General features: G+C 33.6%; 4 protein-coding genes across 5 annotated transcripts; 2 read left to right on the top strand and 2 right to left on the bottom strand.

Annotated features, from left to right (window-relative positions):
• Positions 1-66,758: 66,758 nt before the first annotated feature.
• Positions 66,759-105,096, top strand: FZD5_1 (Frizzled-5; the record flags this gene model as incomplete). Of its 2 annotated transcripts, XM_051209908.1 has the most annotated exons (6): positions 66,759-67,132; positions 82,992-83,606; positions 90,497-90,974; positions 91,021-91,117; positions 93,524-95,265; positions 104,592-105,096. In XM_051209908.1, 3 exons carry the CDS (start codon positions 91,022-91,024, stop codon positions 104,611-104,613), a joined length of 1,860 nt encoding a protein of 619 aa, XP_051075392.1. In that variant the 3' UTR covers positions 104,614-105,096. The 2 variants fall into 2 exon arrangements, with proteins under 2 accessions (XP_051075392.1, XP_051075393.1); XM_051209909.1 differs by lacking the exon at positions 66,759-67,132 and having other exon boundaries at positions 82,869-83,606; positions 90,497-91,117.
• A 34,661-nt stretch (positions 105,097-139,757) lies between these two features.
• On the bottom strand, positions 139,758-192,403 carry CDK15 (Cyclin-dependent kinase 15; the record flags this gene model as incomplete). The annotated part of the gene is made up of 15 exons (XM_012941147.3): positions 192,265-192,403; positions 192,112-192,183; positions 192,046-192,074; positions 182,146-182,707; positions 177,236-177,887; positions 175,638-175,828; positions 173,692-174,061; positions 163,285-163,364; positions 159,506-159,600; positions 154,971-155,033; positions 151,807-152,051; positions 149,288-149,381; positions 145,566-145,950; positions 142,762-144,749; positions 139,758-140,849 (listed from the first exon to the last, which is right to left on the bottom strand). The coding sequence occupies exons 4-15, from the start codon at positions 182,426-182,428 to the stop codon at positions 139,758-139,760; spliced, it is 5,538 nt and encodes a 1,845-aa protein (XP_012796601.3). The 5' UTR covers positions 182,429-182,707; positions 192,046-192,074; positions 192,112-192,183; positions 192,265-192,403.
• Positions 192,404-201,686: 9,283 nt separating this feature from the next.
• MS3_00000957 (uncharacterized protein) lies at positions 201,687-202,546 on the top strand. The gene has a single exon (XM_051208520.1). The coding sequence runs from the start codon at positions 201,743-201,745 to the stop codon at positions 202,046-202,048; it is 306 nt and encodes a 101-aa protein (XP_051075394.1). The 5' UTR covers positions 201,687-201,742; the 3' UTR covers positions 202,049-202,546.
• Positions 202,547-204,811: 2,265 nt separating this feature from the next.
• MS3_00002346 (uncharacterized protein) lies at positions 204,812-240,128 on the bottom strand. The gene is made up of 5 exons (XM_035732481.2): positions 239,863-240,128; positions 239,016-239,071; positions 211,396-211,576; positions 208,365-208,748; positions 204,812-205,771 (listed from the first exon to the last, which is right to left on the bottom strand). Exons 3-5 carry the CDS (start codon positions 211,469-211,471, stop codon positions 205,635-205,637), a joined length of 597 nt encoding a protein of 198 aa, XP_035587497.2. The 5' UTR covers positions 211,472-211,576; positions 239,016-239,071; positions 239,863-240,128; the 3' UTR covers positions 204,812-205,634.
• Positions 240,129-243,793: the final 3,665 nt, after the last annotated feature.

The raw sequence follows: 243,793 nt of genomic DNA on the forward strand, positions 1-243,793 counted from the left end.
CAAACACATTAAAATCGATCCAGTTTATCAACCAATCAGGAAAATTATGCGCAAACATAGGAACAAAAATCAAACCTGTGGGAGACGCAACCAAAACGAAGACGTAAACAATGACAAATTTAAGGTCAATAAAAACCAATCAATGTCGAGGTGTTGTAGTGTCAGTTATTATGCCAAGCCCATATACCTTATTCTAGCTTTCGGACATCCCATTTTATTCGTTCTACTCGAGCCATACTTTGACCTTGTTATTTATTCGCTTATCAATCTAGACTGTTTTTATATGAGCGTATATGTGTGTGCCCTTCTTATTCCATTAATCACATGTCTGTAGCTTTATTTTGTCTGACTATAAATATTGAGTAACGCTTGATTAAAAGGGAGTTGGCTTCCCAGCCATCTTCCATACGTGTCATTTTGCTTTGCTATGTTTCATTCGCTTCATGTACGAAATATATGTATTCTCAAGTCAATTCTCGTTATTCAACTTATTTAATTCCGTTATTGGATAACGCGATTTAAGTCGACGATGATATACGAGAATAGGCGGTAACAAACATTTAAACGATCTTGGAGTCAGATCCATGGGCCACAAAAGTGTACAGGACAAGCTGTGAACCACATGTGGAGCAAATCTAACACTTCACTTCTACCTGTAGTTTGTGCTGATGATGTCGTTCAGAAGAACGATGAAAGCTCTACAATCGAACCATCCGACTCAGAGAACAAAACTCCATCAAAATCATCTGCCTGAGCTACAAATCTTATCCACCATCACAAAGGGGCATGTTATGCTACTCTCTTTAGTGGCCCAGGATCTGACTTCAATTAAATCATATGAATGTTCGTCATTGGATGATTGCTGTCAAAATATATATGTCGCCTATCCTCGTATATTTCGTCGACTTAAATCGCTTTAGTCAATATCGGAATTAAATAAGTCAAATACGAGAATGAATTTTGAACACATATATTTCATACAATCTTTGATTTTAGACAAAATATCGGAGAAGCGATGCGAAATGAAGGGACGCGCAGTGGAGAAGGCGTGTGAGACAACTCCATTTAGTCGAGTGTTAATCTTTATTTATAATCACACAAAAATAAGTTACAGATATGTGATCAATAGGATAAGAAGTGTACACACATATGCGCTCGTATAAAAACAGTCAAGGTTGATAAGTGAATAACTAACAAGGTCAAAATATGACTCAACTAGAATGAATAGATTTACCTGTCCGAAAGCTAGAATAAGGTATATGGGCTTAACATTAATAATCGACAATACATGTTCAATGCCAGTATGCCACGTTGATATTCTAGAAAGTTCCATCATGTTCTGATTGCATGGAAACTCTTCGGCTCATTTAGGGTCTCTGTAGGCCTCGTCGTAGTTCTCGGAATCCGTTCCAAGAAGAGTAATATAAATGGGCATAAAATTTTAACACTATTGAAGGTAAGATAGCTGTTCGATATAACATTGAAAGTTACGATAAGAGGAAGAAGATAGAAGAGATAATGAAAAATTTTGAAATGGAATAAATTCATTTCATTATTTAAATACGGCGAGACTCTAATTTATGGACGACCTTTGAACGAATCTTAAGTGACCTCGAGAAATATTAGCCAATCAGCAAACAGTCAGTATAGAATAAAAATATGTTATACAAAGCCAACGAAAGAAAGTGGATACACTTCTCATACGTGGTTCATAAAATTGTCAAGGCTAGAAAAAGGTTCTAAAATCGTAATGCATGCAGTAGAGGAAATCATCCATATGGCTACAGAATAGTTGGCCTCTGGAGTCATGATAAAGTTTCAAATACTTCTTCAGCCTCGATCACATAGTTTCAATATTATTTATGTGCGCTCCGGTTGTTGAGTGCACAAAATGCTACTTATGGACAACGACACAATGCACATAATCAAGCCTATGTAGGAGTCTGTCCGCTCTCCAAACATCCGTATATATTGTAGTGCCTGGCTGCAGCCGGTGTTACTGGTACTTTTATTATCCAGTTCGCAATAATTGTCATAATTTGCTTTAGTTAGGAATTGTATATGGGGTTTTCATCACGAACTGAGATCAGCTATAATGCCAGGAATTTATTTAGCCAAATGGATGAAAGGCTTTCGCATTAAAATCCGAGATCGATTATCTTATACCTGATTGATTCGTTCACAAATTATAGTCTCGCCATTTTATTTGTTATAGCCTCTCAATTATCACGTTTTGTAAAAAATTCCCTGTGAACCAATCGTACGTTAGCTTTAGGCACTGAAGTTGGCGCCGTAACCTTGAAATCTTTAAAACGCCTCTGATTGGCTCGTCCATAAATTAGAGTCTCGCAGTAGATACTATTATTCTTAATTTGGTCAATCATAAAATTATTCAGAGATGTACAAACGGAGAGATATGAAACTTGTATAGCAATTCTTATGTTAACTAGTTAGTATATAGTTTTAATTATAAGTTCTTCTTGACTTACTTAATATTACCATTTATAAATTACTATAATATCCACAAAACCCATCTGAAATTATCTTAGTTATGTAGCCAATAAGATTTATAAAAATGTATTATTACTAGTGGCTTTATTCAATATTACATTTTTGGCACAATATAGAATTCTCAGCACAAAGTATTTCAACAAGCTTCCTTCTCTTACTTCTTGACCGACTCTTATGATAAATATTGAGTGGTTGCCAGTTAAATGTTAGCAGTTCAGGAATCTACATCTTAATAATGTGTATTCTTTTCGATGTATATTGCCAGCAACCATGTTGTCTCTGATTGTGCTGTTTCCTAACTTGTACAGCGAAGGGTTGTAAACGTTTCACAAACGTACCTGAATAGCTTGTGCAATTAATTGATATAATGATATGTTAAAACAAACAGAACAACAAATAACTTTTTGAAAGGTCTAAATAGCAGGAACAGGTAGCCCAGGTATTCAAACAGATCGTCTATAAGGTGTTGTGTCCTAATGTTTAAATAGTAAGAGCAGTTAAAATTATTTATCTGATATTTTAATGTTATGATCAAGTGTTCGAGATTATGAAGATTCATATGATCCCTTAATGATATGATTTTTATACACTGACTAACTGAACAATTAGCAAGGGCCGCATACTTACAATTGAAGAACATATGGAACTGAAAATAACTGTCAACCAATATCGTAGTCAGAATCTTCAATACGAACGTCAAGACAGTTCTACTGTACGAAGCTGAAACTTCGAGAATTACTACAATCATCATCAAGAAGGTATAAGTATTTATAAATAGTTGTCCATGCAAAATACTCAACATCCATTGGACGGATAACATCAGTAACAGCCTTCTGTGAGAGAGAACAAACCAGCTTCCAGTTGAAGTGGGAATTAAGAAGAAACCATGGAGTTGGTGGACAGAACATACATTACGGAAATCATGAAACTGCCTCACGGTGCAAGCCCTAACTTGGAATCGTGAAGGGAAGTGGAAAAGTGGAAGGCCAGATAACACATTACATCGGGAAATAGAATCAGATATGAAAAAGATGAGTAACAACTGGAAGGAGCTGGAAAGGATTGTCCAGGACAGGGTTGGATGGTGAGTGCTGGTGGGTGGCCTATGCTCCTCCACGAGAATTAACAGGCGTAAGTAAGTAAGTAGGTAACTGAACAATTAAACCTAATGATGTAAACAATACCATAACAAAGATTGAAAAAAAGAAAAAAAATCATTGATTCATGTAAATTCAATTATATTTTAAAAAGAAAATATAATTTTAAACGCTAGGTTATTATTATGTAAACAGTTACCATGTTTACCCTTCGATAATTAACAGGAAAACTGGGAAAAAAATATTTTAATCAATAAGTTATTGATTTTTCGCGCATAATTGAATTCATTATTAAATGAAAATGATCACAGTTCTGATTGATGAAATGAATGTATCATATTCACAGTCTACGTATTATTGTTTGATCATAATCTTTTGTTAAGATCTTTTCAATTTTATAATTCTGAAAAAAAGGAATAAATAAATAAATGTTTTTAATCGCTGGAAAATTCCCATTATATTCCACACGACCAATAATCACTCCGAGGTTGAAAGATAAATTACCTAGAATAGCCACCTCCTTCTGCACTTATCAATTCAACTGCTCCTATGGAGTAAGTTATATTGGTAGATGTTCTTGGAATATGTACATTCGAGCTCATGAGCACCTCCCCGTGTGGTTAAGCAAAGGTGTACTCAAAACTGTTAACAGCTCCATCTTAGGTCATCTAGTTCAAACGGAACATACAGCCAACATGGAGCAATCTTTTGCAATAATCTATCGTGTTAACAGCAGTCTACCTAATTCTGTCAAACTGCGAATCCTACAGACGGCTGAAGCAATTGTTATTCGGATAAAAAAGTCAGAGCTTTGCATCCAAAAGAAGTATGTTCAGCCACTTCTTTTACCCTGGCCAACTTTGGGGCCAACTAGTTAATAATTAATTTTATAATATAATGACGTAATCTGACTAATGTTCATTTTATGTCCCAAACATTATTATTATTATTATCTTTACACTTGATAACCTTTTGAGGAATTTATTCAATATCCACCCCTAAATCTACTATATCTGACCTCATTCATATTATCCTACATGTTACGTAATTTCCGATTTTTATTCCATTAGTTTCTCTCTCACCCCATGTTGACCATATTTATTATGATCATTTATCTCACAATTTCATTTCACTTATAAACTGATTCAAGTGAACACTTTATATTATTCAATCCCAACATTAACGATCTGATTTGATTTTATATAACAAACAACAATTCTCAATTCACATATTACAATTTCCAAATGATGATGTACTCTTTGCCCTTAAATCTGGCCAATTTTATGGATTATTAATTTGGATATGAGATAATTGTAGAACCTGATGAGAAATTCATTGAAAAGAATATTCTTCATTCATACAATTGTCTTTTACTACTTATTTATCAAAAGTGGGTTTTATGGAGATTTTAAAGGTAGATCACAATGGAGAACCCTCTTCTGATAATCATTATCATGTATTTATTCGTGACTGACATCAAGAGGTATTTCCTGAAGTTCTAATGATAAGCTGTGACCAATAGAGTTCAACCATGTTTGTTGTGTGATAGTAACTCACTAAAGACAATAGTGGATAGTGGCGCAATTTCATGAACTGGCTGAAGTTAGATATTAACATCATTAGATGCCGCCGGTTCAATGGTCTGAGGGTTAAACATTCGCGCGCAAGACCGCGGGGCGGTATAATTTTGTATTGGCTATTGTATATTGTGTAATTTTTTTTAAACTTATTTATTATTGTAATCAGTTATTGTTCTGTTAATTTAACCATTTCATTCTCATATCATTGAAACCATACACCATTCGACTTTCACGAAATAATAATAATAATAATAAATGGCTTTATTCAGTATTATATGTGGTCGGTATTCTCAATATAAACCTTAAACTTCGTATACAGTTCGTTTTGATAACCATCACTAAATAACGCCCGAACGATGTATTAATCAAGAGGCGAATACAAAGTTTTGATTACGTTTACTATTGTACCAAACACAGATACCCAAATTTATAAGTACGCTAAGCAAGCATGAAAGAGTAGGGCCGAAAAGCAAGCGGGCAAGCGAGTGAGCATGCGAGTCGAATGAGTGAGCAAGTGAACAGGATTAAAATATAAATAAATATACATAGTGAAATGGACGAATCATTGAACCAATTAAACGACTAATAGTAAGGCTAACAGAATGAATATATGCGTAGGCAGTAGGTAATGCTCAAGCATACATATTCATACAAGTGCAACAGTAATAAAGGTACAATGGTATAGATAAGTTGTTATTGTACGAATGACTCTATCCGTTAAATAAGCTAACAAAAGGGCTTAATTAAGCCCCATGAGCAAACTCAATTGCGCGTGAGCTGCTATAATAGAATTATCAGCACAAAGTATTTCAAAAAAATCCCTTTTCTTATTTCTTGATCTATCTTGACGATAAATGTTTACTGATCGCCAATTAAATGTTATCAATCGAGTAATCGACATTTCAGTAATGTTCATTCTTTCCAATAAGTTTTGTCATCCACCACGATATCTTTGATTGTACTTTTTTACAAGCTGTACAGCGAAAGGTCATAAACTTTTCACAAACGCACTTGATTAGGTTATGCGATTAAGGGACATAATGATGTGTTAAAACAAACAAACAAAAAGACAGATAACTTGTTGAAATATCTAAATGGTAGTTCAGATATTTGAGCATGCTCCCAGTTATGAGTTGATCAAAGCGAGACTACCATTGAAAACCTGATGGTCTAACTTAGATCGTCTCATGAATTCAACTATTAAAATCACTATAATCTCAACAAATCCCCATTTTGATAATATTATTATGATTAATATTATTGCCATGATTATTGTCATTAGTCATTAAATATTACTGAGCTTTTATTTTGCCAATCAATATCCATTTCATTTATTGTCTTTTATTCACAAATGAAACATATTCATTGCGGTTAATCAAGTCATAATGTTAATCTTCATGATTATATTGTGTAAAGCCAATACGATTTATATCACAGAGTGACATTAGTTAAGCGACCAATGAAAGACATAAAGTATTGAATGTCTGTTTTGTTCTATTATTGGACTACTCAGAAGTACCCACCTATCACCCTATAGAGAATCGAATCAGAAGCTCTCCGGTGTTATCACTTTCAGACCATTGAGTTGATATTCAATGAATTTATTATCTAACTTGAATTAATTGACGAAATCCGTTCATTTGTGTTCAGTGATGCCTAGATTTTTTTGAACATGTAGTAAAAATTGATCTCTGTTAATTAATCACCTTGATAACCGTCATTATTATCAATCCTAACGGTGTTTGAAATCAGAAGGCAATGATATAGGGTGACTACAGTTTATCAGCGGATAGCACAGACATCATAGTTATAAGTACATTGAGCAAATCTGAAGCAGAGAGGTGAATATGTGTATGCGACCGAATACAGAAGCGAATTTATAGCCAGATCGAATAAGGGCATAGCAAGACAAGTCAAAATCTAATAATAGGATTCGAGTATATATACAGGAGAGAATGACTTATCGAGCGATATTTAAGCGACTAACGTTTAAGGTAGGGAGAGATATGTGCATAGGCCTACGTGTTTATACAGATATGATAGTGATCATATTAGTACACAGAAATATGCGAATCGTTACTGCTCGAATAACATTGTCTGTTAAGTAATTTAACTAAAGGGCTTCAAATATTAGCTGATAAGTGTAGTTATCCATTGTGATATTGTATTGAACAAACTCATAGGTGAGGAAGACCAATGTATTGTTTAATGCAAAGTTACAGTGTCTTTACTACATGCGAAAACAAAATATTAAATACTTCATTTACACATCTTCCATCAATTGTCCCTTTAAAACATCTTTCCTTCATTCCTGTTGCTATTACGATTATTATCTGTTTACATTCCTGATCTTAAATCGATCTAATCAATTTTCTGCTGTCAGATGTTACACTTCTGATTGGTGTTACATACTACTTATATCTGTCGACATAAGTAGTATGCACAACAGTATTATAGTTACTAACATTGATCTGAAACAGATATCTGTTACTTAAGTTTTTCAAAATTCATTTACAGTATAGAAGTCAGAAATGTTAAAACTGAGTGGGTTTTTTTTTAAAGTTGATTAATTTAACTATTAGACCTAGTATGTTGACGCAGGTCAATTTATCTATTCTTCTTGAGACACGTTTAGACCTTGTTAATTATTCGCTTATCAACCCTGACTCTTTTTAGATGAGCGGGCGTATGTATGTACATGTTATCCTACTCATCAAATATCTGTAACTTATTTTTGTGTGACTACAAAAATCGATTAACTCTTGGTTAAATGGAGTTTGCTCACACTCCTTCTCCACTTCGCACCGTCTCGTCTCGCTCTCTTTTCATCGCTTCATTCGTTGTGATTCTTTGATTGTCTGTTCCAATCAACGAGTATACAAAATATACGTATTCAAACATTCATTCTCGTATTTGACTTATTTAATTCCGTTTTTCATGAACGTGAGTTAAGTCGATAATTCTGTTATGAGGATTGACGATATGTATGTTTTGTTCTCTCCCAGCCTTTTGTGGGAGAGAACAAACCAACTTCCAGCTGAAGAGGAAATTAGGAAAAGACGATGGAAATGGATAGGACATACATTGCGCAAATCGTCAAACTGCATCACGATGCAAGCCCTAACTTGGAATCGTGAAGGGAAGCGGAAAAGTGGAAGGCCAGATAACACATTACATCGGGAAATAGAAGCAGATATGAAAAGGATGAATAACAACTGGAAGGAGCTGGAAAGGATTGTCCAGGACAGGGTTGGATGGTGAGTGCTGGTGGGTGGCCTATGCTCCTTCACGAGGAGTAACAGGCGTAAGTAAGCCAGTAAGTAAGTAATAATGATAATCATACGATATAATTGGAGTCAGATCCCAGGCTACGAAAAGGGAAAACTACTGAAAACTATTCAGATGTATTCTATCCATGTTTTATTGTTGTGTATATCATTGTCAATGAAAACAACAACAAAAAGAACTCAAATACTTACTTGATCAATTGATTTTCTTATTTTTTGTATCATTTTATCATGTAAAGCAATCATAAAAATAGCCTTAACTCTTAATGATGTCATTGCATTTGGTTGATTCGCTATTATATAATTCATTTCTGTTGTCTACATAAGAAAATGATTTAAAAAAATTTTTTAGTGCAAGATAAAAGTTTCCAGTTTTATTGTTTTGTTTGTTTAAGATCATTTTCATTTAATACAGAAATTCATGGATTGATCTGTATCAGGTTAGAATAATAATTCGTTAAAGGGAACTAATTGAATGAAATTTATGAATAAAGCTTAGGGAATATTGAATTTTCGATGACCAGTGGAGCTCAACCGAATCTGTTGTGAGATAGTAACTCACTGAAAACAATGGTGGATGTGTCGGTCAATTTTGTGCATTAGTTGAAGGTAGACAATAACACTGTTGGAGGCCGACTCAGTAGTCCAGAGGTTATGTGTCCGCGCGTGAGACCGATAGGTCCTGGGTTCGAATCTCGCGAGGTTAGGTCGTGGATGCGCACTGCTGATGAGTCCCACAATAGTATGGAACGGCCGTCCAGTGTTTCCAGGTTTCCCATGGTGGTCCGGCTTTGATTGACTCATGATCTCAACAACTAAATATTTAATCGTTTTTTATTTGGTGTTAACTGAACGATTTAATATGTCATATTGATGGTTGTGTGATAGTTCTTTTGGTAAATGTAGGTGATTTTTTTATATTTTGACGTTAGCCGAAGTATTTGTATAAAGTGAGACAATATCTGCAACTTTCATGAATCAGATTATGACTACCGAGAAACAAGTATCTACACTTTCACAAAGAATGATCTCGACCGTCTTCCATCGTCTTCAATGGGTTATCTCGCAATATCGTGGATTCGAACCCGCGAGCGGGATCGTGGATGCGCACTGCTGAGGAGTCCCACAATAGGACGAAACGGCCATCCAGTACTTCTAGGTTTCCAAAGATGGTCTAACATCAATCGGTTCATGATCTCAATCAAAAACTTAATAATCTCCACAACCCCTATGCTAGTAAAAAAAAACAAATATTGATTTTCTTACTAAGTTTTCAATAAAACGTTTCTTCATCAATTTCAATCGATTATTAGTTGATCTATAAAATAAATCAATTAAAAGCGATCCTACTTAACGGCATCATTTAAGAATTGTTTATCTTTTTCATCTTTTATTTTCAAATGTTTCTGCAGTTTCTCTTTCCTAATATAAATGAATGTTATATTCGTTCCATATGTAGTACATTTGTTTACGATGAATTCCTTTCATACGTTTATCTGTTCTCATTTTTCTATCAATGATTGATTTATTAGGATTATTCTCTTCAGACATTGGTTTGTTGATCCTTTTGGTATAAATACAATAAATTATCTCGATTATAAGTTCTAACTTTGATAAGTCTGCGTATAGCTTCAAGGTAATTTATATCCAAGGGTAATTTGAAGTATAGCGTGTGTGAAAGATTCTGGAAGATAGAAGAATAAAAGAAAAAAAGTGAATTGGTTACTCAATAAGAACGTAGAATACAATTAAATCGAGATTAGATGGTGGTTGGAGGTAGTCGACAGGAAACCCTGGACCCGGGTTTCGTGCTACTTGGCACTCGTCAGCAATGTGTATCTGTAATCTTGAGGGAACTGGTGATCCCTGGCGGATTCGATCCTGTGTCACCCAGCTTCACAATCAGAGACGTTACCACACATGACATTGATCACCACCCAGTGATCAATCAGTTGTGATTACAATTACATCAAGTACTAAAACTAATCAATAACGGTTAGTAGTAATACAAATATGAGATTAAGACAATCGGATAATAGAAATCAGAAAGTGGTTGCCAAGAAGAGCTGAGGTTATTTTATTTTATTTTGTATTGAATCAATTGTTTTCCTGAAAGAATAACCTCGATGATACTTTTCCTCAGTGACCATTTTTTACTATATAATTGACAGTCGTTTTTAGTTTATTAATTTCATTGTGTCCCAAAGTCATTGGGAATGAATGTATCAATAAAGATGATCTATTTTGATTGTTGACTTCTATTTGGAATATAAAGCTATCTTAAAAGTGCTTTCACCTCCATCACATATTAGTGTGTGGATTATTAAAAATGAAGTACCAGTGAGTATTCATTACCGTTTTTGTCGAGTCCGCCACAAAACCCGAAAATATTAAAAAAAACTAAATTTCTTTGTAATTAGTAATTATTATAGACCCATACAAGATACAACAGTAGCAAATTTAGATTTCAAATAAGTAACATTATCATTAGTTTACAGATTTGATCACTCCACTGTTCGATAGTTTAACAGCAAACAAAAGTCCTGCTGTCATGTCGTGAATGGTAAATAAATTCTAGCAATCAATTTGCCAAATAGTCATTAATTTAAGTCACTTAATATCTCAGTGCACTAAACTGTGACCGAATTGTAATTTACTTGGCAAAATTCCATTAGTACTAAGGTAATTTATAGTTATATAATATACCCTTGTGAGCTAGGGTAATTTTACATTGGTTTTCAGGGGAACCAGACACCATCCAGACTTTCACGTGACAATCCAAACAGTACAGCTCAATCCCGTTTAAAAGGAGAGCCAGACACCGTTGAAGCTTAAAATTTGTAGCCCGAATAGTACCGCTCAATCCCGTTTCTAGGAGAACCAGAAACCATTTTAGGCTTTAGCACTACAATCTGAATAGTACAGCTCAATCCTGTGGAGCAACCACACACGTATCAAGTACCCTGGTGGGTCAGTACTACGGTAAACGTTACATGAAGTTGTTTATTATCGAGTAATTGATTAGTATAACAATCTTATTTAAACAAAAACATTAGTCGAACCTTGGATAACTCTATAGCATATTCTTCAACCACGACGGTGATGGTACTACTCTCAAAATGAATATTAGTTTCCCTAAAATTTCAATCATACTATCCTAAACGCATACTAAATTAAACGAAACTTTAGGATATCATAGATGTCGTTTCTGTTCAGTTAACATCAGATATGATTCTTTTTAATATGATTTCCATAGTTTAATATATTACATATTCATATATCAGCGACGAAGATTTTTCCACGTTATATTGAAATCACTCAACGTTATAGATTATATGATAATCAACTAAAATTTCATTCTTATTTCGCTGACAACTCAATTGTATTAACATCTATATCTTTCTACATAAAATAATTAAGTGAAATTGAAAGCTAGTATGAGAATTACTGAGTATCATAGAATATAGAGAAGTTTATATTCAAGTCATTCAACAAACCGTTAGCATACGGGCCAATTGGAAAAATGACAACCAAGTACAAGGTCAGATGTCATTTAAAGGGAGCATAACATAACATCAAAAACTTAATGATCTCCACAACCTTATATTGATAATTACCATGCGCTCACTAGCGACTAGCTTCGTGAGGGAAGTCTCGGATCTAATCGGTGTCGGGTAGAGATAAGTATCTACCTCAGTACAATGAAAGACACTCGCGCATTTTCATTGATTGGTTGAAGTTAGACATGAACATCCATTGGATGTCGGCCGGCTCAGTAGTCTAGAGGTTAAACCTTCACGCGCGAGACTGAAGGCCCTGGGTTCGAGTCCAGCGAGCGGGATCGCGGATGCGCACTGCTGAGGAGTCCCACAATGGGACGAAACAGCCATCCAGAGTTTCCAGGTTCCATACGGTGGTCTAGCATCATTCAGTTCATGATCTCAATAAACAACTTAGTGATCTCCACAACCCTATACTGATATATGATAAAACAAATTTTAGTAACCACCAATAACATTTTTATAGGGTATTTAGTCAGCCGCTTATGATAAAATTTTGATTACTCATCCCTTCTTATATTTTTATCGATAATAACCTCATAATTGAATCATTTATTTAAAAGAACGGATCACGAATAGAGTCTCAAGTTAGATCTAGAGTTAAACAGAAACTAGTCACCTGACGAATAGGATTTATCAATGATTTTTTGTAGGATGACATGTAATGGTTCCTCAATGAGCAATCTAAGCTCTGGACATACACAAAGAGAACGTTAATGAAAAGTTGGTGACGTTAGGAAAGCGAGACTGCCGTGAAAAATAACAAAACGTTCGTTCAAATCTATTACAATATTTCATCAACAGTGACCCTAAGTGAGGTCACCAAGAGTAATCTACTCAAATGTAGAGTGAGAAACATGAGCAGAAAAATAAAGATCATAGAAAACAACACAAAATGACTTAAATAGGTAAAACACCAATGGCAATACAAGTATGCATAAAGCTGATCTAAGGAATCTTCTTCAATAATCACGTTACGTGTGCAATTTTTGAACTGGGAAACAGGATTTTTTTTCAAATCGCATAACAGAAAACATTATAAACTTTAAGAAATTATAAACCTCGAATCATGGGGTATTCAAATGTCAATTGCACTGTTGGAAAACGCAAACAAAGTGAAAGTGTCCCATTCAATCAAGGGAATAAGGACGAAATTGTAGCATTTACTATCAGAAAACATTACACGGATAGGTTAACCAAGAATATCGGTAATTAACAAACGAAAATTAGATGTTATATATCGTAAGTAGTCAAATCATCAAAGGTAGGAGGGGTTTAAAAGAGTAGCCGGCATGAAAAACTAAAGGATGAATGTAATGTAGAATAATGCCATAGGTATAAAACCAAACTAAGTCGTAATAATATCAACGGATAGGACGAGTGGTACGCCACACAAATAAACTACTGAATAATAATAAGTAGTGTAACGATAAATACAAATGAGAGCTGTCAGGGAAAGTGGAATATGAGGTAACACCGTGTATTTCGAGAAAAAATTTATAATAAGTGTATATATTTTGAAAGTCAAATTTCAGTAAATATCTGGGCGGTATATTCCACTGAAGTCTGTGTTGTTCAAAATTGTAATTCCGTTGAAAATCACTTTTCCATCCTTATAACTATTTCAAATTGATACGTTATGTATATATTAACAATAAATATGGTATGTATGGGTCTTTTAAACATCCCAGTCAGCTATGTTTATATGCAAGTTACCAGGTAAAAATGGCGATCGTTTGTTAAAATTGTGAACATTCATTAGCTAAGCTTGTTGAGACACTGTATCAGTGAGCGATATTTGCCTAGGTTATAAATAGTAGGTTGTAAGAAAAAGAACGGGGACAAAACCAAGATGTGGCACCAATAATTGGAGTAATTAACTAGCCGTGTTGGTAGATACATATTATTTGTCTGGAATTATCGTAATTTTTATTACCACTCGTTGAATAATGAGCAACATAGCTCAGGATCGGTTTTAAAAGAGCAGATAAATTCACTACCGAGATCTGAAGTTCTAAAATTGTTTTGTAATTTATATTTCGGGAATTTGTTTTTTCCTCTCGATTTAAATTGTCTATACCATCAGCAACAACCTACTATGTGAGAGAACAAACCAACTTCCAGATGAAGAGGAAATTAAGAAAAGACGATGGAGGTGGATTAAACCTACATTGCAGAAATCACCGAACTGCATTACGAGGCTAACGCCAACTTGGAATCCTGAAAGGAAATAGAAAAGAGGAAGACCAAAGAACATATTGCTTCGGGAATCGGAAATAGACATGAAAAGGATGAATAGCAACAGGAAAGAACTGGAAAGGATTGTCCAGGACAGAGTTGGATGGAGAATCCTGATGAGCGGCCTATGCTTTTCCATGGGTGGTTACAGGCATAAGGGAGTAATACTATCACTGATACCGTTACCATTTCTACTGATCTGACATTTTTCCTAATCATTTCGTCTCCCCCTCTTGATATGGTGCGACTGATTGAACCATTACACATATATGTAGAACTCTACGTTGCCTATTACTGACTGTTTGTCTATCACTCATTTTAAGAAATATTTTAGTGAATGAGAGCAATATTGATAATTTGAGAATGGTTTATCAATATCATTCTGTTCTATCTACAGAATAAGTTGTTAATCACCTTCAGAGTCATTTAATAGCTCTATTCATTCTAATATCAATGACAGATTATTTAGAAAGATGAAACTTCACCATTAAATCATTCAACTCTCATTGTTCAAGATTATCATAAAACATCCTTTTGAAGAGCTCCTCCACTATCTCATGATGTGTTTAAATTAAGCTTTAGGTTTGGCCCATAGGAAACCTAGCGTGAGTAAGCAATTCTCTAAATATTGTAAGACTGATTCATTGAGCACTTAACCACTAGACCACTGAGCCGGCATCCAACGGTGTTAATGTGCTCGCGCGCGAAACCAGTAGGTCCTGGGTTCGAACCTCACGGGGTGCGAGGTCGTGGATGCGCACTGTTGAGGAGTCTTACAATAGGACGGAACGGCCGTCCAGTAATTCCAGGTTTTCCATGGTGGTCTAGCTTCAACTGACTCATGATCTTAACCATTACTATAATATCCACAAAACCCATTTGATATAAATAATAATACTTAATGAATAGTGATAGTTTAGTAAACATAATTATCAAGCTTGATAGTATGCATAATTCAAATAAACTCACTTAAACAGTATATTGAATTACATTTAAATTATTTACTTTAGTTGTTGCTAAGCTACAAAGCTCGAGATTGACCTTATACTTATTAGTTTAAATGATTATTCGTATTTATTGTTCAATAGATCCTTGATACGATAAATCATTAGACAGTTAATTTAAATTTGTACGATAAAAATCGATATTAGGGGACTTTGGATATTATGATAGGGGTCAAGAATACACGTTGCTAGGATGTCTCATTGTAGAACGAAACAGCTATCTAGTTCTTGCTGATTTTACAATGGTAGTTTAGCTAAGATCAATTCATAATTTGAAACTATGAAAATTCGATCATCTCCGTAAATCAAAATCCAAATAATAGAAGAAGTCAATCTAAACAATTGTGAATATAAGAGGAACAATAAGAATCTGAGAAAACGTTCATCAAATCGTTTCTCATACTAAAAAGTGAATTCAAAGTTATCAAGGAATTCATTAGTATAAACTATTTACGAATATATATGAGTGATCCAAATTTTGACATGACCAAATCTTCAATAAATCTACTTATTCATCCTTGATTACTTTATGTATACCACTACGAAAACTGTCTGTAAATCACTGTTAAAACTTCACTTCTAATCACATAATTAGCAATAAAGAAGTTTGGATATTTATAATTCACTTATATGTTGTTACTAAAACTTGTCTGCCTCTGGAATCATTTTAACACTTGGTTAAAATAAGAGAATTAGTGGAGATTGCATTGTTATCATAGTCTCAAGTTATGAATGATTAAGGGTTAGAACACTATTGAAAGCCAGAATGTACTTAAAAGCAATTTCTCCCATTAAAGAAGTTATATGGTGGTATAGAAAATTTCTTAATCATCTGTAGTAACTCACTGAAGACAATGGTGGATGTGTCGTTCAATTTCGTGGATCAGTTGAAGTTAGACATTAACACCGTTGGACGCCGGTCGGCTCAATGGTCTAGTGGTTATACCCTCGCATGCGAGACTGATACATCATGGGTTCGAATCTCGCGATCTAGGATCGTGCATGCGCATTACTGAGGATCCCCACAATAGGACGAAACGGCCGTCCAGTGCTTGCATGTTTTCCATGGTGATCTAGCTTCAATTGACTCATAATCTCAACCATTGAAAAAAATAAACGATAATTGAAAAAAATTTCTCTACAGACTAATTAAATATTTAAGCAAATGTAACTAATGAAATTACCATAAGTATTGTTTATTGTCAGTCAAATGAAACAATAAAAGCATTTCATTTCTCTTTTATATCACTAATGTTTCATTTATACTATATAAGAATGGTGAGACTCTAATTTATGGGTGACATTTGAGCGACTGCAGATTAACCTTGAGAGTGTCCACGTAATAACCAAGACCAAATGAGAGTTATAAACCAGTATGAGAATTCTGATAATGATTTACAATTGATGGCTAAAGTTACGAGTTAGATTTAAGGTTTTCATCATGAGTTGATGCTAGGTTTGAAACTATCCTGAGTTCACTTAATCTGCGAACAAGAACAAGAGTCGGTGACCAAAGACCAATAAGCTAGCTATTTGATGTGTCCCAGCCCCACTAACTAGAAGAAGAAGTCCAAGCATGGAATGAGGAAGTATATTCTGCAAAACAGCCAGAAGCACGAGCGATAACAACTAACATAATTCAAAACGTATATATACAGTGCAAAACCGTCCTTGGGGAGAGTTACCAAATAGCATACTAAAAGACGCAACGGACCAATAGCATTTAAGATATTTCCCAGTGGGAAATACGACATGAAGGTGACAAGAGCGCTTTTGGTGCGAAAACAAAGAAATTCAAATTTACTAAATAAAATTACAAAATTAGGTCCTTTCCCATGTGAGTTCTAGGGGTCTAACGTCCCCAACAACTGACATCAGCTATAGTACCAAAACTCTATTTATCCTTATAGATGAGTGAATTTCATGTCAAAATCCGAGACCTATTCTCTTATACTTGATTGGTTCATTCATAAATTATAGTCTCACCATAAGAAATATATATGTCTAATTAATAAATTTATATTCTCTCACAATCATCATATGTAACTATTATGATGTATTTTTAAATAATAAATAAACAATAATGGCACCATATGTTTATTATTTATATAAATGAAGTGTTTTCATTCATAATATGATGTATATAAGTAGTATATAAATATATGTTTCATCAATTGTCATCTGATTTCAATAATTCTATTGTTTATTTTCTATATATCTATTATGACTAAATGAATAAATAGATATGACTTGATATTATTTCATTGAAATGTAAAAGAAATTGACTATAATGAACATCTGCCTGCGTGTTGTCAAGTTTAAGAGTGAGATAAGTAGTAGTATAATAGTGATGTTAATAATGACCTATAAACATGATATTGTAAACCTAAGATATTATTATTACCATCATCATCATTTAAATAGAGATTGTATGGAACTGGTTAATTTGAAGATAATTTTTATTTGTGAACTTATATTGATTGATTAAATCAATCAAATCTGGTTGGGGACCGCGAAATGATAGCAACCGATGGTTAGAGACCCTAAATAACATGGCTCAAAATCGTTTGCAATGGCACAGGTGCATCCACTCTTTGTGTTCTCCCAAATTCTAATCTTCTGAATTCTTCATGTCCCTTTCTTTCTCTTTCCAAATTTATTTCACTAAATTATACTCTTTAAATAACATCTTCAAACCCTAATGTTTCCGATTACTGTTTATACTCTTACCGCTTCTACCACTACGGGATTTGAATCGACAACTGCATCTCTGTGTTAAGGTAGTGTGGCAACTCGAACTGATGTACGTACGTACGAATTTCTACGTTGTTACTGACTGACTAACTGATTGATTAAAAATATAATTGAATGAATAGAGCATTAGATAACTGGGATCGTTTATAGGACAAATTCACATTGAAATGAACCTCCGGGAGATATGGAATTAAATCCATTAGGGAGCATAGGTTTTGTCAAGATTAGAGGTATATCATGCTGATGGGTGGTATATATAGAATGAAACCTCGGTCCTGGGTTTTTTGTTGACTAGTTTTAACCATTACCTTGGATCTCAAGATATCAGATTCTTGGAGATTGTTGACCGAAACCTTTGGGTCTAGGCTTTGTTTACTAGTTAAAACTCATCAGCTAGGTGTTTCTGTGATCTTGAGGAAACTTATGCTTTCTGAGTGACCCTAACCTGCTTCACCTAGTTTTAAAGTTTAAGATGTTGTCAATACAGTATTTGAAGTATAAGTGACATCCTACAGTGATGAAATATTTACAATTGATGGACTACTAAATACAAACCATTTTCATGTTTACCTATTCCTTTAATAATAATAATCGAGTTCTACCGATCATGTTGTAGTAGGGCCACTAATCTAAGAGACTCCATCCTCTCAATATTCCAATGTAGTAAACGTTCTACTGTCCTATTGAGAGAGATATCATTAAATCATTGTGTTAAATACCATCGTACCACACTTATCCCCTGATTCGAAAGATTAGAGAATGCATCGGTAATCCAATATAATTTGTAGGTAATTGTTTAACATCAATAAACGATACTTGGTTTTTAAATCAAAATTGATTAACTTGAAATCTCAATAGCATTGTCTGTTCATATTACTATTTTTCATTTGACTCGACTGACTGTATGACGGTTTATAACATAGTTTTATACAGTATCTTTGTTGTCATCAGTTGTTTACTACTGCTGTAGTGAACAGAACACAAGTGGGGACAATCGAATGTATTTAACACAAAACTACGGGACTTGTTAATAAAATCTAACAATCAAATAGTAAATACGTAATTTGCAAACTGTCCATCAATTGTCTCATAATGACTCAGACTTCATTGTTCTTGCATTTTCATACAAATTGCATTCTGTTTCCATTCTTTGCTGTTCGATCCTCTTGTTTCTCTGCTGCCAAACCTTCTGTTCACGACTAACATCTACTACTTATGTCAACATAAGTAGCACACACCACACTGCTACTACTATCAATGAAGTGAACGAGAAGTCAAGTGGGACAAATCAATTTATTGTTTGATTCAAAATTACATAATGTCTTCAGTTTTTTTTTTTTTTTTTTTTTTTTTTTTTTTTTTTTTTTTTTTTTTTTTTTTTTTTTTTTCCCATTTTTATTTTTTTTAATTTTTTTTTAATATTTTTTTAATTATTAACAATCTAACTTAGACCATCATTGGAAACCTGGAAGCACTGGAAGGCTATTTCGTTCTAGTATGAATCTTGCATTCACGAACCTGTTGAGAAGATCCATACAAGGACAAAACGGCTGTCCAGTTCTTCCAGGTTTTCAATAGTGGTCTAGCTTATATTATTTTTCACATATGTGATTTCATCCCAATTATTAATCAAAATGGGTTTACAATCAATATATAAATTAATGTATTTTTAAGTAGAGTTATTGTGTTTTGAGGTTTTATATATCTTCACTTGTACCAGTCTTCCTCGTTCCTACTTCATGTCGTGGGAATTGCAGTGGTTCTTCGTCCTTCCAAGTATAAGAATATGCGAAGTGGACATAACGATATAGATATCCATATAAGTTACTAATGGAAAAAACACCGAAAGCATTGTGATACAGAGATAAATAGATAGATAGTCCATTTTCCATTACTTCAAATGCTTTTATAGATAATATGATTAAATATGTTAGTTATGAATATTTCTATAGTCATGTCAACACTCTACCGAATAAAACTTTAAATATGCAAAATACTCCATTTTAATTGTTCTATAAAGCATGAAAATAGGTACGAGAAATATATGTTCATTGAAAGAAGTTACAAAGTATTGATATAATTCATATACATACCTTTCAATCATCCGTTTACATCTTCCTGTATCATTTACAAATATTGTTCCATTACTATACTGAAACTTTTTTACACTATCTGACAAGTTTAAAGCCACATTTTGCAACATACTACTTACAAACAATTTTATGAGTAGCTTCCACCTACAATTCTATATTCAATGAATTTGAGTAAAGTATACATTACTCAATTATAATTATTTAATTTTTTTATTATTTTTATTTAACAATCATGATTATCTTATGAATAATTAAGAAATTTCTTTTTCCGTATCATTGTAATTACCTTTTTCTCTTTCTATTAATTAAAAAGGAAACGTGTTCTATTCAGTTACTGTTCTGAGTACAAAATAATAAAAAAACAAAAAAAAAAGAGAAAAATAACTGAAAGAAATTCATACCATAATCATTGTAAACATGTTTACTCTTAATGTTTTCCTTTTTTACACAAGAAATGAAAATGATTCATTTCAACTAATTAACTAGATTCTCTAAGAAACTCGACTCAAGTAAATATACATATATTTGTAACTGTGTATGTATCTATGTATGTATACATACATTGTATACTACTGAAATTAACAAACAATCATTCATTTGTTTATGAAGACTCACTATATATGCTTATTCATTTCCCTTCTATTCTTCCTTTCTCATTCCATTCCCCTCTCTCTCTCTCTCTCTCTCTCTCTCTCTATATATATATATATATATATATATATATATATATTGCATATTTTAACACAATATAGGTGACATGTTAACTTAGTCAACAATACACCGTTACCATATGATTCAGTGGAATGAAATTATGTACACATACTACATAGTCCACTTCTTCTAATCTTAGAACAGTCCTTCCCCTTTTTGTTAAAGTAAAAATAGAAATTATTATCTCATTAAGAACGAGGAAAAATCGGAGAGAAAGCAGAAGTGTTTCGTTTATTTATAATATTGTGTGTACAAGTGATTTCTTTCCGTTTATTTTTTTCAATTTCAATAAAGTAGTGTGTTAGTGAACAAAAGAAAACAGGAGTACTGACAATTTCCCCAAGGATTTATGAAGAATTTTTTAGAGGATATTTTTTTAAATAAAATAATAAATAGGGTATGCCCTGAGGATAGTAAAGTGCATTGGCACGTATGTGTATATGTGTGTAACTGTGTACACGTGTATATATATACTGACTATCGAATAAAGGCCATAAGTCCGGATGCATGCAAAATATAAGAGAAAAACATTATAACAAACTGGAACCTGTTAGGAACTCTTACAGAATGTATATAATATGAAAAATATACAAAATTAGAACTCAGCAGGAAGAGATATTGACTGGTACACTTGTACACAGTTACTCATAAATAGTCATGTAATGATTGAGAGGAATGAGTCAATGAATTGTAGATTGTCTATAAGTATGCTTGTGTGTGTGTGTGTTGATTTTGAACTAAATATTGTTACGAATGGAAAACTAGAAGAAAGTGGACAATTTTAGAGAAAACCCACAATAAAATCACGCAATTGAGAAAAACTTATTGGAAAAATTTGTAAAACTATGTGAAATAAGAGATGTCTTGAGGAATGAAACAAAAACCTCGATGATTTGAGCGATTTCTACTTACAAAACATTCACAATTAAATAAGGTAGATTGTATAGCTGTATCACACTAATTTAAATATCCAAATTAATTTTGATCACAGACATTTACAAACATTTTAAAATCAATTCTTAATTAAACATTTGAAAAATAAAACAAATTTTTATATTAATGTGGAGCAGTGACAATTAGAAAGCAGACAAACTCGTGGAGAATGTTGACACTCAGTTATTTAAATAGTTGTGATCATGAGTCAATTGAAGTTAGAACACCATGGAAAACCTGAAAGCACTGGGCGGCCGTTTCTTCCTACTGTGAGACTGCTCAACAGTGCGAACTCACAATCCCGCCTCTCGAAATTCGGACCCAGGACCTATTGAACTCGCGCGTGAACGCTTAACCTCTAGATCACTGAGCCGGCATTCATCGGTGTTAAGAAGTATTTCCTGGAGTTCTAGTGGGAAGCATTGACCACTGGAGTACAACCGGGTCTGTTGTGAGATAGTAATTCACTGAAAACAATGGTGAATGTAGGCATTAACACCGTTGGATGCCAGTCGGCTCAGTGGTCTAGTGGTTAAGCGTTCGCGCGCGAAACTGATAGGTCCTGCGCTCAAACTTCGAAAGGTGGGATCGTGGATGCGCATTGCTGAGGATTCCCACAATAGGATGAAATAGCCGTCCAGTGCTTTTAGGTTTTTCATTATGGCCCGGCTTCAGTTGACTCATGATCTCAACTATTAAAATTACTATAATATCCACGAAATCCTTTTTTGATACTCAGTTATTTATTTGAAATAATAAATGACTTCCTATTTCTTAGCATAGTAACCAACTAACTCCTATAGTATTTTTAGATTTTTCATACCACATCGAAATATTGCTATTATCATTTTTCATTATGATTATGATTAGTTCACCAGTGATTTTATAGTTATTACCAGACTTTTCATTTTCATGATACATCAATTTTGGTTCATAAATATACCTTTTATTTGGTTGTGAGAATAGTATACAATCTCACATTTATTCTCTTTTCTTATAAAACTTAAACCTGTAGAGTTGTGAGAATTGTGTAATATTAAATCAATACAATGTAAGGATGATATTAACCACAGACAGACTGATCTCATTTCAAGGACTATTGAAAACCAGTGAAGAATGAAAAGTTCTTATTAGAATCCAAAAATGAATAATGTAAGAAGAATACATATGAAACAATTTTTTTTTCAAGATATTCTAGAACACCTCCAATAGAGTATCAAGAAGACATGGAAAAATGAAAATGACAAGGCTTGAAAAGAAAATATTTCAAGGCAAAGAGACGATACTGAACGTAGGACATATCATCTGAATATCTAGAAGAGTAACTGAGTCCTACATAGGCAGTATTAAGATATAGTTACAATATTCAATTGAGAAAATTAAGTTAATAGTGTCCGTTTAAAATAAATAGCAAAGATGGTATAAGTATATTGAGGGCATATAGACAGTTACATCTTAATTATCAAATGTTTTTCTACTAATAAACAACTTCAAAACTGTCTAATTAATACCTTCACTTGTAATTTAAAACAGTAGAATGTGTCCTGAAATAACTGTACAGTATGTTAACATCAAATATGGAGATAAGTTAACTTGTTAAACAACTAAGCTCCACTACACCAAGGTATATAAATGAAACATGGGCGAGACTCTAATTTATGGACGAGCCATTACGATTTTAGAACCTCTGAACCTCTTTCTAATCTTGACAAGTTTTTGAACCACGTATAAGAAGTGTATCCACTTTATTTCCTTGGTTTTATAGAACATATTTTTACTCTATACTGACTGTTTGCTGATTGGCTAATATTTCTTAAAGTCACTTGGGATCCGTTCAAAGGTCGACCATAAATTAGGGTCTCACCGAAACATGTTTTAAAATTGACTTAAGAACACTTTTCAAATCCTTAGTTAAGCTTAGTTGTGTGAGAATCTTCACTATCGGAAAATGTAAACTAATGTTAAGAAAGTTTTATTCCAACTTTGAACCTGATGCAGTGATTATATAATCAACTTTCATTATCAGAAGTAGTGTGATGACATATTTTTTCCGTTTGATCATTCTTTCATATTTTTACTTACAACCTGAAAATTTATTGACCTTTCTTAGTTTTTACATAAAGTCTTCGTAGATCCCATCAATCATAGATCTTAGCTAGGTAAACAGGGAAAATCAGATAGGGATATTTCAGTAGTCTACATTCATGACTGCAGCAAGAACAGAACCTAGGGCTTATGATTTCGTGGTAAGCACAGAACGTCTATATCACTGAATCAGGATTCAATGGTGTATATGTTTAACTATAATCCATTTGTAGTATTGTGTGACCTACATTACATATCGAAATTTGTTACTAGTGAAAATCTGATTAGTGAAGATTGTTGAATAAATATTTGATCAGACTGTTGTTGACATGCAAATATATGAACTTTGTTTAATTATGACACTAACTGGATTTATAAAAGGCTCTAATTAGTTTCAATGTGCATATGACAAAAATAACGAGTATTGTTTCAGTTCCTTCACAGGTTTGAACGAAGCGTGAACGATCATATTTGCAGACTTAAGTGAATTTATTGTGTATATCTGCTTTCTTTTCATTTTCATACGAAACAATAAGTTTAATTACTTTTAGTTACTAAAATCATGTTCAATTTAAGAAATGAATTGTTAATATGAAATGGGTTATTTTTAATGCTGGTAGAAGCGATGAAATGCAATGATTGAGATCATGAACCGATTGATGTTAGACCACCTTTGGAAACCTGGAAGCACTGGACGGCTGTTTTCAAAGGTGATCTAACATCAATCGGTTCATGATCTCAATCAAAAATTTGATAATCTTCACAACCCGTATACTAGAAATGCAATGAATTTATCGTATGCTACAAATATTATCGTTCTTGTATACTCTTCTGGTTAGCGTATTTTTAGCAAGGTTCTATGGTAGAGTTCTTTTATGTATAAATCTGAAAACTGAGGAACTGCTACAACTATCGTCAAAAAAGTAATGGTGTTTATAAACAGTTGTCTTCACAAAGTACTCCAGATCTATTGGGCATACATAATCGGTAACAACCTAATCTAACAGAGAACAAATTAGCTTTTAAATAAAGACGAAGTAAGAAAAGACTCTGCAGGTAAATTGTACACATTTTGCGAAAATCATCAAATTGCATCACAAAGAAAGCCCTAACTTAGAATCCTGAGAGGAAAAGGAAAAGTGGCAGACCGAAGAACACATTGGGCTGAGAATTAAAGGTAGAAATCAAAGAAATGAATAACACCTGGGAACAACTGGAAAGGAAAGCCTAGGACAGAGTAGGTTTGAGATCCTTGGTTAGAGGCCTATACTCCATAAGGGGCAACTGGCTTAAGTAAGTAGGTATATAGTCTTAATTTGTTTGGGATTCATGAAACACTGTATTGTAAAGTTGATTAATAGATTACTGACAGTTTAACTGTTATATATTTCGATGAATAACATCAAATATCATGAATTATCGTAAAAGTTCATTTATACTGATTAGATAATTCACTGTTCATCAATAGTTATTAGAGCAAATAATTGAAAGGATAAGAGGAGATGATTGTATATTTGATTTTAAGACTACATCTCAAAAACCTGAAAACCAATGTGTCTCAATGATTGTTCAGTACAACTACTGGTCACTTAATTGTGATAGGACATTAAGTCATAGATCAGCGAAGTAAATAAATAACTAAAATGATGCTTAACTTAACAGATCATTAAATAACTTTAACTTAACTAATGTATTAAATGTATTAGCCATTTCTACTGTAGTGAAAGAGAACACAGGTGAGAATAACCGAGTTAATTGATAAAAAATAGAAAAAACCATACTCCAATACTTCAATTGCAAGACGTTTATTAATTGTCTCATATTTGATTGTTCTTTCATTTGTATTCCAATTACTTTCTGTTCCCGTTCTTCCCTCATCGATCTTTTCAACCTTCTACTGCCAGATATTCTATTTCTGACTAGTATTAAATACTACTTATGTCGACATAAGTAGCACATGCCACACTGCTAGCATTAAATGGGATGTTTATATATATATTAAACTTGTTGATTCATTCATTTATAATATTATACTTTCTCAATTGATTATTTAAATCTCTATGTACCCACATCAACAAATAATTCATTAATAATTATTTTTGTTACTGAGTATCATACTCAGTTTTGCTAATTTGATGACACACTTTTGGTATGAAAAAGCTTTGAGATTTTCTAACCAAATGGTCATATGTACATGTTCTGTTTTAATGAAATGTATTGATTGAGATCTTGAACCGATTGATGTTAAACCATCATTGAAAACTTGGAAGCACTGGACCTCCGTTTTGTCCTATTGTCGGATTCGTCAGCAGTGCGCATCCACGATCTCACTCGAGGGATACAGACCCAGGACCATGTGTTCACTAGTGGCCAGCTGCGTGACGGAATTCTCGGAGTTCTAGTAAGAAGCTGAGACCGGTGGAATTATTCCGTGTCAGGTAGAGACAGGTATCTACATCATTACAATGGAAGATGGTCGAGCAATTTCGTGGATTGGTTGGGGTTAGTTGTTAACACCCTTGGACACCGGCCGGCTCAGTGGTCAAGTAGGTTAAGGGTTCGCGCGTGAGACCGAAGGCCCAGGCTTCGAATCCCGCAAGCGGAGTCGTGGGTGAACACTGCTGGGGGGTTATACAATAAAACGGAGCGGCATTCGGGTGCTTCCAGGCTTTCGATCATGGTCTAGCATCAATCGGTTCAAGTTATCAATCAATAACTTAATAACATCCACAACCCTATACTGATAATTAATGAAACTTACCAATGAAACCTATTGCTTGTGTGTAAGTATTGGGAAAAAGTTTCGCATTGGGCAAGATGGACTACTAGGTTACGCACCATCAACCCAACCCCAACTAGCAGGTGCCTGTCTTAACTGTCCGCCTAATCAAGTTCAACAAATTAACCCACTTTATCAAAATAATGATTTTTTGGCCTTCAGAAATCCCTGGTCCCACTAGCAATACAGTTTGTTCAAGTGATAGCCCATACGATCAGTCAAACATAATAAACCACAGTCTATGCAGATCCAAACTACATAACATCAATAGGGAATGATCTTATTATCAATGCATTCATACATGCATCCTCTCTAAACTTTAATGCTAAGGTTATCACTGGGGATTTCAATTAACCTGGGATCAACTGGAGTACCGGTAGTTGTCAGTCATGTAATGATGAGATCTCGGCAACCATTAACATGCACTGCTGGTCACAGTGGGTTCGTGCCCCAACTAGAGGCGATAGTATACTCGATCTAATATTTAGTAGAGATGTTATCCCACTATCTGTAAAAGTATATGATGAATTTGAAAGCAGTGACCATAAGATAGTAGTTTGCGCTCTCCCTATCTATCTCTCTTATAACCCACCCATTCAAAAAACCTGTCAATATAGAGACCATAAGCATGCTGACTGGGACCTCCTGCATTCATTGATTAAACTTTCAGACTGTGATAACTTTTTTTCATGTAATAGTCTCATGGATGCTATCGACGAATTCTATCTGATCATTAACTCTTGTTTAGATTCCAGTGTACCTCTTAAAACGTACAGGTTTAGTAAACCTTACGAATTATATATACCAGCCAAATATCGTAATAAACTAAAACGCCTACAGAATCGTTATTTTAAGTCAAACGACTTCACAGCAGTTGCACAAATAACAAAAATTTTTAAACAAATTAAAGAGAAACATAGGTTAAAAGCCATTAATGAGGAGCTGTTAGCCCTTAATACTAAATCGAAAGTACAAAATTTAACTCTCCTTTTCAATAAACGCACTAAAGCAACTCGAAATGTTGATATACCGTGCATCCAGCATAATAGCACTTTTATATACGACTCTAAAACTATGGCCGACCTTTTCAGTAGTATATTCGCGAATGGTGTAGAAAACATAGGTGGCTATGCTTCAAGAGTTATGTGCGTGACTAGCAACTCAATAAAATCTATCTCATTCACATGCATGAAAATTAATAAGGCTATAAATACCCTTAAGCTTTCGAAAGGTCATGGAGTAGACGGGACTTCATCATTTCTCTACAAATATGGTGGTCCATATATTCCACTTCTTCTAAAGCTGTTTACTCTCTCTATGGAAACTGGTTCTTACCCTTACTGTTGGAAAACTGCGTACATCATACCACGTTACAAATCTGGAGATAAGACTGACATGAACAATTACCGGCCAATAAATATTACTCCAGTTATTTCTAGAATTATGGAAAAAATTATAAGTGATGAACTTTCCAACTATTTACTTGCTGGAAAATTTATCAATGATACTCAACATGGATTTCTTAAAAATCGTTCTTGCATGACATGTCATTTTGACTTCTTTAATTTAGTCTATTCTCTACGTAGCCAAGGATATCTAGTCTTAGTGCTATAACTGGACATTTCTAAAGCCTTTGAGATGGTTAGCCACCAACTTCTTATAGGTAAGCTCGCACCTTATGGGGTTCAAAATTCTTTGCTTGTTTGGTTTGATTCCTTTCTCAGCAATCGACATCAAATAGTTAAAATTAACTCTTCATTGTCTAACGCTGTCTCTGTTAGAAGTGGTGTAATACAAGGTAGTGTCTTAGGTCCTTTGCTCTTTTTAGTGTTTATCAAGGATATTTGTGAAAGTTTTTGTGTCGGTAAGCCCCTTCTATACGCAGATGATCTTAAAGTAGTATATTCATTTTCTCCACATGACCTGAAAAATATGCAAAATTGCATCAGCATGGAGCTTAACAAGGTAGCACAGTGGTGCTTAAAATGGCAACTGCAGCTTAATACGGCTAAATGTGGATGGATATGTTTCGGCGATACGTCACTCAACCTAGACATTACCATAAATGGAGAAGTGTTATCTAGGTTACATACAGTAGTAGACTTAGGACTTAGATATTCCCAAGACTTGTCGTTTACAGAACATATATTAAAATAGACCTCTAAGTCTCAACGTCTAATAGGTTACATAACTCGAAATCTTTACAACACTGAGTCACGTATTCTAATGTACAAAGTTTGTGTTCGACCTCTTCTAGAATATTGCACGTTTATTCTTAGCAGTGCGCGCATAAAGGATAAATTAAGGCTGGACTCAGTACAGAGACGATTTACACTTCGTATTCTTGGAGCTGATTGTACCTTAACTTATAATTCTAGATGTAATAAACTTGGGCTAGACCCTTTATGGAGGAGGAGACTCAAACTAAATCTTATCTTTTTCTTCAAACTACTTCATAAACTATCGTTTACATCCGATCACGCGATTCAATATGCAGAAACCTCTCATTATGACAACCGTAATTCCTTGGCACTAGTGAAACAAACTCATTCTAAATCATCTCTTTATATGAATTACTTCACCTGTAAATTTTCTAGACTCTGGAATAACCTACCACAATCTATCCGCACGATAAAATCACTCCCATTATTTGTTCGCTGCATCGATGCATACCGCTCCTCTGAAAATGCATTGAATGGTCTAGCGCCTTTAAGTGTATCTCATTCCACAAGTGATATTTTAGGAACCTTAAATGTTTAGCCATCTTTATTAGTGAATTCCCTTAGTAAAACCACCCACTTGCTGTCAATATGTTAACACCGCCCCTAGCAAATTTAACTAATTTGAATAACATAAACAGTATATCACTGTGTCACATGACACACGCATTTAGGTAGACCTGGTTGATATATTTTGGCAATTACTTTTTTGTTGTTCCGTGCTCTCTGTTTTCATTTTAATTTCTCTAGTTGTTTGTTCTGCACGTCGAACGTTACTATTTACATCAAATTGATCATGCATGTAAACTGGCGTGAATTCTGTTATTATTATTTTTCAGAATATAAAATTATTATTATTACTATTATCTAGCGAGTTAGTTTTCTGCGGGATGGGGTCGCCAACCCCATGCTCAACCCTCCTCCTTTATCCTGGCTTGGGACCGACAGTAGCGCCAGGGGAATCCAGGCGGAGCAAGAGCTGCATATCTACAACTGAAGATCATATGGAACTATAAACAACTGTCAACTAACACCCAACTCACAGTTTTCATTATAAAAGTTAAGACAGTTCTAATGTATGAGGTGAAAACTTGAAAAAAATACGAAAGCAGTCATTCAGAAGATACAAGTGTTTATCAACAATTGTCTACGCAAAATACTTTGGATTCGTTGACCAGACAATAACAGCAACAACCTAGTATGAGAGAGAACAAACTAGATTCCAATGGAGGAGGAAATCACGAAGAAGTGGTGGAAATGGATAGGACACACATTAAGGAATGCACCCAACTGTGTCACAAAGCAAGCCCACACTTGAAATCTTCAAGGCCAAAGGAGGAGGAGAAGATGAACACCAGAGAACACATTACGCCGAGAAATGGAGACAAACATGAGACGAATGAACAACAATTGGATGTGACTAGCATGGAAGTCTGAGAATAGAGTGGGTTGTAGAATGCTGGTCGGTGGCCTATGTTCGATTAGAGTAACAGGCGTAAGTAAGTAAGTAAGTAAGTAAGTAAGTAAGTAAGTAAGTAAGTAAGTAAGTAAGTAAGTAAGTAGGTAAGTAAGTAAGATATCACTACCGTATTATTCCCATTAGTTTTTGTAAGTTTATGTGAATAACCTATAAATTTATTTGTGATTCCAGTGAATACTGATACTATAAGTCATATATCCAGCTAACTTGATAATTATCCTAATAATTACATAATGACATTTTGATTATAAATTCACATTGAGTTATTACGTAACGTATTCACTCGATGAGTATTACTTCATTATTGTAAATCATATATATATATAGAGAGAGGGAGGGAGGGGGAAGAGATCCATGATGAAAAACTAATTATCCTAATAGTCTAATCACTGGCACTTATAATTATATCGCACCTAATCAATAAATCACAATTAATAACATTCATTGAATAGCTTATATGATCTTGATAATAATAATAATAATGATAAAAAACACCATAGAAACCTTAGTTTATTAAAAATAGAAACTAGTTACATTATTTTAGAACATAAAAAGTAAACATACCATCAATTGAACACAACCGATTTCATGAGATAAGTCATTCTAAAGCGGTAATTCTACAAAGAAATGTTATCAGTTATATTCAATAAGAAAAGAAAAAAAGGAAAACAGTCATTAGAACAAATCTCTTTTATGTGAAGACAAAAGCAAAATGAAAGGAATTCACACTTTCATTTTTCATTAAGAAAATGAATGACCCAATGTAATAATAACAATAATAATGATGGTGATAGGTAAACAAGGTACAATTGAATTACATCAGTCATTAACACTTTACTTTTTCATTCTATATTGGTATATACCCCTTAAACAATTATCTACACCCTGCTGAGTTGGATTATTGTAATAGTTGCATTGGTATACATCTGGTTGTATGTCTGACTATGTGCGTGTGTAACAATGAATTATGAAGTAAAAAGTAAAAGAAGATGAAACAATCAAGTCAAATTCAAGAAAAGAAGAAAAAAAACAAGACAGTTGAATGTAATCAACACAGATGTAAAACATCAGTCATTTTTCCTACTAGTGAATAAATTAATAATCTGTACAAGAAACAATTCTTCTCCTTCTTTCTTCCTTTCTAAAACAGATGTTTACAGGTGCTTTAAATTCCTTGATATATACATATATACATGAAAGAGAAATATTCCAGTTTGCCGAATACAAAGCATGAATATAATTAAAAGAAAATGAGCTCAAATATACACATATTAATGAATATCATCATCATCATCATTACAGTAGTAACGGTTGTTGTTGTTGTTGTTGCCATAATAACAATAGTAATAATAATAATAATAATATTTATGGTATGATTGGCGTAAACTGTTTTAATCATTTTCATACCTTTTTAATTGTTTGATTACAAATGGCTCGAATCAAGTTAACAAATAGTGATTCGGAGAAAAAGAGAGAAGTGATTAAAAAGAATAAAAACTGTTTTCTTCGTAGTTTTTCTTTCTTTAACTTTCGCATCTTTTTTTCGAAAAATGAACTTCTCTTCTCTTCATTATTACTTTCACAGGATGGAAGAAATTACTCAGGTGATATTTATATTTCAATGGTTGAGATCATGAGTCAATTGAAGCTAGACCACCATGGAAAACCTGAAAGAATTGGATGACCGTTTCGTCCTGTTGTGGGACATCTCAGCAGTGCACATCCATGAATCTATATATATTCACTTACTGAAAAAGAAAGGAATTGAAAAATGTTTAAGCCTCTATTTATATTTAATGATGTGACCTACTCGCCATATCTTAGTATCTTAATAATCCAGTGATTGAATTCATGACACATAAGGATCGTAGAGATAACTTTATATTTAGACTACTTAGTTAGTACTTATTTTAAACTCAGTAGTTTAAAGTCAGAGAGCTCGCTGAATGGTCTGAAGATCTTGGGTTTAATTCTTAGCAATATATTAGATTCAAACTGTTGAAGAGTCTCAAATTAGAACTTCATAGTTATTTAATACTATCTGGTGTGTAATAGTTGTTTGACAGAAGCCAATTTGTGCTGTTTACTAGCTTTGAAATGAATAATCTTTACATAACATCTCATTAATAAAAATTCATACGGTTAATCTTTGTTAGTTTTAGAAAAAAATTTCTGAAGTTTTGCCTGGAAGCCATAGCCAACGGAGCTCAGTAAGATTGTAGTGACCTACTTTTATCAAGAGAACGCGATTGGTTTAATGGAAACAATTATCATTATAACCAATTGTACCAGTGATTGTTTTACTGCAATTGTTTGTTTAGCTATACTAAAGACATACATTCTTCCATTGATTGTGACCTTGCGCGAATTCGGTCACGCTCAGTAGCCACACTTGTAACCTGGCACGATCTCGGTATTCTTTCGATACCACGAGACCGCCAACAAATACATTTCGACTACAACCATCAACTGCCTTCTGATATTTGGCTTACGGGGGATCTTATCTGTTAACTAGCACGTAGTCTTCCTGTAGTGGGGATCATGGTCAGCCGCGACTCGACGCCGCACTACAAGATCTAGTGTCTAGAGTAATCAGTGACTTCACGATTAATGGTCATACAAAACAGAAAAGTTTTAATATTTATTTATTATTAGCTTTATTCAGTATTAAATTTTTGGTACAATATGAGATTCTTAGCACAAAGTATTTCAAAAAGTTTCCTTTGCCTATTTCTTGATCGATCCTGTCAATAAATATCGAGTGATCACCAGTTTATATAATAACAGTTCAGGAATTAACATCTGATTAATGTATATTCTTTTCGATATATATTGCCAGTAACCACGATATCTCTGATTGGGTCTTTTGTAACTTGTACAACGAAAGGTCGTACAGTTTTCAGAAACGCACCAGAATAGATTATCCGATTAATAGACATAACGATGTATTAAAACAAACAAAATTAGATAACTTGTTGAAATATTTAGATGGAAGGAACAGGTAGCCCAGACATTCAAGCAGGCCGCCAATGCATATAGCTAATTATGTTTACAGAAGGAATAAAGTATTCGGAGATTTTAAGTTGGTATTACATATGATAATGACAATATCGAGAAAATTTATTAAAATGACAGATTACGGAAACGCAAATAGATATTTAGAAGACCTATAAATAGGTAGATGAAATTCAGTAACCAAATACAAGTTTACGTTCTACTTTAGATTAATGCTAATCAGTATCCCTAGTTAACAAAATTTTGAAAGATATGATAGTTGGTTTTCATCATTAACTAGTAAAACTCAAGATTTATGCTGCCAAATAAATTAAGCTATACTACCACTGGAAAATAGGATACCCTAGGTTCCAGCAAGAATTAAAATACAGAATAGCAGATCTCACTTTGAAGAAATTATCTTCGGAAAACTCAGTTAGTGTCTAATAATGTCTAATTTCAAGAAATACTAATGAAGTTCTAACAAGAAGCTTTGGCTATCTAAATTTATCAATTATGAATTCGAGAGCGATATCACCGACGTAAATATTTTATGGTTGGGCAATATTGAAGAGTGACTGATTTATGTAGTTAACAGCTAAGTATTATTATTCTACTGTAGTGGTAGATTTTTCTAGTTTTATTTTCAACACTTTCATGTAGATGGTATTCATTAACTTAATAATGGTTGAGCTATAAGTAATAAATAAGAAGATATATATATGGAGAGAGAGAGAGAAAGATTTAGGTTTCATGTAAGTCAGTCCAAATATAAGCAAGAACTACCTTCAACTAAGAGCAAAGTAATCCACTATAGAGCTTTGAAACCAGTGTCATTTAGTGTCATATTTTAAAGACGTTATTATTCAGCTGTTCATAACACATGTGACATATTGTACAAATAAAATGTCTACACATTACTATAAAAGTTAATTCTAAATTCACTTGGTATTGTTTACTTGAATCTTCCCATTGATGTTTAGGATTGCAATTGGTCATTCTCTTATTAGCATATGTGCATCCTGTGTGGATTGCCTCGATATAGCCTTAAGTCACAAGCTTTTTAAGCAAGGACGGATAGTGGCCAGAAGTAGAATTCAGTTTTACGCCTGTTTCGTCTTATTCGGGAAACGTCAGCTGGATGTACCTACATCTAAGAGTTGTTGTTCACTCTGGGACTCGAACCCAGTACCGTTCATTTCAAACACTATCACATTATCCACTTAGCTACTGAGTTCTAATAGCTACCTGTTTGTGCAATGGGATGAAATTAAATTCACTAGGATACAGTTACATCTAGCTAACGAGTCCGAAATAAGACGAAACGCTCATTTATATTCCACTACTAGCAACTATTCATCTTTATTTATTAAGACAACTTTGTTCAGTTTAAATGATGGTCTGTATTTAGATAAAATAATATTTCCACTAAATAATAATAATAACAAATAATTAAATAAATAATTTAGATTGACATATACAATGTTCATTTTATAATTATTTCTTTATTTAATCTACATATGGACAGCTGTAAACATTCATTGACATTAACTATGTATATATATATATATATATATATATATATATATATATAACAATGAAAACACTTATTCAAAGATAAAAGATAATAGTAATAATACATATGCATTATAAAGAGATGTCTGAAAAATTAGAAAATTTTTCATTATACTACTTCTGAAAAGATGTATACAGGTGAGAATAGGAATTAATCATTATTAATATAATCTGCCATTTATCAGTAGTATAATTATTATTTTGTTAAATATGCTCTTAAATCTGTTTTCTTTCCTCTATTTTTTCTTTTCTTTTCTAATACAATTTATGTTAGACAGTTAATATTGCATTGTTAAAGTTTAGATTATATTCAAGTAATAATTATTAACACAATAAGCAAAGATAGAATAGTGGCTGGCAGTGGAATCCAAGACGCACGTTTCGTCCAAGTCGGGACTCGTCAGCTGTATGTACCTGCATCTCAGAGTTGATGTTCACTCTGGCACTCGAACCCAGTACCATTCACTTCAAAAGCCATTTGGCCACTGAGTCCTGACAGCCACTTGTTTGTGTGCATCCTGTATTACACTGCTAGCCACTATTCCATGTTTGTTTATAATGCTCGTAAATTAAGGCAATATCGAGGCAATACGAACAGTATGCATATATGTCAATAAGAGACTGATCGATTTCAGTCCTAAACATCAATGGGAAGATTTAAGTAAAACAATACCAAATGAATTATTAACACCTTTAACGAAATTTCTCTTAATTAAAATTTAATTATAATGATATTTACTTGGTGAAACCATATTCTTTTTTCCTGTAGTACATAGTGTTTTCTTACCATATAATGAATTACTAATGTATGTTAATCCTCATGAAAGAGCATTGGTTACTCACTAGGATTCTCTAGCCAATTCTGTTCTGGACAATCCTTTCCAATTGTTATTCATTATTTATATGTCTGCTTGCAATTTCCGATGCAGTGTATTCATTACTTACTTTACTTACTTGCGCCTGTTACTCCTAATGGAGCATAGGCCACCGACCAGCATTCTCTAACCCACTCTGTCCTGAGCCTTCTTTTCTAGTTCCATCCAATTCTTGTCCATTTTTCTCATGTCTGTCTCCATTTCTCGGTGTAATGTGTTCTTTCGCCCTCCTCTTCTCCTTAGGCCTTGAGGATTCCATATGAGGACTTGTCTTGTGACGCAGTTCGGTGAGTTCCTCAATGTATGACCTATCCACTTCCAGTACTTTTTCTTGGTTTCTTCCTCCACTGGGATCTGGTTTGTTCTTTCCCACAATAGGTTGTTGCTAATAGTATCCGGCCAACGGATCCGAAGTATTTTGCGTAGACAACTGTTAATAAACACCTGTATTTTCTGGATGATGACTTTCGTAGTTCTCCAGGTTTCCACCCCATACATTAGAACTGTCTTGACATTTGTATTCATTGGCCTTCCTGTTTTCTGTTTCCCTTCAAGATGACAAGTTAGGGATTGCCTCGTAATATAATTTTATGATTTCTTCAATGTTTGTCCTATCCAATTCCAGTGTTTTTTACCTATTTACGCTTCAGTTGGAAATTAGTTTGTTCTCTCTCATAGTAAGCTGTTGCTGATGGTATCCGGCCAATGGATATTCAGTATCATACCTAGACAGTTGTTCATAAAAAGTATATTTTTGATGATGGTTGTGGTGGTTCTCCGAATTTCAGCTACGTCCGTTAGAACTGTCTTGAAGTTCGTATTCGAATTTTGATGTTGGCTTGCAAACAGTTGTTTAGCGTTGCATATTTTCTTCAACTGTATGAATGCTGTCCTTGCTTATCCAATCCTTACCTTTTTGTTTGCATCAGATCCTCTTTGTTCATCGATGATGTTGCTGTCCAGATACGTGAAAGTTTCCACTTGTTCCAGAGTTTCTCCATCAAGTGTGATTGGATTGGTTTTCTCAAGCGTTACATCTGCCTATTGTTTAACCGTACACATATTTCAGCAAGCCATACTTTCAAATTGTATGGACTAAATATTACTGTATGATAACTTTATGTACTCAGGTGATACTGTAGAAAGTTTAAAAATCATTGTGGTGTTAAATACTGGTGAACTTAGAAAGAAACTGTGCAGTTGTTCGTATATTTTCCTCATTTTATCCCTTGACGAGATGAAAGACAAATAAATCGGGATGGATTCATTCAATAAATTCAAACAAAATAAAAGTAATAAACTTCACATGATATAATAAATTCATTGTAATTTAGGGCTTCTAGTAATCTATAGGTAGCCTAATATTATTATAAACAAAATTTAACATAAGTCAATCAAATGGAATAGAAAAAAGAAAAGAAACAAGACGAAGACATGATGTACATTTAACATAATAGTTAACATCAATGAGTATTTATACGTTGAAAATGAGGTCTTATCAAGAAAGAGTTGGGGTTAGTGAGTGATTGTATAATCAGGTCATAGAGATAATATAAAATTAAAATAAATATTAGACCACTATTGAAAACCTGGAAGTATTGAACGGTCGTTTCGTTCTAGTATGAGATTTCTCATCCGCGGAATTCAAACCCAGGGCCTTAACGCCGTTGGATGCCGGCTCATTAGTCTACAGGTTAAGCATTTGCTCACGAGAACGAAGGTCCTAGTTTTGAATTCTTCGTGTTGGATCGTGGATTCTCAATTCTGAGGGTTTTCATACTAGGATGAAACGCCTATCCAGGTATTGAATGGTAATCTAACATTGATCAATCGAAACAACAATCTCCGTATGCCTATGCTGACAAAATAAATATCTTAAATGAATGTTAGTGGAATGTTTAAAATATGAAATCAAATCAAGAGATCATTTAATATTCAAACAGTACATCATTATAAATATTCTATCATGGAAAGATGGGGCTAGATAAGCTTGTTTTATTTATACAAAGCTAAGATTTATGAATAATTTACTTCTTTTAAAATACAATTTTTGAGGAATATATTCTCAAAACCCTGTAGATATTATTCATTCAGTGTTTCCTATCAACTTGCTTTCACAAGTACATGCAAATGCATAAATACATTTGGAGATCAAGAGATTGTAGGTCTTTTTTAGTTTTTCTCATGTGCTTAAACTCAAATTCACCAGTACTTTGTTCTCACAGAAGATATGTTGGTAGAAAACTATGACTAAAGTGGATGATTTACATCTCAAAGAATAATACTTGCCAATTACTTGTCATCACAATGGAGATTTGTGGAGATTGTAGTTATTTTAATGGTTGATTTCGTGAGTCGATCTAAACTAGATCACCATTGAAAATCTAGAAGAACTGAATGGCCATTTTGTCCTAGTATGGGACTCCTCAACAGTGGTCTGGAGGTTAAGCGTTCTAGTCCGAGACCGAAGGTCCTGGGTTCGAGCGATACGTGCGGGATCGTGGATGTGCACTGTTGAATAGTCCCACACTAGGATGAAATGGCTATTCAGTGTTTCCAGGTTTTCAACGACGTTCTAACTTAAATCGACCAATGACATCAACTATTAAAACTGCATGTCAGATTTCTAATATCTATCTACCTGCATATGAGTTATAATGTCAAAAGATCCACCAATCAATTTATTTATAGCTATTAACACTGTGAACAATTGATGACAAGAAAATATCAAGTATCATAGAGACTATTTTATAATTAAAGTATAATTATTATGTATAAAATGACATTGGAACAATTTCGTGCTGATTAATTCATCAAGTTTACCTCGTCTGTATTTACACAATTTTTCTTTTGCTTATAACTGTTAGTATCATTCGAATTGTTTCTTTCCCCCCACCGCCACCAATATACAAATTTATATATTGCTAAACTTTTGTCATGACAACAAAAATACTGAAATAAGTTAAATTCCTTTAAAAAAAAAGCTTAGACTTTTATTCTTCCCCCCTTTTTTTATTTTTATAGTCTAGTCATATGATACTTTTGCATGATTATTACATAACAATCTGGGTTAAACTTTCCATGACATTGTTTTTTCCTTAAAACGTTTCATAAACACATACAAATTTATATACTCTATCTTTACTTCATCTTTTTATGTTTCTCTTCTCTACCAAAACTTTCTTCTAGTTTTTTTAATGACGAGGAATACTGAAAAGAAGGGGAGGGGGTAGAGGATTTATATGGTAACAACAACGAAATAGCAGTGAAAATATAGATGGGTAAAATTGTGAGGAGAAGTAATAAACTATAAATACACAGATGATTTCAATCAAAATTAACTTCAATTATAAACTTATGTTGTTATAAATGGTAAAAAAAATATGTATCACAACGATGTTATGAAGGAAATACCCTGTTTTGGTGAGGTTGTTTCTTCGAAAAATTGATTTTTGTTTTTGTTTTCCTAGACCATAAATATTCTGATTGCTTATCTTACGACATCAAGTTTGAATAATTTGATAATTAAACAGTAGTAAGTTGACTTAAAATGTTAATACTTTAGATGTTGGTTGGAGGTAGTCAACAGGAAACCCTAGACAGTGTCGAGTCACCTAGACTGGTGGCCATATTGCAACATGATCGATAGAATTCGATCTGCACTAATAAGGACTAGACAAGCATGACATTGATCACCACCCAGTGATCAATCAATTGTGAATGTTAATACTAAATGTAGATATGCCTAGAATAAAGTAATTAGGCCAGAGTTGGTATTAGGTGTTTGAATTTAAATTGTTGAATGCTGAGATGGTGGAGAAGATTTGTAGCTCAGGTGGGTGATTTTAATGGAGTTTTGTTCTCTGAGTTGGATGGTTTGGTCGTGTAGCTCTCATTGTTGAATGCTACCACAATCAAAATATCGTTTCATATATATTGTATAATTTATTTTATTTTTCAACATGGTAACCAGATTGAACCACTGTAAATAACATTGAATTAAATAAATTCGTATAATAAATGCACCAATCCAATCACAATTGACGGAGAAGATTTGGAAGATGTAAAAAGCGTTACATATTTGGGCAGCATCATTGATGAACATGGTGGATCTGATGCAGATGTGAAAGCACAGATCGGTAAAGCAAGAGCAGTATATTTACAACTGAAGGACATCTGGAACTCAAAATAACTATCAAATAACACCAAACCCACGATTTTCAATATAAATGTCAACACAGTTCTACTGTATGGGGTGAAAACTTGAAAAAATACGAAAGCAGTCATTCAGAAGATACAAGTGTTTATCAACAATTGTCTACGCATAATACTTCGGATTCGTTGGCCAGACACTAACAGCAACAACCTATTATGGGAGAGAATAAGCTAGATTCCAATGGAGGAGGAAATCAAGAAGAAGTGGTGGAAATGGATAGGACACACATTAAGGAATGCACCCAACTGTGTCACAAAGCAAGCCCACACTTGAAATCTTCAAGGCCAAAGGAGGAGGAGAAGATGAACACCAGAGAACACATTACGCCGAGAAATGGAGACAGACATGAGACGAATGAACAACAATTGGATGTGACTAGCGTGGAAGTCTGAGAATAGAGTGGGTTGTAGAATGCTGGTCGGTGGCCTATGTTCGATTAGAGTAACAGGCGAAATTAAGTAAGTAATGGTTAGGATTTAAATCCAATTCGGTCGTCCATTTTATTTGTAATTCCTCATCTAGATTGACCTACATCCTAGCATTCATATTCACACTGAAAATCGACCTTGATCTCTTTCCTTTAGAATATCTAACGCATTATCCACTGAGCTACTGAATCTAAATCCCTGCTAACATATGCAAATGAATATGAAATTTAATAAAAACTTGTAATTAAATGTCAATACTGAAGCAAATTGCTCGGAACGTATAGAATATACTAATAGAGAGTGATCAGTTATAGTTTTTTGTAACAATAACAACAAAGGAAAATATAATCCCGCTACGAAAAAACATTGAATTAAGTTCATCCACTTATTTGTTCACGCACATACACACACACACTCACAAAGAAAACCACTTGGTCAGTTCGTTTAAAGTTTATCCAAATTAATTTTATCTAACTCTACATATTTCACTTAGTTTTGATTTATTTTCCTTTGGGATTTTTTATTTTCTTAAAAATTATTACAAATAACAATAATGAATATTATCAGAAAGGAGTTTTGTGAATATTATAGTAATTTAATAGTTGAGTTCATGAGTCATTTGAAGTTAGACTACCATGGTAAACCTGGAAGCACTGGACGGCCATTTCATCCTAATGAGAGACTCCTCAGCAGTGCGTAAACACGATATCACCCTGTGGGATTCGAACACAGGACCTATCGGTCTTGCGCACGAATATATCTTCCTCGTCTTATAGGTCCTGGGCTAGAATCTCACGGAGCGGAATCGTCGATGCGCACTGCTGAGGAGCCCCACATTAGTACAAGACAGTCATCTTATGCTTCTAGGTTTTCAATGATAATCTAGCTTCAATTGATTCATGAACTCAACTATTAAAATAATGAATATGAAAATTTATTATTATCTTGTCGATATATTTGTGCTGAAAAAGTGTCATAGACCCATGTATATTTATCCATAATTATTTTCTTTATAATTTTATAATATTACTCACCTGCATTTCATTTCCTTTTTCTTTTGTTAAATTATTAAGAGTCCCTTCTAAATTGGCTAATTGGAAAACTGTTCATTATGAAAGTTGATTACTGTATATTACATTCTGTACTTAGGTGGACATTTCTAATAATTTTTCATAGATGTTGAAAAAACTTTGATTTCTTTTTTCACGTCGGGCTCACCAGTGTAGACCATCAACGTTCATAGTCTGTATCGAATGAATGGGAGCCTACTGGAGTTAAACGAGAATTGTGTAACCAACAGCTAACGTCGAAATAACATCTCGCGGTCAGCATTTAACGTGGATTACCCCTTTGTCGTATCAACGTATTATGGATGCTTCGAAAACCGCACAACTCAAAGGACGTTATTACGGAAATATATTAGTAAGAATGAGTACAGAGAAGATATCTCGACCATCACCATGGCATACGACTAACTGATGCGCGTTGGTTGAATTTGAATTTGACAGTCGATTGTCTGTTAGACATTTAGTGACCCGATGATTGTGCTGGGGCTCGGTGACATTTCACTGGCCCTACAATCTCTTGGTAGTTCATTTATTAATGTTAATCCATGTAAAATACATACTATTCGTACTTTTCTAACATCATTTGAACAACACATATAATATATAATGAAGAATGGTCTACTGGAATTTTTTAAATGTTGAAGCAAATTTCATTAAAAATTGAGCGCAATTAAGCTTTGGTAAAACGAGTACATAGCTTTCCTTGATTCTCCATGCTTTTATAACTAACTTAAACTCGTGTTAGACATTACTTTAGAAGTAAGTAATATCATTACACTTTACTTGGTAATTACTGTGTACTCAGTTATGAATAGTGTTGAGAGAATTTTCCTGAGATTCCAGTGTAACTGCATGACCTATAGGAAAAGTCAAGTCGTGAATGAAACACTGGTTCATTATTGACATGGAATGAGATTCAAATATATCACAAACTGACTGACTTTCAAAATATAAATTATTGAGCTTAAACTCACTGACTTAACTGTGTTGTGCTCCCTGCAAGACATGAAAAGATTTTTTACTTGGCATCTTACTGAAATCATAAAAAGTATGGGATTAGATCAGAATAGTTGGCTACCCCTACCTGGTTTCTCAGATTTCAGCAAATCGTACTTCGAAATCAGTATGAGTTGATTTTTAGTACAAACAATCTTACTTAAACATAGCATTTTCAGTCCAGAAACAAAATGATACAACGTAATAACTGGATCTTTTCAAATTCAAACTTTATCGGATGTATGTCTCGAATATTTTATGAGTAAAGAGTTTAAACTGAAATCGGTCGTTTACGCCAATAAATCTCATATATCATCATCCTAAGTGTGTGGGCCATTAGTGCAGTATTTTTTTAGATCAAAATATATAGATAAAGAGTGCTGGTGGGCGGCCTATGCTCCTCCACGAGGAGTAACAGGCGTAACTAAGTAAGTAAGTGTATAGACAAAATTTCACTAATTAAGGAAACGTGATAATAAAGTAAACATAATAGAAACAACTGCGGAGAAGCCATAATTAACGGTGATCAACCATATCGAATAAGAGACAGCAATCCACCACCGTCAATAGAAAATGATCGCGTAATATTGCGGATCGATTGAATTTAGACATTTAAACCTCTGGTTACTGGTTCAGCGATCTGGTGTTTAAACGTTCATGTGCGCGAATGGAGGTCCTTGGTTCCGTATGTGGTTGTGAGGTTGTGGATATGCATTGCTGAGGAGTTTCATGCTACAACGAAACAGCTGTTCTTTGCTTCCTGGTTGAACTAGTTGTCTAACTAATCCAAGTCTGTAATTTAATCTATGAAGATTATAGATGTGAATTCGGTCGAGTCATTCAAATTTTCAAAATATTTTAACAATGGAATCACACATTTTCATAAAAACTCTACTTCATTGTACTAATGCATAATTATTAATTTATTTACTAGGGATTACTTTATCAAGTGAGCCAAAATTCTGTTACTGTACCAGTATTCTCCTAGTTAATAATTGAAATTAATAAAGGAATAGTTGCGGTGTTCTCATAAACAATTAAATACTTCATACATGATTATTCTCTTTATCCATATAGATATATTACTACATTTTCTAGTATTCAAAGTCTAATTGATTCGTAGCTGCTAGGCGGATCTGGGTTAATTCTATTTCGTCAATTACACATAATACTAACATTTATCCTGAATCAATGTCAGCTGGAAAACCATAAAATATTAGAAGGTATTTAACAGATAAGTATTTCATTTGTGCACAAAGACTTTCCACCAGTTGAGATCATGAGCCTATTGAAGCTAGACCATCATTGAAAACCTGGAAGCACTGGACGGCCATTTCATTTTATTGTGAGACTCCTCAGCAGTGCTCATCCGCGACCCCATCCCGCGGGATTCGAACCTACGGCCTATCAGCACTTAACCACTAAATAACTGAGCCGGCCCCCATCCAACTGTGTTAATGTCTAACTTCAACTAATCCACGAAATGGAGCGACACATCCACCATTGTCATCGGTGAGTTCTGATACTTCTGATACTTTCCATCAGTGTCTACCCAAAAATTTTACACGAGTCAGTGAAATCATAATATGTTTATATGTGTGTATTTCAATAAGTCAGAATCGTACTATTCAATTATTCATTTGAAATCCAACAGTTTATATTTTTAATTGACATATCATAGCATTAGAAATATTAATATCTTAATGGTAAGATTTGTTTTTCAGTAATACTCTTTAAGCTTATGTCTTTCATATTGAAGTGAGTTGATAACCACCAAAACACTTTTAATATAAATTTGATACAAATGGTTAGCCCTTTGCAATTTCTATATATAACTTACTAACTTACACCTGCTACACCTGTGCATAGGTTGCTCACCAGTATTCTCCACCTAACTTTGTCATGGACAATCTTTCCCACTTGTTTCCAGTTGCCATTCATCCTTTTCATGTCTGCTTTCGATTTTTGGTGCAGTGTATTCTTTAGTCTTTCTTTTTTCCTCTTCCATTCAGGATTCCAATTTAGCGATTACTTCGTGATGCAGTTTGATGATTCCTGAAATGTATGTCTTATCCACCTTCATAATCCTTCCGTAATTTCCTGTTCACCTCGAAACTGGTTTGTTCTCGCCCCTCAACAGGCTGTTGATGACGATATCCGGTCAATGGACTTCCAGTATCTTACGTAGACAATTTTTTATGAATACTTGTAGTTAGAATATATAGATTATTATTATTATTTATGATGACGGTTGTGATAGTTCTCCAAATTTCAGCTCCATACAGTTGAACTGTCTTGACGTTCGTATTGAAGATGGTGGAGAAGAAGAAGCTCCACGACCAAACCATCCAGCTCAGAGAACAAAACTCCATCAAAAGTTCGTATTGAAGATTCTAATTTTGATGTTGGCTTGCAAACAGTAGTTTTTTCGTTGTATATTTCCTCCAACTATAGGAATGCTGACTTTGTTTTACCAATCCCTGTCTTTATGTCTACATCAGATCCTCCTTGTTCATCAATGATATATATATATATATATATATATATATATAGTTGCGAACTGATTTCTTTTTATCTCAGACTGTTTCACTATCAAAATGTAAAGAACAAACAGTTGTAAACTGTATCATGTTTAGTTATGTTTCAGAGTTCTCTTTTCATGAGAAAATTTTTATTCTAAACAAACCATTCTATTATTTCTAATGAAACTATATTCAACTCTTGGAAACAAGATGAACTATTGTTGTTTACTTGTCGTTGTGTTCTTAGTTTTTTTTTATTTTAAAGAAACAACATTAAAATAAGTAATCTATTCAAACACTAAATAAACTGTCATTTGAAATTGCTGTCATGTTAGAAATTAATTAAAATTAGAAACAAACAATATTGAGATAAACGTGAGAAAAAGATAAACAATTTGAATATATGAAGATGTATTGAAATGATCAGTAAAAATAATTTTAATGAATATAAATGAGATCGTGAGTCAGTTGAAGCTATACCACCATGAAAAACCTAGAAGTACTGGACGGACGTTTTGTCCTATCAGCAGTGCTCATCCACGACCCCGTCTCACGGAATTCGAACCCAGGACCTATCAGTCTCACCCCAGGCTCATGATCTCAACTGTTGAAATTACTACAATCTCCACAAAACTCCTGATACTAATCAACATACGCTCACTAGTGGTTGGCTTCAAGATATATATCCTGGAGTTCTAGTGAGAAGCAGTGACCAGTGGAGTTCAACCGGGTCAGTTGTGATGTAGTAACTCACTGGTGACAATGGTGGATGTGTCGCTCAGTTTCTTGGATTAGTTGAAGTTAGACATTAACACCGTTGGATGTTGACCGACTCAGTAATCTAGATGATAAGCACTCGCGCGTGAGACCGATAGGCCCTGGGTTCGAATCCTGAGATGCGGGATCGTGGATGCGCACTGCTGAGGAGTCCCACAGTAGGAAGAAGCGGCCGTCCAGTGCTTTCAGGCTTTCCATAGTGGTCTAGCTTCAAGTGACTCATGATCTCAACTGTTGAAATTACTACAATCTCCACAAAACCCCTTCTGAATATAAATGGATTTGACCAGTGGAGTATAAGACAGTTACCCACTAAAAACGATTGAAGATGGTCGTGCAATATCGTGCAAAGGTTTAAGTTGGACATTAACACAATTAGATGCTGGCTCAGTGGTCTACAGGTTAAGCGTTCACGCGCAAGAACAAAGGTCCTGGGTTAGTGTCTCACGTACGGGATCTTGGATGCGCACTGCTGAAGAGTCCTATGGTAGGGCGAAGCGGCCATCTAGTGCCTCCAGGTTTTCAATGGTGTTCTAATATCAATCGACTCACAATTTTCATCAAAAACTCGATAATTTCAACAATCTCATATTGAAAATAAAAAGTGCTATTGACGGTCCAAAGCCCACAAAAAGAAGGAGGGTCGGAAATGGGGAAAACGCTCATCAGAATAAACAATTTAAACTCTCCTCTCAGAGTTGAGGGAACAATTATGATATCTCATGATCAAAACCCATATTCTTCGGAAGTTTTGAAACCAATGCTCCTTCTAACAACCACAACAACAACTAATATAGGTACATGGAATTTTCAGACAGTATGAGAGACCGAAAGGATCAATCAAATAGCTACGGAAATGAGGAGATACGACTCAACGGTTCTCGGACCTAGTGAAACTCATTGAAAAACGATAGAAGTGGATAAGACATACATTACGGAAATCATCAACCTGCATCGCGAGACAGTCGCTAACTTAGAATCCTGAATGGAAGAGAAAAAGAGAAAGATCAAAAATTACACTGCATCAAAAATCAAAAGAAAACATGTAAATGGTGAATAGCGACTGGAAACAAGTAGGAAAGAATGTCCAAAACAGGGTTGGATGGGGAATATTGGTGAGTAACCTATGCTCCTTCACGAGATGTAATAAGCATATGTAAATAATTTACATATCGCCAACGAACATATTACACTTCTACACAAAAATCAATATAATCCGACTACAGAAAGTTTGAAAATTGTCATTCCAGTTAACAAATATATACATTATGATTAATAATAATAATAATAATAATAATAATAATAATAATGATAATAGCCCAATTTTATCTTACTCTTACCAATCATTCAAATGTACCATTGTTCATATCCCTGAACTAAACCTTTCATCTATGAATCTACACTTAAACAATCTAATCTATCGGCAAAAATATAAATAGATAAAAGGAGTAAAAAGTAAAATATAAAAACTGTCAATTGTTTAATTTTCTTCTATTTTTTTCTTTTTTGCCTATTACATCATTTACCGACTTTTTTCTTTTTTTCTTTCTTTACTTTTTTCTTTCTTTTTTTTCTCTAGTATTTTTTAATTTTCTCAAGGAATTCAGTAGTTTGACTTAGTTCATTAATTTAATTATTCATTTATTCAATTTAGTGTTATTTTTATTATGATTTTTATCAAAACATTTGCTTAGTACTAAGTTACTATTGGTTAATAATACTATTATTATTATTATTATTATTATTATTACATTAAACAGTGTTTCGGTTCCTACTTAACAGATACATTCATTTTAATTTATTATTGGTAATCTTGTGATTGACAGTTGTTTACTCTGTTGAATATAATTCACAATGTAAATAGGTGTAATGAATAATTAAAACAAAATTTGGTATTCCTTCTTCTTCTTCTTCTTCTTCTTCTTCGATGATGATGATGATGATAACTTCAACCATATGCAGAGTGAATTTGGTATTTTTTACTCGACGGAAAACATTTGATCTACAAAACAATTGAATTAGTTTATAATTAGTTTTTTTATTTTGATGTATGAAACTATCAGTCATAATGTAGGTGACCATATGGAATGCTTTATTATAAATAGAAATACATTTAATTTATATAGATATAAGTAATTGACAGTATTGATAATGCGAGTTAATACACTTATCTAGATTTTGTACTACTTAGTAGTTATCGTTCAGGCATATCTATTGTTATAAAGAAAATAATGCGACTCATGAGATCTATGTCACAGTCATAGATGTAGTCATGGAATTATTTAAGTAGCGATTAGGTTCTTTTAAGATGTAAAGTTTTGCAGTGATTAGTCATTGTTACTGAATAATTCAGGATTGAACTCCATGATATGCACTGTTTTCTATAACGTTGAATATAAACATTTCTGACGAGTTCTAACTAGCATGAAACCCAACTCTATGATTACTTTTTGTGAAATTATTATCAAAGAATGGCAGTACAGTATAAAATGAGTTTTTTGGGGGTAGTAAGGCTTTTACACTGTAAAATATAGAAAGGCGAGAAAGTGACTTAATGCTTCTTTTAGTGATTACAATCGTGGATGCGCACTGCTGAGGAGTCCCATACCAGGACGAAACGGCCGTCCAGTGCTTCCAGGTTTCCAATGGTGGTCTAGCTTCAACTGACTCATGATTTCAACCTGTGAGATTACGATGACAATTGATCAGTAAATAACTTATGGTCAATGTGGTTATTAATACACTCGTCTACTGTTAAACAATGTTACAATTTGATGATGTTGCTCTCGTTTTCCTCTGAGATCAACGGAACAAAACAATAAGACATAAAAATGTATAAGGACTAAAAATCACCGGAAAACTAGTCAGTCTCAAACAAGGTCATTAGATATGTCTGATTAAATGATTTTAGAATAAATCTGAAAAGGTTACTTCTACTCGATATTATTAAAAAAACAATGACAAAATTTTAATGAAATCATTCGCCTCACATGATATAACGTCACTATCTGTATTCCTACTTAGTAGCAAATCTTTTTGCTGGTAATTAACATTAGATTATCTAACAAATGAAGATAATTTAGATCTAATTTAATAATATGCTGTCTCTGGTTAGTGTATTTGACCATTTGCTGTCACTTTATATAATCATGTAAAAGAATTCAGATAGTAATTACCCTAAACCAAAGATAATGGAGATTAAAATCATAATGACGTAATTTATAGCAATCAGAAATCTGTTCTTCAGGAGTTTAAATATTCTAAAAATTTTCTGGCACAATTTACCTCATCATCGACAAAGATATACTATCTCTGCCAATCACTGGCTAAGAGTATTTTGTAATTAGTATATTACTTGTTAAGAATGACACTCCATCTACTAGTTAGACGTTGAAAAGCATATCAACACAACGATTACTTATTGCATCAACAGTTTACAACTTCTTGACGTTGATCAATCATAACTGCACAAGATATTCAGTCCACAACCTTTAAGCTAATTGTTCACTAAATAGTAATCAATGTCATGTTTATTAAACTCTTGGTGCGACCCAAATCCTACCGATGATATTTTCATGTGGCTTAACAGCATTTAGACTATGATTTTATGTTAAGTAGTCAGTGGGTGTTTAACCCGAATTCCGCAGTGAGTTGTTCTACTTACCATTATAGATACTTCTAAATGAAAACTACTGATTGACGCGAAGCTTTATAACTTCATGTCTATTGCCTTGAACCATCTCTTTTTGGATAGTCTTCCATAACAATCACTGATTAAATACTTTTAAAACTCTAAAGAAATGACTATTATCACTGGAGATTGTAGTATCTTTTTTTAACAGTTGAATTCACAAGTTGATCTAAGTCAGACGATTGTTTAACTATCATTTTTAAATGAGCCAAATAATAAACACTCAGAGTTACATACAAAATATTACAATGAATTTTCTTTCATATGCTAAGTCTTATTTTCTAATAATAATTATGATTCTCTGTTTCTTTCATGTCTCATTTGACCACTTGAGAGAAAGTTTAATATTATAGTTCATATTTTATAGATTACAAAAACGGTATCCAACTGTGACCACACCTATTTATTTTTATTGTTTATTTATTTATCAATGAGAGTTCTCTTTTGTTGTTGTTTCTTTTCTCCACCTCCAACTGTTTCAAGTTTTGTAACCCTTTACACATTTTAAAATACTTACTGTTAAAATGAAAAAAAAAAACACTCATTGACTAACTTTTTCTTTCAAGTGTATATTCATTATTCCATTAAAATAACATGAAAATGTTAATATTATCTGTGAAATTATATTCATATTTAAATAATGGACTGCTAGACATATAATGAATATGATCAAAATGGGGGGTTGTAGAGATTGTAGTTATTTTAATGGTTGGTTCCATGAGTCGATCTAAACTAGATCACCATTGAAAACTTGGAAGAACTGGACGGACGTTCCATCCTGGTATAGGACTCCTCAGAAGTATGTATCTACGATCTCGCACTCGAGATTCGAACACAGGACCTACGTTCTCGCTCACGAACACTCAATCTCTAAACCACTGAGTCTGTATCTAACAGTATTAATATCTAACTTCCATCGATCCATGAATAGTTACGTAATGATTCATCCATTGTCTGTGGTAGATACCTCTACACCACTGACTAAGACGTAACGACTGTCTAATGCTTCCAGGTTTTCAATGATGATCTAACTTACATCGGCTCATGAATTCAACTATTTAGAAGAAAAAACAACTATATAAGCGCTTGACGCGAGATCGACAGGTCCTGGGTTCGAATCTCGCGGAGTGCGGGATCGTGGATACGCACTGCCGAGGAGTCTCATACTAGGACGAAACGGCCGTCCATTGCTTCCAGGTTTTCCACGGTGGTCTGGCTTCGATTGACTCATGATTTCAATCTGTGAAATTTCTAGAATCTCCACAAACCCCTTCTGATAACTATATAGTGATTAAACCTATGACCTCTAACCTCTATAATTCATAGAAAATGAATAGTTATGAGAAGAAATGATTGAAAGAATGGCACAACTATTACATTTTATCAATTAACCAATCATATAACTTTTATTATTTACATAGAATATATCTAATTTGATTAATATGAAATTAGGTGAGAAAATATACATTTTATAGAAAGTGAAATAATTCTACCCTAACTATTAAATAGTAATAGAGGTGATAATGATAATCATAATGATAGTGATTATAATCATAAGTTTAAATGTGCCATTAAATTTCAATTATTTTATTTAAACAAGCAATTGAAAATTTAATACACACTAATCTGACTTTTATTTGTCTATTTATTTGTATACCATTAATAATAACAGACAATCAGAAGAAGAAAAAAAGAAGAAAAAGAAAAAGGAATAAACCAACAAGAATAAGTTAGATGAAGGTACAGAAGAAAAAAAAACACTATACCAGTGAAAATTCAAACACCACCACCACCACCATCCCCACCTACACACTCGCCCGCTCTCTCTCACTCACTCTCTCTCACACACACACACACGTAAACACACGTACACATAATGAATACGCCACAAATTAGTGTTGATTGACATGAATTACTACTAATAGTAGACAAAATATTGTATATAAATGAGTTTACTAAGTAAGTATAAATATTTAAGTTAACAATTAAATGTCTACAGTATTAGTGAACTTAGAAAAAAAAACCATGGGAATATTTAATCTGTATTAGTTAAACAGTAAATACACATATATATAGATAGATATAATACTATACTTTGATATTTACATTTGGATAAGCTCATTAAACCTAACACATTTGTTTCAATGTAAGTTTAATATATTTATATATATGTATCAGTTGTTATTATGATGATGTAATTGAGTTGGTTGTGTTTTGTTGCCAGATCAATGTAAATTTGATTATATCATTATTATTATTACTGTAGTCATACGTTATACAATTGATTTATTTTGTGTGTCAAGCCATGGAATTCAAGATGCAGTTACACTTAGCTGATGAGTCTCAAAACGGACGAAACGATCCTTCTAGATTTTAATGCTAGTCATCTATCTATCTCTGTTTAAAAAAGACTTTTTATATGTTATTGAAAATTATTTTATTGAGAAATTAGTCTTTAAAATTTGGATATTCTATTAAGGAAAGGTTATGACACTATATGATTGTATACACCAACTACGACTTGGAGCCTAGTTTATAAATGTTCATATATATATTTATATGTATATACTATATTAATAAACTGTACGTTGTCCAGGAAAACTTATCTGCCCAAGTAACAACTATTACGTCTGTTTTGTTTGCTTTTTTACCAAAAGAAGTAATCATACAACTTTTTGAAGTTACTTGTGATATACAAACTCATAGGTTATATACTTTTATACTAAATACATCTAATGGTATTTTATGATGTAAAAAACGTGAATCAGTTACATGACCTATAATGTTTAAAATTGTCACTGTGTCATGTGTAGGTGAACAATATTTAAGAAATTTTCGTCTCATCATATAAAACTTCAATTTGAATGCTTCCAATCATTTCGGAAGTTCAATGATAATGTATCAAAGATTTAAACAAATTTAAACTTCTGAATGAAGAAAAGAGTTTCTAAGTCTGTAACTTGTCAATTGTTGTATTACTGGAACGATTTTATAACTGAAGAAAAAAGAAAAGAGATCATTCACTAGTCAAATAGGTTGGTAGTAAAGTAGCTCACAAATTTCGACGTTTAAATTTCATGTCAAACACGACTATTTAAGTAGTATGTTGATAAATACCAAGAGAGAATGAAGACTAGGCTTAATATATTTTCTTGATTGTATTCAATAGTTACACTAGTTAAAAGTTATTTATATGTTGAGTGATGTAGATTAATGTCACACTTAGTGACATTTTTAACTCATGTTGTAAATACTTACCAATTGATATAACGTAGATTTCCGGTTAAAATATCAACCTAAGCAAACAAATGAAGCCGTTATTGATGAATAGGCTTTAGTTGAAAATGTAGATCAACTGAATTTCGATTTACTGTTTAATGATCACTGAGAGACTCAATACAGTTTAAGCGTTGTAGATAGTTCACCGACGAAAAGGAGAAAATGGGCACAAAACAGTTTGCTATCCAATGTAATGATTATATAGGACCAATTAATGTAGGTAGTTTATTTATTGTATAACTGGAAATTAAAACCTAGAATTGGTTTGATTATGTCAAATTAATTACAATAGTGTTCTGATCTAATAATTTTAGCTTTCAAATCGAAAAACATTGATGCAAGTTCTGAAACCAGATTATGTTAAGTGTTGGATCTTGATCTTCATTTACCCGTATCAAAACAACTTGTATTTCAATATAATTCTTTAAGTAAATATAGTTAGTATTACAAGCATAGATGTATGGCGACCTGCAGGGGGACCGAGAACGCGCGTTTCGCTTTGTTTGAAACTCGTCAGCGGGATATACTTGCATCCGAAATGGTGTTCACTTAGTAACTCGAACTCAGCACCGTTGGCTTCAAACGCCATCGCGTTATCCACCTAGCTATTTCAGTCCTAAACAACAATGGGGAGATACAAGTAAAACAACACCAAGTGAATTTAAAACTTCACCCCATTGCGCAAGCAGGTGGCTATCAAGACTTAGTAGCTTAGTGGATAACGCGGTGACGTTTGAAGTGAACGGTACTGAGTTTGAGTCCCAGAGTGAACATCAACTCTGAGATGCAGTTAAGTCCAACTGACGAGTCCCAAATAGGACGAAACGCTCATAAAACTGGATTCCACTGCAAGCTACTATCCATCTTTGTTTAAAAGGCTTGTGACTTAAGGCTATATCGAGGCAATCCGCACAGGTCGCACATATGCCAACATGGGACTGATCAATTGCAGTCCTAAATAACAATGGGAAGATATAATTAAAACACCAAGTGAAGTAAAGTTAATGTTTCGTCTGATATGAATTCGATATAATGTGCTGTAGTTAATTTTTATCAACATTTTCAAAATTATTACATTATACCATTATTGTTATATTAATAAATCAAACAGTTAATAAACTCAACACTACAATCATAGACTATCATAAATGATCTTTCGATTGGACTTATTACTTAGTCACTGATTACTTAAACAATCAGTCATTTGTAATTAATATAACATTTTTACAAGATTACACTATAGTAAAAGTTGTTACATATCTTCAGGAAGGTACAACGAAGTCAATTAAATGAATAGCTAAGAAAAAGAAATGGTAATACATTTACATAATGATGAAAGAGAAACTAGGTACGCGGAATATGAGTCAACAAGATGGAATGGATTGAGTAAATCAAAAATAGGAGACAATATCAAAACTTTGAAATAAAAAAACCAAAAAAAAGAAATGGATCCACTCCATTGTGACTAAATATCATAAATTTTATATATGAAGAATTTCCAGCATGAAACTCTTCAACACAAAAATTTATCAGGTATCGAAAGAAAGATCATAAGTTCTTCATTTCAAATGATTTCTCGACTGTTGCTAGTTCATGGACCAAACAACTATTGACAAAGTTAATTAATCCCCTCTTCCAATAACTAAGACCTCTCAATCACTTTTAATATTACGTTTCATGAGATATATAAAATATACTGAATCTATTATAAATTCTAAACAGGAATAAGTCACTTACTTACGTCAGTTACAACTTGTGGAGGAGCATAGGCTATCCATCAGCATTCTTCATTGAGTTCTGTCTTAAATAATCCTTTTCAGTTGTTATTCATCTTCTTGATATCTGTTGAAAGATCAATCAAGTAACCTTTATTTCATTTTTCCAAACTTATTATCATTATTAAAAGAAAAGTATTTATTTGACATCATATAGACATTTACTGCATAATATTGATTAAAATCAGATATATTACATAACCATATAGACACAATATGTTACTCAGGTGTTTAATCTTTCGGAAAAAATAAGGTTACATAATATGAAATAATCCAAATAATCTCTTATATATGGGTTGATTAATAAATAAATGATATAATGATAGGTCCTAGGTTCGAATCTCGCGGGGGGCGGGATCGTGGATGCGCATTGCTGAGGAGTCCCATACTAGGACGAGACGGCCGTCCAGTGCTTTCAGGTTTTCCATGGTGGTCTAGCTTCAATTGATTCATGATTTCAACCAGTGAAATGATAGAAAAGTTAGATACTTGCTTATTCATCAATATCACTTAACAAATGGAAAATGAATCAGGTTCTTTTATCTATTTCTTAAAAATAATAATTAGTTAAATTAATGATGTAATGTCAACATTTTTATTTTATTTTAATTAAAGTCAAATTGAAATCAAGACAGTTAGGTCCTGGGTTTGAATCTCACGAGGTACATTGCTGAGGAGTCCCACAATAGGACGAAACAGTTGTCTAGTGCTTCCAGGTTTAATATGGTGGTCTAGCTTCAATTAAATCATGATCTCAACTACTAAAACTAAAATTATGTACTTAGTATCGATGAAATATTTTAGTATCCCACAAAGGAATTAGTTAATATAATTCTATTTATAGTAATTTAATGGCGAGACTATAATTTATGAGCGAACCAATCAGATATAAGATAATAGGTCTCGAAATTTGGCACGAAATTCACTCATCCATTTGGTTAAATATAGTTTTGGCATTATAGCCGATGTCAGCTCGTGATGAAAATCCTAAATCTAATTTCTTACTTTAATCATCAACTGTAAATCATAACTCCAGTTCCTCACACTGGTTCATAACCCTCATTTGGTCCTGGTTACTCTTAAGGTCAATCTGGTGTCACTCAAAGGTCGTCCATAAATGATAGTCTCACCAACTTAACAATCTAGAACTTAGATATAGTTTGAAATGGAGACTTTTGATTGGATTGAAAAAAAAGAATTGTTGTATTCACTTCAAGACGAGGATATCTTGACATAAATTACGAGCTTCTGATGTTTCTTCATTATGGACCAAACAGTCTCTCAGCATCATTCAAATTTTAATAGCCCTGTAGATAATAAAAGTTTTTTTCATGATATAAACAAAATTAACATAAAATGGTTTGGTCAATACCATTTTAGGTAACAATTGATCAGTTTATTATTTCAATTGAAATACATGAACACTAAGTGGCTTTTTTTCAATGGGCATGGTGAGACTATTGAATAGCAAAATGAAATACGATTCAGTATTACTTCACTGATCCTGAAAATTTAAGGATTAACTCTGCTTCCAATAAATTTGTAGTATACACCTTTGATGAATCATAATTGGGTGAGGTTAGACATTAACAGCGTTGGATACTGGCTCAGTTGTTTACAAGCTAAGTATTCTAGCGTGATCGAAGGTCCTGGATTCGAGTCCTGCGTGTGGGATCGCGGATGCACACAGCAGTAGGAAGAAACGGCTGTCTAGAGCTTCCGGGTCTTTAATGGTGTTCTAACAATGACCGGTTTATGTTCTCGAATAACGAACCATAATTCTCATTCTACATATCGATGGAAAAATGAATTGTTACACACAAAGATTACAGCACCAATTATATGAGCGATCAGTACTGACGAACAATTACGTTCTTTTTTGGAGCCCACCAACTAGAAGGACACATATTTTAGTCCATGTTGCGGTTTTTTTAGATGAAGACACAGAGTGAATTACTGAGGTATTTTTTCTACCATGACTTCCATTTGTATAGACAAAATATTTTTTGTAAGACGATGGTGTTGAATGAAGTTCTCTGTTAATAATTGATTAGTCATTGGGTAATGATCGATGTGTTGCTTGTTTGACTCCTTATTGCTGACCAAATTCTACTGGTCAGGTTTAATGTAGGTACTAATCCAAATGATTTGACATAACAAAAACCATATTGAAGCGTCGGATGGTTCGAATTAGTCTATGGGAAGCCATAGACATGTTTATACTCTTCATCAAGGACTGTCTGCGTTCTTGAGAGCATTGATGCTACTTGCGTAATTCAAGGTAGCGCTACTGAAGTAACCAGATAAACATATATATATATATATGTAGTGTGACTAGCACTGGGATCAAGGACGAGCTTTTCGTCCCATTAGGGACTAGTCAGCGGTATGTACCTGAATTCCAATGTTGCTGTTCGTTTTATGCTCATAGAAGAATTGAGTCTCAGAGTGAACATCAACCCTGTTATGCATGCAATTACCCGTTAACGGTTTCCTGATAGGACCAAAAGTGCGTCCTGAATTTCACTGCTAGCCAACACCTGTATCTGTTCTATACTAACTTGTTTCAAAATGGATGTAGCGAAGCAATCCGTAAACGATTAGCGTATATCAACCATGATTGATCGAATTTCAGTCAAATATCAACAATAAGATAATCAAAACCATTTGAAATTGAATCAGATATACAGTTTGTTTTTAGAGTGTTTATGAAACCTTTATGTGATCTATTATTATTTCAAAATAATTAAAGGTAATTTTGAAACGTTTATCCATATCATTTTCAGATCATAAAATTTTTAAGGGTTATCAAAGTGTGAACACATTGCTTTGCTTCGCCGATTCATATACTAAAATTGGAACGATACAGAGAAAGTTATCTTAATGATTAAAAATACTTCTGTAACAAGAATATAAGCACACATTCTAAATAAAATTAGATTGTTATCAGAAGGGGTTTTATGTAGATTTTAGTAATTTTATAATTGAATTCATGAGTCAATTGAAACTAGACCACCATGGAAAACCTGGACACATTGGACAGCAGTTATGTCCTGAGGAGTCTCATACTAGGACGAAATAGCCATTCAGTACTTTCAAGTTTCCCATGGTGGTCTAACTTCAATTGGCTCATGAATTCAACGATAAAAATTAGATTGTCTCTTCTTTTTTTAATCTTTATTGACATCCATTCCATTCACTGGTTGTGTTTTTTTTATTAAAAAAAATTAAAAATTAGACTAGAGAAACATGTCTGTCTCTAAATGAAAAACAAAACACAACAAACATGGGAAAAAGGGGAAAAGGCAAATTGAGAAAGAAAGTACATTTCCCCTTATTCATTCGATTCCAATTTATTTATATATATTTTGTACACTTTACACTTTAATACAATAATAATCATTATAGAAGTAAACGAATATAATGGGTATAGTTTTTAATCAAATAGTAATAAGCATTGATGATTGTGTATATATATACACTTATGTATGCCTTTTTAAGTGTGTATGATTGTTGTTATTGTTGTTGCTGTTGTTGTAATGATAGCCTTACTATTTGAATTTTAATGTATGTTCACTTATGTTGTACTGTATTCAAGTAAATTATATGTATAGCATCTATGTAGACATGTAAAAGATATAGAAGGAGAAAAAAAAATTAATAAACTCTGTTGGAAATCCGTTTACTGGGACTCTGTCTCTTTCTCTCTCTGTCTCCCTCTGTCTCTCTCACTCATTTAGTCATTTAGTTAGTTAGTTAGTTAGATGGATAGATAGAATTAGAAATGAATAAATGATTTTTAGGGAAATATTGAATTCTTCTAATCATTTTAGTATTAAATGATTGATAGAAATATTTATTTATTTATTTATAATTAATATCTTATATTTTATTGATTATACACTCATGATGAGATAAAGTTACCCTCTATATGTGCCTGGTCCTACGTTGTAGCTGACTGACTGGCTGACTGAAAGTTACCCTCTAAATATATATATTTCTCTTTCTTTTAAGTTTAACAGATAGTTTACTTATCTCCTTGTTAGTAATAACATTTATAACCATTACTTCAGTCTTTTTTATGATAATGTTAATAAGGATAAATATATACATCATGTCAAACCAGTCTAAATACATGTATGCCAGTAGTTTTATCATTACTACTGATAGTAGGATTAGTAGTAGTAGTAGTAGTGTCAGTAATATATCCAGTAGGTCTCGTTTTATATTAACAGATTCTCATAAAAAGAAGACATGTATATGTATAATATACAGACTAAATAATGATAATAATAATAATAACAGTTTTCAATACTACTCATTATGAACCATATCAATATATATATAATTGCTTAAATAATGAGTGATTTCTATCTATACATATAAGTTAGACGAGTCAATTTCAGTGTATACAACTAGATGGACATTCAATGTGATGAATGTTTGCTGTTTTACTATTGTAAATAATACTTATCTCAAAGTCCTTTTCTTATATCTATCTATCTATCTATCTATATATATATATATATATATATATATATATATATATATATATATATATATATATATATATATATAGAGAGAGAGAGAGAGAGAGAGAGATACAACATATATCCAAATTTATCTATGCAATATAATGAAAGAAATGCAATCTAAATACACTTAGTGTTGTTTACTTGTATCTTCTCATTGTTGTTTAGGTCTGTATTTGATTAATCTCTTGTTGGCAATATATATACATCCTGTGTAGATTATCTCGATCTAATTTATCTTAACTAATTTGATTAGTTACATTAGAAGACTATACACTTGTAATCATCATTGATTAATTTCGAAAATAATTAAGAACTAGTAACTGGCATAGTTTAATCAAAGATAAGATAGCTACCCATTGATAGGATTAAATCATAACCTTTTAATATTGTTATTTTGTGTGAATTTAATATTATTAACCATTGGATTTTAACTCATTCGTTTAAATAGTAGCATGTTTAATATAATATGTAATAGTTTACTGTTTGATTCCTGACAATTTCTTATATGGAAAGTATCAATGTGTTCTATACTATGAAGAAACAACGGTTCAGGGCTTCTTCACAATGTTTGTCAATCTATGACATCGAATACAACTAATGATAATAATTTTTTTTTTAATTCAACACATAAATATTGGTACAAGAGGGCACTAAATATATATACGCCACACCATATTTGTGTGTGGGCTGTAATGCTGCCCGGGTGCCCAGACCGAAGCAGGTGGTTATCTTAAGGGGCCACGCCCCAAGCCTTTGACCTAAAGGTCTGACCCACAAGGCAGTGTAGTATCGTGAGGAGATGTAGCCCCATGGTAGCCGGTGACCAACGATTGGTTCATACGCCATTTGTTCCCTCAGGATACTGGAGCCCATATGCACCATTGATTTGGTTAAGGATCCGGTTAAAGCGCCGGACATTCGCTTTTCGTCCTCTCATTTTTGTAAACAACATCACCGCCACGAGAAGGCGGTGAGTAGGACTTCCCTGGCAGAGGCTGTATACGCGTGGCCGCGTGAGAGCATTTTGAGAGGGAGTATGGGTCCATCCCACTCTCAGCCCTATCAGGGCATTTGGGGGCAATAATAATAATAATAGTAATAATGATTTTAAAAAAAATATTATTGTGACAATTTACCGGTTTTAGCATAGATTCAGAGTAGAATTATCTAATTAATCATAATTTATAAATATTTTTTAGTAGTCAACATCTGTACTGACTTATCATATAAGCTTTATAGTAGTTCAGTTGTTATAGTTATCTTTTTGTTTCTACCCTCATACATTAGATACATAAAATTTCATTGTTACCTATTCTTGTTCTTTTAAATAGTTAAGTAGAAGAGAAATAATCCACTAACTGAAGTATTTCTATCAAACGGGTTTTGTGGATATTACAGTAATTTCAATGGTTAAGATCATGAGTCAGTTGAGGCTAGACTACCATAGAAAACCTGGAAGCCCTGGACGGCCGTTTCGTCCAATTGTGGGACTCCTCAGCAGTGCGCATCCACAACCTCGATCCCCGCGAGATTCGAACCTAGGACCTACTGGTTTCGCGTGCGATCACTTAACCACTAGACCACTGAGCTGGTATAGTATTTAGCATAGTTATAACTTGTAAGCCTTTCATAGTAGATCATAAGTACAAACAGTTAATATTTATATATATAGTTTAAACAAATTGAAGACAGAAATATTAATTTTAATATTTGTGCAATTATTAACTTATTAAATAAATCAAACTAAAGAGATAGACAATGATAGGATAAAGATCATCTATAACTAATCAAGATCAAGGTCTACAGGATAAGCTGGGCGAAATTCGAGCACTTCACTTCAATCTGAAGTTTATGCCGATGATGTTGTTTGGAAGAACAATGAAAGTTCCATGATCAAATCAATCAATTCAGAGGACAAAACTCCATCTAAATTTTAGTTCAAACATTTGGGGATGATGCCTTAATATTACTGTATTGATAACTTCATTTTATTTAATTTATATCATAAAAAACAACTGTATAGAATCTGTTATTAAAAACCATTCATTCCCGAGTCAAAACATGCTTAGCACAGTTATTGAGTAATTGTCCTTCAGAAAAATCTTTTATTGATGAAAACATCATAACATCCGAGTGATTTGCACCTTCACCATAGTTTCATGTACATGTTATCAGTGTTTATCTTCAATATTCAGCAATAAGGATAGTAGGTCGGTGGACTGGTGTATTCCAGTGAAGGTCCAGCTATTCCTTGAAAATTTCCGATGATGAGGCTGATACCAGTTGTTTAGGCAAGACATTCCAGTCATTTACTTCTCGATGAACTAAATGGAACCGCATTCTAAGTTTACGAGATTACGGTTTTTGAATCTTCTTGCTATGACATCTGAGATGATTAGTTCCAGAAGGAGCAAAATGATAAGACATATAAACACCCAAATCGTTATTAAAGATACAAATTGTCAATATAATATCATCTTACGTTCTATGATACGATAAAAGGAAAAGATTAAGGCGTTTTAATCATTCATCGTAAAGGAGTTTGGAAAGACCATTCAATAACTTTGTTCCCACACGCTGAACATGCTCGAGTGTGTTAGTAACCTTAACAAGATATGAACTGTCTACTTGGACACAGTACACTAGGTGTGGTCATACATATATATTTTATTGAATTTCGATACTGATAATAATCATGTACTCACTATTGACTAGCTTCAAGACGAATTCTCTGCAGTTCTAGTGAGAAGTAGTGACCGGTGGGGTTCAAGCCCTATCGGGTGTACGATAGTTATCCAACTGAGATAAATAAATGTTCCATTTAATTTAATTTATTATTTACTTAAATCATTGACAATATTTAAAAACACTGAAATCATTAAAAAAATGTTGAGAATCAAAAATTATTCAATTGACCAGTTATAATCAACGCTAGGACGATTTGATATAAATGTGTAACAGTTTAAATGAATACTGAACTAGTATAATGTATTAACTAATACATTTACGGATTCTTTTAAGAAGTTGTAATTTTAATAGTTGAATTCATGAGTCAATCTAAGCTAGACCAGCATCGAAAACCTGGAAACATTGAACGGCCGTTTCGTCCTAGTACGAGACTCCTTAGCAGTGAGTATCCACGATCCCGCATGTGACATTTGAACGTGGAACGTTCGGTCACATGCGTAAATGTTCATCCTGTAGACCACTGAGCTGGGATTAAGTGGTGCTAATGTCTAACTTTGATCAATACATGATCTTGCACAACCCTTCATGCATTATCGGAGGTGTATAACTCTCTCCACCCGACACGGATTGAACTCCACTAGTTACCACTTTATATATAATATATTCCATGTTATATTTTTATTGCATATGTTCGGATTTGATTTTTTCCGTTGTTAATGTTAAGAGTTACAACTACTTAGTCCCTTTTTGGCGTATGTACATACTGAGAGAACTGCCTCAACATTGCCATTACGTCACAATCATTCTTAAGCAAAGTTTGTTAGTAGTTATCAGTGGAATTCACAACTAATTCAGGACATTAACACTAGAATACAGGCACATCCAGCTGATGAGTCCCAAATGTGAAGAAACACACGCAATAGATACTACTTCAGGCTGCTATTGAACTTCACTTAAAAATTTACATTTTCTTATTAAAAAAATGTCAAAACAAAACCATCAAGCATTCTTCATCGTACAAATCGACTAGGTGATTATGTGCTGTACAATTTTAATCAAATTTCAAACTACGGTACATTTATCTATCGGTGATGTCTCGAAAGTCAAATTTACTGAATCATCAAACGGGAACTTTGTGTTTAGTTTAAGCTTTTAAAAAGTTAAAAACAGATTATAAATCAATGTATATTGGTTACTATGGTGATTAATCTTCAATTTTACATTTTACTTTTTAAACAATTGAGTATATTGTCGAAAAACAACAAGACACTTATCGAGGAAGTAAATAGTAATCATAATAGTAATGACTGAAGTGGGTAATTGAAAATTATTGTGTTTTTTTTCTAATTTAAATTGTTTAAATAATAATAAGTAGGCTTTAACCTTATGGTAAGAGAAAGTTTACTATTATGCTGAAAAGCTACTTCATATGGATGTACACTGAGAAAAATGAGAAGAAAAACAACAACCAATTATGGAGTATGGAGATTAATTACCTGACCAAGTGTAAATTATATGAAATTTCTTCATTGACAAGCATCAATGTGAATGTAAACGTGAATTGTTATTTCATTCATGCTCAAGTCGTCTCAGTGTAACATCAATAATGAGATCAGGTGATTGCATCAAACACTTTTCAATCCTACCTAAAGTTATAATGATATAGTCAATAGATACTATTTGCTATCTGTTGAATTAATCTAGTTAGGATAAAAAGTGATTACTTAATTGGGATATTTTGAAAAAAAATCTTACTGTACTACGAATTCATTGTGGCGTATGCTACTTATGCTGACAGATATAAGTAGTATGTAGCACCGACCAGAAATCAAATGCCTGTGAGCTGAAGAATGAAATGAAGGAAAGAGAAAAGAGAACCTGAAGCAATCAAAACAACAATAGGAATGAAGGGACAATAAAGTTTGAAAGAGAGACAACTGATAAGTGATGTGTAGTTTTCATACCTTACAAAAAAACGCTCTGTAATTTTGCATTAAACAATGAATTGGTTATCCTTACCAAGTCTTCATTCATAAACACCAGAAATTAGATTTCATTTGACTAGTTTAATAGAACAATGGTTGAAGTTTCTTTCAAAAAAAAGAAAAAGAAGACAATAGTCTCAATTTTAGATAACACCATAAATGCATCTATCTGAAGAGTTAAAATAAAATAGCTATATCAGTATAGGGTTGTGAAGATTATTAAGTTTTTAACTGAGATTATGAATTGATTAATGTTAGAATATCATCGGAAACCTGGAAGTACTGGAAGTACCGTTTCGACCTATTGTGGGACTCCTCGTGGATTGATTGAATTTAGACATCATTGAATGTCGGCCAGCTCAGTGGTCTAGAGTTTAAGCGTTTGTGCGCGAAACTAAAAACCCTGAGTTCGAAACCTGCTAGCGGGATAATGGATGCGCACTGTTGAGGGGTCTCACATTAGGTTAAAACGGCCGTCCAGTGCTTCCAGGTTTCCAACGGTACTATTTATAAATACTTGTACCATCTTGATGGTGGTTGCTGTAGTTCTCGAAGTCTCAGCTGCGTACAATAGAACTGCCTTGACGTTCGTATTGAAGATTCTCACTTTGATATTGGTTGAAAATTGTTTTGAGTTCCATATGTTCTTCAATTGTAAGAATGCGACCCTTGCTTTGCCGATCCTTGCCTTTACGTCTGCATCTGATCCTCCTTGTTCATGATGATGCTTTCCAGGTATGTGAAGGATTCTACATTTTCCAGAGTTTCGCCATCAAGAGTGATTGAACTGCTGTTCTCTGTGTTGTATTTGAGGACCTTAGTTTTCCCCTTGTGTATGTTGAGGTCTACTGATGGTGGTCTGACATTAGTCGGTTCATGATTTCAGTCAAAAAATAGTGATATCCTATTTCGCCTTGTTTTCATTGATTCTACATTTGATTTAAAGTATTTACAAGAGAATGATATTTCTATTTTTAATAAGTTTACAAAATCGTCTTTGATAAATAATAATTGATTATCGATTTTTTATTATGATTAATTTTCAGCACGAAACCAGTCTACATTCTTCTTCCTCCTCTTCTTCTTCTTCTTCGTTTTTATTTTTTTCCTACAATTCTCGTTATCTTGTGTGTGTTTTTTTTCATTCCTTCTGATATAATGTACGTTCTATGTTTCAATTTTTTTTATATCCCAATCTAATTCCATGAACACATACACATTTATATAGAGATATGTTTATAGACAAACTAATAGAACTATGTACTATTCCATCTATTATTCACCTCTTAGTTTTGTTCCTTCTCTCTCTCTCTTTTCCCTTCTCTCTCTCGCTTTTCCCTTCTCTCTCTCTCTCTTCCAATCTGTTTTAATTTTTTTTACCTGAAGAAATCTTAAACTTTCTATTGATATTATTGTGAAATGGTAATAATAATGATAATGATGGACAGTTTATATATAAATGGGATGAAACTAGAATTACTCCTATTTAATAATGAGGAGTTATAATGTTTTTTCGTTTGACTACACAGATTGTGTGATTGTACAAAAGAAAAAAAAAGAAACACATTGGAAAGTCTAAATCTTTCTCCTGTGAAGGACATTTTCTTTTTCTCCTTTTTAATACATCCATATGTATGTATGTATTAATAGATTGAAAAATGAAGAATATGTAAAGTGGACTTACTTTTCTTGTATCTTAGTGACCTATTCACATAACTTGTAATATAAATCTATTGATAGCCTATAGTGTTGACAAACTATATTGAGTAAATACTAAATGATATTAGATGGTGGTTGAAAGTAGTCGACAGGAAATCCTGAACCCGGGTTTCGTGCTACTTGGCACTCGTCAGCAAGGTGTACCTGTAATCTTTGAGGGAACTGGTGCTCTCTGGCGGACTCGATCCCGTGTCACCTAGCTTCACAGTCAGAGATGTTACCACTGAGCTATCCGAGCCGCAATTGATCTCCTGTAGGACTGAGATGAAATCACAATTGATTGATCACTGAGTGGATAGCTATTGAGTTATGATATTTACTAACTTGCATACTACCTTATTCTATTTAGCGTTTTTTAAGCAAGGTTGTTTTTTTTGCAGGTTATGCTTGTAACAGGTAGTAACTCTAGAAGAACTATAGATCAAGTTAATTTGTTTACTGGTATGAATTTAATTTTTGTTTGTCATCGATTTAAACCTGACCGTCGTTACTACCTTGACGTGGTGGTTGGGTTTGCCTATCGTGATGATCCGGTCGAGCTATATTGGCTGGAACAATCGTTCCTCAAGGTCCTATCATGTCAGACAGATCGGTTGAAGAATGGTATGATTAAAAGCAGCAAACCCAAGGTCCGAGAGCAAAGTCGTACTGCTGACTGTATAGAGGTGTGAGGTCAGTAAGATGTTTCTTTCAGACAACCAACATAACAGCGATGCTATCTTTCCACAAGGAGGGGTGGGGTTAGAAAAGGTCAACACTAAAAAAGTACACCTCGCCTTATCCCACAGATATCCGTCTTCGACGATAAGGTCTCAATAAGTACGGAGCTAACATGAAAATTACTCACCAAAAGGTCATATATGACCGGCCTCAGACAGTTGCACCTTGGGTACTAAAACCACCCCTAACCCAATCTCTCTTTCAGGTACCTTCAGAAGAACCCTTCCATATTGAGGGGCAACCAAGAATTGATAACTGCCTTTATACCTCTAACAGCACTCAAGATCGATATAAACAATTGTTTTTTAATTTGTCATTTAAAGTAATAATCAATAAATAATCCCTTTTTTTCTATTTTCATTTCAGCTTATTTTTTACATTTTCTTAATCTTATCAATTCTCATATTCATTTAATAATTATGAATTTATTAAAATATACAATAAAAAGGAAACATTACAAAGTCACTATGAAATCATTACATAATATAAAACTAATTATTAGTTTATTATTATACTTTTATTCAATTAATTCACCTAAATGTTATGCTTATTATAATATGAATACAAAACACAATCCATTATCATCTGAAACAATATCAAAGAAGAATACATTGAAACAATATGATTCTACATTGAATAATTTTCATGATGAATATTCAGATGATACAAAACATGATCCATTAATAGATAATCATTTCATGATGTCTTCTTTGAATGATATATTATCATCTTCATCACCATTGTTATCTTCTTCGTTATTGCCGTCATCATCATTATCTTCTTCTGCCTCTGCATCTGCATCTCCATCTGCATCTTCATCATCATCATCATCTCATAGTGAAATAGAAACACATCGTTGTGAACCAATTACATTAATATTATGTAAAGGAATGTATTATGAATATACAAGATTACCTAATATGTTTCATCATGAAACACAAGAAGAAGCTGGTTTAGAAGTATGTTTCTTCTAATAGTTTCAAATGTTTACTTTAATAATATATTGTTTACGAACGATTGAATTATGTCAAACAAGCTTAGATTGTAAACAATTAGTTAAGCTATCAAAAAATATTAGTAGTGGATTTTGTTTGATGTTAACTGTGCTTAGAATTAAAACGGAAAAAGATCTAGAAATCAGTTACATTTTAGTCGACAATAGTTAGTAGGATTTATCTTATAATATCATTCAGTGTGTGTCAGTGGTTTTAACTAAATAATTTACATCGTATTACAAGAGGAACACGATAAGCAACTTCATGACTGAAATTCATTCTCTTATATTTCATAATTTCAAACGATTCTTTTAAAGAGATTGTGCACTGCTGAAGAATCCTATACTAGGACGAAACGGCCATCAGGTGACTCCAGGTTTTCTATTGTAGTTTAGCTTTAATTGACTCATGAATGCATATTTACAGTAAAATCGACTGCTACATTCAACTTTAAATATGATCGGCTTTACTGAACACGATAAGTTAAATGAAAGAGTTTCATATTCATTCTGAACAGTATCAATAACGCTACTTCACTGTGATTATTTATTTGTGCTAGAACTTACTTACTTACTTACTCCTGTTACTGCTGATGGAGCATAGGCCACCGACCAGCATTCTCCAACCCACTCTGTCCTACTCTGCCTTCTTTTCTAGTTCCATCCAATTCTTATTCATTTTTCTCATGTCTATCTCCATTTCCCGACGTAATGTGTTCTTTGGTCTTCCTCTCTTCCTTTGACCTTCAGGATTCCATGTGAGGGCTTGTCTTGTGACGCAGTTCGGTGATTTCCTCAATGTGTGCCCAATCCACTTCCAGTGCTTCTTCCTGATTTCTTCCTCCACTGGGATCTGGTTTGTTCTTTCCCATAATAGGTTGTTGCTAATAGTGTCTGGCCAACGGATCCGAAGTATTTTGCGTAGACAACTGTTAATACACACTTGTATCTTCTGGATGATGGCTTTCGTAGTTTTACAGGTTTCCGTCCCATACAGCAGAACTGTCTTGACGTTTGTATTGAAAATCCTGGCCTTGGTGTTGGTTGACAGTTGTTTTGAGTTCCAGATGTTCCTCAGTTGTATATATGCTGCTCTTGTTTTACCGATCCGCGCTTTCTCATCTGCATCAGATTCACCATCTTCATCAATGATGCTGCTCAAATATGTAACGGTTTTTAAATCTTCCAAATCTTCTCCGTCACGCGTGATTTATTCGGTGCATGCTGTGTTGTATCGGAGAATCTTGCTTTTCCCTTTGTGTATATTGATTTATGCTAGAAACCTTCATTATATTTGATAATGTTCAACAGAAGATTTAACTTATCTAGTAACAATATATTCAATCATGGATTAAATCATTTTTGACAAAAGATTCTTTCTTTGTGAGTTCATTTACTAAAAACTATCTAGTTTATATATATTAAGTTGATAAACTCTTAAACTACAGAAAGTAATGTACATTCATTGCGTTCTAGTTTGAAACTCTTCGATAATGCACACTAATAACCTCAGTTAGGGGAATAAACCAAAGTATTACATAACTATCAAGTATATATTGTCAAATAAATGTAGCAATCATGAAAACATCAAAATCTAATCACTTTTATTATACTAAACTAAACGGATTAAATTCAAAGAAGCTTTAACTTGTGTAACAATAAATCATGAAACTTATAAATGAAGTAGAAATTATCCTATTCTGTTTTAGGCTTCTTTTATTACCCTTAAATTTTTTGATCAATATAATGTTGCTAATGTTTATCAGTTGTGGAATTTTTGTTTCTGGCATCATTTTGTGTAAAAAAAAGACTTAGTTGTTGCGTAATTCTTTTTGCTTGATTAACACATCTCAGCATGGATACAAAATGCTTGACAAGTTTTGCCAACTTACGTAATTTATGGCGTTTTCTAGTCTTAGTCATGTTAGTAGATGCAGACTACTTGATTGAGTTCTGCATGACTATCGTAAAAAATGGTTGGAGACTCTGGGTGATCTGGCTCAAAATCGATCACAATGGCGTCGATGTATACACTCTTTGTCGTCCCTTAAACCGTGAAATTAAAATTAACTCATATCTTTCTTTCTACGAACTAATTCTTTCTTTCCGTACTATATCCTTACATAAGATCTTTTCTTTATATACCTTTGCCACTATGAGATTTGAATCGACAACTTCATTTCTATGCTGATGTGGTATGGCAACTCGAACTGGTATACGTTCGTATGAAGTTCTACGTTGTTACTGATCGACTGACTGACTGACATTTTTTCACTTTATTGTTTTATTGAAATAATTTTACATTCTTATATAATTTAATTTTTTACTAGATTGGTATCCTTTAATGCGAAAAAAGGTTTTGGTAATTTCAATTACCATTTTTTATTCTCAAGTCATTTACGATAACTTTGAAGATATCGATGAGATAGTTGTCTTTTAATGAAATTCTTGTAATGATGAGTTTATATTCATCAAGTAGTCATTATCTATATGGAAGCTTTTGATATATTTTTCTGATCAATGTCTTCTCGCAGGATAGGTTTATGTGTAGGGTTTTTCTCATAGCTTTTCAATATCAAACACAATGCAATCAAATCAATTGATGAAATGGTTTGAGTTAGACAGTACATTTTCAAATAGAAATGTTTCTAAGCATACTTTTCACTATGTTTTTGACTTTTTTTGGGCTTCAATCACACTCTTAGTTATTTCAGGTTTTCTGGAGTATGGATTGATACCTTAGTGGTTAAGCCTTCAGAATTTCAAGTATAAAGTTACAGGTTTGAAGCTTGTTCAAATCAACTTCAGGTAACTACTAAATAGTATCATTAGCCCTAACAATTAAACTATAACTTGAATCCAAGTGTATGAATCTATACCTGAAAAATAATTCAAAATATAAACTTTCTTTTTTTGAGTTCATTACTTGTACAAAATAAATTAACATTCGATTCCAAGTACTATACACTTCATACTAATATACTTCGTAACAGTATAGTTCAAAACTCTTAAACGTCAATGATAGGAAGTAGAACATTATGTTTCATTAAAATATCTATCTAGATAAGGCATATATTAAAAGAAAATCGGTGTTTATAATTATGGTCAGTAATAATGAAGCGAATAGAAAATACTGGTAGTCGGCCTATATTCCTTTATGATAGAGGTAATAGACGTAAGTAGTAAGTAGCTATATAATCAAGATATAGTTTGGAGGCCCTTAATTTTGTGGTCATTTAGCTCGAACGATGTTGTCGAAAGGGCTCTCCACTTTAGTGGCCTGAGATCTGACTTCAAGGAGATTGTAATGAAAGTTTGTTATCAGCTATCCTTGTATATAATCATCGACTTAAATCACGTTATTCAATAACGGAATTAAATAATTCAACGAGAATGGACTTTGGAATACATATCTTTTGTATATAAAGCAAATGGAATAGAACAAAGCAAAACGACGCGCAGTGGAGATGGCAGGTAATCCAACTCTCCTTTAACCAAGCATTAATCAATATTTATAGTTACACAAAAGTAACTTACAGACATGTGATGAGTAATGGGATAAGAAATGTACACACACCTACGCACTCATATAAAAACAGTCAAGATTGATAAACGAATAAATAACAAAGTCAGAATGTGACTCAAGTAGAATGAATAGACTGAGCTGTCCGATAGCTAGAATAAGGTATATAAGCTTAATATAATAACCGACACTACAATAGTTTGTTATCAATAATTAAGGATAAATAAAATCTTCGATATCAATTACAAGTCTCTATGCATAGGTATCATTAAATTGTTTTCTATTATAAAATTATTTTTTTTATTTATTTTTATGATGTGAAACTATATTACTTACTTAAATTAGACATAAAAAACATGGGAAAGTTTTGTTCTTTATATACGTAAATATGATCATGATAATAAAATATATTTGCATATTATTATCATTGTTATCATTATCCCTATTATTATCATTATTATTATTAGGTGTAGTAGTAGTAGTAGTAGTAGTAGTAGTAGTAGTAGTAGTAGTAGTAATAGTAGTATGGTTTAACAAACCATAAAAATAGGATAGATATTTCAAAATCTAAAGAGAATAGACCACACATGCATTTATTCATCAGTGCAGATATTTTATCTAAATAATTAGATATTTAGAAAAGATTGAGGATTGTTTGATAAATAGGTACATATATAACATTACTGATAGGAGTATATTAACATTGGATAGGTGAAACTATAGATTTATTATTTTGGTATTATTATTATTATTACGCATAGTGATAACAAAACGAATATTGGATTTTATCAGTAGTATAATAAATAATATGTGTACTTGATAAGCATAGAATACATAGTTCAATGTTCTATGTCATTCTTCAAAGACAATACCATTTATTTATATTTTATTTATAACAAGATATACAGAAGAATATGAATACGTACATAGTTTTTGTTATAAAGTTATACTGATAGCATATTATTTATTGTTACTAAGGATTTATTGATGATAAACTTTATATGGATACAGAAATGAAGTAATAAAAATTACCGAAAGTTTAAGTTGGGTATTTACTAAATTCACTTGATATTGTTTTACTTGAATATTCCCATTGATGTTGAGCATTGTAATTGATCAGTCACTTATTGACATATGTGCATACTGTGATTCGATAGTACTTTAATTCACAAGCTTTGTAAGCAAATATGGATAGTGGTTAGCAGTGGAATCCAGTTTTACGAGCGTTTCATCCTATTTGGGATTCGTCAGCTGGATGTATTTACATCTCAGAGTTTATATTTACTCTGGGACTTGAACCCAGTACCGTTCACCTTAAATGTTATTGAGTTATCCACTTAGCTATTTAAACATGGGACATTAGATTCAAGTACAGTAGGTTGACAAGTCCCAAAGAGGACGAAATATACACCACTGGTATTCACTGTTTAGAATTATAATCATCATTCACCTTATTTATTGTTAACTAATATTCAAAAATAATTTATGTTTCTATGCAATCTTATTCTAGTCTCTAATAATAACATACCTAAAGACCAGTTGATTGTCAATACTATATTTTAATAAATATGACTTTTAAGTACATAGTAGACAATAAATGTAGAAAACAAGATCTAGTTTCTACCTGTATACATATGTAAGTAAATATTTACGTACATCATTCTGAGCTACTGCATAAAAGTCTTATGTAATTACAGTTTTGTAACTATTACCGAATGGTTGCATTAGGTGGCTCTATGAATATTTCCTGTAATTTAAATGTAGCTTTTATCACGAAAAACCTAAGGAATACACTAGGTAGTTGCTTTTCCTCTAAATTTATGATTTCCCAACATTGTTCACATATAACTCACAGATCTTGTAATAAAGCCAGTCAGGTAGGCTGAAATTCTATTAAATTTCAAAATATGAAGCATTTTTATTTATTAAATATTTTATGAGTAACTTTCTCTGACAGTCTTAGTGTACAGAGCTGATACTTCTAGAACTATCACTACCATAATCAAATAGGTAAATGTATTTCTAAACAGTTGTCTACATAGGATACTCAATGTCCGTTGGTCGGATACCATCAGAAACAGCCTACTTTAAGAGACAACAAACCAACTTCTAACTAAAGAGGAAATTAATCAAAGACGTTGAAAGTGAATAGGACAAACATTGAATAAATCATTAAGCTACATGACGAGGCAAGCCGTGACTTGGAATCCTAGAGGAAAACGAAAAGTGGAAGACGAAAGAACACATGAAGTCGGGAAATAGAAGCAGATATGAAAAGGATGAATAAGAACTGGAAATAGTTGGAAAGGATTTCCCAGGAGAGGGTTGGATGGAGAGTGCAGATGTTCCACCACAAGGTGTAACAGGCGTAAGTAAGTAAGAAAACAAGTCTCTGTGTGATATTCATGGACCATGGATTCAATCCTCTGATATACAATGAATGTGAACAGTTGAGTAATCTAAAACAACTCATTAGTTTCCTAGGTACTGTCAGTTTATAATAAGAATATACATATATATATTGACATACGTAAACTCATTTGCAAATCTGTCTATCTTTCTATTTAATCTGTAATCTATTTATTACTTATAAATAGCTATGCATATTAAGGCTTACCCAATTAACTACAATGAACTCATAGTAAATGATAAGTTAACTATAATCGTGTTAATAATGATAATACTAATTATTATTATTATTAATATTTACATTAGAATGACTCATATATCAACCAAATTGTTTAATAACAAAACAATTTGGAACAATGAAAGAAAGTTTCCTTAACATACAAACGCATTAAATATAATATAATAATTAAGATAAACAAGAATGAGGAACTTTCTTATATAGGGTGGTACATTGATGAAGTGAAATGAAACAAGTATTATAGAAGATGGATAGATTAAAATAACTGTGAAAATAAATATTTAATGGATGTATACTCTCCTATTAGAATTTAGTGTATTCACATACTGTTCATTATCATTAGTGTTTAATAATGGGTGTATTATGGTTTGTTTTATTCCATACAATATATATACATACTACTTTCTTACGCCTGTTACTTCTTGTCAAAGAGCATAGACCACCCACCACCATTCTCCATCCAACCCTGTCCTGGGTAATCCCTTACAGCTCTTTCCAGTTGTTATTCATCCTTTTTATATCTGATTCTATTTCCCAATGTAATGTGTTCTTTGACCTTCCTCTTTTCCGCTCCCCTTCATGATTCCAAGTTAGGGCTTAACTCGTGATGCAGTTTCGTGATTTCTGTAATGTATTTCCTATCCACCAACTCCTTTGTCTTTTACTAATTTCCTCTTCAGCTGGAAGCTGGTTTGTTGTCTCTCACAGAAGGCTTTTGCTGATGGTATCCGTCCAATGGATGTTGACTATCTTGCGTGGACAACTATTTATAAATACTTGTACATGTTGTAGTAGTTCTCCAAGTTTCAGTTCCGTACAGTAGAACTAACTGCCTTGACGTTCGTATTGAAGATTCTGATTTTGAGATTGGTTGAAAGCTGTTTTGAATTCCATATGTTTGAATTTTGATATGTTTGTAACTATTCTACCAATCATCAGTATAGGGTTGTGAAGATTGTTGAGTTCTCATTTAGATCATGAACGGATCAATTTTAGATCTTAAAGCCACTGAATGTCCATTTCGTCCAAGTATAAGACTCTCAACATTTGGATACTGGCTCAGTAGTCTACACGTTAAGCGTTCATGCAAAAGTTTGAAGATCCTGGGTTTCACAATTGATTGATCACTGGGTGGTGATCAATGTCATGCTTGTCTAGTCCTTATTAGTGCAGATCGAATGCTATCGATCATTGATCACCACCCAGTGATCAATCAATTGTGATTACATCTCAGTCTTACAGGAGATCAATTGCGGCTCGGATAGCTCAGTGGTAACGTCTCTGACTGTGAAGCTGGGTGACACGGGATCGAATCCGCCAGGGAGCACCAGTTCCCTCAAGATCACAGGTACACCTTGCTGACGAGTGCCAAGTAGCACGAAACCCGGGTCCAGGGTTTCCTGTTGACTACCTCCAACCACCATAGAGATCCTGGGTTTGAATCTCATGTATCGAATCATGAATGAATACTTCTGAGGAGTCCTATAGTAAAACGAAATGGACGTCCAATTCTATCAGATCTCCAATGGTAGTCTAGCTTAGATTGACTCGTGAATTTTTCTATAAAAGATTTCATTTGAAGGGATTATCGTTCTATACATCGATACTCATTATTTCACTATAAAATTTCTTTTCAAAACTAAATTCATTACCATTGAACAAATTTAACCTTCACATTCATTTCAAATTACAGTTTTACATCTAACTAATGAATAAAAAGTTTGTTTTTTTTATTTACTTAAAACTGGCTTTATTCCATAAAACAATTTCAATGTTGATAATTATAAGATAAGAATAAGATGGATAAATGAAGAATTATCAAAATTAACGAGAAAAAACCACCACCACCATCAACACTATCACCACCACCACCACAACAACAACAGCAACAAAATTATAGTTGAGTGAAACGTGGGGAAAAAAAGTAAAAAAAATATTCATCTTCGAATGAAAATGCCTATCATATTCTAATAAAGATTTTTAAGTGATAAAATAAAATTCTATTTTAAAATGGCATAGTGATGACATAATAATCAATTGGTTACTGCTTTTTTTTTCTTTTAAATTTGAATTTATTACAGTAGAGTACATTTTTTTCATGTGCCAAAAAAATATGAAAAAAAAAATCCATACAGGGGTACAAAAGAAAGTTTTTGTTTCAAAACAAAAAAAAAAACAAAAAAAGAATGAATTCACTTGCTTTGTTTTAATTGACTGAAATAATAATTACATAATGTATATTCTAGTTTTAGACTATTCTACTTTTACCTTCTGTTCTTCTTTTTTGTTGTTGTTGGATGCAAAATATTTTTAATAAGAATTATATATATTAACAGAAAGTTACATCAGTAATACTTATTTAATCATAAAGTAAGTCTATGAATGACTGGTTCACTTACTTACACCTATTACACGTTGTGATGGAACATAGATCACCCATCAGTATTCTCTATCTAACTCTGTCCTGAATAATCCTGGTGAGATTATAATTCAGGGACGATATTTGAGCGACACCAAAGTGATCTTGAGAGTGTTCACCTAATATCTAGGACCAAATGAGGGTTATGAAACATTGTGGGGAATTAGAATTATGATTTTATAGTTGATGGTTTAAGGTTAGAAATTAGATTTCGTTTTTTTTATCACGAATTGATATCAGCTCTAATGCTAAAACGTTATTTAACCAAATGAATGAGTGAATTTCATGCCAAAATTCGAGACCTATTATCTTATGCCTGATTGGTTCGTCCATAGATTGTTGTCTCGTCCTAATCCTTTCCGGTTATTCCCAGTTGTCATTCATACTTCTGACGTCTGATTTCGATTCCCGATGTAACGTGTTCTTTGGCCTCCCACTTTTCATTTTCCTTCGAGATTTCAAGTTAGGGCTTGCCCCGTGATGCAGTTTGATGATTTCCGTAATGTATGTTCTATCCACCTCCATAGTCTTTCCCTAACTTCCTGTTTATCTCGAAAATGGTTTGACCTCTCCCACAGAAGACTGTTACTGACGGTAACCAGTAAACGGATCTTGAGTGTCTTGCGTACACAGTCGTTTAAAGCACTGGTGTAGTAAACGAGAGCATAAAAATGAAGCATCTTTAAGTAAAATCTGTGAATCATACAGTAATTACTTAATTTGTAAAGTATCAGTCAATTGTCTCGAACTTGACCGTTCCTTTGCAAATGTCAACCAATCGTCTCAGACTTCACTATTCCTTCACTTCTATAACAATTAATTTCTGTTCCTGTTCTTTCCTTCTCAATCTTCTTGACTTTCTGCTGCCAGACATTCCATTCCCGACTAACGTTATATACTAATTATATCAATCTAAGTAGCACACACCACATTTGTACATTTTTTATGATGGATGTAGTAGTTCTCGAAGTTTCACTTCCACACAATAGAACTGTCTCGACGTTCGTATTGAAGACTCTGATTTTGATGTTGGCGTGTAATCAGTTGTTTTGAGTTGCATATATTCTTCAAATATAGGAATACAGCCCTTATTTTGTCAGTCATTGCCTTTACATCTGCATCAGATGTTCCTTGTTCGTTGTAGATGCTGACCAGGTACGTGAAAGTTTCGATCTCATCCAGAGCTCCTCCATTAAGTGTGGTTGATTCGGTTGATGTTCTTCGCGTTGTATTTGAGGATCTTAGTTTTTCCCTTGTGAATGCTGAGGCCTACTGATGCAGAGGCTTCTGTCTTGACCTGCATTTGTTGGTGTGTATGGGTTAGAAAAGCTAGGTTATCTGTGAAGTCCAAATCGTCCAATTGCATCCAAATCGTCCATTGTACTTTGTGTTTTCCCTCTGATTTCGAGGTCTTCATAACCCAGTCAACCATGGGAAGAAAAGGAAAAGGGAAGAGTAAACAGACTTTTCTGATTCCGGTTCTGACTTGGAATGAGTCAGTCAGCTTTCCACTATGCACGACTCTGCAGTGTAGCACGGTGTATGAATTCCGGGTGATGTTGTAGATTTTCTCAAGTACATCGTAGTTTCGAGAGATTTTTGACAAGGTTCTCCTATCCACACTATCAAGTGCTTTCTCATGGTCAATGAAGTTGTTGCATAGTGACGAGTTCTATTCAGCGTAAAGTCTACTAATTATGTTAAATTAATTGTTATATAGAGAGATGAATTTAGAAGTCTATTCAACTCATAGAGAACTACTAAAGACACAAAGAGTACTGCAAAACTCTCATATTAATAATAATATGTTCATCCGTGACTAATTTACGGTTGTAATTCCCTGAGTTCTAGTGAGGTATCTTGATCAATAGAACTTCAGCCTTTAAAGAATTGAGTCAGTTACTAATTATTGATAATAGATTATTGTTATACATTGTCATGAGTTGACTGAAGTTAGATATGTAAGCCACTGGATGGTAACTCAGTAGTCGAAAGGTCAAATGCTCGTCATATGACTAAAAGGTCTTCAGTTTAATCGTTGGAGTAGTCGTGAATATATATTACTGAAGAATCCATTACTAGAACGTGACAGCTCTTCGACGCTTCCTAGTTTTACAATGTTCGGTTCGTAATATCAATAACATCCAACAATCTACACAAACGTCCTATAGTATAATGATTGTGTTTACCAACTTCATAACAGAATACAGTGTTAATTTATTACATTCTAATAAGTATTATTCAATATTAAATCAGATTATCTTGGTAAGTATATCATAGTTACACTATAATAAGTCAATCATTAGTTGTCTAGATAAACGTCATATTGATTGACATTTATTTCAATTTCTCCGAAACAAAAATGTTCCCGATACATCATGGTATGAACTTTCACGAATATATAGTGAAGCTACCGTATATATATATATATAGGGAGAGAGAGAGAGGTAGAGAGGTGTTCACGTTGTCATATGAACAGGAAATGTACTGTATGCATAAATATTAACCATTTTTTTAATAAAAAAAAAGTAGAAACAAAAATCCATTAATAATGATAATTTCTGTTTAACTCATTATATTACTTAAATAATGTATACAAACTGTATTCATCTACAATAGAATATTTCTATAATAATGTAACTTCAATCTGTTATAACTATTAACATACAAAAAGACTAATATATATTGAAAGAAGGTTATTTTCGATAAATTCTCTTTAGGTTCCTATAATTTCATATTATTCAAATTAATCATCCGAAAGATAATCAGGTTAAGGGTAAAGTACATGATGTAAAGTATGTGAATTTAGGATTGTTAAACAAAATAGAATAAAATTGTTCATGTTGATATGACTCAGACAGAATGTTAACTTGAATCAGCTTATATGTTAATCGAAAATGTTAAGATCCATGATCCGAATAATTATGGATCAGATAGGGTGAAAGGAATAATAGTGAAATTACAATTCGGTCAAACGTTTAATGGAAGACTAAATTGTGTGAGAAATTAGTAAGATGTAATAAGGAGGGATGAATATGAAGGGAAATGTAGCAGTCAAATTAGGCCGTTCAATAGCTAAGATTACTATTGATTAATTGGCCTTGAGGTTGGCCAAGGGAAGCGAAGTGGTTGAAGATATTTCTTCTGTACGCATAGCTCCGGTTTCTTCATTCAGATGGCTACTGCTTCAGCCGTTTGAAGTTCTTTAAGCCTGACAAGCTTTAGCAAAAAATTACTGACCTTATAAATAATTGAAAAAGAATGGTTTATACTGGTACAATGACCAGTTTGTACTAAATGGACCAGTATAGAGCTGTTCACTTTATTCATCAAACGTTTATTTAGCCACGCTGGAAGGTGTTCACAAGCACGAAAATGTAAATTCCTAGAACCTCGACCAATATAACTCGCTCCACAGGAGCAGTCGAACTGATAAATGCAAAATGAGGTAGTCATTCTCGATAATTCATCTTTTAGCCTCGATGTCATCATTGGACGCGTCGAAAACATTGATCACAGTTCTCCAGCATTAAAAGATACTACTTATTACTATTAATAATGAGTAAAGACAATTAATCATTGAAATTTAGTTACTTACCATTTTCTATTTCTTTTTCTTAAAATTACCTCATAAACATTTAATTCTAATATTTATTTCTTAAATAAAGCAAAACCCTATTCATATTAGTTGTTAATTACATTGACTATAATCGTTGTGGATCTCTCTCAGGGGATTCGTAGATGCGTACTGCTAAGGGGTCCCACAATAAGACGAAATGGCCATCCAGTGCTTTCAGGTTTTCAATGGTGATCTAACATCAATCGGTTCATGATCTCAATCAAAAAAACTAAATTATTAATTATATTCCATAGAAAGGACACTATGACTCAGTATAACAACAGGAAAAAAATAGAGATAAAATTAAATTTTTGTTTTCTTCTCATTTTAATTTCTGGTTACTTTTGCCTAAATTTTTCGTTGATTGACAGTTATTATATGTATGTATGTATGCATGTATGTAAGTATCTATGTATGTATGTGTGTATCTGTGTGTGTATGTATGTGTATATATGCATGTGTGTCTAAGTTCTGGTGATTGTCCCTAAAGTGATTTATACTGTAATGACAAAAAGTAGAAGGTTTTTTAAAAAAAAGTTTAAATGATTATGCAATACAAATAGGAATACACATACATACAACATACTTATATACATGTAATCAAGATTTAGGCATAAGCACACATTTACACATGTTCATCTATCTATGTTTATATTGCAAATCAATGTACTTAAGCTATCCATGGAGATAAAGTATCCATTTATTGAAAATTACCAGGGAGTAATAATAATGTATGAATGTCTAAAATGAGGGATAAAGAATACAACTATTTACCACTTGTTAATTCATTTTTGTTGCTTCTGGTCATCAGAATTTTGATTTAAGGATATACTTCTAGTTAGCGTTTATTTTAGCGAGTTTGTTTTCTACGATATTGGGGTAGCTAACCCTATGCCCAACCCCCCTCCTTTATTCGGGCTAGGGACAGGCAGTAGCCATAGAAGAGCCCCAGGTGAAGTTTAAGGATATAGTTTCATTTATCAGTTTTATTCACTGCAATATTCTTCTTCCAATTTTCCTATTCTTTATAGCTAGTTTTATTTATAGCGTCTTTTTAGTATAAAGTATTATTATTATGTCTGTATCTAAATATTTTGGGATTCCACAAAGAAAAAAAAGACAAGATATCACATGAAACAGAAACAAAGCATTGTAATTATAAGCAAAGATGGTTAATGGCTAGCAGTGGAATCCAGTTGTATGCGCGTTTCGTCCTATTTGTGATTCGTCAGCTGGATGTACCTGCACCCTAAAGATATTATTCACTCTGGGACTGTAACTCAGTACTGTTCCTACGTCCTGAATTCCATTATCTATCTTTGCTTATAATGCTTGTGAAATAAGACAATATCAAGGTAATTCGCACAGTATGCACATATGTCAAGAAGAGGCTAATCAATGGCAGTCCTAACCATCAATAAGACTCAAGTAAACAATACCAAAGCATCGTCATGTTGTAAACCTACTAAGTATTGGTAACAGTTTTGATCTTTGATATGTTTTTCTAAAGAAGGTCGAATTGGATTGATAATAGCGAGATTTTTACAACCATAATTTTCTTCTTTAGAATATTGAAGTTTAAAACTTTTAACCACTTTTTACACCGAGTAAATGATATGTTTTAATTAGCGAGGTATTTTTTTTCCCAACCGTCTCAATATTCCAATGATCCGTTTTTGTGTTGTTTGACTACTGAGTAGTAAATACTGTCATATTTGATTAATACTCATACCACAGAACAAATTCTGTCAATTAAGTTGTTTAAAAACTACTTATATTGGGGACTCAAGATCATGTGTACTGTCTTTATGTTATATGCTTGATGGGGTTAGTAAATATCCCAGTATCTAGACTTTGAACAATTTTGCTCGTTATGTGTCTGAAGTTTTTAGTAGATTGATGCTTAACATACGAATCATTATTGCCTTACAAGGACTGAAAGTGAGTCGTTCATACTGCAATTGGTCACTGAACAATGAACAGTATCATATCTATCAGAATTCTATAGATCAAGTTCATTCCTTTAGTATCACAAACAAATCTGAATAGTGATACCCAACATGTAAAGTAGATCCTTGGCTTCCAACCATTTGGTACTTTTAATAAGCTTCATCTAAATAGTTAAATCTATTAAGTTTCTAATCTATATATTAACTCAATACGATAAATCTGAATGTGAGACTAGAATGGCAGATGATATTTTTCTATCTTCATCTATTTTCTGACAAAATCAGGAACTTCTACGTCATAACTTGCGTTCAGATTGATGAAATAGGAAGCTATTCACGGTAAATCTAACAGTGTATAGTATCATTCTACGAAATGGTTATAAGAACCAAAGTGACTTCTAAACTTTGTAATCATAGGAGCATTTTTCATGATATTTTTAAACCTTTATATTTACACTTAAGGAAGAATTTTTCAAAATATTCCATATTTTTCACTAAGAATCGTCTAGTATATTTAAGCATTTAATACTGAGTAAGCAGTGATTATGTTTGTTTGAAATAAGCCTGTTTTAGGTGTTTATTTATTAAATAATTTCAAGCTAGTGATTTAGTTGGCTTTCAACCAATCTAATGTAGAATTGAGCGGCCCTTTACCTATTTCCGTATAAAAAGATAAGCAGTGTTACTGAGTCGATCTTTCTCGGGTTTTGAACAGAGGTTCGGCATCGTGTGTTCGGGCACAGAGACGATAATCCATTTGGTGTCACCATCTTGAACCATCGACTTCGGTGGCTTGGACATGTTCTACGAACGCCGTCCCAGAGAATCCCACGTCGTGCATTATTTGCCGACGCTGGGACTGGTTGGAAAAAGCGGAGAGGTGGTCAGTGTATGACATGGCGTCGTGGTATGAAAGAAAGCTGCAAAGGACTGGCTTACATTGGTCCTTCTCAACTTCCTAGCTGGGGTCCGAGAGATGGTGTAACACAATGGCTAGAGACGTTATCAGATATGGCTCAGAATAGAATCCAGTGTCAATCCTGCTGTAACCTTCTTTTACTTTCCTCATAAAAAGTGGTTGTAACTTAATTAAATGAAGGGATTATTTCTGGTTGTACCTTTCCGTTTGCCCCGTTATTATTATTACACTAACATACACTAATCTGTGGTCGTTAATGTTCTTCTTCTTCTTTTATTTTCTTATACTCACCTTACCTTCTTCTTCTCTTCCCATTCTCACTGTTTTGTGTGGAGCATATATATCTGGTGCCCCCTTGTACCAATGTTTATGTGTATCACCGCATGATTTCAAAATTTATTGTCAGGTCCGATCAAACAATAAAAAGAGGTGTGGTGTCGGTGTGGCTAACTTTGTAAACGCGAACTGTGATGTCGATCTACTTCTGAGTGTTTCAAGTTTTCAAATAACTTTATCCAGTTCAATCTTTCATCATAGTCAAAGCATAACAGTACTAAAAAGTGTGAGACTGTAAAGTAACTGTAAAATATTTTATGATTTTCGGTGATTCTCTATGATAATGATGATGCCTTTATTATTCATAAGAGACTCTTTTTATGCTTTCAGAACGTATTTCTATCAAAGAATTAATATTTCTAATTTCTCCCCATTGTTATTATTTGTTTGTTTGTTTGTTTCTTTCTTTCAGGCTCATCAATTCTATCCATTAGTTCAAATTAATTGTTCTAAAGATTTACGATTTTTATTATGTTCTATTTATACACCAATTTGTATCAAAGGTTATCCACATTTTTTACCACCATGTCGTTCTATATGTGAACGTGTTAAAGCTGGTTGTTCACCAATTATGGAACATTATGAATTTCCATGGCCAGAACGTATGAATTGTGAACAATTTCCAGAATATAATAATCCTGATGGTATATTATGTATGGAACGTAATTTAACACATGAAGAACAATTAGAATTTCAATCAATCAATATAAAAAATAATGAACAATATAAATCAATAAATCAATCATCAATAAATCAATTAAATGAATTATCAAATAATTTACATATAACATCACAATTACAAATAATAAATACAAATGATCAAATGAAACCAATTACATTAGAAGAGATTGAATTCAACAATCAATTTAATGAAGAGGCTAGTTATTTATTATTTGAAAAAGCAATACAAAATGATGATATACATAAATTAAAAATGACATTCCCTAATTTACATTTAAAATGTACATGTGATTGTAGACCACCATTAATAAATATTAAAAATTCAGAAATTAATAATAATGCAAAAGTAAGAATTTTATTTATTTTATTTTTTGTTCTTTTATTCATTTTTGAGAGTAAATCATATCACTAGTGACTAGTTTCGTGAGGGAATTCTCGGAGTTCCAGTGTGAAGTCTTGACCAGTGGAGCTAATCTATGTCGGGTAGAGAAATGTATCTACTTCGTTACAATGGAAGATGGTCGCACAATTTCATGGGTTGGTTGAAGTTAGATATTAACACCATGGAATGCCAGCTTAGTAGTCCAGTAGGTTAAGCGTTCGCACGCGAGACTGAAGGCCCTGGGTTCGAATCCCGTGAGTGGGATTGTGGATGTGCAATGCTGAGGAGTCCCACAATGGGACGAAACAGCCGTCCAGTGCTTCCAGGTTCCCAATGGTGGCCTAAAATCATTCTGTTCATGATCTCAATTTAAAATAAATGATTGTTTGGAAAGTGAATTTCAGTTCATCTTAGTTGCACAATACATTTCGAATAATCTGTTCACATATCGTATAGTTGTTAAGAATCATTGGATGCGCAATGTTGAAGAGTTCCACAGTAGGACAGAACGGTTGTCCATTGCATCCAGGTTTTCTATGGTGGTCTAGATTCAATTGACTCATGAGTCCAACTATTAAAACTACCATAATATCCACAAAATCCATCTCTGATTATAATCATCATATGCTCACTAGTGACTGGCTTCAAGAGGTATTTCTTGGAGTTCTAGTGAGAAGCCGTAACCAGTGGAGTCCGACCACGTCTATTGTGAGATAGTTCTGATAACCTTTGTCTTCTTATTACACTATCGAAATTTATCTAAGGGACTAATTGCTTTAAATTATCTTAGTTGATCTGGTGCAAGATTATTTATTTCGGTCAAGTCAATAGTTTAAAGAAAGCCTACCATTCATATATGTCAACATAGATAGTTTTCAAAAATTCTGATAAAAAGTTATAATTGTTGAAATTAGTCAAATCAAGGATCATTGAGCAATTCAGTGGTGATTTTGGACTTTAATTTACATAGGATATTGCACAATCATAAAGCAGTAACCATCTCACTGTCGATATGATTAAAATTCACTGATTACAGTTTTTCACTAGAACTTTAAGAATTGTGTTTTGAAACTAATCACCAGTTAATACATAGTTACTGTCAGTACAGAAATTTTGTGGACATTGTTGAATTTTGTAGTTCACCTTATATTACTGACTGAAGCTAGATAATCATCATAAACTAGAGAATATCAATGATGGTTAATTACTTCTTAACCAATATGGTCGAAGTCTGTACTGTAACAAATCACTAATGTCTCTATGACGCATCTTGTGAGGTCTCAGAGGGTCATTTTAAAATGATCTCAAAGTTTACCATAACACGGTAATTCTCCCCATAGATCGTTTAAACCCAGTGATCTAATTGTAACGTAATCATCGGGAGGCCTCTGGATTGTTTAACCGACCCCCAGCAGAATTATACGCACAAAACGATATGCTTATATAAAACAGTTGTTCATCGCCCCTTGATTTTCATTAGTATTGTTGTGACGGGCGGTGTCCAAAATCTGATACTGATACACGGTGTGCTACACGCTAACCTTCCAAATTGACTATCTTAAGTGAGAACACAAGGGTGAGCGGGAAATTGTATCAGGCTACCGAATAAAATGCACAAATACTCATTCATATATACATCACTCTAATCCTTAGGAAATTGGTCTATTTCTTAGCCAATGAAATTCACTTGTCCCTTCGGTCACTTCTGACCGCCATCGATTGACCTTCGCACTGGGCTACTTATGGTTGGTTCTCCATATCAGGTACCTCAGTTGATATTAACCTTTGAATTGTACTGTCTTTTCATTAAGTTAACGATTAAAAGTTAGCATAATGATGAACATGAATGCATTCAAAAAGAATAAGTATTTCCAAATAATTCCATTTCATTTCTTGAATACCTTCATTACTGGCTATCAATTTATAAGTTTTGTTCCCTTAAATTAGATTACATAACTAACCATATGTAATTGTATAATTTAAGGAAAATCAAGTAATTTAGAAATCACCGTATTCAGAGATAAATAAATAATTATGGTCAGATTGGGATTTGTAGAGATTGTGGTAATTTTAATAATTGAATTCATGGGTTGATGTGGGCTAGACCACCATTGGAAACCTGGAAGAACTAGACGAACGTTTCGTCCTCGTATGAGACTCCTCATAAGTTTGTATCCACAATCTCACACATGGAACTCAAGCCTAGAACATTCGTTCTCACGCACGAACACTTAATCTCTGCATCTGATGGTATTAATGTCTAACTTCCATCGATCCATGAATGACTGCGCAATCATTCATTCATTATCTAAGGTAGATACCAATCTCTACCCAACACAGGTTGAATTCCACTGTTCATGTACATACATAAATGACAAAAATATATGAAGCTAGACCACCATGGGAAAACTGGGGGTACTGGACGGCCATTTCGTCCTAGCATGGAACTCCTCAGCAGTGCACACCCACGATCCGACACCCCGCGAGATTCGAACCCAGAACCTATCAGTCTCGCGAGCGCGTGCTCATCATCTAGACCACTGAGTCGGTCGACATCTAACGGTGTTAATGTCTAACTTAAACTAATACACGAAATTGTGCGACACACCCACCATTGTCATCAGTGAGTTACTATCTCACAACAGATGCGGTCGAACTCCACTGGTAACGGCTTCTCACTAGAACTCCAGGAGTATCTCTTGAAGTCAGTCACTAGTGAGTAGGTGGTTATTATCAGAATGGGTTTTGTGGAGAGTTTAGAAATTTCGCTGATTGAAATCACGAGTCAATTGAAGCTAGACCACCATGGAAAACCTGGAAGCACTGGACTTAGCCTAGTATCAATAAAACCCACGGAGCACTAGATAGTTATTCCACACTAGTATAGGTCTTCTCAATACTGAACATTGACAAAGTTGCAAGGGAGAGAATTCGGAACAATATGTTTCATGGTTAGCTCTTAACCATTTAACTATATGACTATCAAGAGTTTCGAATACCTTGAAACTTCAACCAATCCACGAAGTTGCGCTACCGTATACCATTGTCGTCAGTGAGCTGATTTCTCAAAACAGACCTGGTTGAACTTCATTGGTAACGGCTTCTCACTAGAACTCCAGGAGTATCTCTTGAAATCAGTTACTTGTGAGCAGATAATTAATATCAGAAGGGGTTTGTGGAGACTTTAGAAATTTCACAGATTGAAATCTCCACAAACCCCTTCTGATAAAAATAAATGAATTTATTTATTTATCTGACTAACCAATAATTACATGAGTATTTAACTAGACAAAGTTTGCTTTTTCCATTTATATTATTATGTAATAAACTAACATAATGAAATACATCTTCTGGAAAAACATGTAACATCAAAACAACATTACATAATACCATTGATAATTAAACACTATAGGTGGCCATTCAAAAACATGAATAACAATACAGTAAATTAAAACAGTTCTAGAAAAATGAATGAATAATTATTGTTAATCATAATATTGTGTAGGTTGTGTTTGTGTGTGTGTGTGTAGGCCCACATCTACTTGTACATGTACACATGTTTGGTCATATGAATAATGGATAAGTTCCTGAATTTATTTGTTAACATACAATTACTGATTGTTTTGTCGTTCAAGGAAGTTGAATATAGAAAAAATAACCCATTGTTCAATGGTGTCTGGAATATAAAATTACAAAGATACATTAATGATTGATTGATTAACTGATTGATTAATTGATAACAATCATTGTACTATTTGTTGCATTGAACATTTAGTAAGTTGTCTATGTTAATATGATGATTATTTCATTCATACTAATTTTTGTTAAAACTCCGCCTGGAATAACAAGTATAAGTAAGTAAGTAAGTAAGTAAGTAAGTAAGTAAGTAAGTAAGTAAGTAAGTAAGTAAGTAAGTGAGTAAGTAAGTAGGTAAGTAAGTAAGCGAGTAAGTAAGTAAGTAAGTGAGTAAGTAAGTAGGTAAGTAAGTAAGTGAGTAAGTAAGTAAGTAAGTAAGTAAGTAAGTAAGTAAGTAAGTAAGTTTTTGTTTAAATTCTTTGTTTCAGTGTAATATTACATAAAGTTAAATTGAATAACAATGTCCATTTGAATTATGAATAAAATTTGTTGATTTAAGTAATATTATGATTCAAATAGTCGCTTAGTATTTATAAATTTCACTTTTATATATTTACTAATATTGTGAAACGCATGAAAGTCATGAATTTATTGTGAATAAACATGTCAACTATTCTATATCGGTATAGAGAGATTGTTGGATTTTATAGTTTTACTCTAAAGACTGACCTTAGCTAGATATTCGATGGAAACTAGGAAGAGCTAATACAACTGTTTGTAAATATAATTATGAATAGATTCTATTGACTTGTGTCAAACTAGAAGCAAACAGCTATATATTGATTATCTACCTCTAGTTACTCCGTAATGTAAAATTACGATGTTTCATAAGAGTATCATCTTTAAACTTATGGCAATTTTTATCATTAAAATCAAGAACTGATCTAAACTAGCACAACATTGAGAACGTAAATGAGTTAGACAGTCGTTTTTATCGTAAGACAGAACTCCTTGGGAGTGCGCACCCACGACCCCACATGGAGGAATCAGACATAGTACCTACAGTCTCTCGTGAGAACGCCTTACTTTAAGATCCTTAAACCGGTATCCAATGGTTTCAATGCCCGGAGGTTAGGAGTTCATGCTCGAGATTGAAGTAAGTGAGTCCAATTTCTGCGTACGGGGTCGTGGATGCGCACTTCTAAAGAGTTCCATCCCAGGATAAAACAGATGTCTAGTTCTTTTACGCTTTCATTATTGTGTTAGTCAACATCAGCTTTTGGTTTCAACGATGAAAATACAAAATTTTTTTGCTAAACACTGATACTAATCGTAATCATTTACTGACTAGAAGAATAAAAAAAACCAATCAAAAATAGAATGCAACCTACAATGAACGTTCAGAACTTCTTTTGAATTTATCTCAGAAAAACAAACAACCAACCAACATGTTCTTCTTGTCGAATTTAATATACACTTGTTAGGTTTAACTTTATTTTCAAGTAAATAATTGAGTTTAAATTCACTTGATATTGTTTTACTTAAATCTTCTCATTGATGTTGAGCACTACAATTGATCAGTCTCTTATTGCCGTATGCGAATACTTTGCGTATTGCCTCGATATTGCCTTAATTCACAAACATTATAATCAGTGATGGAAAGTGGCTAGCAGTGGAATCCAGTTTCACGCTCATCTCGTCCTATTTGAGACACACCAGCTGAATGTACATGAATATCAGGGTTAATGTTCACTCGGGGACTCGAATTCAGTACCGTTCGCTTCAAACGTCATCGCGTTATCCACTTAGCTAATGGTCTCATAGCGTTGAAGAACTAAAGTTAAGTATATATTATCGTAACTAGGGATTAGTCCTGAAACATAGAAATTGTAAAGAGTTGAGTAAAGTTGAAATATTTTTAGTATACTTCGAACTAAAAAAACTTTTAGGTCAAGTAGGTGCTTTTAATAGTGTTATATTCATTAAACAAGTTGATTTAAGTGCCAAGGTCTCATTGTTGCTATGACGAAACTCATCGGAGCTTACTTTAGGGAAAAATGATCCTATCACTGGGAAAGATTTAAATTATGATGATAACGTTTATCAAATTTCACTATGTCAACTATTCCTTATCCATCTATTTTAAATGATCTATGTATTCCGCGAATAACTTACTCATACACTAACGAAAACACTTTAGAATTATAAGTCAGCCAATTAGCCGCAATGTAGGACTAGGCTCATATATGCATGAGTTCAAGTTGCCATATCTCATTAGCACAACATGATGAGCACCAAATTTATAGAAGTAGTCACTTCAATGGTAGTAATGTATAAAAGAAAGATCGTGTATAAGGATACAATATGGGAAAAAAATTAGTCGGTAGAAAGAAAGAAATAAAACAATTTTAATCTCATGGTTTAAGGGCAGACAAAGAGTGTATACACCTACACCATTCTGATCGATTCTGAGCCACGTCACACAAAGTTCACAAACATTGATTACGACAGACATGCGGACCCCAACCAAGTAGTCTGTATCTACCAACATAATTCAGACTAGAAGTTAGTGACTTCAAGCACTGATATCATGTTTTGGTTGGACTGCCCCTTATTTTCTTCCAACCGTCTCCAACACAAGTCAGCATCGCGCGTCGTGGTAATCAGTGTTCAGGCATACGTAATACGTGGACCAACCATCTCAGTCGATTAAAATTTACAACCTCATCAACTGATTTACCATTATTCCCTAATACCCCTGCGTCTAACCTCACTATTACTTATCCGATGATCCCAGAAGATGCTAGCAATATTTCTAAGACATTTGTGAAGAATACTTAAATGTTAGAATAGATCTCATCATGATTTGGCACACGTCATCATTTCGAGTTCAATTAATGAATTGTCCAATACTTCATTACCATATGTTTTAAGCTTCACAATTTTTTATTAGGTACCATTTGGCTAATTATCAGAAATTCAAAAATCCTTACTTTTCATTAGTATAGGTTTGTGGAGATGATTAAGTTTTCGATTGAGATCATGAACCGATTGATTTTTAAACCACTATTAAAAACGTGGAAGCACTAGACGGCCGATTCGTCCTATTTTGAGTCTCTTCAGCAGTGTGCATCCACAATATCACTCACGGGATTCGAACCCAAGGCCTTCAGTTTCGTGCACTTATTTAATATGAAACTTTTCTCATTCTATTCAAACCAAACTCATTTAAAAAAAATAATAATATTCTGTTTTCTTTATTTTATAAATCTTTTTAGATAACCGTAGCTGATATTAAAGATTGTTCAATGCCATGTTATACACCATATTATACATTTGATTCATCATATAATTTTACAACATTTTGGCTTGGTATATGGTCAACATTATGTGCTATTTCAACAATGATTACAATATTCACATTCATTACAGATTCATATCGTTTTCAATATCCTGAATTACCATTAATTTATTTATCGGCATGTTATTTTATGATATCTATGGGTTATTTAATTCGTGTATTTATGGGACATCAAGCTATAGCTTGTGATAGTTTACCATATGAATATGAAAATATACAATCTACTATGAATAGTAATAATAATAATAATAATAATTGGTTTGATTACAATCCATCTAATGTAACACTTTTACCAAATACATTAACAACAATCACCAAGGCAACATTAACAACGGTAACAATGAAAACAACAAATCAATTAATACGTTCAAAAATTTTACGATATGCATTAACTGGTAGAGTTAGTTGTGCAGTTGTATTTTTATTAATTTATTTTTTTAGTATGGCAGCTTCAATTTGGTGGGTTATATTAGCACTTACATGGTTACTTGCTGCAGGTTTAAAATGGGGCAGTGAAGCAATATCAAAATATTCTCAGGTAAAAGAAAACAGTACTTTAACAGTGTATTTTATTCTTTATAATGTTTAATTATGAAGAAAATACTGGTATATATTCACTTGGTATTGTCTACTTGTAAATTCTCATTGTAATCTAGGACTGTAATTGATCAGTCTCTTGTTAGTAAATGTGCATATTGTGCGGACTGCCCCGATATTTCCTGAAGTCACAAGCTTTATAAGTAAAGATGGATAGTGGCTAGTAGTGGAATATAGGTTAACGCGCATTTCGTCCTATTTGGGACTCGTCAGCTGGATGTATCTGCATCATGGAGTTGATGGTCACTCTTGAACACGGACTCAGTATCGTTCGCTGTAAACGCCATCATTTCAATGTGAACATCGACTCTGGAATGCAGATACATCCAGCCGACGAGTCTCAAATAGGACGAAGCGTGATTCCTGGATTTCACTGCTAGCCATTATACAACTTTGCTTATGAATACCGATATATATATATATATATATATATATATATATATATATATTGGTTCATGGCTATGAGAACTCAGTAGGTCACTGGATAACTCGTTAATCGTTGGAGTGAAGGGTAGTTTACTAGAGTCTTAGTGTGAATATCAATATTAAAATCCAGGTACATTTAACTGACGAATTCAAAATAAGACGAAATACGTGTCCTGAACTCCAGTGTTAGTCGTATGCCACATATAGTTTATATATTTAATTGCTATTCAAGTAGATTATTTCAAGCAGACTATTTCCTCCTCCTCCTCCTCCTCACCCTCTTCCTCTTAAGAATGTATTTTCATTATGAACAACCACCAACCATCTGACAGCAAATTATGGAGTTTTCAAAGTATTATAGAGTATAATAATAGTCTTTCTTAAGAATATAGGAAAATGCAAAGAAGTTTAAGCTAAACTCATTGTATCACAATAACAACTAAAAGGAATGTTCCTTTTGATTATTAAGGTTAATTAGTGAAACTTTTTTTCTGAGTGTCAAATTCAAGATTTCAGGAAATGTGATAAATGTCCTTGAATATATAGTCCAATTGCTTTACAATGTCCAATATGCTTACTTTTGTAGTGAACAGAACACGGGTGGGGACAATCGAATGTATTTAACACAAAATGACAGGACTTGTTAATAAAATCTAACAATCATAAAGTAAATGCTTAATTTGCAAAATGTCCGCAAATTGTCTCAAAATGACTCAGACTTCATTGTTATTGCATTTTCATACAAATTGCATCTTGTTTCCATTCTTTACTGTTCGATTCTCTTGTCTCTCTGCTACCAGACCTTCTGTTCACGACTAACATCATCTACTACTTATGTCAATATAAGTAGTACACACCACATTATCATTTTTCATTCATTTATTGAGTAAAACCTATATGTCAGAGTACAACTTTCACTGAAGATTACATTTTAAACTATAAATTTCATCTGTAAAGTTGAGCTGTGCTACAGTAACCTATTCACAAAAGATATATGTAAATATCTATAGATGATCATATTGAAATCTTCAATGGAAACTGTTCTTACATATATCCATTAATAACCCACTAAATAAGTGGAAAAAAAATGTTTAAACAAGCTAGACATTAAAATTTTTATTGAATATTAGAAAAAAGATGGTTATTTTCTGTTGGAGACGTTAGATTCCCAGAACTCACTTGAAAAAGGTCCTAATTTTGTAATTTTATTTAGAAAATTTGAATTTCTTTGTTTTCGCACCAAAGGCGCTCTTGTCACCTTCATGTCGTATTTCCAACTGGGAAATATCTGAAATGCTATCGGTCCGTTAAGTCTTTTAGTATGCCATTTGGTAACTCTCCCCAAGGACGGTTTTGTACTGTATATGTACGTTTTGAATTGTGTTTACTGTTATCGCTCGTTTCTATCTGTTTGTAGAATATACTTCCCATTCCATGCTTGGACTTCTACCTCTCGTTAGCGGGGCTGGGACGTATCAATAGCTAACTTACTGGTCTTTGGCCACCGAGTCTTATTTCTCGTTCGCCGATTGAGTGAACTCCTGATAGCATCAACTGTAGGATTTTCACATTGATTATGCTATTTAATAATATTTCCTCTATATCTTAGTAAAAATCGGTAAGACTATAATTTATGAACAAACTAATCAGATATAAGTTAGCAAGTCTCGGATTTTAGAGCGAAATTCATGATAATAACCTTAAATCTAATTCCTTACCTTAATCATCAATTATAAATCATAATTCTAATCCATAACACTAGTTTATAATCCTTATTCGGTCGTAGTTATTAGATGGATACTCTGAAAGTCATTCTAATATCACTTAGATTTCGTCCATAAATTTATAATCTCATCAAGAAATCTTACAAAATTACCAAATACTATTTCTCCTTTTTTTTTGGTTCTTTTTTTAAATTTAGGTTTTTCATTTTATTGCATGGTCATTACCAGCAAGTCAAACAGCATTAGCATTATTATTATCTATTGTAGAAGGTGATCCAATTAGTGGTTTATGTACAATACAATCAAATAAATCAATCACTTATATATTATTTATATTTGCACCATTATTAATTTATTTAATTATTGGTATTATATTAATGATAATTGGATTTATTGCATTATTTCATATACGTGGTACGATTAAATTACAAAGACCCCGTCTCATAGAAACACAAAAATTAGATAAATTAATTCTTCGTATTGGTATATTTGGTATGTTATATACTATACCAAATTTAATTATTTTATTCTCTATTGGTTATGAATTACGTCATACCTATTTATGGCAATTAGGTATTGCATGTCATTGTCATTATGATATTGGTCAATATTATCAAATTAATAATAATCAAGAAGGAGAAAAAGAATTAGAACCAATTTTACCAATAGCATTACCAGTATGGAATTCACCAAAACCAGAATATATTATAATTATGTTAAAACATTTTATGAATTTAATGATTGGTATCATATCCGGATTTTGGATATGGTCTAATAAAACAATTCAATCATGGAAACAATTTTGTTTACATAAATTATGTTTATTTCAATTGAATAAATATAAAAGTAATAGTAATGGTTTATTAATTAATCCAATTCATCATCATATAGATTATGATAGATTACATAAAAAATATATAAAACAATCAATATATATTCCATCAATTAAATCAATACAATCGATGACACATAATAAATCAATACATCAATCAATAAATCAATATCCTATATTTATTGATAATAATGAACATTGTAATACAATTGTAATGACTACTAATAGTAGTATTACTATTACTACTACGAATACTACTGCTACTACTACTACTACTACTACTACTACTACTAATACATTGAGGCAACATAATATTACATCTTATGATTTAATGAATAATGGAATATTATCAAATATAAATTCATTAGTTACATTAAGTACACCATCTACACCATTTTCTACACATCCATATGATATACCGAATCATCATGATATAAATTATAAATCATCATTGAATGCATATTATTCTATAGATGGTAGTACAATATCACAACAATATGGTGATGTAAATTCTTATCATACTAATAATAGTTTTAGTAATAGTAATAGTAATAATAGTAATAATAATAGTAATATTGACAATAAATGTATGATAACGAATACAAAAAGTTATGTAACACAATTATCTGGTTATTCAATGAATCCTAGTTTTTCTACATTAAGTAGTAGTTTGAATAGTCCACACAAATCTTCAGTATCTCATTTAAATAATAATAATAATAATTTAAATCATGGTAATAATAATAATTCCATGAGTACGGGAATTTCAAGTAGTGGAATTAGTAGTTCACATATAAATGATGGTTTAACAAGAACTGCATCAATACTTATTGGATCTGAATTAAATTCTAAATCGATATCACCTAAATTTATTGATTATTATTTTAATGGTGAACAAAGAAATCGTGAATTGATTGGATCACAATTAACAACAACAACAACAACTGCAACAATAACGACAACAACAACAACTACTACTGCTACAACTGTACTCTCAATGATCAAGTATGATCGTAATATGGATGAGAATAATTTAAGACGAAATAATCATTCTGTTTTTGTTAATAATCAATTTGTATCGAATATGATGAATGAAAATCATAAGAAGTAAGCTAATGTTAAGTTTATTCTATGGTTGTTTTTAGTAGTCCAATTCAATAAATACAAAATTTTATATAAAGTTTATTATTATCGAATGAAACTGGTTAGTTATTATGATAATCTCACTGGTTGAGATCATGGGTCAATTGAAGCTAGACCACCATGGAAGACCTGGAAGCACTGAACGGCCGTTTCCTCCTAGTATGGGACTCCTCATCAGTGCGCATCCACGATTCCGCCAGGCACTTAACGAACTAGACCACTGAGCTGGCATCCAACAATGTTAATGTCTAACTTCAACCAATCCACGAAGTTGCGCCCATACTAGGACGGAACGGCCGTCCAGTACTTCGAGGTTTTCCATAGTGATCTAGCTTCAATTAACTCATGATCTCAACCAGTGAAATTTCTAAAAATCTTCACAAAACCCATTCTGATAATTATGATAATCATTTATTAACTATATGCCTATTAGTAACTAATTTTATCGAATGAATTCCGATATTTTATCGAGAAGCTTTAACTAATAAAATTCAATCATGTTGGTTATGAGGCAATTACTGGGGAAAAAATATTGAAAGCTGATTGCTCAACTGGTGTAAACTGATTGTCGTTATGAATGTAGACCATTGAATATTGAATCAATAGTTTAAATGTTAAATACTCGTCAGGAAATCTAAACATTATGAATTTGATCCTTAGTGAAGTAATGGATACATACTAGGGCAAAATAACCATACCAAGGCTTACTGGCTTTCACTAACTAATATCAGTTGGTGATCTGAACTCTAAAGCTTACTACTCGCTACAAACCACTTACATTATCAGTGTTATTATACAAGGATAAAACAACTTTAGAGTTGTATAATTTCAGGTCTGCAGTTAATATGAAGTGCGAACAAATTACATTTTTTTTCTTCCCACATACATGTTACTTGTAGGATATGATTTTATTAATATGTAAGATTTTAAGTATGGATTGTATGCAGTTCTATAAACTTGAACCAAACTAATTTTCTAATGAACCATTCGTAAATAGAGTTTAATATCAATAACGATAGCAACTTGTTATTAATTCGTAATAGTGCTAGTGTCTAACATCAACAAATCCACTAAATTGCGCGACCATCTTTCATTGTACTGAGGTAGATACCTGTTTCTACCTGACATGGATTAGCTCCACTGGTCACGGCTTCTCACTAGAACTCCAAGAATTCCCTCACGAAGCTAGTCACTAGTGAGCACAAATAATTAACTTACGCTTCGTGGATTGGTCGATGTTAGACATTAACACAATTGGATGCTAGCTCAGTGGTTCAGTAGGATAGGCGTTCACGCGCGAGACCGAAGGCCCTGGGTTCGAGTCCCGCGAGCGGGGTCGTGGATGCGCACTGTTGAGTAGTCCCACAATAGAACGAAACGGCCATCCAGTGCTCCCAGGTTTCCAACGGTAGTCTAACATCAATCTGTTCGTGATCTCAATCGAAAACTTGGTGATCTCCACAACCCCTATACTAATAATTCGTAATAGTTATCAATTCTATGTATATTTAGTATCTAGATGACATTAAAAATTCATGGAGCTCGATTTTTCTTATTGACTTATCTACTGAGTCCACAAAAGTCACCAATATGCTCAGCAGTTATGAATAACAATAGAATTTAACTTTCTTAATCAACTATCACTGACTACATTTTAACAATGTTAGATATATGAGTACAAATTGTGGAAAAAGATCACTCTATTAGCATTTCTTTTTTCAGTGTACAGTAATCATGAAGGATTAATGTTTAAAAAAATACCAAATTAAATTAATTTATCAGAAGGGGGTTTTGTGGAGATTTTGGTAATTTTATAGTTGAATTCATAAGTCATTTGAAGCTAGACCACCATCAAAAACCTGGAAGCACTGAACGACCGTCTCGTCCTAGTATGGGACTCCTCAGCAGTGCACACACGATCCGGCCCCGCGAGATTCGAACCCAAAACCTGTAAATCTCATATGCGAACACTTAACCTCTAGACTACTGAGCCGGCATTCAACAGTGTTAATGCTTAACTTCAAATTAATTTATTCACTAGGTACTTGGATATAAGCCACAATTCGAGTGTAAGGACTAATGATACTACCATTCGATTGCTCAAACCATGATAGAAAGATTGGGATTCGACTCTAGGACTTAATAGTTACAATAACTACTAATTAGCCGCTTTTTTTCACATTTTACTAATCCCTGTAGCTAAAAATAAGTTGAGGATTTTATCTTCCTCTTCAAAAAAATAATTCACTTGAATATAATCATAGCTAAGCTCAACAGAATTTTGTTAGTAAAGATCTGTTCATTTTTAATTAAAATGCAAAGATACTATAAATTATGAAAATATAAAGTGAATTTACATTACAGACAGTACAGACGACTATGCTGAAGATCAAATTCAAGACTAATATTCCCATAACTAGGTGTAAACAGCTAAGATGTCCCATACTAAAACGAAACAATTATTCAATAGACAGATAATTCTCACTTAAACAATGAAAACATGAAGTTCAGCGAAGGGATCTATTTTCAACGAATTTATTATCAAGCTCTACAATCGTATATATATATGAAAACGTTTTGTTAAAGTACTAGTTCCGTGAAGAAATGTGAACAAGGAATAACCAAGATGATGTAATAGAAAGATTACAATACCAGATTACTTAATATGAGTAATAATAATAGACTTAGTAGGTTAGTAATGAATTATAACGTGAATGTAATAAGATGATTAAAATGTTTTTGTTGTGATAATTGTATGTAATTAAAGGTAATAGAGGTGCAAAATAAATGAAGTAATATCATGAGCCACTATGAGAAGGAATCTGGTTGTTCCGTTCCAAAGAAAAAATCTTTATATAGGTTCGAAATTTAAAGGTGATCGAACATCTGTTGTAATCAGAAATTGTTTAACGACAGCGATAAAAAAACATTTAATGCGGCAAAACTGCGAACAACGTTCACTAGTAAGAACTTGTTTTCTGTGTCCATAAAAGATAAGTTTCCCTGTCTGGTCGCCTCCATATGCATCTACCAGTTCACCTGCTCTTGTGAAGTAAGGTATATTGGCCGAAGCCTGCGCTCGCCTTCAAATCGAATACTGGAACATGTCCTAGTTTGGTTCTACTAGGTTGAGAGGAAAGCAGTTAGGAGTTCTATACTTGAACATCCAATCGACTGTAATCACTCTGCAGATCCACAGTTGAATTTTAAGGTTGTATATGCGATTCGTTCAAATCCATCTAGATTTCTTCGTATCTAACTCCTAAAAATACCCGAAGCTCTTACCATCCATGAGCTCAAACCAGAACGGTGCGTACAAAAGAAGTACGTCCTGTAGTTATCGCTACCCTGGCCTTATTCTATTATTATTATCATTATTACTACTGCATTTATCCCTTTACTTATGTTTCATATTCCCATTACTTTATTCATAACTGCTCATGATATCAAGTCATTTATTTTGCGCCTCTGTTACCCTTAATTACATACAATTATTACAACAAAAACATTTTAATCACTTTACTACATTCACGTTATAATGCATTACAAACTTATTAAGTCTATTGTTATTATTCATATTACACACTCTAGTATTATAGTCTTTCTATGACACCACCTTGGTTATTCCTTGTTCACATTTCCTCACGGAACTAGTACTTTAACCAAAAATTATATTCAGAGAGGGGTTTTGTGAACATTATAGTAATTTAATAGTTGAATTCATGATTCATTCTAATCTATACCACCATGGGAAACCTGAGAGCACTGGACGGCCGTTTCGCCCTACTGTGAAACTCCTCAGTAGTGCGCATTCACGATTCCACCCATGAGATTCGGACCCAGGATCTATCGATCTCGCACGCGAACGCTTACATACGATTGTACAGCTTGAAAAGAGATCCTTTCGCTGAGCTTCATGTTTTTTAATCATTTTAATATTCGTTATGGATGATGAGGGCTGTTAGTACGTAATTATAATTTAATCTAATATAATCTAACCATAAAATTTCTAAAAATGTATTTATTTTCAAAACTTAAGTTTCTAATTTTTCTAAATAATTATAATAGTACTAACAATTTATAAGTAGTAAAGAGCAAAATAAATCAACAAAATAAAAACAACCGGAAATTTTCATCGATTGACTTGTCTTAACAATGAGAAGTAACTGTTCCTATTATAATTTAGAATTCATTACCACTTTCTCTAAGATTGACAATTAGAAGAAGTAGAAAATTAGAAAAAAATTACTCTACAGGTGAAAGGAACAAAACCCAGATACTTAGTGTGTGTGTGTGTGTGTGAGTAGGTGGGCGTTTGTCTGTGAATATTGAACGGGAAAAAGTGTTCAGAAGGTAACATTGTAATCCTTTAATTAATGAAACGAGTTCTCTTTTTTATAATGAATTAAAAGTGAAATGATCACTTCACTAGATTATTTACTTATTAATTTGAATTGATTGATAGAGAATGCAAAAGAATTATGTTAATAGTAATACTATACTACTAATATTAAACACAAGTAAAGGAAATGGGAATTTATTTTCTAGACATCTAGACGACTAGTTTGTACGTGTGCAACTTTTTCATACGTATATATATATATATATATATATATATATATATATATATATACTATCTGACCCTTTCTGAAAAATGAACAGTAAATACTACTACTGAATAGTTGATAGCAGTAGTATTTTTGAGTGTCATTTTTAAGTGGGTTTTTGTTCTCTAAAGTGGATAGTTTAATCGTGAATGTTTCATTGTTCCTTTGAATAACATCAACAACATCAGCACATATTTCAGGTAGAAGTGAAGTGTTCGAATTTCTCCACATATGACTCACAGATTGTTCTGTCGATCTTAATCTAGATTGAATATTATTGACTTTTAACCTTTCATTGTTTACTTATTTATTTTGATTGTATCTCCCATTAATTTAATTATTAATCCTATATTTGTCAATGATTTTTCTGTTTGGTTGATAGATTGGACTGATTTTGATGTTTGTTGATTGCTTCTAAAAATTCCTTAATGCTTTTATGATTCCCTCTATTTAAAATCTCAATATTTTTCCAATCGAATGTATGTTCTTAGTTGTCCACATCTATTGATATAAGTGAGGATATGTCATGGCGTTTGCCCGCTAATTGATGTTCCTGCAATCGAAGACGTCCACTTTGTCTGATGTATTGGTTTTAACAATTGGAACAATTAATTTTGTAGATGATGTTCAATTTTTCTTCTTTTGTCATTTTGTCCTTTGATTTGCATTGGATTGATTGAAATGATTTTGTTGGTTTGTGTGCTACATCTATTCCAATTAGTTTCAATAATTTCGTTGTAAGTTCTGATATGTCCTTTACATATGGTAAGATGATCTGTCTATTGGTCTCCGTACTTGATTTTGTTTCTGACGATGAGTTGAGTTGATATCTTTTTGATAAATTTGATTAGATAGCCGTTCTTTTGAGAGATAGATACTTACTTACTTACGCCTGTTACTCCTAATGGAGTATAGGCAGCCGACCAGCATTCTCCAACCCACTCTGTCCTGAGCCTTCTTTTCTAGTTCCATCCAATTCTTGTTCATTTTTCTCATGTCTGTCTACATTTCTCGACGTAATGTGTTCTTTGGTCTTCCTCTCCTCATCCTCCTCCTCCTCCTTTGGCCTTGAGGATTCCATGTGAGGGCTTGTCCTGTGACACAGTTCGGTGCTTTCCTCAATGTGTGTCCTATCCACTTCCAGCAATTCTTCCTGATTTCTTCCTCCGCTGGAATCTGGTTTGTTCTTTCCCACAGTAGGTTGTTGCTAATAGTGTCCGGCCAACGGATCCGAAGTATTTTGCGCAGACAATTGTTAATAAACACCTGTATCTTCTGTATGATAGCTTTCGTAGTTCTCCAGGATTCTACCCCATACATTAGAACTGTCTTGACATTTGTATTAAAAATCCTGACTTCGGTGTTGGTTGAGAGTTGTTTTGAGTTCCAGATGATTCTCAGTTGTAAATATGCTGCTCTTGTTTTACCGATCCGCGCCATCACATCTGCATCAGATCCACCATCTTCATCAATGATGCTGCCCAAATATGTAACGGTTTTTAAATCTTCCAAATCTTCTCCGTCAATTGTGACTGGATTGGCGCACGCTGTGTTGTATCGGAGAATCTTGCTTTTCCCTTTGTGTATATTGAGACCTACTGCTGCTGAGGCTGCTGCCACACTGATCGTCTTCTCCTGCATTTGTTGTTGCGATTACGATAGAAGGGCCAGATCATCTGCGAAGTCTAGATCGTCTAGCTGCATCCTAGATGTCCACTGTATCCCGTGCTTCCCTTCAGATGTTGACGTCTTCATGATCCAGTCGATCACCAGGAGAAAGAGGAAGGATGAGAGTAAACAACTTTGCCTGACACTGGTCTTTAATTCGAACGAGTCTGTCAATTGTCCTCCATGCACGATTTTGCAGTTTAACCCATCATATGAACTCTGTATGATATTGACTATCTTCTGAGGTACGCCGTAGTATCGAAGAAGCTTACATAGTGTTGTTCTGACCATGCTGTCAAATGCTTTTTCGTAGTCAATGAGAGAGATAGATACACTTCTTTATTTTTCTACGCTGCAATTGCATTGCAGTTTATTCATTTTTTTGTAAAATAAAAGCGTAAATGGAAAAATCTATTCAAAAATTAACTGAATAAATTTCATGACGACAATCATGTAGTTTCAATAATTAAAAAGCTGATGAAAATGTTATATCCCACCAAGAATTATGAATAGGAACTCTTGATAAATATTTATAGAGCAATACGATGTGCATATGATGCACATTGGTCACTACTCAGTGACCAGTCAATTTTAAAGAAATCTCAGTCCTACATGTGGTCAGATGTAGCCTAAATATGTTTGACTGATAGGGAACCGAATCCGCCATGGAGCATTAGTTCGTTCCACATTACAAATACACATTGTCGCTAACTTTTGGACAGCCCGAAATCTTGATCCAGGGTTTCTCGTTTACTATCGCTTAGCACCACCTTACATTAATCTTTTGAATCATTGTACCGTTTAACTAATCCCCTTTCAATGGTGATCAATCTTAGATTGACTCGTAAATTCAACTATTAAAAATATTACTATCTCCACAAATCCCAATACTGATAATGATCATGTGCTTACTAGTGACTTGCTTCAACATGGAACTCCTGAAATTCTAGCAAGAAGGTTTGACCAGTAGAGCCCAATCTGTATTAGGTAGAGACAGTTATCCACCTCAGGCAATGGATAAAGGGTTGTGCGAAATCATGGATTGATTGAAGTTAGACATTCACACCATTGGATGCTGACTCAGTGGTCTAGAGAATAAGTGTTTGCATGTAAGTCTGAAGGTCCGAGTCTCGTGTGCAAGGTTGTGGGTGCACACTACTGAGGAGTCCTATACTAGGATGAAACGGAAGTCCAGTGCTTCCAGGTTTTTCATTGTGGTCTAGCTTTAATTGACTCATGAATTTAATTATTAAATTACTACAATCTTCACAAAACCCCTCTGTGATCATAAAAATACTTTTCTTTTAAACTTTAATTTAATCTTCTGTATATTCTTTGAAATGTATTACTGAAGACATAAGTTTTAATATGCTTCAATGAACTGCTGTTAAATTCTGTCCTAATTAATCTAATTGAGTTTATGAAGCCTCAGAAATTGTTAAATCATCTATACATAAGTTTTCAATACTGAAAGAAAAGACTGTTATGTAGATCAAATTTATGAAAGATTATTTTAGGTTGACACTATAGCAACTATTCCATTCTATTGCCTACATGATCTATTCAAAATTTGGAACAAATAAATTATTCAAATCTTTTCAGTTCTTCTAACGTTCAGTCAGTCAGCTACAACGTAGGATCAGGCACATATGTGCATCGATCCAAGTTGCCGCAGCTCATTAGCACAACAAGATGAACACCGAATTCATAGGAGTAGTTAATTCAATGGTGGTAATATATAAAAGAAATATTACATATAAGGATATAGTAAAGGAAGAAAGAATTAGTTCGTGGAAAGAAGGATATGAAGCGATTTTAATCTCATAGTTTAAGGGAAGCCATAAAGTGCATACACCTACGTGATTGCCAATTAATCACGTATTTTCTATGCATGTGTCTACTTACTCTCTGTATTTGTAACATGATTTGAAAAAATCTAGATTATGTTATAATTCAATAAGTTTTTGTATTACTGAACCCGGTCATACTGAAACCAGACGAATACTAAAACACTACTAAATGGTTATATTTTAGTAGCCTTTAATCTGACTCCTAGTTGATTGTGTATATGATTGTTATTGAAATATTCATGTCTGCTATCCTCCTAGATTATTATCGACTTAATTCGCGTTAGTGAATAAAGAAATTAAATAAGTCATATACGAGAATGAATTTCGAATACTTATATTTTATACAATCGTTGATCCAGACAAATGAGCGGAGGAGAGATGTGAAACGACACACAGTGGAGAAGGCATGTAAGTCAACTCGACTTGAGCAAGGGTTAATAGATATTTATAGTCGGATAGGAATAAGTTACAGACATGTGATGAATAGGACAAAAAGTGTACACAAACACGCTCATATAACAACAGTCAAGGTTAATAAACGAATAGTTGACAAGGTCAAAATGTGACTCAACTAGAATGGGTGAATTGGTTTGTCCGGGAGCCAGGGTAACCTATGTGTGCTTAACATAGCAACCGACACTACAATATATATATATCAGATTTTTAAAACTATAAACGTGAATTTTTTTTACTTTGCAGTGTTGAAACTGTAAGAAACTAACTAATATGTTATACCACTACAGTCAAAGAAATGATGCTAATACAGACCCAACTGAACGAATATTATTTCTAGTTAATATGATCATTAGGTAATTTATATACCTTTTAAAAACTGACTATTAGATAACAATCATTATTCCATGTTTTGATGAAGTTTAGTTCTTTAAGCTGGATGGTTTGGTCATGAAAGTTTGCGCTGAAGATGTCGTTTAGAAGAACGATGAAAGCTCCACGATCAAACCATCCAGCTCAGAGAATAAAACTCTAACAAAACCGTCCACCTGAGCTACAAATCTTCTCCACCATCTCATTATTCCATATTCTTTTTTAAAAAATCCTTTTTAAAACTTCTGTTTTAGTCACCTGTGATTGTATTTGATTTATATTACATAGACATATATTATTCTATGTTTCTTCTTTTTCCAAAAACAAAAAATGTTTTTAGCAACTTATCATTGGTACAATAAACTAATGGATATTGAACTTGATGTACAATATCTTCGTTCGAATTCGCACTGAAATCGGAAAAAGAATTTATCCAATCATTAGATAACATCATCATCTATCAATTAATCGAATTGGCTTTGAATAACGTTTATTTAATAGTATGCAGTTACATGTTACATGTCATATAAATTTACATACCAAAGATAATATGCTTGACTGAATGCCTATATTATTGAAATTGTACAATAAATGGAGGCCATAAATGTGCCTTGAATATGTATCCTTCATACTTCTTCATATATATAAGCCTATATTCATATAATTTCTTTCAGTTTAATAATTTTCATAAATGTAATTTGTAAACTACTAAACAATGATAATAATTTGTTCACATCTAATAGTAGTATTCATACTTTACATAACAATCAATTCACGTATTCAATATTTAATGTATATGACAATCTAACACGGGTTTTTTATTTGTAAATATACTTTGTTTTTTTTTTAAAGTTGCACTATTTCATATAAATAACTTCTATGTTCATGAATATCCCAGATCATAGTTGGATGTTTAGTGATTATTTTTATACTACTAATATGTTTTTCAGTAGATAAAATGTTAGACAAAATTAAACTTGAAGTCGAGTACTGAAGATTTTACTGGGATCATAAACCGATCAAGCTTAGACCTCCAGTGAAAATGTGGAAGCACTTGACGCCCGTTTTGCCCTAGTGTAGGACTTTTCAACAGTGCTCGTCCACGATCCCGCACGTGGGGCTCAAACCCAGGACTTTAGTTCTCGCTCGCGAACGCTTAACCTGTAGACCATTGAGATAGCATCCAATGACAAACATCAACCCTACACGTACCCTTTAGATATATCTACATACACAACTACACAAGCTAAGAGTCACGTATTTTATATACATAGAAATGCACATTGGGCAGCCCGTCACGATTTCAAAGTCTCAAAGAGTGAACTTTGAGCAATCCACTGATCGCCCAAGTATGCTGGTCAGGTTACACCCACTACCTAACTGTGCCACTAGGGACATTTGATTCAGATGTCGCTGCCTGAACTGAGCCATCTGTAACTAAAATCCTTTGTTAATGGATCCAAATTGCTAGTGTGTCACCATATAGTTACCAGTGCTCTGAATACCATTAATAATCAAGAAATATTACACGCTTAAATTAATTTAAATGAAAAAATACTGTGCCATACATGAGCTAATTATCAAACTGTAACGTAACCTAGATGAGGAATCATACTTTAAAATTGATCGTGAAACAAGAGGCAGAGAATTGAATAGACGGTACATAATTGAGTAGAAGTAACTGAAGAATAATCTGGTTTATAATTTATTAACACATCACGCCTACTTTATACAATGAATAACAACAATGAACTAGAATGTGTTCTGGGTGTTACCTTTCAGAAACGCCCATGAATCATTTTAAACTGATGAAGTTATTGAAGAGTAGTTCATATGAAGAGAACTAAAAAAGGGACGAATAGAGAAATATGAATATAATCGGATACCGAAACACGTAGTGAAATGAGAGAATATAATAAAAGAACCAATGACATGTTATCATAATGAAACGAATAAACCTACTATAATATTGTCTGTATAAGCAACAGACTACTGATAAATAACAAGTAGTATAATAGTAATAAACTAAATTTGGTAAACAATGCACAACCTTCATGTTAATCTTGAAATACGAAAATAAATGTAAATCTAGCATGAGATGAAATGGTATTCAAATGAAGTAAGGTATAGTATAATATTTACCAAAAGTCATCCTGTAGGTGTAATCCATAAATTTATCATTTATGTGAAATAAAGTTGCAAAAACAAAACAGATCGAAATTTGTGAAATAAGTTATATAATTGATAAAACTCATATAATTAGAGGTTATAGTTGAGTCAACAGATAAGATGTATATAAGACTAGTAAAATTTCAGGGAATGTTTCATTATTTTGAATAGGAACAAAGAAAAGACCATTGTGAATACCAAGAAACAAGTGTAAGAGCCAATTTTCGAGATGTTAAACTGCCATACTAAACTATAACTGAGTTAAAGATTTGAGTTGTTAGCAATTTCTCAAACTTACACTCTTAAATAAGTTGGTTTAAGTAAATACAATCCACTACGTTATAACTACGATATTTAGGACATAAATTAAAATCCAATCTTATAATGATCCAAACCGCCAAGTTTTCCCGACTACCCAACATACTTCTAATGATGGAAGCCTGTTAACAGAGGGAAACAAATTTGAGTTAAAAACATTCACATAATGAATAAATGTAAGTAGTAAGTTATAAAAAACCTATTAGACCGATCCAAAACAACTTTAACAGTTCTACTCAAAGAGCTGAGTTGTGTGTAGGAAATTGTGAAACTAAAAACTAAGATTGGTTTGATAATTCATCACTACAATAGAGAATGAAAGGAATATAAGAAATTTGAAAGTTTTTTTGAATTGCAAGTTCCGCTCATGTCAACTGAATTGCCATAGCACAGTGAAAGAAAAGGTACTTTACTTTGAACGAGACAATCAAAAGAGATTCGCCTATCTAAATTAATCAAGACAAATTACTCAGTATGTTTTATAATTGAGCAGACTGTTCAAAACAAACAAAATTTAAAATAGTGGACCATATAAGAAGGATTAAACGACAAAAGGATGCATAAATGACATTGCAGGTGGAAATGAAAACCGATTTATTAAACTACTGGTAAAAATGTATAAATGTATTTAAAGCATTACTAAACACCTAAATTAGTTTGCACCCAACTCTATATAAGTTCAGTAGAATGTTTGATTATCTCATACGATTGGGTATCAACAAGCACTTTGACGTACAATACAAAATGAAAAGATTTAATGTTCTGTACTTTATTTGATTGTAGATGCTAGTTAACTAGCTAAGTATATTACATAGAGTATTGGAATGATACAAGATCATCACTGCAATTATATTTTTTGAAATTATTCATTTACTTACTTAATTACGCCTATTACTCCTAACGGAGCATAGACCGTCTACCAGCATTCTCCAACCCACTCTGTCCTAGACCTTCCTTTCTAGTTCAATACAATTCTTGTTCATTTTTCTCATGTCTGTCTACATTTCCCGGCGTAATGTGTTCTTTGGTCGTCCTCTTTTCCCTTGACCTTCAGGATTCCATGTGAGGGCCTGTCTTATGACGCAGTTGGGTGCTTTCCTCAATGTGTGTCCTATCCACTTCCAGCAATTCTTCCTGATTTCTTCCTCCGCTGGAATCTGGTTTGTTCTTTCCCACAGTAGGTTGTTGCTAATAGTGTCCGGCCAACGGATCCGAAGTATTTTGCGTAGACAATTGTTAATAAACACCTGTATCTTCTGTATGATAGCTTTCGTAGTTCTCCAGGATTCTACCCCATACATTAGAACTGTCTTGACATTTGTATTAAAAATCCTGACTTCGGTGTTGGTTGAGAGTTGTTTTGAGTTCCAGATGATTCTCAGTTGTAAATATGCTGCTCTTGTTTTACCGATCCGCGCCATCACATCTGCATCAGATCCACCATCTTCATCAATGATGCTGCCCAAATATGTAACGGTTTTTAAATCTTCCAAATCTTCTCCGTCAATTGTGACTGGATTGGCGCACGCTGTGTTGTATCGGAGAATCTTGCTTTTCCCTTTGTGTATATTGAGACCTACTGCTGCTGAGGCTGCTGCCACACTGATCGTCTTCTCCTGCATTTGTTGTTGCGATTACGATAGAAGGGCCAGATCATCTGCGAAGTCTAGATCGTCTAGCTGCATCCTAGATGTCCACTGTATCCCGTGCTTCCCTTCAGATGTTGACGTCTTCATGATCCAGTCGATCACCAGGAGAAAGAGGAAGGATGAGAGTAAACAACTTTGCCTGACACTGGTCTTTAATTCGAACGAGTCTGTCAATTGTCCTCCATGCACGATTTTGCAGTTTAACCCATCATAGGAATTCTGTATGATATTGACTATCTTCTGACGCACGCCGTAGTGTCAAAGAAGCTTCCATAGCGTTTTTCTGTCCACTTAATATGTTACTTAGTATATTTCTTTTAACAAACGACTACACTAGGTACATGACTGTCTAGATAAGATATAATCTTATCAATAAAAATCAACTTGACTTGCCAAGATCGAATGGTCGTCAAAAGCTTTTAAAATAACTATGTTATTGGAATAATTTCATCATTAACTAGCAGGCGCTCTTCTCATTAATAATGTGATTGATTCTTTCTAGCATTTGGATGATCACATTACATCACGAAATGATTGATTTTAAGGGATGGATGCTCTATGAAAATATCGAAAGTTTTGATGCCTAGTAAAGTCTTAGGTGTTCATAACTTCAGAGTCCCATACTATGAGAAAGCAAATATCCAGTACTCCCTTATTGTTAGTGGTAACCTAACTAGTCTCATCTCGTGACCAATATCATATGTGAATAACGCAGATTATTAATTCAGCTTAATTTAAGTGATGAAAGTATAATGGAAAGGAATATTAGATTACTTCACAAATTAGTTGTTTAATAATATGCTAAACCTTAAGTCAACCAGAGTAATTTTTACTAATATTTCTGTGTATATCTAAATAAATCAATAAGTATTGAGTGTAACCGTCGTTGACAGTGCTATTCAGGTGTGAAATATGGAACCACAATAATGCTCGACCATGTTCCATTGAATCTAGTGAGCGATTGACTCACACTTGACTTGTTTGAATTCCACTAGTCACGACTTCTCAAGGATATACATTGCTCAACGATCTCATCCTGTGAGTAATGTAGCAAATGTTCTGTGCTTCCTCGCTTCAAAGGCTGTTAAATTTTTTCGAATGAACACAATTTGGAGAAAGACAGTTTCAATAAGCTGACATGATGAATATATGAGCAAATAAAATTGAACATATCATTGAGTCCAGTTGCCATGGTGTTTGTGTTCTTACGTTCTTCCTCTAATCTCCAACCTCATGTCATTGTTTAAATAAACAAATTGACCAGTGTTCGTCAATCCAGTTTATTTGTTCCTTTCATTATGTAGATGGACTATGTGAATGTGACAATGTTCGATATCCACAAATTGATTATACATGGTTGAGTGTTTGTCAAGCAACAAATCAAAAGACTCAACATACTAGGGATTATTTCATTCTTCTATTTATTTCTTCTGTCGTGAAAGACTTGGACTTTGATGTATTCACAAAAGAAATCTGTCAAAAATCAATTCTGAAGAAAATATAAACTTAAGAATCCTTGTCGTCCCTTTTGTTGGGATTTATATCATCAATGTCTACTTTTCAAAGTTACTCTGTTATAAAAAATCTTTAAACAGACAACAGTGAATAGCTTTTTTCGAGAGTGATCTGGAACTATTTAACATTAAACAAAGACGTATAGTGGCTAGCAGTGGAGTCCAGGAAATGCGTTTTGTTCTATTAGGGACTCGTCAGCTCGATGTACCTGCATCCGAGTTGATGTCCACTTCGGGACTCGAACCCAGTACCGTTCGCCTCAAACGCCATCGCGTTTTCCACTTAGCTACTGATTCCTGACATCCACCTGCTTGTGCAATGGGGTGAAAGTTAAATTCACTGGTGTTGTTTTACTTTCATCTCCCCATTGTTATTTAGGACTGCAAGTGATCAGTCTCTTATGTGTTTAACATTAATTCTGAAATCAGAATATAGACTGTTGAGGAGTCCTATACTAGGATGAAACGGCAGTCCAATGCTTCCAGGTTTTTCATAGTGAGCTAGCTTTGATCGACTCATGAATTCAACTATTAAAAACTACTACAACCCACAAAAAATTTACTTCAACCTTTACTATGGGCAACTTTAAACTGTTTTTATACTATCTATCATTTTGGATTTGATAAAACGTTTTAGAATTTTAGAGGAAAGTATAATACGAATGATAATTTAGTGACTCAAAATAGTCTTCTGTAACAAAAAAAGGAAGCGAATAATGATTGATTGTGTCGTATGACATTTATTTCTATCTTTCATTATTCGTTTGGTAATTGACAAACAATTTGTACTATACTGGCACTATGATCAGTTTGCATTAAATGAATCAATATCAAGCTGTTCACATTCTTCACCAAACCTTTGCTTAGCAACGCTGAAACAGTAATCATCCAGGTGAAGAAACCCGAGCTATGCGTACAAAATAAATATCTTCAACCGCTCCTCCACTCCTAGCCAACCTCAATGCTAATTAATTAATAGTAATCTTACCTATTAAATGACTTAATTTGGCTATTGTGCTTACAACCTTTCGTAGTCAAATGTAACTTTCACAAATCTTTGTATTATTGTTATTATTACTATTATCATTATTATTATTGGTTAAAGATCATTACTAATCTCCCTAATAAATGATTCATTCACTTCATATTCATCCCTCCGTATTACATCTTACTAATTTCCCACACGATTTGGTCTTCCATTAAACATTTGACCGAATTGTAATTTCACTATTATTTCTCTCATCCTATCTGATCCATAATTATTCGGATCATGGATCTTAACATTTTCATTTAACATATAAGCGGATTCAAGTTAACATTCTGTCTGAGTCATATCAACATGAACAATTTTATTTTATTTTATTTGACAATCCTAAATTCACATACTTTACACCATGTACTTTACCCTTAACCTGGTGATGATTTGAATTGTAGGGGCCTGAATAGAATTTATCGTAAAGAACATTCTTCATTCAATATATTTTAGTCTTTTAATATGATGGGGGGGATCTATAAACAAATTATACTATTCTGTATGTAAATACCCATATATCTTTCTGTTACCAGAAAATTTATTCTGTTGGGATTTAATTATTACCTTTATAAGCAAATTATAAACTTGATTACCTTATCTATTTAAGTTATATAACTTACTTACTTACTTACGCCTATTACTCCTAATGGAGCATAGACCGTCTACCAGCATTCTCCAATCCACTCTGTCCTGAACCTTCTTTTCTAGTTCCATCCCAATTACATATAACCAATATATTTAATTATCCCAACACCTTCATTCTGAATTTTCTTTAATTAGTCATACGTTCAAAAGAATAAATGTTAATTAAAATTTTTTTTTGGTTGAGATCATGAATTAATTGATGTAAGACCAGCGTTGGAAACCTGGAAGCACTGGACGGCCGTTTCGTCCTAGTATGGGACTCCTCAGCAGTGCGCATCGATGATCCTGCACCCCGCGGGATTCGAACCCAACGGTGGTCTTACATCAATTAATTCATGATCTCAACCAAAAAAAAACTTAACAATCTCCACAACCCCCATACTGTTAATTAAAATTTGCCAAAATAATAAAATTATCAGTGTAGGGTTAGTTAAAAAAAAGATTACAATAATAAGTTTTAGAAATAAAATGAAGGGTGAGGGGGGGAAACGGTAGTAACAATCAATCTTTATAAGTAGTATATTGTTCGATTTAAACAGATGAACATTTATAGTATAACAAAAAGAAAATATTGCTGATAGATAATCTGGGAAAGGTGATTAATTTCTCTTGAAATGATACAATTGTAGTGAAGGAGAACACAGCACAAAACTACAGTTCCTTGGTAAAATAAAAAACCATACTATAATACTTGATTTGCAAAATGTTCAATAATTGTCTCGAACTTCATTGTTCTTGCATTTCCATACTAATTGCTTTCTATTCCCGCTCTTCCTTTCTTGAACTTCCCCATCTTCTGTGGCGCCAGACATTACATTCCCGACTCGCGTCATATACTACTTATATCAATATAAGTAGCATGAACCACACAATAAGAGAGCCTGAAAAACTCAGGTGAAATATTTAAGCTGTAGAAACAATAAAGAAAAAAACAACCACTGAATAAAATATACAAGAAACAGAAATAATGCCCCAAAAGTTGTTTAAGTCATTTGTAAAAAATGATAACGGTGTGATTATTCTGTTTTTTTTTGTCTTCTTCGTATTCAACAATTCTATACCAATCGAAAATTACTTGTTTATTTCAATTTAATACTTAAATTCATGAGTCAATTGAAGCTAGACCATATTGGATAGCCTGAAAGTACTGGATGGCCGTTTCGTCCTAGTATGGGACTCCTCAGTGCTCATTGAAAATCCCAACTCAGAAGATTCGAACCCAGGACCTATCAGTAGATGTGCACTGCTGAACAGTCCCACAGTAGGACGAAACAGTCGTTCAGTGATTCCAGTTTTTCCATGTTAGTTTAGCTTCAATTGACTCATGATCTCAACTATTGAAATCACTACAATCTCCACAAAACCCCTTCTGATACCCATCAATATTTCATACGTGAAGTAGATATCAAATGTCACATATATATATTACTAGTAAGTATTAGTAAATCAGTAGTTTGAATAACTTCAATTCAACGTTAGACATGTAACGAATAAAGATAAACATGTCCACCCCAAAACAAAAACACACAATAAATCAATGGAAGCTAATGAGAAATGATATTCAACATTGATTACTATTATTATTATCGTTATCATAATAACAGCAAACAACAAAAGATAATCCTTTTGGTAATCTGTGAATGAATTCAGGAAAATAAAAGGAAATTGGTTTGATTTTTTGGTTAAACATTTATAGAAAGAATTCCATCTTCACATGTGAAATGAACAAAGTAATTTCTATGTGTACCACTTTAATTAGTACATTCACAGTTTCTTTTTTTGGGGGGGGGAGAGGGCGGGTTACTAAAATTTATGTCTAATTTTGTCACAACTATTAAACATGTTTTGTTTAAATTTCATGTTTCATACATGAATGCATGTTTTTGTAAGTTAACATTAGCAACAATCAGTCATATATTATACTGACTAATTTCATTAATAAACGGAATACACCCATTAAGAAATTAAATAAGAAAGATTAGTTCAACGAAGGATTCACCGAAAAGAGAACTCTTAGCTGAACTAATCTTTCTTATTTAATTTTATTAACTTTCAAAAAGATACATATAATTCTATGGCAACTTATTATTCATCAGTTCCTTCTCAGTAATCCATGACTATACGTTATAATTTATGGACAAACCAATCAGATTTAAGATAACAGGTTTTGGATTTCGGTGCAAAATTCATTCACTCATTTATCTAAATAACGTTTTACCATTTTAGCTGATATTAGTTCATGATGAAAATCGTGAATCTAATTCCTAATCTTAACCATCAGCTGTAAATCATAATCCTTATTATTTAAACTTCTTTATAATCTTCATTTAGCTCTAGCAAGTAGGTGGACATTCTTAAAGTCACTATGGCATCAATCAAAGTTCGTCCACAAAATATAGTCTGACCATAGTATCTTGTCAGTATAAAAAAACTTTAGAAGAAGTATACATATTAGAAAACGTTGCTTGTTATTTAACTAAAAACTGCAATGTGACAGTATGTGGTAATAATAATAATAAGTCAAATACAACGTAGGACCAGGCACATATGTGCATCGGTACAAGTTGCCATACTTCATTACCACAACAAGATGAACAACAGATTCATAAAATTAGTTAATTCAGTGGCGGTAATATATAAAAGAATGATTGAATATAAGGACATTGTACAGGAAGAAAGAAAGATATGAAGCGATTTTAATTTCATAGTTTAAGGGAAGATGGAAAGTGTATACACGTACGCCATAGTGATCGATTCTGGGCCATTTCATCCAGAGTCTCTAATCATTGGTAACGATCGTCACACCGACCCCAACCGAGTAGTCTGCATCTGCTTACATGGCTCAGACCATTAGATTACCTATAGCCTTTTCAACCTTACTAAGAGTTGGGACACTTACATCAATTTGCTACTCAGGTTGTTTGGAGATAGTGGGTAACTAAAGTGGCTGAAGGTTCCCTGTTCCCTATAGTTTTCTGCTTATAGGTCCAATTTCCTGAATTGAGATTGAATAATGGCCGTCTTTTTCTGAGATAGTTTTACTAACGTTAGTGTTTAAAATGTTCACTTCCCTGATAAGTTTAAACAGTTGTCTACTGTTACCTACCGCTGATGCATTTTCCGTCTCTTCTACTTTACAGACCCACCACTGATCACAATCACTACATAGGCCTTTATTCAGTCTACCTTTGAGCTGTTTTTGCTCCTAGTCATGTTAAGAGCCAGACGGGATGAGTTTCCCAGCATCTATTAGCTATGTAGACACCACTAAAATCCACTGATTTTTCCTAATCTTTTGGTTTGTTACTAGAAGATATCGCTGCTGTTTCCATAGCTCTTTGGATCCCACCTTAAGCAAACTCGGGTTGTGTATTACTTTCATGGTTGACTAGCTGCTTATCTAGTAGTTCCTGAAATATATTTCTAACTGTTTTCATCATTAAGTTGGATTCTAAGGGGGTATTTTTCTGCGGCATTTCCAAATCCAGTAAGACGTAAACAAACGAGTGCTCAAACTAGGGCATGATCCGGGTTTAAATATGTGCTCCCGAATGAGAAACAGTCTCTTATTAAGCATCACCAACGATGGCTGATGAAGATAGCAGCAAATTTCAATTTAATGCAAAGGCAAAGCAGGATTCGAGAATTAAATTAGAAATAATATAAGCACTCAGATACTGGTTGGACTACACAGAGTACAAGACTGCTAGATCAAGGTACGTTTGATCTTACACTTGTAGTTAAAGGGCGATAATAAAGCGGTTTCAGCAATATATACAAAAATATTCGACCGTGAATTACGCCCTAAAAAAACTAAGCTCCTCTACACCGATCTAAAGAACGTGGTAACTATGATACAAATTTTCCTCACACAAATGTTCCACATAACCAACTATTAGATACCTAGATGCATTACCAATAAAAGGTGAATAATAATTTTTAATGTCTGTATTTAACAAAAACTAACTTCACATTTCTAATTGTGTTTTAAGGCCAATCGAAAATCGATTTATTAAAAAAACAAACAACAATAATTATATTAAAGCTAATTTACACAGTATAATTATAAAATTATTTAATTTAATTAGTGACAGTACAGTCACTTTGCCTGGAGCCCCTTTTGGGCTACTGCCAGTCTCAAGCCCGGATAAAAGAGGAGAGTTGAGCATGGGGTTAACGACTCCATCCCATAAGAAACTAACTTGCTAAGAAAAATGCTAGCCAGAAAGAAAATAATTCAAACAATACAGTTGAATAATTTAATAAAAATAAAGCCAAATAAAGGTGAATATGATTGTCGTGATATTGTTTGACTGAATAGTATTCTGAGGGACATAGAAATGACAAATTAATGAAAATATTCCAAGTTGAAAAGCTATTCAATTATTATATTGATTGAAATCGAAAGTATAACAATAAATATCAGTTCAGTCATTCAATTAGTTAAATATTTTAAGCAAGATTTAGAGGATTTTGATTCGACCAACTATGGAGGTCGTGACTCTTTTATTTTTAGTGAAGAAACCCCACATTTAAATGAAACAACCTGTTCAGTTCTCCCTGATTTTCATTGATATCTCAATGAGATCGATTTGTGGTAAATACTGCTTACAGTTTAATCAATAAATACAACAAAATAATAGGAGAAAATTAATGTGGACACTGAAACATATGACGGACTACAACGTAAAGTCGTGCATGGAGGACAGTTGACAGAGGCATTCCAAGTAAGCAACGCTACCTACTATTCCCCTTCCTCTTTATTCTAGTGGTCGACTGGATTATGAAGAGCTCGATATCTGAGTGGGAGCACGGAATACAATTAGAAGATTTGGACTTCACAGATAACTTACCCATCCTATCACATACACATGAACGAATGCAGATGAAGAAAACCACTGAAGCGGAAGCTTCTGCACCAGTAAGCCTCAGTACACACAAAGGAAAAAGCAAGATCCTCAAGTAAAACACGGAGAACACCAGCCAAACCAATCACACTTGATGGAGAAACTCTGGAAGATGTGAACTTTCACGTATCTGGTCAGCATAATCTATGAACAAGGAGGATTTAATGCAGACCTAAAGGCGAGGATTGGAAAAGCAAGGACAGCATTTCTACATTTGAAGAACATATGGAACTAAAAACAACTGTCAATTAATATCATAGTCAGAATCTTCAATACGAACGTCAAGGCAGTTCTACTGTCTACTGAAACTTCGATATCTACTACAACCATCATCAAGAAAGTGTAAGCATTTATAAATAGTTGTCTACGCAAGATACTCAACATCCATTGATCGGATACCATCAGTAACAGCCGTCTGTGAGAGAAAACAAACCAGCTTCGAGCTGAAGAGAAAATTATTAAAAGACAATGGAGTTGGTGGATAGGACATACATTATAGAAATCATGAAACTGTATCACGAGACAAGCCCTAACTTGGAATCGTGAAGGGAAGCGGATAAGAGGAAGGCCAAAGAACACGTAACATCTGGAAATAGAATCAGATGTGAAAAGGATGAATAAGAACTGGAAAGAGGTCGAAAGGATTCCCCAGGACAGGTTTGGATGGAGAATAGTGGTGGGCGGCCTGTACTCCTCGACGAGTAGTAACAGGCGTAAGTAAGTAAGTAATGTGAATAAAATAAATAAAAACCTCAAACAACATGAAAAAAATCCAATTAGAAAAGACACTATCATATTATTAATCAGGAATATAATTAAAAAAAGAAACTGTCGCATTATAGGCATAATATTTTACTCTAGACCAGATACCATTTGATACTTTAGTTTTACAAACTGAATATTCGTTGTTTTTCTTGTTGATGTTGTTGTTTAATGACTACTGAAAAACGTGATTGCATATGTTTAAACCAACCATTGATACAAATCTCAGTGGTATATATATACACATATATGATCTACTGTTTGAGGATGGGTCTTATAAATTTTAATCAATCTGATATATCAGTTTCATTTTTGTTGTTGTTCCAATTCCACTAATCTGTTGTTTTGTTTTCTCTTTGTAGTTTTGTTAATCATATCCCATTGAATTATTTATGTTTAGTAAGGTTTGGAATAATAACACAATGAAATGTATATTAGAAAAATCATTCACTAATTCTTCATAATGTAATTTAAATATTATTGAAGCCTGAATAGGATATTTTAGGACTACAGGTGTGCTAGGTTTGAAGCTATCACGAGTTCACTCAATCGGCGAACGAGAACAAGACTCTGTGACCAAAGATTAGTAGCTAGCTATTATTGCGTCCCAGCCCCGCTAACTAGAGAGAGAAGTCCAAGCTTGGAATGAGAAGTATAATCTGCAAAACAGCCAGAAATGAGCGCTAATAACAAACACAATTCAAAACGTATGTATACAGTGCAAAACCGTCCTTGGGGAGAGTTACCAAATGGCATACTAAAAGACGCAACGGACCGATAGCATTTAAGATATTTCCCAGTGGGAAATACGACATGAAGGTGACAAGGGCGCTTTTGGTGCGAAAACAAAGAAATTCAAATTTTCTAAATAAAATTACAAAATTAGGACCTTTTTCAAGTGAGTTCTGGGGATCTAACGTCCCCAACAAGGTGATCGGTAGTTAAGTGAACAACATTTTAGAATTTGAATCAAAAGGTACTAAGCATTAACTCTAAAATATAGGTATACCTAACTGATGAGTCTTGAACAGGAATAAAAGTACATTCTAGATTTCATCGCTATCTATCAATTTTATCTCTGCTTATATTCTTTTCACAGTTTACGATATGAATCAACTTTATCTAGACAGCTTTCGAAAACGAGTGTGGCATGAAATATCTATTTCATGATTTTATTCAACTCCATAGCAATTCACATCTAAGACTGTGTAAAAAATTGAAGGCAAGTGATATTATGGATAGAAAAGTCAATTTTTTTCCAAAATCCCCGTCGCCACTTATATGCCTTAAGGATTGAACTCTACTTGTTATATCTGGTCGTCACTGATTGTTGTCGGAAACGCTTACCACTTATACTCGGAACGAGAGATCTCTGCAATTCCCACGACGCGAAATTTAGAACACAAAGAATAGTGTCAGTGAAGAGTTACTAACCTCCAAAACACAACGACGACGATGACCCTAATGGAAAATACACTTTGATGAATAATCATATAAAGAAAATATACTCAGTTATAACAAGTCACTTACTGAGCATAGTTCATGTCAAGTGAATACAAGAATATCGTATATTATACAGAAGAAAATATCATACTGGGAAAATAATCAAATACTACACTGAATGATCCTCACGTTGAATCAAACGGATGTCAATGTTGAATAAAACTCATAGTGAGTAAATCTATCTAATTTTGACCTTTCTTCCCATCATATCACCTCCCCTTCTTTTTTGTTGTTGAGACGACTCCAAATTGAGATCCATCTTCAAATTTTATGACTTTATCCTCCCTCATTGAAATAGTGTTGGGTCCTCATATTCCCAAGTTACAGTTAGTGTGACTCGATTTAAAACATATTTCCCTCATTTATGTATATCATATTCATAACATTCATATGTTAATGTAGTTTAAAATTTAAGCCAAAAAAAGAAAGGTGATCATTTCTCATAGACACCTTAACCCAAATAATTACACTTCTAAGAACAGACGTAAATCTATTGTTGATTATCAGTATATTAGAAACTTTTCTAATCTATTGAATAGTTTAGACATAAACAATATTCTGAACAAGATATTATCGCATCATAATGATGAAATCAGGTTCATTTATATTTTATTGTTAAAAAGAAAAACTAAAAAAACAAACAAACGAAATTTAAGCAATAAAAATAGTCTGTAATTTTGTTTTAATTATATCAATAACTTAATGTTTAAACTCATTTGGTATTGCTTCGCTTGTATCTTCCCATTAAGGTTTAAGACTGCAGTTGATCAGTCTGTTATTAGCATATGTGCATACTGTGCATATGCCTCGATATTGCCTTAATTCACAAGCTTTTTGTAAGCAATGATGGATAGTGGCTAAACAATACCAAGTAAAGTTAAATTCACCCAATTGCACAAGTAAGTGGCTATCAGGACTCAGTAACTGAGTGGATAACGAGATGACATTTGGAGTGAACGATACTGAGTTCGAGTCCTAGAGTGAACATCAATTCTGAGGTACAGGTATATCCAGCTGATGAGTCCCAAATAGAACGAGACGTGCGTCCTGGATTCCACTGCCAGCCACTACCCATCATTGCTTACATAAATTTAATGTTTAACTGAAAAAAAGTTTTTTTTTCGTACACTTCTAAAGAGTAAAAACAAGAAAGCTATTTTAAGCAAAGATGGAATTCAAGATGCATGTTTCGTCCTATTTCGTACTCGTCAGTTAGATGTACCTACATCTCAGAGTTGATGTTCACTCTCGGAAGCTACAGGTCAAGATTCTGGAGTTTTCTTCCAAAAGATGATTGGATAGGATGTCTTCTTCTCTTTCTAAGCTTCCTAGGGTTCACTCGTTGGTCTTTCTCACAAAAAAATTGTATTTCAAAAAAATCAACATACAGGATATTTTTAAAATAAATCAATATTATGATTGATTTTCTGAAAGGCTAGAACTTTTGTGCCTTCATAGAACCATAAACTGTAACAACCTGATAGGTCAAAGTTATAATCGGGGTAAGTTATATTCAATATATGACAACTGTGTATGATCAGTCGACTGAAATGATGTGACTATTGATTGGTCGAGCGACGATTACCCAGGAAAACTGAATTGATAACAGAAGGGCTAATAACATATGATTATCAAAAGAAAGAATATTTAATCATGAGAATGAGTTATTTTGTGTTAATTGAATGACACATATTGCGAAACATGTAACACAAAATAATGATCATTAAAATCGATTTAAAAGGTAAGTAAATGTAGGTCATGAATTTCCTCGTTCATTCTCAACCTGCTTTGTGAAGCATTTTAGGTTCTGTGCATAATAATCCTATAATAATTTCAATATTTCTGAACTCTTTTTCTGAAAAGTAATTAGTTTTCTACGTTTTCAAACGACAGACATTATGAAATATCTAGGTATTTTATTTTCTGCAGTTATGTGAACTTTGTGTGAACACTACTATCTAGAGTGCTTGTAAGTGACTTGTAGAGGAACGTGGCATCCAAGTTGGTCACAGTCATTAGATGGAGCGAAGAGTTTCAGTACATCTAAGACATAGCCTAGGCAGAACATCGGAGGACCAAAAGAGAAGACAGTCTGGATTGCAGAACACACCGCAAGACTCAACTGCTATTTAGAGTACGTTTAACAAAATATCTGTCTATTTCAAACTCAATTCATTTAAAATTGTTTTTATATGGATTTAATCACTAATTTTTTGCTGTAGCACTTGACTTATAGTTTCGTAAGAGCAAATCGATTATTGGATGTGTTTCTGTTTAAGTGTACTGTTTTGGTAGAACAGTATACGCGTGATATCTATTGTCCAATGTTTTCATCATTTTGGATTATGCTTAGTTAGAATTTGGTGTTTGGTTTCGTGAATAAATTATCAAGTTGACCCCATTATTCACTAAACTAATCTCTTAATCAGTCATCTGAATACTGTTCGATAATATATATCTGTTCACATTGATCGATTCATGATATCAATCTGAACTCAACAATCTTCACAACCCTATACTATTAATTATCATATGTTCACTAAAGAATGGCTCTGAGAAAAGAATTCTCGGGGTTCTAGTAAAAATTTGTGACCTGTGGAATTCACCCATGTCGAGTGTGAGGCAGTTACCCACCGAAGACAATGGAAGATGATCTCACAATACCATGGATTGGTTTAAGTCAGATATGACGATGAATACCGGCTCAGTGGCCTACAGGTCAAGTGTTCGCACGCGAGACCGAAGGTCCTGGGTTTGAGTCTCACGTGCAGGACGGTGGATGCTCAGTGCTGAGGAGTCTCGTGGTAGGACGAAACAGCCGCCCAGTGCTTCCAAGCTTTTAATGGTGATCTGAAATTGATCGATTCATGATCTCAATCGAAATATATCTATTTATCAAATCCCTTTGATTATTTTATTTCATGATCAGTTTGCTAATTTTACACCACTTTCTAATTTACACATTTAACATTTTAATTTAAAAGTATAGCCTCCCTATTACATCATCAAGTTTATTTTGAGTTTATGTTTTCTCGCAGAATTAATACTTACAATTCCATACATTGATATTTGATTGCATAGCTTGATGATAAATATGTTGAAAAGAGATCCAGTGGCTTGATTTAATGTTTCCGATGAAAGTCCTTCATATAATCGGTTAGGTCCCGATAAGGATAATGAATGGTAACTTTTGGGATCCATTTATAGACCAATAATATGCGTATATTTTTATCGTATAATTGTTAATTAACTAAACTATTCATATTCATGTCCCTCATATTATGAGCTTTATTTTGACCTATGAACTATTATTATACGACCTGCCATTCTTGAATTATTCCCTGCCTATTAATTATTACCTCACTCATTCACAGCCACATTTAACTAATTCTTGTACAAATGTTGTTTTATATTTTATTGGTACGATGTGGTCTGTCTGGTTGGTATATAAACCCAATGTGTTTGAAATAAATGATTCATATCGCAGAGGCTCGGATTGGTGTTCTGGACTTAACTGGCCGGTCTAGGCAAAAAGCAGGACCAATCAGGACTCTAGACTGTTTCCACGTGTTCTACACGTCATTTGTCCGGTCGATAATTCACTGCACTCTAATTGGCGGTATCATTGCGTTATACATCAAAAGGGCACTCAGTCTAGCTGTTATAACATAATCCATTGTAATTTTAATTAAAGGTATCAATATTGTACTAAAATTATCGATTCAATGAAACACCATGATTAAAATTGAATTAATACGATGGATATCTTTATGCTATATCCATTTATTTTACACTGATACTCAATCAATTTATGTATGTAACTTACGATAAATACTTTTCCACTTCTAAGAAATTTCTATTTCTATATATCTATGAACGTTCTCATTTTCATTAAAAAAAACCCATTCACTTAATCAAGAAATAGTCATTATAAATATCTTTATATTAGTTTCTAGATATTTACCATATACATATGGTACATCATACAATAGTCAATATATATATCTATAATATATACAATGAAAACATGTCATACTATAGGAGAAACCTGAAGATGATTATTTTAAACTGATTAACAACTGTAAAGAATTCATTTTATTTTGTTACAATTTGTACCCTTTTATATTTGTTATTATACAAAAGTATATTCCTGTTATGTAATCCAAAGAAATAGTTGTTCAAATGACAGATACAAATCTTTTAAAGATCATATTGTTATAAATTGTAAACAGGAATAAAATATTTATAAATAAAATGAAACATTAATTTTATAGTTGAATTCATTAGTTAATTGAAGATGGACTACTATGGGAAATCTGGAAGAACTGGACGATCGTTTTGTCCTATTGTGGGATTCCTCAGCAGTGCACATCCACAATCTCACCTCGCGAGGTTCGAACTCAGGGTATATCAATCTTGCGCGCGGATGATTAATCTGTAGACCACTGAGCCGGCATCCAATGGTGTTAATTTGTAACTTTAACCAATCCAAAAAATCGAACCACTGTTCGCTATTGTCTTTAGTGAGTTACTACCACATAACAGACCCTGGGTTCGAATCTCGCGGGGCAGGATCGTGGATGCGCACTGTTGAGGAGTCCCATACTAGGATGAAATAACCATTCAGTGCTTTCAGGTTTTTCATAGTGTTCTAGCTTCAGTTGACTCATGAATTCAACTACAAAATTACTAAAATTTCCACAAAACGCATTATGAAACAATAATGTCACTTATTTGAAGAAGACTAAGAAAATTTTACGTAATTCTAGCAAATAAATGCCGACTAAAGTAGAAAATTGTACAATTTTATGGGCAATGAATATGACAAGAGGAGTCCCATACTAGGATGACACGACCGTCTAGTGCTTCCAGGTTTTCAAGGATGGTTTAGATCAATTCATGAATTCAACTAATAAGAAAGAATTGTTTATAAGAGAAAGTTTTGAATTGATAAGTGAACTTTATGAATAATCTAGAATCAATATAAACTTGTTGTTTATTATTTCATTTAATATTCTACATAAAAATTATACCCAGTATCCATAAAACTAGCTTAACAAACTTTTTTAGTCGATGATTAAAGGTAATCGACAGGAAACCCTGGACTTAAGTTTCGTACTCGTTAGTGAGATTCAGTTGTTATCTTGAGGGAAGTGATGCCTTCAGAAAGATACGATCCCGTATAACTCGGCTTCATAGTCGAAGACATCACCACTGAGCTATATGGACCTCATCTAACCTCGTGAAGGATTGATATTTATTTACAACTGACTTGCCATTATTCAGTGACCAATCAATTATAAACATTCGTTTCATTCAGTTTGTGTAGTGAACAGAACATGGGTGAGGACAATCGAATGTATTTAACACAAAATTACAGGACTTGCTAATAAAATCTAACAATCATAAAGTAAATGCTTAATTTGCAAAATGTCCGCAAATTGTCTCAAAATGATTCAGACTTCATTGTTCTTGCATTTTCATACAAATTGCATCCTGTTTCCATTCTTTACTGTTCGATCCTCTTGTCTCTCTGCTACCAGACCTTCTGTTCACGACTAACATCATATACTAATTATATCAATATACGTAGCACACACCACATTTGTTGATCTTAAAACGTTTTTCGGATAGTAAAATGCACAGTTTTGAACTTTTCATTTCAGTATAGAACGGAAGATATTGCTCTGTTTATTGAGGATTGAAATATTTTCTGTTAGCAATATTTTATCAGAAAATACTGACAATCACTTTCTCGTTATGTGTAAATATAGAGAGGAACTATTTGTTTTGCTGAGATTTTTACTTTTTGTAGTTATCAAGTACTTGAGTAGGGAAGCTTTCAGTAATCGATCTGACTTTTTACTGATTCGAAAGTCTACTGTTTTTGTAGACACTTCTGTCTCTAATTATTTGTTAAAATTGGAAAGATCAATTACTCGATCTGACCGACATCGACTAAGCTCCTGTAAGACTAAGATGTATGTATAAATGATTGACCTTTGTGGCCCTTAAATCTGACTCCATTTAGATCGTATGAATGATTGTTATTGAAATATACATACTGCCAATTCTCGTACATAATTAATGACTTAAATCGCGTTAGTGAATAACGGAATTAAATAATTTTGAATACGTATATTTCATACAATCGTTGATCCAGACAAACGATCGGAGAAACAAAGCGAAGAAAACGAAGTGCAGCAAAATAATCCTCAGTGGAGAAGGCGTGTGAGCCAACTCAATTCAGCAAAGTATGAATCGATAGTTATAGTCGAACAAAAACAAGTTACAGATAAATGATGAGTAGGATAAGAAATGCACACATATACGCTTACATAAAAACAGTCAAGGTTAATAAGCGAATAAGTGACAGGGTAAAATGTGGCTTCAGAAGAATGAATAGATTGATCAGTCCAAAGGCTAGAATAACCCATGTGCGCTTGCATAGTAACCGACACTATGGACTACTGAGTAATGAGCCATTTCACATGGGACTAGAGCTTCATAGTGGTTACTCAAACTTGCATCAACACACATCACAACATAGTGCAAATGATATCGAATCACTTACCCTAGTGATCCTATTGCAGTTTGATTAACATAATTCGCTTAACACCAAGAAGCACTTAATATACATAACATTAGTAACTGTTCAGTGATTAATCAAATGTGAAAGGTCAATTTATATACTAACATTTATGTTGCTAATCCATTATTTATTCCTAGGTACAATCTCCCTATAAACTTTAAATGATCTACTTTAAGTTATTATATGAATCAATCGATAATCATATACTCATAACTTAACAGAGTGGTCAGATTGCTTTTTATTTGACTAAATTATAAACTAATCCAATTTTATATGTTATGTCTTTATAATCTAATCTAATTTGATTATATCGGTGACATTTATTTATGAGTTATTTAAGTGATAATTAATTATTGTGAAATAATAATAATAACAATTAGTAGTAATAGTAATAGTAGTAGTAGTAATAGTATTAGTAATAGTATTAGTAATAATAGTAATAGTAGTAGTACCAACGTTATCATTAAATATTTAGATAAACTTTCCAGTTCATTGATACAAAAAAAATGTACAGAAGGAAAGGAAACAATGTTTTGTAGTTTCAGAGAAAATAAAGCATGTTCTATTATAACATGAAATCATGTATTGTTTATAAAAATTGGATTATGAATAATTATTTCATTCTAAATCAATCATGTTATTATTAGTAGAATCAAAGTTACTGAATTTAATGTTGCTTAGATAATATTTTTATTGAATTGTAAATATTGATATGAACGATGAATAGCTTTATAGAACTAGTTAAATTTATCTGAGAAAGTGCAAAAACTCTAGAAGAGAATTATTTACTTATGCCTGTTACCTATTGTGAAGGAACATAGGCCACCCACCACCATTCTCCATCGAACTCTGTCCTGTACAATCCTTTCCAGTTGCTATTCATTCATTTCATATCTACTTCCAATTCTCAATGCAATGAGTTTTTTCGGTCTTCCACTTTTACGTTTCATTTCAGGATTTCGGGTAAGCGCTTGCCTTATGATGCAGTTTTATGATTTTTAGTGGCCCAAGATCTGACTCCAGTTATATTATATGTTTGACTGTTATTGATAATCCTCGTATATAATAACGGGATTAAATAAGTGTTATATGAGAATGGATTTTCGAATACATATATTTTGTACAATCGTTGATCGGAACAGATAATCAGAGACGTAGCGAAGGAAGAGAAGAAGAGAGAGCGAAAAGAGACGGCGCTCAATGGAGAAGGCATGTAAGGTAACTCCATTTAATCAAGTAATAATTGATATTTGTAGTCAGGTAAAAATAAGTTAGATAAGTAGTGTAAGATAAGAAATGTACACACATACGCTCATGTAAAAAGTCAGGGTTCATAAGTGAATAATTAGCAAGGTCAAAATGTGACTCAAGAATAATGAATAAATTGGCTTTTTCAGAAGCTAGAATAAGTTATATGTGCTTAACAAAGTAACTGACACTACAATTTACTCATCCCCCAATACCCTAGTACGGCAGAGGGTGGGGAGAGTCAGCTCTCCCTCTCTGAATGCTCTCATATGGTCACGAGTAAACAGCCACTACCAGGTAAGCCCTACTCACTGCCTTCTCGTGGTAGGAGTGTTGTTTAAGAGATCGAGAGAACAAAAAGTGAATGTTCGGCGCTTTAACCGGGTTGGTGGATATGGATGATCCATCTAGGGGAGTTGGAAAACCTTGAATTCAAACTAATCGTGCACATGGGCTCCAGGATCCTAAAGGGACAAATGTCGTATGGACCAATCATTGGTCACCGGCCACTATGGGACTGAATCTCATTACGTTGCTCCATTGCCTTGTGGATCATACCTTTAGGTCGAAGGCTTCAGGTGTGGCTCCTTAAGAAAACCACCTGCTTCGGTCTGGGCAGCCGGGCAGTATCACAGTCTACACACAAATCAAGTGACTTGTGTGGCGTATATGTATTCGGTGCCCCTTTTTACCAACATATATATGTTCAAATAAATAAATAAATAAATAAATAAACTCAATGTATGTCCTATCCACCTAATTGTCTTTCCTAATTTCCTATTCAACTAGAAGTTGATCTGTTCTCTCCCAATAAAAGACTTATACTATGAATATTAAGATCTAATGATAAGTATATTTCCATTTCATATGATCCAACCTTAATTCAGTAGTTGACATTTTCAATTTATGATATAGTACCAAAAAAAAACTTAATATTGTCAATGATATTTGTTTCCAAGTCAACAAATATTTACTTCATAGATATATTCAGTTTATGGAGATAATGACTTTAAATCTAACAGTAATACCAATAACAATGACAATAATAAATAAATCGATAAATGAAAAGCGAAAAATCCGTTGTTTTTTTTTTAAAAAAAAACACAACAACTTTACTTCCGATTATTCTATAAACAATTTGTATTTCATTCATCTGTCTTTTAGGAGAATAAATGTCATCCTGTTGTCATCATGTTTATAAATTGTCATTTAGTTATTAGTATAGGTAAACAATTATAATGTGAATCTTGTAAAACTGACACTAAATCATTATACATCTATATCCCAACTGTTTCATTATTTCACTAAAGTTTATTTATTATTTTATCTATTTATGATTATAAAATAAACTTGTGTTCATTTTAAATGATCATTGTATGTGAATAGGAAATTGTTGACAGTTCATATTAAATAAGAATGTCATTATAATTGTAATTGAAGTATCTCATATGATTATAATTGAATGTCAAAACTATTATTTCATTTGGCTATTATTATCATTATGATGATGGAAATAGTTGATACATCAATAAATAAATGTACAATGAACAATATATTTTCATTTCCAAGTATTACTTCTGTAAATTAGGTAGAGTAAGTAAAGATATATTATGAAATTGGGTTTGTTAAATCATTGACTCATATTCTCTTGTACTTTTTTTTCTTCTATGAGTTCTCATATGTAAGAGTTTGTTTATGCTAACTCAGAGATATGCTATCACTATGGTAGACTTACTTACTTTCTTACTTACACCTGTTACCGCTCGTCAAGGAGCACAGGCCGCCCACCACCATTCTCCGTCCAACCATGCCCTGGGAAATGCTTTACACCTCCTTCCAGTTATTATTCATTTTTTTCATATCTACTTCTATTTCTCGATGTAAAGTGTTCTTTGACCTTCCTCTTCTCCGCTTCCCTTCACGATTCCAAGTTAGGGCTTGTCTCGTGATACAGTTTCATAATTTCTATAATGTATGTCCTATCCACCAACTCCATTGTCTTTTAATAATTTTCTCTTCAGCTCGAAGCTGGTTTGTTTTCTCTCACAGACGGCTGTTACTGATGGTATCCGATCAATGGATGTTGAGTATCTTGCGTAGACAACTATTTATAAATGCTTACACTTTCTTGATGATGGTTGTAGTAGATATCGAAGTTTCAGTAGACAGTAGAACTGTCTTGACGTTCGTATTGAAGATTCTGACTACGATATTGGTTGAAAGTTGTTTTGAGTTCCACATGTTCTTCAATTGTAGAAATGTGGCCTTTGCTTTGTCAATCCAAATGAATGTCAAAAATAATTGAACCAATTATTTTCTATGTTTGAAATTCGATGAATTGAATAATGTGTACAAGAATTTAAAGTTGAATTATGTAACTATTTCAGTCAGTAATGAGATGTTTATCAAAAAACGTGACTAAATAGTCTATGCAGTTGAAAATGTTCTAAATAATGTTACAGCGGAATACTTGAAAGTATTCTTTTCAAATTAAAAGTTTTGAAGAAGACAAGCGTTTGAGGAAGTCGTTACCCCAGAACATTTATTCAGAAATATTGTAGTACATATAATCCAAAAACGAGTACGGATAAATTTGAAAGGGAACACTTGTTCTATAGATGTTCAAATGTGATCTAATTACAAAACAATTTATCAAACGCTGACCACAACTTCAATAAATAAATAATTAGCTATCACGTTTTCATCGACATACACAACATTATGTCCATCAACGGGAACAAAAGTAGATAAATGGTTGTCACACGTCACCTGCAAATGAAAATCCAAGTTCATATATAAGTGCAAAATCAAGATCATCGGAAGAACGTAAATACAGGAATCTACAGGTTTCATTAAGTGTGTCGCAAAGAATTCAAATATCAGAGGATAAAGAGTTTTCGTAGTTCGATGACACTTAAATATTATTGTATTTTCTTTTCAATAAAAACTTCCTGATTTTAATATATTCAGATCGTGGCTACTAATGGAAATGAGGACACACATGTTGTCTGATTCGAGGAATGTCACCTGAATGTACCTGCGTCAGAGTGAGGCTTGAATCCAGTACCTCTCAAGTCGAACATCGACGTGTTATCTGCTGAACTTCTGAGTGCACGTTACTATTAACTTCTGAAAAAGATATGAAGTTATAAATTTAAGAGTTTGAGCTTTTTAGCCGTTAATATTAAGAAATACCACTGATTACTTTCTATCGTCGTATGTGTCCTCTGATATATTCTTCATCTAACTTTGTAGGATGCACATATACCAATATAAACTGATTAATTCGTTTCTTCCTCATTTTTACCGATGTAATAAATCATATCCTGCAATATTCTAGAACTATCAACCAAGTATATATACCTCTATTCAAACATATTAAACTTATTACAAATAATCTTACATTACACCTATGAACAATTCCTCTCTTAAATACTTCATTTTTATTGAAATTTTCAAAACAAATCATGTTATTTCATATACTATGATCCTTTGATAAATCGAACCAAATTCGAAAACAACAGCATTAGCGAAATGACACGAACCCACTATATTTCAAAGTTCCTCATTACCTCCAAACAACTTAAATATACATTTGTAATATTACTATATTGAAGCTAGACCAGCATGTTCGTTCTTCAACAGGTATTTCCTTTAGTTCTAGTGAGAAGCGGTGACCAGTGGAGTTCAACCGGGTCTGTTGTGAGATAGTAACTCACTGAAGACATTGGCGGATGTGTTGCTCAATTTTGTGGATTGGTTGAAGTTAGACATTAACACCGATGGATGCCGGCCGGCTCAGTGTTCTAGTGGTTAAGCGCTCGCGCGCGAGACTGATAGGTCCTCGGTTTGAAACTCACGAGGAGAGGTCGTGAATGCGCACAGAAATCACAAAACAGAACGAAACGGCCGTCCAGTGCTTCCAGGTTTTCCATGTTGTTGTATATAATAAATGAAAACATTAGCTTATATTGTAAATGAAATGAAAAAAATAAAATAATACAATAGATTCATTACATTCTATAAAATTGTTATACTTATTTTGCTTAAATTTAGAAAGGGAACTAATAACATTTAACAGTTGATATACAACCAACTATTAAATGTTACATAAATTTTAATATTCCTCCTATTTATTAAAAAAAACTATACTTTATATGCAAAGACAGATAGTGGATAGTAGTGTAATCCAGTTTTATGCGCGTTTCGTCCTATTTGGGACTAATCAGCTGAATGCATCTGCATCTCAGAATTGATGTTCACTTTGGGACTCGAACCCAGTACCATTCACTTCAAAAGCTATGCTAGCCACTATCCATCTTTGTTTATAAAGCTTGTAACTTCAGGCAATATCGAGGCAGTCCTCAAAGGATCCACATATGTCAATAAGAGACTGATCAATTGCAGTCCTAAACATCAATGGGAAGATTCAAGTGAACAATACCAAGTGAATTTAAAACTATACTTTGTATCATCAATATTATAAAAAGTATTGTCATCAGTCAAAATCCTTAATAAATTAGCTTCGTATTGATTCTTAAAAATATCTAAGTTTTGTAAACTAATTCTATGGGAAGGAGAATTACGTCTCAATGTTGTTAATTTTTATTAAAATCCTTATAAAAAAAGGAGAAAATCTGCGTAAAATAAACTCATTATTCATATTTTGTCTCATTGATGTTATAAATTTAGTTAGTTTTATAAGCAAAGATGGATAGTGACTAGCGGTGGAATCAACTTTGAGATGCAGGTACATCCAGCTGACGAGTCCCAAATAGGACGAAATCCAGGCAATATCGAAGCAGTCCGCACAGGAGGTACATATATCAATAAGAGATTCACAATTGCAGTCCTAAATAACAATGGGAACATACAAGTAAACAATAAGGACTAGACAAGAATGACATTGATCACCACCCAGTGATCAATCAATCGCGATTACATCTCAGTCCTACAGGAGGTTAGTCACGCCTCGGATAGCTCAGTGGTAACGTCTCTGACTGTGAAGCTGGGTGACACGAGATCGAATCCGCCAGGGAGCATCAGTTCCCTCAAGATTACAGGTACACCTTGCTAACGAGTGCCAAGTAGCACGAAACCCGGGTCCAGGGTTTCCTGTTGACTACCTCCAACCACCATCTAACCAATAACAATTGAATTAGTTAGATTTAGGTTAAATAACTGAGAACTTTACAAATTAATTATGAACAACTTTAGTGAATCTAATGATTTCCCTATCACAAAGAATATGAACTAAAGATATACTATCAATTTAAGAAATAAAATCCTATTACTAATAAAAATCAGATATCAAGATATATGATGATACATTATTACGTAATAGATCACAATAAATTCAATAAAATCATCAACTAGTATTAAAACTGAAATTTAACCAACTCAAGAATAGATAAAGTTACTCAGGACATTTGATTGAATCATCATAATATTGTTGAATTTGGTTGGTATATTTTTTAGCAAGATTTTTTTCTACGGGATGTGGTTGCCGACCCAATGCCCAACTCTCCTCCTTTACCCGGGCTTGGGACCAACAGTCACTTTAGAAGAGCTACAGACCAAGTTCATCATAATACTATTTAAAGTAAATAAAGAAAAAAAACCCCTGAATACTAAAATATTTCTCTACAATATTGTTATAACTTGTGGACTGAGTGTCCTGTCAATGTATAACGTAACGATACCGCCAAAAAGAGAGCAGTGAATTATCGATCACATCAATGACGCGTAAACCCGCATGAGCAGTCTAGAGTCCTGATTGGTCCTGCTTTCCGCCTAGACCAGCCAGTTAAGTCCAGAACACCAATCTGAGCCTCTGCGATATGAATCATTTATTTCAAACATACTGAGTTTATATACCAATCAGACAGACTACATCGTACCAATAAAATATAAAACAACGTTTGTACAAGAATTAACCAAATGTGGCTGTGAATGTGGGAGACTGTAATTAATAGGCAGGGAATAATTCAAGAATGGCAGGTCGTATAATAATAGTTCATAGGTCAAAATAAAGCTTATGATAAGAGAGACATGAATATGAATAGTTTAGTTAATTAACAATTATACGATAAAAATATACGCATATTATTGGTCTATAAATGGATCCCAAAAGTTGCCATTCGTTATGCTTATCAGGACATAACAAATATACATTTCAAAATTTTGTACTGTTACGAAGTATATTAATATGTATGTCTCAAACGAAATATTTACTATGAAGTGTATAGTACTTAGAATCGAATATTAATTTATTTTGTACAAGTACTGAACTCAAAAAAAGGAAGTTTATATTTTGAATTATTTTTCAGGTATAGATTCATACACTTGGATTCAAGTTATGGTTTAATTGTTAGGGCTAATGATACTATTCAGTAGTTACCTGAAGTTGATTTCAACAAGCTTCAAGCCTGTAACTTTATACTTGAAATTCTGAAGGCTTAACCACTAAGGCATCAATCCATACTTCAGAAAATATGAAATATTTAAGTGAGTGATTGAAGCCCAAAAAAGTCGAAAACATAGTGAAAAATATGCTTAGAAACATTTCTATTTGAAAACGTACTGTCCAACTCAAACCATTTCATCAATTGATTTGGTTGCATTGTTTTTGATATTGAAAAGCTATGAGAAAAACCCTACACATAAACCTATCCTGCGAGAAGACATTGATCAGAAAAATATATCAAAAGCTTCCATATAGATAATGACCACTTGATCAATACAAACTCATCATTACAAGAATTTCATTAAAAGACAACTATCTCATCGATACCTTCAAATTTATCGTAAATGACTTGAGAATAAAAAATGGTAATTGAAATTACCAAAACCTTTTTTCGCATTACAGAATACCGATCTGGTAATAATAAATTATATAAGAATGTGAAATTATTTCAATAAAACAATAAGGTGGAAAAATGTTAATCAGTCAGTCAGTCAGTAACAACGTAGAACTTCACACGTATGTATACCAGTTCGAGTTGCCATACCACATCAGCATAGAAATGAAGTTGCCGTTTCAAATCTCATAGTGGTAGAGGTAGTAAGAGTATAAGCAGTAATCGGAAACACTAGGATTTGTAGATGTTATTCAAGGAGTACAATCCAGTGAAGTAAATTTGGAAAGAGAAAAATTAAAGGGACATGAAGAATTCAGAAGATTAGAATTTGGGAAAACACAAGAGTGGATGCACCTGCGCCATTGCAAACGATTTCGAGCCATGTCATTCAAGGTCTCTAACCATCGGTCGCTGTCATCTCGTGGACCCCAACTAAGTAGTCTACACCTACCAACAATGATCAGTCCACTTGTCAACGACTTCATGGATTTGTGCCATGTTTTGTTCTGGCCACCTTTAGCTTTCTTACGACCTAATCTTACACCATGAAACATAGCTCGTCAAAGAAGTCGGTGGTTGAGCATACGTAACAAATTTCACAGCCATCTCAAGTGATGAAGTTTCATTACTTCAATCGATTTGTCATTCTTACCTAGTACTCGTTTCCTAACAAATGCATTACTTACTCGGTGGTTCCAGGATATACGAGCAATGCTTCGAAGACACCTATGATCGAATTCTAGTAAACTACGAATATCCTCTACTCTTACTGGCCATGTTTCACTACCATAAAGTAGGATGGTACGAACTGTTGTGCAGTACACCCGTCCTTTGGTTGATAGACATTTATCTCACCAACGCCATAAATGACGTAAGTTGGCAAAAGCTAGTCGAGCCTTTTATACTTGTGCTGAGATGTGTTAATCAATGAAAAAGAATTATGCAACAACTAAGCATTTTCACACAAAATGATACCAGAAACGAAAATTCCACAACTGATAATCAATAACAACATTATATAACCAATCCATCATTGTCTTTAGCAGATAGATAATAGTAAATGTTAGTTCATCAATTTTTTTCTTTTCTACTACCAAAAACTTGAATCAAATTCACGACTAATACTGTTTAGATTTTTATTTTCATCCCATATTGCGCTTGATTATTAATAGTCATAATTAAAATATAAACCAAACTACCAATTGTTCATCAGTATGAATATGAATAAAAGTTTCTTTTTGTGTCGAAAAGAAACAAATTTGATCATTCAACATGAAGAAGAAAGTCCTACCAATGTTTTTAGGTAATAAAATAATATATAGTAGCAATTTAATTAGTAACATCCACAGTAACATGGTAAATTAGTACAGTGCACTTTTTTTGACGTAGTTATATTTCGATTTTAAAATGTCAGGGATTTTTTTCCCCTTCCTCTTCCCCAATTAATTTCATAATTAAATTATGGTTTAGCAGGTGAAGTGATGAAAATAACTTTACCATTGAACATCTATATTTCATGATCAGTATTGTATCTTTATTTACTTTGCTAATATGTAATAATAACTTGTAAAGAGTACCCAATCACGCTGACTGATTATTGATTAGTAACCGGTGTCATTTCTATATAATCCAAAGTATAAATTGAATTTTGTTAATCAATTTATAAACGAGATCAGTTTCTCAACTGTAACATCATAGTGTATGACACTAAGTCAAATACCACGGAGAGCATACGTAGCATTAAGATTGCAAATAATGTCTTACTGAAGAGTGATGAATACCACGAAACATAAGTCTAAGAAATTCCACTAATAGCTTCTAACCAATCACCTATCAACAGAGCCTGTGTTTTTACACTGACAGGAAATCGTGAATATTTTAGTAGAACTAATCGTGTTTTTTAGATTATCATTATTGTTGCCGTGATGTTCTTAACAGTAATCAACTATTTAAATGAGACTGATTCATTTGAACGTCTAAAAGAATTCTCACTATGCAAAGATTTAAGCCCTTATTCCAGAGTTTGTTGAAGATAGAAAAGCTTGTGCTTGAACATCTTACAATAGCACTTTTTTGCACTGTCTTTCGATCAGTATTGCGTCGCGATAATTTCCGGATTGATTAAATCCACTGAGTTGATAAATAAATGTGTTATTGATAAGATCCGACTAGTACTAAGGATTAAAAAACATGAAATTATAACTTGACTTGAATATTTTAACCCTATGAGGTCAGCTGGCGCTTCAGATAGCTCAGCGGTAAAGCCTGAATCAAAGTTGGTTTGGATTCTATAGAGAGCATCGTTATCCTGAGTGCTGCAGATACTCTTAGCTATAGACAGGTTGAATTTCGGAATATTCAGTGAGTCACCCTATCCATAACTCTTCAATTACGAAACACGACCTGTGGAATTCGAAGACATACATAACCTGGAAGTGCTTGCTTGTAAAGTATCTTCGAAACCTTGTCAGTGCACCCAAATGCCCTGGTAAAGCTGAGTGGTATGGGCCCTCCCTCCCTCTCGAAATGCTCTCATACGGCCACGCGTATACAGCCTCTGCCAAGGAAGTCCCACTCAGTGCCTTCTCGTGGCGGGGGTGTTATCTACGAAAATGAGAGGGCTAAAAGCCAATATCCGGATCCCAAACCAATGGTGCACATGGGCTCCAGTATCCTGCGGGAACAAATGGCGTATGAACCAACTGTTGGTCACCGGTCACCATGGGATTTCATCTCCCCACGATGCTCCACTGCCTTGTGAGTAAGACCTTTAAGTCAAAGGCTCAGGGTGTGGCCCCCTGGGAAAACCACCTGCTTCGGTCTGGGCACCCGGGCAGTATCACAGCCCGCACACACATAACGATATTTACTGAAAACTCTATCCTCGCTTCGATTTACAGTCGAACAATTCACATTACTATTATTTACTAAGTCATTTATTCACTCTTTTATTCTCACCGAATACGAATACTGAAGCAGTTTTTCTGAAACCACGTGCACCATTCAAACTGGCTGCCTTCAACGTTCGCACACGTATGCAGGTCGGACACCAGATAGCGCTGACTATGTCTTTAGAAAGTCTTAATATCGACGTTTGTTGTCTATCGGAGATCCGTATTCAAGACCCTGGTGAAGTACTACAAATTCGATCTCCATCTATTGCTTCAGAAAGCTTGTTTCGCGTCCGTTTATCCGGAGACCCTGTGGCATCTCTGACTGGTCATGCTGGCGTTGGTAGTGTACTAAGCACTGGAGCTGAGGCAGCACTAATCGATTGGATCCCCATTAACAGTCGGTTATGTGCTGTTAGATTAGAGAGTTCCATCAAAGTGAGAAGAAATCGGCGTGAGAAACGATGTCTTTTCGTCATCTCCGCCTATACCCCGACAGATTGCAGCCTGGATGCAATCAAGGATGAGTTCTATCACCAGTTATCTGTTCTTCTCCAGAAAGTGCGTTCGACAGATAATGTAGTACTAACCGGAGACTTGAATGCTCAGATCGCGCGTCTGGGCACAGAAGAGAGTCGTTTAGGTGGCCGATGGGGACTTGTTGGTCGCAGGACAGATAACGGGGACCGTCTGTTGCAATTATGCACAGACCACAATCTGTTTCTGGCTAGCACTAACTTTCGGCACAGTCATCGCCGATGTGCCACCTGACGTCCTCCCTCTGCATTCCAAGCCTGGACTCAGATTGATCACATCGCGATCAGCTACCGCTGGCGTGGTTGTGTACAAGACTGCCGCTCCTTTTGGAGTACCTGTCTGGACTCTGACCATGCCTTGGTCTGCGCCAATCTTACCTTACTTTTCAGTGGCCAACGAAGTGACCGCCACCAAAGGATTGATGTTAGCAAGCTGGCTGCAACTTCTGTTGCAAGTAAGTATCGAATCGAGATAGCTTCCAGGCTAGCTACTATTCCACTGAAAAGTAAAGATGAGCATTGGTTGCAACTTCATGACACCATAAAAATGGCGAGTAAAGTCGCTTGCGGCGTCACGAAACGTCTCGCTTATAAGCACTGGGTTTCTTCAGGCTCCTTACAACTCATTGAAGCCCGTCAGTCTTCTCCGGGTGACCGTGAGTTTGACCATAAACGAAGGATGTTACGCAAGGAAATTGGGCAAAGCTTGCGTAAGGACCGAGAAGCCTGGTGGTCGGAGTGTGCTAATGAGCTGGAAGCAGCAGCTTCATCTGGTAATTGCCGGAAGCTCTTCCAACTCATCCGAGCCACTGGCAGCAAGAAGTCTGGTGTGAGCGAAACAATCTGTGAGGATGACGGGATGCCAATCAGTAACATCCATCGACGTCTTGGACGATGGGCAGAATTCTTCGAAGGGCAGTTCAGAAATAAGGTAATGAAACCAATGCAATCAAGTAGTCTAGTGGCCATATTTCAACTTGGTCGATATAATTCGACTTCAAAGACGTAACAATGGTCATTACTCAGTGATGAACTAATTGCAAACAATTACAATAAATATGTAATCCCTTTATCAATTATAGATTTGTGTAAATGGTATTGAGCCATATTTCGATTACATGAAAGCCAGAGATATTACCCAATAATTCAAAGAGGTAGATGGAGTGAGTTTAAAACCTGAAAAATATTGATTCCTTCAACAAGTAAATCATGCTATGCGCCGATAAACAAATGACATAGGTCCACTTGATCTTCTAGTCAAGGGAGATTAGTAAAACATTCATAACTAATTCTTTGTTCTGATATTCATAACTCAAAAACTAAGTGAATAACGAATTGAGCGCTAAGTAATTCACTTTACAGTGAATAATAACTAATCAAATTAAGGTAGGTACATTTAGATGACAAGACAAGAAAACATATGACTTAGATTACTGATATGATGGAAAGAAAAGTCAATTTTCGAATGAATTACTCATTATGAGTTTCATTCAACATTGACATCCGTTTGATTCAACGTGAGGATCATTCAGTGTAGTATTTGATTATTTTCCCAGTATGATATTTTCTTCTGTATAATATACGATATTCTTCTACTCACTTGGCAGGAACTATGCTCAGTAAGTGATTTGTTATAACTGAGTATGTGATTTAATCCTAATTATTAATCAAAATGAGTGTACAATCAATATATAAACCAGTGTATTTAAGACTATTACGACTCGTCCTTGTGTTTTTGGGCTAATAAATCTTCACTTATACCAGTCATATGTTCTTACTTTCAAATCGTGGGAATTGTCAAGGTCCCTTGTTCCGAGTATAAGTGATCAGCGTTTTTTCCGGCACAACAATTACATCACTAATCCAAAAATATAACTAACTAGTAAGTATAAACAATGCACAATTATTCGTATCATCTTTTAAATCATCATAACCATTTACAAAATGCTATCTTTTGATTAACAACAACAACAAAACAAATAAAGCATCCGTTTCTATAAAGACTAGGCATTCACTTTAATTTTAAAACACAAAAAGGCAAACAAAACAAAAAAAAACGAGAATCAAATAATGAGTATTAAAACAAACAAAACATCAGTGACAATATTGCAATTTATATTTTACAAGTAATAATAACAATAATAATTAACTGATAAAATTTTCTTATTTATTTGGTTGCTATACACAAAATAAAATAATTTTAAATGATTGAAAATTGAAAAGAAATTGAACAAACAGAACGGATGATAAGAATAGCAAAATAGTGAGGGGGGGAGAGAGAGAGAGAGGGAAAGAAAAACATACAGCAATGGTAGTATATGGTGTAATTTGTAAGTGTGGATATCCATTAGTTGTAAAAAATATTTTAAAAAAACAACAACAACAACAACAGGAAATAACCAAATGGAATTTTACAAGGAAATATACATAATTAAAATAAGATTAACAATACTATATGAATAAAGAAATAGATGTAAATAATTTCGAAATGCAGGTATTTTTAATTCAAAATGCAGAATGTAAATAAAACCTCAATAAATTGAACATACACACACACACACACAAGATGAGATGAAATGCAGAGACTTAAAAATAGTTACAATAAATAAGATCAAAAACTTGAAAGATGTTTTCTTCTCTAAAAAATAAAATTACTTTTCCTTATAAAAGTATTATAATGATATCGATGTAAGAAACAATGGTACATTTTAACCAATGAGATGTTCAATGTCAACATTTTGTTTAGTTTTGTTTTTTTGTTTTTAAGGGGAAAAACAACACATATATACACAAACATACAGACTATACATCCGCAGTTTGATTAACTGACAGTAATTAAATGAAAGAGGATTGGTAAAAGGATATATGAATTTGTTATTTTAAACATTTGTTTGTGTTCGTTGATCATAAGTGTCTAACAAGCTAGTACTATTATTGTTACTACTAATACTAATGCTATTGTCACCAATACTATTATTATTATTATTGTTACTTTGACTATTCAAATCAAATGAAGATGAGTGAAAAAAACGAGGTTGTTGCTGTTGCGGTGTGTCGTCTAGACCACAAGAATCTGAAGATTTTCCGATAGAAGTATCTTGTAATGAATGATCATGATGATGTTGATGAAGATTATTATTGGCATAGGGCATACCGAATCGTATCGGATTTTGAATCGCTGCAGCAGCTGCCAATGAAGAATAATGACTAGCTGGATAATAGGCGTAAGATCGAGGTAAACGATATTGTGATACATTTGACAAGCAATTGCCATTATTATGATTATTCATCATACATAAACTACGTTGTGGTGGTCCACCTAATGGTATATGATCTAACCGCATAGTCTCCGGTGATGTAAAACTAACACTACGATTAACAACACGTAAATCGGAATTCTTATGTTTTTGTTCATAGAAATTTAAATAATGTTGTATTTGTTCTTGTTCATAATAATAATTATCATTAGACAATAGATTAGATCGTGGATGACTAACAATTGTTTTGTTGTTATCACCGTTTAATGAATAATACTGACTATTTAACCAAGGAGTTAAATGTCCAAAATGACAATGATTCACTTCATCTGATAGATTTTTCTCTTCTGTTACTGGTTCATATGTTACATTGTGATTGCAGGAAAAAGCAAGAAATGATGAAGGACTACATATTAAAGGATTTGTTGATGTTTCATTCAAATTACTCCAATTCATTCCATTACTGTGATCTGATACTGTTATTCCAGTATTAGTAGACGTAGCACTACAATCATGATCAGTACGTATGCTGCGCTTTTGAACATCTGTTGTAATATTGCCTACACCGTGGACATGACCGCTTTGATGAGTGTAAACATTATTTTCCGGACAGAAATGTAAAGGACTAGCAAGATTGTGCATAAAATAATTTGGCACAGATGGGAGAAAATTCGGTCTGATCAAGTAGGGCTGAGACAGATCAGGTAAACCAACCTACACGAATAGATGTTTCGAAAATAAGATAACAATGATTTGTCATTTAGTTTCAGTGTGATTCATGAAGTAAATATGAATATATAAAATATACACACAACAGTCGTATTTATTAAAAAAATATACAATAACCGAAATAGCCAAATTCAATTGATATACTGTTTCTACATTGATTCACAAGTTTTTTTTTATATTTCTGATGCAGTAATATGTCTAGGAGTGTTCAATACAACTGGTTTGCGAACATTAGTGGTTGACAAATTCAGACACCAAATCTTTCAACCACCTCAATTTTAAACGACAGAGAATTCTATGATAGCTTCTCCGATAAAAAAGTAGTTTAAAATCGAATACATAACCTATTGATTGAATTAATAAAAATAATGTAGTTCTAATATTCCAGTCAGTAGAAAAGTTGAATTTTCTGACGTTTCATGACTCAGTGTAGGCCACTTCTTCAGAGAATAAGAAAACAAGTTAAATAAACCCAAGTTTGAATAGTACAAATGGAACAAAGCAAGATTATTTGGTGAGAAATCTCAGCACGGATTCGAAAAGCTCTCTTGGCTTTTGCCAACTTACGTCACCTATGGCGAAGGCAAGATATCCGTCTATCAACAAAAGGAAGAGTATACTGCGCAGCAGCGAAACATGGCCTTTAAGAGTAGAAGACACCCGTAAGCTACTAGTATTTGACCACAGATGCCTTAGAAATATTGCTGGCGTCTGTTGGAATCACCGGGTAAGTAACAGTGACGTTAGACACAGTGTATTAGGTAATGATGGCAAATCAGTTGATGAGGTTGTGAATTTTCATTGACTGAGATGTTTGGGCCACGTGTTACGTATGCCTGAACACCGATTACCACGACGTGCAATGCTAACCGGTGTTGGAGATGGTTGGGAGAAAGTTAGGGGCGACCAAACCAAAACGTGGCATCAGTGCTTGAAGACACTAACCTCTAGTCTGAGCCATGTTGGTAGATGCAGACTACTTGGTTGAGGTCCGCGTGACTATCGTAACCAATGGTTGGAGACTCTTGGTGACATGGTTCAGAATCGATCACAATGGCGTCGGTGTATACACTCCCTGTCTTCCCTTAAACTAAAAGATTAAAATCACTTCATATCTTTCTTTCTACGAACCAATTCTTTCTTCTTGTACTATATCTCTATATGCAATCTTTCTCTTACATATTACTACCTTTGACCTAACCACTGCTATGAATCCGGTGTTCATCTTGTTGTGTTGATGCGGTATGGCAACCTGGACCGATGCATATATGTGCCTGGTCCTACGTTGTAGCTGACTGACTGATTTGGTGCGATTAATTAAAAACAGGTTTCATCAAATATTCTTGCTTCGTTCCCTTTTATTAATTAAACTTGAGTTTAATTATTCTCTGACGAAGTGGCCTACACTGAGACAAAAAAACGCCGTAAAATTTAGCTTTTCTATTTATTGGGATATTAAAACTATATCATTTTCATTATTAACAATATTCAATGCTCAATTTATTTGAAATTATCAAGTCAAACCTTGGTAATGACAACTACAAACTATTGATTGAATGTTCGCATTTTTCATTTACATTCTGTTCTTCGTAATTATGAAATGGACAACTATTACTCATCGATAAATTATCTTCAGCTTCGTGTTTTTTTCCTGAGCCTCTGGATCATTACACTATTTCCATTTAACATTCTGCATATTTATTTTCTAGAAATGGGATTGTATACACTGTTATTATTTCAATCACTTCACTAAGTATCACGAACGTTTTTCCAAGTCATACATGATGGACGTAATAAACAGTAAGCAATCTGTAAGAATGGTTAATGTGACAACAGCACAGAAACGAAAATAAAGTGAAATGACAATATAGCAGACGAAAGGAAGAAAATATCTCACTTGATGTGGTGTTAAATACGATGCATTTTGCCATGTTTTATAAATTTGTTGGTCTGCACTAGAATTCGATAAATGTAGTTGGGATGAACTCAATGGATAACTAGTGGGTTCTTTATGAGTAGGTGGAACAACTATTTGAGACGATTCGGGAATGGACGATGAAGGGTTGGTATAACCAGTTGAGGCACTGTTTATTATATCACGACCAACAGACGATTCTGCTGTACTGAAAGACTCAGTAGTATTGAGAGTGTCCTCGTTTGGTGGATGCAGTTGTGAGCAAGGTGAAAATGAATGGCTTAGGGATGTGTTTGCTAGTGTCACACATGGTTTTTGCAATTTAGAACTACCTAAGTGACTTCCTTGATCTGATTGGCCAATATATGGAGGAGCTCTTGTTGAAGCGCTGTGTGACCTTTCTCTTTCACAATACATAAAATTATTTCGAGGCACATGAAACATATAAGGAAATGCTTTTGGATCAAAAAATGATGGAGGGTTGTGAACCATTGGTAAAGATGAATTAGACGAACCAACATAGTTAGTATGTGCGAAACAGGGGCAAATGTACATAGGATTAGAACAGTTCATCGGTACACCACACGGGACATAATAACTGTTGAAATTTGAAGGTAATTTATTGGAGAACCGGTTATCAGATGATTCAGGCACTGAAACATTACAACGACTGTTTCGATCATGCAAACTCTTAATTGATCTATCTTCTGATAGACTAGTATGAGGTTCCTTTTCAAAAGATTCTACAGTTGGAACATCACTACACTTGCTAAGATTCAATGAAGCAAGATCTACTGCGCTTGTTACGATACCTACTTCTTGATGAATTTGATCATGTGAGCACATAGAGGAAACTAGATCATTTGGTATATATGAATCTGAATGTGGTGCAACTGCAGGATATAGGGTAACTGCAGCGGCCGCAGCTGCAGCAGCCGCGACTGCCGCCGCTGCAGCGGCAGTTCTACGCTCATCGAGTGTTGGCAGTTGAGAATAATAGAGTGAGTTTTGTACATTGTTCCAATCTGGTGTGATATATGGAGCATAATAATCAGGGTAATAAAATAGAGGTAATGCAGGATAATGGGCAACTAAAGGATATTGACCAGTATGAAGGTATGTAGGAAAAATCTGAGATGTTGAACCCGGTAAGGTATGATATGCTGAATGATTAGTAGGGGAAAGAAATTCGGACGGTTGACTTGAGTGAGTAGTTGAAACATGTGCAGAAGAGTCACAAATTGAAGAAGAGATTGAATTAGGAGATATAAGATTACCACCCATTGCAATGCGAGATGAAGGTGGTATTTTAGGGGTTAGTTGATCACTTTTTTTAGGCAAATCAAAACAAGCCGGAAACACTTTAACTGGCTCACATTCTTCACGAGATAATTTGGACATAATACCATTCGATTTGTCAAGAGGAATGGCATTTAGAACAGCATCAGCTGATTCATAGGCTCGAGAAACATACAAGTGTTGAGGAGTTCGATTCTCATTCACTAAAATACTCTTATCTGTTTCCGATCCACTGTTTAAATTTTCATTTCCTTTGCAATTAGAATTTAGATTACTATACTTGTTTTTATTAGATTTAGACAAAATAATCTGTGATTCCTTCGATGTACTCTTACCACCAGATATTGTATATGATGACAATTGTAAACATTTGCCAACAATTGATTGTTTTTCAAACTGCGGAAAATCTTGACGGTGAAGATGATTATGAGGCTGTAAATGAATACCGTTATTTCTTTCTTTAACATGAAATCCATCAATTTCTGGACGATCTTCACCCTGTTGATGTTGAATTGAACTGTTGCTATTATTATTGGTATCATCATTATTACTATTAGCTTGATCACTTTCATGACGTCGATGGTAATTACTTGAAAGATCTTTCGGTGGGCTAGATTGAGAATTTGATTCTGGTACTAAACGAATATTCGGAATAACGAAAATGGATAAAGCTAAACGAAAAAAAGAAGAATAACGTCAGTTGATACAGACATCATGAAACAAAATCAATCAAAATTAGTTATACGGGTTATTATCGGTTATAGTGACACAGTGACAAAAATGTATTAGGCGTTTACGTATTTTCTAATTACGTGGTGTAGACAGAGATTCATATGTTGGAAAACATACATATATCATGGACAGAAAAAAAGCTATTTAATTCCTGTTATGTTAAACAACTATAGCAACAGTAGGACAGATGACAGTAGATATATCTATTACGAACAAACAATATAATGTACACCTCTGGATTATTATTTGATTAAATAGGAAGAATAATGAAGAAGTATAAATTTCGAGATTATCATATGAAGGATTGTTATTCAGATTTCTATTGATTAATTAATAAACTTTCGTTTAATCCATATATCCTTGTCAAGTATTTCGTTATTCCAGACATTACATGAATCAACTATTCCACCATTACTCACTTATTACTAAGTTACATACACATAATAATTCTCTAATTCTGTTTCTATGTGGTCAGACGCTTCAAGTGCATTATTGTGTCAGCTTCGAGTCATGATGAGTACAAAAAAAACTGAAGGTCATGAGGTTTGTTCCCGGTGCGGTTGTGGCAGCGCACTGATGAGGAGCTCCACAATAGGAAGAAACAGCTATTTAGTGCTCCAATCGTTATCTAACTTTGATCGGTTTATGATTTCAATAGCAATTAACAGACTATACAAACCCCTAATAACAATAAAAACAAAATCAATGAAAATGTCAGCAAAAAATTTTCAGAAACAAAACAAAATAAAACTTACTATCTGGAAGACAAGCAAGTTGGGCAATAGGTAAATGATTAGAGAAATATGCACTACGCATAGCAGCTCGTGCACTAATTCGCTTGGATGGTTGAAGTTGTAAAAATTGTAATGCTAATGACTCTGCGTGTGGCGCACGACTTAGACGGGATATAACCCTGTGTAAAGGTCGATTAGGATAGAAATGTAAACGTCTTTGCTTTTGATCATTATCAGCAGATTTACGTGCACGTTCGTCACATTCATTATTGCCAACAGTTAAACCTGATGATGCACTTTTTGTTCGTTGAATAGTTGAATTAATATTTAAATCACCTAACAATCCTTTATATTTGGGTAATTTAGATACACCGGGCCAAGTTTCTTCATTTGGTGTACCCATAATCTAAGAGAGAGATGTATAATAAGCAGAAAATAAGGAAGACTTTGTTGTTGCTGACATTCGACAAACCATGTTGAAAATCTTATTATTACTACAAAACACATTTCTTTAGAATTTACACAACTTTCAAGCATAAATAGCTACACAACACAATCTACACTACATTAATATTCTAATTTGTTCATATTGGTTGTTTAAATATTCTACTTGATGTTTAGGACTAGAATCGATTACTCTCTCTCTCTCAAGCATCCCATTGCACAAGCCAGGGGATATCTGGACACAGTAGCTAAGTGGGTAATGTGAAGTGAACAATACAGGGTTAAAACCCCAAAGTGAACACCAAACGGGGACGCCGAACCTGGATTCCACAGCTAATCGCCACCCATTTCTGTCTATAATTCTAACTCATGTCAAAGTAGATTTTGAATTAAAGACTAATAAAACTTATTTTAAAAGTTCTCAGGCGTTTCAACTGATACATTAGCTCTTATACAACTCATTCTACTTAGCGACACAATTGTGTGGTCAGCTTTGATCTATACTTTATTTGTATTGTTGCTAGTAATAATATCAAATGTGTGGGGCCGAACCATGCAACAAATTGCTCATAAGTCACCTCGTTAATAATCATTCTACTGTTTAAAGTTTCTTGATTTCAAACTTAGACTTGTAAGCTACTACTATTTGACCACAGATGTCTTAGAAATATTACTCACAACTGCTGGGATCACCGGTTTAGTAATAGTGAGGTTAGACACAAGGTATTAGGGAGTGATGGTAAATCAGTTGATGAGGTTGTGAATTTTCATTGACTGAGATGTTTGGGCCACGTGTTACGTATGCCTGAACACCGATTACCACGACGTGCAATGCTAACCGGTGTTGGAGATGGTTGGGAGAAAGTTAGGGGCGACCAAACCAAAACGTGGTATCAGTGCTTGAAGTCAATAACTTGCGGTCTGACCCATGCTGGTAGATGCAGACTACTTGGTTGGGGTGAGCATATAGTAGTCGAGAAGTTGGTGTATCTAGGTAGCTACATAATTGCTGGTGGTGGCGTGAGTGATGAGATCGATACATGTATAGTGAAAGCCAAAGAGGCTTATGCCAATCTGGGCCATCTTTGGCGCCTTCTGATGTCAGTCTGACTGTAAAAGGTCGGATCTACAACACGTCAGTGAGAGCAGTTCTGCTCTATGCTTGTGAAACCTGGCCTCTCCCAGTTCAGGATGTTAGACGACACTTTGTGTTTCATTATCGTTGTCTCCGAAGAATTGCCCACATCCAATCGCGACACCATGTTGGTAATCCAAAGGTTAGGCATCGTGTGTTCGGGCAATCGGTGTCACCATGTTGAAACGTCGACTTCGGTGGCTTGAACATATTATACGAATGTCGTCCCAGAGAATTCCATGTCGTGCATTATTTGCAGACGCTGGGACTGACTGGTTGGAATAAGCTGAGAGGTGGTCAGTGTATGACATGGTGTTGTGGTATAAAAGAAAGCTGCAAAAGACTGGCTTCTGTTAGTCCTTCATGACTCCCTGCCTGGGGTCCTAGAGATGGTACGACAGAGTGGCTAGAGACGTTATCAGCTATAGCTCAGAATAGGAGCCAGTGGCGATCCTGCTGTAACATTTTTCATAAAAAGTGGTTGTATCTTCCTTAACTGAAGGAATTCTTTCTGGTTGTACCCTTCCGTTTCCCCATTATTATTATTACACTACCTTACACTAGTCTGATCGTTATTGTTCTTCTTTTCTTTTTCTTTTACGCGCCTTACCTCTTTTCTCTCTTCCCATTCTCATTGTTTTGTTTGGCGCATATATATTTGGTGCCCTCTTGTACCAATATTTATGTGTTCAAATAAATAAATAAACTTGGTTGGGTCCGTGTGACTATCGTAACCAATGGTTGGAGACCCTGAGTGACATGGCTCAGAATCGATCACAGTGGCGTCGATGCATACACTCTGTCTTCCCTTAAACTAAGAGATTAAAATCGTTTCATAACTTTCTTTCTACGTACTAATTCTTTCTTCATTTACTATATCCTTATATGCAATATTTCTTTTACATATTACCACCACTGAATTAACTACTTCTATGAATCTGGTGTTCATCTTGCTGTGCTAATGAGCTGCAGCAACTAGGACCGATGCATATATGTGCCTGGTCCTACGTGGTAGCTGACTGACAATCAATTTTGATAATTTTGTTAAGCCCTTTTCTTAACTTAACAATGTTATTCGAACAGTAACAATATGCATACTTCTTTGTACTAATTATGATCACCATCTTGTCTGTAAAAACGTGTATGCTTGATCTTCATTATAGCCTACGCGCATATCTCTCTCTAGCTTAAAAGTTAATCGCTTAAATATCGCTCAATGAATTATCCTCTTTCCCAGGTATATATGTACTCGAATCCCATTATTAGCCTTTCCTTTGCCTTGCTGTGCCGTTATACGATTTGGCTATAAATTTGCCTCTGTTTTCCCTCACACACACATATTCACCTCTGCTTTACATTTGCTCGATGTACTTATAACTTGATTGTCTGTGCTATCCGCTAATAAACTGAGGTTGCCACTTCTTATTGCCTTCTGATTTCAAACACCGTTGAGATTTATATAATAACGGTTATCAAGGCGACCGATTAACGAAACTAAGCCATTACAAACTCGTCAGGACAAGAAATGAAATAAACAAATGATGTCGTTTAGTGAAAGATACAGACTAAACAAGATGTCCATTACAATGAGAATATGAATATATGAATGATGATGCAATTCATTCTTTTAAAAAAACTATTTCACATGACAGTTTCTAACCAATGATAACAATCATTTCATAAAATAGACTATAGTCTATATGAATCAGATTGATCGACAACATAGCACAAACATTATGTCTATGCATTATTCAAGTAACTTGTTTAAACATTATCGTTCTTAACAAACACTTTATTAAATCTTAAATAGTACTGACTGCCAATTACTCTAACCATGGTAGGTGTAGACCATTTTAAACTTGTAAATTAGTGGCTAAAAGTCAGACGACTTCAGGCACTCAGCAACCGGATTCACGAAGAATATAACACGAAAAGAAAATTAATGATATTGCAAGGCATGAAGCTGATATCAATTCACCCAAGTGAAATATTTGGCATCTATGATTACCCCTGTTTCATGGCATGAAATATATATATTCCTTTAACTGAGACATCTGAAATCTGAATGTTAACATGCTACTATGTTAAATACGAGAAAAAATTACAAGAAAATTAAATTGTACACATCTAACAACGACAACATAGATGGACTGTAAAAACTAACCCGAAAAATTTTATCAAGTTGATCCACTGAATCTTTTGAACCGGGAAATGTTGCCACTCCTGATATCATTTCCGTGAAAATACAACCAACACCCCTTGAAAATAAGCAAAAGATGATTTTAAGAAAATGATAATTCGATATTTTGAGGGAGTTTTACTGATTGGGAAAGTTAATCGAGAAGATTAATATATTACTTAAAATTGATGTCTAAATCAAATTATTAAAAAGTATTGTGTTTCAAACTCATAGGAAAATTCAAATGTTCAATTGTTATGATTGATGCCCACAATAAAGACGAAAGGGTGTGAGCTTAATGAAAAAAGACCTAATTGATCAAGGAGATCGAGAAATAATATACGATGCAACATCAGCAAGAATAGCCAAACGAGATTAGGAAGAGTGGATGTTGAGCTTCCAAACAGTTTTCATAACTCCAGACCAAATAATAAAATGAGTATGTATTATCGGATGCTGATGCAGACCAACAAATTTATAAAACATATCAAGTGAGATATTTTCCTCCTTTCGTCTGCTATATTGTCATTTCACTTTATTTTCGTTTCTGTGCTGTTGTCACATAAACCATTCTTACAGATTGCTTGGAAAAACGTTTAAGTGTCATGAAACGTAATTAGATTGAATGATGTAGTGAAAAACTACCAGTCAATTAGTTAAAACATAAAACGTATAATATATGTGGGTACCAAATGAAGTGAACATCAAATCAAAACAGTAAAAGAAAATGTTCGTGATACTTAGTGAAGGGATTAAAGTAATAGACCTGTCTCTGGAGGATAAGTGAAATACAACAATCCTATGTTATGTGAAACGTAAAAATGGTGTCTACTGACGTAACATGATTAACTAGTCACAATAATATTGATGTGAATTGGTCAAACACAACAAACATTTTGAGATATACAAGCAGAAAAGAAATGGTAAACTTTATTAGCTTCCCCTTTTACAATAACAATAAAATTTCTTATAATATCAACTAGTTATCATGAAGAATATGTGTTGCGATATTTCAAACAGTATTGAAGAGTAACGATGTAGGATGTCTTTAAAAGAAAAAAAACATTCATTTTAAGCAGAAGTTATTTCAACAGTTGAGACCATGAGTCGACTGAAGCTAGACCACCATGGAAAACCTGGAAGCACTGGACGGCCGTTTCGTCCTATTGTGGGACTCCTCAGCAGTGCGCACCTACGAAACCGCCTCGCGAGATTCGAAACCAGAACCTATCAGTCTCGCGCCAGGCGCTTAACCAACTAGACCACTGAGCCGGCATCCAACTGTGTTAATGTCTAACTTCAACTAGTCCACAAAATTGAGCGACACATCCACTATTGTCATCAGTGAGTTACTACCTTACAACTGACCTGGTTGAACTCCACTGGTCACTGCTTCTCATTAGAACTCCGGGATATATCTCTTGAAGCCAGTCACTAGTGAGCATATGTTGATTAGTATCAGAAGGGGTTTTGTGGAGATTGTAGTAATTTCAACAGTTGAGATCATGGGTCAATTGAAGCTAGACCACCATGGAAAACCTATGAAGTTATGCTACTACCAGCCAATCGTAATAAATCAAGTCTATTGTAAATGCAAAGGTTTCCATATTAAAACAAAACAATAATTTCATACATTCTGATCAATTGATAAGTTTAGACAAAGGAAAAAGTATGAAATAGGTAGGATAACATGAATTCATCAAATTTTAAAGTTTTCTTATCAACTGTAAACAGACTAAATATACATTTATAATATTATTATAAAAAGTTTTACAATGAATTTTAGTTTGGAACGACATAAGGAACAAGACAAGAAAACAGCATATTTAACATAAGATGTAGTTTAAACAAACCAAACGTGGATTAATAGGCTTTTGACGTCAATAAAGTATTTACAAATGTGAACACTATACATTTAATAGATAACGGATAGAGAGTGCACATTACAAAAGTGTTTAAAATAACTAAAATGCAGAGGCTACTGCCATCAACCGCTGTATACAGAAAGAAAGTGTGGTAAACCTCCCGTTGACATGATAAAATAATTACATTATTTAAACACATGTCAATTACATAGTCCCTTTAATATATTTTAGATTTAAAAATAAATTCACTCACGATGCTAACTTGAAATTTGTGTTAACTACGTGGTTAGACTGTCACTCCTTTTGTGAATAATTCAATTTTTATTCGTTATCACTTTATTAACATTCATAACATAACACCGTTTTCATCTTTAATATATATAAACCTGCATCCCAGAGTTGATGTTCCCACTCCTCATTCGTTATGTTGATACTAACTAAATTTTATTGCTTATGATATGTAAAACTTTGTATAATAATGTGAATATACGTTGTTTGCAGATAATGAAAAGCTATGAAATATGAAATGAATTCATGCTGCTCTGTTGATCTTTTTTCTCTCTCGTTTTATTTACAACAATAACTACTTTGTTTCTTCAAACAAAAAAATTAAAGAAAATAAACTAGAAACAAACTTACCAAATATCTAATGAAGCAGTGTAAGATGTTGAACCAAGTAAAACATCCGGTGGACGATACCATAATGTAACAACTTCATGACTATAAGTCCGACTAGGTACAGATTTTGCTCTGGCCAAACCAAAATCGGCAAGTTTCAATTCGCCTTGTATTGATATAAGTAAATTTTGTGGTTTTAAATCTCTATGCAATATATGTCGATCATGACAATAAGCTAAACCACGTAAAAGTTGATAAAGAAAAAGCTATAAGGAAAAAAAGAAAAAAATTCATCATATATGTATATAGGTAAGACTGTTCATTACACTGAAGAAGTCCAGACACGTTTACTGGACGAAAGGATGGAATCATGTAAATTTCAATCGCTTAGATTATTTAAAATATAATTAGTCACATATAAGACTATTAATAGTTTAGAATAATAACAAAAGAAACATTGTAGGTAACAATTCCAAGGTTGGACTTGATAGTTTCAAATAAATTAAGCATTGGGTAGAAAGGCAATAATAATATTTATTGTTATATCCCAATGAGTAGAAAAATTGTATTTATGGGACGTCGTGAGTTAATGTAAGCCACCTCTTCAGAGTAAATAAATAACCGAATTAAATTAACACAGGTTTAAATGGTACGAAAGAAAACAAAACGTGGCTTCAGTTCTTAAGTTCAATTTACTATCCAGTTATGCACCATTAGTAGTTACAGACTACCTTGTTGGGTTATGAATGTTTATTGTAAACAATAATTGGAGATTTTAGGTGACAAAGAATCGGGGTCATAATGACGCAGATGCATTCACTATTCTCCTTCCATTAAATCCTGCGCTTCATTCAAACTTCTCGTGTCATACTGCTTAAAAGTACTGTTTTCCACCATAACTGGCATTGTTACTACTTCTACTTGACATTTGACTTGATAACTTCATTTTGAAATATGGATACGGAGTGGCAACTTGAAGACTAATGCACATCTGTGTTAGGTTTTGAGTTCTTTACGACAGACTGACTGTAATGACGAATACTTCAACGATTTATAAAACTGAATGAAACTAATACCATTGATCTGAGTAAAAACCGGTTTCTATTATCTATTTAGTGGTAGAAAATATGCAAATTGAGTAATTCTTTTTTAAAATAATCATTTTTTGTATTAAGTTATTCTATTTGAAGTCAAATATTTATAGACATACACAAAAAGGATACTATTTCATGCCATGATCTATTAACGAATTCATAATTTTTCGAGAAATACATGTTTTTCTACTACAACTACACGTAAAAATAATATCGACAATGATAAACTGTATGAGTACTCAATGGAGAAACATAAAAAAAAATTCTGGACAATTTAAGGTTGTTTTCCTAATGTAACTTGTTTACCATGTAGACGTTTATGTACTCAACTTGAATTGTACAGTGTATGAGGTCTGAGGATACTGTAGTGAACGAGAACACAAGTGGGGGTAATTGAATCTGTTTGAATCAGTAACACACTGCAATACTACAAGGTTTATCAAGACAAATTACATGGAGTGGTCTACCGTGGTCTACCGACCTACTTAAAGAACATATAAGGAATTTTTAACACCTATTTCAAATAGAATAAGCAGCTTGGATGAAACTAGACGATTCAGATTTCACAGACCACCTAGCCCTTCTATCACATAGACATCAACAAACACAGGTGAAGACAGCCAGTCAAGCAGCATCAGCAGCCTCTACAGAAATAGGGCCTCAACATACACGAGAGAAAAACCAACATCCTCAAATTCAACACGGAGAACATTAACCAAACCAATCACACTTGACGGAGAAGCTTTGGAAGATGTGGAATCTTTCACGCACCTGGTCAGCGTCATTTATGAACAAGGAGGATTCGATGCAGAATTGAAGGCGAGGATTGGAAAAGCAAACACAACACTCCTACAGTTGAAGAACATATGGAATCTCCAATAAGAACGTCGAGACAGTTCTAATGCATGGAGCTGAAACTTACAGAACTACCCCGACCATTATCAAAAGGTACAAGTGTTTATAAACAATTCTCTACTCAAGGTACTTAGTGTCCGTTAACCGGAGATAGTATCAGCAACAGCCTACTGTGGAAGAGAACAAACCAGCTTTCATGTGAAGAGGAAATTAGGGAAAGACGATGGAGGTGGATTGGACTTTCGTTGAGGAAATCACCAAACTGCATCATGAGACAAGAGCTAACTTGGAATCCTGAAGACAAACGGAAAAGAGGAAGACCAAAAAAACACTGCGTCGGGAATCGGAAGTAGACACGAAAAGGAAGAATAACAATCGGAAAGTATTGCCACACAGTGGAAAAATCAAAACTGTTACCACCACAAAGTACCTCATCATATACGAATGAGAGGATTAGAACTAACCAAACACTGGATAGTATACAATGCCAACTTGTCTAGTTCTTACTTCTGATTGATTAAATTTCCAATACAACTACTAAGGTAAATGAATTGATATCACAGTTCAAACTTGATAGATCAAATGCAATAAGAGGACTAAATATTAAGCAATAAAACATTGGCTGAAAATTTTTACTCATATTCATTGGGACGAGCGCCTCATTCAACCATTACAATTCGACTTCACTAAACTTACTGTCAAGAGACTGCAATTAAACATGATTTCATAAAGATTATAGTAAGTCTTTACATTACACTAAAGACAATCTACGAAGTACTGAACAGTTGTCTCATCCCAGTACGGTAATTCTCAGTAGTGGGAACTGGGGATCGAACCTCCCTATACTAATAAAACAAATAATTATTCCAACAAAAAGTAAACCATAATACAAAGTAAACAGTTTGAAAATAAGAAAAAGCAAGCGGTAACATTTTGAACAACATGCACGGATTTCCATGAACTCAAGAACCGACTTTAGTTAGACCACTATAGAAAATCTGAGAGCACTGAACGGCTGTTTCTTTCTAGTATACAACTCGTCAGAATTGCGCATCCACGGCTCCGCACGCGGGAGCCTAAACCGGGATCTTCGGCCTCGTACACGACTGCTTAACTTCCAGACCACTTAGCCGTACAGTGCTTCCAAGCTCTTAATAGAGGTCTAATATCGATCGGTTAATGATTTTAATGGAACTCAACATTCTACATAACCACATACTGACAACATACACTTACTCGAACATTGTGCAGTTTAATACCACGTGGATGATTTTCAATGTATTTACTCAAATCAGATTGCTGAATAACAAAGACAGAAAAATGTAAACAAAATGAATACAAAAAATAGAGCCAGCCTCGATATTGCTTGAACTAAATTAAATGATAAGGAAGGTAGATGTGTAACATTTGGCATCAACAAGATGAAACATGTCAAAAAATTCGTTAATATAAAAGTCAATACAAAAAGAAATGGCGTTTTGTTTAAATTCACAATTGCTATCAACAGTTTTCGATTGGACAGATAACCACTTTAAACGGAATTTTAGTACAATTTAATAGAAAATTTTCTCCATAGTCTCGTACATGTAAAACTAGATAATCATTAAGTGAGTTCATGGTAATTGCAATCAAATTTGGTTTATTTGATAATTTTTCAAGAGGCTATTGCCATTATTACCGGTTGCTGATGCAATCTGTATGTCTAGGCCGAAAACGTGGTAGACGTCTCGTTGTCATAATTAGAATCATTAAATTGAAATGATTTATTTTGAAAAAAGATCTTAATTCTTTTTCTAACTACCAACTGACATTCGTTTGATAAATTACTTATGTCTAGACTCATTATATAGGCTAGTTACGTAGCTTTTATGATGATAATTGGTAATCAAATCTCCTCTTAGGAAAACTGTATATGAGCAGATTTTTAACGAATACCCATCAAGTATGAAAACTGCGCCGAGTAGCAGATTTTTCGTCATTTCTGTGTTCTATTTTGTACCAATTAGCAGATTGAAATCACAATCCATATGCTTCGGTTAGCTCAACAGGGTAGTATAACCTCCACACTAAGAGTATTACTTGAAGTTATGTAAACGGATTTATACTCGACAAATGAGTTAGCAGATAATAAATACTTTTCATCTGTCTGTACAGAGTGACCACTGAGCAGAAATCTATATCGAAATCACTTGGTATTGTTTTACTTGAATCTTCCCATTGATGTTTTAGGACTGAAATTGATCAGTCTCTTATTGGCATATGTGCATACTGTGCGTATGCCTCGATATTGCCTTAATTTACAAGCATTATAAGCAAAGACGGATAGTGGCTAGCAGTGGAATCCAGGACGCGCGTTTCGTCCTATATCGAAATTGTCTACTTATTAGGAATGAAAAATCCTGTTGAATAGCTTGTCGGTGCAACATGTCTAATTATGATACGGAATCCAGTTCAACAAAGAGTATCAACTCACTAAAGATTACAGATATAAGTGCCATCTATTAAAAAATATAAGTCAAGCATAGAATTTTGCCGATTGCTCACAATCACTTTACAGAATATTTCGCTACATTAGATTAACACGTCCAACTTGTGTACTAATTTATGTATAAAGCTGAACGAAGCCAGAACAACAATTGAGGCAAAATAATGTGAATGTATCATTTATATTTTTGGATGGTGGAGTTTGTGCAGATGATGTTGTTCAGAAGAACGATGAAAGCTCCATGACCAAACCATCCAGCTCAGAGAACAAAACTCCATCAGTATTATATATATATATATATCACTTAATAAAAGCATACTAACATGTAAGTTAGGACGAATTTTTACCTACGTGCTTACTGAATACCAAATGAGAAGTTCAACTAAGGGGAAGAGAGTTGAAAGTCCAGCATAATTAATAGAATAGAACAATTACAAAATAATTATACTATCTAATTTCTCCTTGAAAATTACAAGAAATAAAGTGTTATTTCTATGCGAAAACTGAAGGGCATTGTAAAAAATAATTGGGGAAAATCGCATTGTACACCTTCTACAACCACAACCAGTCACATATGTGTACATTTCTATGAACGGTACAGAATCGTATTTCTTTTTAAAGACAGATGTTTCGTGATGATAATCTTTAGAAAAAATAAATTATTGCGTTTTATTTTAATAAAGGTAAGAAAGAATTGCTTTTAAAACAGCACAAGAAAAGAAGAAAACGAAATCGATAACAATAGGAAAAAAGATGGTATAGCAACACCAACTGTTGAATGATTCCAAAAATAAGGAGCCATCTACACATTTACATAAACGATAGTTAGTTTCAATGAATTAAAGAATATATATATAATCAAATAACGAAGGATGAACGTTGATTTACATTTGGCCAATGGTTCAAATCAAGTCAGATTAGTTACTATTAAGCAAAATATAGTCTAACACATGTGAAGATCTGGAATAAGTAACAATTTTTTTATTGATAAAATTTCCTGATTATATGAACTATACTGCTGTAAGAATGACAGTAATGTTCTCAAAGATAAATTTTACTGATTAACATTTCTGTACCAGCTTTATAGAGAATAGAAAGAAAGGTCCAGGACAGAGTGGGTTGTAGAATGCTGGTCGGCGGCCTATGCTCCATTAGGAGTAACAGGCGTAGGTAAGTAAGTAAAGTAAGTTCATAGAGAATAAAAACAAAATTATCATAACTGATACTCATTGAAGTAAATCGATCGATTAGAAACAAGGATGTCAAGACAAAAATTAGTAATACACCCTTTACGTCGCCAGTACTTTATCTCAATTATTTTGCTTTCTTATTAGTCAACCAACGCTAACAACATGAGATAAATAAATGCTATGCCTAGTCTTCTGAAAAGAAACATTATTTCATTAGCTCAGAGCTAAGCTGTGATTTGTTACCATTTTTTGGTGATTCCAAAACGAACTAGTGACTTGAATAAACTATAAAGGTAATGACATAGAAAATAATTCTATTCATTCTGTTAATTACTTATTGAATTACCCTACTTATTATTTTAATGACCTACTATTACTAATACTGAACTAAAGTAATCCAATTTTATTTTCAAGAAAAAGAAACTAATTATGATAGCCATAATTATTTTCTAAATTGTTACAACATAGTGAACACAATTAGTATATTCAATTATAGTATTCATTAAAGACTGATTAAAGAATTGAAAAAAGGATAATAATAGTAACCATCGTTTGTAATCATCAAAGAGTGAACAATAAACAATTAATACTGTTTCACATTTTTTTCTGGAAGGACTCATACAAAAATGTACCATGTTAATTGATCATTGGGCAATGGCCCAATTACATGTTTGTTATAACGTTAATGCTAATTGAATACTAGAGACAACCGCTAAATTGTGACTGTAATGGAATAACACTAATAAAAAGTCACGTACTAATTTTCAGAATAAGTAATCATAATAAATTATCTGACCTAAAGTATTCTAGAGCCAAAGGACACTATAACACAAAATCATTGAAGAAATGTTACCCATTCCCTTATCTAAAAATTGCCCTTGACAATAAAAAAGGGAACAGAGAAAGTATAATTACAACCCCGATAAACGATGACATATTATAAGAAACACCCAATATACACAAAAAACTTTGAATCTCTGCTGAGGAATCATTAATAAAGAGTAATATTCACGGTGTCAGGAAGTCATTTTAGATAAATAAAATTGCTGAACAAAAAGCGAAAGTATAAAATGATCCAATATGAAAAAAAACAACCAACAAAGTATACATGTCTTCAATTGCATTATTAATGATAAAATTATAATATATCTGGTATTAAATACATCGTATACTAGGTACAACTATAGTAATAAACAAAATCTGGTAAAGATGAAAAAAGTGACATTTACACTAAAAACCAAATTGACTTTATTGCTTCAATGTTGTTCAAGTCGATTGATTTTGTTAGTAAATATATATATATATATATATATATATATATATATATATATATATTTGAAATTCTGGTTGGTAAACCACAATTTTTTTTGTCTAAAAATAAGTAGTAAGTGAATAGATAAACGTTTAAAAATCACGAATACACACAGAAACAAATGAACACTTGTGCAAATTATCTAAAAGATAATGATCAATGTTTTGTGAGGAGGAATTGACAAATCATAATACTCTATGAAAACCTCAGACGTTCATATCAGTGTCGTTCTAGTTAATTATTTTATTCGATTGGAACATTCTATATACAGATGATTTACTATTGATCAGAGACAAAACATGAAAAACACATTTCTACAAAATTCATGTAAAAAAAACAGTAAAGCACCATTGAAATGTATGATGATATTGATGATTACCACAGTAATTTAAGTATAAAAGAAAGCTAACAGAAAAGAATGAAGCAAAATATTGAATTAAACTATGCATAACTGTGATATATGCTACTTATGTAGACAGATAGAAGTAGTATGTAGTACCAATCCGAGTGGAATGCCTACGAACAGAAGATTGAAATGAAAAGACAGAAGAAATCTAAAAAGCAATCAAAATTACATCAGGAATGAAGGAACAATGAAGTTCGTCGGAGACAACTGACGGAAGATGTACAAATAGTGTATTTAATATATGGTTTTCATAATTGATGAAGGTACTCTGTAATTTCACCTTAAACAATAAATTGGTCTTTCCTATTTGAGTGCTCGCTCATTGTATAACTGTACTTACATATGTAAAAACAAAATTTCGTTGTATAATTAACTTACCACAAATTCAAATATAAAATTCAATGTTTTCTTTGTATGTACAATATCGTGTAAAATCACTATATTGGCATGTCGTAAAGCTTTCAATAAGGACGCTATCAAAATGAAATCAGATAAAGAAACAAATTACATAATGAAAATGACACGTATTATATATATATTACACTAAAAACTTTAGAAATGTATACTATATTGTAGATAAATATGTTCATATTCATTTATTCTTACACCTAATTTTTAATGCGATATATTTGGCAGTAGGCAATGATAGATTAAAAGTCAACAGAGACCAATCAAAATCGAGGTCGATAGGACAAGCTGAGTTATATGTTGAGAAATTCGAACACTTCACTTCTACCTCAAGTCTGCGCTGATGTTGTTCAGAAGAACAATGAAAACTACACAGCCGAGACATCCAGTTCAAAGAGAAAAACTTCACCTGAATGGATGAATTAATTAGTATTTATCTTAAAATTTATGCCGAACTATAAAAATCAGGTAGAATATTATTGAAAAATTACGTAAATGACAACCATGCCAAGAAAATGATAATCAAAATACCCTAAACCCATTAGAACTAAAGTTTCCAATTATAACACAATTATTCATAGAAGTGACGTAAACACATATAGTCACATCAGACGAACAATATTGAGAGAAATGATAAGAGGCATTACAAAACAATCATGTTTCGTCATATCTGGGACTCATCAATTCGATGTAATCGAATGCAATTGTTGGTATTTATACTAATACTCAGAACAACTACTGTTCACTTTAAATAAGGTCCCATAATCAACTGACTAGTAATTCAAATAGCTACTAACGTTTTCAGCGGGTATAAATTTACACATAAGGGTTTGTAGGATTTCACTGTACAAGTTATGAATCGAACTTGACCAATCTACTTACTGGAAATATTGAGACAGTTCGCCATGGATGTAAACGTACCAATAGAGACAGCTGTATTACGGTCCTTAATATCAACACAAACCCTTAAAAAGAACGTTTTAGATGCTACATCATTTAATCAGACAATTAATTGAAATAAAGAATTTTGCGAATAATGGTATGTGAATGCATGGAGTAAGTAAACATGACAAAACAACTAGAAATTATTTGTGATTATAAGCACCGAAGTTTCTCGTTGACCTTAAATATAGGTCATTAACAGGAAATTTTTTTCACTTAATTTACAATGCCATCAGTAAGTCAGATACAATTAACGATTCAATCCTCTAAGAATATAAGATGAAATAAATAAGTATTCTTGTGTATAACACTGTGGTAATTGTACAGAAAATAATATTGATTATCCATAGTCTGATTACGCATAGACTAAACATGACATTTAAAAGAAAACCAGACCAAATAACGCTGATCGAATCAAATTTCTAAAAAAAATATATATACTACACTATTTTGGTTATCTGTTTCAAAAATTAAGCTACTCGTTGCACAGGTATTCACGTACTAATGATATGGTACAATGATTGGTGAAAACAATTTTAGAAAAAAGATTTCTTGTTGGCCACTTTCAAGTACGAAGTAGAATGAAGGATTAAGTTAACAAACATATAAGATGTTGTTTGTTATAAAATTTTGGAAAAAAAACAGATACTGGAAGTCAGCCATAATTAATGTCAAACTTAAAACATGACTGGATCGGTTAAAATTGAAACACTCTAGCAAAACAGTGATATAAAAATGTCAAGACAAATGTCAGAGTGGTGGTAGTAGTAGTAGTAGTAGAGATAGTAGGAAGCATAACTTTCTAGATTATCATATGAAGGATTGTTATTCAGATTTCTATTGATTAATTAATAGACACTTGTATTGTTGTGTATTTAGATTCAACTATTTCTAAACTTTCGTTTAATCCATATATCCTTGTCAAGTATTTCGTTATTCCAGACTTTACATGAATCAACTATTCCACCATTACTCACTTATCACTAAGTTACATACACATAATAATTCTCTAATTCTGTTTCTATGTGGTCAGACGCTTCAAGTGCATTATTGTGTCAGCTTCGAGTCATGGTTAAGTACAAAAGAGGACTGATCTGCTTCCTATCTTCATCATACAATTGGTCATTTTGTTAAAAGGAGCACGAGAGCTATCAAGAGTTAAGGTCTTGGTTGTTGTTCATCAGTCGATATGGCAAATGGAAAACAGAGGATCACCGATTCTGTTGGTAATGTAGGCGAATCAATCGATAATCGAATTAAAGACTGATCACAAGACTGCAACTTTTTCATTACGGCTCCAATATAGCTCAAGGAATTTTTTCTCATTTCTTCCGTATGACACTCATGATGATATGTCATATGTAGTACATTGATATAGTTTATGTGATAAATTTAGTGTTACTGTATATCAATGGTCAGGTAAAAGCTCAGAAATTTAGCATTTTGATTATTTTTCTAGTTTGTAGCAAATTAGCTAAATGCTCCAAACTAGTAATACTGTAATGGAGAATCGATTGTTCAGACTGACGAGATACAGCTTTAATGGTGTGAAACGATCCAATGAACAAAATTTCTGCATAATATTAATACAATTCTCAAGTCGAACCTTTGTACACAGTTGTCAAATAATCACAAAAAAAACACAGAAACATCGATTTGAAAATACCCTTAAAAAACATTCTTACTTTGAAAAATGAGGACAACATCCCAAGATTAGAAAAATAAGCAACTTTGATTTACCCATAGTAATAGAAAGGGTCAATTATTTGTTATGTTTATTCAGTCGTGTGATTTATTTGTCAAACCTTTACTATTTTACAGACAATTTTATTAACGTCACAACCTAAAGGAAAGTTCATTCATAAATTTTTCAAGAAGTGTATAATACCATGTCTTCATTGATTGTGATCAATAACGATTATGTCATTGACTGTTCATTCTACATTTTGTCATACTTTATTCTCAATAGATGATAGGCTGATTCTATTTCAATATGTCTTTTGATTGCTGTATTCCGTAAATGACGAATTTCGAAAATCTTTCCAGTATTATCACAGCACAAACGAGCTCCTTTCATTGAAATTATGTGGACAGCTGATGGGACAGAAAGCTACTTTAAGATATGATCTATGCAAGTCAACCGACGATTAGTTACTGTTAGTATGAGTGAAAATGGGATTTTTATAAGTTTTTTTTTCTTTTAAACGGAAGGAATAAAAGATTTTTAAAATGTCAACAAGCATTGACCAGATTATTTATAAAATATTGGACAAGCAATTCATCTTGGTAGATCAATAGCACATATCTTTTCTAACCAATGTTAAAACACATCAATCACACACTAAAAAAACGCTGATACGTTTTAACTGACAGTTTTTCCGTTGTAAACCTAGTGTATTACTTTCTGTAAACTGCTGACACAATATAAGGAAAAAACAATAATAATAATAGTAATAATAATAATAATAATAATGGTAATGATAAAATACACCAATACAACCTACTCAGGTATTCACAAAACGAAGTAAAACATTAAAATTAAATGCCATTTTATGTAGTTTTGTTTGCTTTTTTGTTACAAAAAAATGCCCAGAGTAAAGTGGATGTGCGTAATTAAAACTGATACCAGTTATTATTATTTACTTAAAGAATAGGAAGTTGTATCGTTTCATATTTTATTTTTCTACAATACTCCACTATCTCACTTTTCAATGTATAGTAATAGGGAGTATGAAATGATCTTAAGAATAAACAAAATGAATAGTTAACCAACAGCAAAGATAATACTTAGTGACTGTAGTGTTTACCTTCTCGAATAGCAGTGAACGGTAAGCCTTCTTCTGGATTTATACGTATTTCTTTGACAGCAACAGCACGACGCATTACGCTAAAGAATGGAAAAAAACCAAATTAACAATGTTTCAGAATAAACAGCAAAATAATGAATACTAGTGTGGGATGAAAACAAACTCATGAAACATAAAAAGTATTGAATCTAACAGTGTAGCGATAGGTACTGGGTTCGAGTCCCAACGTGAAGTTAGGACGTAGATAAATCCGACTGGAAATTCTCAAATAAGATAAAACACGTTTCGTGGGTGCCACTACTAATTATAACCTAAAAAGCAAGACAACATTAAAGAAAAAAACACTCATCTGATTATTATTATTATTATTATTATTATTGATTACTTACTGCAATTAAATCAATATAAACAAAATCCCCTCATCAAACTATAGGGTTTCCGCAGTTCTGGTCAGTCACCCATACTCAAAGTAGAGCCTAGCACAAAAGTGAGTTACCCCAAATTACCGAAACACAACTGTAAAGCGAAATGGCGATAACTACGTAATAATCATATTTATCGACTTACATATAGTGATGTAAGATAAACAGAATAATAATCTACTGATTAAAAAAAAAAGTTGAATATTGTGCGTTGACTTGATTTTCAAAAAGCAAACGAAGTGAATATATTCTAATGGAAACAGTGTAGATATATCTAATGATATGATAAAAATGAACTGTTCAGTTTGTAACATTGAGGGGCAATGTCAAAAGGATATGTGATATAAGTATTCACTTTGAATAACTTCATTCAAAGTGTCAGTTACTACGAATTCACATTCATAATTATTACTCTGAATAATACAACCTCAGAGAAGAAAAATGATGAAAATAGTCTTCCCAACAATAGTATACCGATTTGAATTATAACAATCTCAAGTACGTATCTCTCAAGCGATAGTTGAATTTTGACATCATTGATAATTCACAAACTGTTGTTAGGAAGTTTATTTAAAAAGTTAAAATGTTTGACATTTAATAAAACGGTTTTGTGAAGAGTTTGCACAAAATCAAAGTATTTTCTTTCATAAGCTGTAGTCATCTGTAGAAATCACGATAATCAAACAGTAATGAACTATTTTTATAACCTGTTTATAATGAGAACTATACTATTTTCTACAAAACACTAGAATAATAATAACAGTCGTATGCTCTCTAGAAGTTTGTTTCAGTATTGATTGTTATAAATTTTATTAGACCATGATCTGTCATGAATAACGAAGCATCACATCAATATGAATTAGGATAACAGTACGCTATATCAAAGATTGATTGGAATTAAACGATGTAAACCATTGGTAATCAACTCAACACGGGAATTGTAAACAAACATCAAAAGAATGAGTAGTGATTCAAAACAACTGAAAACAATTGCCCAGGACAGAGTTCGTTGTAGAATCCTGATGCGAGGCCTATGCTCCTTCACAAAGGATGAGTAATCAAATCAACATTCTAAATTTATTGTTCTCTATAAGAGACCTAAAATACTTGTATTTTCTTCTACCTGGTAATAGTGGTATACAGCTGGCAAAGACTCTGTGACTTTTAACCACCGTGCAACCGACAACAGTTCGGTAGATGTTAGTTATTCTTAACTATTTACAAATTCAAACCTCATCTATGTGTACAGAAACAATTTATTCTAACCTTGGACTTTCTTAAATAATCTTTAAGTTATTTTATAGCCTACGACAGTGTGATAATTTATTATTCTTTCCCCATTAATTTACTCATTTCTTTGCTTACAATTATCATTCTGTTTAGCTAAACCTTAATTTAATTGACGCAGTTTAATTTTTTAATTAAAATCTCTTGATAAGTAACATGTGTGACCAAACCGATTTAAATATACGATCATAATCCACTTGGTGTTGTTTTAGTTGTATCTTCCCAGTCTCATGTTTGAATATGTGCATCCTGTGAGGATTGCCTCGATATAGCCTTAAGTCACAAGCGTTATAAGCAAATATGGATAGTGGCTACCAGTGGAATCCAGGACGCACGTTTCGTCCTATTCGGGATTAGTCAGCTGGATGTATCTGCACCCCAGAGTTGATGTTCACTCTGAGACTCGAACCCAGTAACGTTCGCTTCAAACGCCATCGCGTCATCCACTTACCTACTGAGTTCTGATAGCCACTTGCTTGTGCAATGGGGTGAAGTTTAATTCACTTGATATTGTTTTACTTGAATCTTCCCATTGATGTTTTAGGACTGAAATTGATCAGTCACTTATTGGAATATGTGCATCCTGTGCGGATTGCCTCGATATAGCCTTAAGTCACAAGCTTTTTAAGCAAAGATCCGTAAACAAAGGGCAACTATGTCTTCTTACTGTACTATCAAAATATTCAAAAATAGTTTTAAGGAATATTTTAGACTTTCGACTAATACTTAAATATAGAACTATATTAGCTTTTACGTTAAACCAAAGATTTCATATTGAATATCTAATAAAAAAAGTTCATTATATTAGTCGACCTTCATAGTTAATTTCCAATATATTGAAAGAAAACTTGATTGATAGAATTCAATAAGAGTTAAGAATTAAAGGACATTGAAATTGATAAACACTATTTATTGAATATAACAGCAAGATGTCTCTAAAAAGTTCAGATCAGAAAATAACCGCTAACGAAAGTACAAAAATTATATATATATATATATATATATATATATATATATATATATATATATATATATATATATATATATAGAGAGAGAGAGAGAGAGAGAGGTAATAACGAAACTAGGAAAAAAGATTTAGATAATTATATCACATTAAACACTGACTGAAACAATACTAATCAATTTATTGTTAGAGAAAAATAGAATTTTGATAACAATTGTTACCTTTATAAATCATAATGAGAAAAAGAAAAAGAACGCAACTTAAACATTGCTTTAAACATTAACTAAAAATAAAACTCTTATAATCAGTTCAATATCATTTTATTGTCGTATCAAGTCATATATAAATACATATGCTGTTGCCAAGGGTGCACAACTATAGAAAAGTATAAACTGTAAAATACGTATATTCTTAAACTGTTGTTACAGATGATAATCAGAAACTCTTTTTTATGGTAACAAATTTACGGATAGTAACAGATATATATATATTCCATTTACCCAGTCAAAAATATCCAGTAAATGGATTGTGAAAGTGCACACTTCAAATTCATACGTATTAGGGGAAATTACATATACATTGAGCTACATTATGAATTGACGACAGTTTGGAATTTCTACTAAGTGATTTAAAGATAATTGATTATCTGTAAGTTTCCAGGTGATAATAACTAAAAAAATTACCAATTACGGTAAAAACAGATATTTAGAGAATTCTATTTCCAAAATTATAACTCACTTAACCCTAAAAGGTGACTCAATAAAACAGGATAAATAACTAGTCTACTTTCATTTATTAAGTTCGACTTTATTGAACTGTACCGGTTACAGTTTAAATTAAAATTTAGATCCACCTAATAGAGTTCAAGTGAAGTTGCATTACGGTTAGAAACAGAAACCAGGATGCATGATTTGTCCTGTTTACAACTCATCAGCTGTATCTACCTGCAACGAAATCTTGATATTTACATTAAGACTCAAACCAATTGCCATTCAATCCAAATGCTACCATGTTACACACTGAGCTACTGAGTTCAAAAATAGTCTATACCTTGTGCAACGAGTATAGATTTGTAAGGGTTCGTAATTTCCTGTTGTTATCATTTAAGACTATGATTTATTTATCTAAATTCAGTATTTTAATGGAGGACACCTCTCCATCCTGAACAACAACAATAATAAAAATGGGCAATTACAAACTCTTACTATAAATTCAAGTCAATTTTCAATATATATTAAATTGGTTGTAAAGTGTTTTAATCCTTCAAAATAAAATATTTTATAATTTCAATGATAAATCTAATTTTCCTCCAACAAGTGATTACATTACCCAATGCCATAAAAAAATAAATAAATAAAACCATCTAACTATAATCATAATTGAGAGAATAAAAATTCATAAACACCAACCACATATCTAAGTGGTTTATAAAAAAATTATAATAATAACTCAATTTGAAGATAATTTAAAAATCATCTAATTCGTTTATCGTAACTTCCAGTTGCTACACCATATATACATGAATTACATAAATCTAATTTACTTATACAAGAAAAAAAAACTTTCCCACCTTAATAAAATCATCATTAACATTAGAAAACAACTAACTGAATAGTTTATTTCTAATTATATAATCAGGTTTAAATCTCATGAGATCATAAGTATTCGATAGAAAGATCACAATACAACACTAAAACTAATAAAATACATTAGATACATAGAAATAGGATGATATAATATGATTAAAGAATAAATAATTAAACAATAATAATTTATGGATAGAAAAACATTAGTTAGTTTAATGGAAGCTTATAAAAAGCGAACATTAAAATATTTATGCTAAACCATGAGAAAATCAATTCACTTGGTATTGTTTTACTTGAATATTAACCATTGATGTTTAGGACTGCAATTGATCAGTTTCTTATTGGTATATATGCATACTGCCTTAATTTACAAGTATTATAAGCAAAGATGGATAGTGGCTAGCAGTGGATTTTAGTCTTATGCGCGTTTCGTCCCATTCGGGACTCGTCAGAGTTGATGTTCACTCTGAGACTCGAACCCAGTAACATTCGCTTCAAACACCATCGAGTTATCTTTGCTTATAATGCTTGTAAATTAAGGCAATCCATACAGGATGCACATATGCAAGCATGAGACTGATCAATTGCAGTTCTAAACATCAATGGGAAGTATCAAGTAAAACAACACCAAGTGAATTAAACTTCACTCCATTGCACAAGCAAGTGGCTATCAGAACTCAGTAGGTAAGTGGATAACGCGATGGCGTTTGAAGCGAACGTTACTGGGTTCGAGTCTCAGAGTGAACATCAACTCTGGGATGCAGATACTTCGAGCTGAAGAGTCCCGAATAGGACGAAACGTGCGTCCTGGATTCTACTGGTAGCCACTATCCACCTTCGCTCATAAGAAAATTGATTCCGAACATGACTTTTTCATTTTATAATCTTAAATCACAGTGAACTAAGAATGTATAACTCATTATCAAACAAAGTTCTTAGTATCGAAATTTTCATGGCTGATAAATCTATCAATGCTTTTATAACCGTTTACTATAACCACAGACTACTTCTACACGGTAACTGGAGAGGTAGAGAAAAGATGCAAAGTGTTCTATTTCAAAGTTAGTTTCTGTACGGAAAATCGAGGGTATTTATAGTATGTTGAATTTCAAGAAATTTATGAGAATATCAAAAATAGTAACAGTATATACGTGTTCAGTCAAAGACGTAACACATCATTCTTTATTTTTGAAATATTTCATAGATGCTTCTATTCCACGCTGTTAGGATAAAACATTTCCTTGTGGCTTCTAGGCTTTCACAGATTTTGAAGATATTTTGGGACTCATGGTCACAGGATCCAGTTGTATTATATAGGTTGTAAAAGAGCTTAGATATTGTTCAGTTCTTCTGCAAACTAGTATTATTATTATATATGAATATAAAACTGTACACAAGGTGATATTTTAATTGTTAGAAAGTTAAGTTTTCAGCCAGAATATCTATTTAGGTCTCCATAATCGAGTATTATCACTGATCTTCACAAAAAGTATACACCTAAACTGAGTATATAGACCTACACCTATCAAACGAGTTACATCCAAAGTTATGGAAATATTTGAAATGTCAATTTAAAATATCATCTACATATTTAACAGACATTTTAGTGAAATACTTGGGCATAAATTGAATTCTTCAGGAAATATTTGAACATATTCAACAAAACGATTCGTTTGAAATTACATCTTAATTTAGATGGTGGCTAGCAATAAAATCTAAGATGCGTGTTTCAACCTATTTAGGACTTGTCAGTTGGACGAACCTGGATCACGGAGCTGATGTTTACATCTAGAATCAAACCCAGAACCTTTCATCTCAAATGTCAAGGAGTTATCTACTTACCTATTGTGTTCAGATTGCCGCCGAGCTTATGCGATGGGGTGAATTTAATTCATTAGTGCTAGTTATCTGAATCTCTCCATTTACGTCGAGGGACTGTGATCGCTCTCTCTCTAACGAGTCTCACATAAGACTAAGAGTGCCTCATTCACTCCACAACTATACGCCATCCAGCCCTGCTTTTAATGCTTGTGATTAAGTGTTAATATCGCACATGATGCACAAAACCCAAAAGAAACTGATTAATTGCAGTCCTAAACGTCAGTCAGTAGATTTAAAAAAACTAATACGAATGAATTAAATCATAATTCATTCCATTTATTTCGACAAGAAAATCCCAAATTTAAAATGCAACCACCGAATAAACAAATTTTCTAACAAAGAAACACTAACCCATACGTGATAGAAGCCTGTTTCGTAACAATAAAAAATAAACTTTGATTGTCTTATTAGATGCGGCGAACATTTCTTACCAAGTTAAAAACAATATTGGATATTTGAAAAATTTCAATATTCTGATTTACAACAAAATATATAAGCGAACAATATTGTTTTCGATTAGATCCTCATCACGTAACGCTTATTTATGTAATCTATTCCCCTGTTATCATTGACTCAAAAACTGTCTTGACTGGTTTATTAATTTCGTATATGCATATAAATATTACTGTATATTAGAGTAACGTCTGATGAGGATCTAATCGAAAACAATATTGTTGTTCTAAATACTGAATATGTCTATAATCAATATAACTAGCATTTACAGAAATTGATATCCAGTGAAGCAGTGTTGCCGGAGTTTACGTAGCTAAATATTTATGTGTATAGTAATCACGTAATAGCGGCAATACTCATTAGTTCAATCAATAGCACTTCAAAATAGAGTACTGCCACATGAATCAACATTACACTTAGTGTTAGCCTAATGTTCAACACATTTGACTTCCAGAAAAATGAGTTATGTCCGAAATAATTTATAACCCACCTCAGTTTGAACAAAACAGGTAATATCATTAGTCCTCAAAGCAAGGTTTATAAATGTAGGTAGACAGTTGTGTAGATTATTGAGCTTTATCGGAATTATGGAACCGATCAATATTATATCACCGCTCAAAACCTGGAAACTCCAAGTTAGATATTAACACCGTCGGATGACAGCTCAGTGGTTTAGAGGTTAAATGTTCGCGCGCAAGATCGATGGTACTAGGTTCGATTTCTGTGTGCGAAGTCGTGGGTCTCAACTGCTGAAGTCACATACGAGGACGAACCAGCTGTCCAATGCTTACAGGTTTCCAACGGTTCAATCGGCTCATGATTTTAATTAAACTCAACAATCTCCGCAACCCTATACTTTCAATTATCATGTGCTCACTGGGGACTAGCTTCGGGAGGAATTTCACGGGGTTCTAGAAGCTGTGACCAGTTGATTTCAATCGTGTCGGATGAAAAACAGTTACCCACCGAACACGATGGAAAATGTTCGCATAGTATCGTAAAATTAGATAACCTTTTTGCTTGATAAATAAGTTACAGTCTATCCGTTAAGAACTATTGAACAAGAGAAATACGAAAATGTGTCTGCACTCAATATTAATTAACATATTTGATAATCAATTTGTATTTTCACTTATTGATGTGAACAGAGAAACAAGAAGCCTTGAAAAACTACGGAAGTTAATTATGGAGGACGTTATTTCATTTAATTTAAAGCTTGTAAAACAGTAACATTTATTTTTTACCCTAATTTATTCTACAGATCATAAGCTTTCGTTTGATGTATGATTCACTGCCATAGTCCGTCTAGTTCCAAAGCTATTGTAACTTAAACATACTATTGTACGTTGTGGTCGGGTTAGTCATCTATTTATTCATGCATCTTTTTACATTGATCTGAAATCGGGAACCAGATCGGTATTGAGAATAAATCGAACAATGTTCCAGTTGACTTGTCTTCTCTCACTCGCGTACTTGTCAACCAATCAGGCGATAGAATAGTTTTCGCCATTTTTGTTTAACTTCATCATAGATCTACTGATGGAAATAACTTTCTCGTCAACTGAATTCTCGGGTATTGATCTCCTTCCAGAAGGTCCACTTATCGACTAAGAATACGCAGATGACATAGTCCTGTTTGGTGAAGACGCTGACAAAATGCAGAGTATTCGGGTAGCACTGGGCAACAATCCCAGAATGTTAAGAATGCGCTTATCTCCCTCTAAATGCAAGTTGTTGCTTCAGGACTGGTCTGCGTCAACACCTGAACTAAGGATAAGGAGTGAAGTAGTCGAACGCGTTGGCAACTTCACTTATCTTGGAAATCTGGTCAGCCCTAATGGGTTGGTGTCTGACGAAATTTCAGCACGGATTCGAAAAGCTCGTTTGGCTTTTGTCAACTCCCGTCACTTATGGCGAAGGCGAGATATCCGTCTATCAATAAAAGGACGAATATACTGCGCGACAGTCCGTTCTGTTTTAATTTACGGCAGCGAAACCTGGCCATTAAGAGTAGAAGATACTCGTAAGTTACTATTATTTGACCACAGATGTCTCAGAAATATTGCTGGCGTCTGCTGGGATCACCGGGTAAGTAATAGTGAGATTAGACGCAGGGTATTAGGTAATGATGGCAAATCAGTTGATGAGGTTGTTAATCTTCATCGACTGAGATGGTTGGGCCACGCGTTACGTACGCCTGAACACTGATAAGCACGGCGCGCAATGCTGACTAGTGTTGAGAATGGTTAGAAGAAAGTTAGGGCGGCCAAACCAAAATGTGGCATCAGTGCTTTAAGTCAATAACTTTGGTCTGAGTCATGTTGGTAGATGCAGACTGCTTGATTGTGGTCCGCGTGACTATCGTAACCAATGGTTGGAGACTCTTGGTGACATGGCTCAGAATCGATCACAGTGGCGTCGGTGTATACACTCTTTGTCTCCCCTTAAACTATGAGACTAAAATTATTTCATATCTTTCTGTGAAGTAACTTTCTTCCTGTACTATATCCTTATATGCAATCTTTCCTCTATGTATTACACCATTGAGTTGATTGCTTCTATGAATTTGCTGTTCATCTTGCTGTGCTAATGAGGTGTGGCAACTTGAACCGATGCACATATGTGCCTGGTCCGACGTTGTAACTGACTGACTTAAGATTAGACAAAGAGTGAATGAAACTATAACACTGTGACAGATTCTGTGCCATTTCACCTAACATCAACGATTGGTAATGGTAAGCGTTAGGATGCCAATCAGATAGTTTCACCTATAAACATGGCTCAATCCAACAGTCAATGGAGGTTCAATACAACTCATACACAAGTTAACAGATCATGCTCCCTTCCAATCTTTGCATTCTTATTAAATTGACAATAATTCTTCAGTTTTTTTCTGCAGCATTATTTATGATTCTTGGGAAAAGTTCTAAAATATTAACTAATAATATGGTTTATTAACCTCCAACTATGAGTCTAAGAATATAAATTTATATAGATATAGGAAGAATAATTATAAAAATCATTCTAGTGAAGACATAAAACCTTCAAGGTATGGATAATGCAAGTGAAACTTTCTCTAAAATATTCCAAACAGGTAGGTAATTATTTTTCTTCTGTCTAAGAAAAGAAGATTGCTCTCAAAATTTGAAAACCGTAAAATAACTATAATTAATTTATTCATTCATATGTAAATTGGATACTTATGCGTTCACTATTATCACTGTTATTATTATTATTAAGTGAATTTGAGGGGAAATATAGGCAAGGGTATTTGTGAGATACATGCCTAGCTATTGATTATCTCAATATGTTTAGCCAATCAGCATAAATGATAGGTAGTTATAGATAGTCGGGGTAAAAATCAAAATCCAAGTTTCGTGTTAGTTGGGATTAGTCAACGACGTGTATCTATAATCTTCGGGAAACTACTGCATGCCATGAGATTCCAACGTGAATCACCAAGCTTCACAGTATAAGATATTACCAAGATAATATTATGAAATTTAAGAACTCGATGCGAGGCTTGCAGGTCTCGGGTTCGATCCGTGATGGGGTCGTAGATTTAAAGTGATGAGTCTCATACTGAAATAGAACAATCGTTCAGTGCTCCCTGGTTTTTGGTAGTTTTCTAACAAAAGTCAGTTCGTGATGCAGACTAACTATAAGGTTTCAAGAATATTGACAATAATAAATCAAATAAGCTTCATAATTAGGAAAAATATTGGATGAAAAGTATCAAATACAAAGTATAACATTTAGTGAGATAATTATTTATTGTTAAAGAAACAAGTTAGGAATAATAAAACTTTCTTACTGTGAATATCCTCTATATACAGTTGCATAAGAACCTTCTCCTAGAACATCTAACTTTTGATAAGAATCAACACAACCAAAACTACGTGATGAAGACGAACGATTATGAAGTATTCTATTCGGTGATTGTGAATGAGATTGCGGTGTACTATTTGTTGACGGAAATATGTAATTTTCACTAGTTCGTTGTGATGTAACATACTTCCCATTGATATATTGCTGTGAATGTATTGACTTATTATTAGATGCAACCGGAGAACCATGTCGAAAAACACCATTGATAGTGGATGTAACATGCGTTATATCTTGTTGTGAAGGTGAACATATCACATTTGAATCATGTATATTGAGTAAACCAGCCAAACGTAATTCTAAAATAAAATAAACCATTAGAAGAAAGTAACTAATTCAATAGAAGAGGGTTTTGTGGAGATTTTAATAATTGTATTCATGACTCAATTGAAGCTAGAACACCATGAAAAACCTGGACAGTCTCACGCGCGAGACTGATAGGTCCTGGGTTCGAATTTCGCGGGGCGGAGTCGTGGATACGTACTGCTGAGGAGTCCCGTACTAGGACGAGACGGTCGTTCATTGCTTCCAGGTTTTCCATGATGATCTAGCTTCAAATGACTCATAAATCCAACTATAATTCAATAGAATTTAATAATTAAATAACTCTGTTATGAACCTTTAAATTTGAATATTATTAACGGAAATTTTGTATGAGATACACAAGTTTAACAAGTAGGACATTTTAAAGACTTGAACACAAAATTTTGAAGTTAAAGAGTTGCATTAAAGGGGAAGATTTTAAAAAATATTGACGTTAAAAAAAACAGCATTAGTTCATATGAACTAAACGATAAAATATTTTATAGCTGGCTATATTGTTTGCTAGTAGCAGGCCATCGACAGAAAGCTTTCAATACACAACTTTGGTTGTAAGTTTATGATATATTCACGAAGAAGGTGCATCTACAATCTCGAAAAAGTTTATTGTTCACAGTAGCTGTGTTTCCTACATAATCTAATTAGGTGTTCCAGTAAAAGGTGACTATATGGAGTGCACCAATAAGTACATATAATAATTACAAGACAGTGTTAAATAATAATATATGTTAGTTACTGTTTTCTACGCTTGTGTTATGGTCATTTGTTATGTGATTTTGTACAAAGAGTAATTGGACGTAGTTCACAACTTTTTGTATACTTAATCGTGTTACTTGGTCAATCATTCAGTCAAAAACACCGAAGGATAGAATATAAATCTATGTTAGTCTAAGCAGTCATATTCCATAACAGGTTATAGAAAAGAAGCTGACAACATTAAAAACCATAAGGTCAAAATCAATAATATCGAAAGTAAAGAAGAATATAACAGAAAAAATTATGCTAAAATTCAAGATCCAGATGAAAGTTTCTTTTAAAAAAAACGAGTACACTTGAGCTCCTTCGATTGCTCTTCAGTTGTGATACCTAAGATCCTAAAAAGTATATATAATGATTATCTTAAAGATTTTAACCAAAACGTCTGTGCTCTCTGTAAGAGAATTCGCAAACTAATGATATGTTGTCTTTGAAAACTATCAGTATTTCTCTGATCTACTATCATGTTAAGCTAACGTTTTACGTCTGAATAGACGGTGGATGATCAAGTTTCTAACCACTACAGTTGATAATGGTTTCTAGACATATCGATCAAAATGTTATCTTTACGTAAGAAACAACGCTTAACTGTAAGATTCATTTCATTATAAACAAGAAGTTTATCAGAGATAACTGAAATCAAATACTAAAAATCCATATATGTAGTGAAATACCAAAAGTCATGTTTAGTCACAAAACTATCAAAAAGTGTACATCAAATTAGCCCTTTAAAAGAAAGACATAGTGCCATAGATCAAGTAAAGGAAATAACCATTAATCATGAACTAATCAAATTACCTTCAGAATGAGGCCGATTAAGAAAAGAACCTGGAGATATTTTCATTTTATTTACATCAGTATTGGATTTGGAATGTTTTGTTTTACGTGAACGTGATTTAGTTAAAGCAGTTTGTGTTTCCCCACTACCAGTATGACGGGTATTACGTAAAATATTACGATGTCCTTTCACTTGTTTCACGGTAGTTGGTCTTAAACAAAAAGAGGGAACATGAATAAAACATGGAAATTTCAATCGGATTACAATAATAAAAGAGAAAACCAAACAAACAAACAAGGAACAATTTCTTAATTTATAACTGTATTTTTCCCCCTTTTTGTCATTCTGTTTCTGATTGTAACATTTTAAAACCTGCTGTCTGTATTTTAACAACTGTGATGGTTATGAAACATGTAACATATGATATCAATTTAATTCAGATTTATGAGGGTTTTTTATAAAAATGGCTTTTACACAGAATACAGGATTAAATTACGCAAACGAATAAAGCACAACATAAAATACACTTTATGCTAATCAGAAAAAAAACTGCTGTCTATTTTAAAGAGAGGGAGATCACTGCCAATAAGCCTAAGTATTACACATAAATTGAAAAGTTGTACAGTACTATAAGGATTAACACAATATCATGGTTAATATTTAAAACTAGTTACTTTTTTTACATGATTAATGCCTTAAAAGTATTGTAGTGTTTAAGTGTTATCAAATCATTTTGTCCAATCTCATATGACATTGTAAATCCGTACTGCTGAGTGTGATTTAGCAATAACCTTGTATTGTTCATTGGAATTGAATGAATCACCAGTTCATGATGAACAAAGTTTATTAAGAACTAACCAACATGAAACAAAAAATTATTAACAAGCGACGATTTTTCTTATTGTACCGAAGTACATATATAATCCATTTTTGTTTACTGCCTAGTTAGATATTCGTTGAAAGTCGAATGTATTAAGCAATGAATCACGATTTTGAACTGCGTGAGATCTCCAGAAGGTCAGTCCCAAGTAGGTTTGTAGGTAAACACTGGTGAGTGTCATACCACGTACAAAACAACTGTCCGGAACTGCTTGATTTCCAATGATTGCCCAGTTACAGTCAGTTCGTAACATAAACAATAAAATACCAGGTCTAGTTGAAATAAATAAAAAGTCAACATTAGATTGTACTGATGCAGGTCTCCTGTTAAAGGACTAAGTCATCATATTATAATTTTAAACCTGGTCTGATTGCATTTTATTGAGTATTGACTCTAACCAACTTACTTCCTAATCTATGTTAAGATAAAATCCAAACATAACGAACAGTAATATAGATTGGGGTTATTTATACCTGTACACTTTTCCACACTTAAATTAATGAGTAAAATCATCCGAAATTATTTGAAAGCTTAGAGGACATATAAAGTTATTCAATAAACTGAAATCCAGGTAGATGTTTTTAACAATATAATTAAATAATGCAAACCAATTCTATAAATTTATTGTGCTAAATTAAAGGGTATGTAAGTGCGAATATATGTTCTAAATTTTTCGTTTAAATATATAATGCGAAATACTTGAATAAAAGTTGCATACATAGTAAGAATATTACTCACGTTGTTGTGGTGGATGGATGATGTAATAGATGAGGTTTAACTACTATACTATTCCCGATAGCTGTAGCCGATAGGATGGAATTCCAAATTCCTGCTAATTTGGATGTAGAAGAAGAAACTGATCTTGGTCTGGGTCTTGAATGTGACCGGTTGTCAGAATCATGCGCTACACACATAGAACTTAAAGGAGACTCATCATGAAAATCCCTTTTTAATTGACTTGATGAAACACAATGACTATGAGCAGGATGTATTGGACGGCTGAAACGTTTCCCACTATTACTATAAGGATTTTCTGAGTTTACATCTGTTTCAGGTTCAGATGAAATATGTGCGGGAGGTGTATAGGAGAATCTAGATCTTCTTTTGGACACTCGAAATCTGCTGAATTTAGATGCTGGATTATGTTTATTAGATGGTGGAGAAGATTTACTCATCCCACCAGTTAAATCCTCTGAATGCTGATGAGAAAGTGTATCTCGATTAATGTTTGAAGTTAAATATTCTTCACTGCCAGATCCTCTTATAACGGAACTTGAAGCAAGAACACTACCAGCGGAATGATGCCAACGTGCACGAGCAATACGACGGTAACTAGCTGATCTAGATGTACCAGCTCCTTGATTTGGATATATTCGTCCCAATAAAATATCTAAAAAATGATAATTTTTAACGTAAAAATATCTGTCCAAAAACCTTGTTCAAACTTATAAAACAAGGCTAAAAGCAACAGTATTTGTGTGAGGGCTAGTTATGCTACTAACTGGTTTCCTAAACATATTCATATGAAACAGTTTTAAAACTGTGACTTAAAGCATGAAATTCATGTGTTCAAACCGATAACCCATAATTAAACAACATAGGGAGATTAACATCAATAAATAGCTTTTTGTAGGTATAAAAATACATAATACATCATGGTAAGCAAGTGTAAAAAAGTTAATAATGAAAGGGTGTGACACTAAAAAAATATCAAGAAAAATTATACAACAAGGTGACAAATATCTTTGATTCATAAATATCAGTCCTATCTAATGTATATTGAAAACCATAAAAAACTGTTGTTTCTTCAGCATCGCAAAATAAATTAAGGTGTAATAAATAAATTTCAAAAAATATTTCCTACACAAACGTACATACAAACACACACACACATACACAGTAACCATGAGAAACAAGAAGCTTTGAAGTACTATGTATTCAAATGAATCCATTTTTCCAAGTTAACTAATTTACCTTTCTAGTTTGAATAAATGTAAATTAGACGAAAATCTAATGAATTGTAGAAGAATAAACAAATTGAAAAGAATGATTTGGTAATAATTACAGATAATTAACTTAAATTTTGCATATAATCAAATAGTATTTACAGCAAATAGAATCAATATGACAAATTAAACAATGATTATTTGCATACACTATGAATGAAAAAAACAATATTATTTAATGGATAATTAACCATGACCTTAAATATGCACAAATAGAAAAGAAAATAATGCTTCTTTCGATAAATCTTAAACTTTAAAGAATAGTTTATCATAAATGTAATTTGAACATTTTATTAATACAGATTGAGTACAGCGAAATACTGGCAGTTCGTAACAGTATTTTCAAACAAACCAATAGAAAATATTTATGTAATTACTCAGTCAGTCAGTAACAACGTAGAACCTCGTACGTACGTACATCAGTTCGAGTTGCCATACCACATTAGCACAGAGATGCACTGGTCGATTCAAATCCCATAGTGGTAGAGGTAGTAAGAGTGTAAGCAGTAATCGGAAACATTAGGGTTCGGAGATGTTATTTAAAGAGTATAATCCAGTGAAATAAATTTGGGAAGAGAAAAAAAAGAGATAAGGAGGAATTAGGAGATCAAAATTTGGGAGAACACAAAGAGTGTATGCACCTGTGCCATTGCAAACGATTTTGAGCCATGTCATTCAGGGTCTCTGACCATCGGTTGCTATCATCTCGCGGTCCCCAACCAGGTAGTCTACACCTGCCAACATGGCTCAGTTCACTTGTCAGCGACCTCATGGATTTGTGCCATGTTTAGCTTTCTTCCAACCTAATCCTACACCATGAAACATCGCTCGTCAGTGGTTAGGCATACGTAACACATGTCACAGCCTTCTCAACTAATGAATTTTCATTAGTTCATCAATCAATTTGCCATTCTTACCTAGTACCCCTTTCCTAACAACTGCGTTACTTACTCGATAGTCCCAGGATATACGAGCAATGTTTCGAAGACACCTATGATCAAATACTAGTAACCTACGAATATTCTCTTCTCTTACCGGCCATGTTTCACTGCCATAAAGTAGGTCAGAATGAACTGCTGCGCAGTAAACACGTCCTTTGGTTGATAGACAGATATCTCACCTATGCCATAAATGACGCAAGTTGGCAAAAGCTAGTCGATCCCTCTGTATTCGTGCTGAGATTTCGTCACACACCAGACCACAAGGGCTGATGAGACTTCCAAGATAAGTGAAGCGGTCGACACACTCAACTACTTCACTCAAATCATTATTTCGGGTGATTAGAACACATATTACATAAACATGTAATATGTGTTCTAAACACAAAAGTATGATTCAAAACCAATTGAATTAGAAAAGTTTGTGTTGTATTTAAGACTTATTGTTCTTTTGAAAAGAAAAGTATTCAAATTTGGTATGTGACTAGCAGCGAAATCTAATATGGGCTTTACTTTCTAATTGGGACTCATCAGTTGGATGAAATGGCAACCCTCGATTCCACTTCTAGTCACGTATCAAATAAAAAAATAACGTGTGACTAAATGTTATACCGAACCAATTTACGCAGGTTAAACATATAACAACAGAAACTGAACAATTGTAGTCTGAAATATTAACAACGGAAAAGCAAACGGTTATTCATCAGAAATACTAGCAGCTAAATCTACATACACACATATATGGATTATAAAATAGCAGTGAAAAAGAGCACCATAAAATAGTTAAATATTCACATGCTAATTGTTTTTAAAAGTATTATTTCACAAACACACGCGTACATAAACTGTATTCTTTGTCTTGCACAAAAAAAGGAGGGAAGCATTTACCAAAAGAAGAATATTAACCAATTATTTATTCAGGAGTCAGTAGTGTCTTAAACAAAAAGAATATATTGTGATAGGCAAATATTCATATATACGAAAAAACAACACCATACAATTGTGCTTTCGTCTTAAATATAATGCGAGGGAGACAATGAAGATAGAAGAAAAATAGATTTGTAAAGTAATAACAATATGTATGACAAATAAACTGCCAATCAACGTGCGACAAGAATTACATTACACTATAGTAGAATATTTCTTTTAAAAAAAGTGTGTATTTTTTGTCGATTACCATTAAATTAGATACTTTGTCGATTAATGGAACCTGATAACAAAATTATGTATTTGTGTACTTGGTTTCGGAAATAGACTTGGATTTGTGTGTGACAGTCAGTAGTAATTGACACTTGTTCAAACCGAAATAGAGACAATAATGTTTGAACTTAGCGTAGAGTATGGTTGAAAATCAAGTGAATCGAATTCAAGTAACAATACTATTAGAGATAACAGGAATATTTATAGAAAAACACTAGCAGTCAAGTACATAGATCTAGATCTGGTTAATTAAAAACAATACAACTTTGTAATTTATTATAAAAAGTGAAAAATATTCTATCCAGAGTAACACCATTTGAATACAAGATCTAATAATTAATAATCTACAACCTAACAGGTATCAAAGAAAATAAAATGAGCATACGGGATATCGATCAATAACACAATTGAAAGGGGAAAACGATAAAGGAATATTAATGATATGGTTATAAGTTGTCTATATAACTATGGGAAGTGCATTATAAAACTGTGCAAAACACGACAATTATGAACACAAACACAGTATAACTTACAAAAGTAGCCTAAAGTCAAGTGATAATTGAAACAAACCAAATATTAAACAACATTCCATAATGAAATTTATATTGAAAACAATAAGATCGAACACTTAGGACGCACAAAATCCAAGGAAAAAAATGAGATGTTTTATAACCTGTCAACTGTCACGACGAATTATTGGAAATCAATCAAAATTAATAATATAAATTATACTATGATTTTATTAGATTGAAGTGAATTTATTTATTTATTAAAACATATAAAATCTGGTGAGACTGGGAATCAAAAAAGAGAATACATACACATAAAGTATGGATAACACTGTGACGAAAAAGTAGTAAATTCTAAAAAAGCACAGTATATAACAGTAGAGATAGTTTAGGTGACAATACAAACGAGACAATTTAGATTTTGTTCAAGTTAAAGACATTCATCTTACATTTATGGATGTGTAAGAAAATTCTGGCAGGACGCCTACTAACTTATCTTCTGAACTAAGACTGTTAACCTTGGGACAGAACAAACCAACTTTCAGCTGAAGAGGAATTTAGGAAAAGACTCTGACAATGGATAGAACAGACATAGTGGAAATCATCAAACTGCATCACGAAGAAAATTCTATTTTGGAATCAATAAGGTAAAAGGAAAAGAAGCAGTCAAAAGAACACATTTCATCGGGGATTGGAGGCGAACACAGATGGAATGAATGGTCATTCGAAACAACTGGAAAGGATTGTCCAGGATAAAATTCGATGGAGCTAATGGGCGGCCTATGGTTCTCCACAAGGGGTAACAGGTGTAAGAAAGGAAGTAATGATAAAATAGATTATGTTGGATATCATTCTGAAAAACCAGGAAACCAGAAGATAATTTGAAACTGAAAATTTGTTGTGAATGATTACAACTAATGCACCCAGATATTGAGAATTTGAGTTTCAGAATCATAAATACAACATAAATATTTGTTAAAATAGTTGACACTTACCCTTGAAGCTACGAGCTAGGGAGGGACCCAGAGATGAATCACAAGTGACAGTATTTGGTGAATTTGTTGTGTTTACCCAAGACAAAGGTGTTGAGTCGGTATTTGCTCTTGTAGTGTGAATCTGATTTCTCGGAGTTGATGAATTATCATATGACGTTAAGACTGCATCCGTATTAGTTGTTGGAGATGCTTGATTTGCAGGAATAAACATTGTGCCAGAACAAAAAATTTGTTTCTGTCTAACAGAATGGTTTGCAGGAACATTTTGATGTTGCATGTGCATGAGTCGTCTAGCACTAGGACCAGGACAACCTTGTCCACTGACACTACCACTAACTAGATTATTTACTTCATCCACACGAACACCTCTACTATCTTTTAAAACTGAACGGAAGTCATCCACCGTAAATTCGACATTGTGACCAAAAGAATAAAGAGGAACATCAGCTAACTCTCCACCTGATCCCAAATTTGTTGACGGGTCTAAAATCGAGGAGGTTGACAATGCGTATATATTCATTGAAGAGAAACTTCTAGGTGGAGCTCCAAGAGTTCCTGTTTGCTGAAAAATAAATGTAAATATTTTATGGTTAATGGTGCAGCACGCTTATATCTTTAAGAAGCAAAATTATCAAGAACACCAGCTAATTTGAACAAATAGAAAAAGAAATTTGAAAATACATATCACAAATTTATAAAAATCCAAGAACAAATAACATAGAATCATGGATTGCCAAAGAGAGTGATGAAATATGCTAGAGTAATTTTGTCCTAGTCATGGATTCACTAGTCCATCATGACACCTCTGTTGGGGTCTCAGAGATGGCACAACCCAATAAATTGGCACGTTATTAAGAATGCTCAGAACAGAAGCTAGTGAAGACCCCATTATAGTTTACTTCTCATATTAGTGAAATGATACTCCTTATCTGAAGGAAGCTTTTCTTCGCTGTATTTAAACCTAACTGTATCTCGTATTAACTATTAGTGTTATTCGTTTATTTATCGACAATAGTACCCTTATCTGCTTTACTTCTTCACAACATTGTCATTTCACTTGTGTAGCTCATTTCGGTGTTGCATGGTACTAGAACTTATATGCTTTGAATAGATAAATACAATAAAACCAGGGACTCCTCAACAGTAAGCATCAATCACAACCTCATCAGAAATCAAAACCAAAACCGTTAGTAGTTTTTGTGAAGAGCACGTCACTTTTAAAATACACAAAGTTGATAACCAATAGCCCACATAGTCAGCTTGAACAAATCAATCCCAGTGGTAGATTACTGATCTCTGTAAACCTCTTAGAGTGAAAAAACACAATCTCACTTAGAAATTACCGTAAAAATTGAATACAATATAAATTTGATTGAATAAATAAGAATTCAAAATTAGCACTCCTATGCAGTTGAAATTATTCACCAGTTTACAAATAAAAATAGGAACAACCCAAGCAACAAATAAGTAATTACAAAAGGCTAAATAATAATAGGTATTCGTTAAGGAATAGCACTACAGAATCAGATAAAATTAAAGAAACCTAACTAGTTGTTTGAATTTGAGACACGTTAGTGATGCATGTACACGCAACTTTTCGTGAAATAATATCGAACAACTTTAAATTTCATAACAAGTATCATAACATTTATTCACTTAGTTGGAATCAAATGGTTCATATGACTCGATTCTGATGCTATGTGACTGGTAAGTTTAATGTGATTCATCATTGACATGAGTAAAATTCACACAACTTAGTGGCAAACTAGAAGTTCAGGAAATCCTTGTAAGAACAAGTTTATTATTACTAGTATCTACTAAGGTGACTTTATGGAGATCTTATAATTTTTGTTAGAAATTTTTCTCTAGATGAGCTCCAAACGAGGGACTGAGAAGCAGTCGTCTAATGATCTTTGTTTTTAATGAACAATCAGTTAATGTCTAAGTGTGTGATGGATATTAAATTTTTAATTAATATTGTTACGTTTTACCACACAACTTAATGAGTACTTCAGTTACTTATAAAAAATTGGTCTTAATAACAAACAGTAATGAATAATTGATTAGAAGATAATGACGAGAAATTCAACAAAAGAAAAATATAGATCAAACTAATTTCTCACACACAAAAAGAAATACGAAACAGAACAGAACGAACGAAAAACTGATGAAAGTGAATTGAGAAAAAGTATTAATCATATGAAAGAATAGAAACAGGATATAAAGACAAAGTAAATGATAAACAAACAAGGAATATATATAAGATTTATGGTTAATTAAATAGGTAGCTATGCCAGTTAATAATACTAAACACCAATCATTTATATTCTATGTACACTGGTAAATTTTCACTTTGATACCTGCTTTAATTCTACTCCATATTACACTATATATTGATAAAAGCAATGATGTAAAATACTCAAGTAAATAGGATTAGACTAGTTTGTTTTTTATAATTAGGTTATACACAGAATAAAAACCGGTACTAAAACACTAATGCATAACACTCAGAGGGTAAGAAAACAACTCAATCGTAATGCGACTTTTTTTAGCCTTATAATGAACATCTTAAGAAGAGACAAAAGTACATTTTGTTATCACTGATTATTATATTAGATAAAATAATAAGAATAATGTTAGTGCTTTGAGAAAAATTCTCTTTTCTCCAGTGTGCTCGGATGATTTATAGCGACCTGAATTAATGCATCTTTTTACTAGGTCTTACTTTGTCTTATGACCGAGTCTGGATATAAAAGACTGGATTTATAGTGCTTCGGCGAGAGTTGTTCTGCTCTATATTTGCGAAACCTGACCTCTCCGAGTTGATGATGTTAGACGACTCTGTGTCCAATCACCGTAGCTGATATCCAGCGGCAACACCATGTTAGTATTGCAGAGGTTCGACAACATGTGTTCGGTACAGTGACGACAATTCAATGAGCATCATCATCATCATGAAACAGTGACTTTGGTGGCTCGGACATGTACTGAGAATGCCGTTGCAGTGAATTCCATATCATATTTGCCGACGCTGAAACTGGTCGAAAAAAGCGGAGAGGTGGTCAGTTTATAGCATGTCGTGATATGAAAGAAAATTGTACAGGACTGGCTTTTGTTGGTCCTTCATGACTTCCTGGCTGGGGTCATAGAGATGGTGCAACACAGTGACTTGAGACTTTGACCGACAAGGTTCAGTATAAAAGCCAGTGGCGACCCTGTTATAACTTTCTTTTACTTTTTGAGTATAAGTGAGAGGAACGTCTTTAACTGAAAGAATTCTTTCTGGTTGCATTTTTCTTAACTGAACTCCCTCTCCCATCATTATTACTTCACTCTCATACACCAATTTCTGTTCATACTTGTTATACTCACCTTCCTTTCTACATCTTATTACAACCTCATTTCTATTGTGATGCATATATATTTCGGTAACAATGTTTACGTGTTTAAATAATGATAATATAACTAACTGACTGATGAGTGTATCGGAATCGAGTGGTGGTGTTGATGGACTACTTTCGATCAAGGTGCAATACAGTTACTAGATTTAATTGGTTTGTTTACGAAAATAAATTTATCCTTACATTAAAATGTACGTCATTTGCATCAAACAGAAGCGAAATATCAAATGTCTAGATCTTCGGAAACAAAATCGTATGTACCTTACAAATCACTTGGGTTTTAATTGTTCTCTGAATGAATTACAATGTCGAAACACTAGTTTATTTTATACAAGAAAGACAAAATTAGAAACACAACTAGAGATAGTTTTTTGTAAGACTGCAAGTGATTGGAATGGTTCAACATTTAAAAAATTACTTAACGATGTCACCGACGATAGAATGGCATAATATTAGTGACTGGTCAGTTGTCCAACATTTTGTATATCACTAAACTTGTTATTAATGAGAGCAATAACAATCCGACAAATTCAGTATTATGAGAGAATCACGATCAGTAGTTTTACCTTAATTGTTAGTGGACTAAGGTTGATGTTAATGTTGAAGAGTCTATAAGTTCCCAAAATCAGAATTCTATTTAAAACAACTTTATTTTCTTTGAGGAATCATATAGCCATATGCTATTCAACCAGACCACCAAGCCATACCACAATTACACTAATTTAGTCAAAATATTTCCCTAAGAATGAAGGGAATTTTTCCAGACGTTCAATGGCACTCGGAAGTTAAGTGTTTGGAGATATTTTACGAAAGACCCTGGACGAGGTTTCGTTGTAGTTGATACTCGTCAGTAAACAGTACCAGCAATTTTGAGGAAACGGATGTTCCCTATAGATATATTCAAGATCACTTTACTCAGCTTCGGTCTAAGACGTTATCATTAAGTTATTCAGCTAACCACTGACCACCTGTAGGATATTCACAAAAGACTGATTAATTAAAAGCGACTAATGACGTGTTTGTTTGGGCTTTAGTGTTGACCAAATTATTTGGTTCAAGATGAAATGTGGTCACTAGTTTGAGTGACTCGACACTGTGCTGAAAGGTTAGATTCCCTACCTTACTATACAAATATGACATTGGTTACCAATCTGCAACAAAACAATTACAACCAATGGCATCTGACATAATTCGTGGAAATATCCTAATTTGGTAAGATTAAGCAACAAACTTTCATTGACGTCAATGTGATTAACTTAAACCAAAAAGGTATATGTTGTCTATCTTGTATTTAATTGAATGAAGGTAATACTGACCATTTCACAGAATAAAGTTGATAATGTTCATTCACCTATAAAAATGGATTAATACAGTCGAGATAAATATTTGGATTTCCACTAAAAATTGAAAGCCCATAATGAATTTAACAACTGAATACTGCAGTAGAAAGTAGTGACATTTATATATATATATATATATATATATATATATATATCCTAGCACACACGCACATACACATGCACACATACATTTTGTTTGCATTTCCATCAACTAACTGCTCTCAGGCAAAAAGTAATGATAAACCAACTTCTACGAAACTGAGAGAAAATTCGCCACATAAAGTGGATAGATGAGTCATCACAGTGTGTTTTCGGTACGAATCATATAAACAAAACAAAAAATAAAAAAAAACTGATGTAGTAAAAGACAGATAGGGGAGAACGGACTGGATACTTTTTCTAGAATATGCGACAGACAGTTGTTCATACAATTGGTGTAGGGTTAAGAATCTAAAATATTCACGGCAAATATACTTACAATTACTAACAATCCCTTAAACAATTAAACATAATGCGAAGTACAAAATCCATACGAACACAAGTGACCGCAATATACAAAAGAAAATAAGACAAACTGCTTTGTTTATATTATAGTTGAATATCAACAGCTTTATAACTCGGATTTAGCCAAGTAAATCGAAATCTCAACCCTATACTCTTCAAGTGAACTACTACAATGCTTGTATCAACTCGTGATGCTGTAAACTATTGAGACCAAAGGTTTATTCGCCGCTCTAGCAGACGATGATAGTTAAGAAAAAGACATTTTTTAGGATATCCTTGAGAACCAGCCATTCAGGATGGAGACTTCATATCTTTTCTTACTTCTGAAGTTACTGATGGCTATAAAATCAATGAAAAATAGAATAGTAATCGGGAGATAATATAAACTGATTCTCTACATAGACAACAATGCATAAATAGTATGGCTGCAGAACGCAATGTATTAAAAAACCCAGTCTGAAAATATCTGTTTACAGTGTAATACAAGTATCATTGTCAATCAAATACAAAACTAATGATTATAATTTTCAATAAAATCATACCCCACAATGAGTGATCTGAATATGGAATAAATTTATAAAATACCTTTGAATAATGAATGTAGATTTTGTCCTTTTTTAGTTGAATTTGGTTGGTTTACCCATTCAGGCAGACTACATTGGTTGGAAAACAAATCGATGATAATTTTAAAATCACTTGTTGACATAGGGATATGATAACATTTTCCCGTTGTGTCTACACTCATATACATTGAAGCATACGTTTATAAGTGAAGAGAAAAACATGGGTGCACAACTCACAGCACATAAGATGTATGAATTATAGACTGATATTTACAAGGCATATATGAAAGTTTTGTTTACAATATGATGTTATGATTTCATTTGCATGGAAAAACAGCAACACAAGAAATTTGTTATTTTATTTCCTACAAATCAATTTTTTACCTGACGGAAAAAGTTACAAGTACACTTTGTGCATAAATAAAAACATAAATTTATCACCACTACTACTTCTAAATTCGTGCTTGAGATAACTCAGTTACAACATTAAATGCCTAATCAAAACAAAACAAATTATTAGAATTTCAACTTATATAGTTAGATGAATGGTTAAAAGATTAAGGTGGCGTTTTAGTTGTACAAATAACATACACATTAGGACGATATTTGATTTCTATTAATATACACGAAATAATATTGTGGTGTATGCTACTTACGCTGACAGATATAAGTAGTATGTGGCACCAATCGGAAGTGGAATGCCTGGCAGCAGAAGATTGGAATGAAGAGAATAGGAAGGAACTCGGAGAGCAATCAAGATAACAACAGAACTAGAGGAATGATAGAGTATGTAACGGACAACGCAAATATGTGCAAACAATGTATTTAATGTATGATTTTCATATTTTACTAAGCCACTATGTGATTATGCATTAAAAAATAAATTGATTTTTTTTCTGTCTGAGTTTCAATTCATTACAGTGTACCATAAACTTCAATAATACAACATACCATCGAATGTTATAGATGAGTTATTTCCACTGGTTGACTATTACTAAATGAATGGTTATGTAATCTGAGCGAAAATTATTTCATAGTTGCCGGTCTTTATCTTCAGTTAACCAGTAACCACTGTTTTATTTTTATGAAGTTGAAATAATACAGAAGACCCATATACAGCCTAAAATCTCAAAACAGTATTTTCACTGACTCAATTCTGCAACTCAGAAATAATTATTGATGAAACTGAATAAACAATTAGTCTGGGACATCGTCATGCAGTCAATGTGTTTTAGAGCCACATATTAAGTTAGTGATATATGAAGTAGAATGAGATAAGATGTTGACTGTTAATAGTAAGTATTAAACAACTGGTTACATTACTTTACCTTTATGCATCGCATTTTATAACCTATTAGGAAGTGAATCAGTTAGATTAAAGTTAGAGCACTTGATTTTTAATCAGTGAGTCATATATTCAAACTTCACTAAATCTAAAACAGTAACAACAACCAATTAGTTTTACTGGCTATCACAAGAACCTAAACTGGGTTACTAAGTGAGACTAATTTAAATTACGAATTCAAATAGATATCAGTCTGATGCCGTAGACGTTTTTACAGAAGTGGTCATTTTCGTGGTAAGCAGATTATATTAACTATGTAATTACTCCAAGTTAGTTTGGCCAAACGTTGGAGTGGAAACATCTTTAAAAAGCGCAGATACATGATGAAATTAAGTGAAACAACTTGATTAACTAATCAAACGCTGTGACAGAATGAACCCTACTGATGAACACAAGGACCTATTTATTATTCTATTCCTGCTAAGTTTCCTGTAATTTTAACATTTTAAAACTATTACACTAGGTTACATAGTATCTGTACTTGAGTCTGATTCGACAACGTCGTACAGAGACGCGACGAAAACACATGCACCAGTGATTTACATTCCGCACCACCACTCAAATAAGGAAGATGAATACTTTTGCTTGTAAGTGGACGTCTATTGTTGATATTCAAGATTGAATTGACCAATTGTAAAAATGATTAAGTGAAGAAAGTTTTTCCTTTTGAAGACTTTAGTTACTTAAGCTGTACAATTGTATTTATAATAATTTAACAAAAATAGTTTGGTAAAAAAACAAATAGGTTTGAGGGGTGAGGCGACAGGGAGTTTCAAGTGTCAAGAGTGCTAAGTAACAAACTGTAGGCTAAATAAAGCTAATAAGATGAAACAAAATGTATGAAAGATAATTGTCCAGTTGACGAAGATGATAAAGTTGAGGAATAAATAAAAAAGTGAGGGTGATTAAAACAATTAATTAGAAGCATTAGAAGTGTTCTTACTAAGCATTAGGAGCTATAAGTATTAGGACAACAGTAGAATAAAAGCTTTCACGTTTTTACAGAGTCCAGACATGAAACACCGAGTTTTTGACAAATTTGCGTGCGCAATTTGTTGATTTATGCTCCCTTCGAGATCAGTTATTTGATCATGTAGGCGATCTATAAGCTTATTTTTGAGGGACAGTAACCAAAATCGATGTTCCACCACTGATTTATTGATCGTTTTGCAACCGGAAAATTAAAACCATACGATCGACAACATATTACTTGAGAAAATGACGGTGGCAACAACTCAGTAGCCTATTGTATAACTCTGTGATACGTAAGACGTTGGGCACTAATACCTAGTTGGAGTAGAAGAATCGACACAGGGATATCGTACTTTCCTATCATCAGTATAAGTGCCCTAGTATTTCAGTCACAAACTAGAAGAAATGGAACATTTACCGGATCTGAATGACAAAAAAGTAAAAAAAGGAAGCAGAGTGACTAAGCTAAGATGTGATATTAGTTCTTGAAGTTGACGATTTGTTATATAAGTGGGATAGACTTGATGATGCCTGAAAAATCAATAACCTGTGGCCATAAATTTACTGCAGCAGGACTTCAAAATTATATGATTGTACCCGTTGTTGACAATGTTTAACAGTAAGAAAGACCTACAACAATAATACATTTTTCCGTGTATCATTGACTGGGTAACAATCTGGCAAGCTAAATTCTCATGTTGTTGGTGATAAACTTCATAATTAAGTAAGTCCTATTTTAATGGTTATGAGCACATTGACATCTATGTCTATGTAATGGAGTGAAATCTTAGAAGCCAGTATGAGCACCGAGTTAAACACTCCCTGTGAATAGTAAACAAGCAAATAAGTTGGGATTCACGAGGTTAGGGAGATCACTTTACAGCAACTGATGGTGCAATACGTTACGAGTCACACTTACAAAAGAGTAATCTTAACATGAATACGAACAATATTTAGTTTTACTAACTTATATAAAAACAGAATAGTCAAAGAAATCGGTGTGCTTGCCACTCATCACAATCGGATAAAAAAAGCAATCCAAAAATATTTATATACTTGTTTTGTTGCAGATACAAATTTACGTTAAACAATAAAACTAGCAGAAAATGCATTATCAAGTAGTTGGATGCTAAAATCTCGACATTTTGTACACATCAGTTTCAAAGAGCATATTTGCAGACGATTACCTACCTGAGTTTTACACTCCCAAAATGAATAAGACAAACAACCAGTCTTTACATGTCCTACACTCAGAGATTTTGAGTACCCTCTAAAAGCAGTGTGATAATAATGGAAAATTAGGCAACTGTTGGACATCGAGATATACACATCGATCCGGTGAAAAAAGTCTTCAGCTTGTGAAACTATACTTATAATGACATAAAAGCACTTCCAAAGCATTATCAAGCTTTTTTGAAGTTGATTGGTTAATATTTTGCAATGTAAGCACTGTGTAATAATAGTTCAAGCAATGAGGAAATCATTGCACAAGAAAAGCCAGTGAATTCCTCCCAATAGGTCATGGTTACCTTACGACAAAGCGTGTGTAAATCAATTCTTACCCTAAAACTTTCGAGAAGCTCGAAAGTATTCATTAAAACTGGAAATAGTCCGTGATAGTTATTAGATGAATGATTTTTCAGAGTCGCCATAAGTGAACACATGACTTACACATAACTGGAAAACATATCTATTTGACGGTCCAAGAAGAAAAAATAAATTAACCTCAGTTACAAACAGTGAAATACTTTAATGATCAGATCAAGTTAACTTACTTCGAGGCTCGAAATTCCATCTTTAGGACCTGTAAGTTACATCTCTGAAAACAATGAGGCACTTACTTAATTTCCCAAAAGATGATGATAACCGCTTTCGGATTCTTTTGAGGATACGAAGCTTTGAAGTTGGTTTTTCTGTTAAAGGGATAAAAATATAATCATACATGTTTTCAACATGTTAATAAAACCAATGCTAACTTTAAATCCGTTTATTACCTTTAAGTGTCAAGCTCTTATGAAGAATGGGTTCTTGACTAGTCTGCCCAACCTCCAACCCACTTTCTGCCATTACTCCACGGGACAAAGACATAAAACCAGAGAGCCCCTCAAGAGGAGCGCTTAAAACTAAAGCACATGCAAAGTTTTTTTTCCAAGCGGAAAAACAAATCCAGAAATGAGACTGGGTTCAATAAGACAAAGCTTATATATCAAGATAACACCAACTTTTTAGTGTTAAGTCTTCAGCAATAAGCGGATTAACCTGTGTGAATTCTCACAGTTTTTCTTCTAGTGATCCAACCTCATATTGAAAGTTTTCACTGGTAGGATTCAAATCAGTTATACGAACATAGAGTTTCAATGTTAAACCATTCGGCAGCAAAACAGCTTTTACTTTTTGTTTGCTTTGCCTTAGTGTTGGGAGCCGCTTTAAGTGGCTGCACAGTTTATTAGTTCTGGTGAGAACAGAAAGGTAAAACGACTTATTTACATATACCTGTTGTCCCTCGTGGAGGAGTATAAGCCGCTTATCCTCATTCACCATCTAAATCTGCCCTGGACAATCCTTTCTAGTTGTTTTCAGTTTCTGTTCGTTCCTCCGGTGTCTGCTTTCAAGTCCCGACGTAATGAATTATTTTGCCTTCCTCTAACACTAAAATAATCACTGAAGATACGCTATCTCAATATAAAGTCAACTAGAGTTCTATCTAACCTGTATAAATCAGCTTAGAGATTTAAGTTATATGCCTTTCTTTGTAGCGTTATCTAAATATTGGTACTGTTTACAGACAATAGTATAGACGGCTTCAGCAGTTTGGGTATTAGAGTAACGTGAAGAAGGAAATAGGAATCTTAAGTGATGGCATGAAGTACACCACTTTTAACCAGTTTAAACCAGGGTAATGTCTCATTTGCTTTCAATTTCTGCCTCCATCCACAGGCTACGCTTCTAATCTGCTCTTGTATGATACCTACTACTCCAAAGTTGGAGGGTATCTGCTTACGCCCAGGTAACAAGCTTCGTTGCACGGGTTACTACATCTATGGACATCCACTCGACACATGAACCACTCTCTTGGGATGCTGTTAAATCCCATCCCACACCCAGTAACTTGTTTATGCACGAATATCTATTCCAAAACGTGCTTTATAAGAGCGAATACTTTATATGGTTCAACATGACTTAGTAGGCTATCGCAGACTATTTTTCAAGTACCTTACTTGTTACTCGTTACACCACCAGATGTGTGATTGAAAACTATATTTCTCCGTATTTAAATATAGAACTATTTACGGCATACTTATAATCTCTAGGAAAATGATGTCGAAAAACGCTGTGAAGTGACATCAATCTTCAATGGACGTCTTCGGAGCACAGTGGTTTGCCATATTTTAGTTCAATAATTAAAAGAAAAACAGATTCACACCCACAAATACTGGTCATATTGCTTGTATCTCGGCTATGCAGCTATGAGATGTGGTGGCAACAACATCTTTGAAGTACATTTCCCTTGAATTGTTTGATAATCTTTCAGCTTTAGCTGTATATGATCTAGTAAGTATATCTGAGTTCTCGTACAACAATAATAGATTAATTCCCTGAGTATGCTTAATTCTCTTCTTAGTGAACGAAAGAAATCGTTGCAGGCAAAAATGGGTGTCATATGTCGGTTGTGTTTCATAATTTGTGAGAAATTTTGCCATGACAGTCTAAGATATATTCCCTATTTTTCGATACTAAAACTTAAATGGCTTATGATCAGTTGTTAAGAAAAAGTTCACCAAATGTTACTTTTGGTGCAATAACTTTGAATTCCTTTCTAGATCCATAAAAGATGGATCTTTTACTCTTACCGTAGAGTACGGGGTGATCTAATATTGACTTATCGTATACTGAACGATGACCTTGGTATTAACATGTCTTATCTCTTGCTTCCGTCTAGAACCGATCATTTGAGAGGACATTCGAAGAAAGTTCAAAAACCGAGATCAAACCGTTTACGTCTGGAGTTCCGTTTCTCGCACCGAGTAGTGAATTACTGGAATTCCCTACCGGAACACGTAATATCAGCACCGTCTGTTAATATATTCAAAACGAGATTGGACCTCCACAGTATTACAAACTGCAAGGATTAATATAGGTCGACAGACCTCCTATCCTTATTACTGAAGACTGAAACTCTGTTATTGGAACATTTCATTATACGATAGCCGGATAACATAATTTGGTGAACGCTTAGCATGCCTGGATCTACAAATGAAAATAGGTACATAAATACCAGGGAGATGTGTAATCTTCAGTCTGATAAGTGTTATGTTTAAATTAAACCACTCGAGACGCTTGGGAAATCTAGAAACTTTGGATTCGGGTACACCTAATAAAGACGGCCAGCCCATGAGGCCATGGTCTCCATATAAGTTCTAGTTTCTTAATTACTTACTTACGCCTGTTACTCCCAGTGGGGCATAGGCCGCACACCAGCACTCTAGTTTCTTAGACGAAATATATCATTCTATCCCCAGCTCAAATGCATCCTTCAGAGTTTCCTAAAAAGCGTGCTGCTGACTGTCGAAATAGCGCTAGTCAGTGTAGACAAGGGTGTGAATTCGGTGTAAGATCTTATAAATTTAGCAGTTAAACCATAGCAAATACGCAATAACGGTTTGGGTTTAATGTCCTACTAGCATAAATAAGTGCACTAATATAAACATAGACCCAAATCTCACAAGATTCCTAGAGTATATACTTGAGTTGCAGACCGGGCTGATGGCCTAAGTATTACAATGGAACTTGAGGTAATATTATAGGATGAAGAACCGACTGATAAAACGATATGTCCGATTATATCTTTTCTTTGCTTTTTACTCCGGTGATGAGCTGGTTTCTAGTTCCTTATGAAAGTAAGAAATATTTGAATTGATATGCTAAAAGTTTCCTAAATAGTTCAATTTAAGGCAACTAGATGAGCACAAATAAACGTATTACATTTGTAACCCGTAATCAGCATATAACAAGTACAAAAGAATCATCAGTTAGTATAAACATCGCGACCGCCACAGACTAAATGAGAACAGATTTCTGTAATAGATTGTACTTCTCTTTAGGTTCATCACATGTCTGTCTGGCTATGTATCTAGAATGTAGATATTAGTACTAGAATTAACAACCGAAATCAAAACAAACTCACCTGTATAGTATAATTGTATTTCATCAAAATATCAGTTGTGTGTACTTAAATCATCATATTGGATTAAAACCATAGATTTTCCAACATTCTTCAACACGATCCCATTAGCTAGTCAGAGATCATTTCCATGACTAAAGATACTTCATATTCGAACGCAGAACCCTTCTTTTAGTAGATTCTATGGAGTCCTTTTCGTTACTGAATGTTAATCATTCTTATATTGCCGTAGAATTGTGTCTACTTCCCTTCCAGATAATTAAATGTTGAAACAGCAATCGATTTAATGGCAGTTTTACGTGTCCTGACAGAATTTTCTCTCTGACCATTAGAACATGGGTGTCTAGAAGCAGTGAACAGATGTCTACACACCAAACTGTTTAACCGGTTAGTGACTGTTTTTGCAGTAAACCGAGAACAGTTATCAGTCACTAACACTATAGGGACCTCCTGACCAACTAAAAACTTTTCTTAATGCTCAAAAGTGTGAAATCAGAACATGATGAGATTGTGAAAATAACTTGAGGCCACTTTAAAAAAATCAATGACACTGATTACATAGTGTCAGCCGAGAAAGAATAAAATAGTCCGCACAAACTCTCTGCCAGGCCTCAAACGATACTCGTCATAGAATCCTTTCTGAAGAATGATTTTCCAACTCATGACACCTTCCATCATTTTCAACTTAACTACTGTATCTGTTTTTATCTCCAGCCGCTAACAAGTTCATCTCGTTCGGGTAATCATTCTCTGAACACCCAAATATTCACTATAAGGATCTTCAAGGACAGATTTACGTAATGAAGAAGGAATAACAACATGATCATTTCAACACTGAATACCATCAAGAGTAGTGGATAACTTATACTGCTTTGAAAAAAAGCAGAAAATTTACGTTTTAGATCAGCATTTCAGCCTTTTCGCATGATACTGAGTATGCATCCAAATTAATAATAGGTCCCTCTAATGAAATCTAGACGTCTTACCGGTAAAGGATGCACTAACAAACACTACGCAGTATAAACAGGTTTGCCTTATAATGATTGTCGAGATATGTAGTCCTGGTGTAAAAGCGTTACCGTCAACTTGGTATCCAAGAAATTCAAAACTACGTTCACCAGATGGTCACTTATATGGATCCACCGTAATATTCTGCTCAATTAAACGATACGATAAAGCAATAGGGCTATGGTCATGGACTTCTTTATCAAAACCATGAATAATAAGATGACTCTGACAAACGGCATCACCTTTAACATCATTGACCATATTACTCATCATTTCCCGAAATTTGGCTGTAAAATGACGCAAATCAAATTGAAGTTGTATTTGAATAGACCAAAAGAAAGTGTTAGTTGTCGTCAAAATAGATGAGGAGTGATCTAAGACGGTTTGAAAGAGATAAAATTTTTAGTCAACTTTTAAGAATACCTTAGAACCATGAAGTCGATTAGGATTATTTTCAGCTTCTACAGTCGTTCGTGTTTGCTTCAACAAACGAGAGTTCAATGCTCATCCATAATCACCACATATTCTAGAGTTTTTGCCATCAGACTTCGAGGATATAATAATTATATAACTCCATACTGAGGACTGGATTGGTTCAGTTATACGTTTCCTACACAAATCGTTAAATGTTTAATGTATTACTTCTCGAAAATCATAGGGAATCATTTGTCTTTTAAGAAAGACTGGATCATCTTGTACTTGAAGTCTTATCTGCCGAATTCCCATACATCCTCTGTACTTAGCAGATGCAGCTATCAAATCTTTAAGTAAAGCGTTGAAATCTTCTTTAGAAACTAATAAAGTCACCTCTACTTTGAGACTGTAAAATTTTGGTCTAGTTCGTCATTAGTACCGCTATAATAGATCTAATCATAAAATTATAGACTTGTCATGATGTGACTGCCTAATCTATAAGATCTTGCGTGGAAATCACACCATTGTGTACACTGACTCATCGTAACGTAATAATCAGTAATATAACGTCTAATATTTCTGAACACATTCGGGCTGAAGATAGAATAAAGTATTTGTTGTGTATGAACACAATCTATACAGAATGGCCAGGTTGTGAGGCCGAGCAATGCGATCCGATTGAATGAATTCATGTTCCCTCATAGACTATCGTTGACCTGCCTTTTGTGTTACATGGTGAATATAAATATTTTTAGTAATCCCATGCTCGGCTTCAAAGTTTATGTGTTTATGAACCAATGCCACTTTAAGTTACTAGCATTTGATCACAAATACCTTGGAAATATCGCTCGCATCTGCTGGGATCGCCAGGTAAATAATAGTGAAGTTAGACATAAGGTATTAGAGAATAATTGTAGACCAGTTGACGAGGTTGTGAATTTTCATCGACTGAGATGGTTTGACCACGTGTTGCGTATGCCTGAACTCCAACTTCCACGATGCGCGATGCTGACCAGTGTTAGAAACGGTTAAAAGAAAGTCAGGATCGACCAAACCAAGAGGTAACATCATTTCTTGAAGTCACTAACTTCTAGTCTGGGCCATGTTGGTAGATTCGAACAACGTGGTTGAGGTCCAGGTGACTATCGTAACAAATGGTTAAAAACTCTTGGTGACATGGCTGAGGATAGATCACAATGCCGTAGGTGTATACACTCTTTGTCTACCCTTTAACCGTGAGATTAAACTCACTTTATGCATTGATTTCTGAAAACCAATTTTTTCTCTTGATATAATGTCTTCTTTTAAATATAACTACTACTGAAGTGACTGCTTTTATGGATTTGGTGTTCATCTTGTTGTGCTAAGTTGGTATAGCAACTTGGAATGATGCACGCTTGTGCCTGGTCCTACGTGGTAGATGACCGACCGATATATTACACTGGTTTGTACATGTCAATAATAAACAATACTAAGTTAATATCATTTGACAAGTGGACCCTTTGTTGTATCAACTTGAGTATGTTTGCAAAATTCCATGAAATGTGTAAAAACCAACTGACATGCATATGATTATTAGTATTCTGGAACTTCTAATCTAATAACTGTTGGTGTTTGACTTCTGTTGCTTAAAAATTCTATATGAGTAATGCGTAAGGCTCTGAGACACTGAAAAAGTAAGATTCATCATCCTGTCCAGCTGATGCAGCAATTCATGAACCAACTCCGAGAATTAGTGATTATAATCATACGACTAGCACCACTGATGACAACCTTCCATCTGGTGAAACCACGTTTCCGTGTTTTGAAAGGGAATAAATTATTTATAAGGTTTATAATACAGTCCATTTTCTGTGTGGTCACTTATCTCATTCAGGCAGAGAAACAAGAAAAACTAGGCGCTTGATATTGGAAGACGAATGAAGATAAATTGACGAGATTAAGCCAAACGGCAGTTATCCTAATCCACCAAAGCATAGTACAGACATGACAGGTGTCGGCCAAAAGGCGGATAGTGAGAAATAAAGTAAAATTATTAGAGAACCGTTGACTCGACGCTGTTTTGACTAAATGGTTACGTTAACGAAATATACATGCTGCAAACCCTCGTATTTAATTATCTACTTAATTTATATCAGAGGACAACGGAACGAAACAAAACAAATGCGAGGAAGAATTTCGGATAGGCATATTTCATACACTCGTTGATCCAGACAGACAACTAGAGAAAGAAAGTGTAGAAGCAGAGCAAAACGGCAAACATACCAACTCACTATACGACAAATTACAAGCGTTAGTCTAGCTAGAAAAATAGATAGTGAGTAGTGTGACAAAGAGACATTCATTGGACAAAATAATGAGTAACAGACAAACGCATTCAAGTACACACAAGGCGCATGAGCATAGAAATACAAGGAATGGGACGTGTATATGATTCGAAGGTTATTATGAAAGTAAAATTGGCTCAATGTCACAAGCTCTTTGAGTTATTAAAGTCAGTTCAAAAGCTTGAATGAATTGTGTGAGCATGTACTGTCACTAGACACTACATAATAATGGTAAGAGATATTGTGTTTGATCACATACACATCTGACCAAACGTGTAACTGTCAAAATTTTCTCATATGGACTGGAATGTAACATGACATTGTATAAATACCTGACAATGTCCCTCCACATATTAATCTCAGTAATTTACAGAAAACGACGATAATAAGTCTTACTATTTCAAGGGGTAAATGACTCCTTAAAATCTACATCTTTGTAGAGGTTCAACACTGATTCTTACCTTGCTACTTTTAACGTACACGACTACCTAAATGCTCCAGATAAAGTATGGTGGCCATTTCTGAAGGAATCTTATACTAAACGACTCTCTTTCTACATAAAAGTCTTAAACCAACTAATCTCTACCCACATTCCAATATGTCGTTTCCATAAACCATTACAGTCTTCTTAAATGTTTGTAATCGAGACATGATTTTGTAAGGTAGTTGGACAACACTGTTTCCGATTTTTTCATTTCCAGTATATCTTCACTATCAATCAAGTGAAAGGTTAATTCTGTTTGGAAATTTATTCAAAGTAAGTAACTTAATCATTTTTCTTTAAAAACCAGCCAAATTCAGAAACGAATACTTTAAAATATTGGTATGTCACTTTAGTGTATTCCTAAAGTAACTAAATAGATAGAGACTACTAACTTCTTGATTCAAGTAATGGTACTAGGAGTATGTTAACATTTTCGAAAAAAAACAGACTATGAGAGGCAAGGGCTCTCAGCAGTGCAATATCTCAGCATTCACTTGACATCGGACATACCTTTGACATTCCTCAAGCTTTCAAAATTATTTACAAACAAAGAGACACTGCTTTTTTTCGGTTTTCTGAAGCGATTGCTGTAAAAACATACCTTTTTGTCCAACTCCACATGTAGGTTTCTAGAGTTACTGCCGGTCCCAAGCCCGGGTAAAGAAGGAGGGTCGGGCATGGGGTTAGAGACCGTATTCCATAGAAAAATAACTCGCTAAAAAAACGCTAACCAGAAAAAATAATTCAAACCATTTAACCCCTGCCCTGAGAGTCAGAAGGTCTTCATTAAGAAGAACTATGACGCCTCATGGTGAGAGCTGAGTTCTTTCGGAAGTCACGAGGTCAATCCCTGTTCTAACAACCAGGTACATGGAACGTCCGGACATTGTGGGAGACCGAGAAGACCAGCCAAATGGCAACGGAAATGAGGAGATACAACTTGACAGTACTAGGAATCAGAGAAACCCATTGGACCCGAGCTGGACAATAAAGGCTAAATACGGGAGAGGTGCCACTATTCTCAGGTCACAAAGAGGAAAATGTTCCAAACACTCAGGGATTTGCTCTAATGCTGTCCAAAGTAGCACGAAATGCACTTGTAGGATGGGAATCTCACGGAACCAGAATCATCAAAGTATCATTCAAAACAAAGAAGGAGGGGATCACAATAAATATTATCCAATGTTATGCACCCACCAATGATAGCAATGAGGACATTAAAGATCAATTCTACGAGCGGCTGCAACCAATCATAGAGAAGTGCCTAAGAAAGGACCTCACCATTCTTATAGGAGATCTAAATGCCAAAGTTGGAACAGACAACACCAGATATGAAGATATCATGGGACGACATGGGTTGACTGGGACAGAGAAATGAAAATGGAGACAGATTTGCAAATCTGTATGTATTCAACAAATTAGTCATAGGAGGCACAATATTTCCACACAAGCGTATACACAAGGCTACATGGATCTCACCGGAACACACTACAGAGAACCAGATAGATCATATTTGCATCAACCAAAAATTCCGAAGGACAATGGAAGATGTGAGAACTAGGAGAGGAGCTGACATAGCTTCAGATCACCATCTTGTTGTGGTCAATTTAAAACTGAAGCTAAAGAAAAACTGGACAAACAGTATTACAAAGCTTCAATACAGCCTTCCTTCGAGATACTGACAAACTCAATGAATTTAAGATAGCTCTCAACAACAGGTTCCAAGCCTTACAGGATCTACTGAAGGAAGAAGAAACTACTATGGAGGACAACTGGAGAGGTATCAAAGAAGCATTAACTTCAACGTATCAGGAGATTCTGGGCCTCAAGAAGCATCATTGCAAGGAATAGATCTCTATAGAAACACTGGACAGGATCAAAAAAGGAAGAACAGGAAGACAGCAATTAACAACAGCCGAACACGAGCAGGGAAAGCCCAAGCACAAGCTGAATACATAGAAGCAAACAAGCAAGTGAAGAGGAGCATTAGAGCCGACAGGAAGAAATACGTGGAAGAACTCGCAACGACGGTGGAAAAAGCTGCAAGGGGAAGAAATATGAAACAAATTTACGATACAATGAAGAAACTAGCAGGGAAATACAGTAAACCAGAGAGACCGGCCAACGACAAAGAAGGTAGGCCAATCACTGAAATTCAACAACAGTGGAACAGATGGGTAGAATACTTCGAGGAACTCCTGAACAGGCCGGCTCCAACGAATCCACCGGACATTGAAGCAGAGTACACAGATCTTCCTATAGATGTCAACCCACCAACGACGAAAGAAATCAGAATGGCCATCAGACAAATCAAGAGCGGGAAAGCAGCAGGACCAGACAGCATACCAGCTGAAGCACTGTAGTCAAACATCGAAGTAACTACAAGCATGCTTTAACTTCAATTCAAAAAGATTTGGGAGGAGGAACAAGTGCCGATGGACTGGAAAGAAGGACACCTCATCAAGATTCCAAAGAAAGGAGATCTGAGCAAATGTGAAAACTACAGAGGCATTACACTACTGTCAATACCAGGGAAAGTCTTCAACAGAGCTTTGTTGAACCGGATGAAAGATGCAGTAGACGCCCAACTTCGAGATCAGCAAGCTGAACTACAGTGCAAGGTCGTTCATAGAGGACAGCTGACAGATGCATTCCAAGTAAGGACCAGAGTCTGACAAGGCTGTCTACTCTCTCGCATCCTCTTTCTTCTGGTGGTTGACTGGATTATGAAGACCTCGATATCTGAAGGAAAACACGGCATACAATGGACAGCTCAGAATCAATTAGACGATTTGGACTTCGCAGATGACCTAGCTCTCCTATCGCATACACATGAAAAGATGCAGATGAAGACAGCCAGTGTAGCGGCAGTCTCTGCATCAGTAGGCCTCAGCATACACAAAGGGAAAACCAAGGTCCTCAAATTCAAAGCGGAGAACAGCAATCCAATCACCCTTGATGGCGAAACTCTGGAAGATGTAGAATCCTTCACATATCTGGGAAGCATCGTCGATAGACATGGAGGTTCAGATGCAGACGTAAAGGCGAGGATTGGCAAAGCAAGGGCCGCATTCCTACAATTGAAGAACATATGGAACTCAAAACAACTTTCAACCAATATCAAAGTGAGAATCTTCAATACGAACGTCAAGGCAATTCTACTGTATGGAACTGAAACTTGGAGAACTACAACAACCACAATCAAGAAAGTACAAGTATTTATAAATAGCTGTCTACGCAAGATACTCGACATCCATTGGCCGGATACCATCAGTAACAGCCTGCTGTGGGAGAGAACAAACCAACTTCCAGCTGAAGAGGAAATTAGTAAAAGACAATGGAGTTGGTGGATAGGACATACATTACGGAAATCATGAAACTGTATCAAGAGGCAATCCCTAACTTGAAACCTTGAAGGGAAGCGGAAAAGAGGAAGGCCAAATAACACATTACGTCGGAAAACAGAAGTAGATATGAAAAGGATGAATTACAACTAGAAGGAGCTAGAAAAGATTGCCAAGGACAGTGTTGGATGGCGAGTGCTGGTGACCGGCCTATGCTCTTCTATGAGGAGTAACAGGAGTAAGTAAGTAATCTCTTTTCTGATGAATGTAAGGAAATGAGCCCCAATTTTTATTAATTTAATAGTTGAATTCATGATTCCATTAAAGCTAAACCACCGTGGACCAACATCTACGTCATTTGTTTCACACTATATTTACCTCAATTTAAACTTTCAATGCATATATGATTGCAAGCAGAGGATGGACAACCACGAAATATAATGAATTCATATTATTCTGAATTCATGTCTGTTCTGGCTTTATTTAAATTCATGAAGGATACTAAGTGTATATCAGCTAAATATTTCTCGTATTGTCTCTGTTAAAGCAAATATCTATTTCAGAATATGAATAAAACAGCTTGTTTGTTATTTTCAATGATCATAAAATAAAATATTCACGAAAGATCATTAAATATTCAAAGATTTAGACTGATATGATATTATTATTTTCTTTTATATTTCTGATATGTGGGCGCGGATGATAATGATTGGTTGTTTGTTTAGTCAGACTTGTCTGACAGGCGTCTGATCAGCGTTAGATGAGTTATATATTCTCCTATGTTTATTATTATTAGTGGATTGTTGTCGGTTTCCAGTGTGGAATTATATTTACGTTGTAGTCAGACAAGTTAAATATTCTCGATCTGAATTGTGTTAAAGTCCTGTAGAATGAGATATTGGAAGGGAATCTAGTGTATTTATTTATTTATTCATTCATTATTATTAGCTTTATTCAATATTATATATTTGGTATAATATAAAATTCTCAACACAAATTATTTCCCAGATTGAAGTCATGAGTCAATTGAAGCTAAACCACCATGGAAAACCAGGTCTGTTGTGAGATATTAGCTCACTGAAGACAATGGTGTACGGTGGCGCAACTTCGTGGGTTGGTTGGAGTTAGACATTAACACCATTGAATGCGGCTCAGTGGTCTAGTTGGTTAAGCGCCTGGCGCGGGACTGATAGGTCCTGGGTTCGAGTCTCACGGGGGGCGGGATCGTGGATGCGCACTGCTGAGGAGTCCCATACTAGGACGAAACGGCCGTCTAATGCTTCCAGGTTCTCCATGATGGTCTAGCTTCAATTGGTTCATGATTCCAATCTGTGAAATTTCTAAAATCCCCACAAACCCCTTCTGATAACAAATGAGTCCAACAATTTTCCGTTTCTTTCTTCTTGATTGATCCTGACGATAAATATTGAGTGATCAACAGTTAGATTTTAGCAGTCCAGTAAATGAACATCTGAATAGTGTACATTTTTTTCGCTGTATATTGCCAGTGACCAAAATACCTCTTATTGGGGCTTTTGTATCTTTTACAACGAAAGATTATTCACTTTTCAAAAAACGCATCTGAATAGGTTATGCGATTGATAAACATAATGAAGTATTCAAACAAACAAAATTAGATAACTTGTTGAAATATCTAGATGGCAGGAACAGGTAGCCCAGATGTTCAAGCAGGCCGCCAACTATTCATCTAAGGCAAATTAACATCCCATTCGTGTAGACGAATATATATAATTAGCTGTCCTTTTCATCAGTGTATTAAAATTGAACCAAATAGACAAATGTTATTCTTATTCATTTGAACATTGAATATTCACATGGTAAATGCTTAGAAAAACAAACAAGTGAATGTCGTTTTTTTTTTCAAAATGAATACTAACGAAATAGAATTATAGTTTATGATTAAACATGTTTTCCTTGTATATTATAAACAAGTAAATGCCATTGACCAACCAACGAACCGACCGGTCGACCAGACAACCAAGCAACCATATCATTATTTATTATTATTACGCCTGTTACTCCTCGTGAAGGAGCATAGACCTCTTACTAGCATTTTCCATCCAACCCTATCTTGGGCAATCCTTTCCAGCTCCTTCCAGTTGTCGTTCATCCTTTTCATATCCGCTTTCCGTAGAAAACTAACTCGCTAAAAAAAATGCTAAGTAACCATATCAGAAAAGCTATAAATATAAAATATCATACACTTTGAAATTAACTTAAATGAACGTTTGTAGTTCGATGAGGTATGGGTTCTTTATTACTTCAATCCATAATATATATATAGTTAAATGATCAAATGAATAGATATCATTGTGTTATCATACAAAGAACAATCATAAATACAAAGAAGGTTAATTGTTAGAGACAAACAGAAGAATCATGACAGTTGTTCTAACAGAATTATTATTTCATAGTCTCATCACAGACACACACAAAAAATGTTGATCTTTTCTTTTTTAAAGAAGTAACTATTTGGAAATAGGTGACTTCATGAAAAATGAAAACAATACAAAAAAAACAAACACTTTATGGAATATACAGATAAAATAACAAAAAAACAGAATGAAATCAATACGTTATTGATTTAGTCCGTATCACTTGGTATAGAACTAGTTCGTCGACGGGATAATTGTCCTTGAAATACACTTAGATCATCTACATTTGAAATTGAAGCATCACATGAAATTTCTACTTGTTTTTGTGGTTTTAAACAAAATGCTTCTGTAAAAGAAAAGTATTGAAGCAGATTTTTTTTTAAAAAAAAGCAAACAAACATGGTAACGATAAAAAATATTCTGTGATAAACTGTAAAATAAATTCTGTGGGACAAGTGAATTCTATGGAATAGTAGAACACTATTATAGAATAATGTTGAGATAGTGGAGAAGATTTGTGGCACAGATGGATAATTTTGATGAGGTTTTGTTCTTTGAGCTAGATGGTTTGATCATGGAGTATTCATCGTTCTTCTGAATGACATCATTAGCACAAACTTCAGGTAATAGTGAAGTGTTCGAATTTCTTCACATACGGTTCACAGCTTGTCCTATAGACTTGGATGTTGATTGGTTCTTGTTGACCTTAAACCTGTCATTGTTTACCTCAAGTAAAGATCAACATGAAACAATCAACACGGAGGTGTACAGGACAAGCTATGAACTATATGTGAAGAAATGAGAACACTTATGTTTTACCTGAAATTTGTGCTGATGATGTCTTTCAGAAGAACGATGAAATCTTCACGATTAAATCATCCAGCTCAGAGAACAGAACTCCATGAAAAATAGAATGATGTTATTAAAATAGTGTAAAGTATCCTATACAATATCTTTTAGTTGTTAAAATCGCTTTACTTTTTAATAATTTAATCCATATTTTAATATACTAAAATGTACATTCAATCAAACTAAATTAAAATTAGTAACATCAGAAAGAAAGCCGTCAACTTTTATTCGGTTTTATACTTTACAGTCTAAAAATAGGGATACATTAGACTCAAAATACCTTCGATTGTTTTCGTCAATTAACATTTATATTACACGTTAGAAGCATGAAAACAAGGGTTATTTTTTTGTATTTCTGAGAAAATCCAGGACATTTATAGGAGAAATAGACGATAAAATTCTGGTTAAATTCATTAGTCCAATCACTCATCATCTTACTCACATTGGACATAGTGTTACGAACTAAATAACACTAACACCAAAACCCCCATATGCCTTGGTATGGCGGAGAGTGGGATGGGCCCGCCCCCCCTCTCGAAATGCCCTAACACGGCCACGCGTATACAGCCTCTGCCAGGGAAGTCCTACTCACTGCCTTGTCGTGGAGGAGGTGTTGTTTTCGAAATTGAGAGGATGAAAAGCGAATGTCTGGCGCTTTAACCGGATTCCAAACCAATGGTGCACATGGGCTCCCGTATCCTGCAGGAACAAATGGCGTATGAACCAATCGTTGGTCACCGGCTACCATGGGACTGCATCTCCTCACGACGCTCCACTGCCTTGTGGATCAGACCTTCAGGTCAAAGGCTCGGGGTGTGGCCCCTAAGAAAACCACCTGCTTCGGTCTGGGCACCCGGGCAGTATCCCAGCCCTCACACAAATCGAATGATTTATGCAGCGCATATCTATTTGGTGCCTCCTTGTACCAATGTTTATGTGTTTAAATAAATAAATAAATAATAAAATAACACCAAAAAATAAAGTAAAACAGTCGTTCATATGATTTCAGTTCATTATGATAGTTATTTTTAAACTGTGTAAATCTCCTTGAAATGCCTTCAAACATTGTAGCATGAATAATTATAAACGCGTTTCCTTGGATTTCACTCTCTGCATATATACTACAAACTTTGTAACTGGATTAGAGTGGTCTACTACTGAATAATCCATTTTACGTCTTCTTAAAGTTGACATTCCAGTCATCCTGTCAAACAAAAGGATATTGAAAGGTGTGTCCTGTGGTTAACAAGAATTGAAAAACCAACAGTATATCTTAGTATGATAGACTAGCCCCATTAGACCACATAACCTACACTAGTCCCAGTTCAATAAACTAAGTTCTCCTATGAAAATCGAATAAACTATTCAATCTCAAAATATAACAGCTCTTTTTGCTAACAATGACCACATGACAACGGATACACAAATGATTTGCAAAATCAAGCTGAACTCTAATAAATGCATTTGAAGACAAAGATGAGATATATATCATTTCATGACACTGTCCTTTCAATACTTTCTTAGCTGATTTACATACCTATTATGCTTTTGATTACTAATCAATACTATTGTAAGTTTCACAGTTGAATTTTCACGCGTCGATCATTATTGAAAACATGGTAACACGCGACATCCGTTTCGTCCTTATATGGGACTCCTTAGCAATGCTCATCTATGATATGAAATAGGTAACTGTCTTAAACATCAGCAACAACCTATTGTAGGAGAGAACAAACCAGATCTCAGTGGAGGAAGAAATCAGGAATAAGCACTGGAAGTGGATAGGACACATATTGAGGAAAGCACCCAACTGTTTCATAAGTCAAGTCCTCACATGGAATCCTCAAGGCCAAGCTAGGAGGAGAAGAGGACCAGAGAACAAATTATGCCGAGTGATGGAGACAGACATGAGAAGAATGAACAAAAATTGGACAGAACTAGAAAGAAAGGCCAGAGTGAGTTGTAGAATGCTGATCGTCAGCCTATGCTCCATTCGGAGTAACTGTCTTAAACAATGACATGAACTATTATAATTATTTAGTCAACAACAAATCATGTAATAATCTTTTTATGTTCCCATAGCAACTAACCTTTAGTTTCTTTTAAAAAATTTTGTGAATCAAGCCAATTTTGTTCATATTCTTCTTCATCAGCAGCTTTTTGTACATAGAAACAATTGATAAATGTTGCAATAATATTCACAGATATTAAAAGGCAAAAACATCCAATAACTATTGGTAAAAATAAATTTTTTAAACGATTTACACAACCTTCAGGATAAGCTAAATAATATGGAATAACATAAAATAGATTATTCATTTCAGGTGATTGTATTGTTAATGAAGTAAGTTTATTTCTGGTTAATTTTGATGCATTATTACAATGTTCATTTGTATAAGTTTGTAAATCACAACATGAATATGGTACATGTTGTTTAGGTATTGCTTCATTAGCCACACCATAATCGTCATAAGCTATTGGGTTTTTTTTTTAAAAAAAAAGAAAAATAATTAGGAAAGAGAAAAATCAACACTGATGAAATGATACAAAACATATATATACAACAACAACTTAATATCAGAAGGGATTTTATGAATATTGTAGTAATTTCAATGGTTGAGGTCATGAGTCAATCGAAGCTAGACCATCATGGAAAAACTAAAAGCAGTGGACGGTCGTTTCTCCTTATTGTGGGACTCCTCAGCAGTGCGCACCCACGAAACTGCCACCCGCGAGATTCAAACCCAGGACCTATCGATCTCGCTCGCAAGTGCTTAACATCTAGACCACTAAGTCGGTCGATATCCAACGGTATCAATGTCTAACTCCAACTAATCCACAAAATTGAGTGACACATCCACTATTGTCATCAGTGAGTTACTATTTCACAACAGACCTGGTTGAACTCCATTGGTTACTGCTTCTCACTAGAACTCCAGGATATACCTCTTGAAGCGAGCCACCAGTGAGCATATTTTGATTCATATCAGAAGGGTTATTTTGTACAGTAGCTTCGAGAATTTCGATTTTATCAATATTAAAATAAATATGGAGCATTAAGTGATCGTAAACAATACATTTTAAATCATTAACTAAATCCTACTAAATATAACCCATTCTTTAAGCATATATCTTTTACATACATCTGAAGCCATTGGTATCCATTTGAATAGACCTATCTTTTATATTCATAAGAAATTTTTACGATGAGACCTTTGAGCGACGCTAGACTGACCTTGAGAATGTCCACCTAATATCTAGGACCAAATAAACATTATAAACCCGTGTGAGGATTAGAATTATGATTTACAGTTGATGGTTAAGATTAGGAATAAGATTTAGAATTTCCATTACAAATTAGCATAAGTTATAATGCCAAAAATCTGTTTCGTCAAATGGATGAGTGAATTTCGCCTCCAAATCCGAGATCTATCATTTTGTACCTGATTGGTTCGTCTACAAATTATGGTCTCGCCATTTTTACAATCATTCCCCTTATTTTTGTCATCATAATAATCAATATCTAAGTGAGTTACTGTTGATTTATTACAGAATCTCTCTCTTTTCACAAATATCTTTGTAACAAAATTATTGTTCTCTATTTATTGATTAGCTGCAACATACTCTTTATGAATACACTACCGTTATTAATACTGGACTCAGTCAATGTAATCAATCCTCTCATATTATATTGAGCATTTTATCGATTATATAACTCGATATCACAATTCATTCATTTATCGACTAATTCCTCGGATATTAGTTCTTTTTTATCATCAGATCTTTGAATTACTTTACATAATCATGATAGATTTCATTAATTTTAATATCCGTAAATGGGACATCCTTCCCAGTGATTTCCAACTGCTATTTATGTTTTTGATGTCTGCCTCCAAATAATGAATAGTAATTTAGAAACAACTGGAATTTGACGGAGAATCCTGATAGGCGACCTATAGTTTGTAGTGTCGGTTATTATGTTAAGCCCATATACCTTATCTAAATTCGTTATTGATTAACGTGATTTAAGTCGATGATTATATACGACGATAGGCGACATATATATTTCAATAACAACCAATCATTGAGATCTCCTTGGAGTCAGATTCCGGGGCACTAAAGTGGAGAGCCCTTTTGACAACATCGTTCGATCTAAATGACGACAAAACCAAGGGCCCCACAAGTTCTTCATGATGGATAATAGGTAGTATGTAAGTAATTAAACAAGTAAATAACTGAAAATTATTTATAGTTTAAGGTTAGAACTTACAGTGTTCAAGTATGTTATCATAGAAATTAGTGACGAAATGTTTTGTAAGAAAATTTTCTAATCTGTATAAGTTGAAGCCGAAAGTACAGATGATAAATAGGTTTAACGTGATATTGAATCATATACGTGATTCGATAGATTTACAACTGATAAACATCAATAGTTCGATGATACTCCAACGAAGAACAAAAGAAATCACTTCATAATAAATTCTTTATGAGATTATATGGATTAATCAAACTATAAGGGTTACAATAATTTTAATAAGCAAAGATGGATAGTGACTAGCAGTGAAATCGTCCTGTTTGGGACTCGTCAGCTGGATGTACCTGCATCTCAGAGTTGATGTTCACTCTGGGACTCGAACTCAATACCGTTCGTTTCAAACGCCATCGCGTCATCCACTTAGCTACTAAGTCCTGATAGCCACTTGCTTGTGCAATGGGGTGAAGTTTAATTCACTTGATATTGTTTTACTCGAATAAGAGACTGATCAATTTCAGTCCTAAAACATCAATGGGAAGATTCAAGTAAAACAATATCAAGTGAATAATTTTAATGTCCGAAAATTCATAAATAATGAATATTATTATGGTAACTTCAGTAGATCATAATGCTAATTTTAATCACTTTCACACAAAGTTTTACATTTGAAGATCTCTCAATACTGACTAAATCAAGTTATTGTAACCGATTTATTAATTACAGTTCTATGTATTTGACTTTCACGTTTACTATGAGTTTCTAAGCTATTGATACTATTCGGTTACCTAGAATGAATGCCTAGAATTTCAGTTTACAAAAACCACTTATCTATAGTATGTTAAATTAATTCACAAGATAAAACTTACATCCTCTACCACAACAATGAAGAGCTTCTTGTATATTTGCCATAACTGTTTTATCTTCTAAGCCAGGTTGAAACATTTGAACAGCAAATGTTACACCAACTTCTAAATGTCTTAACCATTGTGATAGTATAGTATAAAGAATACCACTTTCTAACACTGCTAAAAATACCAGGGCAAATATCTAAAAAGATAGAAAATTAATAATTAAATAATGATTAGTTTAAAGACTGATAAAAGTATTTACAGAAATGAATCAAACATCATCAAGTGCATATATCAGATCGTTTGCCGTTCTCATCAATGAATTCAAGAGTTATATAATGGTCCACCTGGGTGCTTGGTATCTGTGTGGTTGTGCCACAAGATTGAGCTGTACTAATCAGATTATAGCGTTAAAGCCTATATGGTGTCTGGTTCTCCTGTTAAACGGGGTTGAGCTGTACTGTTTGGGTTGTCACGTGAAAGTCCGGGTGGTGTCTGGTTCTCCTGAAAACCAATGTAAAATTACCCTGGTCCACAAGGGTATGTTATATAGTTATATAATAGTAGGTTGTCAATTTTTTAAAAGTTGTTATGGAGGTACCAGGACGAAGTTTGATTGAGAATCTTTATGGATGGCCTTCGCTTCTCCATCACCAGTGACAGGAGTAAGTAAGTAAATAAATAAGTGTATGATCAAAAATAACTTCTAATATAAAAACTCGAAATACATTTGACACTGTTAAGAGTCCATATCAAAATTCATATTGAAACAAACACCATTTATATTGATCACTATATACAACTATCCATTATTATTTTAATGAATTAAAGTTGAAGCCATTAATCGATCAACCAGACAGGTCAAATAACTTGATTTAATCATTTTATTTAATATTAATGTTGCTAATATATGCATAATGTATAAAAAAATTAGTCAATTCTTAGTTCTACTGTCAAACTGACCATACCTAGATTAAATATCTACGCTACAAATACGAATGATCTACTTTACAATTGATTAACCACTGGTTGGTGATCAATATCATGTGTATCAAGTTCTTTTTAGTGCAGATCGATTGCTATCGACCAAGTTGAAATGTGACCATTAGTCTAGGTGACTCGACATTACGTGCATTATGTTGAGATGAGATGGTGGTTGGAGGTAGTCAACAGGAAACCCTGGATCCGAGTTTCATGCTATTCGGCAATCGTCAGCAAGATGTACTTGTAATCGTGAAGTAACTGATGCTTCCTGACGGATTCGATCCCGTGTCACCCAGCTTCACAACCAGAGACGTAACCAGTGGGCTATCCGGGCCGTGATTGACCTCCTGTAAGACTGAGATTTACTTCCAACTGACTGATCACTCGTTGGTGATCAATGCCATGTGTATCAGGTCCTTCTTAGTTCAGATTGAATCCTAACGACCAAACAGTACGATGCCTAAGTTCAGAGTTTCATGTCCACTACCTTCAATCACCATCTTAAGAATGATCTACGAAGGTTAACATTCTGGAATATAATGAAGCTTAATCCATTAACTTCATTAATATTCAAAATAATATTGAAATTTTTGCGTTAGCTCAACTAACTTGTTTGGGAAATTAATTGATTCACGTTTACGGTTATCGTGATAATCTAGTCTTCTTTAAAAAATGGAAATTTTTCTGTACTGTAGAGTAAGTTTATTTCATGATGATTATATAATAGAACACATGATATTCATCGTTTTAAAATAGTTGGATTGATAAACACAATGGGAAAAATAATTTCATTCGATCTAGAATATTATCTTATTGAATGACTAAATTTTGTGGATTTTCTGCTGATTCAACAATGTTCAAAAGTTAAAAATGCATAATATGAACTGAAATGAGCTACATCTACAACTTTGAAACAACCTATGTAACATAAAGATGTTATCACAGGGTCGTGACTGACCTCATATAGGGATGAGATATTTATAATGACTGATCACTGATTGATAACTTATGTCATTTTTCTGTGATCCTCTGGGTAAAACAGAATTTATCGAACAAGTAAGGTTTGGGTACCTGTCTGGTACCTCTGATATGGTAAGCCATTCAGAATTAGCCAAATGAGAAAGTCAGTCGATGTCAATCAGAAATTACATCAAGGACAGGTGGATTTATTAGCTAAGAAATGGATTGATTTCCTAAGTCGTAGAGTTGTGTATATATAAATGAAGATTTGTGCATTTTATTCAGTAGCCCAATATACTTTCTCGTCAACTCTTGTGTTCTCGCCTACGTAGCCAGTTGAGGGGTTAGCGCGTAGCACATCTTGTATCAGTACCAGGTTTCGGACACCACCCATCATAACAGTTTCTAGTGACGTTATTTTTATCAAACCCAGGCAAAAATAAAAAATTCCAAGTATCTGTTTTAGCAGATCAGCTTAAATCAATCTTGCAGCTGCAGTAAAGAGAATTTCAAGCATCACAATTGAAAATGTTCGAAATGATTACACAAAAGTTGGCTCGGATAGCTCAGTGGTAACGTCTCTGACTGTGAAGCTGGGTGACACGAGATCGAATCCGCCAGGGAGCACCAGTTCCCTCAAGATTACAGGTACACCTTGCTGACGAGTGCCAAGTAGCACGAAACCCGGGTCCAGGGTTTCCTGTTGACTACCTCCAACCACCATCTAATCTCAATACATAGTGCCCGCAGTGTCGAGTCACCTAGACTGGTGGCCACATTGCAACATGATCGATAGCATTCGATCTGCACTAATAGGGACTAGACAAGCATGAGATTGATCACCACCCAGTGATCAATCAATTGTGATATGAAGACATTTTTCCATTTGAGTTTTCTCATTATGATGACTCTTCAAAAGTGAGAATTCTACTTCGTAAGCTTGGCGCAGCCGAACATGAAAATTATTCGAATCTTATCTTACCAGAATTCCAACGTATTTTCTTTTGATTCTACTGTACAAAAATCAACAGAAATGTTTACTAATTAGACTTGTCTTAGAACTGTTAATAGACCTGAAGATGATTTTGTTTCATATTCAATATTTATTAATAGATAATGAGACAGTTTTTAAGTCGCGTTCACTTTCTGACAAACAATTTAAGTGTTTTATCTTTGTTTGCAGGTTGCAATTATCGTCAGACTCAGGCTTTCGTAATAGAATCTTGAGTAGAATCGAGTCTTATGTTGATAGATATTGTGAATGTATATTGTATCATTAATAATGTTAAGAATGTGATCAAAATAATCGGATGTACAAATCCTAACCATACATCTGCCGTTAGTCCTAATTCATTTGAATTGATGAAAATTTCTGATTCGGACCGTATTATTAGTGTCACAAAGCATGGTTTACGAGGATTTTATCACACAAATCGAATTTCCAATGTCCATAACTCTGATCTGCGTTGCTCCTCAAGGTCTCTCACTAGTTGCTGGAACTATGGGGGCATGAAATTTCTCCCGTTTTCGTACACTCAATAAAAAAAATCCCCAAAATTTAGAGTAACTAGCCACATAAATGAATTTTGCATACGAAACAGATCTTTATTCTATTATCAAATCTTAAAAAGAACCAATTATGTACATATTCTGTTAAAATCTAACCCACCATGCTTATATGAGTATGTATCCATAAATGTTAATTATCGTATTATCACTCGGCGGTTGGACACTGATACGATGTTACCATGATTTCTCGTAAAATTTTGCACAAAATTGATAAAATGTAAGTAATTTTTTTGGACGCTAAATTGATAATGTCGTATTGTAATTACTTTTTATGCTATGCCCACAACTGCCAGTCTACGAGAACTGGCAGTCCGGACACCAGATACACGGAGGTTGTATCTCGTTGGCTCTCCGTTTTGCCGAGGTGAGGCCAAGGGAATGACCGCACTGAGATCCTGTATGCGTGTTTCAGAGACACAGCATACATCAATGGTACGAGATTCTAGGGTTCTAGCCAAGGAAGCCTGCTGACCGATTTGGCATAGGGTGCGTACGTTGAAGGCTCCAATGTGTAGTTTGGAGCGAGGTTTCAGTAGACCTGGGACAGTGTTTTGAGCACTAGAATCGTTGGCTATAATGACACTTGAGGGGGAAGCCGAAAGAGGACGTTTAGCGTTGAAAGTTGATGTAGGAGGAATAACAGGAATTGAAGAGGGAGGTTGATCATGAATACAGTGATCTTGAGTGCTGTTAGAGGTATAAGGAAGTTATCAATTCCTCGTTGCCCACACCGTGAAAAGGTTCCTCTAGAGGTACCTGAAAAGGAAATTGGGTCAAGGGTGGTCTTAGTGACCTGAGAGCGTGATCGCACTGCCAAAGAGACAACAGCTTGAGGTCGGTCACACACGACCTTTTTATGAGTAATGTTCATGTTAGCTCCCTACTTGTTGAGACCTTACCACCAGAGACGGATATCCGTAGGATATGGGAAGGTGTGCGTTTTTAGGGTCAACGTTTTCTAACCCCATCCCTCCTTGTGGGAAGGCAGCATCGCTGTCATCCTGGTTGTCTGAAGGAAACACCCTACTACTCTCACACATCTGTACAGTCGGCAGTACGACTTTGCCTTCGGACCTTAAGTTTGTTGCTTTTAATGTTACCGCTCTTCAACCGACGGTTACATTATTATATGAATCCGGTGTTCATCTTGTTGTGTTATTGAGGTATGGCCACTTGGACCGATGCATATATGTGCCTGGTCCTACGTTGTAGCTGACTTACTGAATTACTTTTTACATTCCAAGCAATTCACTTTATAGACAAATGGAATAGGATAGAGGGACGAAGAGAAACCACAACATGATCATATTCAATAACCATGTACAAATTACGATCAAGAGAAACAAAATAATTAATTTTATAGTGATTACCCCAAAACAGTGGTAAAGTAAACAAAATAATGATGATAATAATAACAATATTTGAAAGTGGCATAGGGAAACGTAATTGTTTGAATGTTTAAATCTATAAAGGGATTACAGATTTACTTTACGTTAAAAAAAAGATTCAGACTAGTTATAATAACAATAAACAGGAAATAAAAAGTTAACCGAATAGAATAGTAAAAGTGTTACTGTGGTTAAATAAATTAAATTTATCTTCACTGAATTAGCTAGCTACTCAGTAGACTCGGTAGCTCAGTATGTTACTTATTAAGAGCTTGAACCTAAGGAAATAGGGATTGAGTTACAGTGTTAACACACCCAGATGAAGAGTCGCAAGCATGAGAAAACGCATATCCTCGATTACACCATTAACCATCACCCGAATTTCCTAAAAACTTATAAATATATGGTAATACCTGTTATATCCTAGCGAAGATTACATTACGAGTAACTTATGAGACCTATTAATCGACTAATATTATCTATACTATTCAGTAATTAGATTATGTATATCTATATTCCCCTTATTATAAGCTTCATTTTGACCTATAATTTATTATTATACGATTTACTGTTCTTAAATTATACTCAGTATATTAATAACCGTCTCCCACGTTCACAGCCACTTTTTAGCTTTATTGTGTATGAATGTTATTTCCTATTTTATGGTGCGTTGCGGTCTGTTTGGTCGATATATAAACCCAGTATGTCTGAAATAAATGGATTCGATTCGATTCGATTCGATTCGATTCGGTTCGGTTCGGTTCGCTTCGCTGGTATTGGAAGCTGGTATTTAGTGTTCTGAAATCGACTGGACGGGCTAGGCGAATATAGGACCAATAAGGACGCTAGACTGCCAATACCGGTCGAACGTTATTGGTTTGGCACAGTGCTGAGATTGTATAAGTCGTATTTTGATTGGTGTATAAATCACGTGATAACAAGCCGAACATAAACTCACAACAATATCAATCCAATGCACTAAAATTGTACAGAGGCCAAAAAATCCGATCGATAGAAGTTTTTAGTATCATTGAGAATACATAAACATTGACAAATTAAATTCAACGCCGTTACATAATCCGGCAACTTCTGTGTAACGTACATATCAATGAGCTTGTGAAAGCTTTAGACCACATGAAATGGAATGAATCTAATTCATTCCGCAACATTTTTTTTATCTTTGATTATAAACATTAATTTATTAAGTTTAAAATAATGAAAGGGATTTTTGAGATCAATGTAAAATACATCAAATGAATTCGATGTATCGATAGGAAACATTAAGTTTATTTGTATAACCTTAGTAACTTAATCTGATTACTGCCCTTGTTGTAATCTAAAACCGATAGATTGAGTTATTTTATTTTTAATATAAAAGTAGGATAGATCAAATGTAAATGATCATCGTGAATGGATCCTTTGATATTCCTCATAGATTAAAGTAACATAATGCATATATATTGTTATATCCTGATGAGAATAATAAATAGTAACTGTCAGAATCTATTTCTATACGTATATTTTTATCGTATAATTGTTAAGTAACTAAACTATTAATATTCGTGTTGCTCTTATTATAAGCTTTATTTTGACCTATGAACTATTATTATCCTATAGCAGAGGCTGAAATTGGTGTTCTGGATTTAACAGGCTGAGCTAGTCAGGAAGCAGGATCGATAAGGACTCTAGACTGCTCGTACGAGTTTTATGCCTCGGTAGTGCGATCGGTAAATCACCGTTCTCTAAATGGCGGTATCATTACGTTATACATTGATAGGGGCACATACCCACAAGTTATATATATGTACACATAGTAAAATTATATAGTTACAATACCATTAACTTTGTAATGAAACAAGGAAATAATCATTTCCTGGTTTCGAAATCAGTGCTCAAAATTACTATGGTGATCAAATTACTTTATGATTTACATCTCACTAAATTATCCAAATTTATTAGCATGACAAACCATTTTAAATATCTTGTTTACATTAATAATAATAATAATAATAATAATAATAATAATAATCGTAAATTATTACACTCCGTTTGTCAGTACATAAACTGGCTTAATTATTTTAAAAAATATTGTCAATATTTCTATGGTTAATTGTTTACTTCCTATGATTGACCTTTAATAGTAACTCTTTTTTCCTATTTAGTTTATTAATAAAATGATGGAAATTTTAAAAGTAAATTAAAATGAATTGAAGAACTGTATTGAAAATTAAAAGGATAAAGTTTAAGTGTTTCGTCCAAAAAATACACAGGGCTCGTCAATAAGATATTTTTATATTCACTTGCTATTGTTTGGCTTGTATCTTCCCATGGAGGTTTAAGACTGCAATTGATCAGTCTGTTATTGGCATATGTGCATACTGTGCGTAGGCTTCGGTATTACCTTAATTCACAAGATATTTGTAAGCACTGATGGATAGTGCTGGATTCCACTGCTAGCCACCATCCATCTTTGCTTAGAGTACTTGTGAATTAAGGCAATATCGAGGCAATCCATAAAATATGCACATATGCCAATAAGAGACTGATCAATTTCAGTCCTAAACATCAATAGGAAGATACAAGCCAAACAATACTAGGTGAATTAAACTTCACCCCATCGCACAAGCAAGTGGCTATCAGGACTCAGTAGCTGAGTGGATAACGCGATGGCGTTTGAAGCGAACGGTACTGGGTTCGAATCCCAGAGTGAACAACAGCCAAGATACAAGTACATCCAGCTGACGAGTCCCAAACAGGACGAAACGTGCGTCCTGGATTCTACTGCTAGCCACTATCCAACAGTGCTTACAAAAAGATATATTTATAGTTCACTATGCAAATGAACTTGGTATTTTTACAAATGTTGGAATAATCTTAATATCTTTTAGGTTATTTAATTTCAATTCAATATGGATTATTTGAAATCATATATGTATGATTTAAACGATTTCTAGACTATTTATCTTCATGAATAGCGTTTAGTAAAGACTATCCAATTCGGGATGAATTTTCATCGCAAAAGTTCTTTATCATTAATTTTTCCATGCTGGTTTAGCTTCAATTGACTCACGATATCAACCATTGAAGTTATTACAATCTCCACAAAACCCCTTCTGATATGAATCAAAATATGCTCACTGGTGGCTCGCTTCAAGAGGTATATCCTGGAGTTCTAGTGAGAAGCAGTAACCAATGGAGTTCAACCAGGTCTGTTGTGAAATAGTAACTCACTGATGACAATAGTAGATGTGTCACTCAATTTTGTGGATTAGTTGGAGTTAGACATTGATACCGTTGGATATCGACCGACTTAGTGGTCTAGATGTTAAGCACTTGCGAGCGAGATCGATAGGTCCTGGGTTTGAATCTCGCGGGTGGCAGTTTCGTGGGTGCGCACTGCTGAGGAGTCCAACAATAAGGAGAAACGACCGTCCACTGCTTTTAATTTTTTCATGGTGGTCTAGCTTCCACTGACTCATGATCTCAACTATTGATGTAATTCTCTAATTTTTAATGTTTGAATTAGGAATTACCTGTCAGTTATTCGTAACTAGTATTTTAACATACAAATTATTGACTAGTAGCAATTAATTTAGGTAATTAGTTGCAAAGATAAAATAATCATATCTACGATAGGACTGATTACATCATTGTCATATAACGATGTAACCGTCGGTTGAAGAGCGGTAACATTAAAAGCAACAAACTTAAGGTCCGAAGGCAAAGTCGTACTGCCGACTGTACAGATGTGTGAGAGTAGTAGGGTGTTTCCTTCAGACAACCAGGATGACAGCGATGCTGCCTTCCCACAAGGAGGGATGGGGTTAGAAAACGTTGACCCTAAAAACGCACACCTTCCCATATCCTACGGATATCCGTCTCTGGTGGTAAGGTCTCAACAAGTAGGGAGCTAACATGAACATTACTCATAAAAAGGTCGTGTGTGACCGACCTCAAGCTGTTGTCTCTTTGGCAGTGCGATCACGCTCTCAGGTTACTAAGACCACCCTTGACCCAATTTCCTTTTCAGGTACCTCTAGAGGAACCTTTTCACGGTGTGGGCAACGAGGAATTGATAACTTCCTTATACCTCTAACAGCACTCAAGATCACTGTATTCATAATCACCCTCTTTCTCTTGACTGTAATTTTAATTGTGTTAATCAATTATATTCCATTTCATAGATTTGCATTATATACTTGTTAGATCATGTGGAAGAAATCAATGTCTATCTTTTGTTTCTCTTAGATGGTTACTAGTTACTAGCAAGAAAAGTTAGCATACAAATCTATCTTAATATAGTGGAATTGATTTCAAAGATATGTTGTATTGAAAAAAGATGGGATGAATGTTTTAAAGCTGTTTTTTCTTGGTTACGTTAATAACTAAGATTTTTTCTCTCTTAAATATAAGTCAATAAAACAAGGAACACAAGACAGACAATAGAAATCAACGATAGACATTGTCACAGGTTGAAATCATGAGTCGATTGAAGCTAGACCACCATTGAAAACCTGGAAGCACTGGACGGCCGTTTCGTCCTAGTATGGGACTCCACAGCAGTGCGCACCCACGATCCCGCACCACGCAGGACTCGAACCCAGGACCTACTGGCTTCGCACGGTGGCGCAACTTCGTGGATTGGTTGAAGTTAGACATTAACACCGTTGGATGCCGGCTCAGTGGTCTAGTGGTTAAGTGCTCGCGCGCGAAGCCAGTAGGTCCTGGGTTCGGGCCCCGCGTGGTGCGGGATCGTGGATGTGCACTGCTGAGGAGTCCCATACTAGGACGAAACGGCCGTCCAGTGCTTCCAGGTTTTCAATGGTGGTCTAGCTTCAATCGACTCATGATTTCGATCTGTGAAATTTCTAAAACTCTACACAAAACCCATTCTGATGATAGACATTGTATTTCATTAAACGTTAATTGCACTAGCTTTTAGTAAACAGATTATACTACTTCATCAAAATTTTGAAAATATACGTTTCTCGATAGTGTACTAAGATTTGACTTCAGTAAAAGTGACAGTTTAAGAAAAAATGAATTTAATAATTTTATCTTAACAGTTGAATTCACGAGTCAATCTTAGCTAGATTACCATTGAAAATACGGAAGAATTGGATGACCGTTTCACTATAGTGAAGAACTCCACAGGAGTGAGGATCCACAATTCCGTATAGGGGACTTTTAAAAAAAGGAACTTCGCTCTAGCGCGCAAACGCTTAACTTGTAGACCACTGAGTCGGCATCCAACTGTGTTAACGACTAGCTTCAATTGATTCATGATCTTCAGCAACCCATCATTCATTATATGAGGTGGACAAGTGTCTCACAATAGACACAGATTGGAACCCATTGGTCATAGCTTCTCACTAGAGCTTGAGGAGGTACATCTTGAAGCTAGTCACTAATGAGCACATGATTATTGTGGAGATTGTAGTATTTTAACAGCTGACAACTTCATTAATTAACCGACCACTCTAACAATTAACAAACATTTGAATAAAATAATTGTAACAGAACAATATAGATTCATTTTATTTCGTCGGTTCTCTTTCATCCCACACTAACCATTATCATTAAAATTCATAAAGTGAACCAATTGTATGAAATAAGTACCTGGTAACTAGAATAGAATTTTAATTTAGAATGAATTCTAAATGAATATTTAAATGAACAGAGAAACAAGAAGCCTTGACAAACTACGGAAGTTAATTATGGAGGACGTTATTTCATTTAATTCAAAGCTTGTAAAACAGTAACATTTATTTTCTACCTCAATTTATTCTACAGGTCATAAGCTTTCGTTTGATGTATGATTCACTGCCACAGCCAAACTAGTTCCAAAGCTATTGTAATTTAAACGTATTATTTTGTACTCTATTTTCTACCCTAAACCCGCAGTTTAGACGGCATTATATTTTCCTAACTGTTTAGGCGTTACGGTCTGATTAGCCATCTATATATTCATGTATCTTTTTTTACACTAATCTGAATCAGGAACTGAATCAGGATTGGGAATAAATCGAGTAATGATCCAGTTGACTTGTCTTCTCTCTCGCGCGCGCGCGTGCCCGCGTGCTTGTCAGGTGATAGAATAGTTTTCGTCCACCTAACCCGAACAGTTAGTTTCACTTCAAACTCACTCAAACTAGCCTTAGGGTTAAGCTAGTTAGTTTTAATATAGATTTAGACAAGTTTCCTCTGCATAGTGGTAAGTAGACAGATCAAGGACGTAAGAGCTTAAAGTAATGTGATCAAGTAAAATGAGTCTGGTTTATTTGAACCACTTTTCGATCATTATTAATCATAAAATATTATGTTAACTGAGGAATTAAATTCATTATCGACCAATAAGTGTGATTAGTTTTGTTTTCAAAACAAAACAAACGCTGGGCGACACGGCATCCAATCCGTCAGGAAGCATCAGTTACTTCAAGATTACAGGTACATCTTGCTAACGATTGCCAAATAGCACGAAACCCGGATCCAGGGTTTCCTGTTGACTACCTCCAACCACCATCTCATCTCAACATAATGCACGTAATGTCGAGTCACCTAGACTAATGGTCACATTTCAACTTGGTCGATAGCATTCGATCTTCACTTAGAAGAACTTGATACACATGACATTGATCACCACCCAGTGATTAATCAATTGTGAAAACAAAAAAAACTCCCAAATCAGAATTCATAAATAGTATTTAACCATAAAATATTTAATAAAGGTTGTTCACTATGCATTATTTATCATAAATTGAAAATCATCTGAAAATTCGGCAAGACTTTAGGAGTATTGATTACTTGTGAAGATTAGGTAGCATTCCACTCCCATAGTTTCAGGTAAAAATAAAATGAATATAGTATGTACCATGGTTACAATTACTGTAAAAAATATTAAAAGAACATCGAAAAAAAATTTACTTAGGCGTTCATTTCACAAAATAAAACTTGTCATTACTTAATGTTTAGTCCTTCTTATGATCACAGATACTACTGTGATTGCAACTATTTTAAAGTTTTATCAGTGTGAGGTTGTGGATATTTTTAAGTGCTTGATTGAGATTAAGAGTTCGTGAACGAGACTGAAGTTCTTTGGCTCGAATCCCGGTTGCGGGATCGTTGATGCCCACTGTTGAGGAGTCCTATATTAGGACGAAACGGACGTTCAGTGCTTCCAGGTAATCAATGATGGTCCAGAATTCATCGATTCATAATCTCAATTAAGAAATGTTTTACCGTTTATTTGGTTAATCTTGTAATATAACGGATAGTTTAAAATATATCCTCTCCCTGCTATCATGAGACTAATCTTAGTGACTAAGTATATTAGAATTGAGTGAAAGGAAAAGAAATCATATAATTAATAGTAAGTAGGATAAGTGCCTGTTTGTCCACGCTCAGTTACCGATCACATTATAACCGAATTACCACGCATCAATTTTTTCACTGTGGCGATGTTATTTAGCAACTTTGTCCGATGTTTACAATAATTTGATAATGGAATTGTGATTAATAACTTATACGTAAAGTCCTTTGTGTTAGTCACATTCTGTTGATGCATTTTTATACTTAGTCTTATGTAGGTTATGACTGGTTAATATACTAGTTAAATAGTGTACACTGTACAGTAATAATGCTCTTGTATTCAACCTATGCATTCTTTCTGAATATTGTTTTTGGGCAACAATACAACTGTCAAAATCATATCCACCCAAATAACATCTTACACTAGTTAACATCGATGACACCAAGTCTTTCAGAAGGAGTGAACATAAACTCTGAGATGCAGGTACATTCAGCTGACGAGTTCCGAATTGGACGAAAATGAGCGTCCGGGATTCCACTGATAGCCACTATCCATCTTTTCTTATATTGCTTATGAATTAAGCCAATATTGAGGCAATCTCTACAGGATGCACATATGCCAATAATAGACTGATCAATTGCAAACCTAAATATCAATTGGAAGATTCAAGTAAACAATACCAAGTGAATTATCAAGAATAATTACCTAGAAATTGAAAAAAATATTTTGTTTGAATATAAATGACAGGATATTTCTAGATGGTGGGGAAGGTTTGTAGCTCAGGTGCATGATTTTGATGGAGTTTTGTTTTCTGAGCTAGATGGTTTGGTCGTGGAGATTTCATCGTTCTCCTGAACGATATCATCAGCATAAACTTCAGGTAGAAGGTCAACAAGAACCAATCAACATCGAGGTGTACAGAACAAGTAGCGAAGCACATGTGGAGAAATTCGTACACTTCACTACTATTTGAAGTTTGTGCTGATGATATCATTCAAGAGAACGATAAAAGCCTGACGACTAAACCATCCAGCTCAGAGAACAAATACTTCATCAAAAAACAGGATATTTCACATTTTATAAATTATAATAAGGAATGGATAACAACTGTAACAGATAAATTCAGAATAAATGAATAAAACCGAAATATCCTCTTGAGAGATTAAATAAACACTGTAACCATTTAGTATTGTTAAGTGATATGGGGAGGATGTAGATGAATTTTAAGTAAATATTATGGTAAATTAATATTTAGTTGGGATAATACTGTTTATTCTAGAATGTAGTACGAGTGAAAGAATAAGATGCTTCCAAATATAAAGAAAAGATTGAAACACTTTTAAAATGTAGATCAAAAAAACCACAAACAATAGATTGGCTAATGTAATCAGCAGAAACAGTATCTAGGATTGATTTCGGTGAAATGAAAAATCTTTAGTCCAAGTTATATATAAATTCACTTGGTGTTGTTTGACTTGTATTTTCTCATTGTTATCTAGGACTGCAATTGGTCAGTCTCATGTGTGCATCCCGTGCGGATCGCCTCGATATAGCCTTTAGTTACGAGCTTTTTAAGCATAGATGGATAGTGGCTAGCAGTGTAATCAAATACGTGCGTTTCGTCCTATTCGGCACTCGTCAGCTGGATGTGCCTGCATCCTGGAGTTGATAAAAATTTAATCAGGATCCAAGATTAGATAAAGAAAACAGAAGATAGTCATAATCCTTTGTTTGTTTTCACTTCAATTACCGTAGTTATTAGTAAATATGTTAATCTTAACATTTTAACCATGTATTATAACCATGTATGATAAGCTTAGAAAAGCGTTTATTTCATAATCACTATATTTTCAGAAAAGATGAACATTTTTCATTTCATTATGATAAATTTAATGGCTGATATAACCATGATTATAGCTTAAGTTATTATTGATTCATTGGAGAATAATGGAAATAATCCATATAAATTTAACTTCACACATTCCACGTTCATATACTCACATATAGATTGTCGGTGGATTCAACATATGATCATAAAAAATGGCATTCGTAGCGAGCGGTTCAATTCCTGGAGTGAACATCAACTCTAGGCTGCAGTTATATACAGCTGACGAGTCCAAAATAGAACGAAACGTGCGTAAAATTAGATACTACTTCTAGCCACTATCCATCTTTTCTTATGATACTTGTGAATGAAGGCAATATCGAAGCAATCCGTACAGGATGCACATATGCTGATAGGAGATGGATCAATTGAAATCCTAAACATCAATGGGAAGATTTAAACAACCAATACAAAATTGAAATTTTTTTACTTTGACTAGATTAAACTTCTAAAAAGAAGCATACCTTACAATCTAAAGTGATCGTCCAATCAAAAACTTGAAATAGTCTTAACATCTGAGTATAACATCTCGTATTGATTAACTGAAATTAACTTTATTTCTGCTTTTTCATATACTTAGGTCCATTTCTGGAAGTATCGATGATTCATTGCCACTGATTATGGAAAGCCAATGCTTGAGGGTTCTTTCTATCACGTCCACAATCCTTTGAATCATTTCCAAAAAACAATTCTTATATTTCAAATTCTATAATCAGTTATGAATTTTACAGGTAAAAGTAAACTACTTTATTTTCAAAAGTAGCAGGTTAATGAAGATGGCTAAATAATGATGATCTGTTTCCATGTGATCAATATCAAGAGAGACTTACTGTTATCATAGCTAGATACTGTGATCTGTAGTGCAAACCAAAACGAAATTCCTTATACCAGTTACACTGGATTAAGACAGCACAGTACTATAAGTTAACTAAAACTAAAAATCTGAATTATTGCATATTTGCTCGGTGATTGGATGTTAATTTTGTCATGGTAAAATCCTAGTGTTTTAGGTTGACTATGATATAGAGCGGTAGATGACCGCTACTGTGGAGTTCTAAGACAAAAATTGTTCTTCAGTCAATCTAATGTAAACATTAATCTGTTTCTATATACTTTGATCAACAGTAAAACATATAATTCATTGAATAAATGCATAAGATACTATGATATCCACTAGATAATGGTTGTATGAGTCTCTTTATCAATACACATCTGTAAGCCCAGTATAAATCGATCCAAAAACAGACTGATTTGTTACCGCTAGCAAATAACTGTCTAAAGTTCCTCCCACTTAAACCCTAATAATCATAAATAAATTTCTAGAACGTAGAGGAACTGGTCACTAGTGATCACTGGACTATAATTTGATTGATAGGTTAATGGAGATTTGTTTTTTTTTTCATTTTAATTGACTAATCTATTGTTGGATTTTACTTACATGTGAATGTAAGGGACTTTATGAGTCTAGTTACTCAAACTTTAATCTTTCAATCCTTCAAACTGTATATCCTTATAAGATATCTTCATAAGAAATAAATTAAAGTTCACTTTAGCTATAAATATAATCATTTAAACAGTATGACGTTGTAGTGTTGGTTACTATGTTAAAACCATATAGCTTATTCTAGCTTCTGGAGAGGCCAATACATGTATTCTTCTTGAATCATGGTTTGACCTTGGTAATTATTCATTCATCAACCCTGACTAGTTTTATATGAGTGTATGCGTGTGTACATCTTATCCTATTCATCACATAGCATAATTTTGTGTGACAATAAATATTGATTAACACTTAGTCAAATGAGAGTTGGCTCAAATGCCTTCTCCACTGCGCGTCATTTTGTTTCACTCCCTTCTATTCGATTCGTCCCTCTGATTGTCTGTCCAGATCAATGAATGTACAAAATATACATATTCGAAATACCTCCTCGTATTTGGCTTATTTAATTCCGTTATTCACCAACGCGATTTAAGTCGATAAAATATACGAGGATAGCCGACATGTATATTTCGATGACAATCAGCATGCAATCCAATTGGAGTCAGATAACGGGTCACTCAAATGGTGAGCCCATCGTGCTATCTAATTGACGTCAAAATGAAGGACCACTAAAAAGTGTTTTGCAAATACTTCTTGTATTTTCTCTTATAAGCAGTGACACTGATTCTATATATAAACCAACTATTCATATTTTATTTTCATTCAGCTTTTAGTATGATTCTATCTCAGATACGTTTATCTAGATTTTCAATTATTTCCTGCTAGAAAAAAGAAGCAAATGGGTATATATATAGTGCATAAGTAACTTAAACACATGTCAACATGGAAAAGGGAACAGAATTATTGAATATTTAAAATGTCATTTCAGAAATTGGTGCAAAAATACTTAGAAATGCAGTTATTTAAACACATGTGGAAACAAAATTACAATTTATAAACAAGCATTGATTGATTTCAACAACACTAACGTTGCAATTAAGAAAATATGTGATATATATTTAACAGATATGAAAAGGATGGATAGCAACAGGGAAGAACAAGAAAGGACTGCCCAGGACAGAGTTGGATGGAGAGTGCTGATGGGCGGCCTATGATGCTCCGCGATGGGTAACTGGCGTAAGTAAGAATGTAAGTAGGCTTACAATTCATATATATATATATATATATATATATATATATATATATAATGTTCGGTTTTCTCCGTCTACAAGAATGGGATGCTTATTTGCCTTAGACGAATATCTACACCAGATTCTCACCTAGTGTCTATTCTACAGGTCTTCAACATAACTCAGATCAACAACACGTGATTAACCTGACTACAATGTAAATGTATACTTCCGTAGCAAAAACTAGCAACATTCCTACACAATCTAACAACAATCAGTAATGATAACAAGTATAGTAGAATATGCAACTCATCTAACGCCAGTTAGACTATCTACAAATCTGACTAAACAAACAACCAATCATTATCATCCTTGTCCACACATCAATATATATATATACGTATTAGTATACTGTCGACACTGCTATAGCTTCAAAATCCTTCCAAGTCATCAAAATGTTTGGCTTCTTTTATTAGTACTGTTAAAAAATAATACACTCTCTTTTCTAACATAAATATAATCAATTCTTTAAGGCATTGTGACAAAATAAATTGTTAAAGGATTACACTAAACATAACCATAACGTTTTATACTTTCTGGAACAATTCAAATAGTACAAATGGTCGTATCTCGTACAGAATGACACTTAGAATATATAATAATCTATAGTTTCCAAATAACAGACATATAAAGATTTAAAGTATTTAAAGTAGTAAACTTTCAACGACTGACTTAAAACAATCCTAAACTTGTTCTACCCAGTCTGAGTTCGATCACAATCTCAAGGCTTTGGTGTACGATACAGAGTTAACTCAGGGTGAATCGTTCTTCAGTGTTTCTTGATTGTTTATAGTTATCTAGCTGGTATTGTAACGAACGAGAACTCAGGTGAAAACAATCAGTTTATCCTCTAATGTAAAGTTACAGAGTTCTTTGGTAAAATATGAAAACAATACATTAAATACTTCATTTGTGAATCTTCCATCAATTGTGTTTTACATCCTTGATTATTCTTCCACTTCTCAGTTACTTTCTGTTTTCTTTAATCCGATCTTCTTAGCCTTTTACTGCTAGCCATTCAACTTTCGATTAATGTTTCATACTACTTATTTCTGTCAAAATAAGTAGCATACACTATGTATTAGCCTTTTAGTAAAGTTACATTTTGACAATATAAAGCCTGTGTAAAACTGCCCTAATAAATAATCGGAATGTGTTCACTAGTGATAAGTTAAAACAAAGGATTCCATAAATTTTTAGTTAAAAATCATAACCTGGAGGGTCTAACTGTGATAGTAACTAAGTTCATGAATTCAATCGCTTATGATGTTGTCGGTTTCTACTTAAGAGTAGATCGAATCAATTTGAATGGTTCATTAAATTTTAAAGAGTTTTAGAATTTCTGTTATTTCGTGATGAAAATAATTATACGATGTATAATTATTTGCAGCAAATTGCTGTACATTTTATCGATAACAAAAGTTCACTCATTAACTTTATTATTTCCTTCATTGTTACGTAAAGTTCAGTTTTTGCTAAACATTTAACATCAGAGGGGGTTTTGTGGAGATTGTACTAATTTCAATAGTTGAGATCATGAGTCAATTGAAGTTAGACCACCATGGAAAACCTAGAAGCACTGGATGGCCGTTTCGTCCTATTGTGGGACTCCTCAGCAGCGCGCATCCACGAATCCAGGACCCATCAGTCTCGCACACGAGCCCTGAACCACTAGACCAGCGAGCCGGCATCCAGTGGAGTCGCACAATAAAATGAAACGGCTATCCAGTGCTTCCAGGTTTTTCATGGTGGTCCAGCTTCAATTGACTCATGATCTCAACTATTAAATGTTTTAATATTTATTTATTTCATTTGTCCATAGTCTAAATAACGATAAATATAAGTTAGACCATCATTGGAAACCAGTAAGACTTGAACAGCTGTTTCATTCTTTTACGAGACTCCCAAGAATTGCATATACACAACCCTGAAAACAGTGGCCGAATCCAGGATCTTCTGTATTGTTAGCTGACGGTTAAACTATAGACCATTGAGAAGAAATCCAAAAATGTAAATGTTTAATCAGTTTGTGGTGTTGCCCGGACATCTTTTGTTGAGTCCAGTGGACTACTATTTCAAATTCTACATAGTCGAACTCTACAAATCATATTTTCTCACCAGGTCTTCTGGAACTGTAATTTGAAGTTAATCACTAGTGAGCATAGGACTATCATAGATACATGAATTTTGTAAAGACTGTGTACTGTACAAGGACGAAATAACTGTCCGATTCTCCCTGGTCTTCAATGGTGGTTTAACTAAGAATAACTGCTGAGATAAAATTACAAAACCTTAATAGTCCTCACAAAACTACTTCATTTATAATATTCCGTCTTTTATCACACTTTGTTTTCAAATTCATTAAACTCTTGTTTAACAATATAATCTCATTAAAATTACATTTTTGTGTTTTACGCATATACTGTATACCAAATATATACAGAAGCAATGCATATACAATGGCAGCTGATTGGCGGCGTGTAAAAATAGTATCCAGTCAGTTTGTAAGATTAAATTTTATACTTTCACATTAAAAAATGAATTCAGTAAAATAAATAGTGAAGATTAAGAAGCATTGGATAGCTTTGTTTAGTACAGGCCATCACAATAATACTTATGTATCATACAGGAACTTTAGTCTAAATGACAGATACTTGATAAATTCAGACTATTGAATTGATTACAATTGGTTTACATTTTCATATTTATCGAATTCATAGTATTATACAACTATCATCCGTTACGACTGATGTTAACTAACTTCATCTTGATATAGTTATCTCAAAAAGTATACTTCAATACACTTTTATTACATGTCTGTGAATCAATTATTTAGGTGTGGAATGATGTAAATGTCAGTTACTATAAAAACATCAATAGGTGTACAGAAGTCACTCAAAATTGATCATAAGGTTAACGACTGATAAGTTAAATAACCGGATATTCTAAAGAGAGACAAGAAAGGTGAGATTAAACTATACGAAGTACAAAAATCCTCATTTACTGAGAGAGTAAAAAACAATTACATTTGGAATACACATGAATGATTTAACTTTGCTTAGTTCGACAGTCAGTGAATTATTCATCCATTCAACCAGTAGTCAGTCAGCCAGCTACAACGTAGGACCAGGCAAATAACAAACGTTTATACTATCAAAAATAATTAAACTTAACAGCTCTAATTTCTTCAAGATATATTCATAAACTCCGACACGAGTAACATTCCAGCCATTATGTTAGATAATCTTTAAAACGTTTAAATAAACAGATAGATATAATTAAAAGCAACTTGAGACAAATCTTGTTCACTTGGAAACCGTCAATTTTTATGACACATAGTAACTAACTAAGTATCTGAATTGAACTCCCAATAGTATACAAATGAAAATCAATCTTCAAATACATTTTTTTTATATTCTTGAAAACAAGTCATCAGAAAATAGTATTTCTGTGTAGAAACAACCCTTTTTAGATCATTATTGTCTTGTTGTACATATTAATGAACATTAGTTGAATGCGTCATGAACAATAAGGTTTATTCAAAATAATTAGGTATTTTACAACCACATCTACACAGCTTGTGAGTTTTTTTGAAGTACTTTCAACTAAACCTGTTTTAACTTTTGTTAAATATACGTCATTCAAGCCCAAAGACTACCCGGTTTTTGTATTCTTATTATTACATAAATATCTTAAGTTTGGTTGAATAAATTCAAATTATTCACTTGCTATTGTTTTACTTGTATTTTCTCATTGTTATTTAGGACTAAAATTGATCAGTCTCTTTTTGGCATATGTGCATCCTGTGAGGATTGTCTCGATATAGCCTTAGGTCATATCTCACTGTACAAGCTAGTGGCTATCAGAACTCAGTAGCTAAGTGGATAACGCGATACCATTTGAAGCGAATTTTACTGGGTTCGAGTTATGGAGTGAACATTAATTCTGGGATGCAGGTATATCCAGCTGACGAATCCTAAGAAGGATAAAACGCGCGTCCTGGATTCCACTGCTAGACACCATCCATTTTTGCTTAAAAACAATTCAAATTATTCTGTTTAAATTGTCGAGGCGTAATGAATCGCAACAGTAACACATTGATTTAAAAATGTTACCACAAAATGTGTCTAAATACTATAGTTGCAGAAACTAAAAAAATTAGTTACAGTACATATTCACCATAATCCTTTTCCCAGTAACTTGGTGTTATTATGGCTATCGAATTTAAATACTATTTATTTTATAGTCAACGTTATTTTCTTATCGTTTAGTTATGCTGTTCAGTCATTAACGTCAGCTGACGCTGACAATGTTCAATAATGAAATGTTGAATTTTTTCTGCTGAAGACATCTTTCGTTTGTCCAATATTTATTTGGCCGATTTGTAGAGAATTTCAAGGATAAACAAATTACATAATTGTAAAACAATGATAACATATCACTGACATAAGACAATTATAAGATTTTAATAGCTGAATTCACGAGTCGATGTAAAGCAGACCATCACTGAATACATGGGACCACTAGACGATCGTTCCGTTCTAGTAAGGGACTCTTCAGCAGAGAGAATCCATGATCCTGCACATGGGATTCGAACCCAGAACCCTCGGTCTCGAGCTCTTAACATCTAGGCCACTGAGCTGGCATCCAACGGTTTTAATGTTTAACTTCCATCGATCCATGAATGAATGCGCAACCATTCATCCATTGTATGAGGTAGATACCTGTCTCTAACCGACAGGGATTGAACTCCACTGGTCACAGCTTCTCACTAGGACTCCAGAAAATGATCTTGAAGCCAGTCAGTGGTGGTCTAGCTTACATCGACTCATGAATTCAACTATTAAAATTGCTACAATCTCCACAAACCGCATTCTGATCGAAAATAAAACATTTGTCATTTATATATTTCTAAGTAGTTATTAATAAGGAATTACTAGAATAGATAATATTCATTCTCAACAGTATTGATTACTGATACCTCAAATTCATAGATGAACTCATTTTGTTCAAATATTATCTGAATTAAACTAATTTTATTTATTGTTTAAAGAATAAATTGGATTCAATCCCTTGTTGGATCTGCGGATATGAACAGCTAAAAAGTTACGCGCTATAACTGAAAGAATGTCCTATTCTTCTTGGTTTTTGATAACTGTCTAGTGAAGTTCAGACCATAGTATCAAATGTTATGAAAACTGAAAATACCCTCAAAACTTCAATCTGAATAATTCCCCAGAGACACACATAACTAATTTGGACTATGAATAAAGCGAATGTTATTTAGTCTGTCAATCAGTATATTTTCATAGTTGAATTCACGAGTCAGTCTAAGCTAGACCACAATTGAAAACCTGGACGTATTATACGGCCTTCTCGTCTTGGTATGGGACTCCTCAGCAGTCCAAACCTACGATCCCTGACGCAAAATTTGAACCAAGGACCTTCGGTAATATGAGCGAGAGCTTAACCTCTAGACCACTGAGATGAGACCCAATGGTGTTAATGTCTAACTTCAGTCAATATATTTATTATAACAACACAAATATTTGCATATTCATTCATTTATTTATCAGCATTTTGGTGCATATATACTTTGTAAAGTTCAATTTAGAGCTATCATTCAGAATAAATAATTTGTTACTCACTATATACAAGGAGTTTATTTGGTCATTCGATTTCACATGAGAACTGCAAACAAATATACATTACATTGGTTGAAGTCATGAGTCAATTGAAGCTAGAACGCCATGAAAAACCTCCACAGAACTCCTCAGTAGTGCGCATCCACGATCCCGCCTGCCGCGGGATTCGAGCCCAGGACCTATCAGTCTCGAGCCAGGCGCTTAACCAACTAGACCAACTGAACACTTCTTGAATGGAACTCAATTTACATCAGATTTAGAAACGTCCTTATTCAATATCTTAACATAACTGAACAATCATTCGTTTTGCAGTAATTTTGTATTACTTACTTATGTCTGTGACCCACAATAGAGCATAGACTGTCGACCAGTTATTTTATATACTCCAATTATATTTGGTCATTTTGGATTTTGGTTATTTCTCTAAAGATTAGAATAGACTACCAATTGAAAAAGTTGAAGTCATTTTTAGTTTTAATCGTTGAGATTTTGGTAATATATAATTTCACTTTCATTATTTTTTAAAAAAATGGTTTACTGTCTGCTACTATGAGCTCATATTGTGATCTTAATCTTTGATAGGGTTGTAGATGCTCATTATTGAACGATCACATACTAGAACAAAACATTTATCTAATGTTTCATGGCTTTCAATGTATATTTAAGTGAAGTCAGTTCTTAATGTACACTGTTACATACTTTTATTGATCTTTCTTTTAATATCTTTTGTTAGGTAACAATAAATATGTAGGCTGTATAATTTATAATAATATAAACAGACATAACAAATGGAGAGTAAAACAACATATCATTAAATGTTCAATATAGGTCATGTGGTAGTAATGAACAAATAAGATAATATGCATTTTAACAGTAAGAAAAAAGAAATTATGAATTATTTGAAAGAAGTTAATTCGCATTTTTACACTGCAGTTTCTATGTAACAATGAATAATTTCAATGGATACAGTTTTACTTATAACTTCCCATTATTATTTAGGACTGCAATTGATCAGTCTCTTAATGGCATATGTGCATCCTGTGCAGATTGCCTCGATATTGCCTTAAGTTACAAGCATTTTAAGCAAAGATGGATAGTGGCTAACAGTGGAATTCAGTAAGACGCGTGTTTCGTATTATTTGGCACTCGTCAGCTGGATGTATCTCCATCCCAGAGTTGATGTTCACTCCGGTACTCGAACCCAGTACTGTTCTTTTTTTTAGAAAAGAAAGGTGTTTTGAAGAAATACACCTAGTCTATTCTAAGAGATATAAAATGAATAACGAATTTAAGTAAGAACAGAGAATAAAAAATAATAAGAATAACACTAATGTATATTAGCATGATATTTTAATTGCATATTTATCCCACAAAGAAGGGAAAACATAATGACCTTACGTAAAAGAATCGAAGTATTATAATATCAGGGCAATAAATTATTGTATTAATTGATGCAATATATAATTTATTGGCATGTATATTTGAATTCAGAAAAATAGTGCATCATGTCCTTAAATGAAATACTTTGATGTACATATATATATAAATGCATTAAATTGTATTCTACTGATTCGGTTTTCCACATCTTTAAAAATGGGACGGTAATTTGCCTTAGGCGAATATCTACACCAGATTCCCTTCCCAGTGTCTATTCTACAGGAATTCAACACAATTCAGATCAACGACATATGATTTGCCTGACTAGAATGTAAACACATTTTCACAGCAAAAACCGACAATACAACAACAACCAACAATCAATAATAAGGAAAGGAGGATATACAACTCATCTAACGCCAATCAGGCTATCTACAAATCTAACTAAACAAACAACCAATTATTATTATCCTATTCCAAACACTGATTATATTTGCTTTAAAAATCTTGTACCAGATGGCTCAATGAATCGTTGGATCTACTTCAAATTCAATCGCTAAGATTTTACAAATCCTAAACTCAGCGCCTAAATACTATGAAACTATTCGTTCAAATTTAGACGAAAGTTCTTATATAAACAATATAATTTCTATGCTAGATTAATTGTAGGCCATAATTTAGTTTATATTAGTCCAAATATTAAGAAATGAAAAATATTAGCCATCCACTAATACTACAAATCTGTTAGAATGTGATCAGGCTCCGAATTTCCTCCTCCGAAACGGGCATCTTTTAAATTAAACAAAAAACTAAAGATATACATTTAATCACTTTTCCCATCGTGGTCAAATCTCAAACTCAAAATGTTATTAAATTATTTTAATTATACACGAAAATAATAATCCTAATGTAGATGATTTCGACTTCGGTTGTTCGTAAATTACATTCATCTAACTTAGTTATTTTTGTTATCGTAATTTTGAATAATTCAATTGACATTGATCAACAGTGCGCATCCACAATCTCGTGCGCGAACATCTAACCTCTAGACCACTGAGACTGAAGGTGTTGAGTAATTGTATCGCATGCGGAATAATGAATATACACCGTCGAGGAGTTCCATACTAAGACGAAAAGACCATCTAGTGCATCCAGGTTTTCAGTGATAGTCTGGCTTAGATTGACGCGTGAATCCAACTTTGAAAACATTACAATCTTTGTGATTCCCCAAAAAGTTTACAATTTGTTCAAACTCAACTTTGTGAATATTTCTATAAGAATTTATAGAAGGCAAAGAAAACTTATTCTACATTTTAACACCTATGTTTTCGTCTATCTTACGATGTTTCTGTTGAAAGTAAACTTGTTTCATGAAACCAGTTAGAGTTATTTTGAAAGATTATCATTATGAATAATGGAAGTTCTATCTACAAAATAAATTTATTCTTAATAAAGAAAAACGCTAAACAAACGAGGTAAGAAAGAATGTTTTTTATCGAGAAAATGTGTCAACTTCTATGTTAAAGTTAACCCATTTTACTGAAACTGAAAAAAATCGCAAAACTGGTTGGATCAGTTAAAGGTATTTTATATGCATACAAATATAACTATTTTTTGTTTGAATACACTACGTAGCATTGATTAACTGTAGTTAGGCTACGATTGAAAATTATTAAACACTAAACGGGTGCTTCATCATAGACTTGAACAGCTTGGTTGTGTTTATTCACCATTTGATTATACCCGATATCAATATTATATTTCCTTCTGTAATTATTATTCATTGTATCAGTAAACTTTGGAACTAAAACTTTAAAAGTAAAATTGTTCAATTTAAGTCACATGATCTACCGCAAAATACAACAGAGTACATACGAGATTGTACAAATTTCATTCAAATACTATCCAGGATTTCTTGTGTGGACGTAATTAGTTGTATTGCAGTGAATTGATGATGATACAAAAATAAATGCTAAAAAACACTATGGTATTTCATTGTCGCTTTTAATATACTAATGTCAGTGATTATTTTGAGTTAGTTAACAGTCATCAAGAAATCATATTTACAATCTCGATGGAGGTAGTATCTGGTCATAGGATTTCGATTCCCTTCACTAAGTATATCAATTATCGAAGTTATCAATGTGTTGTACAAATCATAGCTTACCTTTTGTAGAAGGGAGATGTTTACATCTTAACTGATCAGCGAGAAATAACCAACTTCATTTAAACTAAACATCAAGAAATTTCCGTAGTTACTTATTTACTCTGAAGAAGTGGTTTACATTAGGTCGCGAAACGTCGGAAATACAATTTTTCTACTTATTGGGATATAACAAAAATATATTTATTATTCAGTAGTTATTAGATTAACACCTCCATATAACACTGCACAAAAATTTCTTGTATGCAATAATCCATGAATCAGGAAAAAGATTTATGGAAAACAAAAAAATCCATATCATATGTACTTTTGGCGAAACTATAATTTATGGATGAACCAATCAGATTTATGATAACAGGTCCTAGATTTTAGCACAAAATTCATTCATCCATTTGGCTAAATTGAGTTTTGGCATTATAGATGATGTCAGTTTGTGATGAAAACCTCAAATCTAATTCTTAACCTTAACCATCAACTGTAAATTATAATTCTTAATTTTCAAACTGCTTTATCACCGTCATTTAGCCGTTGTAAGTAGGTAGACACTTCCACGGCCACTTTACTGTCGCTCAAAGGTCATCCATAAATTATAGTCTCACCGTATTTTTTTATGACCTTAACTAAACGATAGACAATTATAAGTGACAGAATAATTTTCAATGGTTTAGATCATGAGTCAATTGAAGCTAAACCATCATGGAAGACCTACAAGCACTGGACAGTCGTTTCTCCCTATTGTGGGACTCCTGAGTGGCAGTGCTTATCCACGATCCCACCTCCCTCGAGATTCAAACCCAGGACCTTTCAGTCTCGCACACGAGCGCTTAACCACTAGACCACTAAGCTGGCATCCATCGGTGTTAATGTCTAACTTCAACTAATCTACAAAATTGAGCGACACATCCACTATTATTATCAGTGAATTACTATCTCACAACTGATCCGGTTGAACCCTACTGAATACTGCTTCTCACTAGAATTCCAGCAAATACCTCTTGAAGCCAGTCACTAGCGAGCATATGTTGATTAATATCAGAAGGAGTTTTGTGAATATTATAATAATTTCAATGGTTGAGATCATGAGCCATTTGAAGCTAGACAGAATATTTTGTTGAATATTTTTTTAGAGTTAGTTGTTAAGTAATATTTTTTCTATTGAGGAAATAATAAAAGTTCTAATCACATAACTTAGCAGGTAACTATTACAATCCATTTTAATTATTCACAATAGTCTTCACAACTAAATAGTATATTTTGTTCTGAAAGCTATAAATGAATATTTTCTTATCATTAAAAGATTTTCTAGGTTCAACTAAGAAAAAAGGGATTATCGTATCATTACACAACAGTAAATTATAAATGCTTTCAAAACTACATAATTTCACCATCTCAGGGTTATTTAAAGAATAATGATAATGTATATAGGTATCATTACCAGAGTTTGATTTGATAATTTAGAATAAATTGAGCATTAGGTAGATTGTTATAAATAAATAATAAATTCGTAATATCCCAATGAGTAGAACATCAGATTTTCTGACGTTTCGTGACTTGGTGTAAGTCACTTCTTCAGAGAATAAATAACCAAATTAAAATTAATTCAACTTTAAATAGTACAACGGAACAATGCAAGAATAATATTTGATCAATCAAAGTAAACAACACCCTTTTTAAAAATAAAACTTACTTGTATGCCTAATATTAATGTTGCTTTACGTTGTATAGAAAATATTCCAATAATTCCTAATATTATTGATGTAATACAAAAAAATACAATCCATATTAATATTGCATAACTAATTGTAATTCTTTGTAATGATATAAACATTTTTAACCAAATTGGATAACTAATCACTAATAATACAGAACTAAATATAATGATACTAATTATGATTAATATTAAATTCAATATCATTGAGATAATTTTTAATTTGGCCATTTGTGAATGAAACTGTTTTTGTCTAAAACGTAAATTATGCATTAATTTTGAAGTTCGTTCCATGATGATTATTCTTTTTTTCTTCTTTTTCTTTTTCTCTTATTCTTTTTTCTCTTTTTTGTTTTGTTTTCTTTTAATGATTTAATTAAACGATTTTTGTAATTCTTTAAATGAATTAAATGGATAATATTTTAAATGTTATCATAATTATTGTATATTGAATTGTGTCTATGTTTAAATTTCATTGGTTTACAATACATGTCTTTAGAAAAGAATAATTTAACCAATCAAATGAATGCAATTGAATATTTTTTTAAAATTTTGACCAATCACATGATTCTGGGATTTACTGTGTTTTTTAAAAAAAAATAATAAGTTGATGATTCTCATAGTATACTACTGACTATTACTACTATTACATTAATTATTTTGTTTGATGTTAATTAACAAATGATCCCATGTGACTGATTTTGTACAGAAATATAATTAATCTTAAATGTTATACCTAATAAATAATCAGCATCCGTTTTTAACTTAATATTTAATGAATAATGTATCGACATTGAAAACGATAAGAGCTAGGTTTATAACTCACTATGTACATTGTTGTGTCCTACGGTTCAACAAATACTCATCACATGATAAAATTGCTACTCATAATACTGATTTCTATAATCTTATTCTTGTGCTAAACCAATAATGCATCAGCAAGCACTAGTAAACTTAAGTTCTCGTCCAATGCAACCCATTCAGTCTAGAACAAAAATATCAGCTACCATGTACGTCATTTATATACAAATAGATCAGACAGTATCACAAGATCAAGCCAAATATGTCTGCATGTGATACTGTAAATAATTGAATGGGAACAAATTAAGAATGATAAATAGTATAACAGTAGCCAACAGATCAAATGAAAGCTTATGATAAAAAGAATATGAATATATGTATAATCTAATTACGTAATAATCAATCAATTAGAAAATATGCAATACTAGTCCATAAATAACTCCTAGTAGTTACTATACATTTATTCTTCGTTCAGATATAACATACATTAACACTAAGATGTAGGTAGATTCACATAGTGAATGTTTAAATGTCAGTTACTATATTAGGCCCATAAGAAATGTTCTAGATTCTGGACAATTCAATTCGTCCACTCTCCTTAAGCTACATTTTGACTTTGTGAATTACTGACTTATCAATTTTGACTGTTTTTATGTTAGTGTATGTGTGCCCTTCTTATCCCATTCATCACATGTCTGTAACGTACTTTTATCTGGCTATAAATATTGATTAAAGCTTGATTAAATGTAGTCGGTATACATGCCGTCTCTACTGCGCAGCATTCCGCTTCACTCTCTTCACTTCGTCCCTCTGATTGCCTGTCCAGATCAATGATTGTACAAGATATAATTAATCGAAATCCATTCTCATATTTACCTTATTAAATTCCGTCATTCAATAACGCGATTTAAGTAAATAAATATATACGAAAATAGTCAGGATGTATATTTCTACAGCAATCAATTATACGATCTAACTGGAGTGAGATCTCGAGCTACAAAATGTTAGACTGCCACACATTACCCTATATACATTCAAATTCTAAATTTTTAAATATCGGTCCAAAAAGCTCTAAAAGTGCAGTGATTTCAGTACACAAACAATCATCAAAGATAATATTGGATGATAGTGAAAGTATAACCAAGTGTGAATGAAAACAAAAACTGAAAACCGTGAATTTCAATTGATGTAATTTAAACTAATCATGCTTCTTATAAGGTTTTGGATTTGATCAATGTCCACAGCGTTTAACTAGGACAAAATAGCTGTGCAGTTCTACATTCAATTCAAGTACTTCTTGATTAATTTCAGTGTGTAATTTTAACCATACTCAATTATAACTGTGTTCACCATAAACTATATAACGACAGTGACGAATTATTTGTCATAAAGTTCTAAATATGGATTATAAACTAATTGGATGAAAAATAATCATTTTTTTGACGTTTACTCATCAGTGTAATACGTTCAGAAATACATCTGAATTTTTAAAATACTATAATGAATTACGAAGTATGTAAGGTAGTGATAGGGAGTTGAAAAAATGTGATGTACTTTTGTTTCGTTATAAATGTTGCTAAATGAAAGTTATCTGAATTCTTGAAGAAATTTGTGTTTCCCTAAAGAATTCACATGCCTGAGATTTAGTTTCACAGTCAGAGAAATCAATACTGAACTATCCAGGCTGCATTCGATCACCTGTTTGACTAAAATATTTATACTAGTTTATTGGTGGGTAATAGTCGATTTCATACTTGTCGATAGCCAGCGTCTTTCTGATTCTCTTCATCCACTCAATATCAAAATAAGTCACTTAGATTAGTTTCAAAACTACAACAGTATTGATAGAATTCTATTATCATCAAAGTACCAGATATACACGACATATATTACTATATTGACTAATAAAACAAGATATGTCAGTTCATCATCGTAGGTCGGAATCGAGTCATCTTTTTACATGTTAGAAGGTATGTTAGAGATTTATTGGAGGAAACACCCGTCATTTGTTGTGATTTTTTTTCATTGAGTAGGTATCAATATCATATAAGCCATATCTTAAATGTCAAGGATAGTTTTAATTGCTTGTAAAGCTAACGAATGTTTCAAGATGAGAATTCATATACCATGAAAAATATCTTTTTGAATACTGAGTTGTCAAATAATTGTCAAACACGAAGTTACAATTTTATTCATAACTTACTGTATAAAAGTGGTTAACTTTTAGTGTTATTATGTGAAAGTATCATGGAAGTCTTCAGAATGAATCTCTTTATTATTTAGTGGTTAAACTGTGTATCTGATTTTATTTCCGAATAGACTACAGTTATATGAACGGTTAAGGAGTAGCCAAATAGTAAGGGTGTTCAACCTTCGGTCTTCAAGTCACATGTTCAAGCCGTACTCTACTTATTTCTGTTTGGGAAACCGAATAATATCATTGGTCATCACGTTTAGAGTGTGGTTCATGCCCAAATATTTGGCGAATGAGTTAATCCAATATCTTAATTTTATGTCCGAATGACTCAAGTCAGTTTTTTAACCATTAAAGCTAACTAGCAATATGAAATCACCAACGGTATTCAAAATAAATTGAGTAATATTACCTGCAAACTTTCACCATGTAGGTAACCTACTGTAATAATCTTGTTCAATTTGATGAATAATATTATTTTCACTTTATTTTTGTATGAAACATGATATACTCACTTAACATACAGGACAATCATTGTGAAGAAGATGAATTTAGACCTTTGAACATTCGTTTAAAAAAATATGATGGTTCAATAAGATATATTTTGAGACATTTATTTAGTATAATAGATATATAATAATAATAATATAATAGATATCACTAACTTCTAGTCTGAGCCATGTTGGTAGATGCAGACTACTTGGTTGGGGTCCGCGTGACTATCGTAACCAATGGTTGGAGACTCTTGGTGACATGGCTCAGAATCGATCACAATGGCGTAGGTGTATACACTCCCTGTCTTCCCTTAAACTAAGAGATTAAAATCACTTCATATCTTTCTTTCTATGAACCAATTCTTTCTTCTTGTACTATATCTCTATATGCAATCTTTTTTTTATATATTACCACCTTTGACCTAACCAATGCTATGAATCCGGTGTTCATCTTGTTGTGCTGATGCGGTATGGCAACCTGGACCGATGCACATATGTGCCTGGTCCTACGTTGTAGCTGACTGACATCTGACAAAGGTCGAGTTCAAGCAGAAGAATTGATAAAATGTAGCAAATAGTAATTAGTGTTCAATCTAACTTTGTAATTTCTTAAGAGAAGAAACCAATTGTTTCATATATTATTGAGCCAAAAATTTATAACTTTTGAGGTAACCACCCTAATTATTGTTTGATATGATGAAAAGTCAATATTCGATTGATCAACTCATTATGAGTTTTGGTTCGAGATTATTTCCGTTTTGATTCAATGTAATGATTACTCAATGTAGTATTTGTATTCTTGTATAATATACGATATTCTTGTATTCCATTAACATGAACTATGCTCACTATGTGATTTGTTGTAACTCTAAGTATTTTTCATATATGTGATTTTATCCTAATTATTAATCAAAATGGGTGTACAATCAATATATAAATGAGTGTATTTTCTACTAGAATCGTCGTCGTCGTGTTTTGGGGTTAACAAATCTTCACTTATATCAATCTTTGTGTTCTTACTTTCGCGTCGTGGGAAATGCAGAGGTCCCTCGTTCCGAGTATAAGTGATAAGCGTTTCCGACACAACAATCAGAGACGACCAGATACAAAAGTAGCATTAAAAGAGCCAAGACAATAAACATTCAAACGACAAGATGAGTGTAAGCATAAAACTAACAAGATACTCTCACATTAAAAATAATTTCCCATTGTTTGAATAAGAAAGAATAATTTGAAGAGTTAATCAAATAGAAGTGTATAAAGATTTC

The sequence above is a fragment of the Schistosoma haematobium genome, chromosome 1, assembly GCF_000699445.3.
Source record: "Schistosoma haematobium chromosome 1, whole genome shotgun sequence".
Lineage (NCBI taxonomy): Eukaryota > Metazoa > Platyhelminthes > Trematoda > Strigeidida > Schistosomatidae > Schistosoma > Schistosoma haematobium.

What these genes read in the sequence shown, in the direction of transcription:
- MS3_00000957 (XM_051208520.1), top strand. Translation starts at nt 201,743, where the DNA reads ATGAAACAAATTTACGATACAATGAAGAAACTAGCAGGGAAATACAGT.
- MS3_00002346 (XM_035732481.2), bottom strand. Translation starts at nt 211,471, where the DNA reads ATGTTTCAACCTGGCTTAGAAGATAAAACAGTTATGGCAAATATACAA. An exon ending in TCATTGTTGTGGTAGAGGAT is followed by an intron (nt 208,749 to 211,395) that starts GTAAGTTTTATC and finishes AAAACCCAATAG; the next exon opens with CTTATGACGATTATGGTGTG. An exon ending in TTTTTTAAAAGAAACTAAAG is followed by an intron (nt 205,772 to 208,364) that starts GTTAGTTGCTAT and finishes TTTCTTTTACAG; the next exon opens with AAGCATTTTGTTTAAAACCA.